The 228,530-nt window shown below is 38.6% G+C and overlaps 5 protein-coding genes and 1 non-coding gene across 12 annotated transcripts in view; 3 read left to right on the top strand and 3 right to left on the bottom strand.

The window, feature by feature from the left end:
* Positions 1-10,192, bottom strand: part of TRIM10 (tripartite motif containing 10) — a 14,582-nt gene extending 4,390 nt beyond the window's left edge. Inside the window, exons 1-6 of the mRNA XM_007483468.3 lie at positions 9,900-10,192; positions 9,143-9,638; positions 5,847-5,942; positions 5,084-5,314; positions 2,524-2,546; positions 526-641 (exon numbers count right to left, since the gene is read on the bottom strand). Of these exons, the coding sequence (XP_007483530.2) occupies positions 526-641; positions 2,524-2,546; positions 5,084-5,314; positions 5,847-5,942; positions 9,143-9,571 (895 nt within the window). The 5' untranslated portion in view covers positions 9,572-9,638; positions 9,900-10,192. The remainder of the gene's footprint in view (positions 1-525; positions 642-2,523; positions 2,547-5,083; positions 5,315-5,846; positions 5,943-9,142; positions 9,639-9,899) is intronic.
* A 6,298-nt stretch (positions 10,193-16,490) lies between these two features.
* On the top strand, positions 16,491-36,692 carry TRIM15 (tripartite motif containing 15). Its single transcript, XM_001375236.4, has 7 exons — positions 16,491-16,999; positions 17,821-17,916; positions 20,317-20,547; positions 21,915-21,937; positions 29,976-30,091; positions 30,539-30,571; positions 32,468-36,692. The coding sequence occupies exons 1-7, from the start codon at positions 16,607-16,609 to the stop codon at positions 32,983-32,985; spliced, it is 1,410 nt and encodes a 469-aa protein (XP_001375273.1). The 5' UTR covers positions 16,491-16,606; the 3' UTR covers positions 32,986-36,692.
* Positions 36,693-54,297: 17,605 nt separating this feature from the next.
* Positions 54,298-54,352, bottom strand: MIR12325 (microRNA mir-12325). Its single transcript, NR_162860.1, has one exon. It is a non-coding gene; the product is annotated as a microRNA mir-12325 (primary transcript).
* Positions 54,353-57,936: 3,584 nt separating this feature from the next.
* On the bottom strand, positions 57,937-158,959 carry TRIM26 (tripartite motif containing 26). Of its 5 annotated transcripts, none has more exons than XM_056817816.1 (9): positions 99,019-99,186; positions 98,376-98,577; positions 72,390-72,878; positions 72,079-72,174; positions 64,336-64,566; positions 62,152-62,174; positions 61,442-61,557; positions 61,152-61,184; positions 57,937-60,327 (listed from the first exon to the last, which is right to left on the bottom strand). In XM_056817816.1, the coding sequence occupies exons 3-9, from the start codon at positions 72,825-72,827 to the stop codon at positions 59,651-59,653; spliced, it is 1,614 nt and encodes a 537-aa protein (XP_056673794.1). In that variant the 5' UTR covers positions 72,828-72,878; positions 98,376-98,577; positions 99,019-99,186; the 3' UTR covers positions 57,937-59,650. The 5 variants fall into 5 exon arrangements, with proteins under 5 accessions (XP_056673794.1, XP_056673795.1, XP_007483536.1 ...); XM_056817817.1 differs by having other exon boundaries at positions 98,376-98,761; XM_007483474.3 differs by lacking the exons at positions 98,376-98,577; positions 99,019-99,186 and adding an exon at positions 158,856-158,959.
* Positions 152,081-153,455, top strand: LOC100023870 (rho GTPase-activating protein 8-like; the record flags this gene model as incomplete). The annotated part of the gene is made up of 1 exon (XM_056814700.1): positions 152,081-153,455. A coding segment is annotated over one exon (879 nt), but the record flags the coding sequence as incomplete, so codon positions are not given.
* An 81-nt stretch (positions 158,960-159,040) lies between the features above and the next one.
* On the top strand, positions 159,041-174,835 carry LOC103102863 (uncharacterized). Of its 3 annotated transcripts, none has more exons than XM_007483475.2 (8): positions 159,041-159,257; positions 161,335-161,817; positions 164,884-164,973; positions 165,565-165,795; positions 166,136-166,158; positions 170,394-170,509; positions 170,911-170,957; positions 172,184-174,835. In XM_007483475.2, the coding sequence occupies exons 2-8, from the start codon at positions 161,365-161,367 to the stop codon at positions 173,339-173,341; spliced, it is 2,118 nt and encodes a 705-aa protein (XP_007483537.1). In that variant the 5' UTR covers positions 159,041-159,257; positions 161,335-161,364; the 3' UTR covers positions 173,342-174,835. The 3 variants fall into 3 exon arrangements, with proteins under 3 accessions (XP_007483537.1, XP_056673792.1, XP_016286421.1); XM_056817814.1 differs by having other exon boundaries at positions 159,060-159,289; XM_016430935.2 differs by having other exon boundaries at positions 159,060-159,257; positions 161,305-161,817.
* Positions 174,836-228,530: the final 53,695 nt, after the last annotated feature.

Here is a 228,530-nt window from a genome sequence, read left to right on the forward strand (position 1 = left end):
AAAACCATTTCCCTTCTCTGGCCTTGAATTACCCCATCTGTAAAATGAGGCAGTTGGGCTAGATGGTGTTTAAATTCTCTTCCAAATCTAGTATTCTTGATTCTCAATTATGAATTATCGTATTTATTATAAATGCTATTGATTTTTCCTATTGTTGATTATTTTATTAATAATTTGCTTTATTTTTTGCTATTGATAATCACATGGATCCATTTTTATATCATTTTAAATATCTTTTTTCAAAAATATTCATTATTATTTATATTATTAAAATTATTATAATTTTATTTACCATAATGTGACTATTTAATAGTGTTTTTGTTATTATTGACACACCATCCCTGTAAAAGGGATCTTGACAAATCTGTAGATATGGAAACTCAGAAGTCACACAGCAAATCAGCAGTGGAGCTAGGAAGTGAATACAGGGGTTGTCCATGAACTTTATGCCACTTAGGACTTCAATGTCTGGCGTTTCTATGCTTCTTTGTGCCTTGGGACCTGGAGATATGTGGTTCCTCTTACCCAGAAACGTCTTCATTTCCCTCTGCAGCTGAAGAGCCTGTTGAGGGAAGTCCCGGATCCTCTCACCCAGGTCAGGAGAGACAGCCTCTGGTTTCCGACACCTTCTGCCTTCACACCTAGAAATGCACAGACAAAAATTAAAAAACGATGGGATCCTTGACCTCATCCTGCTTGGGGGATCTTTGAGCACTTTAAGCTGGTCACTAGTCCCTTTTAGCGCTGGAGTCCCAGCTCCCTCAGCCCAGGGACACTTTTTCCAAATGATGGAGGCCAACCTGATTTTTCCTGTGAGGCTTTTTTAAAATTGAGGATACATCTACATATCTATGGACAATAAGTATATGGATTGCACTTGTGATTTCACTGGTAGGGGATTTCCCTCCCAAGTGAATGAAATCCTTCCACCAAAGCAGATCAACTCAATCTTTGCAATTTTATAGTCATTGAAAGTTGCATAGAGGGGCAAGCTAAATGGCTCCATGGATAGGGAGCCAGGAGGTCCTGGGTTCAAATTTGACCTCAGACACTTCCTACCTGTACGATCCTGGGCAAGTCACTTAACCCCCATTGCCTAGCCCTTACTGCTCTTCTGCCTTGGAATCAGTATTGATTTCAAGAGAGAAGGTAAGGGTCTGTTTGATTTTTTTTTTAAGTTACAAAAAGAGGTTAAGTGAGTTACCTAGGGAGATACAGCCAGTATATGTCAAGGCAGCCAGCACTCTATCTACTATATGCTGATTCTCTTATTATATGAATATATAATACTAATAGTTCACATTTAAATAGCACTTTAAGGATTAGAGTATACTTTTCTCAGGACCATTTGCAAATATTATTATTTCAATTTTCCAGATGAGGTAACTGAGCCTCAGAGAGGGGCAGTGAATTACCCATGGTTACTTAGGGAATGAGGATCTGGGCTAGAACCCAAACCTCCAGGTTTTTCTTTCCACTACACTCAGCTCTCTCTTTCTATGTGGGTGGGTGTATCTGTTTAGATGTGTATAGGTGTGAGCTTACATGTCCAGTGCATGTATATCAACTCTTGGACATCATGTAGCCCTTTCCTTGTATTGCTCTCATTGATACTGTTGTTCTTCAGTCATTTACAGTCATGTCTGGCTCTCTGTGGCTCCATTTAATTAGATATTAGAGTGGTTTGCCATTTCCTTCTCCAGCTTATTTTACAGATGAGGAAATTGAGGCAAACAGGGTTAGGTGACTTGCCCAAGGTCACACAACTAGGAAGTGACTGAGGCTGGATTTGAACTCAGGAAAAAGAATCTTCCTGACTCTGAGGTTTGGCATTCTTTCTACCGTGCCACTTAGCTACCCACCCCTCTCATGCTTTTTTTTCATATTTTATTTCATACATCAGTTATTGTGTTAGAACTTTCTTAATACTATTAGATTGTAAACAGCCAGGTACCTCCTGAGGTAGCTTTCCAAAGCTCAGCATGTAGCAGGCATTTACTCCATGGTGTTTTTTTTTTAAACCCTTGCCTTCTGTCTTAGTATCAATACTGTGTATTGATTCCAAGGCAGAAGAGACATAAGGGCAAGGCAATGGGGGTTAAATGACTTGCCCAGGGTCACACAGTTAGGATGTGTCTGAGGTCACGTTTGAACCCAGGACCTCCTGTCTCTAGGCTTGGCTCTCAGTTGACTGAGCCGCCCAGCTACTCCAGTGCATATTTTTTGGTTAGAGGTACTGACTGTTGGGCAAGCCCAGTTCACTGCCCAGTGACTCCATGAAACTCTCAAAGCTCTAAGTTAAAGAATAGTTGCATTGATAGATAGTTTCCTAACTGGGAATTCCCTGTGCCAATGTAACCACAAGTTTGAATCAGATGATGGTGATAGAGTATTAAATTAAAAGTGTGTGTTTGTATACCTTTGTAAGATACATCAATGTTCATAATGAGTAAGTATGTGTAGGATACATATGTATATGCATTTGTGAGAAAGAGAAAGGAAGAGCAAGAAACAATCACTTGCCTGATCAGGGTGCTCCTGATGTCCTAAAAGAAAGAGAAATAAATATCAAGCATTCAGTTCTCATGATTCCCATCTTTCCTGCAGGTCACTAGAAACTTGAGCACCACAGCCACAGGCATCTGCCCTGGCATGCAGTATCCTAGAATCCCATCCTTGGCTGGGACTTCAGAAGTCATAGCTAATACAGGGCTTACCCAACGCATGAATCTCACCTACAACGTTTCTGGCTAATGCTTAGCAGTTATTCAACCTCCACCTGGCCAATTCCAAGAGGCAGGGAATTCACTACAAGATGTTGAGATAATTGATTACTAGGAAGATTTTTTCCTTACGTTGACTAGAAATCTGTCTTCCTCTAATGACTTTTCTCCCTATTTTATTTTCTTTTTATGTTGAACTTAACAAATAAAATTAATATTTCTATATGTAATTTGGGACATAAGGAAAGTATTACATGTATATATATATATATATATATATATATATATATCTCAAATTGTGAATCTCCATTTTGTTAAGCTTGCTTTTCTTCTTAATATAAAAAATTAATTTGTAACTTTCAAAGCTTGTGATTATTTCTGGTCTTCCTTTGGTTCACTTCTCAGGATAGGGTTGGGGAGAAGGGTATTGTAGGGTATGGGTGGGGGGGGTCCTATCCCTGACTTCTCTCCAGGCGTCTGCTAGTAAATGTTTAACAACCAGTTCTCTGGAAGGGGGAAAAATGTATACATAGCATGCTTTCAAATTTACTATGCATTATAAACATTTTCTCTGTCACTTTTTAAAGTCTACACAGTGAACTAAATAATAAATTAAGTCCTTCTGTTTGTCATTGCTGCTGTTGTTTTGCCAGTTATTTGAATCTGACTCCTTATAACTCCATCTGGGGTTCTCTTGGCAAAGATACTGGATGGTTTGCCATTTCCTTCTCCAGCTTATTTTACAGAGGAGGAAACTGAGGCAAACAGGATGAAGTAACAATCGGGATCACACAGCTAGTAAGTGTCTGAGGCTGACTTTGGACTCAGGTCCTCCTGACTCTAGACCTGGCACTCTATCTACTGTGCCACCTAGCTCCTCAAAAATTAAGCTCTGATTTGTAGCATTTTCTAATTTTTGAGGTGTCAGATGCTCATGCTGAAAATTTAACAGTTGATTCCTGCACATAACTAACTCTCATCCACTCATTTCCTTCCCCCATAACTTCCATCTATTATATTTGCCAGGTCTTCCTAGCCCTTGGGGAGGCATGAACTGATGTCTTCACGGTAATGCCCATATTCCAGAAGCCAAACTACAAGTCCAAAACATCTTCACTGCTGAAGGAGGTCACTTAGGTCCTTTTGAGCTCTGAAATCCTGAATATCTGTAAAGTGACTACTTCACAAGGTAGTCCATTTTGTTGTTGTTCTCCTCTAATTGTTCCCAGGGAAGAAGGTGAGGTGACTCAGTGGATAGAGCACTGGCCCTGAAGTCAGGAAAAACTACCAGAGTTCAAATCTAGCCTCAGATACTCAATAGCTATGTGACCCTGGACAAGTCACTTAACCCTGTTTGCCTCCATTTTCTCATCTGTAAAATGAGTTAGAGAAGGAAATGGCAAACCAGTCCAGTATCTTTTGCCAAGAAAACTCCAAATGGGGGCACAAAGAGTCAGACACAATTTAACTAAATGACAAATTGTTACCCAGTTCCTCCTGATACAGAATTGAAATCTGGCTTCTTAAACTTCTATTCATTGGTCCTAGCTCTGCCTTAAAAGAAAGAGAGAAGTGATAAAGGAAGCAGAGGAGGGACAGGGAAGAAGAGGTAATCAAAAACTCACATTTTTATAGTGACTTACATAGAATTTCTTCATGATAAACCATGGTTGTTGCATTTAGTACAGTGCCTGGTACACCATAGGCATTTAATAAACAGTTATTAGTTGATTAGTGTGTCAAGGAAGTTCATCCCCTCCTTCACCTGTCCATCAAACATTCCTGAGATAACACAGTACACCAGGTTTGCATCTCTCTATGTGCAGTACGTCAATAAAAGTCAAGGCTTTGGGGCTTGAGAGAAGGGAGAACGAAGAAGGAAGAAATAGGGAACAGGGTAGGCAGGTGAAGGGAATGAGGAAGAGGCATGCAGGCTAGAGACCATGTGGTCAGGTTACTTATAGGAATAATTGTCTACACTTCCTAATAAACTTTATAAAATATATATCTGGGTAAAAATATTATTACATTAGTTCACTGTGAGGTAGGTATTTATAAATTGGTTTATATGTTTATGCATTATATATTTATAAATTTTTATAGGTTCATTGATTATTTAAAGATTCCCAGGAAAGGGGATTCCATAGAGTCCCTCAGTCATCCGTTCCCATCTACCTCAACAAATATTATTGTACCCATCTTACAGCTGAAGAAACTGAAGCCCAAGATTAAATGACTTGCCCTTGGTCCTATAGTAAGTGTTGTAGCTCAAAATGCCAAACAGTGTCCTTTTGCAGTATGCCACAATGCCTATCCAAATGGCTTAGATGGCAAAAAGTGGATCTCTCCACATTGCTTACCTTCAGCAGCTCTCTTGCTGGGCGCTCCAGTTTTTCTTCCAATTCTGAAATCAAGGCATCAAAACGGCAGATCTCACCCTGGACAAGGGACTCAAACTCATCCTTCTGTTTCAAAATATCTCCATCCAACTCCTCCAGCTGGGTCAAAAGCAAGTACTGCTGCCTCTCCAGGAACTGGCACATGTGCTCAAATTCCAAGATGACCTTCTCTCTCTTGGTGGCCACCTGAGTCTAGAGGAGCAGGAAAAAGGGACAGAGAGATACCCGAGAAATGGCTGCCACCATCTCTTCCTCCTCTTCTTCCCTATTCCCCTTCTTTACTCCCATTTTATCCATCTCTATCATCCCATCTCCCTCAGTTTAGTGATACTGATATTTTCCAGCAGCCAACACATCAAAAGTTCTGAAGGGGGCAGCTAGGTTCCTCAGTGGATAGAGAGCCAGTTCTGGTGGCCTGGGTTCAAATCTGACCTCAGACACTTCCTAGCTGGGTGACCCTGAGAAAGTCACTTAACCTCAATTATCTAGTCCTTACAGCTATTCTGCCTTGGAACCCATACTCAAAATTGATTCTAAGACAGAAAGTAAGGGTTTGAAAATTATAAAAGGCACAGAGAACCCATCTGCTTTCTCCCTCACCAACTGCAGTATGGTCTGGAAGGCTAGAGAAGGCATAAAATGACCTCCTAGACCCTGCCCAGATAGAGGACTCTGCAAAAGGAGATCACCTAAGGAAGCAGAGGATGGCAAAGGAATGCCTTACCAATAAGACCTGGATCCTCTGATCTTCCCTGGACTGGATTCCTTGAATATCTTCTCTCTCATTCTTCAGAGACTCCAGACACCTATGGATTTGTTCCTGAGAAGAAGAGAGAAGTCATAGTTAGGATGAAAAATCAGAGGAATCCTCTGAGGGTTAGAGAAGTTTATTATTTTCAACCACTTGCTTCAAGGCAGGCCCTACCAATGAGTCTCTGCTCTTTCTTGATTCTCTTCCTAGGGGCAGCAAGTGGAGTTCAATGACTCTGGTATAGTTCTTGGAGTCAAAAGAAGCTGAGTTTAAATCCTATCTCTGATACTGGCTATGTGACCCTGGGCACAAATCACTTCATCTTTTTGTGCCTCAATTTCCTTATCTGTAAAATGGAGATAATAATAGCATCTACCTCCCAAAGTGATTGGGAGGCTCAAATGAGACAATATATATACAAAATGCCTTGTAAACCTTCAAGTGCTATGCAAATTCTAAGCTAGCTCTATGTCCTATCTGATAATTTTTTCTCAGGCTTAGAATCAGGAAGACTCATATTCCTGCATTCAAATCTGGCCTCAGACATTTACTAGCTGTGTGACCCTGAGCAAGTCACTTACCCATATTTGCCTCAGTTTTCTCATCTGTAAAATAAACTGGAAAAGGAATTACATACTACTCTAATGTCTTTGCAAAAAAAAAAAAAAACCCAAATTGGGTCATGAAGAGTCGAGCATGACTGAAATAACTCAACAACAACAAATATATACATAGACACACATACATATCATCTTTACTAGACTGTAAGTTCCTTGAGGACAGGGACTTTTTAAATTTTTGTCTTTGTATTCTCAGGGCCTTGTACATGCTTAATAAATGCTGATCGATCATTTATTTATTCCCACACAAGGAGATTCCATAGATATTCTCATTTCTATTCACCTCAACAAACATTAAGAATCTCTGTAAACAAAAACCAAAAAAACCCTAAACTAAACAGTTCCTGGCCTTAAAGGTCAAGATTTACTTTCTTCTGGATTCAAAATGTGAAATTTCCAAAAGTTTTACAGAGGACATTCAGACCCTTGGCTCCCTTTCTCATATTTTATTCCCTCAGACCTCAACTCTCTTCCTTCAGAGTCTCTTGTCATGATCTTCCCTATCAGATAACCCTCTCCTCCATTTTGGACCCCATACTTGAGCCTCTATCTGTTCCTTGCACTCTACCCTACTGGAAAGCCTGTCCTAAAGGCCAGCCTCAATCCATCATATGTAAGATGCCCCCCTGGGGGGCATAACCAGGACCAGGAGTTCCTCAGATAAGGGCGAAGGAAAATGGAGACCAGAGAAAAAGATTGGGGTTGGAAGGACCTCATCTACTGATGGTAGAATGAGTGTGTTTTAATTCAAGCTGGTAACATCTTTTAAAGGCAAGAACCACAGACAGTAAAATAATCATTGGAGAAACATCAATGAGAAGGTACAGCAGATAAGGTTCTAAGGTCACCCAGGTTCATCAAACAGTCTAATCATTAATAACATGTTATTGCCTGCAATAACATGTTTTATTATGCTAAGAATAAAGAAGGTGAAGGAGAGGGCACTTGAACCTTATCTATACAGACTCTGAGTAATCTACCTCTGAGAGGGCACTCAAATCTTAATCCTAGACAGGCTCTGACTGAGATCTCTACCTCTGACAATCTTACTGAAGCTTAGCCCTATCTACTATGGCTTTGTCCTCTGTAGAGTATGGTCAACACATTTCCCATTTCTCTTCTTCCTTTAAAAGTAGTGTTTCTGGTGGGAGTAGAAACCCAGAATAAAAACGACTGTTTGAATACAGGGATGGAAGGGATATGGTTGGGGATGTAGACTCTGAATGAACATCCTGGTGCAAACATCAACAACATGGAAATAGGTTCTGATCAAGGACACAAGAAATACCCAATGAAATTGCGTGTTGGTTGTGGGAAGGGTGGGTGGAGGGGAGGGAGAGAAATAACATGATTATTGTAACCAAGGAATAATGTTCTAAATTGACTAAATAAACTAATTCAAAAGGAAAAAAAAATAAAAGTAGTGTTTCTGGTTCAATCCAATGCAACGTAACAAGGATTTGCTGAATTCCTACCGGGTACAAGGCACTGCAGGATATACTGGGGATACAAAAACAAAGACAAAAGGAAAAACAGTCCCTTCCTTAAAAGAGCACACGAAAAGAATACATAAATAATTTGAGGAGTAAGAGCCCACTAACAGCTATGGTGACCAGGAATAGTTTCCCTTAGAAGGCAGCACATGAAGTGAATCTTTAATAAAACTAAAGATTCTAAGAGGTAGAAATGAGGAAAGAGGGAATTTCAGGCATGTGGTACAGTCTATATGAAGGCACAGAGATGAAAGATGAAACAAGTACATTGGTCTGGCTAGAACTGAGGGTCCAAAATGGAGATAATGTAAAGTAAACTTGGAGAGTTGACTAGGGCCAGAATGTGAATGACTTGGAATACCAGACTAAATCATTTCTATTTTATCCTAAAGCAATAGGGAGGTACTAAAGATTCTTGAGCAGGGAAATCCATGGTCAGATAAGCATGATATGGTATTTGTATTAGATATTATAGTGTAGAGAAATAGTGTGGGATTATAGTGTAGAGAAATAGTGTGGGGTAGTAGATAGAGTCAATTCTACTCAGAGTCAAGAAGACCTGGGTTCAAGCCCTGCCTCAGATACATTTTAAATATCTGATTCTGATCAAGTGAATTTACCTCTCAAGTGACCCTGAAGATTCTCTAGGAATACTGCAGAACAAATTGCAATAGTACTGAGGATCCCTTCCATCAATGTACCCCTCTCCAAAATAATAATTATGATGTTTAGGATTTTAACTTTAAAGGATCTTCTCTCTCTCTCTCTCTCTCTCTCTCTCTCTCTCTCTCTCTCTCTCTCTCTCTCTCTCTCTCTCTCTCTCTCTCTCTCTCTCTCTCTCCCTGCCTTTTTTGTCTTAAAATCAATACTAAATATCAGTTCCAAGGCAGAAGAGAGGTAAGGATTGGGGTTAAGTGACTTGCCAGGGTCCCACAGATACTAAGTATCTGAGGCAAAATTTGAACCCAGGACCTCCATCTCCAGGCTTGGCTCTCTATACACTGAGCCACCTAACCATCCCTAAAGGCCATTTCTTGCCAATATCCACAACTAAATATTAATAGGTATGTACCAGAGTTATTAGTTCACAGAGATCTGGCCCTGGGGAGTTCCAAGCTTGGGGATACCCCTCCCCTACTTTGTCCCCCTTTCTTACCCTGTAAGGATCTGCTGCATCCTCCAGAAAGCGAACAGTGTGAGTCCTGTGCTCCAGGGCTTCCCGGCACTTCACACACAACTGCGTTTCATCATCCTCGCAGAAAAAGTAAATTTTTTCCTCATGTACTTCACAGAGGTCCTCTCCCAGGCCTGAAGGGGGTGCTGACTTTAGCTTCTCTATGTTTTCCACAACACTAGCCAGCTGCCAATTAGGCCGGAGTCCCCCAGGATGGAAGGGATCCTTGCAGAGTGGACATATGGGTTGCTCACCAGGATCAGGACCAGGGATTTCACAGTAGTGAGTAAGGCATCCTCGACAGAAGTTGTGGCCACAGTCAATGGTAACGGGCTCTCTCAGGATGGCTTGGCAGATGGGGCAACTGACCTCATCTTCCAGGGTGGTCAGAGAAGTAGCTGAGGACGCCATTGTAGCCCCCCAGACCCTCGGTGTCCTTGGGGCTTATCCTTCTTCTCACCTTCTTCTGTTTGTCTGGCTGGGATAGGACCAAGGGGAAGGAAGGAGGGGACAAACACACATAGACTCAGATATGCACACAGTCAAAAACACATTCGGATAAACACATACTCAAGCACTGCACCATCACATTTATACCCAGCCACATACAATGTCAGCTCAGTCACACATAGCCTTATTTGCCCCACTGGCAGTCAGACACAAATGTGGCTGACCATGTGGCGCTTCAGGACTCCAGGTTTCTCTGTCACTTTCTCCAACCAGAGCCAACGCACCATACCAGTCAACTGAGAAGAGGCCGTGGTAGAGGAAAGGCTTGCAGAGACTCCAGAGATGACCTTAACAACTCTCAGCTTTGGCTCCCCATCACCTCTGTCAGTCTGGACAACCATGACCAGAGAGACTAAGTCCAAGCTCAACTCAGCAATGGTAGCAAGGTTATCTACTGCAAAAATAGCGTCTCCTCTTCAGTACACTGGAAGATAGGAAAGAAGAGAGCTCTGGGTCATATAGGGGTAGTGACAAACCTGACCTCTCCCAAACCCAGTTCCCATCCAGAAGGCCAGATGTCTCAAGGAAGATTGCTCATATCAGCTGTCTCAGGCTACTGGCAGCTGTTCTGCAGGGGTATGTAGGAGTTCTGATAAGGGACCTGGTCCCTGGTGTTTTCAAGGAATTCTACTCATTCTGGCTCCCCTATACTCTCTGAGACCAAGCAAATTAGGATAGGAAACGAGGTAGGCAATAGGGCCAAGTAGCACAAACGGTGCTTGGAAAAAAGGAAAGAAAAATGATCTGATTTGAGGACTTGTACTTGAGGAGAGGAGAGACAGGGAGATGGTGACAAGAATCTTGGTCTTGGAGTTGGGAGACTTAGCTCAGTGAGCATGGACAGTTTGTTTAACCTTGATGAGCCTCAATTTCCTCATACGTAAAATCACTGTAATTACCTGTGTTACAACATGACGGTGAGGATCGAATGAGAGAGTGGATTTGTACCTATAAATCAGGTGCTCAACCTTTTTTTTTTCTGCATCATGGACCTCTTTGGCAGTCTGTTGATAAAAATTCAGAATAATGTTCTTAAGGGGATAAAATAAAATATGTAGATTACAAAAGAAACCAATAATATTGGACTATAGGTATCAAATTTGAAAAAAAATTCATGATCCCTAGGCTAAAACCTCTGCTCTAAAGTTCTATATAAATGTAAATAATTATTGTTATTATTAGGGTTCTTATATTAATATTTATCATACCCAAATATATAGGCTATGACCTTAAAATGAGATTTCTTTGGGGGGAAAAAGAGAAAGAGAGAGGTATTTTCTGGGGGAAAAATACAATTTTTGGATGAATTTAGATCTTTTTCCTGCCAGATTTGAGAGAAAGTACAACCTATATTCAGACCAATATGGCATTATCATCATTTCTTCAGACACAGTCTTACTAGTTGTTGACGTTTATATAGTACCTTAAGGTCTTTTTCTCACAACAAACTCCTTGAAGGTAAGTAAATATAAGGGTAAGGACAAAGTATGGTACAGTGGCAAGAACTTGAGTCCAAATGCTGATTCTACCATTTACTACCTTTAATAAGAATGAGCCCCACATAGAAAAGGGCCTCTTTTCAGCAAGGTCCATCATCATGTGGCTTAATGGCAAGCAGAATAGGCAGGTGCGTTCTCCTTCATCTTTCTCCAGGGGAGACTTTCATTACCACCACATGAGAAAAGGGGGCCTTAGGCCACCATTCTGCTCTCCTCAGAGTAAGAGGTACTGGGCTAGAAGTTCCCTTACTGTTTCCTAAAATATTGTTCCTCTAGGGGATATAATTGGTTTTCACCTAACTTTTGATCATTTTGTCCTTTTGAGGGGAAGTGAGACCCCAAGCTCTATACTTCAGGGAGTTTCTCCTCGGGTGAGATCAAGGACTCTCTTGGTCATTACCTCTCTTTTATAGAATTCATAACTGATATACCAACTTTCTTGCCTATATAGAATTTATTTATTTCTTTAATTTAGTCAATTTCGAACATTATTCCCTGGTTACAAAAATCATTTTCTATTCCTCCCTCCCCTCCCCTCCCCTCCTGTAGCCAACGCACAATTCCACCGGGTATTACATGTGTCCTTAACCAGAATCAATGTCCATATTGTTGGTATTTGCACTAGGATGTTCATTCAGAGTCTACATCCCCAATTGTATTCCCCTCAACCCATGTAGTCAAGCAGTTGGTTTTTTCTTCAGTGTTTTTACTCTCACAGTTTTTCCTCTGGATGTGGATAGTGTTCTTTCTCATACATCCCTCCGGGTTGTTCAGGATCAATGCATTGCCACTAATGGAGAAGTCCATTACATTCGATTGTACCACAGTGTATCAGTCTCTGTGTACAACGTTCTCCTGGTTCTGCTCCTCTCACTCTGCATCACTTCCTGGAAGTTGTTCCAGTCCCCATGGAATTCCTCCACTTTATTGTTCCTTTGAGCACACCTATATATAATTTATATAAGAATAACTTATATAAACTTTGAGGTTATCTTTGATGAGGAAATTAAAAGGAAACAGGCAAGTTTCACATGCATTATTCCATATTAGACTACCTTTCCCATTATATATGTAATGAGGTTTTGGCATATGCCCAGATCCCCTAAATTGGAGACGCCAGGAACCTTCTTCTGAAAGAAGACACCTGCATGCGTCTATCACTTGGAGTAGGAGGCTCCTTCTGCTGTCTACAGAACTAGTCTATGAGACTCTCATTTTCTTTCTCTCTCTCTTGCCCCATGTGGTAAGCTAAATAGAGGGAAGAGCCATCTTTCCTTTCCTTTTAGGCCCCATGACCTCAAGAAATGGGCTTTGCATTTTGGTCTTGCTGCATTTGCCCTTTAACAGGGAATGGACTCACAGACCCAGGAGTTTGAGACTTGGGGACTTTAGCATGCAGGATTTTAGGAAAGATATTGCAACCAAACTAGCAGGGAAGTAAGCAAGGCAGAATTTTTAATACTTGGAACTTGGTGGGACAAATGCTATATGGAAATAAAGATAACCTGTGAATCTAACCCCTCTTCCCTTTCCCAAAGACTCAATCTCAGAGATGTAAAGGGAATTGTGCCCCTTGAGTCAATGAGTCAGTGAATAAATATTAATTAAGCACCTACTATGTGCCAGGCACTGTTCTAAATACTGAGGATACAAAGAAAGACAGTCCCAATACCCTGAGGTGTTGTCAAGAGAGTGTGTTTGTATGTTTTTGATTTACTTTAAAGTAAGTATTCCTTTGAAAAGGCTAATTGACTATTGAGTGTTTAAGTAGAACTGGGCAATAAATATAGATATAAAATAGAACTCAAAACGGGAAAACTACAACTGGTGTGGGCTTGAGCCAAAAGGCAAAGATAAAATCCTTCAGCCCCCTAAGGGTACAGAAAAACCCTGGAGAAGGGGGAGGGGAATGTAATGTGGCGACATTCAGGCAGTGGGGGCCAGAGTAGTCAATGTTACATATAAAACCAGCAGTCCTCAGTGAGGGTCACATCCATTTCTGAGTTCTATTTCTCTGATAAACAAACTGCCATGGTGACAATTCAGTCCAAAACTAACATACATTATGTATAATACCATTTCATAATTTCATTTTAGCAATAAGCAGCCAAATTTTGAAGACTGACATACACAGCAGTGTAACAGTAACTTATCTGGCCTTTTAGGATTGTGCTGAAAATTTTGTTCTCAAATTATAGCCTAGAGGGAAAAAAAAACAAGAAAAAACATTTTAATAAATCTCTACAATGGTCAATGGGATAAGCAGCCTTAGCTTGAGTGAAAACAGCCTTACTCATTTTTATCTGTGTTTTCTTTCACAACATGACTAATATGGAAATGTGTTTTGCATGACTGCACATGTATAACCTTTATCAAACTGCTTGCTTTCTCAACGAGGAGGGAGGGGAGCAGAAATGTGGAACTCATAATTGTAAAAAAAGAAAGTTAAAAATTGTTTTTACATGTAATTGAAAAAAATAAAATATTAAAATTTAAAACCAAAAAAAATCAGTCTTGAACACTTGAATAGTGTTCAAAATTAGATCCCCAAGAAGCCCCTAAATGAAGTCCCTAATAAAAGCCAGCCTCCTTCATTTCCCCACATAACTCTGAGATTCCCAAAGTTTCTATGTTTGATATGCTATTGAAATCCATAAGCTCAAGCTCCAAGCGGTAACTCTGCCAAAATATGTCAAACATTCTGAATCAGAGCAAGAGATAATGAATTAAAATAGAATGTAAGGGAAATAATACGGAATCAAATTAGGTCAGAAACACTCCCCAATTCATCCCCCCAAGATCCCCAAGGCAGCATCTGAGTAGCTTAGTGGTACAGTGGATAGAGAGCACTGGGCCTGAAGTCAGGAAGATATGAGTTCAGTTCAGATCTATCCCCACACACTTACTGGCCATTGACCCTGGGCAAGTCACAACTTTGGTTAGTCTCAATTTCCTCATCTGTAAATGGGATGAATCGTAGCACCTACTTTCCATGGTTGTTGTGAGGATCAAAAAAGATTAAAAATCATAAATTACTTAGCACAGTGCCTAGTACTACTAAGAGTTGTTTAAATGGAAACTGCTAAAATTATAGTGTCAGGGCTGAAAGGAAAAAGGTATCTAATTAGTGCCTACTGTGTGCCAGGCACTGTGATACCTCATTTAATCCTCATAAATGCCCTGTGAGGTAGGTGCTATTATTATCTTCATTTTTTGGTTGAAGTAAATGCCTGAGATAAGATTTGAACTTGGGTCTTCCTGGTGCTCTATCTACTACACTATCCACCTGGATGCAACCACAAAAGCCATCTAGATAGTCTCTAGTCTAACCCCTTGTTTTTCACAGGTAAGGAAACCAAGGTCAAGAGAGCTTAAGTGATTCACTCAAGATAACTCAATGAATAAAAGTCAGAGATAGGATTTGAACTTGGGCAATCCTAAATCCAAGTCTTGCACTCTCTCCATTCTTTCCAGTGATTCTCAAAGTGGTCGCCAACATTCAGTGGTTCTCCAAACCAGGGGATCCTCAAGGTCAAAATTATTTTCATAATAACATTAAGCTATTATTTGGCTTTTAAAATACTGTTCACTTTCCCAAATATATATCTGTATGAGACTGGACCTTCCATACTCCAACCAAAACAATGTATCACAACAGACTGAATGCAGAAGCAAATATGAGAATCTAGCTATCCTCACTTAGGCCGGACATTAAAGAGATTTGCAAAAATACATAAAACAATGCCATTCTAGTTGATAATTTTTTGTTTTAGAAAGTGTAGTTGTTGTTTTTTTAAACCCTTACCTTCCTTCTTGGAGTCAATACTGTGTATTGGCTCCAAGGCAGAAGAGTGGTAAGAGCTAGGCAATGGGGGTCAAGTGACTTGCCCAGGGTCACACAGCTGGGAAGTGTCTGAGGTCAGATTTGAACCTAGGACCTCCTGTCTCTAGGCCTGGCTCTCAATCCACTGAGCTACCCAGCTGCCCCCCGAAAATGTAGGTTTTTTAACTTAAAATGTTATTTGTTTTGACATATGATGGATTTATTATTTTTAATTAATAAATATATTTTAATTTTATCAACTTGAATTTTTAATACAATAAATATAGTCAATATAATCAAAAGCTCTTTGGAGTCCTTGACAATTTTTACAAGTATCAAGGGGTCCTGAGACCAAAACTTTTGAGAACTGCTGATCTAGACCCTGGTGCTTCTCAGCCACTTCCTTTTCAGGCTTAGTGAAATGATGTTCAACTATTTCTCAGGTTTTCGAGCTTCAGGATGTCAGGGCCAGGTCCTTGTCAACAGTGTACCTCTTCCTCCATTTTCTGCCATCTCTATCCTTTGGGAAAATTTAATAATAATTCATGCTTATATGAACTTTCTGGTTTCTATGGTCATTTGATTTCATTTGAGTTTCACATTAACCATGGGAGGGAGAGAGTTACTAAAAGAATTATTGTCTTCATTTCAAAGATAAAGAAACTAGGAATCAGACAGGTAATGGAGAAGAACAAGGACTGAACTCAAAGATTTGGGTTCCACCCTGCCTTGTGATTTTGTCATTTAAAGCACCACATGGAAGCTATGACCATTACTACTCTTTCCACCAAACCTTTTTTGCAAAAACTGTAGAGGTGGAGGAAGAGGCATGGATTTGGGGTATGGGGAAGAGAGAAATGGAAAATAAAGGAAGGGAGTTTGAGGCAGGAGTTGGAAGGAATCCATTGGAAGGGGTTAATCTGTCCTTATACATTTCTAATTTGTAATGAGCTACAGTGGAGTCCTCCCCCAATACCGGAAGCAAATCATCACCTCTTGGACTTTGCAGTCCGGGGCACTCCCTGCTACCTTAGGTTTATGGCCTCTCATCAGTTTATTTAACAAAGAAGTCTCTCCTCCCCCTTCCTAAACTCCCTTAGATCTCCTCTCTCTCCCTCCCTACACCCCCCTCCAATTGCTCACACTAACCAGGGTGAGGCATTACAGAAAACTATGCTTCACTAGCATCTCTCATCACCTTCCCCTCCCCTTCCCACAGGAAGACCTTACAATAAAACCTTAATAAGAGCTTGACTCACTTGGCAAAGGCTTTCAGTTCTGGGACCTGGGGAATGCTGGGTAGAGAAAAACTGATTCCCTGGAGTTTGAACTTTCTCAGCTGACTATTGGAAGCTGGGGGTGTAGGGAGGGGTAGGACAGGGTAAGACAATTTTCCTTCCAGACTTCCGTAGGATCATAGGGCTTAGAGCTGAAGGTACCTTAAATATCTCTAGACCAACCCTCCCCTCATTTTACAGATAAGGAAACAGAGGCTCGGTCTCTTCCTATTGTTTTCCTTCACTGACTTATTTGAAGGTAATTCAATTGAGGAGGAAGGAATTTTATGGAAAAAGTGGCGGAGTCCCAGAGGAGCTCAAACTGGGATAAACCGTGATGCCGTCCACTCCCTCCCTGCAGATAATCCATGAGGAGGTAGACTGTCCCATTTGTATTGGTATCCCCAAGGACCCAGTGAGTGCCCCCTGTGGACATATCTTCTGCAGATCCTGCCTCACCTCACCCTCAACGATGGGAGCCCATCCCTCCAGGTTGTGTCCAATCTGCAAGGAGAAGAGGCAGCCAGAGGTCCATCAGCCCTGGGGCTGGGCCACTGAGAACCTTAAGATCCTGGGCCCCATAGGAGAGACTCACTGTGATGAGCATGGTGAGAAAATTTACTTCTTCTGTGAGAAAGACGGGGAGTTCCTTTGCGTGCTCTGTCGGGAGGGTTCCAATCACCAAGCTCATGCTGTGGTACTACTGGATGAAGCCACTCGACCCTACAGGGTAGGAAGCTCTCAATTATCCCTGATTGGGTAGGGGTGGTTTGATGGTCCTACTTCTACCCTGGAAGCCCCTATTTTCACAGTTAGTGAAGCAGAGCAGTCTTGTTCTGATATAGGTAATGGGAGGAATCCAGAGGAAAGGGACACTTTCCCTAGCCTGAAAGAGCTCCCAGTCAGATGAGAAAGACAAGATATGGAAGACAAAATAGAGAGAAATACTTCTTTCTCATAGGAAACTCCCAATGAAATTGGAGAACCACAATTACTGCACCTCGGAGGAATAATTTAGAGATTGTTCTTCAGAACAGAAATTTCCCAGAAGAAAAAGAAGTGAGGTAGGAATGGGGGCTGGAAAGAAGAAAGGAAAGGGACCAAATAATTTTTTAAAGCCTATTATATATATATATATGTATATATATATATATATATATATATGAACAAATCTTCCATTTCAATTGAGATGGCACAGTCAAAGTCCCAGCTCTTTGACTGATAATTCTATAATGCCCCTTGCTGGTTCTGAGGATAGCAGAAGTGGTTGCACTTATCTGGGGAGGGGGATTCATAGATCCATAAAAGATAAAGTTGAAAGGAATCTCAGAGAATAGTCTAGACCCCTCATTTTTCAGATGGGAAAACTGAGGTACAAAAGAAGTGTCTTACCCAAGGTCACACAGGTAATAGGGAACAGAAGCAATATTTGACCTAAATTTCTAGGACTGTTCAGTTTCTTTAGAGAAATCAGCCTATCACACCTATCTCTCAAATATACAAGAGTGTTCATCCAGTGTAAGGATTCTTCTACTTACTTTCTTCTACCAGGAACGACTCCGGAGTAGGTTAGAAGACCTATGTTTAGAGAAAAAAGAAATGGAAGATATGAAAAGTGGAGAAGACCAGAAGCTCCAGGTGCTCTTGGTAAGGAGGCATTGCCGGCCAGCTATCCCTCTTGGAGGTTACTCTCATAAACTGTAGGGAAGCCTGGGGGTAAATTAAGTACTGGTCCTTAAGTCAGAAAGACCTTGAAATCCCACCTCTTAATAGCTGTATGATTATAGGCAAATCATTTACTTCATTTTCCTCATCTGTAAAATGGAAAATTTTTAGAAGCCGTAGGGTCAAATATTGCTTCTGCTACCTAACACCTGCATTACCTTGGGTAAGACACTTTCTCTGTATTTCATTCTTCCCATCCGTCAAATGGGAATAATATTTACTGCAAGGGGGATGTTGTGAAGCTCAAATGACATGATACATATTACATGTTTTGCAATTTTTAAAGTGTTATGTAAATGTAAGATATTGTTATTTTAATGACTTACAAGACTGGGGCAAGGAAGGGGTACCTGAAATTTTATTATTTTCATTCTTCCAGCCTTAGTGCTCAAAAACATCCATTACCTTTCCCATAAATTCTCTTTCCCCTAAAATTGAGAATTTGAGTTAGAAGGGGTATTTATGACCATCCCATCCAACCCTCATTTTACAGAGAAGAGAAATGATATCCTAAAAAAGAAGGTATCAGGATGATAGTGATTTAGACATGGGAGGAATTCAGAAACCATCCTGTCCAAACTTCTCATTTTTTACATGAGGAAATTGAGGACTACAGAGTGACTTATCTAAGGTCACAAATATAGTAAGTAGCAGACCTGAGATTCAAACCCAGATGTCCTGACTCTCAGTTCAATAATCTAATGAAACCAATTGATATAGATGAAAAGTGAGGTCAGGGAAATGTCATCCTAGAAAAGATAGTCTGGTGGAAAGGCCTCTGGAATGACGCTCAGGAAATCTATTTTAAGTCCCATTGATTTGGAATGAAGGCACCTAAATTCAAATTCTAAGTTTGATACCTATTACTTGTTGATCCTGGGTAGGTAACTCAATTTCTCTGAGCTTCATTTTTCTCATCAGTAAAATGAGAATAAATCTACCCTTCCAAACATTTGGGCCTCTCCTCTCCATTAGCATATATATTAGGATAATAGTAATCTAATAAGGGACTTTTAATAGTTTGTGTGGTATAATGGATAACCTTACACTCGGCAAGTTCTGGATTCAAGTCCTGCTTTTGAAACATGCTAGCTGTTTAATTATGGACAAATAACTTCTTTGTACTCCAGGCATTTCTGTACTTTTCTATACTCCATTATAGCTGGGTGGCACAGTGGATAAAGTACTGGGCCTGGAGTCAAGAAGACCTGAGTTCAAATCCAGATTCAGGTACTTAATAGCTGTGTGACTCTAGTCAAGTCACTGAACCTGTTTGCCTTAGTTTCCTCAACTGTAAAATGGGGATGATAACACCTACCTCCAAAGGTTGCAAAGATTGAATGAGATAATAATTAAATACTTAGCACAGTATCTGGCATACAGTAGGCACCAGATAAATGTTAACTATAACCAATAAAATCACATATAAGTTGAAAATGACTTGCTGATCTCAATTGCCAGAGTTTATAACCTAGAATCTGTTAGGTCATGTAGTGGATAGAATGCTGAGCCTGGAGTCAAGAAGATCTGAGCCAAATTTGGTCTCAGACATTTACTAGCTATGTGGCCTGGACAAGTTATTTAAACATTGTCTGCCTCCATTTCCTTGTCTATAAAATGGGTAATAATAGCACCTAACTCACAGAGTGAGGGTCAAAGGAGATAATGCCTGTAAAGCACTGAGTACAGAGCCTAGTCTATAGTAAGCACTTAACAAATGTTTGTTCCCTTCTTATAGCCATCTCTCTGCAATAGATTGTGATTGGGAAAATCACTTGACTTCAATTTCTTCAAATGTGAAAGGGAGAAAATCATCCTCATTTATAAGGACATTTAGAGATTATACACATACCATGAAAAATATAACACCACAAATTCAAAAGGACCATTAAAATTACAAAGGGAGGCTATTAAAAAACAACAACAATAACAACCTTTAAATGGGAAGTTAATCACTTAACCTCTATTGTCTAGCCCTTACAGCTCTTCTACCTTGGAACTAATATTTAGAGTTGATTCCAAGTCAGAAAGTAAGGGTTTAAAAAATAAAACCTTTAACAATTTCTAGCGTAGAAGAGCAGATGATGTTCAGTTATCATCTTCATCATTTAGTAAGTCCTTCCTGGGATCTACCCTAAATATCCCTTGCTGTTATCATATTGGTGCTTTGGGGAATCCGTTTTGGGATGGTTACTTTATGTCATTTTTATCCATTCATAAAGATTACCTTTCTAGGACATGGGATGTGAGGATAGATGACTCCCCTCAATTCCTTTCCTGACTACAAGCTTCCCTCTCCTATTCTTTGCCTTTCCACTGCAGACCCAGATTGAATCCAAGAAGCAGCATGTGGAAGAAGTATTTAAACAGTTACAGAAAGTGCTTCAGGTTCAGCAGCACCTTCTCCTGGATCAGCTGGGGGAGCTAGAAAAGGAGATCAGGAAGGAGAGAACTCATTATATTGCCATGATCTCTGAAAAGATTGCCCAGCTAGGGGCTCACATCAAGGAATTAGAAGGGAAGTGCCAACAACCAGCAAATGAGCTCCTAAAGGTAAGAGAGACTTCCTCCCTTATCCATGACCAGCTGTGAGTAAGAATGTGAATCAGTCTGTCAGCACTTTGGACAGAGCCCTCTCTAGTTATATAGAATTTTCTTCATCTAAGTGGAAAAGGAAGGAAATAGTCATAGAATATCTGAGCTGGAAGAGACCTCCTAAACCATTTAGTCTAAATCCCTTGTTTTACAGAGGAGAAAATCAAGACCTCTATTAAGAAGGTCACACAATGAGTGTTTGGTAGTGGCAGGACTCAGATGTGGATAGAGCATTGGACTTTCAGACAGGAAAATCTGAATTTGAATTGTGCTTCAGACACTTATTAGCTATGTGATTGTGGGGAAGTCATTTAGCCTCTCTGTACCTCAGTTTCTTCATCTATAAAAAGCAATTAGATTCAATGGTCTTTTGCATCTCTAAATATACAACTTGGCATCCTACTAGTTTGTTCCTGACTTCAGAGAGTTGCCAGACTGGTGGAAATAAGACTCCCAAGGAACATGTATAAGGCACAGAAAACATGAAACAAGTACAAAAGGATAAGTGGACATAAATTAAAATAAGGTGGTATTAAATTAGGCAGAAGTGATATGGTATAATAGAAAGGAACTATTCTCAGGGGGGAAATGTTTGCATGGCACACTTTAAAGTTTAATCTGTATTATCAACATTTCTGCAACACTTTTTTAAATCAACAAAACAATAAATCAAGTTCTAATTTATAATGTTTGCCAATTTCTGATGCATAAATGCTCACAGGGAACATTTAAGAATTGACTCCCAAGAGCCAGTACAAGCTGATTCCAACATAGCCATGACTGTACTGAGTGCCAGCTTTAGTCCTAGCTCTGCCATTCACTTCCTTCCTTCTTCCTTCTTTTCTTTCCTTTTCTTCTTTCTTTTTCTTCTTTGTTTCTTTTTTTCCTTACTTCCTTTCTTTTTTAAAAACCTTACCTTCTGTCTCAGACAATTCTTAGACAAAAAGAAGGTAAGGGCCATATAATTGGGATTAAATGACTTGCTCAGGGTCACACAGCTAGGAAATATCTGAGGCTAGATGTAAACCCAGGACATCCTATGTCCAAGCTTTACTCTCTTTTCACTGAGCCACCTTGTTGTCCCCATCATCAATTTTCAGTGTGACCTTGGGCAAGTAATTTGCCCCAATCTAGGCTTCAGTATCCTCTTTTACAAAATGAGATGGTTAAATTACATGGAATCTAAGGCCCCTTTCAGTTCCCACATTCTCTGATTCCACATTTCCCTCAAGAAGTGGCTTTGCAAGTAGATGTAGAAGGAGAGAAAAGAGTTTAAAGCGTAGTTGGGACACTAAGTGCATGTTCTTATTTTATTTTTTTTCTAGGACGTCAGAATGACTCTAAACAGGTAGGTCCTTCTTTTTCAGTCCTACTTCCCTTATGCCTACCACTAAGCCATGAATGAATACATACCTAAAATTAGTATCCACATAGAAATACTGACAGACATTCAAATAGCCATTGCACATATTTGTATAGCATTTTTAAACCCTTACCTTCCATCTGAGAATCAATACAATGTATTGGTTCTAAGGCAGAAGAACAGTAAGGACTAGGCAATGGGAGTTAAAGTGACTTGCTCAGGGTCACACAGCTAGGAACATTTGAATCCAGGACCTCCCATCTCTAGGCCTGACTCTCAATTCACTGAGCCATCCAGCTGCCCCTTGTATAGCATTTTAAAGTTTAGAAGAGGGTTACATCACAACAACCATATGAGGTAGGGAACACAAGTATTGTTATCCCCATTTTATGAGAAAAACATTTATACTGAAATTTAAAAACATTTATTGTATAATGAAGCCCTATAATTGTAGGGGATTCTGTCAAAGGCATTCTTCATATTTATAGTGTGTAGTGTTCAAGGTAATACTAGGATGCAGGTGTTCTGAATTCAGATCTAGCAGAATCTCAAATATGTCTTCCACATATACACTCCTGCCCTGACACAATCCCATAAAGTCTCAAGCCCACTGACATGCATATGCTGTCTCACACTTTCTTTTATCCACCACCATCCCCAGTAACAAAGCTATAATGCCATATTACCCTGATACACACACAGAGAGATTCTTCCTAATTGGCCAACTAGTATTCTAAAGTCTACTGTTTGTCATTTAAACACATTTTCCCACAGAAATGTTATCCGTGGAGATTAGGTTTCTAGGATGACACAAAGAAGTCATGTAGTCATGGATTAAAAGTTGGAAGGGATCTTAGAGAACACTGAGTCATCCTAACTCCCTCATTTTAAAGATGAGGAAACTGAGACATGGAAGGGCAAAGTGACTTACTCAAAGTCCCCTAGTAAATATCTGAAGGAAGATTTGGACCCACATCTTCCTAACTTCAAGACCAGTACCCATCCATTATTCCAATGGGATCAAGCTCAAATAAAAATAGATCCCTGCAGACCGTATATTGATTTAGAAAACCCTAAAATAACATTACAGTGTATTGTATTTTATTTGTTTTGTTAAACATTAGTCATTTTATTCTGGTTGGCCAGGTATGTGGGCTGAGTTTGGCATCTCTGCATTATACCACATTATTGCTAGGACTATCGTTAAGCCACAAGAAAGAGGGGCATCAAGGATGGAGAACCAGCCATAAGTCAGAAAGACCTCAATTTAAGCAAGGATTGTTTCTAGAACTTACTCTTCAGTACACCAGATTACTGACACTCATCATTTGCAGAGCAGATGCAGATCTATACTGGTAGAAAGTATTCCTCACCATGAGTTCCCTATATCATGGAAAACATGTCCGCTGGAAAAAAAACAACTTTTTTTTTAGTTTTTTAAAACATTATTTTATTTGGTCATTTTCATACATTGTTCATTGGAAACAGATCATTTTCTTTTCCTCCCCACCCTCCACCCCTTCCCTAGCTGACTGGCGATTCGTCTGGGTATCACATGTGTCCTTGCTCTGAACCCATTTCCTTGTTGGTGGTATTTGCATTAGGGCGTTCATTTAGAGTCTCTCCTCGATCATGTTGCCTCAACCTCTGTAGTCAAGCAGTTGCTTTTCCTGGGTGTTTTCACTCCCACAGTTTGTCCTCTGCTTGAGGATAGTTTGTTTTGTTTTTTTTTTTCTCGTAGATCGATGCAGGTTGTTCAGGGACATTGTAAAGCCATTACTGGAGAAGTCCATTACATTCTCTTGTACCACAATGTGTCAGTCTCTGTGTACCATGTTCTCCTGGTTCTGCTCCTGTCACTCTGCATCAATTCCTGGAGGTTGTTCCAGTCTCCATGGAATTCCTCCACTTAATTATTCCTTTGAGCACAGTAGTATTCCATCACCAACATATACCACAAAATTTGTTCAGCCATTCCCCAATTGAAGGGCTTCCCCTCATTTTCCAATTTTTGGCCACCACAAAGAGCGCAGCTATGAATATTTTTGTACAAGTCTTTTTCCTTATTATCTCTTTGGGGTACAAACCCAGCAGTGCTATGGCTGGATCAAAGGGCAGACAGCCTTTTGTCGCCCTTTGGGCATTGGAAAAAAACAACAACTTTTTTAAAGCTATAATCAGATTTTTGTGGACTTCCCTTGGGATCTCACCTCCATGCATATAGTTGTTTCTTTGGGGAAAATCTTTCTGTGGTAGACAGAGAAAAAGAAATGCTGGACCACCAGAACTCATCTCCCTGCCCCTTTTCCTTCATAGGTAAGAAAAGACATATTTACTTTCAATATATATTTAATATTATTTTATTATATTATATTAATTTAATATAATATGTTGAAAGTGAATATGTTTTTCCCTTGGCATCAGGAACCATTCATAACACAGAACATAGCATATATTATTTAATTAAAGCCCCACAACAACACATGAAATGAGGAGACAGAATCACATTAAGTGTATGTGATAGGTAGTGAGACCAATTAACTGCCAGACAATAATGCTACAAATTTATTTCTCTTCCTGGTACAACACAACTTCTTTCAATCAATAAACAGCTATTAAAGCACCTACAAAGTGTTAGGCACTATGCTAAGCGCAGGGGATACCAAAAGAGGTAAAAGAAAATCCCTGTTTTCAAAAAGCTTACAATCTAATGGAGAAAGAAGCAAATAACTATGGATGAATGAACTATATACAGGATAACCTAGAAATGGCTTCAGATATTATTTATGAGGGACATGATGACTCTAAGTATTTGAAGGACTTTCATGGAAGAAAAATTAGATTCATTTTGCTAGGTTCCTGATGACAGAAGTTAGGGGGAAGCTTCAAAAAACCCAGCATAGATCCCAAAGTGGATAGGAGCTAGGGAATATGTGGGAACTTTGGATCTGTGGGAACCCCACCGTGGTTTTCCAAGGTGTCCTTTAAGAAGCTTTCCCTGACTCACTCTACCTCACTGGGATCCTACCAGTTACTCCCGAGCTCTCCAAAGGGTAAGACTAAACCTCACCCTCTTCAGCAACAGAGTTAGAACTCCAGTTTTGCCTCCCTTTAGATCTCTCTGCCATGCCTAGAAAGACCTGTGCCCATATAGTGCCCTCACTAAAATGAGGTGACTAGCAGGACAATAAGCCAGCCTCTCACACATTCAGGAGTCTCCTAAAGTCTGTAACTTGGGGTGTTTATCTTTCTCTTATATTCTCATCCATACACATGCTAACTCTCTCCCTCTCCCTCCCTTCCCACATCTCTCTTACCTCCATCCACCTGCTTTCTTACCCAAAGGATAGAATAAGATGCCTTTTCAATGGTGGTAGTTAAGCTATCTTCTCTCAGTCAATAGAAGGTGATGCCAACAGAGATGAGAGAGATCTAACCACCATCACTTAGATAGAGCATGTCATCACCCTTGATCTTGGGGAATAACACTAGTCTTAGAATCACAAGTCCTTGAGGGCTTACGTAGATAGAGAGCCAGGCCTGGAGAGGGGAGGTCCTGGGTTCAAATATGACCTCAGACACTTCCTAGCTGTGTGACCCTGGGCAAGTCACTTAACCTCCATTGCCTACCTCTTACTCCTCTTCTGCCTTGGAACCAATACACAAGACTGATTCTAAAACAGAAAGTAAGGGTTAAAAAAAAACACAAGTCCTAAATTCAAGTGCCTATCCCATCATTTAGTAGCCTAGTGTGACCACAAGTAAATCACTTTCCTGCTCCAACTTTCAGTTTCCTCAGTTGTAAAAGGGAGAAGATCATACAGTCACAAGACTGCTGTGAAGAAAATGCATTGCAAACCTAAATATGCTGTCATCATGAGTAGTTACTACTACTCATGAGTCACAGTAGGAAGTTATTCCTTATATCTATTTTGAACCACTCCTGCTTTAATGCCTATCATTTTCAAAGAATCAATGAATTTTAAAATTGGAAGGAATCTCAATGACCAATCAGACCAATTTATACATGAAAAAGAATCCCCACTATAATACTCAACAAGTAGTTGAGGGGCTTCAAGGCCCCAGTGGAGAGGAACTGATTCCCCCCAAAGCATCATATTCCATTTTTTGATAATTCTAATTGTTAGGAACTTTTTCCTTAAATTGAATCTAAATCAGGGCAACAAGACAGCAAGCCCGAAGACAGGAGGACCTGGCTTCAAATGTGACCTCAGATACATCCTATCTGTATGACCCTGGGCAAGTCACTTACCTCCATTTACCTAGTCTTTGCCCTTCTATCTTAGATTTGCTACTAAGATCAAAAGTAAGGATTTTTTTAACCTAAATCTGGGAGGGTTTTTTGTAGCTTCCCCACCCCCAGCTTCTGTCATCAGGGACTTAGCAAAAGGAATCTAATTTTTCTTCCATGAAAGTGCTTCAAATATTTAAAGAGTCATCATGTCCCTCATAAATCCTTTATCTTTTAGCCTGAGCATCCCCAATTCCTTCAAACAGTACTCATCTGACATGACCTTGAAGTTCTTTACTATCCTAATTATTCTCCTTTAAATGCTCTCCAGATTGTTAATGTCTGTCCCAAAATGTGGCATCTGGAACTAAACACAGAACTGCCAGTGTGTTCTGAACAAAACAGAAAACAAATGGACTATTATTTCCTTATTCCTAGATATTGTGCATCTCTTAATTCAGCCCAAGACTGAATTACTACTTAATACTATTAACTTATTGAACTTGAAATTCACTAAATAAAACACATTTTTCAAATGAATTGCTGGTTAGCCATGCCTCCCCTATCTTTTACCAAAAAAATCAAAGTTGATTTTTTTGAGCCCTAGTGTAGCTTTTCCATTTATCTATTAGATATCATTTTATCAATTCAGACATCATTTTTATCATATCATATTGATTCTATCATCAAAACATGTTAACAATCCCTTCTAGCTTTGTGTCATCTGCAAATTTGTAATATACAATCTGTGCCCTTATCCAAGTACTTATAAAAAATGTTAAATAGCATCAGGCCAAGCACAGATCCTGGGGGCACTCCACTGAAGACTTTCTAGGATGCTGATTTACTGATATTGTGATGGGTATGTGATCTCATCAATTATATCATAAAGTCTCACGGATAGTATAGACATAACCCTCTAATCCTATGGGATTCTTGGAAATGACATAATTTCTTTGCCATGTGGCTCCACACTCATAATCCCTGTGACTACCTAAACCAAAGCTCCTTTCCTTGGCCTCCACTAGTTGATAACTGTTGTATCTTCCTAATAGAATATATTGCCCCTGAGGGCCCTCTATTTGTTTTGGGATTTGTATTCGCAGTTCTTATAACAGTGCCAGGAATAGAATAGTTTAGTGATGAAAAGTTTGACTGCTTCTGCTATAAAACTTGGTCACGGGATCCATCTAATGGTTTTCCTGTAGTCCTTCTGACATCATGTGGATACTAATGGAGCACAAGTGGTGTGTGATTAATACTTGCTTTTACCATTTAACTGACCCACCTCCTTTTTTCAGTCATATATCTCTGCCTTTAAGCACACTTTCCTCATATAATTCTGAACTGCTCAGTAAGTTGCAGCCCACTCACACCCATCAAATGTTTCCAATGAGATGACTCAACTTTAATTCTTCAAAGACTGTACTGTTCCATGACTCACAGCAGTGCTGGGATAATAATGTTAGCTTTCAAAAGGCATGTCTTTATGATAGAGAGAAGCCTAAGATCATTAAAATCATTGCACAATTTCCCATAGATAATTCCTGTGCTTCTCCTCCTCCTCTTCCTCCTCCTCCTCCTGTTTAACTCTGGGTCCAGGCTCATTGTTCATGTGCAGTAGCTTTCTAAAACTGACATACTAAATGGATGGGTTGATCATTCAATTTTATATCATGCAGTCTGTATAACAGGCATCATTCATCCATTTGGTTTTTTTAGTGTAGATAGTTATAATGGACTCTTTTGAGCATTTATGTAGCCCTACCTAGAAGATATAGCCAACATATAGAAACTCACTATCTATTTGGAAGCCCTTTCTGATTTAGAGTGAGCATACATCACGATGGGGACAAAACCTTTGGCAAACATTTCATGCCCCCCTTGACATTAATTCAAAGGAACTCTGAACAAAGTTATCTCTGTTGATGCATCTTTCAAGGAATCTCATATGAGTCTGACAAGATGCATCAAAAATGCTTATTGGAGGGAAAAGACCTTAATGTGGCAATAAAGCAAAAAAAGTTTAATAGAAAACAACCAATAAGCAAAGTGGGATCTCATGTTCACTATACCTTTCAATTATGTGACTGCAGAGTGACAGTAGACTATGCTACTAGATAGACACTCTGGAAAGGGTGATGGATTTGAAGTCAAAGGATTTGGATTTAAATCCCAGGTCTACCACTTACCTGTGCCACCTTTGGCAGGTTACTTTTTTGGGGGATGTAATTTCCTCATCTGTAAATTAAAGGATTAGGGTCAATGAGATTTCTAGGGCCCCTTGTAGTTCTAAATACTTGATCCTATAAATCTCACTTGCAAAAACCTGCTTACTCATTTCTCATACTTTCCTCAAGGATGCCCTCAATGCCTGTGTATGACATTCTCATAGAAATTTTGTAGAACTAAGAAAGTAGGTATATAGGTCAATAGTTATTAATATTATCTAGTTCATCTTTTTTGGCAATAATAAGGGCTGAGATTTTTGGAAATTTTCTGCAAGTCTCTTCTCTTTCAGATATATTAGGAACTGATTTTTTGGAGCAGCTAGGCGGCTCAGTGGATTGAGAGCCAGGTCTAGAGTTGGGAGGTCCTAGGTTCAAATCTGATCTCAGATACTTCCTAGCAATGTGACTCCGGGCAAGTCACTTAACCCTCATTGCCTATAGAACCAATACATAGTATTAATTCTAAAATGGAAAAGTAAGGGTTTAAAAAAAACTGACTTCCCAACATCCTCTAAACTGTGCCATCTCCAATGTCTGCCTCTTCCGTATATTCTTGGTTTAGTACAGTTCTCTTTGCATCTTTGTTTTCTTTATTGACATTTCTACTTCCTTTTGTAGTCTATGTGATTTCAAATCACTAATGACTATTCTTTGGGTCCAGCCATTCAACCAGTTCCAAAGTAATATAATGATCTAGTTCACATTTTCTCTATCTTTATCACAAAATTAGCATGAATGATTGTCAAATGCTTTGCTATAGTCTACATAAATTATATATACACCATTCTCTCTTGACTTAGTAGATTAATATTCCTGTCAAAAAAGGAAATAATGTTAGTTTAGCTTAATCTGTTTTTTGGCAAAGTCAAGCAGAATGCAAACTCTTAGTGATTAGCAATTCCTTTTCTTGACCTTCAACAACCATTTTGCCTGAAATAAAGCCTCAAGTTGAGCTTGTTTTAGGGCCTATTGTGTTATTTTTCAGTCATGTCTGACATTTTTTTACTCCATTTGGGATTTTCTTAGCAAAGATACTAGAGTGGTTTGGCATTTCCTTCTCCAGCTCATTTTACAGATGAGGAAACAAACAGAGTAAAGTGACTTTTCCAGGGTCACATGGCTAATAAGTGTCTGAGGTCAGATCTGAATTCAGGAGATGAGTCTTTCTAACTTCAGGCCCATCACACCCTCCACTGTGCCCACCTAACTGACCTTATAGCCTATACAGACTCTCTTTGCTCTTGAAAACGGATACATTTGCCCTTCTCCAGTTCTGTGAGACCTTTCCCATTTCCACTTTCTATTTTATTTTAAATAAGTTTTTATCAATGTCTTTTGTTTTTACATCATCATAGTTTTCTTCAGCATACTTCTTTTTCCATTCCATATAACAAATTCTCTTTTTAAACACCCACCAAAAAAGAAGAAGAAGAAGAAGAAGAAGAAGAAGAAGAGGAAAATAATCAGCATAATCAGGGGTTGTGTCACTCTGATCTTACAGTGGACTTTAAGACAATTTGTTTGTAAACTGTGTCTACAGGTATGAAAAGGGGACATTTATCAATCCAGAACCTATTTCTTCTGGCCTGGTAAGAAGAATCCGTGATCTCCACCAAAAAATATGTGTTCTCCCAGAGATGACAGGGAAGTTCTCAGGTAAAGAATAAGGGAACTGTGGCTTTCCCAGAGTCTACCTGGACAACTCTGAGGGAAGGAAGAATCCAAGTCCCTCTTTCCTCCACCAAGCTCTTTCCCTCTTTGCCTTTAGAACCTGGTTTAAAACTCTTTTCTTCCAGAAAGCCTTTTCTATTTGACCCCATTATATACCAATCATTCTATTTTTTCAATAATTTTTCCTAACCTCCTAATCCTAATCACTAAGAGCAAGTGTTAGATTTCTCCCTCTTCTAAGATGAGGAGTTTCCTAAGAGAAAGACCATTTCTCTCCCATTAAATCAAGAGCTTTTCATCCCTCTTGATTTTTCCACAGTGCCTTAGAACACAAAAAGCTCAGTCCTCAATAGGTCCTCAGGACAGAGGGGGTGCTTGACAGATGCACTAGACTGGATCCAATCTCATCTCTATATTTCTGCTCTCCCCCAGAAAACTTGCTGCTTCACCTGGAGACTAATACAGGTAGACACATGGAGGGGATAGGGTGGAAGGGAAGAGTTGGGTGCAGCTGGTTTCCTTAAACTTACTTTCAATTATTAATTCTATGAATCGCAACCAATCCTACCAAAATGTCATCTTTACCTTCTGATTGATAGTATCAGCATCAATAAGCAAAACACTTGGACTCAGAAGTCCTGGTTTTGTCTGAGTGTTGGTTCTGCTGGTATGTGACCCTGGGCAAGTCCCTTATCAGAGGATCATAGATCCAGGACGATCTCGATCCCATTTTGTCCAACTCTTCATTTTAGGAAACTCAGACCTTGGGCTATAAAGGGATTTGCCCAAGGTCATTGTTATAAGGTAATGTCAGAGGCAGGATTTAAACCCAAGTCCTCTGACTTCAGAGGAGCTTAATTTAATACATGATAAACAATAAATACATTTTGATTGATTAGTTGACTAAGTGATTTCCCCTGCAATTCTTGGCCTCGGCTTCCTTGAAAACTGTAAAAGAAGGGGAAAGGTAAGTTGAGTTAGATGATCTCAGTCATCTTTTCTGACTCAAATAAATCCTATAATTCTATGCTGCTATTGACTTGCTGTGGAACCATAAGCAAGTAACTTACTCTCTCAGGGCCTCTGGGAACTCATCTACAAGATAAGAAAGATAATAATAACTGACACTTAAAAGTGCTTGTCGCCCAGCAAACATGTGAACTGGGCACTTTAATGATTGTCCATCCACCTTACAGATGAAGACACTGAAATTCAGTAAGGTTAAATGATTTGGGCATGGTAGTGCAAAGAGTCACAGCCAAGATCTGAACCGGTCTCCTTACTCCTAACTTCGGGGCTCTTTTCTAAGGAGTGTTCAGGTCCAAAATTCTATGCTTATTAAATCCCCTTGCTGATAGCAACACCACCTCTGTTGTCAAGTCAAATTCAGTGAAGCAGCCTTTCTGAAGTGCCTTTTCTGGGCCAGGCACTGAACTAAGTATTGGGGATACAAGAAAAGCAGAAGACATACATCATGCAAGCAGCCACATACAAACAGACATAACTGAGATAACCTCAGAAGGAAGGCACTAAGATTCAGGAAGTTGAGGAAAATCTTCTTGCAGATGGTGGAACTTTAGCTGAAGCCAAAGGAATTCAAGGAAGCCAAGAGATGGAGATGAGAAGGGAGAGAGTGCCAGGCACCGAGGGAAAGCCAATGAAAATGGCTGGAGTCAGGAGATGTGAGGAACAAGCAAGCAGGCTAGGGTCACAAAGTACAGGGTTAAGTGAGGTGAAGGGGTATAAGAAGCCTGGAAAGATAGGAACAGAGCCAGTTAGGAAGGGTTTTACAAGCCCAACATGGGATTTTTGAGGACAACAGGGAGCCAGCTAATGAAGTCCATTGCGTAGGGAGGCAACATGATCAAACTTGCATTTTAGGAAGATGAACTTGGCGGTCAAGCAGTCGATAAACTAGAATGGGGAGAGACTTGGGGCTGAGTCCCACCAGAAGGTTATTTCAGCGGTCTAGCTGGAGGTGAGATGAGGTGGTAGCTGTGTAAGAGGAGAAAAGGGAGCATATCTGAGAAATGTGATGGTAGAAGGACCCTTTCATCAGGATTTGAAATTCATCAGGAATTGAAAGAAAATTGCTGGCCTTGATTAAGATCAGGATTTTTACTTTTTAAAAATCTTTACCTTCCATCTTAGAATCAATACTATGTATTGGTGCCAAAGCAGAGGAGTGGTAAGGGCTAGGCAAGGCGGGTTAAGTGACTTGTCCAGGGTCACACAGCTGGGAAGTATCTGGGTTCACAATTGAATCAAGGACTTTGAATCTCTAAGCCTTGTTCTCTTTCCATTGAGTCACCCAATTGCCTCCCAAGATCCTGCTTTAATATTCTACTGCCGTCTTTTTAGGAGGTATCACTCTGGATCCCCAGACTGCCAGCGGTAGCCTGATCATCTCCGAGGATAGAAAGTCAATGAGATACACCAGAAAGAAGCAAAACTTGCCTGAGAATCCCCAGCGTTTTGATGGGTTCCCTGCCGTACTGGGTTCTCAAGGGTTCTCTTCAGGAAACCATTCCTGGGAAATCGAGGTGGTTCTGGGCGACGGGGGTGGTTATACTGTGGGTGTGGCCCAAGAAGACATGGAGAGGAAAGGGGAAATGGGCCTGAGCACTGAGGAGGGTATCTGGGCTGTGATTTTCTCCTCTCAGCAGTGCTGGGCCAGCACTACTCCAGGCACTGATCTACCACTGTGTGAAATTCCCCAAAGGGTTCGGGTGACTCTAGACTATAACGGGGGGCACGTGACTCTTTCCGATGCTGAAACCCAGACCACAATCTTTACATTTCCTGCCTCCTTCTCCGGCAAAATCTTTCCTTTCTTTGCTGTTTGGAAAAAGGGCTCCCGACTCACTCTGAAACCCTGAAAGTGATGCTCCGACCAAATCTGGCTCCCTGGACCTCCTGCATTCGCCACGCTCTAGTATGGAGCAGACTTCAACATCTTCCCTTTTCAGCTCCATTTATAGAAATTGTTCCAAGAGTGCTGCCCTTGCAATGCGGAGGCCAAACTAACCCAATGTTTACGTAATGTCGGGGGTGGTAGAACTGAAAATTTGCTGAGTGTCTATGGAACTACATGGATATTCCTGGGGGTACTGGGGAGGGGAGATGCAGAGAAGGTGTTAGAGGGGGATCCATCCTGGGTGGCAGAATCAGGGGAAAGAAGATGGGTCAGTAGTTATCTCCCTGCTCAAGGCTTCAGTTTCATCAATTATAAAACAAGGGGGTTCAACTAGCTGGTTCTAACATTCTATTCTTAGTAGATGCCATCTTCTACCCTTTACCTTAGGTAAAACTTGGCCTGATCCCCCAAGGTTAGCCTCACATGGCCCCAGTACAATCTTATAGATAATAATACCTCCTAATTCATAACTCTTTGGCTCATGTTGCTCCCACCAGGATTCCTCTGCAAAAATCTCAACTATGTCTAGGTCTCCACCTATGGGCCAAAGAGTCCCACAGCTCTTTTAGAAGCCTTCAAATAATAATGCTTCTATCAGATTCAGAACAGCCTTTATTCCACCGTGTAGAAAGGGCAGAAAACACAGACTCCTCACAGTAGCCTGGAAACAATCAATACCATTCTCTTCCACATCTAGCCAGTCCCTCCTTTGACTCTAGAGCTCAGAGGCACCCATCTTTGTGATCATGTCCTGAAGAGGAGGGCTCCCTTAAACAGGAAATAAACCAGGGATTGATAAAGGGACAACACCCTTGACCTTGCTGATAAGCCCTGCATTACTGCAGATCCACGTAGGCATCCGGTTTATGGTACCATGGCGAGAGTTTGATCTCTCTTGGAAGCAAAGCAAACTTGTTATCGTTGGACAGGCAACCAGCTCTTTTCCCCATCAGACCTGCCATCTCCAAACAACTCAGAACAATAACAGAGAGCCAAGTCCTGGCCTTCTGCTGCCCTACAGCATGTATTTAGTGCCTTCTCTCTCTCCCCAGCTCTGCAAAGTTCTCTGGACAATCTTGTTCTCTCCCCAAGCATTTAGCAATGCTTCCCCCAGCATCCCCTTATTTGCACCTCCATGCTGTTCCAGATGCACTCAGCCTCTGCTCTCCAGTCTGTGTTCAGCTCTTGGGCTGATAGACAGAAAGAAAGAAAGAAAGAAAGAAAGAAAGAAAGAAAGAAAGAAAGAAAGAAAGAAAGAAAGAAAGAAAGAAAGAAAGAAAGAAAGAAAGAAAGAAAGAAAGAAAGAAAGAAAGAAAGAAAGAAAGAAAGAAAGAAAGAAAGAAAGAAAGAAAGAAAGAAAGAAAGAAAGAAAGAAAGAAAGAAAGAAAGAAAGAAAGAAAGAAAAGAAAGAAAGAAAGAAAGAAAGAGAGAGAGAAAGAGAGAGAGAAAGAGAGAGAGAAAGAGAGAGAGAAAGAGAGAAAGAGAGAAAGAGAAAGAGAGAAAGAGAGAAAGAGAGAAAGAGAGAGAGAGAGAGAGAGAAAGAGAGAGAGAGAAAGAAAAGGAAAAAGAAAGAAAGAAAAGGAAAAAGAAAGGAAAGAAGGAAAAATTAAAATAACAAAGATGAATCCAACTGCTACTTTTTAAAAAATAAATAGGCCCAGCACAAAGGGGGCTCACACCCTTCAAAGGTTCAAGCCAGTCAGTTCATCCTCACTCAAAGAAACTCAGCCTCCACGAAGTGCCAAGGAGCACGTCTTTGTGGGCCAGTACATAAATGGTTCCAAAGTCTCAAACAAACACTTGCCCTCCCTATAAGCTCATAGAGTTATTCTCCAATAGCTAATTAATTAGCCTTCCTACATTCCTATTACATGGGCAAATTTAATAGGATCATAAGGTTGAGCTAGAAACTTGATTATCTTATTTCAGATAAGGAAACTGAGGCCAAAGTTCACCCAGACACTGAAGGAATCATGATTTGATTCCAGGTCTTCTGATTCTCGGACCCCTTTCCATAATATAGTGGGAGTCAGAGAAATAGATTCTTGGACTTAGAAGGGTCTTTGTTGGACATTGAGTTCCTTTTCCCAAACAAGAGAATGCAAGGTCCTTAAAGGGAAGGCATATTTCATTTTTGTTTCTGTATTCTCAGAACCTAGAACAATATCTGGCATAAAGAAGGTACTTAATATTCCTAGTATGTATATTAAGTTGCATCAAACAGTAATTCCCTTTAGAATATTCCAACAACTGATAGATCATTCAGCCTCTACTTGAAACCTTCCAGTAATGGAAAACTCATAGTCATTCAAAGAAACATTTTATTTTCATTTTCACTATGAGCAGACGTCTAGCTGCCTGTAATTTCTACCCCATCATTCTTGGACTGGGGCTAACCATTCTAACAAATATAATGACAATAAGATTAATAATAACAACTAGCATTTGTATAGCATTTTAAGATTTGCAATGTGCTTTACAAATATTATATCATTTTATCTTTACAGCAACTGTGGGTAGTAGGTGCTATTATTATCTCCTTTACAGATGAGGAAACTAGGTAAGGTCAAGTGACTTGCTCAGGGCCATACAGCTAGTATCTGAGGTTGGATTTGGATTCCAGCTTGAGCCCTCTATCCACTGATCAACTTAGTTACATTGTTGGTAGATTGCTACTATAATTCAGATAACTATTTGAAAGATCACATATTTACAGAATCATAAATCTAAAGCTCGAAGAGATGTTAGAGGCTTTCTAGAGCAACCCCCTCATTTAATGAAGAAACTGAGGCTCAAAAACATTAAGAATTTTACTTGTTGACACTAGGGTAATAATTGGAGGTAGAATTTAAACCCAGGTCTTCTGATTCCAAAGCCAGTCTTCATTATATGGTACCATGCTCACTTCCTTATTCCTGCCTTATTATTTCCCAAAGTGACACTTTGTGCTTGAAAATTATTTCCTGAACACTAATGCATTATTGGTGGAATTGTGAACTGATCTATTCTGAGAGCAATTTGGAACTATACTTAAAGAGCTATAAAATAGTGCATACCCTTGGATCCAGTAATACCACTACTAGGTCTATATCCTAAAGAAAAATTTTTTAAAAGGGAAAGGACCTACTTTTACAAAAATATTTTAGCAGCCCTTTTTGTGTGGCAAAGAATTGGAAATTAAGGTGATGTCCATTCATTGGGGAATGGATGAACAAATTGTGGTATATAATGGTGATAGAATACTTATTGTGCTGTAAGGAATGATGAACAGGATGATTTCAGAAAGAACTAGAAAAGACCTATATGAAATGATGCAGAGTGAAATAAGAAGAACCAGGAAAACATTGTATGAAATAACAGCAATACTGTGGAATGATCTACCGTGATAGACTTTGCTACTCGAAGCTATACAACAATCCGGAACAATTCTGAAGGACTTATGACAAAGAAAACTATCCATATACAAAGAAAGAACTGTTGGAATTGGACCGCAAATCAAACATACTATTTTTCACTTTAGTTTATCTGGGCTTTTTATTTTGTGTTTTTGTTTTTAAATGATTATTCTCATACAAAAATAAACAATATGGAAATGTTTTGCCTGATAATATATGTATCACCCAGAGCAAATTGTTTACCAGCTCCTGAAAGGGGGAGGAAAAGGAGGGAGGGACACAATTTGGATCATATAAATTCAGAAAACTTACATAGAAAATTATAATTACATATAATTGGTAAAATAAAATATCTTTACAAAAAAAAAGAAAAGAATTTCCCAAGTCAGGATATCATTATATGTAAGACCAGCTCCCTCTACTCTCCCCCTTTAGCCCTGAAGCTAAAGCTTGATGCTAACTCCCTGCCCTGCCAATCTTGGAACAAAGAAAATAATTCTAGGTATAATTTAATGATAACCGGCATTATAGAGTATTTTATGGTTTATAAAGAGTTTTATAATCCATTATTCCATTTGAGTCATACAACATGACTTATATGTGGTCAGGCAACTAGCAAGTGCTACATATTTCTTTAAACTCTTGTCTTCTAACTTAGAATAAATACCAAGTATCCCATCCAAGAAATAGCAGAAGAGAGGTAAGGGCTAGGCTACTGGGGTTAAGTGACTTGCCCAGGGTCACAATGCTAGGAAGTGCCTAGGGCCATATTTGAACCCAACGTTGCCTGTCTCCAGTCTATCTATCTACTGAGCCACCTAGTTGCCCCTGTAAATGCTAGATTTGAATTTGGGTTGTCCTGATTCCAAGTTCAACATTTATCTACTATAGTATAATGACTACACCATGATACTTTGGGTAGTAGTGGTGGTAATAGTAGTAGTACTAGTACTAATACTAGCACTAGTTGTTGTAGTAGTAAGTGTAGTAGTAGTGGTACTTGTAGTAGTTGTAGTAGTAGTAGTTGCAATTGTAGTAATAGTAGGAGGAAGAGAGGCAATATCTATACCACATTTAAGTAAAAATGCTAATAGTTCAGTACCTTAATAGATTCATGATTTTACTATAGAGTCTGGGCACTTAAATGAGTTTTGCTTAATTAATGGTCTTATTTATGTATTTCCTTTAACACTGCACATCCCATCCAAATCTTCCTAGCTAGTGTGACTCTCATCCATATCCTCCACAGGGTGTGGTAAAGGTTTACTCTTTCTGAAGCTTCTCCCTCTGGTGCCTGATATCTATAGACACTTTAATATAGTCTGCTGCTTTGTTACCCGAACATTTTTGGTAAATTGAATCTTACCTCAAACAGAAAGAGGCCAAGGATTAATGGATGTAAATATAAATGTAAATTAAGGCAAAGAGCTAACTTCTGTCTAAATGTTAAGAATTTTCCTCATTGTGGGAGAGGTGGAGGGAGGGGGGGAGGGAAGAAAAGAAAATGATCTTTGTTTCCAATGAATAATGTTTGGAAATGACCAAATAAAAATTAAAAAAAAAAGACAGAAAGAGTTTAAAGAAAAAAAAAGAATTTTCCTCATTGGGTCTTATACTCATCACTTTCTGTCTAAAATAAACTCCCTAGGGGGACAGTGGGGTGGATTGGGATCCAGGACCAGAGACAGAAGGTCATGGGTTCAAATCTGACCTGACACTTCCTAGCTGTGTGATCCTGGACAACTCTGAACTTAACCCCCATTGCCTAGTCCTCACCACTCTTCTGCCTTGGAACCAATACATAGTATTGATTCTATGATGGAAGGTAAATGCTTAAAAATAAAACACAACAAACTCTCTAAAGCTGCAGAGGGAAGAATCACATGGACCTTAGGGACAATTATATTGCCCCTACGCTTAAAGGAAGATAAAATATAAACACCTTTGTATACTTTTTAAAGCCTTTCTCAAATTGGCTCCAACCCATCTTTCTAGCCTCGTTGTATATTACTCCCCTCCTCCTGCAAACTCCAATCCAGCCAAACTGACTTTCTTTTACTTAAGCCCAATGTTCCATCTGCTTTTTTCCAAATCTTGCCCTGACCACTCCCCATATCTAGATTGCACTCCCTCCTCACCTCTACCTCACAGAAAATCAATCCTTCTTTTATTTTTTATTCGTTATCTGTTATTTTATCTTTTATTCTTTAAAACCCTTGCCTTCCATTTTGGAATCAATACTGTATATCGGTTCCAAAGCAGAAAAGTGTTAAGAGCTAGGCAATGGGGGTTAAGTGACTTGCCCAGGGTCACACAGCTAGGAATCCCTCTTTTTTTCTTCAAGATGGGTTCAAATACCACCTTCTACATGGAGCCCTTCCTGACCTCTCCCACTGCCCCTACCTAATGACCTTATATTTTCCTTTTCGTTTCTTTATAATTATTCTCTTTATAGTTATCCCTTATATGCTCGTCTATGTACTTCTGGTCTACCCAGATAGTGAGCTCCTTGAGAATAGGGCATGTTCTATTTTTTTGTTTTTGTATCCCCAGAACCTAAGCTAGGGTCTGGCAAACAGACTTTATAGCTTAATTAGTGCTTTTTGGTTAATTGGTTGTGTGACCTTAGGATGATAATTCCTGCTCTACCCATGTGGGGAAACAGTTTTCTTGCAGCTGCTGGGCAGGTTAGTTTTGCGTAACTGCTTTTTTGAGTTTCAAGAGGGAATTCTCTGGAGGGAGTATAAAGGGAAGAGACTGTAGTATAGGGAAACGCCAATAAAATAAGCAAATAAAACAGCTTTGTAAACCATAAAGTACTACATAAACATTCATTGTTATCATTGCAGAAAAGCTGTGATCAGCCTTTGAGCAAGAAGCATTCACATGAATGAAGACACACACATTGTGTAAACAATTCAAGTTTTAGGGGCAATAACAGAACTTTATATTTCCTGTGCTTATTATTAATTTCATTTATGTACATATGCCTATGTATATGTGTGTATATTTACCAACTATATGTATTAGCAAATTTCCACATAAGTTTTCCTACGTTATCTGATTGAACTTAGCTCCCTCCCTCCCTTCCCTTCCCCTTCCCGGTGCTGGCAGGCCATTCCATCTGGGTTATACATATATTATCATGCAAACCTTTCCATATTGTTCATTTCTAAAAATAAATAATCTTATAAAACCAAAACCCCAAAGTATAGACCCAAATAAACAAGCGCTTTCATCTGCAATTGACTCCAAAAATTCTTTTTCTGGAGGACATCATTCTTTGTCCCAAGTCCCTCAGCATCATCTGGGATCATTTCATGGTGGATAATAAAGAAGTCTTTCACAGCTGATGTGACAGAACTTTAGAGGTCATCAAGTCCAAATTCTTCATTTTGCAGTTAAGGAAATGAAGTGTAATGAAAGTGAAAGGCCTTGCCTAAGGTCACGTGGTAGGAAAGCTCAGGGCATCCTACTTGGATCTCCTGGGCAGATAGGTGGACTTAGACAAGAGATAGAAGGCTGGGCCTGGAGTGGGGAAGACCCAAGCTCTAATGTAGCCTCAGACAACTTATTAGTGATATAATCCTGCTTAAGGCATTTAATTTGATTGCCTTAGGTGTAAAATGGGGATAATAAGGGTACCTCCCTCCCAGAGTTGTGACGATCAAATGAAATAATCATTACAAGGCATTTTTGTTACATTACAAGGCAAATTACACAGCGCCAGATGTATACTATTTTTGTTGTTCAATTGTTTCAGCTTGTCCAACACTTTGTGACCCATGTGGGGTTTTCTTGACAGATACTGAAGTGATTGGCCATTTTCCCTTCTCTAGCTCATTTTACAGGTGAAGAAACTGAGGGACGCAGGATTATTTTTGCTATATTTTTTCCAGATGACACATAGATATGATTTTTAATCATTGTTTTCTGACATGTTTCAAACCATGCTCTCTCCCTCCCTCTCTCTTCCCCTAAAAGATAGGCAATATGATATAGGTCAGTGATGGTGAACCTTTTAGAGTTGGAGTACCGGGTCTACCCCTACTGCACCCCCCCAGAGCCTGAGTGCCCCCTCATATCCCCTTCTTACCCCAACAGGGGAGGGAGGAAGCATTCCTATTGACTGCTGGGCAGAGGGGCATGTGTGGAGAGGGGAAGCTATGTGCCATATGTGAGCTATGCTCCTCTCAAACCTAGCTCCTCTTCAACACCACCACAGGAATCAGCTTCATCACAGAATCCACAGGCTGCCATCTGCACCTCACCCACACACAGCATGTAAGCATCGCTCCCAGCACCTTGGAGAGGGGAGGAAGCATTTCCATTGGCTGCTGGGTAGAGGGGCTGGGAGAGTGAGGAATGTCCTCAGGCAGAGGGGAACAGCTCCACCCACCCCACCCCACTCAGTCCTTCTGGCATTCTAGTAAGGAACTCTGGCAAGCCACTGCAGGTGTGTTCACAAAGAGGGCTCTGTGTGCCCTTTTTGGCATGGTTGTCATAGGTTTGCCATCCCAGATACAGGTCATATAAGAACTCTCATGCATATTTCCATGTTCATCATGTTGGGAAGGAAGACTCATATTGCTTATTCAAGGGAAAAAAATCATGAAGGAAATAAAGTAAAAATTGGTATGCTTCAATCTGCCCTCAGATTCTTATCAGTTCCCTCTCTGGTGGTAGCACACAGGGTTAAAGAACTTGCCCCAGGTCACACAGCTGGGAAGTGTCTGGGGCCAAATTTGAACCCAGGACCTCCTGTCTCTAAGCCCAGCCTACATTTATTGCACCTCCTACTGCTCCTGTTGTTCCCCTGGTTCTGCTTCCTTCACTGCACTAGAACACTTGGGCAGGGCAAGGAAAGAAAACAATTTGGAGTCTGAGCACTTGAGCTTGAACTCAGATTCTTCTCCATCTCTGGATGACCTGGGGAAATTGCTTACCTCTCTCTCTGAAACTCATCTTTCTTACCTGTAAAATGAAAGAACTGAACTAAAATGATTCCATCCAATGAAGATTTATCCTTCCAAATCCTGTCCTCTTTCTTTTTTCTCCTGAGTAAATGGAATCATAGGATGCTCTTAGTTCATAAAAATGCCTGATTTAGAGCTAGAAGGGGCTTTGAAGGCCATTGAGTCTAACCCACTCACTTTACAGGTGAGGAAACTGAGGCACAGAGCAGTTAAGAGGCTTGCCAAGGGTACCCACAGCTAGTAGGTATCTGAGATGGGAATTGTGAGCATCAAAATTGTGTGCCTAAACCCAGAGGTTCCTGTGCTAGAGACTGGAATGACAAGGGAAAGTATGGTAAGGGCTAGGCAATGGGGGTTAAGTGATTTGCCCAGGGTCACACAGCCAGGAAGTGTCTAGGGTCACATTTGAACCCAAGACCTCCTGTCTCTCAGCCTGGTAAATGTTTAACAGCCAGACTGGGAGTTGCAGGGAAAGGGGAGGAAAGGGAAAGGTAGGGAGAAGTGTGTATTCATATACACTTTATTTTTATTTATTTTTCTTTTAAACCCTTACCTTCCATCTTGGAATCAGCACTGTGCATTGGTTTCAAGGCATAAAGGTTAAGGACTAGGCAAGTGGAGGTTAAGTGACTTGCTCAGGGTCACACAGCTAGGCAGTGTCTGAGGTCATATTTGAACCTAGGACCTCCCCTGTCTCTAGGCCTGGCTCTCAATCCATTTGAGCCACCTAACTACCCCTCATACACACTTTAACAAAAAACTTTACCTTTTGTTTCAGAATCTATACAAGGTATAAATTCTAAGGCAGAAGAATAAGAGCTAGGCAACTAGGGTTAAGTGACCTGCCCAAGGTCACACAGCTAGAAAGTATCTGGGGTCAAATTTGAACCCAAGATCTACTATCTTCAGGCCTGGCTTTCCATCCACTAAGCCACCTTTCTGACCCCCAACCTCCCCACACATTTTCAATTTTAATTTGCATTATTAATATTTTAAGACTAGACTAGACAATTAATAAAACAACAAATCAAGCCCTAATTTGTAGTGATTTGCATTTCTAAGGTGTAAACAAGGCTTACACTGAAATTTTAACAATGGTTCTTGGTTACAGCAAGCTCCAGCACACTCCTGGCAAGGGGTCACACTTCCCTTTTGTTCCCAGGACAAAGAGTTTGGTAGAGAAAGCATAGGCCTACCCAGTGAAAGAATAGCCACAGTCACACTTTTCTCTCCAAGTGTGTGGGGAGCAGGGGAGGGAGGGAACCCACAAATTGAGAGGGCTGGCCTAGATAATCTCGATAATATTTTCTATTTGGATTCTTTGAATCCATAACACTAGACTGGGGGGTTGGAATAATTCTATTCTTATCTGCCAAAATAAGACCATGGAGGGCCTCTCCTGACTGAAATGCCTGTAAAAACCAAAAATCTTCACAAAAGTCTGTCCCACCAACCCCAACATGAACATTCAGTCACCTCTTCTAGGAAGCCTTCTCCCATTAATATTATCCTATTCTAAACACTGCGTTACCATAAATCCTTTTAGGATGTAGAATTCCATGTTCTGTCTATATTCTCTTTGCTGTTTTTGTATTATAAAAGCTATTAATTAGAGTCTGAAGATATAGTTATTCCATGAGTTCTTAACCTGACAGATTTCAGGCAGTCTACAAATTCCTTGAAAACTAATTCTCTTCTTTCCAAGCCAAAAGTCTGGATTAAATGTGGCAAACATTCCGATGACCCCCTTTTTATACAAGTTTGACATTGATCAAGATCATGTTAATCTTTACAATGTCACAAGTGTGCAGAAACTTATTTAACAGATATTGGACGCTCTCTAGTAAAATGACTGACTCTGGCAGATGAATTATCTTTCACCCATAACTTTTAAGGCCTCTAAAGGGAGATTCTTTATCAGAGTAGTCTGTGCACTGAACTGGGAATCCCAAGTTCCTATCCAGATTCTAGCACTATGTGATCTTGAGCAAGTCATTTGATCCCTAGGAATCCTAGTTTCCTCATTTATAAAATAAGGGGTTGAGTTACATTTATAGTTTCTTCGTCCTAATATAATTTGCTAAATGCTTCTACTGGGGGCAACTAGGAAGCTCAGGCCTAGAAACAAGAGGTCCTGGGTTTATATCTGGCCTCAGACACTTCTTTGCTGTGTGACCCTGGACAAGTCACTTAACCATGGGTGCCTAGTCCTTACTGCTCACACAGTGGGCAAACAAAGAGAATCATGGATCAGTCCATAAAGACTAAAGTGAACCATGGGTAAAGTGGCATCTAATCCTTTGTTACAGCAATGCAACTATGGCCCAAACAATTGGCCCCTTCCTTAATAATCAAAGGAGATAAATAGCATTGTTGAAAATCTCTCAGGCACTTCCTAACTATATTAAACTATCTAACTAATATTAACTACTGTCTATGGGCACTCTATAGCCCAGTGATGGTGAACCTTTTGGAGATGGAATGCCAGGGCCTACCCCCACCTCCCCTATACTCAGATTGAGTGCCTACCCCACCCTCCCACCAGCAGATCACCCCAGGCAGGAGAGGAAGCACTCCCATTGGCTGCTGAGCAGTGGGGCAAGGGAAGTGAGGAATGTCCTCAGGTAGAGAGAGAGGGAGAGAAGAGCTCTGCCCCAGTACCTCTGGTTTTCTAATTTAAAAAAAAAAAAGACTGCAGGTGTACCCACAGAAAGGGCTCTGAGTGCCACAGGTTTGCCATCATGGCTATAGCCACTCTCTCTAGGGCAACTATTGCCATACTCTCTTGTAATACATCTTGCACAACATGGAGATTGTCCAGATTAATTCCTTGGATCATACCTTGACTTTGATTTTGGCCCCCAACATGTCCAAGAATGTCTTTGTCCCCAGCCCTCTCCATCCTGAGAGAAATTTGCTCCACCCCTTCGCTTACTCCTTCCTTTGTTTGTTTTTTTTCCATTTATCTTTGAGTACTCCAGCTTCACTGGGTCATTGGGTTGGGCCCTCACAGATGGTGAGTTCCAGTTGGGGAGGGAGCTTAGCAGAGGCTCCCTCCACCACAAAACCTGGGCAAAACCCACTTTTCCCTCTTGCTTGGGCTTTTTTTTCTCCCCTTTCCCCATTTCCTGTTTTGAGAGCCTTGGCAAACTGCCACCACACTTACCACCCTGTCCTTTACTTCGTCAATCCCAGGGAGATCCCCACTGGTTTTCTCTCCTTTTCAATTGGAAAAAGTTGAATTTGTGGACCTAAAAAACAGCAGTTTGTATTTTACAACCACAATGAATGGCTGCAACATCCCCTAGAATTTGGAGTATGGACAGTATATGGGACTCTAAATTATAATACTGTCCTGTAGTTGGGTTTGTTTTACATGAGAGAGGGGAAATGGCCAGAAATCTCCTACATTCTGGCCTTCATGGCACCAGCACAAAGGGGCGAGGAGTATGGGCTTTTATTTGTCACTCATTGCCTCGGACCCAGAGCGCGTGGGCACAAGACGAGTGGGTTAAGTTGGAAGAAAGGGAGATTTTCCCAATGACACCTACGCAGCTGCTGTGCCTAGATGTGGTTAGGCTATAACTGTGGCTCAGACAGAAAGCTGACTTTGCAGAACAGAAGGAATAGGGGTAAGGGGTGTTAAGGAGACAAGCTCTATGACTATTATGGGGAAGGTTGGACAAATCTATCTTTGTGCTCTATAACTGATTGATGACATCCCACTTGCTGTGGACCAGGGACCCCTTGGGATAAAGCTATGGTCATCTATTGGGTCTGGTCCCTACTTCAGAAACCTTTGTTCCATTAAATCTCCCTAGAATATCCTTCCTACTTTCTGTTTTAAGGAACAACTCAAGCTCCCACCTCCTTCTATGGAACCCTGCCCGGCTGCTTCTGACCTCAGTAATCCCTCCTTCCTATGAACTCTTAATTGATTCATTCCATGATTGACCTTTCTTCTCTCTCATGTTTTATTAACTGCTCTCTTTTAGAAGCAACTGTGGTGGTTGTGGAAAGAATGCTAGTCTTGGAGTAAGCACACCTGTATTCAGAACTTTAGTTCTAATACTTATCCGTATTGGCTTTGCTAGGTCAGTCACTTGTCTCCTCTCTTGAGCCTCAACTTCTTCTAAAATGGGAATGGTGATAATATACCAGTATCATTTTCCCAATTGTGGGATTGTTTAGTATCAAGAGCTTTGTAAACTTAAGATCTTTTTTTTTAAGAGCTATTTCCTTGTGTGTGTTCTTTCTTCCCATTTAGACCATGAATTATCTAAGAGGATGTTATCTTGTACAAGACACTGTGTTCTGTAACACTGTGCTCAGAGCAATACCAAACACAATGCCCAGATGATGATGATGTATGCTCAACAGATGCTTGTTGATTATCTGATGTATGACGATAGTTCTTCAAGTTGTTTTCCTCTACAGAAATGAGTCCCCTAGAAAGAGATAATACTTTGAAAACAGTTCAACAGAAGAATAAAAACTGAATTCACTCACCTATAAAAATGCCTTTCCATACCTCACTCCTGTCAACTACTTAACATTTGAATTTATCTTGTTTCATCTTTAGAAACTCCAAATGGCTCAAAACCAGGCAAGGTTTCTATTTACCCTGTAGGCAGGGAGGTAGACAGTGTAGAGTTTTTTAATTGTTTATTTTAACAGCTTATCCACTGTAAATATGACATTAACTCTTCCTCAGCTTAAAGGTCAAGTTCTATGCCCCACACTGATACTTCCTAGATGGTTTGAAGATGGAATTAACTGCACCCTACTTATTCTTTAGATTTTAGCCACCAGGAATGTATACACCCTCACTTAAGGATTAAGGGGGTAGGGGGAAGGTCTATGACCCACATGTGCTAGTGAGTGACAAATCAGAAACAACTGACTGCTCCCTGGGCAGTCCAAAGCCAAGTTTAAGCTGCCATTGGTACACGTAAAAGTGGACCAAAGGCACAGGAAGTAACACAAAGAATGGTCTTTAAATTTGGTGGTAACTTCTTGTGTGGGGGTCTTCTTCACCTTTAAACTTGGCCTTGGAGGAGCTCTATCTTGAGACCCCAGACTGCTTCCCTTTGGACAGAAACATGGGTGAATGATAAAGACTGACTCCCTTTCCTTGGCTTTCTGGTGGCACTAACCACTGGAGAGGCCCCTTGTCTTGGAGGAGGTTTCGTGGCTGGAAGCCTTGTTTAAGTAATCCTCTGTGCCCCCCACCCCGCCCCCCACCTTTGCTCAGGCCTCTGAAGCCCTGCCTAGTTTGGACCAGGCTGGAGTAGTTATCTCTCTCTCTCATTTTTCTTAATTTCTTTCCCTCTCTTTGTAAATAAAACTACCATAAAAGTCATTCTGACTTGAGTAATTCATTGGAATTTAGTAATTAAATTCCTGGCGACCATACTCTTAAATATTCAGTCCAATCACAATTTTTACTTCACCAGTATAAGATTCATGTTCAATTTCTTCATCTGTAAAATGGGCATGACAATACTTGCGATTCTTACTTCTTAAAGCATTAGAAAGACGTGACTCATTAAAAATCACCTTATATCATGTACACTTAAATCTATCCATATAGAAGGCAAAATCCAAAATCTAAGGGAAATGCTATGTGTTCCTCCATTTGTCGCTATCTATGTGGCTCTACCCACCATACACATTCAATTCAAAAAGCATTTATTAAATGCCTACCTCATTCAGAACACTTTACTAGGCTAGGGACACAAAGGTAAGAACTCAAGTCCCTTCTCTCAAGGAGCTTATACTCTCCTGGGGAATAAGTCCTGCACCCAAGTAAGTAAATATAGATACAAAGCATTTTTAAAAGGGAAACATTACAGAATGAAGAAAATGTTTTATGGAGTCTAGAGGCACCTAAACTATGTTCTAAAAGAAGCTAGGATTTTGAGGCAGAGAGATAAGACAGATATGCATTTCCAACCTGGAGAACCATCTGTGGAAAAACATGAAGATAGGAAATGGAATGTTATATTAGTAGAATAGCCAACAGGCCAGTCTGACTAGAATGAAGAGCAAATGAAAGAAATGAAATGAAAGAAATGAAAGCAAATGAAAGAAAATAGTGTGAAATTTGATAGGAAAAGGGGCCATATCACCACAGGCTAAGAATGAGAGGCTGAAGAAAGAAGAGAAATGAAAAGCTGTTTCAAGTTTTTTCCTAAGAATTTATGACCAAACAAGACAGAGTGAACATTATAAGAAGTAAAATGGATAATTTTGATTACATCAGATTAAAAGGGTTTTGTACAAACAAAACCAATGCAACCAAAATTAGAAGGGAAACAAAAAATTAGGGAAATTTTTTTCTAGCAGGTTGGTCTGACAAAGGCCTCATTTCTCAAATATACAGAACTGACTCAAATCTATAAGAATGCAAGTCATTCCCCAGTGGGAAAATGGTCAAAGTATATGCACAGGCAGTTCTCAGACAAAGAACTCAAAACTATTTAGTCATCTGAGAAAAAGCTCCAAGTCACTATTGATTAGAGAAATACACATTAAAATAACTCTGAAATACCACCTCATATACTTTCAGATTGGCTAATAAGGCCAAAAAGTAAAATGATAAATGTTGGAGGGGTTGTGGAAAAATTGGGACACTAATACAATGTTGGTGGAGTTGTGAACTGGAGAGCAATCTGGAACTACTTCCAAAGGGCCATAAAACTATGCACATCCCTTAACCCAGCAATACCACGACCAGATCTGTATCCCAAAGAAATCAAAGAAAAAGGAAAAGGGCATATATGTACAAAAATATTTATAGTCGCTCTTTTTGGAGTGACAAAGAATTGGAAAGTGAGGCAATGTCAATCAATTGGGGAATGACTGAACAAGTTGTGGTGTATGGTTGTAATGGAATACTACTGTGCCAAAAGAAATGATGAGAAGGGTGTGTTCAGAAAAGCCTAGCTAAAGACTTATATGAACTGATGCAAAGTGAAGTGAACAGAAATAAGAAAACATCGTATATGGTAACAGAAATATTGTATGATGATCAACTGTGAAGAACTAACTTACTATCAGCAATGTAAGGATCCAAGACAACCCCAAGGATTCACAATGAAAAACACTATCCACAGCCATAGAAGAAATTGTTGGAGTCTGAATGCTGATTGAAACCTACCATTTTTCACTTTATGAGTTTTTTTTCTTCTGTGATGTGTGATAAGTATCTTTTTTTACAACATGAGGAATATAGAAATATGTATTGCATGCCAGCACTGGCATATCAGATTACTTACCATTTCAGGAAAAGGGGGAAAGGAGAGAGGGAATGTCAGAAAACAATTGTTAAAAATTGTTTCTATGTGTAATTGAAAAAAAATTAAAATTAAATTTAAAAAATTTTAAATAAATCTCTTCCTAGATTTTAGAGTTTGAAGAGACTTTAAGAGATTCTTTGATCCTTTGTTTCAGTTATATAACATATTCCTATTTTACTGACCAGCAGTATTATTAAATTATCAGGAAATAAGAACTTACAATGACAAATTTTTACAAGAAGCAGTGGAAAGTATATTGGATTTAGAATCCCAGAACTTGGGTTAAGTCTACATAGGAGTTTGGATAAATTACTTCCTCTTCTGGGTCTCATTCTCGTCATTTGTACAATGAGGGGGATGGACTAAACGATCTTTCAAGGCCGTAAACAGTATGAAATAGTATAAAGAGCACTTGGAAGACCTCAGTTCAGATCTTACTTCCCCGAGTACCATTAAGGGTGGAGACTAGTTTTTGCTCTTCTATCCCCCAGTACTCATGTAGTAGCTCAATAAATGCTTGTTGACTTAATCTCAACAGTAAAATGAAAAAGCTAAACTAGATGGCCTTAGAACTCCCTCTCAGCTAGACATCTATGACCCTTTCAGCTATAAACACCAAGTCTCTGTGATGCATATTAGTAGCCATACTGTGTGACTACAAATATGATGTTTTCAATATTGTATAATACACCAAAGTAGATGCAATTTGGGCAGCTAGTTAATGCAAGACTCATCTTCCTGACTTCAAATCTGGCCTGAGACCATTACTAGTTTTGTGGACCCAAGGCAAGTCAATGAAATTTATTTGCCTCGGCTTCCTCATATGTCAAATGAGCTGGAAAAGGAAATGGCAAACCATTCCAGTGTCTTTGCCAAGAAAACCCTGAATGGGGTCACAAAGAGTCAGGCATGTCTAAAATGAATGAATTACCACAAATGTAAATGTATCTCAAATGCCATATGCCAGTCCTATATTGTTGTTATTGTTTTCAGTTATTTAAACTTCATCACTTAATTCCTACTTCATGAGTTTACAATGTACATAATACATAAGTTCAAAATCATAAAATTTCTATGATTATATAGATACATACCAATCTCTGGAAAATGATAAATTATGGGGCAGCTAAATAGCAAAGTAGACAGAGCAACAGGCCTGGAATCAAGAGCACCTAGATTCAAATATGGCCCCAGAGACCTCCCAGCCATGTGAACCTGGGCAAACCAACCAGCCCTGATTGCTTAGCTCTCCTGTGTTGATTTTTTTTTTAAACCCTTACCTTCCATCTTTGAATCAATACAGTGTATTGGTTCTGAGGCAGAAGAGCAGTAAGAGCTAAGCAATGAGGGTCAAGTGACTTGCCCAGGGTCACACAGCTGAGACATGTCTGAAGCCAGATTTGAACCTAGGACCTCCCATCTTCTAGGCCTGGCTCTCAATCCACTGAGCCACCCAGCTGCCCCTCCTGTGTTGATTCTTAAAAGCTGATGGAGGGGGCAGTTGGGTGGCTCAGTGGATAGAGAGCCAGCCTCAGAGACAGGAAGTCCTGGGTTCAAATCTGGTCTCAGACACTTCCTAGCTGTGTGACCTTGGGCAAGTCACTTAACCCCCATTGCCTCGCCCTTACTACTCTTCTGCCTTAGAACCAATACACAGAATTGATTCTAAGATGGAAGGTAAGGGTTAAAAAAAAGGTGATGGATTGTGTGTGTGATAAGTCAGAGGAATCATGTCTATAATTATAGAAGGCCTCTTGAAAAGTATTGATTATAGAAATTATATTTTGGAGTCAATACAGCTACTCAAAATTGTATAGTTTACTTTAACATCGAATACTTGAAAAACTGTTGAGGTGAGGTGGCAAAAATATCTTTTGGAAATACAGCATAGCAGGGCTCATATTTTCAGGGATTATCCACCTCAATAATCCTAAGAAATGACATGGCAACTCTTGCTCTGCCTTCAGCTTACAGTATTTGCTGACTTTGAGAAACTTCATTAGATGGATAAAGGGGGAAATGCACAGAATTTGGGAAAATGGTTATCAGGACAACCAAAAAGATGGGGAAGAAAAGAGAGGAAGGCCAACGAAGACAAAAGGAGTCACACTCTCAAAATTATGCATTCTAGATTTGCTTTTAAAATCATTTGTCTGAATATGTAAATGCTACTTTATAGTCATTTGGAGGCAGAGGAATGTACACATGAAAGAAAGACAACACTTTTAAGTTTAATGTAATATTTTCTCTTTTACTTCCCTAAAACTAAACTGTCAACAAAACAATAAATCAAGTCCTGGTTTGTAGCATTTGCTGATTTCTGAGGTATAAATGCTCACATTGAAATTTTTGCATGCTACACGTTGAGGCAACAATTGAAACAAAAGATGATAAAAGATGATCCAATGGTGTACATGTTGGAGAATTTGAATTTAGAAAATCATCTTTGCAGAACTTACCAATCCTGAAACAAACTCACTCTGAACTTTGCATTGCTTACTAATGTTCCAAGAGAAGATGCCTGTTCAATGACCAAGAAGGAACAAATGAAAAGAGGAAGGGAAGGGAAGGGAAGGGAAGGGAGGGGAGGGGAGGAGAGGGGAGGGGAGGGGAGGGGAGGGGAGGGGAGGGGAGGGGAGGGGAGGGGAGGGGAGGGGAGGGGAGGGGAGGGGAGGGGAGGGGAGGGGAAGGGAGGGGAGGGAAGGGAAGGGAAGGGAAGGGAAGGGAAGGGAAGGGAAGGGAAGGGAAGGGAAGGGAAGGGAAGGGAAGGGAAGGGAAGGGAAGGGAAGGGAAGGGAAGGGAAGGGAAGGGAAGGGAAGGGAAGGGAAGGGAAGGGAAGGGTGGAAAGAGAAAGGGAAGTAGAGAGGGAGGGAGGGAGAAAAGAGGGAGGATGGGAAAAGAGAGGGAGAGAATGGGAATGGGAAGGAAAGGAAGGAAGGAAAGGAGAAAGGAAGGGGAGGAAGAAATGAAGGGAGGAAAGAAGGAATAGAGGGAGGGAGGGAGGATGAGAGGGAAAGAGGGAGGGAGGGAGGAAGGAAAGGAGGGAGAGTGGGAGGGAAGGAGGGAAAGTGGGAGGGAAGGAGGGAGGGAGGAAGAGATGAAGGGAGGAAAGAAGGAAGAGAGGGAGGGAGGGAGGGAGGATGAGGGGGAAAGAGGGAGGGAGGGAAGAAGAAAGGGACGGAGAGAGGAAGGAAGGACGGAAGGAAGGAAGGAAGGAAGGAAGGAAGGAAGGAAGGAAGGAAGGAAGGAAGGAAGGAAGGAAGGAAGGAAGGAAGGAAGGAAGGAAGGAAGGAAGGGAAAGAGGGAAGGAGGGAAAGAGAGGGAAAGTGGGAAGGAGGGAGAGAGAGGGAAACTGGGAAGGAAGGAGGGAGGGAGGGAAGGAAGGAAGGCTGGCAGTGCCATTATGGTCTAGTTCTTTGGTATTCTCCTTCCTTGGGGAATGTTTCTATCCTTATACCTTCAAGGAGAATCAGCATGGTAGTGCAAGAAATATTTGACATGAAGTTGGCCATACTCTATAGTCTCAGCTCTAGCACTTGCTGACTGTGCAATCCTTAGGTCATTTCAACTTTCTGGGCCTCACATTTTTCATCAGTAAGATGGGAATAATAATACTTGCCATCTGCTTCCAATATGATATATACAAAGAATTAAATAATGTAGGTTATTACAGTACCCCTTCAGCCTAACCCAAGTCTCTCTTACTATCATTTCCTTCTCCACTGATAGTGAACCAGAGGTCAAACTAGCTATTTTTACTACCACCACCTTCCCTACCCAAATCCTTAAGTTCAAATTTAGCTAAGCCATGTACTTCTTCACTCTCTGCTCCCTCAAGATTTACTCTTCATTAAACCCTTATTCACTGCCCATAGGATATCTTCCCATTACATCTCTCTCCCAATTCAATACACCATGTCTCTGTCTTTGGCATGACTCCTTCATTAGGGTAACTTTGGCTCCACTCCCACCATAACCTATCCTGGCTCTCCAGCTGCCTCCTTTGGGAATCTCCATTTATATCCCCTGTGTGTGCTCCGAGGAGCTGCTAACAAACTCCAAACCATTTCCATACAGACTCAATATCTTACCCTGTAGTGCTGATTGACACCTTCTATGAGATTTCTGCATGACTGTGCTCTGGGGATCCTCAGCCCACCATACAGAGCTCTTGAGGTTTCTTGCCATGTAGAATACCAAGGTGCTATTCTCCTAATCCATCCCCCTTTAGCCTCTTGAAGCCTTCCAGCCATTCACCCACCAAAGTTGTGGAAAGCTAAGCTTTAGAATCCATCTCTTAGAGAGGGAACAGGACAATGTTGCCATGGGAAACTGACACTGCAACTGATGGTGACGATGCAGTAAAAGCAAAATGTGTCTGTATTAGAGACTCATGAGTTTAACAGATAGTCCAGGCAGACAAGACAGGTCCTTCCCAGACACAGATATCATATTGGTTTAAGTTCCCTCTTATTCCACAGATGCTTCTCTCAAAAATCTCCTTCAATACATGTCAATGCAACAAACCATTAAGATCTTTGAGGACAGGGACTGCCCTTGGTCTCTTTTTCTAATTCTCTGCCCTTAGCACAGTGCCTGGCACACAATTGTTATAATAGACTCTTCATGACTTCCCCCTCATTGACCATAGCACACTAGGCCCTTCCATACTCCACTATATCCTAAAATCTGTCCAAGCTCTGATTTGTTACTTCCAAAGACACACACACTAGTCATCTCATCCTTTGCTATCCTCTTCCCTTTTACTTTCAATCTTTTCCATAATTAGTCTTTCCAAATAGCCTTCTCACTATATGCTCAAAGTATTTAAGCTTTGGCTTCAGTATTTGTTCTTCCAATGAAGTCGATTTTACAGCACTCAGCTTTCCTTATAATCCAACTCTCACTGCCACACATTACTACTGGAAAAACCAAATGACTATATGAACCTTTGTTGGCAAGGCTATGGCTCCATTTTTTATTATGATGTCCTGATTTGCCATAGGTGTCTTTTAATTTCATGGCTGCAGTCACTATCTGTAGTGATCTCTGAGCCCAAGAATATAAAGTCTAAAACTGCTTCCAATTCTTCTCCCTCAATTTGCCAGAAAGTTATATGACCAGATGCCATGATCTTATTTTAAATGTTAAGCATCAAATCATCTTTTACGTTCTCTTCTTTTGCCCTCATCAAGAGGTTTCTTAAATCTTCTTCACTTTTGCTCCCAATGGTATGTATCATCTAAATATTATTGACATTTCTCCTGATAACCTTAATTTTGGCTTTTGATTTGTCCAGCCTGGCATTCCCCATGACATATTCTGCAAATAAGTTAACTAAGATGACAACATACTACCTTCTCAAAATCCTTTCCCAATTTTTAATCCATCCAGTTGCTCCTTGTTTAGTTCTAACACATGCAGGTTCCTCAGGAGACAAGCAAGATGATCTGGTTCTACAATCTCTTCGAGAACGTGCCACAATTTCTTGTGATCCACAGTGAAAGGCTTTTAGGATAGTCAATGAAGAGGTAGATGTTTTCCTGGAACTCCTTTGCTTTCTTCATGATCCAATGAATGGTGGCAATTTGACCTGGCACACAGTAGATACTTAATAATGCTTATTGACTAACTAACAAACATTGAATAAGTACCCACTACGTACAAGGCAGTGTGTCAAAATAATGTGCCTGGGCTGGGTGGAGGGATCTCTTCTGGCTGCTTCTAAACTAATTGGAATGCTCCTTTTTCAGATAAAATGATCTCTTTCATAATCCCAATTCTCTCTGCTTAAGGGATTGTCCTCCTTACTCAGACTCTGAGTCAGCTATGAGTCCATTTTTCTTCAGTAATTTTTCTAGTGGTTTGGCAGTTTCACTTCCCCAGGCTCTAGTCTCTCCATCACTGGAAGGAAATAAATGCCTAGAAGAAAAAGATAAATGGCATAGGCAGAAGCAGAATTCTTTCTTCAAGCATTAACAAATACTGGGACCTATTAACAAAAGACATTGCCTAATTGTTAAGGGGAATACAAAAGTTGAAACAAGACAGTCTCTGATCTCTGCTTTACAATCCAAAAGGAAGGAAGGAAAGGTCATAGGATCATAGATTTACAGTGGAAGGGACCTCTTTTTAAAGGTGAGGAAACTGAGGCACAGAGAAGTTAAGAAGTGACTTACCCACAATGACCCAGCTGATGTTTTTGAATCAGAGTCTGAACCCAGGTCTTCTTGACCCCAAATCTGGTATACTATTCACTACAAGATATGTACATTTAAATAACAATGAGACAAGGCAGAGAGTGACAATGACAAAGGCAAGATCCAAACAGAGACCTAAGAAATCCAAGGAAAGGTAGACAATTTTCATTGCCCATATTTTCAGTGTGGGGGGAGGAAGGAATGCTGTAGGGGCAAGTCACTGTGAAAGGGTCAGGTAAGATTTCTTAAGGTGCCATCGCACCTGAGCTGAAGGAATGCATGGTGGTACTCCAGGCATGGGTGAGAGGATGCTAGGATGCATATGAATATGATGACAGTTAGAGATCAGGAAACCCAATAGCAAACTACTTTGTCTGGAATACAAAATGCATGAAATTAGTCTGGCAAAGTAGGTTGAAGGTTAAATAGTGCAGAATCTTAAATGCTAGGCTGGGGACTGTATTCTTTCAGTCTTCCAGGAAGGGAATATTATTTTGGTAATTATGTGAGATGGGTACCCTAGTCTAGCTTTGTGTACCATCCTAATCTTGTGTCTCAAGCAGAAATATGATTCAAGCTGCTCCTGCCACTTCCTCAAGGAAGTCCCTTTAGAAATCTCTTTCTCTCTCCTCTTTTTCCAACCCAGAGATTTAGGGCTGGACATCAGTTATTCAATTCCTCAGGCATGGAATATGACTATTTTTTTTTAAACATCCTGCTATGTTACTAAAGCAGTATATGATCTTTTATTCAGTTGTTTGAATTATTCTCATCTTTTTTTAAATCACCTCACCTCCTATTCATAGGAGTTCTTTATAGGTCTCTGAACCCAATGCAAACTCCTTAGCTCAACAAATTAAACAAGTATTTATCAAGCACTTCCCAGGTGATGAAAAGAACAGTCCTTACCCTCAAAGGGCTTATATTCAATTAGGTGAAATCACATGTATATAAATGACTAAATAGAAAGTAAATACATGGTTATGGGTGTGGGGGAGGCATTGAAGAAAGGATCCATGGAGAAAGTATCACCTGAGCAGAGTTTTGAAAGAAACAAGGGACCTATGCATCAGGGAAGTAGAAATGCCTTCTAGACACAGGAGACAGCCAGTACCATGGTAGTTTTAAAAAGGGCAATGAGTTTTGTGAGAGGAACAGCAAGAAGGCCAGTTTGTTTAGGCCAAAGAGTGAAGGAAGGGGCACAACATAAATAAACATTAGAATGAAAGATTGGAGCTAGGTTGTAAAGGTCTTTAAGAAATAAATAGGCATTTATATTTGATCATAAAAATGACAGGGAAAGCCTTTAGTTTACTTGGGGTGGAGTGAGGGCACTAGAAGCCCTTTCAAGGACCATTCCCTCACTCCCAAATTGTTAGCCTTGCTTTCTCATTATAGCCTTTTTGCCTCGGCTACTCTCCCATCCCTCCCATTGTTTATTCCATTCCCAAGATCCATACCTGGTGTCACCAAACCATATGAGACTAAGAGGCAGCCATGTTCTTTTTCAATACCCAGTCATAAACCCTTTCCAAAATCAAGATTTGTAGCAATGCATTCTCCTTCCCATCCTAGCCCACTCTCAGAACCTACAAATTCACCTTCTAATTCCCCACCTAAAGGGCAAGGATCACCCCTCCTCCTGGTACAGTGGCAAAACAGGAGTTGGCAGTCACTTTGAGAAAAATTGCTAATTCATATCCTGTATTCTTTCCCACATTTCCTTGCTCCTGCAATGCCCATCCTCCCCTTTTACTAAATCAATCATTTCTCCAGGTTTGCAGATTAAAATCCCTCCTCTGCCCCGCAGTGTTCCCCCTCCTCTTTTCTTCCCAGAAGAGGCTTAAGGCCCTAAATTACCTGATAAGGGATGTGGCCACTCGGTAATTAAGTCGTTTTAGCCGCCTCACGGATTTCAGTTTCTCCAAGTGTTGCCCCCCTTAGTTAACCGCAAACTCCTCCCAGCAGTAAGCTGCAGTGGTACTGAGCAGGGGAGACTGGGGAGCTGGTGTTTGGAAGGCTCCCATTCCAGGATTGGTTCTGCCTGAGTCGCCTCCTCCAATGAGAAACCTGGGTTGTTGCCAGGCAGAAATGCTGTATCAGATTGGGTAGAAAAGCTAAGGCCTGGGAAATTACTGGTAGGTATGAGCCAGAAAATTAAGAATAGACCTTTGCAGGGGAAAAAAAAAAATCTTCCCAGGGAGCAAACATCCTGACCATTCTGGCCCTCTTCCTCTTTGAATAAAAAAGCAATTCCTGTCTTTTCTCATTACTGAGAAACCAAAGGATTTATATAGTCTTCTGGAACTCCAGCTAAGAGATCATGTAGTCCAATCTCTACAAAATATATATAACACTATGACCTGGAAAGGGCGTGTTATTTGCCTCAGATCATGAGAAGGCAATTTAGGGATGAAACGAAATTTAGGGATGTAAATTACCAGTCAACATGAATAGAATCCCAGAAAGACTGCAGTTAGGAAAGACCTTGAGAATCTACTCTAACCCCTGCATTTTGCAGCTGAGGAATCCAGAAGGAAATCCCTTTTTCAGGGTTGCACCGGGTTAGCTCCAAATTTGGCACCCAGTCTAGATGGTGTGTTGGGAAGAGAGGGAAAATTGATCCCAGGATCAAAGCTGGAAGGGTACTTAGAAGTTCAACCCCTTTTTTCATAGAAAATGAAAGCCCAGTCACACAGCTAGGAAGTGTTAAGAAATGGAACTTGATCCCTGGTCTTTCTGACCCAGTGTTCTATCCACTATACCAGTGGATCTTAAGTTTTTTGGCCTCAGCACCCCCAATATAAACATTTTATTAAGCCCCAGCCCCACCCTGCCCTTTTTGTTTATATAAGTTATATCAACCAATATTTAATATTATGAAAATAATTTTGACCTCATAAATCCCATGAAAGGGTCTTGAATGTCCCTAGGGATCCTTGGATCACATTTTGAGAACCACTGAACTATATCTATTGTGCATGCTGCCAAATACAGAACATATTCCAAAGCCCAACCAAAATTACTTTTTCATTACCCAGTTTGTTTGACAAATATTTATTCAGCAGTAGTAATGTAGTGTATCTATCACTGTGAGATATGCAAAACATGGCCCTTGCCCTCCATAGCTTACAGTCCAGTTGTGGGATGGTGGGGATATGTACACAGGAAACAGCCAATTAGCAATACAAGGTACTATCTGAGAAGTGCCACCACATGGTACATACAAGAAATTACATCAGGACAAAGTCACTGTGGGCAGGAGCATTTGAAAAAGACCTCCTGGAAGAGGTAGGACTTGAGGTGGGCTCTTTGATGGGCAAAAGGGAAAGGGCATTCCACGCCTAGGGGACTACTAAATGTATGAATAAGCAATGATCCTGGTGTCAGGAAGGTGGAGAAACAATGCTTAATTTGGTAGGAGCACAGTTTGTTTTGGATTGTTGGGTCATGGTATTGGGTTGAATAAGCCAAGAATTGTGGAAGACCATGGATGCTAGGATAAGGAGCCAGGACTTTATCCCCTAGGAGGTAGGTTGCCATTTATTCCCTTCTCTAGCTTTAGAGAACTGGAAATCTGATTGTGGACCTCTGAGGCACCTTGGTATCTTTACCCTGAAGGGAAGGATCTGGACTGAAATTGCATGAGAGGGAACAAGCAACAACAACAAAAAAATTAAGGCCTTATTGAAGGAGCTCAGAGTCTGGGTTGGAAAAGCACCAGAGACCAGGGGGTTTTCTATATACAGACAAGAACAGAGCACCTACGAGACCGCTGGCCTTTGAGGTGAGGAGGGGTGCTAGACCCAGTCACAGGAATAAGACTCTGGGCTCAGTCACATATTCAAAAGAAGAGATTCACAAAGGTGATTTATTGATCTTGATAATTTCCCCAGAGTCAAATGGGTCTATGTACACATCAGGACATCAGGACTTGAGGTTAATACCTTGACAGCCATGGGGAAACTCATCTGCAAAGCCCTGGACAAGACAGAGTATGAACTTGGGACAGGACCTCACCTAAGGGCTTCATATAATCCATATGTATGAAGAGAAATGGATCCCAACTGGCACCTGGGATCAGTGGAGTCCCTTCCCTTCTTCAGTAATCCTAAAGCCCCTCAGTCTGAAAGAAATCCTATAGGAATTCCATTTTATTCCATATATCATATTTTAATTTATATTTTGAGGAAATTGTCTCTTTACTACACAGAGAAAGGCTGAGTGGGAGAGGTGGAGTTTGGGATAGAGGGTTGAAAAGCAGCTAACCGGATGAGGACAGGTATTATTATGGGGCAGGGAAGAAAGCATAGGACAGGAGACCAAAGAAATGAATTTTGCAAGACTCAAGGATTTTATCAACATGACCTAGAACTCCAATGGCATTGGAGTGACTTTGGGGGAAGAGAAATTGAGTAAGTGGAATTCATACCTAAAGCCTTGGGGAAATTTACCACCACACAGGGAAGGGAGACCATCAGAAATGTTATAAACAGGACAGTTCAAGTGACAGAACTAGTCTTGGTACAAGTCTATGTGGGGGCCATGGAAACTAAGGGCATAAGGACTGGCAGTAGGCACAAAGACCCTACTCTCTCCTGCTCCTGATTTCCTGGCCAGGAGGACACCCTCTCCCCCTCAATGAAGCATGTACCTTCCAGGACTATTTGCCCCCATGAAGGGGAATCAGAACCCTGAGGGAAGCAAGGGGCCAGAGAGAGGATCTGTGTGTGTACGTGTGTGTGTGTCTCTCTCTCAAGGTTTCAGAATGAGACTTGTTCCCAGCCAATTGAGCCAAAAGAAGGGAACTAAACGCCTCGTAAAGGATGCTGAGAATGTATAGATAAGTTCCTGTGATTCCGCATTGGTGAAGGTCACTGTACCCCCATCATAATCCAGAGCAATCCCTACTCTTCTGGGTCGCTGGGCGAGGAATAACTCTGCTTCAGGATTAGTGTTAACCCATACACCTGCTGAGGACAGACGCAGGGCCCATACTCCATCCTCGGGGCTCAGGCGGAGCTCCCCCTTCTTCCTCACAGTGTCTCTGGCAACACCCACCAGACAAGACTCCTGAATGACATCATCATCTTCCAGATCATCTTCATCATCGTCTCCGCCAGAATCATCATCCTCATCTGTCTCCCAGTCCTCCTCTGCTTCCCCATATCCATTCTCTTCTTCTTCTTCTTCCTCTTCTCCTTCTTCTTCTTCCTCTCCTTCCTCTTCCCCCCATCCTTCCCTCTCCACTACCACTTCCCAGTAAACTTTGCCCCAGGTGAAACCCTTACTACCCAGAACTGCAGGCTCAGGATCAAACTGCTGGGGGTGTTGGTATAGACTCCGATATATATTGGTAAAGGACACACTCTTCCAGTCCTCAGATAATATAAGGTATCCACTGGCTGTCTGGGGATCCAAGGTGACGTTCACTGTGGAGACAAGGGGGGAAAGCGGTAGTTGTGGGTATGGGGGGGCTAAGGAGAGGGGCCTGGGGGTATCAGTTCCACAGGACTTGAGGCCATTTTAATGAGAACCCAGGGACAGAGATGGCATTTGGCCTTAGGACAAACTTGTCTCTCTTTTCCAGACATAATGATGCCATGAGAATTATATGAAAGTCAGAAATGGGAAAAGGATTAGGAAGAGGGAGGGACAAGAAACAAAAATTTATGAGAAAAGAAGGTAACCTAAAAAATTAAACACGGAGAAAAGAAAGTGGGGGGACAATAAATTATGGTCTTTATATCTCTTAGGAGTCAGTATATAGAAGGTGGGATTCCTTGAACCCCATTGCAAATGTAAGGACTGGGGGGCAGCTAGGTGGCTTAGTGGATTGAGAGCCAGGCCTAGAGATGGGAGGTCCTGGGTTCAAATTTGGCCTTAGATACTTACTAGCTGTGTGACCCTGGGCAAGTCACTTAACCCCCATTGCCTAGCCCATACTGCTCCTCTGCCTTGGAACTAAAACAGTATTGATTCTAAGACAGAAGGTAAGGGCCCTAAAAAAACAAATAAATAAATAAACAAAGGCAGGGATTTAGGTTAAATGTAAATAATGGCTTATGTCTATGCAATACTTTACCATTCATAAAGTCTTTTACATATATAACATTTGATAATATATGTAAGGACATTCTAAGGGAAAAACTTCTGCCACAGAAAGGGATTACTGAGAGTAGTTGTGAGAACATTACATAAGAAGAGCTTTCCTTATTTGAGAAAATTGTTCTGCTTCTCATTCCTGGACACTCACCTGTCTTATATTCCAGGACTCTCAGCAGCTTCCCTGGTAAAAAGGAAAGAGGTGATGATGAGAATCTGACCCAGTAACATGAAAGCAAGGAGGAGTGAAGGTTGGAGGGGGGGGGTCCTGTAGCAGAGTAATCGAGCATTTAAAGGACATAGCTCAGGGATCCCCAAAGAAAGCAGAGAAGGACAAGACAACACCCTAAGCTTGACTATGAGGCCAGAGAATGATGAGAATCAGAAATCAGTTAAATATTTGGGGGAAAGGGTACTACTAAGTGCCACCCCAACTTTTACCTTGAAATTCCCTCAGGCCTTTCCGCAAAGAATGAAGTTTATCAGAGAATTCTCCAGTTCTTTTCCTAATAGCTGGAGCAATGGCTTTCCCACTCCAGAACTTCTTCCGTGGATATCTAAGAAGAAAATGGCATGAAGCAAGGTATCGCCCTTCCTGGTGGAAACTTTCCTAAAGGTTGGGACACATCTTTCACATCAGGAGCAGCTAGAAAAGGCTTCATGACAAAACTATTGCAGAAAGGGCAATACCAAACTTCTGTTTTGTATGGCTCAGGTAGATAGCTCTCGGGGGATTCTTAATGGCAGAAGACTTTTCTGTTTCCACTCTATCAGGAATAAGACCACAGAGGGCAGCTAGGTGGTTCGGCAGATAGAAACTCAGGCCTGGAGATGGGAGGTCCTAGGTTCAAATCTGGTTCCAGGCACTTCCTAGCTGTGTGACCCTAGTCAAGTCACTTAACCCCCACTGTCTAGCCCTACCATTCTTCTGCCTTAGAACCAGTACACAGTATTGATTCTAAGACAGAAGGTAAGGGTTTAAAAAACAAACAAACAAGACCACACAGACATGGGACACAAGAGCAATGGCCTCCCTTGCACCATCCTCACACCATTTTCAAAAGCTTGTGGTGAATAAAAATGGGTCAAAAAAGTAAAAAGGATAAAGGTACAAAGGAATAATGTATATTATGAAAAATAAGTTCTTTTACCTGATCAGGAAGTCTCTGGTGTCCTAGAAAGGAAGGAGACACACAATGAGTGCTAACTCACTGATAAAAGAGAAAGTTTACTCATGGTTAAAGGTAAGACCATTTAAACAGGCAATAGGGACAACTGATTGGGTGATTTCTTGAGTCAGTCAGCATTCGTTCCTGTCAGAGTAAGAGTTATGAAACAGTCACTGACAATAGAGTTGTATAGGAAGTCTTGGAATATTCTTAGCTAGAAACTGTCAACCTCAAATTTCATAAACAGATGGTCTTGGATATGATTGTGAGAGGTTGATCTTAGCCAGAAAGGGTTTTCTCATTCTAAGATACTTCCCTCCCTTGGAGTTTGCCAGCTATTTCATCCATTCAAGGACTTGTTTGTTTCATTCTCTCTTGGCCATGAGTAAACTTCAATTGTTCAATCATTTCAGTTGTGTCCAACTTTTTGTGACTGCATTTGGGATTTTCTTGGCAGAGAGAATGCAGTAAGTTTGCCATTTCCTCCTCTAGTTCATTTTATAAATGAGGAACTGAGGATTTAGTGACTTGCCCAGGATCACACAGCTAGTGTCTGAGGCCAGATTTGATGTTGAGTCATCCTGATTTCAGGATCCTTGCTAAAGGTATTGGCTCATAACAAGACAAGAGGTAATAAGATCCTTTCCAGGTTTAAGACACTCCATGAGTCCTTGAATTAAGTAAGGTACCTCTAAGTCAAGGGATCCATGAACACTGGTTTATTTTTTTTAATTTAACACTTATATTTCAGGATAATAGGTTTCCTTTGTAATACTATGTATTTGAGTTTATGCATTTAAAAATATTCTGAGTAAAAGTCCATAGACTTCCCTAAGGTACTAATGGGGAAGAACCCTTGCTTTTAAACTACCTATTGTAGAGTGTCAGTCTTCATCAGTAAAGTGAGTTTCATCATCCATCAAAAGTCTGTCTCTAGCTCTTTGCTACCATTTTTATTTCAGCCAGTGTCCTTCTAATGTACAATCTGAAGCCTGGCAACCACCTAGCCCCACCCTCTGTATTCTGACTGCTCAAGATGAATACTATGGTCAGGTTCTCCTTCAACCTTTCCTTCTCCTAACTAAATTATCCTTGTCTCTCTTCCCCTTTTCTCATATCCTTAGCCCTCTATTTCTCTGTTTCTCCTTTCTGTCCCTTCTCTGACATTCTTCTAACCCAATCTTTCAATTCTCTGAAGCCTGCCTTCCCCTAACAAGTAAAAACAATGGCCTAGAGCAGCAGGGGAGCCACCTGTTATGCAGTGTTGGGAAGAATAACTAACTGCCCCTTCATTTCTACAACAACGTTTGCTTCTTTTTTTAGACTAATTATTTATTATTTTCTAAAATATTATGCATTATGACTCTCAAACTGAGGTTTTGACAATTTTTTGGCAAACCTTTACCTTGTGAACAAATAGTTATGATGGTAAGTTTTCATAATAGACACATACACATATCTACTCCAAGCAAACTGTTTAAATTCATGGGAAATATTCCATGAATAATAGCCCATGAACTCCTAAAACAAAGAACATAGAAAAGAAATGTCTTCAATATTTTAGTTAATATTTTACTTCATATCTAATATTTATCTATTTAATATTTAGTATGATATTTTAGATAAAGAGCTGAAAACAGACTTGTTGGCTATGGGTAAGACCTAGTTTCCCACCGATCACAAATGGCAATTTTGGTATAATAATAAACACAAGTGTACTCTATTACTATTAATAAGAAGGAGCAAGTTTTGACAGTAGTGACTGACTACTACAGCCACTAATTTATAGTTGATATAATATCCCTTAGAGGCAAATAAAGCCCATCTTACAAATGAGGGAAACTAAGGTCCAAAAAAACTTTAAAAGTTTTTCCAAAGGTCATATCCAAAAGAAAAGCCCAGGCAGAATAAGTTATGACTCAGGCTTGTCAGTGATAATAATTATACTACCTTATACCTTATATTTGTATACAATAATGTGTATATGCCTTATCTAATTTGCTCCTATATATATACTATAACAACCCTATGATGGTCAGGGTGAGGAATTATTATCCTTATTTTATATATGAGGAAACAAAGGCCCAGAAAAATGTTTAAGTAAGGACTTGAATCTAGATCTCTTGACTCCCAGTCAAGCTTCCTTTTCTGTAAGGAGTCTCTCACCTGCATGAGTTCTGCGGCAGGCTGCTGGGCCTTCCCCTCCAGTTCTGAGATCACAGCCCCGAGCCTAGTGACCTCCCCAGAAGTCCTGAGGTTGTACTTCTCTCTCCCCTCGATGATCTCCCGTTCTATTCCCTCAAGTCGCTCCAGCAGGTGTTGTTCTCGGTCTCTCAGAAACTGATGGCCCTGAGCAAACTCAGAGACAATATTCTGCCTCTCCATCTGGAGTTTGGTCTACAATGGACAAAGTACAAACATAGACACAAGACTAATATAAATATGTCTTCCTAGAGATCACAGGAACATAGAAGTGATCTCTTATGGTCACCAAGTCCAACCATCTGATTTTACAGATGAGGAAACTGAAGTTTAGAGCTTGCCTGAAGGCAAGTAATACAGTTGATTAGTGGAAGAGTCAAGACTAGAACCAGTCAGTTACCTAACTCCTAAGCCCAATGCTCTTTCATTAAAATTGGGGGTTCACTACCCTCCCCAAACCACTCACAGCCACTACACACTGGCTGCCACTGAGGATGGTCTCAATGATGCCTCTTTTTAAATCAGTCCATGTCAACCACTTTTCTAAGCAGTTTGTCTTGATTCATCCCATTGAAGTTTGCTCACCTCTCTCCTTTGCATTCCTCCCTTCATCATTTATGGGCTATTTAACTGAATTCCTATGCTTAGAATTCTTTTCCCTCCTCTTTTTCTACCTCCTGGCTTCAGCATGTTCCTTCAGGTCTAAAATTGAGGGAACTGAAGGGATTAGGGCAGCAAGGGGTTAATTGTGGGAAGTGAGTAATCCACACTGACCCCATCTTGTGACTCAATTCTGGGGCTAGCTCAGTTCCCTTTCTAGTCAACTATGGGTCTAGTCCAATTTGTGACCTGTGAAAATCCTTTATTCAATTGTGAGAACTGGAAAAAAATCTTATTACATTATTACATTATTTGAACCTAACCCTGCATGCTTAGGAAGCTGGACTACCTCTACCTGCTGCTTAGAGACCCCTTAACCAAGGGACCAGAAATACAGTTAGATCCAAAAATGTATGCAAGTTTTTTTCATTTGATGCAGTTTTCTCACAATTTTACGTCTCAAACAATTCATGTGTCTTATCTGAAAACTGACCTCATTCAGATAAATCATTTTATTGTTTCCATGTTCCTTTGATTGTTTACAGATACTTGGGGGGAGAGGGACACCTCTTTTTATTAATTCAAGGAACTCTACTGTATAATTAGGATTTGCTCTCCAGAACTCTAAATCCCAGCTTCCTATGTTCCCTCTCACATTACATACTAACTTAGGGAGGATATAAGTTTTGTGTAGCTTTGCCGTCTGGCCCTCTTCTCCCCTGATCATGGGTTTGTAGAAGTGGGGTGAGTCCAAGGGAGGAGAATTTTTCTCACATGTCTTTTCTCATGTTCTTACTTTTGTTCTAATATTTTTCTTACTTCAAGTGAATATTAATAAATCTTATGAAATATAATACTTGGGAGTTATTGGATATTAATTTAAATCTTATATTGTGGCAACCAGAAGTCTGGAGTTTAGAACCCTTACTCCTCTCTAAGTTGGTAGAGCAATTTTTTTAATAGATGAAAAGACAGATTAGTTTTAAAAGCGTCTGCTGCCCTCACTGCTCCTCCTCTCCCACCCATCACTGCTGCTGCTGCTGCCGCCTCCCACACTTGACCAGACACTGGCTGGGGGTCCTTGCAAGCCACTTTCTGCATGGCTAGTAATGTATAAATCTCACACACACACACACACACACACACACACACACACACACACGTCTCAAATCGGCACTAGCCACTTTTCAGCAGGGGAACACAGTATGGAGCAGCCCCTTACACACTATCAATCCCAACTCTAGCTTGGCTATCCCAGGGGGAGCTTCCATGCTCCTGGTTGTAGGGGTGAGAACTGAGGTGAGAACATGGCCACTGGTTTTTACCCCTGGGGGGAGGGGGAAGGAAGAATACTCTTCCAAATCTCTTAACTTTACTCCTAGCCAGTACATACTAGGCTAGCACTACCTACAGACAGGAAGTAGAATTGCAAGCATGGCCCAGTTTCCTGTTTATCTCAAATAGCGTCCTTTTCCAGAGAGCCTTACCAAAGTTTTAGGATGTCCTTTCTTGCTACCTTTCCTCGGTGCACTTGTCCTTGCTGTTAGCTTTGAGTAATCTCAAGATTCAGAAGGGAGAGTCATTCCCCTTACTATCTAAGCATGCTTAGCCTCTGCAACACATCCAATATGGGGTTCGTCCATACTATGCTCAGTGCGGGTATGAGGAACCCCAGCAGTGTGACCAAAGGAAGCTAAATGGATGATGATACTCAGGAGGGGAAGGAACCTTAAAGAGTTTGGAGATGAATTTTTAGCCTTTTCAGACTCCACTGCCTTATGGATGTTACCTGTTTCAGTTTGTTACCCTCCAAATAGTGAAGAAGTCTCTGTAACGTATCTATTGGAATTGGAGAAAAGGACTCATGGACTGATTGCTCACATGTACAACCTTCTATTGACACTGGATGCCTATATCCTGTCACATATACTGTATTTGCTGATTGTTTGTTTTAAGATTTAATTCTGTTTTTTAAATTCACATATTAATCCAACCTATACTATTCGGATACACCATGTCATTTTCACCTACTGTGTTTTGGCCATTTAGCTATATATTCTGTTACATTGTCTTTATTTGTATACCCCCTATGACTGCACTGGAGAAAATACCATTATAAAAGTCCATAAACATTTTGGACAAACCCTTTTCCATGGCAAAACCATAGGTTCTTACGGATTCTGGGTTTGTCACCAGATCCATTGAGGTCATATGTTGCCTTAACAACCTTTTGTTCCTTTTTTGCCTTTGTTAATTGTCACATAGATGATGATGGATGGACTCCCTCAAACTGATTACAACCTGTATACAACCTTTGGAGAATTTAATGAGCTAAATCTCTCAATTGATTTTAAGGGGTCTTCAGAAGTGATTTTCAGATATCTAGTAGCACCACTACCTCTGACTGATCATTTGCCTACATTTGAGTTGTTTGTAACAATTAGTAGTTAAAGTAAAGTGCAAAAGCACAATTGTATTTCCCACCTCATCATTTATAAAAATGTAATGGATAAGACATCAAAAGTGATTTTCACTTTTGTATTCCTTGCCTCCACACTGCAATGGCAATGGATGGGACATAGAGACATGCCTTTTATGGCTGTTATAGTCTCATACCAGAGGAGGGAGGTTTCCCAAGAGGCTTGGTTACCCTGTGATTGATTACTATCTCATCTGGGAGGTGGGAAGGTTTTCCCAAGGGGCCTCTGAAACCCCTAGATGGGTTTTATAATTGTAACTCTTCAGCTTACTCTAATCTTCCACCAGAATGATCTAGATTCTTGTTGACATTTTAGACCCAAAAGATTTTCATCAGCAGTACAGGGGTTTTTCTGGGCTCTCCTGCCAATTTTTTGAATGATGGCAGTAATAGACTTTATTAAAAATATCTCAGCCAAAGTTGAAGGATTGACTAGATCTAGAGAACTTGTGACAAGTATACATGAGCTTCAGTGGCTATAGAGACTCATGTGAATCCTAATGATAGCAGGTTTGCTTGCTATTGTCATTAAATAGTGTTATAGGGAAATGAGCAGGAGCAGGAGATCCTGCAAAGGCAGAAGCAAGAAGGTTCCAGAACTCTAGAGAAGTGACAGGGCTGTTGGTTCTGCTAAGAGACAGTTGAGCAGGCAGGAGGTTGAGTTTCTGTCTAGTTTTCTAGTGTGGACCTAGTGAGCTAGATATTCTCTCTCCTATGGTTTTCCTTCTGATCCAACCTGTACCCCTGTATCCTGTGGACTGACTGAGATATTCCTACAGAGCTGCTTGAGACAACAAAAGCCATCTGTCAGTGAGACTATCCCTTTGAGCCCTGGTCCTGCTTACCTTCTAGCCCTACTACCTCCATCACCATCCAAGGGGGGAAATTTGGGTTAGAGATGTGTAGTTTATTGTAGGAAATGGGACTTTTAGGTAGTGAGCTAACTGGCAGTGCAGACACCATCTTTATGAAGTTATCAGCTTGTTTTGGAGGAGGCTTATTTAATGTTCTTTAGTTTAGATATCCCAAGCTCTTTTAACCTTTCCCTTAGTTATTAAACCAAACTGTCCTATTATTATACAGTGTCTGTGTTTATTAGCTCAGAGTCTGGCTCTGCCTGCCCTGGGCTGGTATACCCTTCCCAAACCAGATTACTAGCCCTATAATACCACCCTTGAACCTACAAGTGTCAAATTAGTTATTTCAATTAGGTATTTCAATAGGCTATTATGATCTGGGGGATTTTGGTAGTTCTTTGAATGTGCATTAGCTGCTGTACTACTGTTTTAAAAAGTTGTTACTTGATGAAAATTATGTGCACTCACACTGTGAATCATGGCCAAGAAAAGAGGAAATAGATCTCATTTTTTTGGATGAGAAACCTTTGTAGTCTGCCTCTACTTGGCTGACACTTTTTCACCGTGAACTATATATTTTTAATTTTTTTTCCCTCCTATGTGCAATACAGTATGAGTTTTCTTTTTCTCTCATTTTTTTGTACTTGAAGCATGTTACTAGTATTAATGGTTTTTTGATTTTACACTAAGGTAAGTTGCTGGGAGCCATCAAAGACCACACTGTTTGACGTGGTCACACATGAAAACCAAGGACTGCAAAGCAGCCCCAAGAAAGGATGGAAACACCTACTGAAACCCACCCCCAAGTGACTTTCCTTATTAACATCCCCTCATTATTGGAATTGCTATGATTATTATTCTTACTTAGCCCTGGGGAAAATAGATGAGAGCAACATGCTTGCAGAGTTAATATAGATGTCCCACTTTGTACCCTCAGAATATTACCAGGAGATCCCATTTACAAAATTAAACCTAAGGATTCTTATATACCCATTTAGAACTCTCTTTTCTAGGCATAAAAACTTCTGGCAAATCTGTGTCATATTGATTCTACCCTCTGACCCTGCACTTAGCAACAATGTTTTCTTGACTATCTCCTTGGGCTTCACTTCTGTTGTTAGGTTCTATGAAAACATTTATGCTAAGAATGAAATTGGGTACCAAGAAGATGTGTGATCATGAGGGTATAAAATAAAGCTAAGTCTTAGCCAAGGTGGAGCAGTTTCTCTGTGAAACCCTGTGCTGCAGGTTGAATATGAAAGCTGTCTCCCATTCATCATTATTTCACCTAAGTTGCCATACCCAGTCAGGAGGAACCCTCAGCTTTGCAGTCCGTAGGTCAGCTTGCGAAAGTAAGTTTAAAATGTTCATTAGCCCTAATGTCAATGCAAACCCAAAAGCTTTAGACTTTGGAAACCTGACATTGATTGTTAAATACTATGGGACTTTGATTAATGATTGTGTCTGACTCCAGGAGAAGGGATCACAAAACAGCCACTACACAGTGCCAAGGAAGCACAAAGTTAACTTGCCCAGTGCCTAGAAGCCCAAGGTCAAGGAGACCGACTGATTCCAGTGGGATTGATGAGATTCTGCACCGAGAGGGGACTTGAACTTATTTGGGGATTCAAGGAAGCAGCTATTTGCAAAGTCAGATGCAGGATTCCCTCATGCCAAATCCAGACTTCTACCAAGTACCTTAATTTGGCTGCCATTTTGGCTCCCCTATCCCTGAGAGCAAAGGTAAAATCAGACCACAGAATATTTCCCTTCTGATTCAAATTCAGTCTCCTTTCTGTTTTTCATAGTGCAGCAATTTCCTGTAGTCCTGGCTGCTGACTGGGTAAGTGCATAATTGCTACAGGCTTGTGGAACATAAATCATTTTAATAGGGCCCTGATTCAAGGACATGTTATAGGTTTATTTTTCCTTTCTTAGAATTTTTATACATGAGACTTTGATATTTTATGTTTCATCTAGAAGTTACTTTTTCTCTTTTATTTGAGTTTTTTTTTGACAATTGATTCATATACCTAATAACTCTGCCTTGTGTCCCAGAGTGATCTGTTTATTGGTCAACATCCTCCTCAGTGGAAATTGTATTATTGTCATGAAATTCTAGATTTAGAAAAATTGTTATTGTTTGAGAATAATTTTAAGATAAGAAACTTGCTACCCCCCTGAATCAAGATAGTGAACTGTTTGGAGAAGGTGCCATCAAGAAGCCTGCAGAAACCACACACTGAACCAAAACATCCAGAATAAACTTTAGAATGTAGTGAAATTGAACTGTGGGGGTTTCAATGCATTTATTTTAAATGTAAACTCTTATGCCAAAGGGGAATGCCCCCTAATTGGCTTTGGTTTTGTTCTCTTTCTCTCTTATTTACCTCTTATCCCCAAATTATTATAATTTCCCTTTAGAAACGGCAATATTGTATGTACCACTCCTTAGAGATCTTTAGAGATATAAGTTGGTAAAGTGTATTGATTCATTGGGGAAACTAGGCATGTAAATCTGAGAGATTTCTACATGCTCATTTTCCAATGGAATCACGGGGGGGGGGAGGGGATTGTGTAATTAGGATTTGCTCCACAGAACTCTAAATCTCAGTTTCCCATGTTCCCTCTCATATTATGTGCTAACTTAGGGAGGATATAAGTTTTGTGTAGCTCCATCTTCTGGCTCTCTTCTCCCCTGATCTCAGTTTGAGGAGGTGGGGTAAGTCCCAGGCAAGAGGATTTTTCTCACATGTCTTTATTCAGGCTTTTACTTTTGTTCTTGTATTTTTTCCTACTTCAAGATTTAATAAATCTTATAAAATATAATACTTGGAGTTATTGGATATTAATTAAATCTTACAGTACCTGTTAACTCTCCCTATTTCAACTTGGAAAGAACCCAATCTTGATTATGTAGTTGTATTGTCTGTACAATTACAGGTACCTAGTTGTAATAATATTGTTTCCTCTTAATTAATTGACTATATTTGATTGTTTTTAATGTGTAAAAGTCTGTCTCCCCTTGTATTTGAGTTCCAGCCCTAAGCTGAGGTTCTAGTTTATTCAGCAACTGCCACACATTGCTTAATAAATCAATAGGCTCAAAGATCAAACTTTTGTTTTCTCAGTCATTTCATCTTTCACCTATCACAAAGTCCCACTTTCTGCCAGAAACTATTCCCAAATCCCCTTCATGTTAGTACCTTCCCTCTGTTGATTATCTTCAATCTAGTCGTTCAATCTTATTTGTACATAGCTGTATTTACAATGTCTTCTCTGTTGGACTGACCATGAGCTCCCTGATAGCAGAAATTGTCTTTTCCCCTTCACTGTAGCCCCAGTCCTTAGCACTCTACTTGGCACATTGTAGGCACTTAATAAATGCAAGCTGACTGATTGAATTCACAAGCCAAATTCATCTTTCCCTTCCTTTTCTCCTGAAATATTTATTACCTATTTATTGTCATGTTTAATTATTTTTTTTAACCCTTACCTTCCACCTTAGAATAAATACTGTGTATTGGTTCCAAGGCAGAAGAATGATAAGGGTTAAGCAATGGGTGTTAAGGGACTCATCCAGGGTCACACAGCCAGGAAGTGTTTGAGTCCAGATTTGAACCTAAGACCTCCCACCTCTAGGTCTGGCTCTCAATCAGCTGCCCCCTGTAATGTTTATTCTTAAGTGTTTATGATTCTGAAATGTTTAGGAGTCTTTTAACAGAAACATTGTGAATGTGCCTAGATGTCTGGCTTGAAAGTTTCACTTACCAGCAGGTGCTGAATTTCAGTTTCCCCCTTCATCTGAAAGCTCTGAACCCTTTCTTTGTCTCTCCTTAGGGTGCCCAGGTGACTCAGGATTTTTTCCTGTGGAAAAAAATAAGCAAATAAAGGTCAATTGGAATCTAATTTGAGACCTAGAGCAGGGTTAGATTGGACTATAAAATCATTACCACTTTAGACTGTGTGAACGCTTGAATGCTTGATGGCAGGGGGCCCCAGGTCTGACTGGCACCAATTCTCATGGGGAAAGATAGAGAGGTTTGAGACCATCCTTCTGGCCCAGAAACCCAAAGTCTTACCCGGTGGGGCTGGGCAGCCTTCTCAATGAGGATGGCTGTGTGGTATTTGTGCTCCCTGGACTCACGGCACATCACACACAGAAAACGCCCATCATCCTCGCAGTAATAGTGCAGTTTCTCCTTGTGCCGTTCACACTGCATCATGGTTGTAGGTTCAGGCCGCTTCTCCTTTGCTTCTTTCCCCTTTTCCACGTTGAGTCTCTCAATATTTTGCACAAGGCTGGCCAGCTGCCAAACTGGCCGGATGTTATCCTTCTTAAAGGACTTCTTGCAGAGTGGGCATGATGGGCGGCCCCCAGGGGGGGCTCGGATGTCTATGACACAACCTCGGCAGAAGACATGACCACAGTCGATGGTCACTGGGTCCCTCAGGTAGTCGAGGCAGATGGAGCACGTCACCTCCTCTTCCAAGGTTCTCAAAGGGGCCGAGGCAGCCATGGTGCCTGTTCCACAGCACTGATCTCTACTCAGTGGATGGGCTCCTTTTTCCTGTAGACCAGAGGATGGAATCAAGAGTATGCATGGGAACTTATTAAAGTGGCAAAGATCTGGAGGAAGAAAAAGTGGATGCATAGTCAATAGGGAAAAGCTAAACAAATGGTCACACAGGGATGTAATGGAATATTATCAGGCATAAGAAATTACAAATGTGAAAAATACACTTAGACTTGCTGAAATAAATAGAGGCAAGAAAACAATGAGCAAGATGACAACAGTATAAATTAAAAGAAAGGGGGGTGGGGGTAGAGCAGCTGGGTGGCTCAGTGGATTGAGAGTCAGGCCTAGAGACAGGAGGGCCAATGTTCAAATCTGGTATAAGACACTTCCTAGTTGTGTGACCCTGAGTGAGTCACTTAACCCCCATTGCCTAGCCCTTTCTGTTCTTCCTTGGAATCACTACACAGTATTGATTCTAAGATGGAAGGTAAATGTTTAAAACAACAAAAAAGATTAGAATGACAAAACAATACCAAACACATTGTGTAATTATAATGACCAAACTTGGCCCTGAGAAGTGATGTACCTTCCTCACATCAGGGGAGAAGAGAGAGAATATGGGTGTGGAATGCTGCATAAACTGTCAAAAAGTTTTGTTCACCTGGTTTTTCCCAACCTTGTTACAAGGGAAGACTGAATGGGGCACGGAAGGGAGAGGTATAATCAGAAATGACTGTTGATGTAAAAATAAAAGCATTCCATTTGAAAATTAAACTGAGACAAAGCATAATCAATTTGTTCAACTAGCAATAACCAATAAACTGGGGCAACAGGTTCTCTCAATGACCAAAAACCACAAAGTAGGGCTTACTAACCTTTATATAGTTTTGAGAAGTAAAAGAGAACAAAGAACAGCAAACATCGCAGATGGAAAACAATATGATTTGTTACAAAATCTTAAGTATCAGAGGCAGTAAAAACACTATGATTGGCTAGATATTTGAGGATAGCAACAACCCCTCCTATCCTGTTGTCAAGGAATGGTTGATACTCCATCTGCTCATTAGTGAAACAGAAATAAGAGACTTCTTGGCATCCACCTGCATTTTGTTAAGACTTGTTAGTAGAATAACAAATCTCTTTTAATTATGCATTGGAATACAAGGTTTGTTAGTAAGATAACAGATGCCCCTTAAGTGGAGCAAGAGATAATGTCCTGAGATTCCAACAGGCCTGATTAAGGGTATAAAAGATAATAAATTTCTTCTAATCAAAGTGACTTATAGGCAAACTGAACTTTTAAACCTTAAATCGGTATCAGAATCAAAAATTGAACTTCAAATCCACGGATTTCTGAACTTAATTTAGACAAAGAAGCTTGTAATAGACAGTTATATAAAATATATAAAAGGACTAATTACAGGGGAAATTAGGTGACTTAGCAGACAGAGGTAGGCCTAGACAATTTCTAGCTGTGTAACACTAGAGAAGCCACTTAATCCCACAGTATTGATTCTAAAACAGAAGGAAGGTTTTGTTTGGTTTTTTTAAGGGATTAAATACAGAATAAAGACATTTTTATAAAAATCATCATGTTTTAAATTAATAAAACAATTTAAAAGACTGAACATAAGAGAGTAACAGGTGTCAATCACACTCAAAAGCACCTACTCCAAATAGTCAAAAAGCAAACAATCTGCATATACTGAGTGTCTAGAAGGTGCCTAGCATTGTATTCACTTAATGGTAAACTATAGGATAAGATGCAGCACAGTTCCTTACATAGTAGGTATTTAATAACTCCCCCTCCCCTATTAAGCCCCCTACCATTAGATAATGATAATTTGTATTAAAGGCCTACATAATATGCATGACCAAACAAAACAAACTCCCTCACTGGCTATGTCCAAAAGGATCTGTCTAATTCTTTAAGACCAATCCCTCTCTGGCAGGAAGGACAGCAAGTCGGCTTCAACTTCTGTTCTCTGAAATCCTGATTTGTCATTACCTTGATCAGACTTCTAAAGAATTTCAAAGTTGTCTTTGTATTGTGGTCATTGTATAAATTCTCCTCCTAGTTCTGCTCACTTCATTCTGAATCAATTCATAAGTCTTCCAAGTTTCTTCTAAAATTATTTATTTCATCATTTCACATGGCACAATACTGCATTACATTCAAATATTATAATTTGTTTAGTCATTGTTCATCGGGCAAGTACCTACCTACAATTCAATCTTTTGCTGCTATGAAAGGAGATGCTGTATCTTTTAATATAGAGGTCCTTTTCCTCTTCATGGTCTCTGGGTTATATGCCTAGTAGTGGGTCAAAGTTTAGAGACTTTGGGATATAATTCCAAATTGCTTTATAGAATGGATGTACTAATTAATAGTTTCACTAAAAGAACATTAGCACATCTGTTTTCCCAGGAGCCTAACATTGATCATTTTCCTCTTTTGCCATCTTTGCAAATCTTATTAGCATGACGTAAAACTTCACAGATTCATTAACTTGCATTTCACCAATTGTTATTGTAAGTTATTATTTATAATTATTATGTAAATTATAATTATCACAAATCATTATTAGTGACTTGGAACATATCTTCAGCTTGAGTTTCTACCTCTGAATACTGCTTGTTCTTATCCTTTGACTATTTATCTACTGTGGAATATTAAGTCTTATCAATTTGAATTAGTACTGTATATAGAAGGTATCCCCAAAGTCTTACATTAATAGCTTATAATAATTGATATGTTGGAAAACATATTTCATTGTTACTTCTCCTTTTCACCGCATTGGTTTTATTTGTTCAAAAACTGTTTAATTTTATTTATCAGAATTGTCTGCTTTATGTTGTTAGATAATGATCATTTTCCAATATATAGTGAAATGAATCCTTCCATATAACAACAAAAAATGAGCAAGCAAAACTACCTAACAATGCAACTGAGCCAAACAGCATAGGCAAAATTCTAAGGTGTAGGCCCCAAACTTTAGGGAGAGGAGAAAAAGTATACTTTATCCTCTCTTCTCTGGAACTATTTTCATTGCAATCAATTCAGAAGCTTTTTAATGTTTTTTTTTACATCACTTTTACCATAAAATATATAAAAAATTTTGATTTCTTTGCTGTGTCAATTCATACATATATTTCTGTGTTTCTCTGAATTCTTCATATCTGTCATTTTTTTCAATAACCTGCAGCATTACATTCCTCTCCACAAGTTGTTCAGTCACTTCTCAAATCAATGGGTACCTGCTTTGTTCCCTTTTTTGCTGCCACAAAAAGGGTTGGCTAGGAATATTTTTTAATATATAGCACTTTTTTTGCATTGACTTCTATGGAATATAAGTCCAGGAGTGGAATCATTAGGTCAAAGGACATGAGCAGTTTGGTGCCTTAATTCTAAAATGCTTTCAGGTGTTTGCATCAATTTATACCTCTACCAATAGAAATATTAATGTATCTGAGTTCCCACATTCCAATATTGAATATTCCACTCTGATGGCTAGGAGGTAAAATCTTAAATGTATTTTAGTGAGCCCTTCTGTTATTATTGGTGATTTGGAGGATTTTTTCATCTGGTTGACAACCATTTTTATTTCTTCTTCTGAAAACTATGTATATCCTTTTACAACTTATCTATTGGAGAATAGAACTTATTGTTCCAATTTTCTATACATCTTGGCTATCAGTATTTAATCATATGTATTTGATGCAAAGCATTTTTCTCCCAACTGACATTTCTCTTCTTACCCCAGCTACATTGATACTGTTTATGCAAAAGCTTTTTAATTTTATCTAGTCAAAATTCTTTACTTTCTGTTTTATGATATTCTTTGATAGTTTGGAAAACTTGAGAAATACATTTCTGAAATTATACTTAAATCAATGGCATCGGACTGATATTTTAACCCTTACTTTCTTTCTTAGTATTGATAACAACTATCAATTCCAAGGCAAAAAGTGGTAAGAGCTGGGTGTCTTGCCTAGGGTCACACAACTAGGAAGTATCTGAAGCTACATTTGAACCCAGAACCTCCCATCTCCAGGTCTGGCTCTATTCATTGAGCCACCTAGCTGTCCCAAGACTAATTTCTTAATAAGGCCTGCTATGATTGTATGTAATCCAACTAGATCATATTAGTAAATTGTTAGTTTAATTTCCCATCCTCCTAAGCCCACAATTTGGTAAGATTTCTTTCTATTGTGAGTTAAGTCCTGTTCCTCATTTTGATTCTCAGAAACTTACAAACTTCACATGATGTTAAACTAAGATATTGATGTGGTCAATGACCTATTAATCAATAAACTTATATAATGCCTAGCCAATTAGAGAAAAGGAATGTCTGGATTCTAGTTGCCCATTCCAGGAACCACAATTTCCCTATTCTTGTCTTTACTCAAGGCATCTAAAGTACGGTAAATTCACTTATGGAAAGCCGATATAATTTGCAGTTCGCATCCTCTGTGTCAACCAATAAGAAATCAATAAACACTCATGTTACTAAGATTTTGTAATTTACCTCAGTTTCTCTTTATTGTCCATAAAAGAGCTATGTGAACTCTCCAGTGTCCTTGGCTACTGAGGAGTCTCAGGACCCATTTACTAGCAATTAATAGCTTTGCTAATAAACTGACCCTGAAGATTTTTACTGTGATAAAACCTTGATTTATTCAAGTTTTGCTTCTAATACATACTAGTTATATAACCATATGCAACTTACTTAATCCTTTCACCAGCTCCTAGAAGTCCATGGATTTTTTGACTACTGTATTTGCTTCTGCTTCTCTAGTCTGCTCCATTGATTTACACCTTTCTAAATAGTACCACACGGTTTAATTTTGATGATTACCTCATGATAAAACAGTATTCCAAGTCTAGTAAAGCTTAAAACTGCCCTAAGGCTTTTGGGACACCCAAAATGAGATTTGGTGGGGCTAGGCCCAATGCATTCCCTTTTTAAATTATTATTTCTCTTGCATTCTAAGCTTTTTGTTCCTATGAATGATTTTGTTAGTTCGACTATTTTTCCAATGTTAATCCAATAGTATCATCCTTTTTTATTATATTAGCAGAGCACAACTATGACCAATTCCCATGTTTCTCCAATTGCTTATGTCTTCCACTATTTCTTTAAAGAGTGTTTTGCAGTTGCATTAAGAAAAGTTCTCTGGTTCTGGAAGTCAAACATTAGCACCTAAACATTTCATGCATTTTGTAGTAATTTTGAATAGACTTTAGCAACATGAACTTGAAGCCAGGAAGAATTCTGACATATACTAACTGTATGACCCTAGGCAAGTCACTTAACCTCTTACGGTTCTAGGCAACTACCCTAAGATTGCTGAGAAGAGGCCAAACTGTGCAATGAAGGAAGCTTCCTCCCACATGAAGTTCATCATACTCACAGAATCATAGGTCCAGTCCCTATCCCTATCCCTTTGAATAGATTTGTTTTTTCTGTCAAAACAAATACACTGAGAAAATTCATTCAAAATGACTACAAAACGCATCAAATATCTGGTTATTAAACTACCAAGTTACCTAATGATTAACCGACCATTATCAATGTGGAAGGTATCCTTAAACCAGCTGTTGGTAGAGAGTCAGAGTATTGGAGAAAAGAATGTAATTCATAAAAATCTAGAATCATAAGAAAAGTTATGGTTGTGAGAGCCATACTGACTCCACCTTGTGACTCAATTCTAGAACTAGCTTAATTCCCTTTCTATTTAATGATGAGTCTAGTCCAGCTTCTGTCTTGTAAGAAAGCTTTATTCAATTGCTGGAATTATGGGGGAAAGCTTGATTGCATTATTTGAGCCTAGCCCTGTGTGGCTGGGAAGCTAGAACACCTCTATCTGCTATTTAGAGACCCTTCACCAAGGTCCCAGGTTACCAGAAATCTAGATAGCTCCTAAGACTGATGCAAGAAGTTTTCTCACAACTGTACCTCATAAGCAACTTATCTGAAAGTTGTCCTTATATAGATCAGTTATTATTTCCATGTTTCTTTTATGATTTAATTGGCTAGAATTCCTTTAATTGTTACAGACACTTAGGGAGCATGGGAGACACTTTTCTTAAATTCAGGGAATTGTACCTGTTCAAGCTGTGTAATTGGAAATCTGTTACCCTAAAAACTGCATATTCCAAGAGCCCACTGACTTCCTGTTGTTTCATGGTGACATAGATAGAGAGATATATTGGATGGGGTTCCTGGTCTCGATCTCTTTCCTTGCTGGGTCAGGACACTGGTAGAGCCGAGCTGTTTGAACAGATAGATTAGCCATTGGTACATGTTTTTTTTTTATTTTGTTACCTTTTTATTTCATCACTTCTAATGATCATTAATAAATCTTTTTAAATATAATATTTTTATTATTTGAGATTAATTTTAATGTTTACAAAGCTCCCCCTCCCAACCTGGAATCTTTCATCTAATTAGAAAATGATTATCTAATGTTGCATTATTTCCTTTTGATTAATTGGTCTTATTTGATTGTTTTTAATGTATAAAAGTCTGTTTCCCTCTATATTCTGGGTCCAGACCAAAGCCTCAGAGGGGGCCTGGTCCCAATTTGTTAGGCAACTGGCATGCATTTCTTGATAAATCAATATGCTCAGAAGAGCAAACCTTTGTTTCCTCAGTCATTTCTCCTTTTGCCTCATCACATGGTGTACAACTGAAACAATCTTGAACTATTTAAACATGGCAGACGAATCAGGCTAGCTGAAGCAGTGAAGCACTCTGAGGGAGACACAGAAAGCTGCCAGTGATGGTAAAATCACCCTCTGCCACCACCTTGTTCATCATTTCCCCAGAGATCCTGAAGGGGAAAGCGTAGGCCCCTGAAACCAAAAGCCCTGGGAATAGTGGCAATAAAAGATGACATAAAGAGAAGGGATTAACATGTGCTTTGCTGCGACATCCTAAATTAGATCATGGGATTTTTCCATCTGACTATTGGCTGAAACATTCCATGTATTATTTCTCCCACTAGAATACAAACTCCTTGAGGGCAGGGATTGATTAATTTTCTCTGTGTATCACCAATGCTTCACAGATAGGAAGTGTTTAAACATTTTATTTCATTCATTCATTTCTTTTGGATTTTTTATATCATTTGGCATTAGTTATCTCTTTTTAAGTGTGTCTTTCATATTCGTCTCTTTATTAAAATATTTACAACTTCATGGCAACAAGGATTTTATTTAATATTCTTGCCATCTTGAATTTATTAATGATTTCCTTTTTATCCTAGCATGTGGTCAAATCTTGCAGAGGTGCAGAAAAATACCTTCCTTAAGATTCCCATAAGGTAATTATCATTATTACCTCTATTTTTCCTAATATTGTGCTCAGATCTTTAAATTCTTTCCTGTTTATCTTTGTTAGATTTTTACTACATTAGAAAGAGGAATAATGACACCTCCAACAATTATAAACTAACTCAGGTTTCCTTTTAGTTTCCAATTGATTTATCCTTGTAAATACTTGGATGCTGGGATGGCTAGGTGGCGCAGTGGGTAGAGTGTTAGGCCTAGAGTAGTCATGAAGACTCATCTTCCTGAGTTCAAATCTGGCCTCAGACACTTAATGTTCTCTCCTCTCTGAAGAGGGCCAATGACATCACGGGGTGATTTCTTGACCTGTGAGTGAATTGGAATTTCATAAGTCAGAATTACATCAAGTCGGGGGCAGCTGGGTAGCTCAGTGGATTGAGAGCCAGGTCTAGAGACGGGAGGTCCTAGGTTCAAATCTGGCCTCAGACACTTCCTAGCTGTGTGACCCTGAGCAAGTCACTTGACCCCCTTTGCCTAGCCTTTACCACTCTTCTGCCTTGGAGCCAATACACAGTATTGATTCTAAGACAAAAGGTGAAGATTAAAAAAAAAAAAGAACTATATCAAGTCATCAGCCTCACTCTCTCTTTGAGGCTCATCAAAGTCAGTGAGTGACAAGACAAAAGTCAGGAAAACTCGGATAGCCCAGATGCAGTGGATGACCTTGGCATCCTCCACCTTGGCATCCTCCGTGTCTGACTGAGCTCTAGGCATTCCACAGAGCCTGCTTCAGCCACCTTCACAGCCACTGGAACAAACTGCTCTCCTTGGCCCCTTCCATTGGGTGGGGGAAGGTACCTGTGCTTGGAATAGATACCCCCTGACTCACTATGGGTTTGAGGCCTGTCTAACCTGTTTCAGTCTGTTTGCCAGAATGTGGCCTCTTCAAATGTTACAGCTTCTTGGAGTCAAAGGTGAGACCTGGGTGAAAGTTGGACATCAAAGGTGAATTAACAGTCCCGAAAAAGGCTGGGCAAGGCCTCACACCATAGGTGCTAGTGCTCATACCCCTCACACCCCATACACTCCCTCCCAGAGGCTTACTAACTAGGTGATGTTTCCTCATCTGTAAAATGAACTGGAGAAGGAAAGGGTAAACCACTCCAGTATCCCTGCCAAAAAAAATCTAAATGGGGTCACAAAGAGTTGGAATGACTGAAAACAACTGAACAACAAAGAACTACGCCATCTAAGTACTTTGAGATTTAATACCGATAGTTTCATTTTATATGATGACTTTAAGGACATTTCTTTGCATGACTCACTTAACTCCATCTATTTTTACTTGCCTTGTCAGCAATTAACGTCATTCCTGTTTTTTAAGATCTTGCTACAGTGTAATATATTCTACTCCAACTCCTCATTTTAACCCTGCATGAATCTTGGTTTTAAGTGATTCTTATCAACAAATGATTGAATTTTGCTTTCTCATTTACATTCAAAATTATGATTATTGTTTATTTGTCCTTTTGCTAAATCCTATTAAAATATTTCTTATCTCTCTCTTATCTGAAATTATCCACACTCTATTTTACTCTTTCCTTCCATATATGCCTCTTCCCCCTTCCATGGTCAACTCATCACAGGAATAAGCAGTGAGGCATTCTGAGAGATTCCTAGAGGAACGATTGATTAGGTGGCTCAAATCACCACTATCACCTTCTTGATAACAACTTCCCATCAGAACCTGGTGTAAATAGTCTGGACCCAGAGCTCAAGAGCCTCAGGAATAGCAGTACTTCAGCAGTAAAGTGTCCTCCTATAGATGGCCTCTGAAATTATTATAGAAGAAAACAACTCTTGTATTGATGATGTTACTAATGGTAATGACGATAATGATGGCTAGAATTTATATAAATTTTAAGATCTGCAAAATACTTCACACAACAACCCTAGAAGGAAGCTCCCATTATCACCATTTTACAGATGAGGAAACTGAGCAAGACTTAGATTATCTTGCCCAGATTCATGGAGAGTAAGTGTTAAGAGGCCAGAACTAAACTCATCTTTTAACTATTTTAAGTCCAGAACATGGCTTTGCTTAGGAGCCACAGTTACCAAAGACCAGGACATAAAAGTTCTTGGTTTGAGTCACAAAAATGGCTGGCTGCCCAAAGGGCAGATCAGCTCCTCAATACTATAAATATGTTGGTTGGACTTAAAATTATATAAAATAATATGGACTCTGAAATGATTATATCTCAAGTCTGAAGTTTGCTTACCAAAATAGAGGGGAAACAAAGTAGAGAACTGTGAAATAAGTTAGAGAATATACATATACTAGTCCTCAGCCAGGAGGGCCGGTGGTGAGTAACTACCGTGGCCTCCTCCTCCAAGATGGAAACTAGTCCCTCCAGAAACTAAGAAAGGAGTCAGCCCTTTTCACTCATCCATGAAGCAGTCCAGAAGTCTTAATCAAGTTGAAGCTGAGATCCAAGCCAAAGTATCCAGCAAAGCTCCCTTAAAGACTATCTTCAGAAGACAATTCCCAGAAGACAATCTCCACAAGACTGTCTCCACCAGACTGCCTCCACAAAGCCAGCCTCAAGCCAAAGGATTCCATGGTTTTTATGGTGATCTCTTGCTCCATCCGCTCTTCACAGAAGCCAATCAGAGTTTCCAAACTGTCTTAGCACTGCCCACAGAACAGTGTCTATGTTCTCACCCTCTGGAGGTGTAAATTCTCATCAAAGGGATTCATGGATTCTTGGCTGATTGAGTTTCTGAGGGTGTGAATTCTCATTTCCTGGCTGACAGTTGAAAGGAAGGAGCATTCTAAGTGGTTTATGAGCTCCTCCACCTAGTGCTAAGTAGGGTGTTTAAGCTTTTGTTGATTCAATTCAAAAGTAGACAAAGGAGAGTTAATCCTAGGTACTTGAGTTATTGTTAACCAAGTATTAACTCAAAATAGACAAAGGGGAAAAAAGGATTCCCTTTCACAAATGTAAACTCAGAAGAGACAAAGAGAACAAAGAATTCCCTTTTCACAATATCTACTCTAGTAAAACTTCACTTTACCAGTGATCAGCCAGAGAAAGGTATAGCTTTCAAGAATGAATCCAAAAGCTACAAGAAGTGAGGGCTTGTAAGAGAGTGTCAGATGATATTGGAGAAACCACAGTGAGGAATTTGGGAGCCATCAGGAGGGGTAGCAGCACTCTGATCAGGACTCCTTCCCTTTCCTCCCCACCCCAGAACAGAAGGTCCCTATGCTGAGAATGCCATAGAGAGACCTGAAGACTCAGCATTCTCAAACTCAAGAAGTCAGTGGGATTAATCCTGGAAGATGAAACTCAGCATAAGAACCCAAGTGATATAGATAGAGATCAGAGGAAACCCCCACCCACCCACCCAAAAGATCTGCAGAGAGGGGAGCATGATCCTGAAATAAAGACTCAGTTCAGGAACTAAGAATGGAGAGAGAGGTAAACTAAAGAAAAGACTGACCACTATAAAGTATTGTATTATTCAAAAATGTCAAAAATTCAAGCTAGAAGAAAAATCACTATAAAGCTACAAGTAGACTCAAAAGGAAAATATGGATTTTTACGCAAGGATTACATGGAAATGAAGAGATAAATAATTAACTAAAAGGCCTTGATGAAAGAATTGAGAGGTAAATGAATAGCCTGGGAAAAGTGGTAAACCTTATTTAAAAAATGGAATCATTGAAAACTAGAAAGAACAGACTAAACAGAAATCAATGATTTCATGAGACAATGAAAAATATAAGAATAAGGGGGGGGGGGACCTGAAAACAAACAGAAGAAAATTTAAGGGATCTACTATCAAAAATTGAAATGAAAAATAATATGAGATAATTTAAGAATCACTGGACCTTCTGAAAACCATGATCAAAAAAGAAAGCCTGGTCACTCTATTTCAAAAATACATAAATGAAAACTATACAGATCCATTTGAACAAGAGGAAAAAATAAAAATCAAAAGAGCACTTATCACCTCCTAAAAGAAACTCCCAAATTCTCAGGAATATCATAGCCAAAATCCAGAACTTCAACCTCAGAGGGGGTTAAAAAAAAGGGGGGAGGGGTTAAGGGCAAAAGCTATACATACTTATAACTGTTATGATTAAAATTATTTTGAGAGACTGGTTTTAGAGTAAGAATATCATTTTATTAATTAAGCTAGCATAATAACCAATAAAGTGATAGGTCATTGGCCTTCTTTAACTCTGAAGGACCTCAAGGCAGACCTATAAAGCGTTTTAGGAGCTTGTTATTCAGCTCTTCCCTAGAACATCCCAAGACACTGTATAGTTAGAAATTCTTGAACCTTCAAACAAAACTGTTACCCAAAGTTCTTTTCTGTATAACCTAGAATCCTTTTCCCTTTTACTGCATCCTCATGTCTTTGCATGATTGTATTTAAGTGGTAGTAACTCTTCCTCCTTTTGCCTGCGACTGGGCTGAGTTCAGGCAGTTCTTTTGCTTTAGTTATTATTAATAAAACTTTACAAAATATAATATTTAGTTATTGAATATTAATTTTAAAACCCACATTTGGCTGACCACAAAGGAGATAGAATTCTCAAATATTTTTAAGATAGAATAGATATATTTTTTCAAGTCTGCACTCCTGCCCACCTGCTTTCATGCCATCTCAGCCACTGTGCTCCGCCACGACCAGACCCACCTGCTATTCCAAGCCACTGTTTTCCTGCTTCCTGCCTCTTAGCCCCAAAGAGGGTGAGATATCCCCAATCCTTTTTTGGTCACCAACCACCACCACCCCCACACACTCCCCGTGGGTTTTGACCCTGTGCAAGCTGTTTTTCCATTCAGTGTATCTCAGGAAAAATCCTATTGCAAAGCATGCTTGAAACTCTTAAACAACAGTTTGAATTGGTAGAGCTAAAAAGTGCAGTTTGGATGTGCTTAATTCTTTTCCTGGGAGTTTTTATTTTCATTGGCTACTTCCTACTTTATTTCCTTCTGCTTACACTACAAACCAACCTGAACTATTTTGACAACGTTCTAAAATTCTTAATTGCTCTCAAGATGCAAAGTGGAGATTCTGCCCTGTGCTTCTATGAGAAAATTCAGAGCTCTGGCAAAAGAAATGAGAATGGATGATAAATATAGGGAGAGGGGAAGGAAACTTTAAAAGAGATCTAGAAGTTTGTTGCTAACTATTTTGAGTTCATTCTCCTCCAATAATATAGAACAAGTCTACTGGATTGATAAAAAGGATTTTGACTGTAGTGCCTGCCTATACCTTCTCACTTGCTTATATTATTGTATTTACTGATTGCTTTAAGGTTTAAATTGTTTTAAGTTTATCGTATTAATCTAACCGATACCTTTCTGCAATACTGAATCATTATAAGCTACTATGTTTTGCCTATATTGATCTTTAATTTATACCTTTACCTTTGCTGAAGAATATATATAATGTTATATATAATATATATATATATTATATATATAATATAATGTATATAAGCTGATGAACATCTTGACCAAACCCTTGTCACATAGATGATGATGGATGGACTTCAACAACACTGGTTAAATTGTATGCAACCTTTGGAGAATTTAATGAACTAAGAATTTAAATGGTAATTCTAAGGGACCTTCAGAAATAATTTTAGCTAACTAGTGTTTTCTGAACAGATGATTTTTTAAAATATTTATATATATTATAAAGAATGTTGTATATAAATCAGGAAGTCAAAAAGAGCTTCTGTGCATGCATAATAATTTAACTATTCAGTTTAATTTACTTCCACCAGAACAATCTAGATTTATTGGTGATGTTCTGGACCTAAATTTTACTTTGTTTAAAAATATATTTGCCAAGGTTGAAAGATTTGCTACATCTGTAAAAATTGTGACAAATATCTATCAGTTCATAAATTTAAAAAAAAATTTTAATGTCATACAGTAAGTAAAAATTATCATATGAAATATGATAGTGGATTTGCTATTACCATTAACTGGGCTATTGTGAATTTGGGGGACTTTGGTACCTCTTTGAATGTGCATTATCTACTGTATTACTGTTTTATTCTGGAAATAATTTGCACTCACCCAGCGGCTCATGGTCAAGTTAAAAAGGAAATGAATCTCATTTTTTTGGTGAGAAACCTTTGTATTCTACTTCTCCTTGGCTAAAAGTGTGTCACTTATCGTAAGCTATATATTTTTTATTTTTAAAACCTTTTTTTATTATTGTTTTTCCTTGCATGTGCAATATAGTATTAAAGTTTTATTTTTTCTCTCCTTTTTGTATTTGAAGCACATGTCAACAGTATTGAGATTTTTCTTTAACTTTTTTGATTTTGCAGTAATATAAGTTTAAGATATATTTGTTCTAATATTAATGCATACCCAAAAAGCTTTAGACTATAAAAATGATGCCATTGATTTTTTTAAAATTATGGGACTTTGCTTAATGGTTCTGTCTGATCCCAGAAGAAGGGAATAACAAAAGAGCCACCATACAGTGCTAAAGAAGCACAGAGCACCTGCATAGTGCCAATGGAGCACAAGGTCAAAGAGACCAGATCCCAGTGGGACTGATGTAATTGTGAACCAAGACAAGAGGAGTTGAACTTGTTTGGGGTTCAAGGTTGAGGCTGTTTTGACATATGTCAGAGGTCAGACTTGCTCTGAGCCACATTCATTTTTGCTGCCATCCTGGTTCCCATTTGCTGCTGTAATCTAGTCCCTTTTCTGTCTTTCATAGTATGGCAAACTTTCTGTAGTCCTGGCTACTGATTGAGTAAATGCATAATTGCTTAAATAATTTTAATTGGGCTCTGATTCAAGGACCTGTTATAGATTTGTTTTTCCTTTACTTAGATTTTCTAGACATAAGACTTTGATATTTTATTTATCCACAAGTTTTTTTTTTGCTTGAATTTTTTTTGATGATTTTCTTTTGCAAATTGATTCATATACCTCCTAATTCAACCATGTATCCCTGTGTGATTCATATGTGTATCCTTGTATCCTCCTCAAGGGAGAATGTATTAATATTCACCTCAGGAGGGTCTATGTTATTGTTTGAACTTTTATTTAAATTTTAGCAATTTTAGCAATTTGCTACCTCTCCCAGAATCCAGGAGGCACCATGAAGATGCCTGCAGAGATCACATGCTTCACCAGAAGATCCAGAGTGAACTTTGGGATGTGAATTGAACGATGGGGAGGTTGAAATGCCTTTGTTTTGAATGTATACTCTTATGCCAAAGGAGACTGCCCCAAAATTGGCTTTTTGTCAACCCAATAATCATTGGTTTTGTTCTTTTTTTTCCCTTTTCTCCACAAATTATTGCAATTTATAAGTTAGTTATGTTTCCATGATCTTTTTGGGAGGACTGGTCTCCCTAGCAGGATCACAGGAGGGCATGTATAGTTAGAAACTCTTGAACCTTCAAATAAAGCTACATTATCCAAAGTACTTTTCTATATTACCTACTTTAGTTATTTTTTTTAAACCCTTACCTTCCGTCTTGGAGTCAATACTGTGTATTGGTTCCAAGGCCAAAGAGTGGTAAGGGCTAGTCAATGGGGGCTAAGTGACTTGCCCAGGGTCACACAGCTGGGAAGTGTCTGAGGCCAGATTTGAACCTAGGACCTCCTGTCTCTAGGCCTGGCTCTCAATCCACTGAGCTATCCAGCTGCCCCCTGCTTTAGTTATTATTAATAAAACTTTATAAAATATAATATTTAGTTACTGAATATTAATTTTAAAACCCACCACATCTCTAATTGGTAAATAGCTAATTAGGAAGTCAGTGGTCCAGCAAAACCTCAGCCCTTCCCCAAACAGATGGGAAATGTTTGTCACAGTTGTCACACCTAGGCAGGAAAAGAATTATTGTAAAATATTCCTATTAGCAAGACTGTGAAAGGAACACATTCCTAAGGACAAAGAAAATGCAAAAATAAGTACATTGGATGGTGGTAAGTAGGTCCAAGAATTTGATTCAGTAATTCTTTCTAATACATGGGGACTGGGTGCCTTTCTACTACAGGGCCCTGATATAAGAATTAATACAGTACATGGAAAATAAATTTTCACCCAACTAAGAGTAATTTACTCTAAAAAAAAGATGTAAAGACAAACAGATCTTTAATGGAATAAAAGACTTTCAAGCTTTCCCAATGAAAAGACCAGAGCTTAAAAAAAGTAAATTTGTTTGAGCAATTGAAAAGTTCTTCATATACAAACACATCAAACTCAACAGAAAAATAGGAAGGGATGAGGGCAAGGAAAGAAGAGGATAAAACCAAGGAGTTATTCATCACAAGTAAAACAAACTTCTTACGCCTGTTAACTTGGGAAAAACAGAACTACTAAAGTAGTCAGAAAAACCAAGTCTTTAATCAGGAAAGAGATAGTGTTCAATATTCTACTGCCACACAGTCAAGCTCTTAAAAACCACACAGAGCCAAAGACTTTGGGACCTCTGAGAACAGTATCTCTGAGAGGATCACCAAGAACAAAAGAACTTGGGGAACTAAGGGCAGGGAAGTAAGATTGATTGACATTACCATGGCTACAAGGAAAAGAGAAACTCAAGACAGGATTATCAGGGAGAGGTTGATGCTTTACAATGGATACAAAAGGGAAGGGTCCAAACTACAAGGACAGGATACAAAACAGATTGGGAAAGAAATCATAGCAGGAGGCTGGGGTATCAGAGAATGGCCAGCTTACAATAGACACTAAAAGGGAAAAATACAGCCAAGTGATGGGCTACCTGGGAAAGGATTTTGATACAATGGGAGGAACTACTAAGACAAAAGGGTACTTAACATTTAATTTAAGTCTTAGGGTCTATTGTTCAGTCTGAAACAGGTGAGTCTGAGACCTCCCTTGGGGTGAATTCGCAGGGGACAGAGGCAAACTTGAGGTCTCCAGATTTCAAGTTGACAAACCCAAAGAAAAGTCTAAAGAAGGAAAAAAAAACCCGGAAAACTAAGAGGGTGCCAGTGAATTAGGGAATGTCTGAACTTAATGGGATATTACCACGCCATGATATATTATGAAAGAGATTATTTCAGAGAATCTTCAGAAGTAGAAATTGATGCAGAGTGGAACAAGTAGGACCAGAACAATTTAGAAGCTTGGGAAAAAAAAACAAATTTGAAAGATTTAAGAACTCTGATTTAAGTATTGATTACCATAACTTCAGAACACCTGAGATGTGTCACCAACCTCCTGATGTAGAAGTACAGAATGAGATGTGTTATGTTTTGGTTTTACATGGCCACTGGATAGATTTTTTTTTTGGCCCACTTACTTATTATAAGGTTGTTTTGTTTTTAAAGGAGGGGTACCAAAAATGGAAACAATTGATCAATTAAAGCTATAAAGATGTCACCCTTTTCTTCAATGTCTGAGATAATTGTTCTTCTGCTGGCTATTAAAGCAGACTTTCTCTAGGATGCTTATTTGTGTCCTGCAACAGAAACCCAATTGATGGTACATGTTTCTACACTACAACCTGAAAACCTCATTCATTTCTTAGGGAAGACAGGTTAGGACGGAGAAGTGAAGTAACTGTGGTAAGGGAAATCTGGATACTATACATTTAGACCAACAAAACAATACTTGTTAGATATAAACAAATAAAATTACTTGTTTCCTATAGGAAGTCTCCCCTGTTAAGCCACATCCAAATTTGATAACCTAACAAAAAAAAAATCACATGATGAAGAAGCAGCACTGAATCTGGAGTCAAATGTCCTGGACTCAGATTAAAGTTCTGTTTCTTACAATCTGTCTGACTTTGGATAAGCCATTTTGCCTCCATGGATTTAGGACTCAGTTTCTTCATCTGTAAAATGAGGGGATTGGATTATGACAGCTATGGTCATTTCCAGCTCTATATTTTACAACTCTACATCTAGTCAGTCCTAATTGACTTAGTTTTGAGCAGATAGGTGGTACAGTGGATAGAGGGCCAATCCTGGCGTCAGGAAGACCTCAAACACTTAATTGTTGTGTGACCCTGAGTAAATCACTTAACTCTGTTGATCTGGGTTCCCTCATCTGTAAAATAATGGATGGAAAAGAAAACAGCAAATCACTCCAGTATTTTTGCCAAGAAAATCCCAAATGGAGGTCACAAAGTCAAATACAACTAATCAAAAAAAAATGAGTTTATAATCTGATCATTTATTTTTAACATGCTTTGGAAGTATTCTTAAATCCTTACATATATGATGGTCTTCTTGTACCTCACTAGGCTAATGGAAGCAGGTGGAACCATGGAAAGAATGCTTAGACCAGGGACTTGATTAAAAGAAATTTAATAAAATTGAAAGTTATCAAAAGCTTGAGCAAGTTCATGGATCCCCAGCAAAGTCAGGTATGCTATTGGTAGCACTAAAACTTTTTGAGTTGTATGAACTTGGGCAAATCAACACATATTAACATATGCAATATGGCATGTAAATATATCACTTGCAAAATCATATGGAAATATACCTCATGCAAAAATATCACATATAAAAAGTTAGGGTAATTACTCATGATCTCAAAAGTCCTTCACAACTCCAATATTCAAGCATATGCCAACCATCCTAGCTAGATCAGACTGCCATCACCTCTAGCCTAGACTATTGCAATAGGCTTTATTTGTTACTTTCTTTTAAAAATTTTTTCAATTATTATTTTTCTTCCCATCTCCCTACATCCATTGGTGTGAATTTCAAAACTACTCAACCCTATTCAGACCATTCTTTAGAAGATGGGATTTAGCTATTTCTTGATCAATAACAATAGAGATACTTGGAATAACAGAATCAGGTCTTGGAAACTACAATCTCCACCCTACTCAGGGTAACAAGATTAGGAAGGGCTGCAGCAAAATTCAAGATTTAATTATTTGAGAATATGGCCTTCAACAGACATGTACAAAAAGGACAGACCTCTGGGCGGTCCTAAGTCAAGCTAGAGCCACCACTGGCACATGTGAGAGACAGGAAGTGAGGTAGAGGACAGCTCAGGAGTTCTGGGGACTTCCTGCTGTGGAGGGAAAAAGGTTGTTAGAGCCTGGTGCTTGGAGTGGAGGAGCCTACAGACTGTTTCTCCATTTTGGTCACGTGAGTGATTGGGACTGATCTCTTTTCTTTGCCTCGGCTATCCAAGGCCTTGAGCCTTTGGCTCAGCCTAAGCAGAGTGGGTATTTAAGCCCTATTTCCTTCTCTCCCCTTTCCCTCTCTCTCTCTCTCCCTCTAATACTTTTCTTCCTCCTGTTTGTAATTAAAACACCATAAAAAGGTTGACTGCTGACTTGAGTTTTCATTTAGGAATTACATCGCTGAATTCCTTGGCGACCTTAAATTAATATATATCAGTCTTTTAAAGTGATTTCCATATCACACTGGGAAGAAAAAAGAAAAACAAAATCTTAATAAGAAATATGTATAGTAAAGCAAAACAAAGTTCAACACTTGAGTTCATTCCCTCTTTGTCAGGAAACAGGTAGCATCTTTCATCATTTTAGTTGTGGTTAGGCTCTTAAGTCTTTCAAAACTGTTTTTCTTTAAGATGATGTTGTATAAATTGTTGTCCTAGTCCTGCTCACTGTATTCACTACCCTATGTAACATTTGTTCATGAGACTTTTCAGGTTTCTCCAAAACTTTCTCTTTCATTATTCCCTATAGTGCAAGGAGATTCTATTGCATTCCTATAATTTAAATTTTTTCAGATATCCCACAACTGATGGATAACCTCACAGTTCCCACTTCTTTGCCAAAAATGTAAATATTTTTGCACATATGGGTCACAATAAATCAGTGGAATAAGGACTATGTGTAATATTATTTCCATTTTACAGATGAAGAAATAATCTCAGAAAAGTTGAGTGATTTGCCTGGGGTCATGTAAATATCAGAGGCAGGATTTGAATCTAGTTCTCTCCTAATTCCAAGTCTAGTGTTCTTTCCCCTATATCATGCTGGATCTAAAAGATTCTATTTCTTAAGAGGGAAGGGGAGGGGGAGACAATTCAGAGCACATAACTTCAGAAAACATATGGAAATATGCTATTACATGTAATTGGTAAAAAAAAATCTTTATAACAAATTTCTTCATCTGTAAAATGGGGATAATAATAGCACCTACCTCCCAGGGTTATTGTAAAGGCAATATCTGTAAAGCACTTTGCAAACCTTAAAACACTATAAAAATGGCAGCTACCTATTATCATTATTTAGGCAAAAATCCTTTCACTCCCCATGCTCTCATCTCTCCACCTTAGTCCTTCCCCTCCATTGTCCAGTCCTCCTCTGACCTCTTTATTTCACTGTAACCTGGAACCAAGATCTATTGTTAACAAATTCCCCTTCATAAAGAATCCTCTCACATCAACTTTTTTTTTCATTCTTGGGATGACTCTCTTTGGGAGTGGGTACTCCTTTCATATCCCCCCAACACTGAGAAAGCAGAGAGAGGGTAGCATACTCTTTGCACTTCATTCTCACTTTCACTCTGCCCTTTTGTCACCATCACTCAGCAGCTTCTCTTCCTCAGAGATTCATTCACAGCATCTTTCCATGTCCCAAATCCAAATCCTTGTCCTTCAGCTGCTAGCCTCCTAAACATGCTCCTTTTGTTCTCAGGGAATTCAGTAACTAGTTCACAATATCTCCATACCACCTTCCTCATATTTGAGGCACTCAGTATTTTTTTATGTCAAAGAATGTCCATTAACTTCCTCAGCTCACCATCACTCTACCTGAGCTACCTCTAAGAAAGGTCATCCCTTTGATTTTGACATCCCATATAATTGTGCTCACTATACAATCTGGAACCAAGGAGGAGGCAATATGGAATCCAAACAGAACATTGGACTTAGAACCAGGAAGACCCAGGTTCAAACCTAGCCTCAGCGGTTATATGATCTTAGGCAGGTCACATAACCTCTGATGGTCCTCGGTTTCCTCATCTGTAAAATGAATTCAATGGCTTCTGAAGTCTTTTCTAGTTTGAAATCTATGATGTTGCCAACTCTGAAATCCCTTTCTGATGATGACACTCTTTCCTCCTGGCCTCACCCTTCCTAAGCTTAGTCTGTCCTTTCGGTGATCTCCTCCCCCCTCACTGCCCACATCCTGTCAATTCTCTGCTTCAGAAATCTATCCACTTGGATCACCTTTACTCCACTGACCTGGTTCAGAACCTCATTATCTTTCACCTGAACTCCTCAACCTCCTGACTGTTCTCTTTTGTTTCCAGGGTTTCTCCTCTCCAATTCATACTTCAAGTAGTTGCCACATTAATGTTCCAAAACCACAGACAGATTTGATCCTGTCACTGCCCCCATTCAAAAATATCTCTGTTGCCTCAGTTAAAAAAACCAACTTCTCAGTCTGGCATTTAAAGCCCTGTACAACCTGGTTTCCAATCTCCCTTGACATTTATTTCATGTTATTTCCCTGTATATACACTATGTTCCAGCCAAATTGTCCTCCAACTTGTTCTCAAAACTCGACAAGGTTTCTTCTCTGTTTCTTTGCATGGGCTGTCCTCAGTGCCTGGAATGCACTCCTTTCCTTACCTCAACTTCTTAGAATCCCTCAGTTTCTTCCAAAAATCAACTTGGGCTCCATTCCTGGAGGAATCCTGTCCTGATCCCACCAGGAGTTCATGTTCTCTCCCTATCAAAATAGTTTTATATTTACTTCTCTCTGTACACATTATATCCCAGAGATAGAATGTAATCTACAGATAGGGGATTATTTCATATCAGTCTGAATCTTCAGGGGATACCTAGCACAACGTCTTGTATATAGTAGGCACTTAACAAATGTTCACTGAATCCATTTTCCTTCTTCCCCCACAAAAAGCAGAGACCTAGCCTAGTAATGGTGAACCTATGGCCTGGGTGCCAAAGATGGTATGCAAAGCCCTCTCTGTGAGCATGTACCACTCCCCCATACCCCTCAGAGTTCATTACTAGAAAGGCAGAGGGACTGGAGTGGGTAGCTGTTCCCTTACCCCTCTCTACTGGGTCTGATAACATTTTTTTCACATCCCCTGCCCCTCTGCCCCAATGGGGGCACACAGAGGGTAAGGTGGGTAGCTCACAGGAGGCAGAGCTGGAGGGGACAGGAGTGTTCTGGTCACTACCCTTCCCCCCTCCACACCTGCCTCTCAGCACCTGTCCCTCTGCTCAGGAGCCCAATGGGAGCCTTTCTTCCCTCCCCCGTCTGGGCTAAGGGATGAGTAGGGCACAGCGCAGCATTTGATCTAGGGGGTAAGGTGGAGGTGGGGCCCAGCATTCTGTCTCTAAAAGGCTGGCCATCACTGACCTAGACTCTTTAAGATCTGGCCGAATGAATTAAACTAGTGCTGGTCACTTCCCTCTTGGCTTAATTTTTCTCATCTATTAAATAAGGACCTATAAAATTAAGTCATATCATCTCTATAGGATCTCTATAGATCCTAACTCTGACAGCATCCATTCTGTGATTTTAACTCTCCCTGGACTTTCACTCATGGAAATTCCCAGCAGAGAGATGATTAGTGGCTGTGCCTCTTGCATCCTTCTCAACACCTCCACTCTAACCTATTTATGATTACAAGTCAGAGAAGGCAAAAAGGAGTTTTTCATCAGAAGTTATAGGCAAAGAATGCTATTATCCACCTCCAGAGAAAGAACTGTTGGAGTAGGAATGCAGAGAAAAGCATATAAATTGTCACTCTTTTATTTTGGTTTATGTTTTCCAGTTTTGGTTTTATAAAATTATTCACTTTCAAAAGTGACAATATGGAAATGTGTTTGGATGATGACGCATGTATAACCCAGACTGAATTGCTTGCCAGTTCCAGGAGGGGGGAGGGAAGGAGATGGACAATTTGGATCATATAACTTCAGAAAACATATTATTATATGTAATTTATAAAATAAATAAATAAAAGTTTTAAAAAAGCATAGACAGGGCACCTTGTACAAAGTACAAAGCACCTTGAATTTGGGAGTCAAGAGGTCTGATTTTGAAACCTGCCTGATACTTAGCTATGAAATAGTGAGCAAGTCATAATCTCTACAAAATTTATTTGCTTCACATATAATTTGAGGATAATATTTACACTATCTCCCCCATGGGCCAGCTTTAAGGAAAGTGGATCATGAAATAGTATAAAATATGAATTATTAATATTGGCTGTGAAAATTGGATTAACTCTCCCCTCCTTTAAAATTTAATTGCCAGAAGCGTATACACCATACTTAATGCCTAAGTGGGGGAGGTCAGCAACCCACATGCTAAAGTAGGTGACAAATTAGAAATGACTGACTGCCCCCTGGACACTTCTAAGCAAAGTTATAAACTGCAATAGATCCCTGTAAAGTAGAAGAAAGCACAGGAAGTGACGAAAAGAAGGGTCTTTAAAAGTGGCTGCAACTTCCAGTGAGTAAGTTTTTTTGAGTTCTTCCCAGGCTATGGAGGCTGATGGAGGATCATCTTCCTCAGCATGGACCTAGGACTCTAGCATTTGGTAAGACTGATCTGGGATCTTCTCCCCTTGGACTTTGGATTGGTAAGTAGAAAAAGCTGACCTTCCTTTCCTGACTTCTGGAGAGATTAACAACAGATAGGCCTCCCTCTTAGAGGAGGCCATGTAGGTGAAACTCTTGCTTAATTTACCTCTGGGTCCTCTTTCACATCTCTCTACCTTACTCTTTCCCTCCATTTTGTAAATAAAGCTGCTGAAAAGTCATTTTTGACATGAGTTCGACATGAGCCTAAAGTTTCTCATCTGTTAGAAATAAAAGAGGAAGCTAGGTGGCTCCCTGCATAGATAACCAGGCCTAGAGATGGAAGTCCTGGGTTCAAATGTGACCTCAGATAATTCTTAGCTGTGTGACCCTGAGTATGTCATTTAACCTCCATTGCCTAGCCCTTACCGTTCTGCTTTACTGATATACTGTATTGTTTCTAGGAAGGAAAGTAAAAGTTGTTTTATTTTGTTTTTAAGGAAGGGGTAGTTATAATACCATTCATCTCCCAGTATCTATATAAATGATGACTATTGCTATTATGATTATTAGTATCTTATGAAATTGGGAATTTATTATATATAAACAATCCTGAAGGACAGACTGTTGGACATCTATCACCTCACCAGATTTTTATAACAATAATAAATTATTGTAATACTTTTAGCTAAAACATTGCTTCATGGGGACCCAGAAATTTGTATTTTAGTCTGACCTCTATACTCACTGGACGGCACTGGGCATGATGTTAAAGCCCTCTGTGGCTTAGGTTTTCCATGTATAAAATGGAAAGAAAAAGATCCTATCCTATATATGTTGTAGACTATAGGGATAAAATCAGTTAATACATTGTGCAGCATTATGAAAAGAGAAAAGTGTCAATACAAATAATGGTAACAATTCCACTTCCATAGCACTTTGGACTTTCCTGTATAAGTATTAATTCCCCATTAGTGATGAGCAAATTGAAGCTCTGAAAAAGTTTGGTAATTTGCCCATTATCACAGCTAGAGTGACCAGTAAATAGAGTAAGAAGTCAAAATCCAGGTCTCTTACTACCAAGCCCAAGTCTCTTTACAGTAATACACTATATCTTCACTACTAGCAGAGGGGTACAGCTGAACCCCAAGCACAGAAATCAGTGAGTAGAAACAATTTTACTACTTTCAGTTGGTCGTATTAACATAAGAAATCAACACAAGAACAATTTAAGCCTCCTCTTCCTTCTAAAGAAAAAGTAAAAAAGGGTCTACTGAATCTAATTCAGATTGGTTACCCAATCAACTTTATTAAATTTCATTTGCTCAGACTCACAAATGAAATGGATAAACTAAAGATTAACTTTAATGATTAACTCAGAATCTGAGTTAGAGAGACAAAACACATTTCAACCACTTTCTCCCAAACCAAAAAGGAGCTAATCAGAACCACCATTTGTAGATTGCTCTCTAATGCCCTCCCATCCTTCCCCTTTCTCTCCTTTCCTCCCTTCTCCCCTCTCCTCCCCCACTGCTGAGCCCAACTACCTCCTACCTAATCACTTTTGTCTGCCTAATGCAGTGGAGAGAATGTTGGGATTTGGGAGCTAGCAGACCAGGTTCAAATGAGCCCTACCTTTTAATATTTTCTCCTGGACTATAATTACCTCATTTGCAAAATTGATCTGCAGGATCCCTTCCAGCTTTAAATTCTATGAATTTTTTCTTAGGTTCCTCCCTCAAATTTCATCCTTTATCTCTACTCCAACAGAAGGCATAAACGGTTCTCAGACTAGACGGCCTCAGCCCAACTTTCCATGGTCTCCAGAGTAGGATCTGGACACTCTGTTACATACAACCAGATCAGCAAGTCCTAGTTAACCTGGATCCCACCCAAGTTAATTTTCTGCTTTCCAAAATCAACTTCTCTATTCTTTCTTTTCCTTAAAGTGAGTTTAAGTCACACTCAAAATCAAGTTTAGACAATGTGTTTTCTGATGAAAGCCTTAAACTGGGCAATCAGAAAACCTAGAGGTAAATTTAGATTCTAAAACTAGTAGAGATCAATGAGGTCACACCCTCTCTGGGCCTCAATTTTCTTATCTATAAAATAAAAATGGAACCTAGAGTAATTTTTTTAAAGATATAAATGACAACACTAGTGGAAAAATGCTATGAAATCAAAAAGCACTTTACAAATTATTGATGAGAAGGAAGAAGAAAGAGAACGGACAAAGGCACAGAGGAAAAGAAGTATGACTCTTTTAAAAGCACACAAACTCAGGTCCAGGTCATTTCCTCAGTAGGGCATACAGTGTGGAACCCAAAGAACATTAGTCTCAGAGTGAGAAAACCTGAGCTTAAGGCCCAAATCAGGGACACCCTCAATGTGTGACTCTGGGCAAGCCACTTCAACCCTAGGTGCCTCAACTTCCTCCTCTTCAAGTCAGTAATATGCCTTAAAGTAGTGCTTTATAAACCTTAAACAATAAGTCTTATAAATTAGATGTAGTAGTACTGTGTCCCATAATCAGGACTGTAAAAACAATCATGTTTACCATCCCTTTGGTACCTTAAGTCCCAAAGAGAATAATTTATACATCCTCCAAGAGAGGGATGGGAAAGAAAGCATAGTGAATATTCATCGAATGATAATTAACATTAAGGAGGATGTCACAATTATTGATTATATAACAATATTTCATGTTTGAATAGCATTTTACCACTTACAAAGTCCTCCTTTTTTTGTTCCTCAGGATAATTCTGTGAGGGTAGGGGGTTGGGCAGATATTATCCCCATTTTACTTGAAGCACAATGGAGTAAAATAACTTGCTCAGGTTCATAAAACGAATACATGGGCACATCCCAGGTCTCCTGACTCTTTTCCATTACCATACAAAACAGCATCAAAGGTCAGCAGTCCAGTTGGTTCTTTATGGGCAGCCAAACCAGGTCATTTTGAGAAAGAAAAAAAAAATTAATGCACTTTAGGACCTGGATGATCCAAGCAATCAGACATTCACACAGTCTCTTTTTTAACTCCATGCTCTGATGCCACTAAAAAATGGACTGAAGAAGCAAGGAGCTGGGCAACAAGGGATAGACAGATGACCACCTGGAAAAGGAAAGGTTAAATGAACAGGGAGATTGCGCTGAAAGAAACCCTGATTGCTGCCAAAGCTTTAACCCCCCATCATGAGGAATCTAATACGTAATACAGGCTGCCCACCTCCTTACCTCCCTCCCCAACCCCCGCACTGATGCTTGCATCTGGCCCTTCCGGATTGGGGGGGTGGGGGGGTTGGGGCGGGAGAGGTAGGGGGAGCCGAGCAGAGAATTATTGAAGCTTTAACCTTAATGGCCTCTACTCACCAGCTCCGAGCTCTAGACCGCAACTAGGTGTGTAGAAGGGGAGGAGGGGAGGGAGGTCGGGCGATTATATGGCCCCCCCAAGCTCTCCTCAGCGGTAGCTCCGATCTTCCAGGGACAGACAGCTAAATAGAATCCCCACCCACAGGACACCGCACTCTAGCCAGCCCGGAGCGTAATTTTTTTTTTAACAAGACTGGTCCCAGGATTGGCTGTATCCAGGTAATATTATCCAATCATATTTTAGAGTTCTTTTAAGTCAGTGGTTACTGGGTAGGGAATCGAGGACGGCCTTGGCAAGAAAAAAAAAATGAAATTGGCTCCTCTGTGTGTTGAAGTGGGAGGAGGTTGCTGTGCGCCTAAGGCCAGTTTTTGGAGCTAAAAGGACCTCCTGCTTTTCAACTAGTCTCTGGAAGGACCAGACCTTCTGGACAATCCTTCGGAGCATGGAAAAGCTGTCCCCAGTAGGAGAAAAGGAACTTTTTTCTGACTCATGCTTCAGTACCCCAGGACTTGGCTTTGAGTTCCCCTCCTGCAAAAACAGAGGAGTGAACAGCCTCGGCACCCTACTGGGCGGACAACTGAACCCAGATGGACAAGAAAAGGGCCACAGGTTCATAATATCGTATTGCTGATAATTTGCCTCAATATAACTCATGTAAAATATTTTCCTCACAATTGATAATAGCTAAAATTTATAGTGTCTACTTTGTGCCAGGCACTGAGTAGAACATTTTACAACTATTGTGCCTACTATATGCCACAGGCTTTACAAATTATCTCATTTGCACCTCACAACCCTTGGAGGTAGGTGCTATTATCTCCATTTTTCAGATGAGGAAACTGAGGCAGACAGGCCAAGTGAATTGCCTAGATTCACACAAGCAAGAAAATGTCTAAAGCTGGTCTTCCTGACTCCAGCACTCTATCCATTGCTTCACTTTCTCTTCAAGGTCTTTTCCAGCTCTGAAAGCCTATGTTACTAAACTTTATTACCTTAATTTTAACAAGGAAAAAAACTGAGGCCTAGAGATAACAAGTGATTTACTCAAGATCACACACCCAGTTTGAATCAAAATGGAAATTCTATGCCTGGGCTGGAGGAGAAAGGACCTCAAAAGGGTTTTGCTGGTTACAAAGGCAGGAATAAGTTTTGCAAATGAGAAACTGAAAGAACTCCAGAGCCCCAGCATTTTGGTGGGAGGGCAGCTACTAGAATATAGGCTGATTTGATATAGTCCAGTGATGGCGAACCTATGGCATGGGTGGCTCTCTCTGGACATGTACCGACACCCTCTTCCCTAGAGTTTGTTACTAGAAAGGCAGAGACCTGGGGCAGAGCTGTTCCCCCCCCCCTCCACCTCATCATGATGACATTTTTTCACATCCCCCATCCCTCTGCTCAGTAGCACAATGGGAGTACATAAGCAGGCCCAGCACTTCATCTCTAAAAGGTTCGCCATCACTGGTATAGTCTACCTGAATGCTCACCTTAACCTAGAGCAAGGTCTATAATAGAGATACTCTAACCCTGATCCGCAGGAAACAGAGTTCAAGAATTGGAACAAACCCTGGAGGCATTATTTAGTTGGGTATGACCCTGCACTGCTAAGCAGAAGAGCTGGGTACTTAGAACAAAAAATCTGCAGATGAAAGCCTGTTCTAACCAATGCCTGGAAAAGAACTTGTTCTCTAAGCTTAGAATAAACAAAAGTGGGGAAAGGTTTGGAGTTTTTTGTTGTCTCCTCCAGCTTTTAAAAAAAAAAGAAAAAAAGAAAGACTTTCAAGGAAAAGAATGAGCCCTTTCTTCTCATTAGCCCTCCAATTAAGGAGAGGAGCTGAATCCAAAAGCTGGAAGCAGAAAGAAGCTTTACAACCACAGTAGCCATAGATCAGTAACTGCCAGTAGCCATCCATAACCCTAAGTCTAATGGAGAAATATTCAGCAAAGACATAGCATCTGGGCAGAAAATATACTTTCAGGAGAGACTGTATGCTCAGAGGAGAGCTGACCTAGCAAGAGTGGAACAATGCCATCACCACAAGACACTGACAAGCACTACAGTGATGGAGATGTGAATTGCTCCTCCCCACATTTGTCCTAGCTTTGCCTTCTATAGGGAGTATGTATCCTTTCATCTGTGATAAACCATTCATTCTCTAATGTGAACCTTTTTCACATGTGCCCAGTCTAAATCGATTTGATATAGGGGTACAGGTTTCCCTCTGGACACCCCAAATTCCAGAAATGTTTTAGGTCAAAGGAGACATAAGAAATTCCTTTCTGTTTCCTGAAAGGCGCATCCACCCTCACTTCGGACTTTCTGCTAGATCTTCAACTATTATAGATATGCACTTCTCCTTCCACTCTGACAAGCATCAGATGGTATCTAATATAATCATCATTTGAATTCTACAGATCATCCCTTATACCCCCAACCTCAATGAATTACCTCATTGCTGATTCACTCCATCACCCTTTTCTTATCCTGTAACCCTTGCTGTGAAAGGGGCATGGAATCCCCAGATCCCATCTCCTTGAGGCTGCAGTGTTCCACCTGCACACTGTCTCCCAGTCTTCCAACATGATTTCCAAATTAGTAACTTTCTCTTTTTTTTTTTTACTTAAGTTTTGGAGTCTGTGAATTTTAAAACTACTCCACTCTACTCAGACCACACTCTAGAAGATTTGACTTAGCTATTTCCTGATTTGTAACAATGGAGATACTTGGTCTAACAAAATCAGGTCCTGGGAACTCTACATTGCTCCACCCTACTTAGTTTAACAAGGTCAGGAATGTCTGCACCCATACTCAGGGATTAAGTATCTAAGAAGATGGCCTTCAACAGACATTTGTTGAAACAGCTGATGGACCCCTGGGCTGTCCTAAGTCAAGATAAGCTATCATTGGTGCAGATGAGACACAGGAAAGTGACGTAAAACCATCTATATAGGGCACGTCGCTTCCTCTCTTTGCCCTCTTTCCCCAGAGAAGTGGCTCTGGCTGGCAGTGTGCTAAGCGTTCCGACATCTTGGTGTGGTGGCAGCTATTTGTCTGAGTTTTGGTAGTGAGTTTGCCCTTTAGCTGATTCAGGCTCAGGCATCTTGGCTGAGACCTCTTGGAGTTCAAGCTGATTCCTTCCTCCTTTACTCTCCAAAACCTTACCTTCCTAGAGCCTCTGTTCTTCCTCCTGGCACAAGCCAGGCAGGAGAAATCCAACACCCTTTCCTCCTTCCTTCTTCTTAATTTCTTTCCATTATATTAATTAAATCACCATAAATTTCCAGCTGACTTGAGTATATTTTTTTATATTTGGTATATCCATGGTGACCAAATAATTAATATATTTAGGTCACAATGCTAAAATTATCCTTTACAGTTTTGGCTGACCACATTGGTTGTGATGGAATACCCTCAATCTCCTTAACTTCCTAAATCTTTTCTCTACTGTGACTATCCCTAAGTTCAGCTTTTAATAGCTTATTTTGATCAGCTGTAGAGGTAAGTAAATTTGGATTTTTCCCCCCTCTCCTTAAATTAGATAGAATACAGCTGTTTTTCTTTCTTTTTTTTTTTTAAATCCAAAGGGGCAGGACTAGGAAAGCTGTTTAGCTACAAATCCCCTTTCCCTCAGGGAACAACTGCCTAGATTACTCTTAATTAGGAGTGAAGGGAACCTAAAGAGAGTTTTGGCCTAGCCCTGCTCCCCACATGTTTTGTGAAACCCGCTAGGAAAATAATTATAAAACATATAATGATAATGGAAACCACAACTTTAGGAATAACTATAGGAACAGATATTAGGAAAATGATAACTCAAACCAAATGACTCCACAACAAAATAACTTAAGTGGTGCTTGTCCAAAAAATACTCGGGGTGCTAATGCCCCTCAGGGGGGTGCTCTTCAGGGGGGTGCCCAAGGAACTTTCCAAATACTATGAAGGTGTCAGGGGAGGGGCTGGGGCACAGGAATCAGAGGATACAACCTTTGATTTTCCAGACCCTGATGTCCTACTATCCATTGTCCCTATCCACTGCCCCCCTATACTAATGAACCCCATGTTACCTTAAAGGTGGGTAACACCTATTATGATTGTCTTTTAGACACTTGAGCTTCCAGGTACTCCAAGAGTACACCTGATTTACATTGTTATTCTATTGGCTCAGAGAATGTAATGGGAGTGTCAGGAATACCCCAAAGGGTTAAAAAACTTTCCCCTAGAATGGTGTCTATAGGACCCCTAGAGGTACAACACACCTTCCTTTTGATGATCCTTTTGATACCTGACTCCCCTTTAAATTTGCTGGGGAGGGACCTTCTATGCAAACTCAGAGCCACAATAACTTGCTCCCCAGATGGTTCCTTATCATTGGAAATACCTGAAGATTCTTAAATTTACTCACTGTAATTCTCTCAGAGAGTCAGGAGGGGAAAGAGCATCCCACCTTTGTAATACCTGAAGATATACCGGAGTCTCTTTGGGCCACATCTTCTTCCAATGTAGGCTTACTGTTCAACTGTTCCTGTGCAGATAAAAACTAAATTCCTCAGTATCCCCTCTCAAAAGAGGCAATTGAGGATATTATCCCAGTAATAAACTCATTAATTGATCAGGGAATAATAATCCCTTGTAAATCTGAATACAACATGCTCATCCTGCCCGTTAAAAAACCAAAATGGGGCCTGATGGTAAGCACCTCTATAGATTCGTACAGGATGTGAGGGCTGTGAACAAGCACATTATAAAGAGACACTCCATAGTTTCCAACATATATACGATTATTTCTTCTATTCCTTGCACAGCTACATACTTTACAGTGATAGACTTGTGCTCAGCCTTCTTTTCCATACCCATACATGAGAACTCCAGGCATATTTTTGCTTTCATCTGAGGGATCACATGGAATCTGCCACAGGGTTACATGGAAAGCCCGAGGCACAAATTTTGAGCCAAGACACAGATAATATAACATTTAAAAATAACAAATTAATCAAATACATAGATGATCTACTCTTGGCTTCAACAGATGCAGAAGCATGTCAGGAAGATAGTGAACACCTTCTTTTGGAACTACACAAAAGAGGACATAAGATCTCGAAGGGTAAAGTTCAGTGGTATCTCCCTAAAGTAGAATATTTGGGGTTCATCCTGACTGCGGGTGTCCACTCTATTTCTCCCAAACGAATTGAGAATATTCAAAATTTAAGAGCTCCTACTACTAAGAAACAGTTGAGAGCAATTTTAGGAGCAACAGGGTTTTTTAGACAATGGATTCCTTGCTATGGGGAAATTACTAAACCCCTTATGGCACTAACAAGGGATTCGGTCCCTGAACCCCTCAAATTAGAGCCAGAACACTTGTCAGCTCTATCAGATCTAAAACAGGCTATCCTGGTCTGCCCCTGCTCTAAGCATCCTAGATTACAACAAGCCATTTACTTTGTATGTACATGAGCGAAGAGGGGTATCTTCAGGTGTTTTAACTCAGACTTTGGGGCCTTCTCAGCTCCCAATTGCTTATTATTCTGCCCAACTGGACCCAGTAGCATCAGGAACACCACCATTTTTAGAGGAGTAGCTGCTACAGCCTTACTAGTGACAAAACCTGTTGATCTAGTATTGGGGTGCCCATTAACAATTATGTTCCCACATGAGGTAGAAGCATTGTTGCTAAGGCATAGAACACAGGCATTCTCGGATCAGCGAATTACAAAGTGTGAAATAATCTTGTTAAATAGTGAAAACATTACCTTGAAATGCTGAACAACTCTTAACCCTGCCACTTTGCTTCCAGATTGACCAACTTCAGGAGAATCATTACACAGTTGTGAAACACTAGTGTCCATGGCAGAAAAGCCCTTGAGATAATCTCTTGGACACTCCCTTAGACAATCCAGATCTGGCAGCTCTTATAGTTTACACTTATGGTCACAATGCTAAAAGTATCCTTTACAAGTCTTGAATTCTTGCGATGGGTAACCTGTCCCAAGATTGGGATTTCACCTCAAAACTTTCTACAACAGACTCCCTATATTTGTGTTCTTTCTTATAATGTCTCTCATCACACCTAGAGGACTTTCAGTTCAAAAAAGCACCCTATGATTTAAGGAATAACAAAAATGAGAGTGCTCTGTGATGGTAGATATTTGGGGCATATTGGTGTATTTCATCTACTAAACAATATGAAAGCAGAAAGCTCTATTCTTATTTAGTTACTATTCAAAAAGCTCTAAGAAATCTTCAAAGAGTATTTGAGAATTGATTTCTAGGCTTCTCACTGAGTATAAAGAGATAATACTTTGAGTCAAAACCTCTTTAATCAAAAAACTAATATCTAAAGATAGATTATCTTTAGTAATTCTAAAGAAAAAATTCCATGGCCTATCAGTTGTGGTACTAAATGGTAGTACAAATAGTATAAAAGATTCACTGAAGCAATGGAAAATATACAGAAGCAGAACAAAGTAAGCAAACTAGGCAAACAATATGACCATACTAATGTAAATAAAAAGAAAAACAACAAAAATCTGAACACTGGTTAATTATAATGACCAAACTTGGCCCTGGTGAAAAGATGAAAAAATATAAACTCCTCCCTTTCTCAAAGAAGTAAGAGATGATGGTTGTAAAATATTGCCTATACTGTAAAACTTGATCAAAGACCTAGAACTCTGAAAAAATAAAAATTAATATTACCCCTAATTTCTACTTTGTAGAGTTCTAATGTATTGGTTCTACTCTGTGTCTACCTAAAATCACCTTTCTGTGTCCTTGAGTTGAACTCAGGAATTTAGCTTTCCCTCTGAGTTAGCTTAAAGTTATTTTTTTTAATTTAAATTTTATTTTGTCAATTTAGAACATTATTCTTTGGTTACAAGAATCATATTCTTTCCCTCCTTCCCCTCCACCCATCCTTCCCATAGCCGATGCACAATTCCACTGGGTATTACATGTGTCCGTGATCAGAACCCATTTCCATGTTGTTGGTGTTTGTACTGGGATGATCATTTAGAATCTATATCCCCAATCATATCCTCTCGACCCATGTAATCAAGCAGTTGTTTTTCTTTGGTGTTTCTACTCCCACAGTTTTTCCTCTGAATGTAAATAGTATTCTTTCTTGTAAATCCCTCTGAATTGTTCAAGATCATTGCATTACCACTAATGGAGAAGTCAATTTCATTCTATTTTTCCACAGTGTATCAGTCTCTTACAATGTTCTCCTGATTCTGCTCCTTTCACTCTGCATCAATTCCTGGAGGTTGTTCCAGTTCACATGGAATTCCTCCACTTTATTATTCCTTTGAGCACAATAGTATTCCATCACAACATATACCACACTTTGTTCAGCCATTCCCCAGTCGAAGGGCATCCCCTCATTTTCCAATTTTTTGCCACCACAAAGAGCGCGGCTATGAATATTCTTGTACATGTCTTTATCCTTATGATCTCTTTGGGGTACAAACCCAGCAGTGCAATAGCTGGATCAAAGGGCAGACAGTCTTTTAGCACCTTAGCTTAAAGTTATTTTAAAATAAAAGTTGTTATCTCTCTGCTAGTATTCCCAGGGATATTTCCTGGATATCTCTTCCTTAAGCCCTACAAGTTAAACACCTGTTACTGTGTCTTCTATCCTTACTTGTCTTTGTGTAATTAGGCAAGGTTTTAATCTCTCCCAAAAAGCCAGCAAATCTAATAGTTGTGTTCCTCTATCAAGGACTATAAGATATAGATGGGTCCTGTAAAACAATTAACATTCCTTAATTATTAAAGAGGGCATGATTAGCCTCGCAGCAGTGCCAGCCCCTTTTTCTTTGTATAGTCAATAATAATATCCTTCTTGTACAACTTATCACCTTTTCTCCATGACTACCAAGATCCCTTGTTGGTTGTATGCTTTGTTTATTAACATAAAAAAGGGTCCTCTTCTTTTCTTGCTAGTGTGGGATTTCAATGGAGCATGGCATTGCCTTGCTTCTTGACCTCTTTGGCCACCACATGAGTACAGGGACACATTGAAAACTCTAGCAGGGTTGGAGCTGCTTTTAGCCCAGATGGGGAATCCCAAATTGAGCAAGGAGGGGGAAAGAGCAGCTGCATAGTGGGGTGGCCTCTTCTAACTTCCTTGAGGGATATCCAATAGCCTTATTGGAGAGTGAAAGCAAAATAAGGCATATATAGCCATTCTCAAAAGATTGTCATTTAGAAGGTAACAGTAGATAAGAAAACTTTTTGTTATTTCTATAAGGATCCTTTTTAGTTTTAATAATGGATAACAGAATAACTCCCTTATTGGGAGTTATGGTCATGAAAAGAGAGAATTTTTTATCAAGATGTAATTGTTTAAACATAGCTGGCTCTTAATGTAAATTAAGTTCCTGAATGGAATTTTTTTTTTATTAGCTCTGAAAAAAAAATCAGAAAAACTGCAGTTCTATGTTTAAGTTTATTTTAGCCTGAGGAAAAAGCCAGTGAAACTTTTTCTAAAAGATCAGGCAAGTAGGACTTTCTAGTTTTAAAACAGACCTGTTTAAATCTGTGGTTTGGTCTGTCTATGTGCACAAGTGATCTGTTCTTAGAACTTTTTTCTCTCTCCCTCAAATTTTTGAATGCTGATATTTGGAAAACAAGAGAGTGAGGGCAAAATAAAGAATTAAAAAGAACTTATATGTGAAATTGTAAATCTCTAAACTGTCTTTTAAATTATTTTCATAAAATTGGAGGTTTGATATAGTGAGTTTTGAGTTGATATTCCTTTAACTCTAAGTAAAGTAGAAATTTCTCTGGTATTTTTTCAGAAAGTTTACTATAAACTTCATGGCCGTTATGTATTTAAACTCTTAAGAAGTGTTTTTGTCTCCTCACCTAGGAGAGAAGTTTGTTCAATTAAGCAATTGGAACTACATATGATGTTCACTTGGGGAAATTTTGGATACCCAGCAGGAGTGTTTTAGAAATAGATTTAAAAATATAGAATGTCTGCTTAAACCAAGGTAAAGTTAATGGCCCTGAGGACTCATTGCCCACTAAAAATAGGGCAATAGAAACCCAGGGGCTTACATTTTCCCCCTTTTAGAAAATAAGAGGGATACTCTAATCTAGTGTTTTTGTTACCAGTCTGTTTTTGTACTATCTGTATCAATTCATAGTAACAGATGCCTTCAAGCTTTACCTTACCTTGTGCCTCTACCCTCAGTCTGAAGAGGAAATTGTGAATAATAAAACTTTTTTAAAATTTATATTTATATGTAAATTTGTATTTTCTCTCTCTCCTGTTATCAGTGCTAGCCACATTGACTGAAACCAAAGACAAATATTAAAATAATTGGAAACTAAATACATGGCAAAGGGACAAATTTTAATTTCTCCACCAGACATTTCTAAATTGTGCTTGTTTTAAAATAATAAGGTTATATGTTAAAGGTTAGTAATTTTGAGTTGATAGATTCAAATTGTTTTAAAGATGACAAATCTTAATTCTGAATTGTGACCATCTTTTTAGAAAGTTAAAGAAAGCTATAATTTATTTGCATTAACAACTGTAAACAGAAGGTTTGAATGTTTAATGCTAATAAATTTGAACTATTATTAATCTGTTTTAAAGCAGCTAAGAGCATTTTTCTGCCTCTTGGTTTCATGGTTAAATAACTACACAGTGAAGCCATCATTAATTAGAGACAGGTTTGGGATAGTGCTACTGAAAGTTAAAAAAAAAGGGGGGGGGGTAACTTCAAACTGCCTTGAAGTAGTTATCAACTTTTTCCTGGCTTGCAGAAAGGGAAAAGGTGTATGAATTGGATAACAACCAAAAAGGTACTAGAGTTTTGAATGGAACTTAGACATTGAGTCTAACTTGTTGTAAAGAGTATTAGTCTCCTACCCGTTTTTTTTATTAGTTTAATTGGAATTTAAGAACTGTCTCATTTCCCCATAACAAAAAGAGAAACTTTTAAATTAAAGTACAATGAAAGGCAAGTCCAAACCCTCCTAAGAATTCCCAGATAGATGAATTATAATAGTATGGGGAAAATCCTATCAGTTGGGTCTATTATCAAGGGATGAGATTCAGAAAGAAATGTAAAAATATTAGAAAAAGAGAAAAGAAAGAAAAAATTGGTAATTACTGTGTAGAAGAGTTAAAAGGAAAAAACCCTACAGATTCTTCATTATCTGTAAATTTTCAATCTGTGTAATAAGCAAGGTCACTTGCTTGTGAAAAAAGCTTATTTGGTTTATGGGATTTCTAAACAATGAGACTGGATTATGGAGAATGTAGTCAGTCTTCTTATTAATACAGGAATGATTTTTAATCATTGATTTTTATGCCAAGATGAGTTTATGATTAAGAAGGGAAGAGAACTAAGTGATGAGTTTAACTATATTCAGCCCTAAACTGTGGTTGGTGAGACTTGCCAGTGGAGGTTGTTAAAGGGATTTTCTTAGTCTCTCCCTCTTTCTAGCTTATGAGGAGAGAGAGCAGGGTTTCTCAGTGGATCAGAGAACTGAGAACTGGTTCGGTGAGCAGTGGCCCAGAGCTGAAGATTCTGCTACCAAAGAGAGCAGGACACCAAAAAGAGCTGAGAAGAGAAAGTAGGAGCTGCTTTCTGGCAGGAAGATTGGTCAGTGAGGAGATAAAGGAAGTAGCTGCTGAAGGAAGGGGGACTTTTGTCTCTAGGATCTCTAGAGGAGGAGGTCTGGCTCTCAGGCAAGGGGTTACTGACGGTTGTTGACAGCTGGCTGTCCATTGTTTTAGGGAGTTAATTAATAGTTTACAGATAGAGTTAGTGAATATTTTATGGATATAGTAGAGTAGATTAGGCCTGGTATACCAGGCAGAAGAACCTGTCCTGAGAAAACAGAGATAGTATTAAGAAATTTTAGGTAGTTATTAGGAATTATTTATTAGTGAGACAGTATAGGTAGATTTATAGGGTATAAGATTAATAATTTTTTTTTCTTTTCTATCCATCTGAACTTCTTTCTAAATTAAACAAAGTTGTTTTTGTTTTTTTAATTAAAACTGCTCTCCTCACTTTGTCAAACTCCTTAATTTAACTCTTAAACAAGGTGAAAGCTCTTGGGACTGTAACTGATATTGTTTCTAATTATGAATTCAGATATAGCAGTCTGATAGATCATCGATCATGAAGTCAGTAAGGAAGCCACAAGGTACTCAGAAGGAATGTGATCTGGAACTGTCATAGGTAGAAGTCTTTATCTGAAAAGGTTAAAACACATCTGAGGGTAGGATCTCTGTAACTCAGTATCCCCATTTTGTTATTTCCTCTTAGAATAGGAATGTTACCAGCTGATTATTCCTGAGTCTGGCTATGAGATGGTTACTCCATGATTGATTGTCAACTGTGACTCTCACCTAAACTTAAACAGAGTTAAGGATGCTGATATATGAATCAATGCCTTTAAAGACTTATACATGAAGGGACCAGTTTTGATAATGTTATAAACCTGTCCCTGCTTTTTCTTTTTATGGCAAATTTCTATAAGAGCAAGTAGTTAATAGAAGATATGAACCAATGCAAATATTTAAGCTACCTTCAATCTGAATGTGTAGTCATTCCATGTCCTAAACAACTAAAGTAAATTAGTATTTGGACTTGCCAACTGCCTATTAGTTCGTGGTTATATATGAGATTAAGTCCATTTGAATGTGACTAACTGAACAAATTTTACTATAGGCAACCCATTTGGTATATACTGTTCTCTGTATAATTGGAAATTACTTAAGTGTATCTGCACCCCACCCCAAGTTTTTGTTTTAAATGGAGACAATTAGTCTCTTTAAGTGTAATCACTGAACCTGGGGATGGAGAAATTTGCCAAAAAGTGCCATTGCTCCTTCTTATTTGTAGGATTAGACCCCTAATAACACTTGATCTTCCTAAAGGAATTTGAAATGAAAACTTTTGAAAAAAGCTTAGATAATAAGTAATTATCTAATAATAAAAGGTTAGATAATCATTGTGTGAATTTAATAAAAATTTGAATCCTTTTCCTTTTACAAAGGAAAGTTTCAAAAATCCATTTCTGCCTCAGTCTCGGCCTCCTGACTCCCTGGCTTCCTGGAAGAACCTTGTAGCAGACCAGCCCATAGGTATTATGGAGAGACAAGGATTGTGAGTGAGCACATGGCTATCCTGCGCATGGCAATGGGCTCTATTCCCAGCTTGGCTGAAGTTAGGGAAAGAAACCTTGCTTCCTCCTGTCTCACTCACCTGAGGATAATAACCCCACCTTCACCTTGTCATAATTTGCAATTATCCAATGGCAATACACTAGGTAACTCATCCATATGTATTGAGGCATCATGTAACTTATCAATATGTATTGAGCTCATTTGTATATCAAAAGAGAATAAAAGGAACGGGACACAGCCAGCTCAGCCACTTGGAGGATGTCGACAGGTTTGCAAAGGAGCAACTTCTCCCCTTTCTCTCTCCTCTCTATCTTTTTCCCTGAGGCCTGGCCCTTCAGTCAGGCCTTCCTGTCTCTCTCTCTTTTCCAATGCTAATACCTAGTGTTATCTAACTCCTTTAGTTTCTAATCTCCTTTCCTACTGAGCTAGCATTATCCTCTGACCAGTGCAGTGTTAAATTGGGATCATTGGATGGGAATAGCCTGGATAGTAACGTCCAGTGGTCGGAGCAGGTTGTGGCTCCCGAATATTAATAATTGATTACTGACTCGTTTATTTACATCTCTAAGGCCGGCTCTTTCACACCCTTCTCGGGATTCAAAACTTCTATCCTGTTTCTATTTTCCTTCCTTAAAACTTCTCCCAGGCCGGGAGGTTTTAAACCTTGTCTCTTGTCCCCCGTGACTCCTGGCATTAGGAAGATTGGCTTCTGACGCAATCTGAGGTTAAGTCTGTCCAAGCAGGGAGCCCCAGAAAAGGTGACATCACCAGGGTTATAAGTGATGGATGAAGGAAGTTTGCAGTCTCTTGACTTAGAAGCAGCAGGAGTTAAGGAAGGCACTGGGGGAACTCAGATTAGCTAGGTGACCAGCCACATGGATTTGTAACTATACTCTATCCAACCTGCTTTCACTTTCTAATAAATAATTATAAATTAATATGCAGTCTCCAGAGATTTTTAACCCTAACATCCCTGTATATTAAATGTAAATTATTCTAATGGACATATAAAAACCTAAAATTCTGAATTTTAGCTGATCTATTATTAATAAGATCAGAACCACAAGCTTTTAGATTTTTCTACCACCTCGACTAATTATTGAAAAAAGTAAAATTTTTAAAAAACTGTTCTATTGAATAGTATTGAGATCTGTTCTAGAAAATATTTTAGCAGGAATATTTGAGAAATAAATACAAGTAACTTGGAAACAAAGAAACAAATTTACTAGAGAGGAGACTTATCCTAGGATGTCCAAAAGAACATGTTTTGAAGATCAAACAACCATACAGATATCTGAGATCTGAAATGGAATTTGTGGACATGGGGGATAGGCTATACAAATGTAAAAAAAAGACTTGTTATGGTTGATATTCATTATTGTATTGTTTTGACCTTCTGTTTCACTGTATTTGTAGACTGTACAGAGTTCTGTTTCTTAATGTTTCATGGCTATTGTATACCCACAAAGGATTGCAACTAAGAATTATGTCCCACTAAATTTTCTTTTATTCCTAATGGCCCCAAGCAGATATCCTTGCTGAAAAGGGGGTCATCCAGTGACCCATAACCTGGACAATCCCTCCTGGATAGACAGGATTTCTATGCCCTTACCAACAAGGTAGGCTAGGATCCAATAATACTGTAGAATAAGGGACCAAGTCAGGCACATGATGTCTAAGAGACCTGACATCATTACCTCAGGATATCCTTTGGGTCTCTGATCCAGTGTTGGCAGGGGAGGAGAGATATTGAACACTCCTCTAGGATACATGTTATTAGCATTTATCATTGTTATTATAATTTGCCCCCACCCCCATCCCCTTGTGGCAAAGGGCACCTACGGAAACTTACAGAAAGCAAATCAGAGAGCATGTGAAGGGGATCCAGCCAGGAGTGGATTGTGAGATACCAGGTCTTAGTTGCAGGGATGGGTCATGCAAGGAGAATCTGACTGCACATTCATCCAATTATATAGGAGGAGGATCTATGCATATGTGCCTCCTCCAGTCAGTCATACTGCCATAATCTGTTGGCCCTGAGAATATATTCCCATTAGGCCTGGGAACACCCTTATTAGTATACTTCCAAAAAAAAGACATATTGTGAACACCTGATTTCTGTTACATGCTTTGTTTGCCCATCTCTATAAAAGAGGGTCTCTCAGATGGCACAAGCATCTTGGCCCACCAGTTGTCATAGACTACCCATGTGTAAACTATCTTTAATAAAATATTAATAAAATTCTTTTGGGGGCAGCAGGGTGGCTCATTGGATTGAGAGCCAGGTCTACAGATGGGAAGTTCTAGATTCGAATCTGGATTCAGACATACCCTGGGCAAATCTTTTAACCCTCATTGCCTGGCCCTTACTGCTCTTCCACCTTGGAACCAATACACTAAGATGGAAGGTAAGAATTAAAAAAATTTTTAAAATAAAATAAACCTCTTTCTATTATTTGCCATACTAGCTGGTCTCATTTTTTTGGTATGGGAGGTGGAGGGCAATTTATTCTCCTGAGTTCTTTCTGTCATCACCCAATACCACTTGTCATTTCTTATAGTATAATAATATTCTATCACTATCATACACCACAATTTGTTGAGCCATTCCCCAATTAATGGACACTTCAATTTCCAAGTGTTTGTTTTGCTATCATAAAAAGAGAAGCAACGAGTCATTCCCCTCACCCTTTTTTTTTCTTTTAAATCTCTTTGGGATATAGACCTAGTAATGCTATTGATGTATCAAAGTTTTAAGAGTCCTTTGAGCATAGTTTCAAATTGCTCTCCAGAGGACAATTTGGAATTATGCCCCAAAGCCTATAAAACAATGGGAATGTACATTTTGATCTAGTAATACTACTACTAGGTCTGTATCCAAAAGAAATTTTAAAAATGGGAAAGGACCTGTTTGTACAAAAATATTTATAGCAGCTCTTTTTGTAGTGGCAAAGAATTGAAAATTAAGGGGACATCCCTCAATTGGGGAATGGCTGAACAGCTGTGGTATATGTTGGTGATGGAATACTATTGTGCTATAAGAAATGATGGGCAAGATGATTTCAGAAAGAGCTGAAAGACCTACATGAACTGATGAAGAATGAAATAAGCAGAACCAGGAGAACACTGTATACAATAACTGAAATATTATGGAATGAGCAATAAGCAACTGTGATAGACTTAGCTATTCTCAGCTATCCAATGATCTAGGATGATTTTGAGGGACTTATGACAAAGAATGCTACCTACCCTCCAGAAAAAGAACTATTAGAGTCAAAATGTAGATAAATGTATATTATTACCACTTGTTTATTTGGGTAAATGTTTTGAGTTTTTTTAGTTTTATTATTCACTTACAAAAATGAATAATATGGAAATGTATTTTACATGATAATACACGTATAACCCAGATTGAATTGCTTATCAGCTCCAGAAGCAGGGAGTAAAGAAAAAGGAGGAGACAATTTGGATCACATAACTTCAGAAAACATGTAGAAATTTGTTATTACATGTAAATTATAATTAATAAAAAAAAATAATTTTTAAAAATTACTCTCCACAATAGTTGGATCAAATCACAATTCCACCGTGTAGAAGTGACCCAATTTTCCCACATCCCCACCAACATTTATAATTTTCCTTTCCTGTCATATTAGACATTCTGAGAGATATGAGTTGGTGCCTCAGAGTTAGTTTAATTTGCATTTCTCTAATCAAAAGTGATTTAGAACATTTTTTATATGACTATAGATGGCTTTGATTTCTTCATCTGAAAACTGCCTGTTCATATACTTTGACCATTAATCATTTGGAAAACAATTTTTATTGCTATACATTTTATTTAGTTCTCAATAGATTTGAGGATTTAGTCATTTATCAGAGATACTTGCTGAAAAAAAATTTTCCCCAGATTTCTGCTTTCCTTCTTCTAATCTTGGTTACTTTATTTGCTTCAGACAAAACCTTTTAAATACATGTATAACCCAGTGGAATTGCTTGTCAACTCTGGGAAGAGGAAGGGAAGAAGGGAGGGAGACAACATGAATCATGTAACTTTGGAAAACTTATGTGTAAATTTGTTATTGGAATAGGCAAAACTTTTTAAATTTAATATGATCAGTTACCCATTTTATATTTTATATTGGTCTCCATCTCTTGTTTGGTCCCAAGTTCCTCCCTTAACCACAGATTAACAGATAGATTCTTCTATGCTCCTCTAAATTGTTTACAGTATCATCCTTTATGTTTAAATCGTGTACCCATCTTGATCTTATCTTGGTATTCACTATGAAATGTTGGTTTATTCCCAGAATCAGCTATACCATTTTCCAATTTGGCCAATGGTTTTTGTCAAATGGGATGATTTCAGAAAGAACTACATGAACTAATACAGAGTGAAATAAACAGAACCAAGAGAACATTGTACACAGCAACGGCAGCATTCTTGTCCCAAAAGGTTGGATCTTTTGATTAATCAAATACTAACTTACTACCGTCGTTTATCACTAGATTTTGTGTACCTATTCTATTATACTGATCTACCAATCTATTTCTTAGCCAGTACCAGATTGTTTTGATGATTACTTATCTGTCATACAATTTGAAATCTAATATTCCTAGGTCACCTTCGATTCCTTCACCTTTTTTCTTTTTTTAAACCCTTACCTTCCATCTTGGAGTCAATACTGTGTATTGGTTCCAAGGCAGAAGAGTGGTAAGGGCTAGGCAATGGGGGTCAAGTGACTTGCCCAGACACAGCTAGGAAATGTCTGAGGCCAGATTTGAACCTAGGACCTCCCATCTCTAGGCCTGGCTGTCAAACCACTGAGCCACCCAGCTGCTCCCTCCTTCACCTCTTTAAAAACTTGACCTTTTATTCTTTATAGATAAATTTTATTATTTTTTCCAGCTCTATAAAATAATTTTGGGGCAGTTTGACTGGTATTAAACTGAATAGGTAGATTAGATAAAATTATATTTTCTCAATCTACAGCAATTAATATTTTTCCAATTGTTTAAATCTCACTTTGTGTGAAAAGTGTTTGGTAATCAAGTTGTTTCTCAGTTTGTTTTGTCAAGTAGACTCCCAAATATTTTATATTATCTACTATAAATTTAAATGGAATTTTTTTCAGTCTCTTGCTGCTGAGATTTATTGGTAATATATAGAAACAGTGATAACTTATGTAGGTTTATTTTATATTCTACAGTTTTGCTGAAATTACTTATTATTTCAACTAATTTTTTAGGTGATTATCTAGAATTCTCTAAGCATACCACCATACCATCTGCAAAGAGTGATAACTTTGTTTCTTTATTGCCTGTTCCAATTCCTTCAATTTCATTTTTTCCCTTTTATTGCTATAGCTAGCATTTATAGTACAATACTGAAAAATAGTGGTGATAATGGGCATCTTTGCTTTACTTCTGATCTTACTGTGAAATCTTCTAACTTCTCTCCTTTACAGATGAGGCTTGCTGGCAGTTTTAGATAGAACTACTTATTATTTTAAGGAAAACTCCATTTATTCCTAGGTTCTCTAGTGTTTTTTGTTTGTTTGTTTTTTAAAACCCTTACCTTCTGTCTTGAAGTCAATACTATGTATTGGCTCCAAGGCAGAAGAGTGGTAAGGGCTAGGCAATGGGGGTCAAGTGACTTGCCCAGGGTCACACAGCTGGGAAGTGTCTGAGGCCAGATTTGAACCTAGAACCTCCCGTCTCTAGGCCTGTCTCTCAATCCACTGAGCTACCCAGCTGCCCCCATTCTCTAGTGTTTTTAATAGGAGTGGGTGCTGTTGTTTGTCAAAAGCTTTTTCTGCATCTATCGAGAAAATCATGTGATTTTTGTTTTTTTCAATTGATATGGTCAATTATACTGATAATTTTCTTAATATTAAATCATCCCTATATTCCTGGTATAAAACCCATCTGGTCATAGTGAATGATCCTTGTGATATATTTCTGTAATCTTGCTAGTATTTTATTTAAAATTTTTGCATCAGTATTCATTAGGGAGATTGGTCTATAATTTTCTTTGTTTTTGTTCTTTCTGGCTTAGGTTATCAACACCATATTTGGTCATAAAAGGAATTTGGTATAATCCATCTATCCATCCATCCATCTATCCATCCATCCTTCCTTCCTTCCTTCCTTCCTTCCTTCCTTCCTTCCTTCCTTCCTTCCTTCCTTCCTTCCTTCCTTCCTTCCTTTATCTTACCTTCCATTTTAGAATCAATACTATGTATTGGTTCTAGAGCAGATGTGGTAAGGGCTAGAATGGGAGTTAATTGACTTGCCCAGGGTCACACATGATATGATTCTTTCTTTGCCTATTTTTTCAGATAATTTAAATAGTATTGGGATTAATTACTTTTTAAATGTTTGGTATAATTCACTTATGAATCAATCTGGTCCTGGGGATTTTTTCTTGGGGAGTTCATTGATAATTTGTTCAATTTCTTTTTCTAAGATGGGATTGTTTAGGTATTCTATTTCTTCTTCTATTATTCTGGGAAGTTTATAGTTTAGTAAATATTCATCCACTTCACTTGTATTATCAATTTTTTTAAACCTTTACCTTCCCACCTTAGAATCAATGTTATATATTGGGAGGCAGAGTCAAGATGGCAGCCTAGAAGGATCAGAAGTTCAGAACTCTGAATACCCTTCCTTACCGATCACAAACCGAATGCTCCAAGGGTATGAAAATCAAACCCAACAACGAGACAGAGCCAAGGAATCCTCCTGCTGGACTCAATTCAAAAGGTACTTCCTCCCAAAAGCCAGAATCCGAGAACATTCAGGTTTAAGGGGAAGGCAGAAGGAAGGTCCCAGGACCCCTCCCCCTACTGAGATCACTGAGCCCCCAGCAGCAGCAGGAACCTCTGGGCAGGCAAAGGTGCTGGCATGGAGGGTGTACCTTGCAGGCAGGGCTGTGCCAAGCTCAGAGCATCGAACACAGACAGTGAAAAAGGAGATGGAGAGAGAGCATAGAGCTAGCAGCCTGGCCAGAGCTGTGGAGAACCTCCATATTTGCTGCAGCCTTCCAGGAGGTTTTGGTCTCAGAGCACACCCAGCCCAACCCAGCTGAACTTAATCCCATCAAAAGTCTTCAGAACTCAAGGAAGTCCAGGCTCCACACCCCTCCCTCATTGACTGCTGGACTTTAATCCAATCAAAAACCTCCAGAGGACAGGGAAGCTCAAACCCCAACATACCTCCCCCAGAGACTGCATCAAGAGATCTTCTGTCAAAGCTCCAAGAGGGGAGACTGACAGAAGCCCCCAAAACCAAAAAAAATGAGAGGAGCAAGAGCACAGACAAATACAGGGAGCAAAAAAAGGGGTGAATATGAACAAACAAAAGAAAAAGAAGAAAGAAATTACAATAGACAGCTTCTATACAGCAAATGGAACAGAAGGGGAGGAATCAGCAAATGATAAATCAGAAATCCCAGTGAATTGGATACAGGCATTAGAAGAACTCAAAATGCAATTCAAAACACAATTAAGAGAGGCTGAAGACAATTGGGAAAAGAACTTAAAAACTAAAATAAGTCATCTGGAAACAGAGGCACTTGAATTAAAATGAGAAAATAGTGTCTTGAAAGCCAAAATCAACCAGCTAGAAAATAAGGCAAAGGAGATGAAAGATGAGGTAGAGGATGAAAGATGACCTCCATAGAAAATCAGACCAGAAGGAAAAGGATGACCAAAAAGCCAGGGATGAAATCTAGTCTTTAAGAACCAGAGTACAACAATTAGAATTAAGTGACCTCACAAGGCAGCAGGACACTATAAAACAAAACCAACAGAATGAAAAAATTGAGGAAAATATGAAGCATCTCATTCACAAAACAGAGGATTTAGAAAATCGTTCGAGGAGAGACAATTTAAGAATAATTGGTCTACCAGAAGACCATGACAAAAGAAAAAGCCTGGACACAATACTACAGGAAATTATTCAAGGCAACTGTCCCGATATTCTAGAACAAGAAGGAAAAGTGAAGACTGAAAGAATCCAAAGATCACCTCCTGTACTTAAACCCCAACTGACAACACCCAGGAATATTATAGCCAAATTCAAGAACTATCAGACCAAAGAAAAAAATATTACAAGCTGCCAAGAAGAAATCATTCAGATACCATGGAACCACAGTGAGGATAACACAAGATCTGGTTGCATCTATACTGAAGGACCAAAAGGCATGGAATATGATATTCCAGAAAGCAAGGGAACTAGGTCTACAACCAAGAATCAACTATCCAGCAAAACTGACTATATTCTTACAGGGGAAAGTATGGTCATTCAACAAAATAGAAGAATTCCAAGAATTTGTAAAGAAAAGGCCAGACCTGAACAGAAAATTCAATTCCCAAGCACAGAACTCAAGAGAATCATCAAAAGATATTTTTTTTTAAAAAGGGAAAAAAGAAAAACAAAACAAAACAAAAAAGGCCCCTCTTTTTTTAAGAGACTCAATAAGTTAAAATGTTATGTATCCCAATAAGAAAAGAGGTCATTGGTAACTCTTAAAAACTGTAGTTATCACCTGGGCAGCTAGAAGAATTATACTTAGAGGGAACAGTGACAAACTGTATAGGATGAAAGGACAAGACATAAATAGGTATATAGATATATGCATGCATAAATACATATACATGTGTGTATATATGTATATATACATATATATACAACTAGAGGTGAAAAAAGAGATTAATACTAAAAAAAACAAAAGGGGGTAAATTTATATGTCACAAAGAAGCTCATGGCAGGAGCGGGGAGAACATCAATACATTGGAAGGGTAAAGAGGTTGGAGATAGGAAATACTCAACTCTTACATGCTTTGAAATTGACCCAAAGAGGGAAGAACAATCCAATCCATTGGGGGCAGAGAATAGATTTGCGCCCTATAGGGGAGTAGAAGGGTAACAAACGGACTGGTGGGGAGGGAAGCAGTACAAGGGAGGGAGAGGGTGTGTGTGTGGGGGGGATAATTTTAGAAAGACTACAGAGAAAATAAGAGGGGAATAAGTGAGGGAGGTAGAAAGGGAAGTAAAATAAGGGTGGGAACTAGGGGGACTAATTAAAAACAAACATTGGTGTAGAAGGAAATAGTGAAAGAAGAAAAAGCAGGACCAGGAGTAGAAATCAAAATGCTGGGAAATACACAGCTAGTAATCATAACTCTGAATGTGAATGGAATAAACTCACCCATAAAACGCAAGCAAATAGCAGAGTGTATTGGAATCCAAAACCCTACCATATGTTGCTACAAGAAACACACATGAGGAAGGTAGATACGCATAGGGTGAAAGTAAGAGGATGGAGCCAAAGCCAAATCTATTGGGCATCAACTGATAAAAAGAAGGCAGGAGTCGCAATCATGATATCTGACAAAGCCATAGTAAAAATAAATCTAGTTAAAAGAGATAGGGAAGGTAATTACATCCTGATAAAAGGCAGTATAGACAATGAGGAAATATGTGTACTCAACATGTATGCACCAAATGGCATAGCGTCCAAATTTCTAAAGGAGAAACTAGTGGAGCTCAAGGATGAAATAGATAGAAAAAAACTATACTAGTAGAAGACCTGATCCTTCCCTCTATCCGAACTAGATAAATCAAACCAAAAAATAAAGAAGAAAAAGGTAAGAGAAGTGAATGAAATCTTAGAAAAATTAGAGTTAGTAGACATGTGGAGAAAAATAAATAGGGACAAAAAGGAATATACCTTCTTTTCAGCAGCATGTGGTACATTCACAAAAATTGACCATGTATTACGGCATAAAAACATTGCAAACAAGTGCAAAAGAGCAGAAATAATAAATGCAACCTTCTCAGATCACAATACAAGGAAAATAATAATTAATAAGGGTACATGGAGAGGGAAATCAAAAATTAATTGGAAATTAAACAATATGATTCTCCAAAACTGGTTAGTTAAAGAACAAATCATAGAAACAATTAATAACTTCATTGAAGAAAATGACAAAGATGAGACATCCTTTCAAAACCTATGGGATGCAGCCAAAGCAGTACTCAGGGGGAAATTTATATCCTTGAGTTCATATATAAACAAATTAAGAAGGGCAGAGGTCAATGAATTGGGCATGCAAATTAAAAACTAGAAAGCAAACAAATTAAAAATCATCAGATGAAGACTAAATTAGAGATCCTAAAAATCAAAGGAGAAATTAATAAAATTGAAAGTCAAAGAACTGTTGATTTAACAAATAAGACTAGAAGCTGGTACTTTGAAAAAAATAAATAAAATAGACAAAGTATTAGTCAGCCTAATTTTAAAAAGGAAAGAAAAAAACCAAATTGACAGTATCCAAGATGAAAAGGGAAACCTCACCTCTAAGGAAGAGGAAATTAAGGCAATCATTAAAAACTAGCATGCCCAATTATATGGCAACAAATATGGCAATCTAGGAGATATGGATGAATACTTACAAAAATATATATTGCCTAGACTGTCAGAGGAAGAAATAAATTACCTAAACAACCGCATATCAGAAAAAGAAATTGAACAAGCCATCAAAGAACTCCCTAAGAAAAAATCCCCAGGTCCAGATGGATTCACAAATGAATTCTATCAAACATTCAAAGAACAACTAATCCCAATATTATACAAACTATTTGACAGAATAAGCAAAGGAGTTCTACCAAATTCCTTTTATGATACAAACATGGTACTGATCCCAAAGCTAGGCACATCAAAAACAGAGAAAGAAAACTATAGACCAATCTCCTTAATGAATATGATGCAAAAATCTTAAACAGGATACTAGCAAAAAGACTCCAGCAAGTCATCACAAGGGTTATTCACTATGACCAGGTAGGATTCATACCAGGAATGCAAGGATGGTTCAATATTAGGAAATCCATCCACATAACTGACCATATTAACAAGCAAACCAACAAAAATCACATGATTATCTCACTAGATGCAGAAAAAGCCTTTGATAAAATACAACCATTCCTATTAAAAACACTAGAAAGTATAGGAATAGAAGGGCCTTTCCTAAAAATAATGAACAGCATATATCTAAAACCATCATCAAACATCATCAGCAATGGGGAAAAACTAGAAGCCTTCCCAATAAGATCAGGAGTGAAACAAGGATGTCCATTACCACCTCTATTATTTAACATTGTACTAGAAACACTAGCAGTAGCAATTATAGAAGAAAAAGAAATTGAAGGTATTAAAATTGGCAATGAGGAGACCAAGCTATCACTCTTTGCAAATGATATGATGGTTTACTTAAAGAATCCTAGAGAATCAACCAAAAAGCTAGTCGAAACAATCAACAATTTTAGCAAAGTTGCAGGATACAAAATAACCCCGCATAAAGTCATCAGCATTTCTATATATCTCCAACCCATTTCAGCAGCAAGAATTAGAAAGAGAAATTCCATTTAAAATCACCCTAGACAATATAAAATACTTAGGAATCTATCTGCTGAGACACACACAGGAACTATATGAACACAACTACAAAACACTTTCCACACAATTAAAACTAGATCTAAACAATTGGAAAAAGATTGATTGCTCATGGGTGGGACAAGGTAACATAATAAAAATGACAATCCTACCCAAATTAATTTACTTATTTAGTGCCATACCCATTGAACTACCAAACAACTTTTTTACTGAATTAGAAAAAACCATAACAAAGTTCATTTGGAAGAACAAAAGATCAAGGATACCCAGGGAAATCATGAAAAAAATGCAAAGGAAGGAGGACTTGCAGTCTCAGATCTCAAACTATACTATAAAGCAGCAGTCATAAAAACAATTTGGTACTGGCTAAGAGACAGAAAGGAGGATCAGTGGAATAGACTTGGGGTAAATGACCTCAGCAAGATAGTCTATGATAAACCCAAAGATCCCAGTTTTTGGCTGGGAAAATTGGAAGACAGTATGGGAGATATTAGGTTTGGATCAACATCTCACACCCTACACCAAGATAAACTCAGAATGGATGAATGACCAGAATATAAAGAAGGAAACTATAAGCAAATTAGGTGAACACAGAATAGTATACATGTCAGATCTTTGGGAAAGGAAAGACTTTAAAACTAAGCAAGAGCTAGGAAAAAAATCACAAAATGTAAAATCAATAATTTTGATTACATCAAATTAAAAAGGTTTTGTACAAAAAAAAACTAATGCATCCAAAATTAGAAGGGAAGCAACAAATTGGGAAACAATCTTCATTACAAAAACTGACAAAGGTCTAATTACTCAAATTTATAAAGAGCTAAACCAGTTGTACAAATAATCAAGCCATTCTCCAATTGATAAATGGGCAAGGGACACGAATAGGCAATTTTCAGTTAAAGAAATCAAAACTATTAATAAGCACATGAAAAAGTGTTCTAAATCTTGTATAATCAGAGAAATGCAAATCAAAACAACTCTGAGGTATCCCTCACACCTAGCAGATTGGCTAACATGACAGCAAAGGAAAGTAATGAATGCTGGGGGGGATGTGGCAAAGTTGGGACATTAATTCATTGTTGGTGGAGTTGTGAATTGATCCAGCCATTCTGGAGGACAATTTGGAAGTATGCCCAAAGGGCAATAAAAGACTTAGTGCCCTTTGATCCAGCCATAGCACTGCTGGGTTTGTACCCCAAAGAGATAATAAGGGAAAAGACAGGTACAAAAATATTCATAGCTTCACTTTTTGTGGTGGCAAAAAAATTGGAAAGTGAAGGGATGCCTTTCAATTGGGGAATGGCTGAACAAATTGTGGTATATGTTGGTGGAATACTATTGTACTCAAAAGAATAATAAAGTGGAGGAATTCCATGGGGACTGGAACAACCTCCAGGAGCAGAACCAGCAGAACATTATACACAGAGACTGATACACTGTGGTACAATAGAATGTAATGGACTTCTCCATTAGTGGCAATGCAGTGATCCTGAACATCTCGGAAGGATCTATGAGAAAGAACACTATCCACATCTAGAGGAAAAACTGTGGGAGCAGAAACACCAAAGAAAAACAACTGCTTGAATACATGGGTTGAAGGGGACATGATTGGGGATATAAACTCTAAATGAACATCCTAGTGTAAACAACAACATGGAAGTAGGTTCTGATCAAAGACACAAGTAATACCTAATGAAATTGTGCTGTGGGAAGAGTGGGTGGAGGGGAGGGAGGGAAATAGTGTGATTATTGTAACCACTAAATTGACTAAATAAATTAATTCAAATGGGAAAAAAAAATACTATGTATTGGTTCCAAGGCAGAAGAGTGGTAAAGGCTAGGCAATGGGGGTTAAGTGACGAGCAGGGTCATGCAGTCAGGAAGTATCTGAGGTCAAATTTGAACCCAGGACTTCCCATCTCTAGGCCTGCCTCTCAATCCACTGTGCTGACCAGCTGCCCCCTTATACTATCAAATTTATTGGCACATAATTGGGTAAAATAACTCCTAATAATTGCTTTAATTTCTTCTTCACTGGTGGCAAATTTATTGTTTTCATTTTTGATACTGCTAATTTGATTTTCTTCTTTCCTTTTTATAATCAAATTAACCAATGATGTCAAAAAGTTTTTGAAAGATATTTGATAAAGTAAAATACCAGAAAAGAAAGATGTTCCAGTTGGCTGTGGGATTTTTTTCCTAATCAATTAATAAATAAACATTTAAGTGCCTGCTGTGTGACATATACTATGCTAAGTGCTGGGATTCAAAAACAAGAAAAAGGCAATATTTGCCCCCCAAGAAATTTACACTCTAATGGGAATGATAGCATGCTATGCAAAGTCAGGCCACTGGACAAAATATAGTGTGAGTGATCCCCATATTTTTGCCTTGCTCAACCTTTGGGTGATATGCTCAGCCAGATTGCAGGAAAAGAAAATGCTCCCTTTAGACTGCTCCCATCACCTGTACATTATCACCTGAGAACTAATCACATCTCCCAGTGATGCTGTGCTGGGGAGGAGCTGAAATGATACTCATCCCCACCTCCTGTTTTAAATATCTACCAATTGGATTATCTGATCTTTTATTGAACACAAATTCAATATTCATTAATATTGATTATATAATTTATATCAAAATAGTAACATAAATATCTTATGAAATATAGAAATATAAATGAATACAAATTGTTCTACTACTGTCTATAAAAATAAACTGGAGCTTGGCTTTGGCAATCAGCCTCCAATTGCTTGATACCTTGGAATACCAGTAAACTCCCTTTTTATCTTATTTCCTAGTTTGCCTTTAATTGATCAAAGTGAAGCCCAAACCAGATTTTTCCTTTAATAGTGCAAACAAATATATACAAAACAAGTAAAATACAGAATAAATAGGAAATAATTGAAAGAGGGAACATACTTGTATAAAGAGGGGTTAGGAAACACTTTTTTTAGAAAGTAGAATTTTAGCTGGAATTTAAACAAAGCCAAATAGGGGAGAAGGGCCAGTTTTCCGGGGATGGGGAACATCCAGAGAAAATTCCTGTAGCAGAGAGATGGAGTGTCTTTTTCATGGAACAGTCAGGAGGTCAGTGTCACTAGAATGAAAAGTACTTGTTGGGGAATAAGTTATAATAAGTCTGGAAAAGAAAGAGAACAGAGTATGTAGGGCTCTGAATGCTGAACAGCATTATGTATTTTCCCCTGGAGAAAAAAGGTAACCCACTGGAGTTTATTGACTTGGGGAGAGGTGACATGTCAGACCAGCATTTTAGGAAAATCACTTTAATGGCAGAATGGAGAATGAATTGGACTGGAGAGAGATTCCAGACAGGCAGACCATTAGACTAGTGCAATAATCAAGGCTTGAGATGATGAGAGCCTGTGTTAGAGGGATAATAGTGTCAGAGAAAAGACAGGGGCATGTTTGAGAGATCCTGCGAGGGTAAAATTGGCAGGCCTCGGCAACATTTTGGATATATGGGGAGTGAGAGATAGTGAAAAATCTAGAATGATCCTAGATAGTGGGACTGGGAGGACAATGCTACCCTCTACAGTAACCGAAAAGGTAGGAGCTTAGGAAAAAGATAATGAATTCTGTTTGGGACAGAATGAACTTAAGATATCTACTAGATATCCAGTTCAAGATGTCTGAAAGGCATAGAGATATGAGACTGGGAATTATCAAAGAGTAAGAACAGAGTTAAGAATCATCAGCATAAAAATGGTAACCAGGGAACTGGGTGTCCCAAAACCCCAGAGAAGGGAGTATTAAGGAAAAGAAACTGATCAACAGTGTCAAAGGCTGCAGAGAGGTCAAGGAGAATGAGAACTGACAAAAGGCCACTGGATTTGGCAACTAAGAGATCACTCATAATTTTGGAGAGAGTGATTTCAGTAGAATGATAAGGTTGGAAGCCAGATTCTAAGGATTGAAGGAGAGAGTAAGAGGAAAGTGGGGAGGTCCCCATCATATAGGCCTCTTCAAGGAGTTTAGCTATAGAGGGCAAAAGAGATATAGGATATTAGAGATAGAAGGATCAAGTGGGGAGGGCAGTTTCCAGCTGGGGGGACATGGAATGTCTGTAGGGAATAGGAGATGAGAGAAAGTTTGAAAATAAGTGAAAGAGTTGGGGTGACAGAGAGGACCATCAGTTGGAGGAGTTGGGATAGGATGGCATCACTTGAGCAAATACATTGGTAAGGAGTAAGATCACTTCATTATGTAAGATGTGGAAAGGAAGAAAGTGAAAGAATTTGTATGAATGATGGAAGATGAGGAAGAGGGGAGAAAGGGGAATTTATGGTAAATGGCCTCAATTTTTCCTGTCTAATATGAAATAAGATTTTTAGCTGAGAGAGTGCAGAGAAGGGAGGCCTTGGGAGGCTTGAGGATGGATGAAAAGGTTTGGAAGAGCCACTGTGAAGAGAGGGATAGCCAGTTGCTAAGGGAGGTACAGTAGGATTGCCCAGCAGCAGTGAAGGCTCAGTGGAAGTTGTATAACAAATTTGTAGTGGGCCCAGTAAGAACAGTTGCATGATTTTCCCCACTTTCATTCAGCAGAAATGTGTAGGAGTGAAGGCAATGAATGGAAGAAGCAATCTAAGCCTGAGTCTTGATTGGACATTGAGGTAAATGAAATGCCAGGAGCCTGAGTTCAAACCCAACCCCTGATCCCTGAAATATCTGGTTCAAGTAAGTTTACAGAAATAGTGGAATTCACCTATTCAATCCCAATTATTCAAATCTTAGAAGACACACTGGGGCAAGGAATGCAAGGAAATTTCTGGACTGCCAAGAAATTTATTTCTGCATTTGTTGAAGGACTGTTGGGGTGAAGGAATATAGACACAAAAAAGGAACATCACAGATTAATATTTGTTATCAAATGATACAGTAAAAATAATTTTCCTCAGCATAACCAGCAATGTGATAAAAGGGCTAAGGATTCAAAAGAGGACAATGGAGAGTTTGAACTGGTTCACCAAGGAGTCAAGATGGGGAGAAGAGAAGAGAGTGGTCAGTGCAGGGGAGATGGACTTGGAGAAAATTGAGGGGTCAAGGGAGCAGAGGTCCCAGTGAAGATGAAGAACAGGGTTATGTAAGGGAAGAGAGGGAGAGTAAAAAATCCTAATAGAATTCTTGAACAGAGAGCAATGGAAAAATCAAGAGTATAACCAGTTTTATGTGAATCTAAGGCAGGGAGGAGGAAGAGCTCATGGAAGGCAAATAGGTCAAGGAACTAAGTGGTTACAATATTTGAGGGAGAGAATATATATGTTGAAGTACCCTAGTATGAGGGCAGGGGTTGGGGAAGAGAGAAAAATTATAAATCAATTATTGAAGTAACTGAGTAAGGAACTGGGTCTTGTTTATAAAAGTACTAAGTTAGTACCCCTTCTAGAAATCAGCAGTTCTGCTATATCTGAATTCCATGCAATATGATGACCTTCCCAGGGTAACTCAATCACCTAAAATCTCACCATCACACTGGGTTAGGTCCCCTGTTTGGTACTCTTTGGTGTCCATCCCCTCCCCACCTGCTTTCCAGCTTTCTCCTAGTTGTTGTCTTCCCCCATTAAATTGTAAGCTCCTTGAGGCCAGAGACTGTCTTTCTCTTTCATATTTGTATCTTCAGTGCTTAGCACAGTCTCTGTTACATAGTCAGTACTTAATAAATGTCTTTTTAATTTAATTCAATTGAACTGTGGCTTTCTAGCACATCTCTGAAAAGAAACCATCTAAGGAGAGGAAGAAAAGGTCCTGGCCCTTTTATCTCCCTGTCCTTTTACTAGGGAAGGACCTTGCCAAATTCAAAGTGTCTGGAGGATGTTATACCTTCCCATCTTCTCCTTAGTGCCCTGACCTTACACTTATAAATAGCAGCAGCTCCTGTCTTCCCAATAGTGTCCTAAAAGGCATCCTTGAATTAGCTGGCAGCAGTCCCTCCATCCCTGGAAATCTAAAATATCCTGGATCTATGATACTACAAGAAGCCCAGCAAAGAGATTCTGTGCCTGAGGAGAACTTCTTGAGTACCCCATGATTGGAAGAAAAAAACTTTGAGCAACCAGCATGTGTGCGTTACCTCTTGGCCTAAGTCTACTTCCTCTTAAATCTTTGTCTGTGCTAGGGGTTGACTCCACAGACTTGGAGGGCCAGGGGAATATTTTTTACCAACTGTTTTTATTGTACGACCTATACCTCTTTCTAAATGCTGTATAAGACTGTCCTTCCAAATGATTCTCAGTTGATAATCTCAGGGGGAAAATCATCATTGGAAATTCAAGTCTAATGAATTAGAGAATCACCCCCGATCCCTCAGAGGCACCCTTAGAACCCTGTTCCAGGAGAGGAGATAGAGCCAAATCTGGCTCTGGGTCTGATCAATGGGAGTTGAGGCACCTAGGTGGCTCAATGGATAGAGAGCAAGGCCTAGAAATGGGAGGACCTGGGTTTTAATATGATTTCTGGCTCTTGTGTGACCCTGGGAAAGTCACTTAACCCCCATTGCCTAGCCCTTACCACTCTTCTGCCATAGAACCAATGCACAGTGTTGATTTTAAGACAGAAGGTATTGGTTTAAAAAAAAAAAAGATTCTCAGAGCTTAAATGGGCTATATAGAAAATGTATTGGAATACTAGCCATGCATACAGAACCGAAAAGCTGAAAAGCTTAAAATCATATGGCAGGAAAGCTTGTAAATTCAAGGGAGACAATCTCTGGCAACAGAGTTGTGCACCAAATGTATGCCAAGTCGTTTTTTTTTTAATTTAAATACTACTCAATGCAACAGCCTTCTATCTTTGTATATCTCATAAATACTTGCAGTTGCATCTATTTGGTCTTGCAGGAGAGGAATGGATGACTTATGGAAGTTGTTAAACAAAAGCAAAAATGTCAAATCCTTTGGCAGAAGTATGTGGGGCTATAGCCTTGAGCATCTTTTTCCATGGGTTGGAGTCAAAGGTAACTGATTCAGATCTAGGATGGGAACGTGCCATCTTTTGTAATAGCTCATATTTCTATGGAACTTTATGGTTTGCAAAAATCCTTTTCTTATAAAAAAAAATAAAAAGGTCTAAAAGGTAGACAATACAAGAATCTCTCCTCTGTTTTATTGATGAGGAAACTGAGGCTCAGGGAAGGAATGCATTTTGTCCTAGGTCACATAGCTATAAAAAGAAAAGCTAAATTTGATCTCTAAGGTCTTTTCCAGTTCTAAAATTATGCTATTTTCATTTCACTGCTGCTTGCTTCCTCCTTCCAATCTCTCTGCAATTATTTTATATCAGTCAAGGATCTTTATCCCTTTTACCTTCTGGTTGGTTCCAGGGACAACCTGGACCACAGCAATCCAGTTCCTCTGGTTATCCTCTCCACTTGCTATGGAGCTATCAATAATGAACTGCATTCTTCAGAAGGGGAGAGAGTGGGACTTGGATTCCCAGAGTTCTTTGTGGGGTTTTCCCCTAAAGACTGCTCTCCATGCACAAACTCAGCCAGTCACAGCCCTGGAAACTGAGCATCTGCAAACATTCCCAGGGATGCTCTGCTGCCTGCTTGCTTCAGTGGCCATTCATATACAATAGAGCTTGAGACTGGCAGGATAAGATCTTGTTGTTTGCCACCACTTGAACAGGTTTTCTCTAGGTTCTTTCCTCTTCCTGAGTCCTGTACTCTCTGGGTCTCCAGCTGTCTCTCCCTGGGGTTGTACCTCTCCTTCTCTTCCTAAATTTGAATAGTGAATTGGCCTCAGACTCAGAAAGCATTCAAACCCCTATTCTGGCATAACCCTAGCCCAAAGTACTCTGTATTGATAGAAAAGAAAATTCCTTACCTCAGAATTCCCTTTATCATTGAAATTAATGGTCTAGTTTGTTTGGTTTTTTCTCTCCCTTATGGATGATAGCATCCCTTTTCACCATGAAGTTTGTCTTTCAGTTTGGATCTGGGTCTTCCTGGAATATGATCTCTCCTCTTACTGACTCTGGATTCACAGTATCTAGGTTCAAATCTTGCCTCTGGCACTGCCTTGGTGACCTTGTCAAGTCACTTAAGTCTTCCCTAGACCTGTTTCCTCATCTGTTTTTCTTTCTTTCTTTTTTTAATCTTTTATTTTAATAACAATTTCCAGATAAGTTTTCCATAGTTATATGATTCACATTCTCCCCCCTCCCTTCTTCCCTCCCTACTCCCAGAGTTGACAAGCCATTCAATCTAGGTTACATATGTATTATCAAGTCACTTATTATGTGCCAGGCACTGTGCTAAGGACTTTATAATGATTACTTCATTTGAGCCTCATAATAATTCTAGGAGGTGGATACTATTATTATTCCCATTTAACAGATGAGAAAACTGAGGCCAACCAAAGTTAAGTGACTTGTCCAGGAGCACACAGCTAGTGAATGTCTCTGGCTGCATTTGAATTCACGTCTTCTTAACTCCAGGCCCAGCTCTCTACAGAGCCACCTCACTACCCCCTACAAAGCCAACACTTAATAAATCCTTGACTGATTTAAATGGATTTTGAGATTTTTTTCCAGCTCTAAATCTATGACCCTATGTCTAAAAACTTGAAGTCTCTGAATACCAATGTCATACAAGCAAAAAAAAAAATAGTCCCTGCCCTCACAGGGTCTTTATTCTAATAGAGGTAAACAACTCCCAAAAAACCTGAGTGGGGAGGGAATGAGAATACCCGGCACACAGACGACGTTCTGAAGTCAGGAGTAGATTCAGGAGGGGACCAAGGGCTGACAATAAAAATGGGGGCCCAAGAGGAAAGCAGGCCAAGGGGGTCTTCCTAGCAGAGATTTTCCAAGCTGAGAAGGTGGCAGATACGGGGGAGAATCCAGGGCAAGAAGATTCCAGGTGCTAAGAGAGATTTCAGGGTGAGACTTACACAGAAGTGTGTTTTTAAAGTCTGAAACAGTCAAAAGCACAACTGGGAATGAAGGCTGGCCAGCCAGACCTCCTCCCCAGCAGATGCCCCAGGGGGAATTCAGTAATGGGAAAAGGAGGCAAGCCTGGCAAAAAGATATTCTGGGGTTAGAGATGGGGCACCCTGAGTTCAAGTCTGGCCTCGCATACTTCCTAGTTGGGTGACCCTGGGCAAGGCCTTCACACACATGCCAACACCTCCCACCTCCATCCCCGTTGCCTAGCCCTTACCGCTCTTCTGCCTTGGAACCCCTACATAATGTTGATTCTAAGACAGAAGGTACAGGTTTAACAAAGAAGATATTCCAGAGTCAGAACATCTGTTGGATGTTCAAGGACAAATAAGCCCCAAGCACTAAGAGAAGTTCCAGGGTGAGACAATAACGTAAAAAAGTAGGTGGGAGTCATGTTATTCTTTGTAAAAGTGTTTGAGGAGGTAGTGGGGCCCCAGAGCTCAGCTTTCATTTCTCTCTCCCCAAAGAGTGAAAATGGCTAGGGAGAAAGGAAAGAAAATATCTCTTTGGTTCTGGGGTGGAAGCGGAGAGTGTTCAGACACCGCAGAGTTTAATAAAGCCTGTGGAGAAGTCCTGGCTTCCCGCTGCTCCCTCCCCAGCCCCATCCCAGGCCCCCAAGTGGGAATGTGTTTGCACTGGACACTACTTGGCTAATTTGGAATTCTTTTAGGGGCTCTTTGGCCCTGAAAAAGGACCAGATGCTGGAACTCACTTTTTAAAGCTGCATTAATGTGTTTTGTTTTTACATTATAAATGTTTACAGACTATCTCCCATGCTATTGAGAGGTCTCATGTAACAAAGTAAAACTAACAATATAGTGACATTTGAAAATGTATGCAACATTCCACATCTATAGCACCGTTCCTCCATCTTGCTATTTTTAAAAAGAGATGAACAGAAATCTATATTCTGGCAAGTTATCTCAATGGATGGAGAGCCAGGCCTTGAAATGGGAGGTCTTGGGTTCAAATATGACCTCTAACACTTACTAGCTGTGGGACCCTGGGCAAATTTACACTGAAGCCCCATTGCCTAGCTTTTATTGCTTTTCTGCTTTGGAACAGTATTGATTTGAAGCAGATGATAAAGGTTTAAAAAAAGAAATCTATTTTCTTTCCCTCCCATCCCATTGTAAAAAAGAAAATTCCTTGTAATAAATACGCATGGTCAAGAAAAACAAATTCCTATATTGTTGCATACAAAAATATGTATCCCATTTTCACCCTAAATTTATCACCTGTCTTTCAGGAGGTGGAGAGTCCATTTCCTCATTAATCCTCTGAATTCATGGAAGGTCATTGCACTGATCACAGCTAGAATTACTTTCAAAGTTGTCTTTACAGTTTTGTCAAAGAAGTTGTTCAGCTGGTTCTTCTTTAATTCATCAGTTTATTAAAGTCTTCATCATTATTATAATATTGCTGCTAAAGCATGAATTATTCTTCAGGTCTGTTTCCTTCACAATGCACAATTCCATGTCTCTTTGGGAGCATCTATTTCCTCATTTCTTACTACCCAATAATATTCCATCACATTCATATACCTCAGCTTGGTGTGTACTGAGTGTTCAAGAAAGACTAGAACCTCTGGTATGAAGACATCCTTGTTTTGTGTGTGTTTATGTGTGTGTGTTTGTGTTTCTTTTTCTTAAGGTCATTTTGTACTTGGATGTTTTTTGTTTTTGGTTTTTTCCCAGAAAGGAGATTGTGAATTATGTCCTGTTTGTCAGGATGTCTAAATTAAAAGTAACTTTCTAAACCTCAAAAAAAAAAAAAACACCTCTAGCTCTTGAGGGTAAATGGCGGGCCTCAAATCCTTCAGAGTTAGGGGGATGAGAAGGCATGCGAAGACTTCCCCTTGTAGAAGGAGAACAGAATAGAACAATTTGTTCTAATGTCCAAGAAAGCCGCTGGAGCAGGTGCTCTGGAGTACTTAAGGTTGGTTAGACATTGAAGAAGCTAAGATAAATAAATGTATTTGCCCACCAAACTTTTTGTATGTTCTGCCTTTTTTGACCAATTTGAAATTGAAGTTCTAGTGATGCCCACTCCCTCCATTCCTTCTATGTGTATGTATAGCAGTATTTGTAAACTGATATGTGTGTTAACAAGTACTTCCATCTTTCCTACACTTTTCTCCTAATCTGTCTTCTTCCCCTTCCCCCTTTCCTTATTTCTTATATTATATTCAAAACATAATAAAATTATTTGTATTTCTCCTGCCTCAGTGACTATTACTCTGACCTTTTGTGACATTAGGATTTTAAAAGAACTCTTAATAGTATATCTCCAAACATTAAAATGTGAACAGTTCATCCTTTTAAAATATTTTGACTGTTCACTTGAAATTTCCCTTTCATTTTTCTCTTGACTCCCAAATTTTTTATAAGAATCATAACTATTTTAAAGTTCCTGATTTCATTAAAAGCCTCTTTTTTTTCCCCTTGAAGAAAAATAATCAGTTCTCTTTCAACACCTAACTTTCTAATCCTTACTACCACTACTGTCTCTGGTACAGAGCCCAAGAAGCTACAGAAGGTTGTTTTTTTTCTCTTTTTAAAAATTGTTATTACATAGCATGTATGTTTGCCTATCTTTTTTTATTTAAACATTATTTTATTTGGTCATTTTCAAACATTATTCATTGGAAACAAAGATCATTTTCTTTTCCTCCCCCCTACCCCTCCCATATCTGATGCGCAATTCCACTGGGAAGTTCAATGGGTATGGCACTAAATAGATAGTTAAGTTTGTGTAGGATGGTCATTTTTATTATATTGGCTCATCCTACCCATGAGCAGTTAATGTTTTTCCAATTATTCAAATCTAGTTTTAGTTGTGTGTATGTTTGCCTATCTGATAAGTATGAAATAGAACCTCAAAGTTACTTTAATTTGCATTTCACTAACAAAGATTTAGAATACTTTTAGAATTGTTGATATTTTGAATTTCATTCTTTGAAAACTGCCTTTCAAAGTTATGGTGTATAAGTGTAATGAAATATTCTTGTGTGATAAAAAAATATTATGAGGGTAGTTTCAGAGAAATCTGGGAATGTTTATATGATCTGATGCCAAGTGAAGTGAACAGAACCAGGAAAACAATTTATATGCCAGCAATATGGTAAAGGCAAACTACCTTGAAAGAATTAGGAACTGAAAGAATGTAATGACTAAGCAGGATTCCAGAGGACTAAAAACTACCCACCATATAATAAAAAGGTGAAGGACTTGGGGTGCAGAATGAGACAAAATTTTTTTGGATATGGCCAAAATTTGTTTTGTGAATTTGGATATGTGAAAATTTGTTTTAATTGATGTTGTAATGGGGTTTGTTTCTCTTTTGATCTTAAGTGGGAAGGGCAAGAAAGCAGTTTTACTGTAGATTTCTTTATATAATATATATAATATACCCACATGTGTATGTATGTATACATGTATTTTTTTAAAAAGAAAATGGCCAGATCATATATTTTGATTATCTATTAGAAAAGAATTCTTAGTCTTTTATATTTGGTTCATTTCCTGATATATCTTGGGTATGAAACTTTGCTTCTAGTTACTATTTCCCTTTTAATCATTGCGGTATTAGATTTGTTTCTTGAAAAACTTTTTAAAATTTATATAATCAAAATTGTCCTTTTTTTCTTATGTATGCCTCTAAATTCCTTGTTTACTCAGTTTTACTCTTCTTCTAGCCATAGATCTGGAAGGTAATTTCTTCCTTGCTCCCTAAATTTGTTTATGATGTGACTTTTTATATCTAGGTTATGTGTCTCTTCAGAGAATTTTATATTCCTGGAAATAATAATGAGGAAAGACAGGGAAGAAGGTGACAAGGTAAAATTTTAGGAAAATTATATTGAATAGAGAGTCAATTGCAGTAGGGAAACACAAGGCAGGGAGACCAATGAGAAGGCTCTCATATATTTAAAGAAACAAACAAGTAATTGAGAAGCAGGTTTGAGGAGTACTCCATTTCTTCTGTTAAAGTTTCAGGGAGTGCCCAAGGAGCTAATTCTCTCCTAATGAATCTATGCTCCATTACAGGCCTTGGTGACTTTGGATATGGGACCAGCAGAGTGGTCGGTGGCCCCAGTAAAGCTGACTCAGTTCTTGTCAACTCTTGGAAATTTCTGGTCCCCTACCTTGTTCGGACTAGCAGTCTCTAACTGTTCCCCATTCCAAGGTCAATCCCTGGAAACCTCTACTCTGACCAGCAGTTTCTCACTGCCCCTAAGAAGACTCCCACATACCTCAGCAGTTTCTAACTACCCCTGTTGTTGGACAAAAACAGCAATTTGACTATAATGTGCATCCCAGCTATATTCCCTCCTTCTGTTTCCCCGCAACTACACCCTATAAGAATCCCCTCTTCCCCCTCTCTCCTGGACCGTTCTCATTTGAGTAATATAAAGCATTGTTCTGAACTGCAGTTCCTCAACCTTGAGCAAATGCCTCCCTACATTTACTGATCACCTCAGAAGACAGGATTTTTAAATAAGTTTAACACTCTCTACTAATTCTTTGTTCTGTCTTGTGGTGTTTCCCCATCTTTATTCTGTATCAAAGGATCCCAAACATCAATCAAACTTCACTAAAATAAATGGCAAAAGAAGTTCCTTACCAAATGCTCCTATACCAATGTTGTCAAAGGACTTATTACAGAAAAAGAAATTCAAACCAAGTGTTAATATATATTAATATATATTATCATATAATTAATATATAAATCTTGAAAATTAGAGAAATGGAGAAATTTGAAAATAAAAATTTTAAAGCACCTTGCCATACTCTGAATTTTTGACCCAGGTAAAAGAAAACTTTTGGAAATTCCTGTATGTAGTTAGTAAGGCCTGAAGACAAAAGTTTTTATTTATTGTCATTTATCATTATGACAAAATTAAAAACAACTATATCATACTCCAAACTGTTGTGTGAAATTAAATATGGTGAGATTGTAATTTGATTTGCTCTGAGTTTTTAATTGAAGCATAATTGTTTGTTAAGCCAATATCCCATAATTTAAGAGAAATGCCAAGAGCTGCTTAGAAAGTATCTTTTGGAAAACACTAGATGTAAATGACTGGGAAAGTTGAAAGGACAGTCATATGAAAGTAATAGCAGGATCATCTTAACTTAGTTTTCCCTACTGTGCTATTTCCTTTATGAAGAAGAAAGTTTCCTATTGGTTGCTTCTAAGCTTGGCTATAATTCTAAACCTGTGAATAATGTGGAACTCTTTTGAGTGATTGGTTACCACTTCTAAAGGTATTGTTTGTGGTCAATGTTAATTGGAGTCTCATCCAAAAAACTAACTGATGTCTCAAATTGACTCCATTTTGAGGAAACATGTTTAATTATAAAAGAATATAGTAACAGAGTAGCTAATATAATAATTAAAGTAAGGTAAGGAGAGAAGATGTGGAAGTGAAAATAGAGAGTGAGAGAATAAAAGGTGGGTAGAGGTTCTCAGGAATGCTTTTTGTCTAGATTAGTTACTAAGGAAGGGGTCATTTGGGCAGTTGTTGCCCTGTGTCTCTTGAGAACTAATGACACTTTACCCATGGTCCTCTTTGGTCGGCCTGGCTTTACTATAGTTCATTCTGTTTGCCTCCTACTGGGTGCAATGTAAATTAAAAAAGCGACAATGTAAATAGGATGCTAATGAAAAATTAAATAAATATTAAATATATTAAATAAATTAAATAGACTTCCGGTCAAGATGGCGGCTTAGAGAAAGCTAAAGTTCAGATCTCCAGAAAACCCTTCCCGACCGATCTCAAACTATAAGCTCCTAAGGCGCCGAAATTCAAAACGATCAACAGCATAGACCCTGGGAATCCTCCTCCTGGACCTGGACCTGGATCAAAAGGTACGGCCCCCCTCAAAAGCCAGAACCCAAGATCACTCAGACCTAAGGGGTAGGAGCGCAGAGTCCAAGGCTCTGGGAAGCCGCAGCCCCGCCCCCCTCAGAGAGCAGGGTCTTCTGAAACAACAGCAACCCTCAGGGCGGGCAAGACAGCCTCACCAGCTGGATCCTGCTATCCAAGTCTTAGTGAAAGTCACTGCCCTCGGAGCTCCGGGAAGCAGCCCCTTCCCCGTCAGAGAGCAGGGTCGTCTGAAACAACAGTAACCATCAGGGCCGACAAGACAGCCTCACGGCCAGCTATTCTGAAGGCAACTTCCGGAAAGCAACCTGACCCAGTCCAGTCGAGGGGACACCTTAGCAGCAGGGAAACAGAGAGAACCTGGGGAGAGTGTGGCCCCCTGGTCCGACCCTTCCATTCCAGTTCCAGTGAAAGTCATTGCCTTAAGGCATACTCAGTTTAACCCAGGGAAAGCTCATAGAATTGACAATCTGCCCAGGACTAAAGCCTCTGAACACCAGACAGAGATAAGAAAAGCTAATCCTCCCCATTCAGAGATGGCAAACTCCACAGAAGCACAGAAGCCCCAAAATCCCAAGAAAAATAAGAAGAAAGGGGCGACTTTGGACACATTCTACAGAGCCAAAATACAAAATACAGAGGAGATAGAATACGATACACAAGAAAATACTCCAAAACCTTCCAAAGGAAATGGAAACTCTCCACAAACCCATGAAGAATTTGAATCAGAAATGACCAAAAAGATGGAAGCCTTCTGGGAGGAAAAGTGGGAAATAATGCAAAAGAAATTCACGCATCTACAAAACTGGTGTGACCAAACTGAAAAGGAAAACCAGGCTTTAAAGGCCAGAATCAGGCAACTGGAAGACAACGATCGTGTAAAAGAGCAAGAATTAATAAAGCAAAGCCAAAATACCAAGAAATTAGAAGAGAACATAAAATATCTCACCAACAAGGTGACAGATCTGGAAAATAGAGGGAGAAGAGATAATTTAAGAATAACTGGACTTCCAGAAAAGCCAGAAATAAACACCAAACTCGACATCGTGATACAAGATATAATCAAAGAAAATTGCCCAGAGATTCTAGAACAAGGGGGTAATATAGCCACTGACAGAGCTCACAGAACACCTTCTACACTAAACCCCCAAAAGACAACTCCCAGGAATGTAATTGCCAAATTCCAAAGCTCTCAAACAAAAGAAAAAATCCTACAGGAAGCCAGAAAAAGACAATTTAGATATAAAGGAATGCCAATCAGGGTCACACAAGACCTTGCAAGTTCTACTCTGAATGATCGTAAAGCATGGAACATGATCTTCAGAAAGGCAAGAGAGCTGGGTCTTCAACCAAGAATCAGCTACCCAGCAAAACTGACTATATACTTCCAAGGGAAAGTATGGGCATTCAACAAAATAGAAGATTTCCAACTTTTTGCAAAGAAAAGACCAGAGTTCTGTGGAAAAGTTTGATAATGAAAAACAAAGAGCAAGGAATACCTGAAAAGGTAAATATTAAGGAAAGGGGAAAGGAGAAAAATGTTATCTTCTTCTTTTATTCAACCTCTCTTCTATAAGGACTACATTTCTATCAATCTATGTATACTAACATGTGGGGAAAAAGTAATGTATAAATAGGGGGTAAAGAAAGACCAAATAGAATAATCTTTCTCACACAAAGATTCACATGGGAAGGGGAGGGGAAGAAAACTCCTATAAGAAGGAGAGGAAGAGAGGGGTTTTTTACTTAAACCTTAATCTCAGGGAAATCAACTCTGAGAGGGGAAAACATCCAGATCCATTGGGATCTTGAATTCTATCTTACCCAACAAGGGTAGGGAGAAGGGAAAACCAAGGGAGGGAGGGGGAGAGGGAAAACAAAAAGGGAGGGAAAGAGAGGGGGGAGGGGGAGGGAACAAAAAGGGAGGGACTAAAAAGGGAAACATCAAGGGAGGGGACAAGGGGGACTGATTCAAAGTAAATCACTGGACTAAAAGGTAGAGCCGAAGAAGAAAAGGTTAGAGTTAGGGAAGGATATCAAAATGCCAGGGAGTCCACAAATGACAATCATAACTTTGAATGTGAATGGGATGAACTCACCCATAAAACGTAGATGAATAGCAGAATGGATTAGAATCCAAAACCCTACCATATATTGTCTTCAAGAAACACACATGAGGCGGGTTGACACCCACAAGGTCAGAATTAAAGAATGGAGTAAGACCTTCTGGGCCTCAACTGACAGAAAGAAAGCAGGAGTGGTAATCATGATATCTGATAAAGCCAAAGCAAAAATAGACCTGATCAAAAGGGATAGGGAAGGCAATTATATTTTGTTAAAAGGGACTTTAGACAATGAGGAAATATCATTAATCAACATGTATGCACCAAATAATATAGCACCCAAATTTCTAATGGAGAAACTAGGAGAATTGAAGGAAGAAATAGACAGTAAAACCATATTAGTGGGAGACTTAAACCAACCATTATCAAATTTAGATAAATCAAATCAAAAAATAAATAAGAAAGAGGTAAAAGAAGTGAATGAAATCTTAGAAAAATTAGAATTAATAGACATATGGAGAAAAATAAATAGGGATAAAAAGGAATACACCTTCTTCTCAGCACCACATGGCACATTCACAAAAATTGACCATACATTAGGTCACAGAAACATAGCACACAAATGCAGAAAAGCAGAAATAATGAATGCAGCCTTCTCAGATCACAAGGCAATAAAAATAATGATTAGTAATGGTACATGGAAAACCAACTCTAAAACCAATTGGAAATTAAACAATATGATACTCCAAAATCATTTAGTTAAAGAAGAAATCATAGAAACAATTAATAATTTCATCGAGGAAAATGACAATGGCGAGACATCCTTTCAAACCTTTTGGGATGCAGCCAAAGCAGTAATCAGAGGTAAATTCATATCCCTGAATGCTTATATTAACAAACTAGGGAGAGCAGAGATCAATCAATTGGAAATGCAAATGAAAAAACTCAAAAGCGATCAAATTAATACCCCCCAGCAGAAAACCAAACTAGAAATCCTAAAAATTAAGGGAGAAATTAATAAAATCGAAAGTGATAGAACTATTGATTTAATAAATAAGACAAGAAGCTGGTACTTTGAAAAAAAAACAAAATAGACAAAGTACTGGTCAATCTAATTTAAAAAAGGAAGGAAGAAAAGCAAATTAACAGCATTAAAGATGAAAAGGGGGACAGCACCTCCGATGAAGAGGAAATTAAGGCAATCATTAGAAATTACTTTGCCCAATTCTATGGCAATAAATACACCAATTTAGGGGATATGGATGAATATATACAAAAATACAAACTGCCCAGACTAACAGAAGAGGAAATAGAATTCTTAAATAATCCCATATCAGAAAATGAAATACAACAAGCCATCAAAGAACTTCCTAAGAAAAAATCCCCAGGGCCTGATGGATTCACCAGTGAATTCTATCAAACATTCAGAGAACAGTTAACCCCAATACTATACAAACTATTTGACATAATAAGCAAAGAGGGAGTTCTAACAAACTCCTTTTACGACACAAACGTGGTACTGATTCCAAAACCAGGCAGGCCAAAAACAGAGAAAGAAAACTATAGACCAATCTCCCTAATGAATATAGATGCAAAAATCTTAAATAGGATACTAGCAAAAAGACTCCAGCAAGTGATCAGAAGGATCATACACCATGATCAAGTAGGATTTATACCAGGGATGCAGGGCTGGTTCAACATTAGGAAAACCATCCACATAATTGACCACATCAACAAGCAAACCAGCAAGAACCACATGATTATCTCAATAGATGCAGAAAAAGCATTTGATAAAATACAACACCCATTCCTATTAAAAACACTAGAAAGCATAGGAATAGAAGGGTCATTCCTAAAAATAATAAACAGTATATATCTAAAACCATCAACTAATATCATTTGCAATGGGGATAAACTAGACGCATTCCCAATAAGATCAGGAGTGAAACAAGGATGTCCATTACCACCTCTATTATTTAACATTGTACTAGAAACACTAGCAGTAGCAATTAGAGAAGAAAAAGAAATTGAAGGCATCAAAATAGGCAAGGAGGAGACCAAGTTATCACTCTTTGCAGATGACATGATGGTCTATTTAAAGAATCCTAGAGATTCAACCAAAAAGCTAATTGAAATAATCAACAACTTTAGCAAAGTTGCAGGATACAAAATAAACCCACATAAATCATCAGCATTTCTATATATCTCCAACACAGCTCAGCAGCAAGAACTAGAAAGAGAAATCCTATTCAAAATTACCGTAGACAAAATAAAATACCTAGGAATCTACCTCCCGAGACAAACACAGGAACTATATGAACACAACTACAAAACACTCTCCACACAACTAAAACTAGACTTGAGCAAGTGGAAAAACATTAACTGCTCATGGATAGGACAAGCCAATATAAGAAAAATGACCATCCTACCCAAACTTATTTATCTATTTAGTGCAATACCCATTGAACTACCAAAATACTTCTTCACTGATTTAGAAAAAACCATAACAAAGTTCATTTGGAAGAACAAAAGATCAAGGATATCCAGGGAAATAATGAAAAAAAACACATATGATGGGGGCCTTGCAGTCCCTGACCTTAAACTATATTACAAAGCAGCAGTCATTAAAACAATTTGGTACTGGCTAAGAAACAGAAAGGAAGATCAGTGGAATAGACTGGGGGAAAGCGACCTCAGCAAGACAGTATACGATAAACCCAAAGACCCCAGCTTTGGGGACAGAAACCCACTATTTGATAAAAACTGTTGGGAAAATTGAAAGACAGTGTGGGAGAGATTAGGAATAGATCAACACCTCACACCCTACACCAAGATAAATTCAAAATGGGTGAGTGACTTAAACATAAAGAAGGAAACCATAAGTAAACTGGGTAAACACAGAATAGTATACATGTCAGACCTTTGGGAGGGGAAAGACTTTAAAACCAAGCAAGACATAGAAAGAATCACAAAATGCAAAATAAATAATTTTGACTACATCAAATTAAAAAGCTTTTGCACAAACAAAACCAATGTAACTAAAATCAGAAGGGAAACAACAAACTGGGGAAAAAATCTTCATAGAAACCTCTGACAAAGGTTTAATTACTCAAATTTGTAAAGAGCTAAATCAACTGTACAAAAAATCAAGCCATTCTCCAATTGATAAATGGGCAAGGGACATGGATAGGCAGTTCTCAGATAAAGAAATCAAAACTATTAATAAGCACATGAAAAAAGTGTTCTAAATCTCTTATAATCAGAGAGATGCAAATCAAAACAACTCTGAGGTATCACCTCACACCTAGCAGATTGGCTAACATAACAGCAAAGGAAAGTAATGAATGCTGGAGGGGATGTGGCAAAGTAGGGACATTAATTCATTGCTGGTGGAGTTGTGAACTGATCCAACCATTCTGGAGGGCAATTTGGAACTATGCCCAAAGGGCGACAAAAGAATGTCTACCCTTTGATCCAGCCATAGCACTGCTGGGTCTGTACCCCAAAGAGATAATGGACAAAAAGACTTGTACAAAAATATTCATAGCTGCGCTCTTTGTGGTGGCCAAAAACTGGAAAACGAGGGGATGCCCATCAATTGGGGAATGGCTGAGCAAATTGTGGTATATGTTGGTGATGGATTACTATTGTGCTAAAAGGAATAATAAAGTAGAGGAATTCCATGGAGACTGGAACAACCTCTAGGAAGTGATGCAGAGTGAGAGGAGCAGAACAAGGAGAACATTGTACACAGAGATAAACACACTGTGGTATAATCGAACGTAATGGACTTCTCCATTAGTGGCGGTGTAATGTCCCTGAACAATTTGCAGGGATCTAGGAGAAAAAAACATTATTCATAAGCAAAGGATAAACTATGGGAGTAAAAACACCGAGGAAAAGCAACTGCCTGAATACAGCAGTTGAGGGGACATGACAGAGGAGAGACTCTAAACAAACACTCTAATGCAAATATTGTCAACATAGCAATGGATTCAAATCAAGAAAACATGTAATGCCCAGTGGATTTACGCATCAGCTATGGGGGGTGGGGGGGAGGAAAAGAAAAAGATCTATGTCTTTAATGAATAATGCTTGGAAAGGATCAAATAAAATAAAATAAAAAATAAATAAACTAAATAATTCGATGATAAATAAATTGGGACAACTTTGGGTCTTTTTGCTCCTTTCTGTGCAGACTCTAAGGAAGGCAGTGAGTGTGGAAATTGAGCATTGTTTGAACCTTGTCCTGTGTGACTGAGAAGCTGAACCACCTGTGTTTGCTGTTCAGAGACCCCCACCCAAGGACCTAGTTTATGGCTAAAGATTGATGTGAGGAGTTTTCTCATAATTGTGAATCTAAGCAACTCATATTGTTTCTATGTTCCTTTGATTATGTACAGCTACTTGGCAGGTTTGGGGGACATTTCAACCTATGTCCGTATCGGTGTCTTTTGCCTGAAATCAAAGAGAGCTAGAGGAGTTTTCCCCAGCTATAGCTATGATAGATCATACATAGGTCAGTCTAACACTTTAGGCATAGGCTTAGGGGAACAATAATGTCTTGATATTTTTATATCCATGTCCTTTCGCCTCTTTTTATAGCATATTTCACTGAGCACAGCAGAAGAATTTCAAAGATTTTATAAATGAGTCTTATTGCTACAAATCAGTAAGCAATGGTGAGATAGTATATAGGTCTCTATTACTTTGATTTTTGTTGCTCTGAATTTCTGACTATTACTTGTTTCAACTTCCTAATCTAGGTAACTAGAGAAAATTAATTCTTGGGCTTGTCATCTCTGTGCTTATTGATTTAATTAGTTGCATATTCATGTATGAAATTATGTCCATATAGTATTACTTTCTTAAAGATTCTTCCTTTAGCTTTTACTTCTGGCTAACTGCCTATGCAAATTAAAGAGCTCAAACAAAGATAGAAAGAATAGATGGCATATGAAAATGAAAACTTCAAATTTCTAGATGTGTTATAAGTAGCTTAATTTGATATGTACACAAGATGTCCAATGCCTTTCATCACATGAACCATTTACTGGAGAGCCAATATGACTAGAATTTGTAAGGCCCTATTAAATTCTACTGAATCTTATTACCAGTAATTTTAAACATTATCTAGGAAATCTCCACAAGTGACTTGAGACCTGGAAAGCTGGCTTGCTGGAAAAAATACTGTACTTCTGCAAAAATTTTAAATAAAATCTGTCCACAGAGAGTACAGCAATAATCATATGTGGGATTCAAGAATGTTTCAACTTTTAGAAGATAGCATAATTAATCATATAAGCAATAAAAGACAACAAAAACTATATGGTTACATCAACAGCTATAGAAAAAAGCTTTGACAAACTACAACATTCATTTGTGTTAGAAATCCTAAAAAGCTTCATCATGGAAAGGTGCCTCTTTAATAAAATCATAAGTATAAATTTAAAATCAATGCTAGTATTATTTTCAGTGAAGAAATACTAGAAGCTTTCCCAGGATGGATGACTAAGTCAAGGGCAACTCTTCTCCCTACTATTATTTGACAGAGTTCTATAAAATTAACTATAATAAAATGGAAAGAAAATGAAAGATACAAATATTGTCAACAAGTAGAAAAATTATTATTTGCAAATGTATAACAATACTTGAAAATTTTTTTAGAATATTTTTCCATGGTTATGTGATTCATGTTCTCTCCCTCCCCTCTTCCCTCCCCTCTTCTGGAGCTGACAAGCAATTCCACTGGTTTATACATGTCTTATTACTCAAGCCCTATTTCCATAACATTTGTATTTGTAATAGAGTAATCTTTCAAAAACTAAAATCCCAAATCATATACCCATATATATAACCAAGTAATGAATCATATGTTTTTCTTCTGCATTTCTACTCCCATAGTTCTTTCTCTAGATGTAACACAATACTTTAAAAGGTCCAGAGAATCAATAAAGAGATCATTGAAGCAAATAGCTTTAATAAAGTAGTAAAATATAAATCAAATCCATGAAATCCAAATTTATGTACATTAACAAAAACTAGTAATAAACAATAATAAGAAACATTATATTCAAAACAACTATAAAATTCATAAAATACCCTAGAGTTAACCTAACAAGACACTTGCAAGATTTCTATACATTATAATACTACAAAATACTCTATAGAAATAAATGAAGACCTCAGAATTACAGAACTATAGAACCAAAAAGGCACTAAGGTCAGAAGAAACTCTGTAGCTAACTAGTCCAATTCCTACCCTGCCCCAAAACTCCAGGATTACATACCTGACAATTGGTCTTCTAGGCTCTACTTAGAGATCTCCAGGCAAACACTACTTCCTGAGGAAGGCTGTTCCCCTTTTAGATTGCTGTTAATTGTTAGGAAGTTTTTACAGATTTGAAATTTAAATGTGCTTCTTTGCAGCATCTACTCACTGTTCCTAGTTCTGCTCTTAAGGAAAAAACAGAACAAATTTATTAAAAAAAAAAAAAGGAGCAGTTAGGTAGGACAGTGGTTAGACCGTCACGCCTGGGGTCATGAAGATCTGGGTTCAAATATGACCTCAGACACTTCCTGGCTGTGTGACCCAAGGCAACAAAAATCCCTCAACCCCAATTGCTTAGCCCTAACCACTCTTCTGCCTTTAAACTTATAGTACTGATTCTAAGAAGGAAGGATTTAAAACATAAATGACCACAGAAACTCCACTACCTGCAGGACCAAAGCATAATTCTTAGCACATCTGTTTGTTACATAGGTTTTAAGAGGATCTGGAGAGCAAGAATCTTTCAAAATTGTTGCACAAGTCCAAACTTTCTCTAATTTTATACCATAATAAAATATATTCCATATATTATACTATATGCAATTAATCTGTTACATAAAATAATATTCCATAATAGAACCAAAGGTCAGAATGAGCAGAATTGAAAAATTAGTACAAAAGTGACAAATCATAGATGAACAGATATATAGAATTATTCACAAGTTTAATGGATATATTCAAAGGAGAACTGAGGCCTAGAAGGCTTGTAGGTACCTCCAAAGAAAGTATATGTTACTGAATAATGGATTATCATCAAAATTAATATCAAAATTAAATAAGCAAGTAGCAGAAACCTTTTATTGTTCTGTAAAGGCAACAACTTTTCCAGAGTCCTTCAAGGCTTCATGAGCTACCAAAAGTTTTTTGCATTGGTATTAAACTTTATGAGCACAACAACAAAATAGCAGGCCTCAAATCTAGTGGACTTAAATACCTTTTCCACAAATCCAATCTGTCTTCCATACATATGGCAACTTTTCAAATACTTATTTTTGATGTCCCTACCTAGACCGAAACACAATAGTACAGTTGTGGTCTGACCAACTTTTTTCTGGAAATGACTTTTTGGGTATGAATTGAACTAGTTAGCCTCTTAGGTTTCTTTCAAGTTTATACTTTGTTGGTTCTATAGTTCTGTCATTTTAAAATCTTCATTTATTTCTGTATTTTGTGATTGTATTACATAAATCTTACAAGTGTCTTAGTAGTTTAACTCTCAAGTATTTTATGTATTTTGTAGTTGCTTTGCTTCCCTTGATGCATCCCAAATTCACATTACTTTTTTTTTTGCTACAGTACATTTGCTCATATTGATAATGCATCCATTAAAACCTCCAGATCTTTTTCTATCATATTGTTTTTAAAACATCTATACTATGAATTTTTCCCAAGTATGAGTCTTTTCCATTTACCTCAATGAAACTTCATCTAATCAGAGTAATCTACTAGCTATGTAACTATGGGCAAAGGACTTAGTTTCCTCATCTGTAAAACGAGAATAATAAAAGTGCCCATCTTCCAGGGTTATTGTGAAGATCAAATGATATAACAATTATAAAGTGCTTAAAGCACTATATAAGATGTTAGCTACTATTATTATTATTAAATGTTCTAGGCTCCAAAGATTTTTTAGAATCCTCAGTCTATAATCTAGACTATTGGCAATCCTTCTTAGCTTTGTGTCACATACAAATTTGATGAGCTTGCCAACTTTTTGACCAATGATTTTATCAATATCACTGATGAAAATGTGCCCAAGGGGCAGCTGGGTGGCTCAATAGATAAGAGTGCCAGACCCAGAGACAGGATGACCTGGGTTCAAATCAGGCCTCAAATACTTCCTAGCTTTGTGACTCTGAACAAGTTACTTACCTCCCCCACCTCCACTATCTAGCCCTTATTGCTCTTCTGCCTTGGAACCAATAGTTTCTGAGAGTTAATGTATTAATTGGCTGGTCAAAACAAATTAATCTACTCAAATGATTCTCTTGACATTCAAAGACTCCAACTCTACTGGAATAAGTCCATAAATACAATTTTGGAAGCTCATTATTCAGCTCCTCCCTTGAACATCTCAAGACATTATCTCTAATTGATAAATAGAGGTGGTCCATCAAAATTCTCAACCCCCATTCCACCCCCATGTGATGGTGAGTTATCAGATATTTGACCAGAAGAATATTTCCTCCCTTATTCATCAATCTGATTTCATTGGGAAGTGGGGAAACATTCCTTTGAGGTCCTAAGAACAAAGAAATGGTGTAAAGATAATTTTAGGGTTGCCCAATGGTAAAAGTCAACAGACTTATGTGAGACTCTAATCCAGGACCCAGATACAGTAATAATACAGTATATAAAAAATAAATTCTTACAGAATCAATACTTGGTATCAATTTCTAAAACAGAAAGTAAAGATTGGGGGGGGGGGGGAGAAGAAAAGAAAAGAAAATGAACCTAAGCATTGCTGTCCTAGGCAACCTGTTAAGTGGACACTGAATATACCTTTTAGAGTGGCCATTAAATCAGCTCTCAATTCATCTAACCATATTATCATCTATCCCCCATCTCTCCATCTTTTCCATAAGAATTTAACAATATTCTGTCCAGAGAGCTGTAGGCAACAATTCTATCTAGGATAAAGTTTTAGTTCCAGTATAGTTTATTTGTGAATTATCCAAGATATTTTGAAATTTATATTTGTAATTATGGAGACTGCTGTCTGTAAGACTATGAAAAATGAGCTTCTGATGTTTCTCAATCTACTCAATTCCCTTGTCCTCCTCAGTTACACAGAGACACAGTCAGACCACTGATGCTGCTGTCACCTATGTGTTCCATTGCCATATCTGTGAGGTCCAAAGTTCCTTTATCTGATCAGTCTTTTATAATTTCATCTTTCTCTGTGCCTTATGACCCAAAATCCTGTTCTTTATCCTTATCATGATCTCATACCTCTCCAATCCCACTGGGAAAAGAAACCTTTCCTAATATCCTCTGGCACTAAGTTCCTTTACTCTGATATATCTTCCATTTATATTATTTCTATCTTGTATGTAGAGAGTAATTTACACATCTCTTCATTAGAATATGAGCTTCTTGCGGGCAGCAACTGTTTTTGCCTGCCTTTTTATCAATAGCATTTAGCACAATATCTAGCCCATAATAAGTAATTAATGAATGCTTGGGGATTTTTTTAAAATTTTGCCAAAATGTAGGTTAATTATAGTTATAGCATTTCCTGATCTACCAATTTCATAGCCCTCTCATCAAGTAAATAAGGTTAATGTACCACAGCTATAATCAATAGTGATGTTAGCACTTTCTAATTACTATTTCTTGTCTGTATGTTCATTTACCATCTCTTCTAATGATTCCTTCTAGAATTTTTAGAAGCCTGAAAACCAAGCTCACCAACTTATAATTTGTAGATTTACTTTCCTCCTATTTCTGAAAATCGGGACAATGTGTGCTCTTCTCTAGTCTTGCAGTACTTTCCTCTTCTCAATTATCACTAATGGGAAAATGTGAACTTTTGGCCAAGGCAGCTGCCTGAACAGAGAAAGGCAGATCTGTTCCCTAAATCTACTGTAGGAAAAATCTAAACATCATACCAGACTAAATAATGATTAAGAAATAAAAATTAGAAACTATAATAAATGACTTCTACCCTAGAACCAAACAAAAAGAAGGTCAGAAAGTCATTGGAAAGAGAAAAACATAAGCAAATAAGTCATTAACCTTTTTGTGTGACCAGATAAGCCAAATTTCTCTGTAGTGTGTGTCCAGGGACAGAAAGCACAAAGAAAGTCAGAGGGCCCCAAGGTGAAAAATTCACACTGGGAACCTTGGAAGCCATAAGGAGAGGCGGTGACCTATGCAAACTTATGGAAGTCCTCAGAACAGTATATCCCAAATCTCTGACTTCCTCACACTCTATCATGAGATGTCCTCATGGCCCTGAAGATGAATCCTCTGAGCCTTAAGGATCTGAACCCTGAGAAAGTAGTCAGCAAAGGAAGCCAGGTAGAGACTAGGCAAGGTTAATGAACCCACTCAAATGTGGAGCAAAGAGTGAAGTCTTGCCCTAGAACAAGTCCCAGTTTAAAACTAAGGCTGAAAAGATGAGTAAATGAAAGGAAATGATGACCACTATAAGGAATTTTTGTAGATTAAGAGTTGCCCAAAAATCCAACCTAGGAGAAAATATCACCATAACAACTATAAACAGAAACCCAAAGGAAAAAAATGCACTTTCTTATGGACTACATAAATACCTAGAAGAAATGAAGCAAAAGATAAAAAATAAAACAAAAGCTCTGAAGAAAAAAATTAGAAGAAGAATAAACAGTTTGAGGCAGAAAGTGATGAGTCTTACTTCAGTAATGGAAACTTTGAAAATTAGAATAAACCAATAAGAAATTAGTTACTCCATAAAGTTGCAAGAAATATTATAAGTAATTCAAAAGATAAAGGAAATCTATTTAATATAATCTATTTAAAAATATCTATTTTAATAATTTTAAATGAACTATTTAAATAAATTAATGAATATTTTATGGGAAAATGTTTTACAGGATTAAATATTAAAAATCTATATTAGACTGCTTACCATCTCAGGGAGGGAGGCGCAGAGGGAGAAAGAGAGAGAAAGAGAGAGAAGAAAGGAGACAATTTGGACCTCCAAATTTTTTTTAAATGAATGATAGAAAATCGTTTTGCCTATAATTGGGGGGAAAATAAAATATCATTAAAAATTAATTAATATTTTAAACAATTTTAATTTCTAAGAATGTAAAGGGGTCCTAGGACCAAAAAGTTTAAGAGCTACTGTTTAAAAAAACAAACAAACAGAAAAAGGGGATTGAATATGAAAGACTATTTCTTATCAAAAGCTTGCCTTTGGGACAGTGGAGGGGGCAGGGAGGCAAGGTAGCCAAGAAGGGACAGGGCCCTGCCAGATCTCTTCCAAACTACTCAAATTTGATATTTGATATAATGTCTCAAAACAAATTCTGAATTGTCAAAACCAACATTTTTAAGCCCAATACAACTCAGAAGATTTGCTTAAAAGGCCTGTCACGCAGGGATAGGAGTGGAATACAGACCAGCACACCAAGACAGGCCCCTCCTGGGCAAGCCAGCATAGTCCTTGGGAGCAGTGAACCCAGTAGCTTCTGCAGCTCTCAAGCTCATGGACAGTAAAAGGGTAGGGACAACTGTTTAGAAAGAGATTATAGGGATCCTTTTGCTTGCTCTGGGTTCAGGCCTCTGATGCATTTCCTATATGTAAATGCAGGTCTCAGGCCTGGGTTGAAATCCCAGGTCTCCATCCCAGGGTGAAGAGAAATACTAGTATATCAGCACTTATGGCCACAGGAGAGCAGTTGCCCTGGTCACTGTTCCAGGGCAGAAAAGAATGCTTGTGGTCACTTATAAATCAGAGGACAGGTCAGATGAATGGGAAACACGCCTCCCCTTCTATACTTATATATCTTATATACTTATTCCTCAAGATAGCTCTGAAAGCAACTGCACAAAGAACCTTAAGCTTGGAACGGCATTCCCTTCACCATAGCTATAGAGCCCAACTTTAAGAGTTTTTAAGTTAAAGGTCTAGAAAAAGTGGAGGGAAATGAGCAAACAGCAACAACAACAAAAAGAAACTCATATAGAAAGTTACTTCAGTGACAGAGAAGACTAAAATATAAACTCAGAAGAAGACAACCAAGGCAACACTGCTGCATCCAGAGCCTCAAAGAAAAATACAAGTTGGTCTCAAACCCAAGAGGAATTCATAAAGGATTGTAAAAATCAAAATAAGAGAAGTAGAATAAAAATTGTGAAAAGAAATGGGAGTGAGGCCAGAAAGTTGTGAAAAAAGAGTCAACAGTTTGGAAAAGAAGGAACAAAAAATATTTAAGAAAATGGTATCTTAAAAAAAATACACCAATAAGTAAAAGGCACACAAATTCACTGAAAAAAAAAAAGAACTTCTTAAAAGGCAGAATTGGCCAAATGGAAAAAAAAATACATAAAAATTCACTGAAGAAAAGAACTTCTTAGAAAGTAGAATTAGGGGTCTTCTGGGAGTTGTTGGTGGTTGGTTCCTCTGGGAGTTTGAAAGAGACACACTTGGAGTGGAACCTCCTGTAAGAAGCAGTTCTTCTGGAGTTGAGGCTGATACAGAATCTGCTGATTGAAATGACACGTGGTACAAGAAAAACCTGAAGGCACTCTATGTAGTACATCCCACCAACTTCATTAAAATTCTGTGGACCATTTTCAAGCCCCTCATCAGCCATAAGTTTGGGAAAAAGGTGACCTATTTCAACTACCTAAGTGAGTTAAGAGAGCATCTCAAGTATGACCAACTGATGATTCCTCCTGAGGTTATTCGACATGATGAGAAGTTGAAGAACATGAGACTGGGCCGCCCGACACCCTTGGTGAAGATGCCGCCACCCCGCCCTCCACTGCCCACCCAACAATTTGGTGTCAGCCTAAAATACATCAGAGACAAAAATAAAGGTGAGCTCATCCCGCCAGTCATGAAGGAGACTATGACCTACCTGAAAGCCAAAGGCCTCCACTCTGAGGGCCTCTTCCGAAGGTCAGCCAGTGTCCAGACCATTAAGGAGATCCAGAGACTGTATAACCAAGGAAAGCCTGTGAATTTTGATGACTACAATGATATCCACATCCCAGCGGTTATCCTGAAGACATTCCTTCGAGAGCTTCCTCAGCCACTGCTGACCTTTGAAGCCTATGAACAGATCCTGGCAATCACCAGTGTAGAGAGCAGCCTGCGGGTGACTCGCTGCAAGGAGATTATTGGGAGCCTTCCGGAACACAATTATGCCATTCTTAAGTACCTCATGGACTTTCTACACATGGTTTCCCAAGAGTGCATCTTTAACAAAATGACAAGCTCCAACCTGGCCTGTGTCTTTGGGCTGAACTTAATCTGGCCATCCAGCGGAGCCTCTTCCCTCAACGCCCTGGTGCCTCTTAACCTGTTCACAGAACTGATGATTGATTTCTATGACAACATCTTCAGCTCTCGGGAGGTCTCACCCTAGACTGACGACGCCAGGAAATGCTTGGACTCCGTGATCTCTAAGCTCCCTTCTGACTCCGTTATTCTGTGGTCTGAACTTGGAAGTTCCTCTTATCTGTGACATTTCTTCGTTCTAGGTCCTGTGTTCTCTCTTCTAAAGACCCTGCAAGCTTTGACATTCTGTGCTGAAGGACCTCACTCAGTTTTAATGTTCTGTGTTCTTACATTCCTCCAATGTTCTTCTTGACATAGGTGGATTATCCCATGCAAAGCTATGGTATGGCCCCCTATTCACAGCCCACTTAACACTACAATATCAGCCATGTTGGAAACGCCTATCTAAAAGTTGGGACATATTTCCAATCTTGAAATGTCTTACTGTGCTCATTTCCCCCTGGAAATGATTGGTGAACTGTTTGAATGGGTGAACTGTATGAATCATGTTGGCTTTCTGAAGCCTCTTAGAAAAAAACAAAACAACCACCAAAGAGATTAAATGTTTTCAGGACTAAAAAAAAAAAAAAAGTAGAATTAGGTGGGGCACCTGGGTGGCATAGTGGATTGAGAGCCAGGCCCAGAGACAGGAGATCCTAGGTTCAAATTTGGCCTCAGATACTTCCTAGCTGTGTGATCCTGGACAAGTCACAGCCCTCTTTGCCTAGCACTTACTGCTCTTTTGCCTTAGAACCAATATACCGTATTGATTCTAAGACTGAAGGTAAGGGTTAACAAAACAAAATCAAAAGAATGAACAAAATATTGAAGAAAAGCTAAAATATCTCATTGGAAAAAAAATTGACTTTGAAAATAGATCCAGGAAAGATCATTTAAGAATTATTGAACTACCTGAAACTCATGATTAAAAAAATAGCCTTCATATTATCTTTCAAGAAATTATCAAGGAAAACTGCCCTGATATTCTAGAACCAGACAGTAAAATAGGAAATGGAAAGAATCCACTGATTATCTCCTGAAAGAGATCACAAAATGAAAACTCCCAGGAATATTATAGCCAAATTCCAGAACTCCTTGGCCAAAGAAAAAATACTGCAAGCAGCCAAAAAGAGAATACAAATTGTCAGGATAACACACAATTTAGCAGCTTCTATGTTAAAGGATCAAAGGGCCTGGAATATGATATTCCAGAGGGCAAAGGAGCTAGGATTACAAGCAAGTATTATTTACCCAGCAAAACTGAATAGAATCTTTTAGGGGGGGGGGGAATGGGTATTCAATGAAATAGAGGACTTTCAAACATTTCTGATGAAAAAAACCAGAGCTGAATAAAAAATTTGACTCTCAAATACAAGACTCAAGAGAAGCACAAAAAGGTAAACAGGAAAGAGAAATCATAAGGGATTCAATAAGATTAAACTGTTTATAGCCCTACATGAGAAGATACTTATAACTCCTAAGAACTTTATCATTATTAGGGCAATTAGAAGTAGTATACTTGACAAAAGTCAAAGATGTGAGTTGAATATGATGGGATAATATCCTTTAAGAAAAAAAAGTAGGAGGGGAGAAAGAGAAATATACCGGTAGACGGAAGAATTTGGTCCTCACAATAACCCTAGGTGGTAGGTACTATTATTATCCCCATCAGATAAGGAGATTCAGACTGAGAGAAGTTAAGTCCTTTGTTCAAACTCACACAGCTAGTAAATATCTAGGGTAGGATTCAAACTCAGGTCTCCCTGATTTCAGGTTCAGCATTCTATCAACTGCACCACTTAGCTGCCCCTCTGAGAGCAGAGATGGTAGGTTCTATAAAGGGTTTGTTTGGTGGTTGTTTTTTAACAAGGGAGACACATAGGCATGTTCGAAGGCAGCAAGGAAGCAGACAAAACATACAAAAAAAGATCAATATTTATAGAGAATGAGGATGCTAGAGGAGACAATGTTGGAGATGATTCATGTAGAGGGTTTTGTCTAGGCAAAAGGGGCTCCTTCACATGACACAAAAGCAAAGAAGTGGAGGAAGACATAAGAGTGATGTGAGAAGAGATGGGGAAAAGAGGGAAATTTGTGAAATGGCCTCAGTTTTTCAGTGAAGTGTGAGACAAGTTCTCCAACTCAGAGGATGAGGTGAGGGGTGCTATGTGAAGCTTGACAAGGGACGAAAAGGTTTAGAATTGTCTATAGGGTGAGCAGAAGAGTGAAATTGGTTAGGGAGATGTAGGTTGATGGCCTTACTGTGGCAAAGGCAAAATTTAGATTATGTAGAATGTATAGTGGACTATCAGCACAACTTCATGGTTTTCTCTACTTTTGTTCAGCAACAAGTGAACAAGAGAGAAGGTGGTAGGAATAATCAAAGATTAAAGATTGGCAAAGCATGGTCCTGACAGGGAGAGAGAAAAGGATTTGGACAGAAGCCAAGAGCTGGTCATTCAGAGTAAGATCCTGGAGAAGGCATTGGGATAAAAACAGGGGTCCCTGGGAAATCCCAAAAGAAAAGGGGTGGTGGGCTAGGCTTTCCTGGATCACTGAGCCCTGGGGAAAGTCTGAAAATCTTTGTTTAAATTCTCTTTCTTCAAGGCCAGATTCAAGGAGTGCCTCCTCCATGAAACCTCCCCATCTTGGCTGAAATTTCTTATGAATATGTAGACACTTTTATTTTGCCTTTATTTTTTTGCTTCCATAATAGCTATTCATGCATGTGACATGCCAAATTTTAGATTTCAAATTTTATCACACTCCCTGTATAACATCTGTTCCAAATCTTCTCCACTCTGAGGCCCCCTAAAGCATCTCTCCTCCTCCCCACCACCCTCCATCCAGCAGAGTAATTTATTTCCTTCTTTCCTAAGAAAATTTGGGTCATCACTGTGAAGTCCCTTGTGAGCCCACTTCTGACCCCACCCCAACAGTTTCAACTTAAACTGTTCTCTTCAACACGGTGGATAGAGTATTGGATTTGAAGTCAAGCAGACCTAAGTTCAAATCCTGCCTCAGAAGCTAACTAGTTGTATGGCCCTGGGCAAGGCTTCCATCCTTTCCCAGGCTCAGCTTTCTCATTTGGAAAATGGACATAATTATAGCACCTACCTCACAAGACTATGAGAATTAAATGAAAAAAGTATAAAGTGAAATAAGGGCAAACCTTAAAGTGCTATATAAATATTAGATATTATTATTAATGTTAAATCTGAAAGACTTTCCTTTGCCTCATTCTTCTTGACCACTCCTCAGCTTTTCGTATTGCATTATTTATTTATTTATTTATTTATTTATTTATTTATTTATTTATTTTAAACCCTTACCTTCTGTCTTGGAGTCAATACTGTGTATTGGCTCCAAAGCAGAAGAATAGTAAGGGCTAGGCAATGGGAGTTAAGTGACTTGCCTAGGGTCACACAGCTGGGAAGTGTCTGAGGCCAGATTTGAACCTAGGACCTCCTGTCTCTAGGCCTGGCTCTCAATCCACTGAGCCACCCAGATGCCCCCAGCTTTTGGTATTGTAAAAAACAAAAACAACCAACCAAACTTCTTCATAAATATTTTCTCTTCTCCTCTCCTCTCTCACAATACAGTTCCCTCATGGATCATCTTCCATATCCCACCCCCTAATTCTAGGTATCTCCCCTAAGTTCTATCCTGGGCACTCTTCTCTCTGCATGCTATGTAGATCTAGGATTTGTCTGCAAGTGGTGATAGTTAAATCCATAGTAGCAAATGAGGTCATTAAAAAAGAGAATATATAAAGAGAAGGTTTAGGACAGAGGCCTTGTGGTACGGCCACGAATGAAAAGATGATAGAAAAGAAAAAAAGACTGAGAACCTGGAACTAAGCAATAATAGCATCATAAAAATACAGGGAAGAGGTAGTGTCTTGGAAGAAAAGGTGGTAGCATGTTTTCAGAAAGGTCAAAAAGAACAAGGACTAAGAAAAACCGAAAAGATGTAAATATAGAGAGTACTGAATGATGAAGTTGGAAGTCAACTTGCAAGGGGTTGAGAAGTGAACATGGAAAAAGAAAATGGAGACAAGGAGAGTAAATAGCTTTTTCTAGAAGTTTGGCTGTAAAATGAAAGAGAGATATGGGCAACAGCTTGAGAGAAAGGTAGGATCAAATGAAAGTTTTTCCAAAGGATTAGAAGATCTAGGGATACTTGCAAACAAGAGCTAGGGAAGGAAGTGGTGAGTAAAGAGAGACTGAAAATTAGGGAGACAGAGATAATAGAGGGGACAATCCAAGGACACAAGTAGAGGGGTTGGAGAAAGTGTGGGACGATGTTGAGGTGATCTGGACTCATAGGACGTGGGCTCAAATTTTTTATTCTGGGATTTTTAATCTGGGGTTTATGAACTAGCTTTTTTTTTTAACCATTACATTCCATATTAGAATCAATACTAAGTATTGGTTCCAAGGCAACAGAACTATAAGGACTAGGCAATGGGGGTGGAGGATAAGTGACTTGCCCAGGGTCACATAGCTAGGAAGTTTGAAAGTCCATATTTGAATCCAGGACCTCATGTCTCTAGGCCTGGTTCTCAATCCACTGAGCTGCCCAGCTGCCCCACAAACTAGCTTTAAAAGATATTTTTATAACAATTCAATATAATTGGTTTTCTTTGTAATCCAAATATTTTATTTCATGAATTTAAAAATATTTTTCTCTGAGAAGGGATCCATAGGCTATACCCATATCACAAAAAAGGTTAAAAATCTATTTTAGGTCCTCTGCTGAGAAAGGGCCAAGCAATAGTGCAGGTGGCTTTCAGGGAAAAGTAAAGTTTTCCAACAGATATTTGAGGGCAGTTAGTCAGTTAGGGGAGAACCAAAGGATTGGCATGCAGTAAAAAGGTAGGAAACTCAGGCAATAAAGTTGTGTGAACTCCTCTTTCTGCATTCAAAAGCCTCTCAAATTCAACATATCCAAAAGAGAACTCATCATGTCCCCCAACAACAAAACTAGCCCTTCTTCCAAACTTCCTTATTTCTGTTAAGAGCACCAGCATTCTTCTAGTCATTCAAGTGACATTTAGAATCATCCCTGATTCTTCCCATTAGTCCCCAGAAGGAACCCTAAACTTCTCCCTCATATCTAATTAGTTGCCAAATCTTGTCAATTTTACTTCTTTAAAAAAAAAAAAAACACCTTACCTTACACCTTGGAATCAATACTCTGTATTGGCTCCAAGGCAAAGGAGTGGTAAGGGCTAGGCAATGGGGGTTAAATGACTTGCCCAGGGTCACACAGCTAGTAAGTGTCTGAGGCCATATTTGAACCCAGGACCTCTCTAGGCCTGGTTCTCAATCCACTGAGCCACCCAGCTGCCCCCTCAATTCTACTTCTAATTACAATTCTGGTACCCATCCCTTTCTCTCTACTCCCAAAGTCAATAAACACACTGCTACTTCAGGTCCTTGTCACCTCTTGCCTGGACTATTGCAACAGTTTCCTACCTGGTCTCACTGCTTCCAGTCTTCCCTTCCAATTCATTCTCCACACTATAGCAAAATCATATTTCTCCCTACAATGGATATTTTCACTGACTTCCTCCCATACCTGGAATGTTCTCCCTCCTCCTCTCTGGCTTCCTTCTAGTTCCAAATAAAATCCTACCTTCTGGAAGACCGCTTTCCTGATATTCCTCAGTACTGGTGTCTTTCTCCATCTGATTATTTACAATTTATCCAGATTATAACTTGTTTGGACAGTTTTTTGCACATTGTCCCCATTAGACCTAAGCTCCTTGAGAGAAGGAACTTTTCGTTTTCCTTGTATCCCCGGCGCTTAACACAGTGCCTGGCACATAAAAGGCACCTAATAACCGTTTGACTGACACATAGGACACTGAACGTACCGCTCGTCTTTTCAAAGCCCTACACTGGCTCCCTATTACGTCTAGGAGAAAATACAAACTCATCCTGGTGTTTCAAGTTCTCCATAATACAACTCCAACCTACCTTTTCAAATTCTTTCTAGATATATTCATTTACTCTCATTCCGACGGACGCCCCCAATATCTAACTAATAGTCTTGGAAGCGTAAAAGAACTGGCCACTGGTTAAAAAAAAAAAAAAGCGAACATTTGGTTGAATTGATTGGAAGGGACGCAATAGGCTCTTCGGATTGGCCAATTATGAAGAGGCGTCATCAATCACTAGCTAGACTAGCAGCTTGAGACCACAGCGGAAAAGGAAAAGTGAAAGGCGTAGAGAAGTTTGTTCAAAGTTCCTCTAGGGCTGGGCAGTTCTTCCTTCCCGAGTCCAGCAGCCTCCGGCCTCTTCTCCAGCCGCCAGCGGACTCCGTGGGGTCGCATCTCCTTCCGCCCGGCCCTGCCCTCTCCATATCCTGGGTCCGACAAGGTGAGATGTTTCTCAAGCTGGGCCCAGAGAAGGTTGGTATTGACGGGGTGGGGGCCCTACGGAAAGAACCCCGGTTTTGGAATCAGGGAACCTAGGTTTGGATTTTTAGCCGCGCTCATTAAATACCTGCAAAAAAACAGTTTGCTTCTCTGGGACTCCTCAGACCAAAAACTCCCTTCCCCAGCCACTGCTCCGCTACATGAATGTTTTCTTCTCCATTAGGATGTAAGCTCACCGAGAGCAGGAATTGTCACTTTCTCTATTTGTACTAAGCCAGTGTTTAATAAATGCTGTTTCATTCGCCCTCCATACACTCAGTTTCCCCATTTGTAAATTGGCTTGAACTTGCAGCCCCTAGAAACTAATCCTAAAGCTCGCGAACGTAATCGAGAGCCTGGGCAGGGCTGCCTAGTGTCAGTCAGTTAACATTTCTTAAGTACAGGCTCTGTGCTAAGCGCTGGAGACACAAAGGCAAAAAACAGTCCTCACACTCAAGGAGCCCACGATCTGACGGGGGAGACAGCCCGCGAACAACAATGTACAAACAAGACAGAGGCAGGATAAACTGGAGATGGGTTCGGTGGAAAGGCGCTTAGATTGAAAAAAGACTGAGAAAGGGCTCTGGCCGAAGGTGAAAGCCAGGAAAGCCAGGAAGCTGAGAGGGGAGGAGGGAGAAGAGTTCCAAGCAAGGGGGGACAGCCAATGAAAACGCTGTTACTTTGAGGGTAAAAAAATGGTTTCCAGACTTATGTAATAGAAGTCACGTGGGCTTGTTTGGCCTTAGGAAAGGACATAAGGAAACGCCTGCTCCGAGGCCTTACATCAGCCTTATTTGTTCTTTTTGTTTGTTTTTTTGGTCAGCTTCTCACATAGGGTTGGGGTATCCTGGAACGTACTGCACTGGAGCTTACTGCCTCTGTGTCCCAGAACAGAGGTCTGGAACTTGAGACCCATTTACAAAGGCCTAAACTTTGCCAACATGCAACACACTGTAAATTACCTCTACTACTGATTTTTTAAATTGTATATAACAAGTAATCCCTAAAGTGATTGAATGCATTGCCAGCATTCTCCTAACCGGGGGTCCATAGACTGCATCCCCCTTCCCCAGGGTTCTGTCAATACATTTCAAGGAATCCATGAATTTTGGTAAGAGGAAAAATATATATTTTTTTTCAATTTTCATTCATCTATAACTGAAATTTGGCATTTCACTGCCTTCAATCTTGAACTTAAAAAAATTTTTTGCTAAGTCAGTGTGGGCTTCACTGGATTCCAGAAGGGTCCATGACCTGCACAAAAAGTTAAGAATTCCTACTCTGGTGGGAGCCTGAAAATCTCCTCAGCTTTGTGTGGTCTGCTGCCCTTCTTAGGAATCAGGAACATCTAACAAGATTTTGGAAAATTTTAAGACAAGCCAAAAGAGTTGGCAAGTCTAAGGTGAGAACCTGGATTGACCTCATTCCAGAATTCAAAATATAGTTAGATTTTTCCCTGTAAGACCCAAAAGAGGATGTTTCAATATCAATCCTTTAACTTATCAACCTCCCCAATTTCTTTTCCACACACAATATATATTCTACCTATATTAATGTTTTCTCTCTTTCTCCCATCCAGGATATCTGATCTAGGACTTAATTGTGAATGTGGTGTTTCACCCATCTCTATCTCTTCTACTTCTTGTCTTCAACCCTTTTTAGATCTGTCCATCATTCTAAGCCCTTTTCAAATGACTTTTCAAAACTCACTTTCCTAAACCCCTTTTGAGAAGGAGAGAGACTAGAGGTTTGGTACAATAGGGTCAGAAAACCTGAGTTCAAATCCAATCTCTGCCTCTTCCTATTATCTATGTAAGCCTAGACAAGTTGGAATAGATTGCATGTAAAATCCTTTCAAGCTCTAAATCTAAATGATGATCCTAATTATGAATACCTAGAAATTTGACTCCATGCTTAGCCTTATTCAGAGGAAGAGGCAAAATGCCCCTGTTAGCTAATCTTCACCCAAACTTTCCCCAATTGTTATTTCAATCCCTATTCATTTTCAGAATTTCTCTCTTGTTCATTATCCTAACTAGGAAGCAGAATCCAGGTGAGGTAGAGTGGTCATGGCTGCCAAACCCCTAGTACCTCTACCGGACACCCTCCTGGAAGAACTGATCTGCAGTATTTGTGTGGAACACTTGAAGGACCCAGTCAGCATCCCCTGTGGCCACAGCTTCTGCAAAACCTGTATCACAGAGCTATGTGACTATCATACAACCCACTGCCAGGGCTCTGTGCCATGTCCAATTTGCAAGAAGTCTTTTCAGAAGAAAAACATCAGTCCCAATTGGGTGCTGGCACAATTAGTTCCCAACCTCCTAAGCTTAGAACTCTCTGATAAGCAACCAGAAGATTCTAAACAACCAGCAGATTACCAGCTTTGCAAGAAGCATGGGGAAAAGACCTTCTTCTACTGTGAAGCAGACGAGCAGTTCTTGTGCTTTGTGTGCAGGGAGCTCCGGGAGCACAGCACTCATATTGTCTTGCCAGTAGAGGATGCTGCCCAGCCCTACAAAGTAAGAAATCAGCTTTGGTCTTTTCTCCCTCTCGACAGATCTAGAGTGAAAGTGATGAATGTAACACTGGCAGTACCAGCAATCAGCAGGTATTTGTTTAAGCATGTTCTGTGTGCCAGGTATTGTGCTAACCTGTAAGAATTGTGGTTCCTGGGCTCACTAAGATTGTCACTGTCAAAACTCCCTGTTACTCCAAAATACTATTGCCCAGCCCACCCAATGATATATCCGAGGCAGTGTGGGGCTATGGGAAGAACTCTGGATTTGAAGTGGGAGTATCTGGGGTAATATCCTGGCTCTTCCACTGACCTTGCATAAGTTATTTAACCTAGATGGTCCTTGGATCCTGTTATAAGGAAAAGTTAAGTTAAGTAGGAAACTTACACACTTTCCTACTTAACTTTTCCTCATAACAGTTCCTCTAAAATGGGGGCTTTGCACCCTGTAGAGTTCCTTCTAGCTGTATATCTATAATCTTCTTATTACTAGTACTTTTGAGTTGGTCACCAGTAAAGACAGAAGTGTGTAACAGTGATAGAAAGAAGAGTGTTTGGGGGGTTTGTTGTCAAGAGGAGTTGGGGTATAATTTGCTTAAGACTTATAGAGAAAAAATTTTAAAAGCTTATTGAGAATAAGAGCAACTAGGTAGCACAGTAGATAGAGCACCAGGCCTGGAGTCCAGAAATCCTGGGTGGAATCTGGCCTCAGACACTGGGTAAGTCAACTAACCCAATTTGCTTAGCCCTTGCCACTCTTCAGTCTTAGAACTGATACTAAGACAGAAGGTAAGGATATTGGTGGGGAGGAAAAAGAGAGAGGGAGGACAGAGGGAAAGAGAGAAAATGAAGGAAAGAAAAAGCTTATAGAGAACAAATCCCTGGAGAACTCAGTTTTGAAGATTTATGTGTCAAGAAAAAGTAGGAATAAACTAAATTAAAGCTGAAATGATTTGATTTTAAATTTTTTTTAATTTAACTTAAATTTTCTTTTAATTTAAAAACCCTTACCTTAGGATCTTAGGATTCTTAGGTCTTAGGATCAATACTGCATATTGGTTCCAAGGCAGAAGAATGGTAAGGGCTAGGCAATGGGGCTAAGTGACTTGCCAGGGTCACACAGCTAGGAAGTATCTGAGATCAGATTTGAACCCAGGACCTCCCATCTCTAGGCCTGGCTCTCACTCCACTGAGTTACCCAGCTGCCTGCCTGAAATTATTTTAAAGTAGAAAATTTCCTAGCATTCACAATAATTAAACCCTAGGTTATATATAGGTTTTCTTCATCCCTAGACAGTTTTTAGGAAAAATCTCCAATATTTTACCTTTTTTCCAAAAAAAAGTTACTGTACTTGAGCTTACTATCTCTTTGCCCTAGGACAGGGGTCTGAATCTTCAGACCCATTTATAAACTAAACTTTGCTGACACACAATATACTGTAAATTACCTCTATTACTGGTTTTAAAAATTGTATAACTGCATAAAGTGATTAAATGCATTTCCTGGATTCTCTTGTTCTTAACCTGGGGTCCACAGACAATCCCCACTCCAACCCCCAACCCCACCCCCAAGGGTCTGTCAATAGATTTCAGGAAATTTTGGTAAGAGGAAAAATAAGGGTGGTCACTTTGAGGGATTTTATAGCTCAGTAAGAATGATGGGAGCCCTGTGGTATTTTGAAGGGAAAGCACTCTTTTGGTGATGATCCATTAATTGCCCTCAGAAAGGGTAGCCAAAGTAAAAAGGTTAAGTTAGGGAGAACCTTGTCAGGAAAGACTTTTTGGAGTAAGTGAATTGAGCACAGCCCTAAAGGAGATGGAGGATTTGTGATGAGAGGGAGGAAAGATAAGAAACTTTCCAGGGGAGGAAGAGAACATAAGTAAGAGCACACTGTAATCTGAATTGTAGCTGTGATCTGGTCTCTTTATATTACTAATTATTAATTGAATCTTTATCTCAACCTCTACTGTTCTTGGTCAGTCATTTTCAGTCATGTCTGACCCTTTGTGACCCCATTTGGGGTCCTCCTGGCAAAGATACTGGAGTGGTTGGCCATTTCCTTCTCCAGCTCATTTTACAGATGAGAAAACTGAGGCCAATGAGGTAAGTGACTTGCCAGGGTCACATAGTTAGAAAGTGTGGTTCACCTGACTTCAGGCCCAACATTTTGTCCCCTGCACCACCTACTTGCCCAAGCTTGAACCATATAAAGTTTTAGATTGCCCTTTTCACCTATTCTTTCCCTAGATTTAACCACAGTGATGGATGCTTTTAAACCTTTTTCTCAACCTATTGTTCCTATTCATCTTCTCCTGGATCTTATTGATTTTCAGGGCCTTTCTGCAGGGAGAGTGCTAAAAACATACAGATCAGTTTTTTTCTCAGACTCAAAATGTCATTTTTTTTATTATTTATAAAAGTTCATTATGTTAAAGTTCCTCATCAGTCATCTAGCCCTGCCCCTGCAATTTATTTTTAAAATTACTACAAATTTTTATTCTGTTATTCCCAACTTGACTGACATATACCAGAACACAAAAAAATTACATGTTAAATGATGTCTCTCTGTTTTATTAAGCTTTTTTTTTTAAGTTGTATATAATAGGGGCAACTAGGTTGCACAATGGGTAGAGCACCAGACCTGGAGTTAGGAGGACCTAGATTCAAATATGATTTCAGACACTTCCTAGCTGTGTGACCTTGGGCAAGTCACTTAACCCCAGTTGCCTAACCCTTATTGCTCTTCTGCCTTAGAATCAATATTTAGTAATGATTCTAAGAAAGAAGATGAGGGTTAAAAAGAATGTCATATATAATAAATTCAGTAGGTTAATTCCTAAGCCATCTTGCTTGCCTGTGTCTCCCTCTGAACTTCCTTCAGTTCTTATCTGTGCATTTCTTTAAATACTTTCTGGATATTATTTTCCTTATTTTTTTCTTTTTGGGGGGCATCACTATCATTAGTTACCTATATATGATTTATCTATCAAAAGTCCTTTCTAGCCTATTTACTATGAAGAGGTGTTGAAATTATATATGTTAATAGGAAAGTGACTCTTCTTTCTACAGGATCAAATTCAGAGACAGCTGGAAAGTCTGAAGGAATCCAAAGAAAAGATCATGCATTTGAAGGGAAAAGATACATTCCAAGAACTGCTGGTAGGAGATCATTCCTTCCCCCCCCCCCCAAAAAAAAAAGTAATGCTCTATTTCAGGAGCCCAGTGTCTCTGGATTATTTACTTAAAGGTCTGGAAAGAAAAATCTCACTCTCCAGAGTATGGAACATGTGTTCCTTCCCATGCTCCCAGGAAAAATGAAATCAAAAGAAAAGTCTATTTCTATTTATGTGACTTTATGCAAATTAATCTTTCTTCTCCTTAATTTTCATCCTCATTAAATAGTGAAGAGAACCCATTTAAGAATCCTAACTGTCTTATAGGGTTGTTGTAACTTTTAATATGGTAATAGATGTAAAAATTCTTTGGAAAATGCTATACTTTCCCTTTGGCTCAATAGTAGTGAGACTCTAGAGCAGGAGTTTTTAACATTCTTTTGTGCCAGGTTGTCCTTTGGCAGTCTGGTGAAGTGAAATACTGTTTTGCTTCATAATTAAGAAAAATTTAATTAGAGATTAATCAAAATAAAGGTACAAATTTTTATATCTATCCATTGATCTTTTGGGTGTCCATGAATTCTAGATTAGAACTCCTGCTCTAGAATCAAGAACATTTTCCACTTCATTTCTACAGAACCAGATTCAAGACAAAAAACTGGGAATTTTGTCTGAGTATCAGCAGTTCCGGGAGTTTCTTGATGTGCAGGAACAGCTCCTCCTGGCTCAGATGGAGGAGTTGGAGAAGAACATCAGCTATAAGAAAGAGCAATATGTCACACAGGTCTCTCAAAAAATATCCCATCTTGAAGAATTAATAAGTAAAATGGAGGAGAGAGTTTCTCAGACCCCAAGTGAAATCCTTAAGGTGAGAAAGAAGGGAACAACATTCTGTTTATGCCCCAGATAATGAGTGTAAGAGATGCAATACAAAATAGAATCTGACATGAAGGAAGAAAAGAATTGAAATTAAACCATTAATGTTATACCACAGGCTGAATTTCTAAACTATCAGAAGCATGAGGTATTGGAACATTAAAGAAATTAGCGATAGTGATAACAGCTGAGATTTGTGGGTATGGAGTGAGTATCTGGAATAGTTGAGAGGGAAATGCAAAAATTAGTTTTGGTATTCTCTAGAGATTTGTTCCATAATCAGTGGAGAATGCTATAGAAAAACTGACTTTATTTTCCCCTCTCTTCCATAGATCAGAAAACAACTGGAAGAAAGGTAAGTGCACTTACCTGGCTTTTTTCTTCTGTATGTGTCCTCTATCTCTCATTCATTTGTGGATATCCTATGAGTAGGGCAGATTTTTCTCTCCTGTTAGTTAGCCTGGTGGAATACCTTCAGTACAAGATTGTATATTTCTCTTTTAAAAATAATTTCCCATTCATTCATTTAAAAAAAACATTTATTCAGTGGCAAGTAGGTGAATTGATAGTCAGACCCAGAGACAGACGATCCCAGGTTCAAATGTGACCACAGATACTTCCTCACTCTGTAACCCTGGTCAAGTCACTTAACCCCCATTGCCTAGCCTTTACCACTCTTCTACCTTGGAACCAGTACACAGTATTTATTCTAAGACATAAGGTAAGGGTTTAAAAAGCAAACATTTATTCACTGTCTAATGGTTATAGAACACTGGAACAGTTGTTACGGAAAATAGAAATTACAGTCCTAATAGGTTTTACAATTTAATAAGGGGATAAGATGTAAAAATAATTTTAATATACATTTTCCTGCATAAGTAATAACTTTATTGTAACTTGATTTGCTGAAATGCAAAACTATTTTCAGCATCAAGATACAAAAATTAATGTAAATTCAATAAAGATGTCAGGAACTTGTGCAAGGTGTTATGTAATTATCAACCTTTGCTGACAGTCAACATAAGGAGGCCCATTAAGTGCCAAAGGGTCCCATTCCACTTCGCATTGGCTCTAATTGTTAGGAAGTTTTTCCTATCAAGCTTAAATTCTCTTCTTTGCAACTTCCACCAGTTGCTCCCACTTTTGCTTTCTGGAGCCAGGTAGAACCAATCTAATCCCTATTCTACATGGGGGTCCTTCATATGCACTTATCATGCTCCCCCTGAGCCTTCTCTTCTCCACAAGTTTTTCAGCAGATCTGCATACCAGCAAGAACTTGAGGCTTTTCCCCATACTGGTTGCCCTCATCTAGACTCTCTGCAGTTTATCCATGTTCTTTGTAAAATGTGGTGTCCAGAACCAAATATGGATACTGAAGACACCTAAACTGATCAGGGCAGAATACGATGGGACTAATACCCCCTTATTCCTGAAAGTTCATGAAAGCCCAAGATTGCACTAACATTGTGGAACTCTCATTTTTTGCCCCAGATCCATCTAATTCCTCTGTCATCTAGCCCACTTCTTTTCCATCTTCCTCAAATAACGCATAAACTACTTTATCAAATACTTTGTTAAAGTATCTTTAATAAAAAATAAAAACAAAATCAAATCAGTGGGGACAGCTGGGTGTCTCAGTGGATTGAGAGCCAGGCCCAGAGACGGGAGATCCTGGGTTCAAATTTGGCCTCAGATACCTGGGCAAGTCATTTAACCCCCATTACCTAGTCCTTACCACTCTTCTGCCTTAGAGCCAATACACAGGCTTGATTCTAAGATGAAAGGTAAGGGTTAAAAAAAAAAAGTATAATCTGCACCATAAGTCTTTTATCTCATTGACAAGGGACAATTAGCATGCATCATCATTGGTACTCTGACATTTTTTGTTGATCGTTCTGTTTATTAGAGTTCTCAAGTGTTTCAAAGTTGTTTTTCTTTATATTGTTGTTATTGTTATATAAATTGTCTTCCTGGCACTACTTAAACTTTACTCTGCATCAGTTCAAACGAATCTTCCTAGGTTTCTCTTTCACCATTTCTTATAGCATAATAGTAATTTTCCATAATAATCATATTCCAGGATTCATTGACATACCCTTAATTTCAAGTTCTTTTCCATGATAAAAAGAATTGCTCTAATATATGTAAATATTAAATTTTCAAATTTTTTATGGTCATTGATAGCTTAGATTTCTTCCTTTGAGAATTATCTGGTTCATATCCACTGGCCATTTACTTAATGAAGAATTTTCTTCTTCCTGTGTACTTAAATAATCTCCTTATATTTGTTGTTGTTTAATCATGTCTGACTCTTCATGACCCCATTTGGGATTTTCTTAGCAAAGATACTGGAGTGGTTGACCATTTTCCTTTTCTAGCTCATTTTACAGGTGAGGAAACTGAGGCAAACAGGGTTAAGAGACTTGCCCAGAGTCACACAGCTAGTAAGTGTTCAAGACCAGAATTGAATTCTGGTATTACTGACCCCAGGCCTTGGCACTCTATCCAGTGTACCACCTAGCTAGCTGTGTGTGTGTGTGTGTGTGTGTGTGTGTGTGTGTGGCCTAAGAGACCATTCTCAAAAAAACTTTCTGCTCAAGTTTTTTCCCCCCTCAGTTAACCTGTTTCTTTTCCAATTTTAACTACATTTTCTTTATTTAAAAACTTTTCAATGCCATTAAAATCATCCATTTTATTTATTTGACTCTTATTTAGGCAACAACTCTTCCTCTATCTGTAGGTGCAAAAGGTATTTCATTTCTTGCTCCTCTAATTTTTTTTATGATATGACCTTTTACTATCTAAGTCATAGATCTCTTTAGAATTTATATTAGTATATGTTGTGAGAAATTGCTCAAAACATAACTTCTATCAGACTGCTTTCCAACTCTTTCGACTATTTTTGTCATCTTATGACTCCTTATCCCAGTAGCTGGGGTCTTTTGAGTTTGTCAAACACTATGCTATGTGCTTCTGTATGTTTACATCTAGGCTTTCACTGATTGACATTTCTATTTTTCTAACCAATGCTAAATAGCTTTGCAGGATTACTGCTCTGTAGTATGACTTGAGATCAGGTGCCATTAAGCCCCATTCCTTTCCACTTTTTTTTCATTATTTCCCTTTAGAGTCCCAGCCTTTTTTTCTGCTGGATACATTTTGATCTTTTTTCCTATTTCTGTAAAGTAATCCTTTGGTGGTTTGGTTAGTATGTCATTGAACAATTAAATAAACAGATAATATTGTAATTTTTATTATAATGATCTGATAAATCATGAACAGTTAATATCTCCAATTATCCAGCTCTCTTTCTTTTTTTTTCCTTTCTCTCTGTCTCTGTCTCTTTCTCCCTCTGTCTCTGTCTCTCCTTGTCTCTCTCTCTCTCTCTCTCTCTGTGTCTTTCTCTCTCTCTTTTAAACTTTACCCTCTGTCTTATAATCAATTCTAATTATTGTTTTCAAAGCAGAAGAGTGGTAAGGGCTAGGCAATGGGGGTTAAGTGACTTGCCCAGAGTCACACAGCTAGGAAGTATCTGAGGTCAGGTTTGAACCCAGGACCTCCTGTCTCTAGACCTGGCTCTCTATCTACTGAGAAACCTACCTACCCTTGTGTTTATTTTCATAAAGAGTATTTTGTAGTTATATTAATATTATATATTACTATATTATCAATGATTAATTTATTTTGAAATAATGTTATTTTAATATTAACAAATATTAAATAATATTAAAGTTTTATAATAATAAAATATCAATTATAATGTTAATTATACTCATATAATTAATAATTCATATAAGTTGATTACCAAATATCTTCTACATTCTATAGCTGTTTTAAATAGAATTCCTCTTTCATCTTTTCAATGGGTTTATTTTCTATCCTGCCATTTTGTTGTTTTTTTGTTTAAATTTCTTTTTAATTGACTCCTAAGGTTTTGTAAATATATCATCCACAAAAAGCAATGATTTGGTGTTTTTTAGGTTTGCATATTTCCTTATTTAACTTCTATAATATTTTTATTCCCATTTTGAGTTTTTTTTCTAAATAGCCATGACTGTTATACTTTGCCAGATATATTTCTCATATATTTATATAATTCTTATAGATTTGCTGTTAATATGATCTATTTGCTTACATTTTTTCTAATATTACCCAATCCTCCATTCCTGGTAGAAGTTAAATAGACATAGTATTTAATCTTTTTGATATGTTGCTGTAGCCTCTTTCCTAATATTTTATTCTAATTTTTTTGTGTTGGTATGAATAAAAAATATTAATTTAGTTTTCTTCCTACATTTTTTCCTGAGTTCGTTATCGAGACAATATCAAGACAAATATCACATTTGATAGGATCCCATAATTCCATAATTTCATTTTATACAAAAGTCTACATTAAAAAATTATGTGATTATAATCCTATAGGAATTTATTTTCCTTTGCATCTTTTGATTATTGTTGTTTTATCGTGTTTTCTGTATTTCTTATCATTTTTGATTTGGAAATGAAGAGAACTGAATTTGGCTAGAACTTTTCACTCCTATTTTTCTTAAAGCACCTTCTGATGTTCTCTACTGACCTGTTTCTTCCCAGGTGGGAGAAAGAACAGATCTTGATTCCTATTACCACATCCCAAGACCTAGAGGAGAGAGTCTGTGCTTTCAATGAAAAGATAGATGACTTGGAGGAATCCATGAGAAATTTCAAGGGTAAGGGTAAGAACCCATAGCATCATAGGATCTAGTCCAATATCTACATTTTATAGATGAGGAAGGCATATGGCAGAAGCCTGAAATATTTCTTGTTTCCCAAGTTCAATAGGGTGGATTGCAAGTGAGCTTGAGTTCATCAGCTGTTTTCTCTATCCCCTGAAAGCCCAAAGAGGAAAATGACCTGCAACACATTAGACTGCCCCCTTTTTTCTCAGAAAACCCTCCTGTTCCCAGAAAAAATCCCTTCCCTTCTATCCAAATATTGACATTTTAACTCCCAAAATTTGACTCACAGGTTTTGATATTTTATCTTCCAAATTTTGTCATTTTACTCCCAATTTTTTTCTTTCAAACAATAGAAATCTACCAACTCAGTTTCTTTTTTCTCTCTGTCCTAGCTCCATGGTTGCAACTTCACCTTCAGAACAAGACAACTAAGAAAGAGGTTTGACATACATTTTTGCATTTTTGTTGTTTTTATCAGTGTTCTGAGTCAATATACCCATCTTTGCAAAGGGAAAATCATTAAGAACTTAGCCCTCAAGTGCAAATGATTATGAAGATTCCACCAGTTCCTATCTCCCCATTCTCTTACACTTACTTCTTGTTTCTCTCCTTCATCTGAATGGTAATGTGACATTAGGAAGAAACTATTTTGGACTCCCCTTGCCCACTCCCAAAACAAAAACAAAAAGTATGGCCAACTTTTAGTTATTCATTCCCCCAAGATAGATTCTTATTCTGCTCTACCTAAAATGGGACTAACCCTAGAAATATTAAAAAGCCCTGATCTAAAGGAAGGCAGCATTTTCTTCCAACATAAAATTGAAGGGTAAGTGTAAATATAAGAGTGATGAGTTTCTTAGAAATTGAAGAAGTGATTTTCCATTCTCAATAAATCCACATCTCCTATCCCTCTTCTTTCCTTGATGTGCCTCCCTAACTCAGTCTCCATCTTGTAAGGGATAGAAATGTGAGGGGTTATTATAAAAGGTTGGACTGGATTATTTAGGAGTAGGGTAGCCAGGAATTTAGTCAAATTCCAAAGAGATTTATTTTAACAATTTATTTATAAAATATGGAAAGAGCGAAAGTAAGAAAATCAGAGAGAGAATAGGGTATGGTATCTAGCCTAGGCACTAAGTATATTTAGCTTTGGCCCCTGGCTCAACCCAAGCAGGGCTAATTAGCCCTTAGCCAGAGGGGTCTCAGCCTTGAGCTGAGGACCTGGGGATGCAGCCAACCTCTCTTAATAGGGTAGGCCTCTCCTGAGGTTAGTCCCTTCAGAAAATCCAGGAAAGGAGTCAGCCTTTTTCACTCACCCGACATGGTAGTTTTAAGGAAAGTAGAAGCAGTCCGAGATCCTCAGTCAGAGCTCCTCCAAAGTCAAGTTGAAGACGAAAGACCAAAAAGCCCCTTCACCGGAAATTCTTGGCATTTTTAAAGATCATTTCTTTTCATCACTTCCTGTGACTTTCTTCCATTTTGCATGTACCAATTACAGCTAAAGCTTTGTGATTCTGATTTGTCACCCACTATTGCACATGTGGGTCATAGACCTCCCCCACTCAAGTGTAAGTGAGGTGTATACGCTTCTAGTGATTAAATCTAAAAATGGGCAGGGGAGAGTTAATTTTATCTTCACAATCTATTATGTCTCCTTTCTCTTAGATATGCCACACAATGGAGCAGATGTTAAATCAACTTGTCACTGAAATAACCCAATCTACACTAAAAAATGGTCAAGGAGTCATTTCTGAAGCAGACATGTCAGAGATACTAGAGATGGTAGTCCTGGGAAAATTAAAGGAAGTATCTTCCAAAATGAGAATGAAAATGAAGAAAACCCCCTTGAGAGTGGCTGTGATTGGAAATGCTTCACTGAGCAATTCACTGATAAATACCCTGTTTATGTTTACTGTTAGGGGAAAAATGGGCGGTTTTCCTTTATTCCACATTCCCCTCATGATCCCCTTTGTAGCAGAGTGGCAAGAACTACCAGATATTGAGACATATAGGGAACCTGTAACGACTTACCTGAAGGAGATAGATTGTGATCGTTTTGATGTTGTCATCATTATTCCTTCTGTCTACATTGAATCCATTCATACCAACCTAGCAATAGAACTCCACAATAAGGGGAAGAAGATCTACTTCATTTCGATGAATATTCCGTCTGTCTCAGCATCTCCAGGCATATTGTTTAATTTGGACAATACAAAACTATTTGTATGGAACCTAGAAAGGATAGGTTCGAGTCATCCTCAAGTATTCCTGATCTCTGTCATGAATGATGTATCTAACTGTACAACTTTCTGTAGTGCCCTAAAAGCATTTCAAGATCAGAGGAGCGTTGAAGCTCAGACTTTGATGGAGTACCTTTCTCATATCTGTGTAGATGCCATTGAGAGGAAGAAGACTGCCTTGCAGGGGATGATTGGAGTCGAATCTTTAATGGTGGCTCTACAAGTCACTGCCAGTTCTGGAGGTCTAGCCCAGATCAGAACCTGTTTGAGTCATTATCGAAGGTTCTTTGGGGTGGATGATCTTTCCCTCACCAATCTAGCTCAGATGTTTAGTTGGAACATAAAGGAATTACAGAGCATCACCAAGTCCTGGAATTTTCAGGCACTCATAAAAGACAATCAAAAATTAGCAGCTATCACAAGCACGAAGTTCAACCAAGCAAAACCTCTTCACCAAAAGAATTTTCAAAAATTGTATAATCAAGCTCATGACATACATAACTATTTTCTTGAAATAGTAACCAATGACACAATGACAATCCTTCAGAAAATATGGCTGGATCTGTCCAAAGAAACCAGTTGATCCTTTGGTCTCTGAAACTATGACCATTCTCCTGCAACTTTAAAATCCTTCCTCCATCGATCTTCCAACTACTATAACCAAAAACCTTCTTGGAACTCCATATCATTGTCATAGAAGACTGAAATAATTTGTGGTTTTTGTACCCCAGGCAAACTAGTTTCAAAGGCTGCTAAAATTTTCTTCTGTTCCAAAGTTAGTCTTCTAACCCCACAACAAAGTTTCATGGAGGTCCGGGGCCTTTATCTCATACCATTATCACCTATATCTCTTGGAACAAGTTACCAATGACTTGTGACCAGTGTCAGAGATAAGACTGAACCAGTTCATCTGTCTCCTAAACCAGGACTTTTCTCTCTTACCCATAAGGTTAGCCTCAATCCCCATGTATTTATTAAGTGAACCATTATACTAGGTGATGTGGGAGATACAGAGAAACACAGGAAGTTTCTGCTTTCTAGGATGTTGTAATCTAATTGGAGAAACCGTAGAACTTTAGAGGTTTTTTATCCTAACTCCCATTTTAAAATCTCCATTGTCATATCTCTAATAAAGGCATCAAGTCCAGTGAAAGGAACTCAATACTGTACAAGACAGCTTCTTCCACTTTTGACTAGCTTTGATGGTTGATTATGAAAAAGCATTTGTTCAAGGAGAAAAATATTACCTTAAAGGTTCTCTCCCAAAACATCTCTCTCATCCCCACATCAAAATCATTCAAAATACCTTGAAAGGTATAACAGCACAAAAACACATAGCAAAACTTTTTTTGTTGCAACAACTAGAAAACAAAAAGAATGTCCATATTTGGTGATGGAACAAATTGTGACAAATGAATATAATAGAATATTGTACTGTAAGAAATAATAAATATGGTAGATTCAGAAAAACCTAGAAAGATTTTTCTGTACAAATGTAGAGTGAAATGAGTGTAACAGGACAGTTTACACAATGGTAACAGTAGCATAAAAGAAAATTTTTTTAAAGTACCTTTGATGAGTGTAATTACTAATTATGATACCATAAGTTGATGATGAAGCATGGCTTCCACTTCTTGGCAGAGTGGTAATGTAGAGAAATACAGAATGGGGCATCAATTTTCAGCTCTAGTCAATGAGTTGATTTGTTTTGCTTAACTACACTAATTTGTTCAAATGGAATACTCCTAGAGAGAGAGAGAGGATTGGAGCTAGAAAACATAAATGATAGTAATAATGATTCAATAAAAGAAAAAAGCATCAATGACAAAATATAATGAAAGCATAAAGAGGTTTGGAAGAAGACAAGAAGTTGAAAAGTTTGGTTCTTATGTTGAATTTAATATATTATAAAACATTTTAGAGTTGCATACACAATTGTCTTTTATGTTCTTTGTACATTGAAATGTCTGTTTATTAAAATTTGTTAAGTTTATAATAAAAAATTTTAAAGATATGACAACAGAGAGAAATTCATTATATAGGATCCTCAGGCAATAAATATCCTGAAAGCCATAAACCTGGGACTTATGTGTCATCAAAGGTATTCATTCCTGTCATGGAGTAGATCTGGGAGCCATCAGGTCACGATGTCTTGACAGAGTCACAAGTGGTAGCTAAGGAGGCCACAGAGTGGCCCTTGTCAAGATATGATTGCCCACTCAATCCCTCTTGCATGACTTCTCTCATCAATACCCCTTAACTAGGAAATTGACATGATTACTATTCCCCCTAGACTCAGAAGGAATAATGCAAGAGCAAAATACCTGTACCCTAATTCTCCAAAACATTACCAAAAGATCAGACCCTCAAACCCAATCCCAAAAGACTATCATGGGTTAACTTTTACTTAGGTACATAATCCCCAGTGAAGCCACAGCTACAGGCCAAGCCCAAAACTTTCCTACTCACAGAAACCTATTTTCATGGAGCCAACACACAAAACAATCATAAAGGCCCAAACAAAATCTACAGGTACATCAAGCTTCACTATGCCTCAGTGACTCGACTTCACAAACCAGTAACTGGCCAGTGGGAAACTCCCTAGTAAACCCTGAAAAATGATCAGTCCAATATCTGTTCCCAGTACCCCTCAACCTCAATGGAATGATTGTTGAATTGTCTTTTAAGAACTGTTGATTAATTATTCCATTTTATTAAAAGCAATAAGTAATCTTCCTTGGTTGTTTATAAGCTCAAAACTCCTCACAGGGTAATGAAAAAATTAAGCTACCTGTGACAAAATCATTTATCTTGTGTGGAACCTTTATGCTGTCTGTAATCACAATACGGGAATATAGAATGTTAATCAAGTGATTTATTAAAAGTTAATGTATCACTTTCCAATTATCTTTCTTTGGACGTGTGTGTTAGGTAATGTATCTGTGTGCCAAGAAAATGGGTATAAAAATAAACACCAGGCCTGGGGATGGTGGAGCAGCTATCAGATGCAAAGCATTCCCATGGCCGTAATGATTAAGCTGTCTTCCATTTATTTTTTTGACTGATCATTCGCCACCTGTCGGGAACCCCTGGAGCACATGTGAGGCTGGACCTTGCCCATGGCAGAGATCCAGTATAACATCCAAGTTGAAAAGGGTTTCCCTGTGAATGGTAAAGTCCTGTAGATTTTGTAGACTATATTGTGCTGTTTGTGTGAAGTTCCATAATGTCACAGAGTATCCTAGAAGAAAGTTGCAACCACTCAAAAATTTTAGCCTGACAAACCAACCCAGAAAGACCAAGTAGATGAAAAATGTTTATTGCCAAAGAAATTGAGGGAATAAGCATAGCTAAACAAGAAATAAAATCATTGTTATTTGCAGAGACTTAGAGAATCCTTGAGAGTCTAAAAGTAATTGAAACAATAACTTCAATAAAAATAAATATAAAATAAACCCATAAATACCATCAAACTTTCAATATATTACTAGCAAGCCTCTTCAAGAAAAGGAAAAAAAATTCCTCTAAAAATAACTACACAATGTATAAAATACCTAGGAGTCCACCCACCAAAATACATTCAGGATGGGGCAGCTGGATGGACTCAGTGAATTGAGAGCCAGGCCTAGAGACAGGAGGTCCTAAGTTCAAATCTGATCTCAGATACTTCCTAGCTGTGTGACCCTGGGCAAGTCACTTAACCCCCATTGCCTAGCCTTTACCATTCTTCTCCCTTGGAACCAATATGCAATATTGATTCTAAGAGAGAAGGTAAGGGTTTTAAAAATATGTATATATATATATATATATATATGTACATATATATGCTCAGGATACATATGAATATATATCACTAGAAATAAAGGATTTTATTAAATGAAGAATGATTAATTGTTCATGTTTGGGCTGTATTAACATAATAAAAATGATGACAGTATCTAAATTAATTTACAAATTAAGTTCTTGGCCATTCAAATTAGCAAGGGATTACTTTATAAGACTAGAAAAAAATTCATCTGGAATTTCTAAAGGAAAATAATTTCAAAAAAAAAAGTAAAAATGAAAGGTTGCATAGTATTAGCTCTCAAGCTAAAAACCAAAAAATAGACTATATTACAAAAGAATAATAAAAACATTTTGATATTGGCTTAAAAAAATTTTTTTTAGAAAAGTTAACCACTATGGGACAGCTAGATGGTTCAATGGATAAAGAGCCAGATCTGGAGATGTGAGATGCTATACTCAAAATCTGATCTCAGACACTTCCTAACTGTATGACTCTTGACAAATCACTTAACCCCCATTGCCCAGCCCTTACAGCTCTTCTTCCTTGGAACCAATAATCATTACTTGATTCTAAGACAGATAGTAAGGGTTTAAAGAAGAAAAAAATTGGCCAGTGAGTAGTCTTGTTAAACAAGAAATTAGCAAGTATAGTATTGTACTAAAAAACCCAAGGATACCAATTATTGGTATAAGGGCTCCTTTATTTGACAAAAACTACTTGGAAAACTGGAAAGCAGGCTGGCAGGAACTGAATTTAGACAAGCAACTTAGACTATACACAGCAACAAGTTCAAATTAGATATAATTTAAATACAAGCAATCAAATTAGAAGGGAAAGAGATACCTTTTATATCTGTTGGTAAGGGGAGAGTTAACTAAACAAGGGTTAGAAATGATTGAAGAAAGTGGGGAAGCTTGATTAAACAAAATTGAAATGCCTTTGCAGAAACAAATTTGATGTTATAATTTTAAAAGGGTTAATTGGGATAGAGCCTTTCTCTCTCATGTACAGTTAAAATGAGAAGGGAAACATAACCAAAAGAAAATCCAATAAATTTTTATGGAAAAAAAAGTAGAATCTCATATCCAAGATACATAAGGAACTGATTCAAATTTATAAAAAGCCATTCCTCTATAGCTAGTCAAATAATATGAATAGGTAGTTTTCAAAATAAGAAATCTAATCAGGACCACATTAAAAAATGCTATAAATCACCAATAATTAGAAAAATGCAAACTAAAGTAATTCTGCATGGTTAAAAAAAAAGAAAACAGAAAGCAGAAATTCAAATGAACAAACATCAAATAAAGTAAAATCACAATAAAACCAGAAGAAATAAAAAAGAATTATCAGAATCTACTGTGTCATTATATGCTGAGAAAATTAAGAACAGAAAAAGTAGATTGCCTTCAAAACTACTCAAACCAAAAGAAGACAAAATGAGATTTTCAGTAATTCAATCTCAGAAAAGAACTAGTGGTAGTCTCTCAGTGACCGAGAATGACTATTGTCTTTGTGCATTATCATCTACTGATGTACCCTCATGTGGCTTTGAGTCCAAAGGCTGAGGCGCAAAGTTTGTGGCACATGGGGCCATGTGGCAAAGTTTGTGGCACATGGGGTGTTGGCGTTCATGCGCAGCGGCAAGATGTCGACATTGTTCATCTTCAAAGGTGGAGGCGGCATGGTTAATGTGGGTTCGCCAGCTGCTTCTGACAGAGGCAGCGAGTTCTAGTTGCTTTGGTGTCATGCCAGCCCACTTCAAGTTGGACTTTAGCTGATCCTTGAATCTTTTCTTTGGTCGGCCTTGTTTCCTGAGTCCAGCTGACAGTTCACCATGGAATACCTGTCTTGGTATTCGCTGTGGGTCCATGCGGATGACGTGTCCAGACCATCGTAGCTGGGTTTTGAGGACCATGACTTCGATGCTGGTGGAGTTGGCTCTGTCGAGGACTTCCTGGTTGGTGATTTGGTCCTGCCATCGGATCCTTATGATTGACCGGAGAGAGCATTGGTGGAATTGCTCCAGCTGTTTCATGTGCTTCCGGTACAGTGTCCATGTCTCGCAACCGTACAGGAGCGAGCTGAGGACCACTGAGTTGTACACTTTGAGCTTCGTCACAGTGCTTACACCGCTGTGTTGGAGGACTTTGCAGCGCAGCCGCCCGAGTGCCTGGCTGGCCTTTTGGATCCTGGCATTAATCTCGTGGTCTAGGGACCCGTCGTTGGCGATGGTGCTGCCCAGGTACTTGAAAGTGTTGATGTTAGAAAGCTGCGTGCCATGGATTGTAATGCACGGCTGGTTAGTTGGCCTCCCTGGTGCAGGTTGGAACAGCACCTCTGTTTTGCTGAGGCTGATAGTCAGGCCAAACAGTTTTGTTGCAGTGGAGAATCTGTTCACAATGGTTTGAAGATGATTTTCTTGGTGGGCCATGAGAGCACAGTCATCTGCGAAGAGAGCTTCCAGGATGAGTCTCTCTGTTGTCTATGTTTTTGCAGTCAGGCGGCGAAGGTCAAATAGTGAGCCATCCAGCCGGTATTTGATATAGAATTGGGTGAAGTATAGGTTGAATAGCACCGGAGCAAGGACGCAGCCTTGTTTCACGCCATTGGAGATGTTAAAGCGATTGGAAGTCTCTCCACCAGATAGGACTTCCCCTGTCATGTCGACATGAAAGAGCTGGATCAGTTTGACGAATTTTGCTGGGCAACCGAGCTTGCTGAGGATCACCCACAATGTGTCCCTGTTCACTGTGTCAAATGCCTTTGTCAGGTCTATGAAGACAATGTAGAGACTCAGGTTCTGTTCAAGGCATTTTTCCTGCATTTGCCTCACCGTGAAGACCATGTCGATGGTGCTGCCATCTGGTAGGAAGCCACATTGTGATTCAGGCAGGTTCTGTTCTGAAACAACACAGACCAAAAACATAAAAGAACTACCAAAGGGGAAAAACTAGTTCTGATAAATTTGTAGGAAAATTCAGTCAAAATTTTTAAAGAATTCATATCAATAAAGTACAAATTATTCTCAAAAATTGAAGAATATAACACTCGAATAAAATATAAGACAAATATAATCCTAACACCTAAATTAGGGAAAGATGAAGCAAAGAAGAGCTATAGATATCATTAATAGTATTGTTTCAAAAATGTTTAATAAAATTCTATCAAGTAGACTACAGCACTTCATCCAAGAAATTACCCATTATGACCAAATTGCTTTCATACCAAGAATGCTAGGATGGTTCAAAATTAGGCAAACATAATTGATCATATTAAAACAAAAATATTCTGAACCACCACATATTTATCTTACTAAATGCAGAAAAAGCCTTTGCCACAAACAACCCTCATTTATGCTAATAATCCTAAAAAGTATAGATTTAGAGACAAGAGGTCCTAGATTAACATCTGAATTCAGACGCTTCCTGGCTATGTGACCTCAGGCAAAAAACTGAACCCCTATTGCCTAGCCCTTATCACTCTTCTGCCTTGGAACCAATACACAATCTGTATACTAGTATGGAAGGTAAAGGTTTAAAAGAAAAGAAAAGAATTCCAAGTAACTGGAGAAGATTGTATGAATTGATGCAGAGTAGAATAAGCCAAATCATCTACCACCTATCTTCCTCTGTCCTATTCAGATCCTTGGTGTTGCCACAATGGACCATTTGGTTCATTCTCCTTAATCCCCAACAAATTTAGTACCTGGCTCACTATCTTCACTTCAACATTAACTCCCTCCTCCGTTTGAGCATTCTATCCTTACAATTCATCAATCTCCTCAACTTTTGTGATTATCTGTTCTTCCAATCCATGTACAGGAGTTAGACCTCATGGTATAATTGAATTTGCCCCAGGTGCCAAAACTCCTACGTAGAGTTTAGTCTTTAGAACTCCACATGAGCTATGATTGAAATAGCTTTCCTTTTTTTTTTTATCTTTTCCTATAAATTTTGATGGCCTAGTTTCTGCCTCAGATCTCAGATACAAATTATGTTCAAACTTCTATGAAATGATTTCTATACTTAGAAATCAAAGATGTTTTAGTCTGTAATGGCCCATGACCTAAATTTATAATTTTGTCAAAAGATCTGATTTCAAGTTCCAGCTTTCATACTTCTTCAATCTTTGACTATGGTCACGGACTCTTTCAGTTTCAAATTCCTCACCTGCAAAGCCAGGAAAAGCATAGTTGTACAATCTCAATGGTCATTGTGAGAAAAACAAAAGCACAAAAGAAATGTAAGCGATCACTATTAATATTAAAAATGTTGACTTAGAAATAACATAGAACTACCAAAGTAGTCAGAAAAACCACTCTTTAATCAGAAATAGGGATAGGTTCATACTTTGGCCACCACACAGGGCCTGCACCCTGGGGACTCTGGGAACCATATCCTTGGGAGAAGGCACCACACTAAATGCCAGCTCCGATGCCAACTCCAGTCTAGGAGAAAATACCATGCTAATTGCCAACTCCAAAGAGAAACGGGACTTGGGGGAGTCTCTTATTCCCTCTGGAGAATTTGCAATGGCAAGCCTGCAGAGACAAACCACAAATGAGTTGGAAACCTCTGCAGCCAGCCTCAGGGGTATCACTTAGGGGTCAGCCATAACACATACAAGGCAAGGGTCAAACTCGGGAACTGGGCTGCTGAGAGGAGACTTAACACAATAAGGGAAGCCTTCAAAACAAATAAAAGGCACTTGACATTAGCTATGTCCACAAATCCCACCCATGCTAAGGGTTCCCAAACAGCTCTAAAGTCCATAGTTCAACCCCAAAACGGGGGTGCTTGGCACTGAGGTTTCTCAAAGGGCAGAGGTAAACTGAGCCATCCAAATTTCTCATTGACACAATCATCACCACTACTCATATTCTGTAAATCAAATGGCTATAATTCACTTTTTTATTATATAAAACTTTATAACTAGTAGAAATTAAATAGCAAATTCATTCCTTAAAGGTGATCATCATTCTTTATTTGAGGTGTTAACATTTGCTGTGGTAGCTCCATGTGCACAAGTATCTCTCCTCTCTAAGGAATTATTGATTCAATGGATAGAACACTGGGTCTGTAAAATGGAGATAATAATAGCACCTATTCTCACAGGATTGTTGTGAAAATCAAATAAGATAAAATTTACAAGAGCACTAAGCATTATACCTGGCACAAATAATTGCTTTTTCTCTTCCTTTACCCCCTGCAATTTCCATATCTTAAGACATGCTGTCAGAGGTCATCCTATTATAATAGATGAGACTTTTTTGTAACCCGTGTCCCCAAATCATTGGTATGGACTCTCTCTTAATTGGTGGAGAGGAAGGGCTGATGGAGTTGGTGAGACGGAAGGAACCTTCAGTTCTTGGCCAGTCTGCTTCAGAACTCTGAAGCAAGTCCCTTTGGAACTCATCAAGTTTCCAGCTGAGTCACTTTGGGCATTTCTTGGCTTCTAGTTCCAGGAGAAAAGATACAACCCTACTTCAGGTTGCAGAAGTAAAAGACTCTGAGAAGACATCTCCTTTAGGTCCCTATTTCCAGATTGCTACACTGGAGACTGCAGGGAGTTTCCTTTTAGGAGAGATCCAGTATTCTCTCTCCTTCACTCTGTTTATTGTCTGATATATATTCTCCTATGCATATCTTCTCTGATGTCTATTTTGCTGCCATCTGGATAAATAGATTTCTTTGCTATTCACTTATGTGTGTTCATTTTGGAACTGGCCTTTGGTAGGAAAGGAGTCAAGTCTTGGATATAGAGTTTGGGGTTCCCTTCCCCCCACCAGAATTGACAGTGACCAGAAGTTAGTTCAAACTTGATCATTTCCCCAGATGAACAATATTTAAGGGAACAGATAGATATATGTTTGTCAACATGAAATCTGGATGCCTCAATTTTACCCCTGCCCTTTGAGAAACCCCAGTACCAGGCACACCCTTTTTAGGTTTTAGATTGAACTATAGACCTTAAACTGTTTGGGGACTCCTAGTGTGGGTGGCATCTGTGGCTTTTATTTATTTTAGAAGCTTCTCCCTTTGTATTAAAGTCCTCTCAGGAAGCCCAGCTCTTAGTTTGACCCTTTCCTTTGTAATTGTTTTAGTTGATATGCTCCCTGATACCCCTGAGACTGGCTGCAGGCCTTGTTTGTCTATGCAGGCTTGCCATTCTCCAAAGGGTATAAAAGACCCCCAAGGTCTGTTCTTTTTCAGAGCTGGCATCTAGTGCAGTGTTTTCTCCCAGGGATGAGTCCCCAGAGTCCCCAGGGTATAGGCCCTGTATAGATCTTGGCACTGGGCTCTGTGTGGTGACCGAATATTGGACCTATCCCTATCCTGATTAAAGATTTGGGTTTTTCTGACTCTCTAAAAGTTCTGTGTTTTTTCCAAGTTAACTCATCTAACCCAGTACTCTTTGAGGTGACCAAAGTGGTAGCTTCTAGCCCCAACCTCTTGCTTCCCCTCTTGGCAGGAATTAAAGTCTCCTTTGGAGAAGGGGCTAGAGATCAGAGATGTCTATTCTGCCTCCATTCAAGCCATGCAAGGACAGTTCTGAACACCTGTGGGGCTCACTCTCATTACATGTCTTCTCTCCTACATCATTGTCACAAGGGGGGCATTATACATGAAAAAGCAGCCATAAAAGACATATATTCAGTCAAAAAATATTTATTACGGGGCAGCTGGGTGGCTCAGTGGATAGAGAATCAGGTCTAGAGATGGGAGGTTCTAGGTTTAAATCTGGCCTCAGACACTTACCAGCTGTGTGACCCTGGGCAAGTCACTTAACCCCCATTGCCTAGTCCTTACCACTTTAATGCCTTGAAACCAATACATAGTATTGATTCTAAGATGGAAGAAAAGGGTTTGTTTTTTTTTTAATATATATTTATTAAGCATTTACAATGTGTCAAGCACTGGGCTAAGCACTAAGGATAATAAAGAAAGGGAAAAGAGTTCCTGCCTTGAGGTCACTAATTAATGATGATTTGAAGGCTGTCTACATAGGCACAAAGTGAGTGAATGGGTAGATTAAAAGCTTGGTATACAGAGTTTGCAGCTTGGCTTTAGACTGCCACCTGTTGGCCTGCCCAGATATAACAATACCAGCACACTCCAGCCACATAAATTATTGCTCCTCCCAATAGTGTAATCATGAACGTAAAATATTAACTGTAATATTAATTTAAAAAAAGATTGTGGTCACTGTCTATAAAATTAACTCTCAAGTCAGGAGTCTGTTAGTAGCTCTTAACAATTAAGTTTTAGTCAAAATGGAGATAAAATAAAAAGAGGGAAATGTAGGAAGGAGACAGAAAATATCACCTAACTAACTAAAATACACAAAGTCGAATCAGGAAGCCCGCCAAGCCACTTAAGTCTGCAAAAGCCCCCCCCCCCACCTCCCCACCCCACCCCAGCACACAACAAAGAGCTCCCGCTCAAGCCTCTCTTCCACCAAAGTGCCAACCCAGAGAACTCTCTGCCTCCTGCAAAATGCAAAGCAGGGTAGGAGGAGCTTGTGGAAGTGGATTCTATCTACACAATAGGAACACTGTTCAAGTATTCAGGGCAAGCGTTGGCATATTTGAACTGAGTCTCATCAAACAGGGAGGTTTGAAAAAAACATAAGACAACGATAAAAGAAATCAATAAAATATATTTGTTTAAATATAGGCATCAGCAAAATATTTTTTAAAAGAAAAAGTATCACATGTAAACCATTGAGGCTAATATTATGGTTTCTGGACTTTTTAGATGAACCAATTAATATCAGGTAACACATCCACTTCATTGCTTCAGGGGTGGACATAACACATGAAAAGATTCTGCCTCTCTGGAGGTAGAAAGAATGACAAAGTATAGCCCTTACGCTCAAGTAGCTAATGGTGAAAAGGACAAAAATTTAATAGATAATAATGATAAAAGATGTCATGATAAAAATAGAGAGCAGCAGTTTTTGTAATAATAAAGAACAAGAAATTGAGATGGCCATCATTCGAGGAATGACTCAAGTTGTGGTTCATTATTGCAATGGAGTATTATTGCTTTGTAAGAAATGATGAATCCAGAGAAGCTGGGGAACACTGATTTAGAAAAAATCAGAAGTAGGAAATTGGTAACAGTGACCACAGTAATGGAAGTAGAATAGCAGCAACAAAACCATGGAATCTGAATGCACTTCCAAAATGATGATAGATGGCCACGCTTGACTTACAAAAGATAAAAGAAGTTATCTTCTCCCACCCTTCTTTGAAGAGATGTGGAATGCTATCTATAATGCCAGACTAATTTGATTTTTGTTGTCTTCCCCCCTTTTTCATTTTGTTATAAGGAATATACCTGTACACATTGAGAAATGGAAGTAATATAAAAACAAAATAAAAATATATTTTAAAAAAAGATTCTGTCTTCACTGTTCAATAAACAACACGTTGAAAAAAGTAGTCCCATACTATAAAGCAGGGGTCCCCAAACTACAGCCCATGGGTCACATGCAACCCCCTGAGGCCATGTATTCAGCCCCTACCACACTTCCAGAAGAGACACCTCTTTCATTGGTGGTCAGAGAGAGGAGCACTGTATGTGGCAGCACCTCAAATCACAGCATCACTCACATACAGTACTACTTCCAGCAACATAATACTTTGCTTAGCGACTTAGAACGAAGCACTGCACAAAGGATTATGTGGCTGTACTATGGAAATAGTGAGTGGCGATCTGGGAGAGGGGATTCCGCACTGCATATACTGCTGTCCGGTTAGGGTTAGGTTTTTATAGTCAGGCCTTCCAACAGTCTGAGGGACAGTGAATTGGCCCCCTGTGTAAAAGGTTTGGACCCCTGCAATGGTAAAGAGACAGAAAAAAGTAGTCCCCCTTTCCCCTTCTCCCTCATATTCTGCCTCCCCTTATGCCATCTGCTGATTTGGAGGAGTTTATCTAGGGGTTTCTATAATCCTGAGTAGAGAATATAAAGTCACTTTCAAATATCAATATCAAAAGATATTGATCCAGTGGATTAAATATGAGATCAAGTCTTTTCCTTTAGTTTTCCTTGGACCAACATTTGTCCCATTTTGCAATATACATATATGGGCCTTCATATGTTAATAAAAGATGACAGAACCTTTTTAACAGAAGAAACTTGGTTTTCCCATCCCTTTAATTTCCTAATTTTTTTGCATTCCAAAAAGAAGGGAAAATCAGGTCTTGGACAAGTCTTAGGTCTTTAACATGAATTAAATTTATTACTCACTGTGAGATCTTTTTTTTAAAATTTGGTCCTACAAATATTGTCATCTTTATTTGATAGAAGGGAAATTGAGGTTCAAAGAGTATAAAGGATTTATATACAGTGAGCAATAAGGCATAAAAAAAAGATTTGAGCAGATTTCTGAGGTCATATACAGTGCTTTTCCCATTATTGTTGTTGTTTTGTTGTTTATTTTTATTTAATTAATTAATTTAGAATATTTTTCGATGGTTACATGATTCATGTTCTTTCCCTCCCCTCCTCCTTCCCCCCACCCGGAACTGATGAGCAATTATAAGTGGGATCTTTTAAAAAGAGAGTTGCTATGCTTTTGAGAGATGGCCCAAATACAAAAATCCAACAGAAAAGACAGAAATAGCACCCTCCAGTGACCATCAAGAGAAGGTAGCAAAAAACAGATTACCTTGGGTAAGATGGCAACCTAGAAAGAGGGAGCTAATAGTGATTGATGAGCCAAAAGATTTTGCCCTTTAATTCTCTAGTTTAGAGAGTGTAGGGGGTGACTTCATACTAAGAATGCAGATGGACTCAGGAGGACTGATGGCAAACAAGTTGCCAATGGCTCATTTATTGAAGAGGGCAATAATACTTATAAGAGACTGATTATAAATAATCCTCCCTCTGTCCTTGTCTGTGTAAAGTATCTTATCTTGTTCTCATCTAAATTTTTTATAGCATGACCTTTTATATTCAGGTAGAATATTCATTTTGAGATTATTATTGTATATGGTGTAAGATATCAATCCAAGCCTAACTTCTCCATTTTTTTCCAGTAGTTCTTTGAAAATATGACAAAGTTGAGTCTTCTGGCTTCATGGAGTTCAAACATTTATAGGTTATGGTAAGATAATGGGCAAAACCATCCTGTGTTTGCCTGGGGTTCAGTGAAGATACAAAACATAAGAATTGAGACAATTAAGGAGTCAGGAGACCAGAGTATTTGAGGGGACATCATGTATAAGGAATTCCTCAAATGTAAAGGCTGGGGTTGTGATAAAGAGGAAGACTCTAAGCCTGATACTTAGAGAAAGAAAGGAATATTATCTGGTGCCAAGTAGCTAGTAAATGACAAAAACTAGGATCTGTATAAGCTGATATATATATAGATATAGATATAGATATACATATGTATTCAAAGAAGGAGAGGCTGCTGAGTAATGGTGATGGTTGGAAAGGTGGTAGGAAGTGAAATGTGAAAGTGGTAGGAAGAAAAAGGAGGGTGCCAACTTCTCCCTTTGGTCTATGTGCACTTAAAAAGATTCATCTAATCCTAGAGGCAGTGGCCAACAATGGAGTGGGAAAATGTGGAAAGAGGAAGCATAATAAAAAAGTTTTTTTAAAAATTTTAATAATAGAAGAGGTTCTAGAGCAATAGGGCAGAAGTAGGTATAAAGGAGTGTATGGAGTGGAATTCTGGGGAGGTTCATACCCCCCAAAATCACTCTAATCAGCAGACAGGACACTTGATATGATTCTGGCAGAGAAAAGCTTCTTTATTTGGAGAAAAGAACGGACAGCAGGAATGGGGAGGGGAGGGGGAAGGGAAGAGAAGAGAAAGGGATTCTGCCCACACAAGTGGCTTGCTTGGGGCAAAAATGTCTTCTCTCTTTCTAGGTACAATCACAGTTTTATAATAATCCCAAAGCAAGATTCTCCTCCTCCCCTCTCACTAATCCCACAGATATGTGTGTGTTAGGGATGGGGTGGGTGTGCCTGTGATGTTTCAATTCTAAAGCATGTGATTTTCAACATTAAGTACCCCTAAAGACCCCCATGATACAGAAAACACGTAACTATCATGGGATTCCCAGGCTCGGACCATAATGGTACTTTTAAAACTCCCTGTACTTTTCCTCATTCAGCTTATCTTATAGTTGGCTTTCCTCTCAGGGTACAGATAAACTCTTCTCAAGGTTTTTGAAAATAGGTCGGGAAAACTATAAGTTTTATTGGAGGGGCAGGCAGTTTTGGTCTAAGGAATAGTAACGGGTCTTGAGGATTGGGATTACAAATCAAATATTACTCTGAGAATTACACACCGAATCTCATCCCACACAATGAGCATTATGCATAGAAAGTTTTTGCCTCAGAAGCAGCCTCCAACTTTGGATCTCAGGGACTCTGAGAAGAATTTGCAAGTTTGTAGTCCACACCCTACTCAACAAGCAGAAATAGGGCAACCCAGCCCCTGCTAGTTTGTTTAAACAGTCTCTTGGGTGGGATCCCAATAGCCTCAGTACAGAGAGAACCTGGGCCTGGGCCTCAGGTGGCTATAATGGGCTGAAGCCTAATTCTAATGATTTATCTCACTCTTTTTCTCTCTGGGGGAGAAGCATCAAATTACAAACACACAGTCACATGGAAAGTAAGCAGAGAAATAAGAGACTCACAGAAGTAAGTCAAATGGAATCAAGGGTAATGATGAATATTACTGTGGGGGATACAGAAGGTTTAATGACCAGGCAACTGGGGAGAGACAGAGCCCAGGAGGCAGAATAGTAAGGAGGAGTACAGCAAGCTCCACTCCCACTCCCCCCACCTCCCCCCACCACCCGGCCAAACCACAACCCTCCTCCTAAAATATCTAGAAAATATACTAAGCAGGGGGCAGCTGGGTGACTCAGTGGATTGAAAGCTAGGTCTAGAGACAGGAGGTCTTAGGTTCAAATCTGACCTCAGACACTTCCCAGCAGTGTGACCCTGGGCAAGTCACTTATCCCCGTTGCCTAACCCTTACTACTCTTCTGCCTTGGAGCCAATACACAGTATTGACTCCAAGATGGAAGGTAAGGGTTTTTTTTTTTTTAAAAAGAAGAAAATGCACCAGGCAGAATCATGGTGGTGAAAGAACACTGACACTTCTAAGTTTTCTTTTTCTTTTTTTTTTATAATTTTTTAAAATAAATTTTACCTTCCACCTTAGGATCATATTATGTATTGGTTCCAAGGCAGATGAATGGTAAGAGCTAGGCAATGAGAGTTAAGTAACTTGCCTAGAGTCACACAGCTAAGAAATGTTTAAGGCCAAATTTGAACCCAGGACCTCCTGTCTCTAGGCCTGGCTCTCAATCCACTGAGTCACACAGCTGCTCCCCACCCTTCTGATCATTCCCAAATTACCCTCCAAACAACTTTGATATAATGCCTAAAAACAAATTCTGCAGCAGCAGGACCCACAAAAAGATGGGGTAAAACTATTTTTGAGCCCAAGACAACTTAGAAGGTTGGCACAGAATGTCTGTTGTATCTGAGTGGGAATGGAGCACAGACACTCTGCCTCAGCAAACCAACACAGGCCTTGGGGGTGGCTGAATCAGCAGTAATGGTTTCAGAAGCTCTTAGCCCATAGATGGTAAAAGGGTCATACAACTGTTCAGAAAGAGATTATAGAGGTCCCTTTACTGCCTCAGGAAGCAAGATTCTGTTGCATTGCCCATATGCAGATCAAGTTGTAGTACCAGTGCAGAAAAGAGTGACCTAGCAGCAAACATGCTAAGAGACCGCAAAGCCTGGAACACGCCATTCAGAAAGGCAAGAGAACTGGGTCTTCAACCAAGAATCAGCTACCCATCAAAACTGACTATATACTTCCAGAGGAAAGTATGGGCATTCAACAAAATAGAAGATTTCCAAGTATTTGCAAAAAAAAGACCAGAACTCAGTGGAAAGTTTGACATCCAAACACAAAGAGCAAGAGAAACATGAAAAGGTAAATATGAAAGAAAGGGAAAAGGAGAAAAGTGTTTTTTTCTTATAAGGAGAGGGAAAGAGTGCTAAATGTTATTACTTAAACCTTACTCTCAGTGAAATCAACTCTGAGAGGGAAGAACATCTAGATCCATTGGGATCGTGCGTTCTATCTTATCCAACAGGGTAAGGGAGAAAGGGAAAACTAAGGGGGGCTGGGGGAAGGGAGTAAAAAGGGGGAGGGAAGGAGAGGGGGGAGGGTAAGGGAACTAAAAGGGAGGGGCCAGAAAGGGAAGCATAACAAGGGAGGGGATTAGAGGGACTGATTTAAAGTAAACCACTGGTTTAAAAGATTATAGCAAAAGAAGAAAGGTCAGAATTAGGGGAAGATATCAAAATGCTGGGGAATTCACAAATGACAATCATAATACTGAACGTGAATGGGATGAACTCACCCATAAAATGTAGATGAATAGCAGAGTGGATTAGAAGCCAAAACCCTACCATATGTCATCTTCAAGAAACCGACATGAAGCGAGTAGATACTCACAAGGTCAGAATCAAAGGTTGGCGTAAGACCTATTGGGCCTCAACTGACAGAAAGAAGACGGGAGTAGCAATCATAATATCTGACAAAGCCAAAGCAAAAATAGACCGAATTAAAAGGGATAGGGAAGGTAAATACATCCTGATAAAAGGGAGTATAGACAACGAGGAAATATCACTAATCAACATGTATGCACCAAATGGTATAGCACCCAAATTTCTAATGGAGAAACTAGGAGAATTGAAGGAGGAAATAGATAATAAAACTATACTAGTGGGAGATCTGAATAAACCACTATCAAATTTAGACAAATCAAATTAAAAAAGTTAAAAAGAGGTAAAAGAGGTGAATGAAATTCTAGAAAAATTAGTTAATAGATATATGGAGAAAAATAAATAGGGACAAAAAGGAATACACCTTCTTTTCGGCAGCACATGGCATATTCACAAAGATTGACCATACACTAGGTCATAAAAACATGGCATACAAATGCAGAAAAGCAGAAATAATTAATATAACTTTTTCAGATCATAAGGCAATAAAAATAATGATCAGTATGGGTAGATAGATCAAAATAAAAAATCAATTGGAAATTAAATAATATAATGCTCCAAAATTTGTTAGAGAACAAATCATAGAAACAATTAATAATTTCATTGAAGAAAATGACAATGGCGAGACATCATTTCCAACCTTATGGGATGCAGCCAAAGCAGTACTCAGAGGAAAATTCACATCCTTGAGTGCATATATTAACAAATTAGGGAGGGCAGAGATCAATGAATTGGACATGCAAATCAAAAAACTTGAGAATGAACAAATTTAAAACCCCCAGAAGAAAACCAAATTATAAATCCTAAAAATTAAGGGAGAAATTAATAAAATTGAAAGTGATAGAACTATTGAACTAATAAATTAGACAAGAAGCTGGTACTTTGAAAAAAACAAACAAAATAGACAAAGTACTAGTCAATCTAATTTAAAAAAAGAGAGAAGAAAAGCAAATTAATAGTATCATAGATGAAAAGGGAGATCTGTAAGAGTTAAAATTTGAGGGGAAACTGAGGCAGGTAGAAATTAGTTTCTCTCTACAAGGAGTATTATATTTTATAAGGTTTATTAAAGGTGAAATACAGAATAAGAAGGCAAGTGTCTAGGCCCAGAGAGGCCTAGACAACCTCACCTACATCACAAAAGAGACGCATCTGCTCCGAAGCAGAAGTAGGAAAGAGGCCTCAGTAGGTGGAGAACTCCTTTAAATAATAATTTGTGATCTCGCCCAGGTGAGAATTCAGTGCAATTACAAAGCATTCTGGGAAGTGAGCAAGGACTTCTGGGGTTTTGAGTCCAGGGTTCAAGTCTCCATTTTTCCAATCCCTCATTTGATACTCTGGAGAAAAGGGTTTTTCCCAAAGGAGCATGAAAGCATAATCAACCTAAAGATTACAATAATTTGAGGACAAGCGAAAAAAAAAAAAACTAATAATTGCTGGATGCATTGACAAAAAGCCAGTCAGGGAGCAGTCCCCTTTGGCATGAAAGTATACATACAAATAAATGTTCAATCAACCACACCCAAAGTTCAATCTTGATCTTCTTGTGCAGCTTATGGTCTGGAGGCTTCTTCATGGTGTCTTCTCCAACAGTTCAGTTTCTGGATTCAGAGAGGTCTCATCTTTCTTAAATCTGTAAACCTGGTCAGATATGGACCTTGAAGAATTGCGAAAAACCGCTATATATGTTTTAAAGGGAAACAAGGAAAAGGAGGAAGAAAATAATGATGACATGGAGGAAATGAAGAAAAAAATGAGATATTTAATAGATAGGATGACTAAATTAGAAAGTGGGCATGATAATGAACCAACGACAATTGCCCCTCTCCAGAAATCCAATTATCAATCCATTACTTGCCACTTCTGTGAGAAGAAGGGCCACAAAATGATGGAATGTAGAACCTTTCTTAAGATGATTGGAAGGAATACACAGTTTAATAATAGCTTTAGAAATAATAACTATAGAAATGATGATAATGGTTATAGAAACCAGAATTCTAGAAATTATAATAATGACTATGGAAATAACTATAATGAATATAGAAATAAGAACTTTAGAAACCAGAATTATAGAAATAGGAATTGGGAAAATAATGACAATTCTCCAAATGAAGAAAATGATAATACTCAACAATAATATATGAGAAATGGCGCTCGTCCAAAAATTACTCGAGGTGCTAATGATCCTCAGAGAGGTGCCCTTCAGGAGGGTGCCCAGGGAACTTCCCAGTATAATAAAGATGATTCTTCTTAGATTGTATTGATTTTGTTGATGTTAATTAACCTTTTTCAGTTTTTTTCTCCTCTCCAAATAGAAGGAAAGAATGAATAAAGAACTTAAGACTATGATTGGCAAATTATGCACTGAGACCCATTTAAAATGGCCTGAAATTCTCCCTCTGGCCCTATTTTATCTTAGAAGCAGGCCTAGAGGAGACTTACATATTTCACCATTTGAGATGCTTTTTGGACATCCGCCTATACAGGCTAAGCCTTTCTCCCCGGCTTATACATCGCTATTAGGGGGAGATATTACTATTGCTTCCAATATACAGGAGTTACAGCACAAACTACGTGAACTTCATGAATCCGGAGCTGCAGTACAAGCCGGACCATTAGACTTTTCTCTGCATGACCTGAACCCAGGAGATAAAGTTTATATCAAGAATTTCAAGCGAACTGGAGCAACTCAACCTTCATGGGAAGGACCATTCCAAATATTATTAACTACTCCAACATCTATAAAGATTGGAGAAAGAGACTCTTGGATTCACTGCTCACATGTGAAGAAAGCATCTTCTGCTGAGACTGATTGACTCTATCCTATCATATGAATTGTGACTCTATCTTATCATATGAATTGGAGATAATAATCCATAGATAAATGGATGCTGTTTTTTTTTCAAGAATATATTGAATTACTGATTTTTTTCTTATTTTTCCTTATTTCTTTTCTTTTATTTTTTATCAGAATATTTGATTTTTTTTCTCATTTTTTGTACTCAAGTTACACATAATTAATATTAATATTATTTTTTCCTGCAGTAATACAAGTTAATATATATACTCTTGCTATAATATCAAATATGCCTAAAAGCTTTAAACTATGGGAACCTGCCATTTATTGATAAAATATTATAGGACTGTGATTAATGTTTGTGTCTGGTTCCAGGAAAAGGGATAAAAACAAGGAGCACAGACTAAACCTGAATAGTGCCAATAGAGCACACAAGAAATATTAAAGTGAGACTCAAGGTTGCGATGCTTAACTTATGTTTAAGTCGTAGGACTTCCTTGTATCTACACTCTTTACGAAGTACTCAAACAAGTACAAAGCTTGACTATCATGCTGGCTCCCTATATCCCTGAATGAAAAAAAAAATCAGACGAGGGAATGATATTTCCCCATCAAAATAGAATTCTAATTCTTTTCTTCTTATATTATGGCAACTTCCTGTAGTCTTGGCTACAAATGGCTAAGTGAAATATTACTGCATCCTGTCCTACATACTTGTGGGATAGAAATTACTTTAAACTGGACCTATACAAGGCCTATTTTGAATTTTTCTTATGTTTTTGATTATTTTTCTATTCTTTTGATAATTGACACATACACCCCCATAACTGAACATTGCATTCTGAGCTAAACTTGATATTTTTTTTAAATACTTACTTCAGGGGGGATTGTTTTTTAATTTAAAATCTAAGAATTTTTGAATTTTTTTTTGTTTGAGATTGTATTTTTATAAAAATCCAAGAATTTTGTTTAAGATTTTACTTTTATAAAAAAATTCAAAGATTTTGATTCTGTTTGAGAAAAGATCTTCAAGAAAGAAGCTTGAAACTTTTATATCCAGAGAATGAACTGTTGCAGAAAGATGCCGAAAACCTACACTTCATCAAGAAGATCAAGAATGAACTTTGGATGTGATTGATTGGACTTTTGATTGAACATTTATTGTAATTGTACACATTTATGCCAAAAGGAACTGCCCCTAATTTGGCTTTCTGTCAATGCGCCTAGCAAAACATTGGTTTTGCTTTCTTTTCTTTTCTATTCCTCTCTCACTATTCTAATTTCTCTTAGAAAATTGAATATTGTGTATATCTTTAGTTAGAAGTGAATTTAGAACTCCAAAATGATTATGTTAAATGATCAATGGGGAGACTAGTCTCCCAATGATCATCAGGGGGGATTGTAAACCTTAAAATTTCTTAGACTTATAAATGTTGGAAATTTCACCATTGGGAAATTTCATACTTGGAAAATCTCTTACTGATAGTCTATTGGAATGTGAACCCAATTGACAAGGGAGGTTCCTCCTCCTCCCTTCTTAAGATTACTTTAGGACAGAAACCTTTTGCTGAACAATGGAAAGGGCTTTGACCTATGCTTTAGCATAGAACAGGAAGTTCTTTGAGTCATGATTGATTTTAGAATTGATACAATGGAGATACTTGGAATGACAGAACCAGGTCTTGGAAATTGCAATCTCCACCCTACTCAGTCCTAACAGGATTTAGGAAGGGCTGCAGCATAGATCAAAATTTAATTATTCCAATCTCTACCCTACTCAGGGTAACAGGATTTAGGAAGGGCTGTAGCAAAAGATCAAGATTTAATTATTTGAGAATATGACCTTCAACAGACATGTGCAAAGCCACAGACCTCTGGGCGGTCCTGGATTAAGCTAGAGCCACCATTGGCACAGGGAAAATGATGGACAGTGATTGGTAGATGTGAGAACTGAGGGGAGGGAACTTGGATGGTTTCCTTAAAGATAGAGGGGTCTGAGGACTGAGGGGGGTGGTTGGAGAGTTTTGGCTCTGAGTGGTTGGAGAGGTGCTCTGAGAAGCTTGCTCTGAAGGAAGCTGGAGGTGGAGGCCCATGAGACTGTTTCTCCATTTTGGTCACGTGAGTAATAGGGACTGATCTCCTTTCTTTGCCCCAGCTATCTAAGGGCTTGGGCCTTTTGGCCCAGCCTAAACAGAAGGGGTATTTAAGCCCTATTCCCTTCTCTCCCCTTTCTCTCTCCCTCTCTCTCTCTATCTCTAATTCCTTTCTTCCTCCTGTTTGTAATTAAACTCTATAAAAGGTTGACGGCTGACTTGAGTTTTCATTTAGGAATTACATAGCTGAATTCCTTAGCGACCTTACATTAATATATATCAGTCTTTTAAAGTGATTTCCTTGTCACAAATCCTAAAATCCTTCTCAAAAGGAATTTAAACTTTGCAAATTAAATAATGATGTTTTTTACATTCCCCTGTTAAGAGGGTGATTGAAAAATCACTTAGGGATGCATGGCTGAGTTATGAGGTATATGAATCAAGTGGCAAAAGATATTAAAAAGACATCATGAAAAATCCAAATAAAAAAGAAAAATTTCTGGATGAAAATATAGACTATCAAAGTTTTATGTGTAAAAATTCCATGTAAAGGAAAAATAAATCTGTAACAGGTCCTTGAATCAGGGCCCAATTAAAATGATCTAAGCAATGATGCATTTACCTAGTCAATAGCCAGGACTACAGAAAGGTACCACACTATGAAAGACAGAAAAGGGGACCAGATTATAGGAGCCAAGGTTTGGGGATACTCGTCTGTGAGTATTTTCAGAGTGAGTGTGGACACAAGGAAAGCCTATGTCTAACAATGCTAAACACAGAAATCTCGAATCGTCACACTAGGTTCAAAGCCTTTGCATTGGCCTAGAAGTGCATCAATCTATCCTGGATTGGGTTTTCTTTGACCCTGTGCAATGGTTCTTTTGTGTATATCTTGTCCTGGAATCAGACAGAATTATTAAGCAAAGTCCCATAATTTATTTTAAATAATTAGTGGCATCATTTTTATAGTCTCAAGCTTTTGGGGCATGCATTGACAAATGTATTTTAAACTTATATTACTGCAAAATCAAAAAGTTGAAGAAAATCTTAATGCTGGTGACATGTGCTTCAAATATAAAAAGGAGAGAAAAAATAAAAAAACTGAAATAGCATATTGTACATGCAAGAAAAATATAATAAAAGAGTTTTAAAAATTCAAAAATATAGCTTATAATCATTGGCACACTGTGTCAGCTAAGAAAATATAGAATGCAAGGCTTTCTCACCAAAAATGAGATCCATTTCCTCTTCATATCTGTCCATGATACACTGAGAGTGAAAGCAAATGAATTGAGCAAGGTAACATTTTTCATTGTTAAAGAACAGTAGTACAAATATGTGGTATCAATATCCCCAAAATTCTCAATAGCCCAATTAAGCACAATAGCAAACAAACACACTATATATTTCACATAATTTATTGTATGGCATTTTTTAAAAGCCTATGAATTGATGGATATTTGTCACAATTTTTACAGACATAGCAAATCTTTCAACCTTGGTAATAAACATATTTTTAAACAAAGTAAAACTCATTTTGGGTTTGGAACATCATCAAGAAATTCTATATATCATTCTGGTGGAAGTAAAGGAGTGAGCTGAAGAGTATAAATGAGGGGTGCTCCTTTTTGGAGGCTTTTTAGGGATACAAATGCCCTGAGATTAACTGCCCAACTTCCATTCACATATTTAGAAATGCGGGAAGTTTGGGGGTTATAATTGTATTTCACTTCAGCTACTAGAATGGGCCTTACACCTCATGTTAGGAGCAAGCAAAATAACCAGAGATTGTTAAAAAAAATTCCAAAAATCATGTTTAAAAAACCCTTAAAATCAATTGAGATATTAGCACATTAAATTTTCCAAAGGTTGTTATAGCAATTGTAACCAGTTCTGATGAAGTCCATCTATCCTCTATGTGACAATTTACAAAGTCAAAATAGAAAATCTGTGTTTTCATATATTGGCTTAATTACAATGATATTTGTTCAATATGGTTATAGGGGAAAAGCAACAGAATATAACAGTAGTTAAAACTCAGTACATTAAAATGATTCAGTGTAACAGAATAATATTGAATGCAGTAATATAAGAATTTAACATCACAAAGTTAAACCTTAAACAAAGCAAACAGTAAAATACAATAGAAATACAGAGATTTTTATAAACCATTGGAGTCTGAAATGCCTTAAAATATAACCTCCAGTTTCTTTAAAGTTCCTTGGGTTTTTATCCATTTAGGTGCCTATTGTTGGAAGGCAGAGTGGTAAGGGCTAGGCAATGGGGGTTAAGCAATCTGTCCAAGGCCACACCGCCATGAAGTGTCTCAGGCCAGATTCCAACCAAAGACCTCCCGTCTCTAGGCCTGGCTCTCAGTCCACTGAGACACCCAGCTGCCTCCCCAAAGTTAGCTAAAAGTTTGTACAGAGCTGAATTTTTTCCCTGACACGCAGGTAAAGTCAATAAAAGGATCAATGCAATTAAAAGATATCCTTGTAAAATAGCCATGCTTTTAAGTTTCTTTTTTGGAAAAACCTTTCTTCTTTCCCTCTACTTTCTCTCCTCCTATAATCCTCTGCCAATACCCCCGTTTTTTACCAGCTAGCTGAGTCCAGAGTGATGAGTGATCTGCTCCAAGGTTAGAGTTTGTTGGGCAGGCAGGTCACCAGGTGATCGCAATCTGGGTTAAACAGGGACCAGGTGATCGAGAAAGAGCACCGGGGTGGGCAGGGCCAGGACAGGAACACAGGCAAGCAGGGCCGGGAGCCGGAGCAGGCAGCCGGGGTGGGCAGGGCCAGGAGAGCAGGCACCAGGTGAGAATGGAGCACAGCCGGGCCAGCGGGAAAGGCTCAAGAAAGTCCAAATTGGATGGTGGCAGGCAGGCAGGGAAGGGCCGGGCCGGGAGCTGGTGAGCTATCTAATGGCTGGAATGAGCAGCAGCTTTGTGAGGGTAAAAAACCTTGGCCAGAGAAACGTGGCTTAAAAAGGCACATAGCTTACTAGGCAGTAGCTATGAAAAGCTGAACTTAATAGAGAAAAGAATCAGAAAAGAATCAGAAGATTGAGATATTTCATTTTCCCGAAGTGGTTACGCCAAACTGTAAGAGTTAAAAATTGGAGGGGAACTGAGGCAGGTAGAAATTAGTTTCTCTATGCAAGGAGTATTATATTTTTATGAGGTTTGTTAAAGGTGAAAATACAGAATAAGAAGGCACATATCTAGGCCCAGAGAGGCCTAGACAACCTCACCTACATCACAAAAGAGACGCATCTGCTCCGAAGCAGAAGTAGGAAAGAGGCCTCAGTAGGCAGGGAACTGCTATAAATAATAATTTGTGATCTTGCCCAGGTGAGAATTCAGTGTGATTACAAAGCATTCTGGGAAGTGAGCAAGGACTTCTGGGGTTTTGAGTCCAGGGTTCAAGTCTCCATTTTTACAGATCTTACCTCCAATGAAAAGGAAATTAAGACAATCATTAAAAACTTCTTTGCCCAATTATATGGCAATAAATATGCCAGTCTAGGTGATATGGATGAATACTTACAAAAATACAAATTACTTAGACTAACAGAAGAAGAAATAGAATTGTTAAATAATCCCATATCAGAAAAAGAAATCCAAAAGGCCATCAAAGAACTTCCTAAGAAAAAATTCCCAGAACCTGATGGATTCACCAGTGAATTCCATCAAACATTCAAAGAACAGCTAATCCCAATACTATACAAACTATTTGACATAATAAGCAAAGAGGGAGTTCTACCAAATTCCTTTTATGACACAAATATGGTACTGATTCCAAAGCCAGGCAGGTCAAAAACAGAGAAAGAAAACTATAGACCAATTTCCCTAATGAACATAGATGCAAAAATCTTAAACAGGATACTAGCAAAAAAGACTTCAGCAAGTGATCAGGAGGGTCATTCATTATGATCAAGTAGGATTTATACCACGAATGCAGGGCTGGTTCAATATTAGGAAAACCATCCACATAATTGACCATATCAACAAGCAAACCAACAAAAATCACATGATTATCTCAATAGATGCAGAAAAGCCTTTGATAAAATACAACCATTCCTATTAAAAACACTAGAAAGCATAGGAATAAAAAGGTCTTTCCTAAAAATAATAAACAGTATATATCTAAAACCATCAGCTAACATCATCTGCAATGGGGATAAACTAGATGCATTCCCAATAAGATCAGGAGTGAAACAAGGATGCCCATTATCAACTCTATTATTTGACATTGTACTAGAAACACTAGCAGTAGCAATTATAGAAGAAAAAGAAATTGAAGGCATTAAAATAGGCAAGGAGGAGACCAAGCTATCACTCTTTGCGGATGATATGATGGTCTACTTAAAGAATCCTAGAGAATCAACCAAAAAGCTAGTCAAAATAATCAACAACTTTAGCAAAGTTGCAGGATACAAAATAAACCCACATAAGTCATCAGCATTTCTATATATTTCCAACACAGCTCAGCAGCAAGAATTAGAAAGAGAAATCCCATTCAAAATCACCTTAGGCAAAATAAAATACTTAGGAACCTATCCCCGAAGACAAACACAGGAACTATATGAGCACAACTACAAAACACTCTCCACACAACTAAAACTAGACTTGAGCAATTGGAAAAACATTAACTGCTCATGGGTAGGACAAGCCAATATAATAAAAATGACCATCCTACTGAAACCTATCTATCTATTTAGTGCTATACCCATTGAACTTCCAAAAAAATTTTTTTACTGAATTAGAAAAAACCATAAAAAAGTTAATTTGGAAGAACAAAGGATCAAGGATATCCAGGGAAATCATGAAAAAAAAATACAAAGGAAGGTGGCCTTGCAGTCCCAGATCTCAAACTATTTTATAAAGCAGTGGTCATCAAAACAATTTGGTACTGGCTAAGACACAGAAAGAAGGATCAGTGGAATAGACTTGGGGTAAGAGACCTCAGCAAACAGTCTATGACAAACCCAAAGATCCCAGCATTTGGGACAAAAATCCACTATTTGACAAAAACTGCTGGGAAAACTGGAAGACAGTATGGGAGAGATTAGGTTTGGATCAACCCCTCACAACCTACACCAAGATAAACTCAGAATGGGTGAACAACTTGAACATAAAAAAGGAAACCATAAGTAAACTAGGTGAACACAGAATAGTATACATGTCAGACCTGTGGGAAGGGAAAGACTTTATAACCAAGCAAGACATAGAGTCACAAAATGTAAAATAAACAATTTTGATTGCATCAAATTAAAAAGGTTTTTGTACAAACAAAACCAACGTAACCAAAATTAGAAGGGAAGCAACAAATTGGGAAACAATCATCATAACAAAAACCTCTGACAAAGGTCTAATTACTCAAATTTATAAAGAGCTAAGTCAATTGTACAAAAAATCAAGCCATCCTCCAATTGATAAATGGGCAAGGGACATGAACAGGCAGTTCTCAGCCAAAGAAATAAAAACTATTAATAAGCACATGAAAAAGTGTTCTACATATTTTATAATCAGAGAGATGCAAATCAAAACAACCCTGAAGTATCACCTCACACCTAGCAGATTGGCTAACATGACAGCAAAGGAAAGTAATGAATGTTGGAGGGGATGTGGCAAAATTGGGACATTAATTCATTGCTGGTGGAGTTGTGAATTGATCCAACCATTCTGGAGGGCAATTTGGAACTATGCCCAAAGGGTGCTAAAAGCCTGCCTGCCCTTTGATCCAGCCATAGCACTGCTGGGTTTGTACTCCAAAGAGATAATAAGGAAAAAGACATGAACAAGAATATTCATAGCTGTGCTCTTTGTGGTGGCAAAAAAATTGGAAAATGAGGGGATGCCCTTTGATTGGGGAATGGCTGAATAAATTGTGGTACATGTTGGTGATGGAATACTACTGTGCTCAAAGGAATAATAAAGTGGAGGAATTCCATGGAGACTGGAACAACCTCCAGGAAGTGATACAGAGTGAAAGGAGCAGAGCCAGGAGAACATTGTACACAGAGACTGATACACTGTGGTACAATCGAACATAATGGACTTCTCCATTAGTGGCAATGCAATGTCCCTTAACAATCCACTGGGATCAAGGAGAAAATAAAAACACTACCCTCAAGCAGAGGACAAATGGGGGGAGTAAAAACACCGAGGAAAGGCAACAGCTTGACTACAGGGGTGGAGGGGATATGATTGAGGACTCTAAATGAACACCTTAATGAAAATACCAACAACATGAAAAAGAGTTTGGACTGAGGACACATGTGATACCCAGAGGAATAATGCATCGCCATTGGGGGGGAGGGGAAGAAAATGATCTTTGTTTCTAATGAATAATGTTTGAAAATGACCAAATAAAATAATGTTTAAAAAAATAAAATAAAATAAAATTACTCCACCCTACAGTGCCTTAGGAGAAGATAAAGTTTCAAATTCCTGATTGAACAATGAAAAGTCCCTAATTCATATCTTATAGTAAAGCTAAAACCTTAAGCTAGGTCTGTTTTTAGATCTAATCCAATCTAATTAGATCTAATTTTTAGATCTAATAGGTGCTAAGTACCTATAAAGGTTAAATTAATCACTAAAAGGTCAAGCAACTTATAAAAGGCAAGCTCAACAAAAGAGGTGTGAAGTACTCAGAGGATTTAATCTAACCAGAGAAGGTGAGAACCAAAGAAGATGAGAACTAAGAATGGGCAGTCCTGGGGAAAAAGTGTCTACTGTGATTGGTAGATGTGAAAATTTAGGGGAGATGACATAAGAGAAAATTTCTTTAAAAGGAAGGGGTAAAAGGTAATTTAGGAGTTGGAGTTCAGAGTTGAAGTTCGAAGTTGAAGTGAGGAACATTTTGAATTGAGTTCACAATGAGTTCTACTGCTTGGCTGTTCTCTCTCTCTCTCTCTCTCTCTCTCTCTCTCTCTCTCTCTCTCTCTCTCTCTCTCTCTCTCTCTCTCTCTTTTCTCTCTCTCTCCTTCCCTTAATTCCTTCATTTATATTAATTAAAATCTCCATAAATCCCCAGCTGACTTGGGTATTTTTCATATTTGGGAATTTACCATGGCAACCACTTATTTTAGATTTTAAGTCAAAACACTAAAAACTATCTTTACAGTTTGGCCAAAACCTTTACATTTTGGGGCATTTACAGTTTTTAACATTCACACATAAGAGACTAAATGCAAGCCTTTGCAAAGGACAGTTGCAAAGAAGGGCTTTGCAAAGAAGTGCTACATGCACTGAACAGGAAAGGGTTGTTCTAGAGCCTGGGGAAGAGTTAAAACAAGACACACTGAGACATTTGAGAGCAGTTGTTCCTATCCTTCAAGGAGATCAGAGAGGTTACTTCCTGTGACTTGGTTTTTGTCTGAGCCTAGGGAGAGTTGGCCTCCCTCTTCTTCCCTGAAAGCTGAAGGTTCCTGCTTTCCTGTTTATCCATTTATCCTCAGATCCTGATATCCTAGTGGGATATCCTATCAATCCCTGTCTCCATTTTCCATCTACCTAAGTTCCTGTGAGATCCTGTGTCCTGAGTGTTTCCTGATTACTGAGAGAAAACTGCCAGTACCTAGTAAAGTCTGTCTGTGGGAAAAGCCCAGAGCCATCTTGGCCTCTGGCCTATGAGAGTGAACTCACCAACAGTTCAAGCTATCATATATTTGATGAACTTTAAACTTGTATACCATTAATTTGGAGGACCAGTTAGGTCAGATAAGTTAGATAATGTGGGTTTATAGATAAAGAGAATAGTGAAAGTCACCCAGAAGATCTCTGAAGATGGTATCTTGTGAAACCCATAGAACTGGGAGGGTGGAATAGCCAGAGTTTAGAGCTAAGGACTCCTTGGTTCCTGGTCCTCCTTTTCTCTTCTATGTGAATATTAGTAAACCTTCATTTAATGTTTTTACCAAGTTGTCAACTAGTCAGATAGTATTAGTGAAAGGCAGCCAGAAAATTTTTGAAGATGGTTTCTTGTGAAACCCATAGAATGAGGAGGGTGGAGTATCCAGAGTATAGAGCTAGGAACTTCTTGGTTCCTAGTCCTCCTTTCCTCTTCTATGTGACTATTAATAAACCTTCATTTAATGTTTTTACCAAGTTGTTAACTAGTCAGATAGTGTTTTGGCCTACCCTCTGAGTGGTATATCCAAACTTGATACATCACTTCTATAAATCTTACCATCTATATTACCCACCTATTTCAAAATGAAAAATTCCAAGAAAAGTATAGGCAAAGTCATGAACTTCTAGATCAAAGAAGAAAAAAATACTGCATACTACCAGAAAGAAATTATTCAAATACCAAGGAGCTACAAGCAGACACAACTTAGCAGCTACCACCATAAAGGAGCAAAGAGCTTGGAATAAAATATTCCAGATGGCAAAGGATATAGGCTAAGAATAACTCTCTAAGCAAAACTGAGTATAATCCTATGGGGGAGGAGGGGGGAGGGGGGGAGAATAGATTTTTGATGAAATAGAAGATTTCCAAGCATTCCTGATAAATTTTTTTAAAAATTAACAATGGTCAAGGACAAAAGCACATGGCTCACAATCTAATATGGGGAAATGATAGATCTGTCCCCATGAACCTATCATAGTCAGAAAGTCTGAGTGGCTCTTTTATGTCTTAGTCTTAAGAGAATAATGGAAAAAGAGGAAAGGAAAACACTATAAGATACAAAGAGAAAAATGGAAAGGAAGGTTAAGAGAAATTATCACACGTAATCAGGGTACATAAACATCTATAAGAAAAAGGAGGAAGGGGTGAATGGTGAGTAGTTGACCCTTTAACTTTATTCTCTGGTTAAAAGAGGAAAGAACAGACACATATACACATAGTTGGGTACAACAATATCTCAGTCAATAGGGAAAGTGGAGAAGGAAAAGAGGGAATTAGTGGTAAGACAGATTAAGGAGGTATCAGTTCTACCCAGGCAAAAATATTGCTAAGGATATACAGAAATATTTATAGTTCTTTTTGAAGTAGCAAAGAATGGGAATCTAAAGGGAGAGCTTATAAATTGGGAAATGGCAGAACAAGTTATAGTGTAAGGGTGTGATGGAATACTGTTATGACATAAAAAATAATGGAAATATTTCCCAGAGAAGGCTAAAAGACTTTTATGAACTGATACAGAGTAAAGTGAGCAAAACCAGGAGAATAATTTATATAAACACAATAACATGGTAAAGACAAATAATTTTGAAAGAATGAGGAATTCTGATCAGTATAAGCACCAAGCATGTTTCCAGAAGAACTAATGATAAAACATGATACTGTAAAAAATAATTTTGTGAGTTACAAAATAAAATATTTTAAAAACACTGTTCAATATAGGTTCAAAATTATTTGGATACTTTTGATAGATGTAATCAAAAGTATCCTTAGTGATGAAGGTGAACTTCCCTTCAGGGCCAGGCACAAGGATGCTAAAGAGACTCTTATTATAAAAATAAAATATTTATTGAAATACATAAGGATAAAGAAGGGTTTCTAATTCTAAGGGATTCTAAATCCACCCAAATAAACTCCCTGGTTCCACAAGGAACTGCATCTCCTATGTTTCACAGGTTACACTAATCCTCCCTGATCTGACGAACCCAAATTTATACTATCTAAATAAAACTACCACTATTATCCTTATAAATCTTAACTTCACCTTCAAATTATAAAATAGCAAAGGCTATCGCTAAAAGGTTATTGCTAAAGGCTATTGGTTGAGTCTCAACAAGAATCAGGTTAAGACTCTGAGTCTTAAAAACCAAAGGCCAGGTTTTTCTTTGGTCTTCTCAGAGTTAAACAATCTATAAAAACCACAATGGATATTCAATAGTGTTTCCCAAGTTGGGAAAGGAAAACACTGAGCTCCTTCAGGTCTTTCCCTCAGATGGAGAGAGAGAAAGAGGCAAAGATGTAATCTCCTCCAGCCCTGAGAGAGAGTCCCTGAGAATGTGTCTCTGCCAACTGCCAGAGACCAACTCCCAACTGCCAGAGAGAGTAACTGGCACAGAAAAACAGTTATAACTGTCAACATCTGAAATCAACATGCTCTCTCAGCTCTGCTTCAAACTCCAATTCTTTATCAAGCCAGAACTCTACTTTTTATCCCTAAACTAATAAAACAATACTTATTTTCTAATATAATACTTACAAGTTCTCCTCTTCGAGCATATGGAGAGATAAAAAAATCTCTCCTGTATGCTCGCTATTCTATGTAATTCTAAAGCTAAACCTAATCTTATTATTATTATATTTCCTAAAAATAGTCTTAATTTTATGCTTATCTTATCCTATTCTTATTGCTACACTTTATCTATGCTAACCCTTACTAGGGATATAAATGAAAGAAAAGAAAATTTCAATGAAAACAATCAATGAAAACATATTTGCATAAATTCAAGTGCAAAACATACAATTACAGAAATTCAAAATGCAAAATACAAAATGCAAACTTTTGAAACAATAAAATACAGTTACAAACTAACTTGTTTTATAAAAAACTAAAGTCTATCTAAAATAATAACTATGCAAAATTCAAGCAAACTTCATTTTACAAATCCTATTTGAACAATTCAAACAAAACTCTTCACTATGCTAAGACCTTATCCTATCATTAATACAGAAAACCAAAACTAACGACATTAAAATTCAAAATCAACTTACTATACTAATAAAATAAAAATTTTATAATAATTTAATTATATACACATCTATATAAATATACAGATCTATACAATTTCTACACCTATGTATATATTACATGCAAACTATTTACATGTTGCAGTAGGAAAATAAACTTTCCCCCTTAAGATAGTCTAAGAAAACCTTGAAGATTTTCTTTAGAAAAATATGTATGTTTTCTTGGGTTTATCTCTTAGAACACCTAAAGTCTTCCTGTGGGCTAAGATCCTATTATTTTAATGTATACAATTATTATTTTCCCATGGTAATTTATCTGTATTTATTTATTTCTATGGATACTCATCACTTGGTTATGATGTTGAAGAGTTTGTCAGCAATGTGTCCTATATGTGTATGTTATTTTGTAGTGAATACTTATCAAATCTTTAAAGTCTCTTCCTCTGCTACCTTCTGTCTTCGTGTTGTTACTTTGTAGTGTTTGTTTGCAACTATAGTGAATGTGTAATGTTAAAATGGCACAAAAAAAAAATCTTACCATTCATGTCCATCATCCATCTGTTTTCCTCTTCTCTGTGTTGATATTTTCTGCAATGTCTTTGTCACAGTTCAACTGTCCTTTCTGCTGTCATCTTCTATGTTGTCTTCTCCTTTGTCTTGAACTTGGTCTTTGTCTTCAATTCATTCTTCTTCATCTTGAATAATTTCTTCTTCCAATATCTTTTTGACTGCAGCCATGTTGTCTGATATAACCTCTTTGTTGGAACTGCCTTCAGTTCCTACACAATTTACTTGTGGGTGGAGACCTGAGAAGGAGAATGGAGACTAAAGGAAAATGGATGAATAGATAATAGTGATAGAGGGAGAAATGCAGGAATAAAGATTCAGAGACAATAAGTTAAAACACCTGGGGTGCAGCAAGTTCTGTTACTACTTCTCATGGGCCAGAGAGCCAAAGGATTAATGAGAAGTATGAGGGACAACAGTGTTGCGAGAAACAAGCAGACATGAGGAGCAATAGAAGCTAGAGAGACAAGAGGATCCAGAGCAGTTAGAAGATCAAGAGAGGCAAGAGGGAGGCTTGCACATGTTCCCCAACTTTTATTGGAGATTTTAGGAATGTGAAGTGGGAGGTGATTAATGCATAGTGACATGACATAGGTTTTAACATTGGTTGAATTGACAATCACGAAATCAAAGAGGAGGAGATTAAACCAACATGTGCCTTGGAAAGGAATGTGGTCTGACAAGGCATGAGCTAGGACACTGTGGCCGGTAATGCCCTACTCAGGAATTCTCTTGTCCTTTGGGTTGCAGATACATCCATACCATGATCAATAAGTAGCATGGCCATGAGTCTGGTAAATGAATACATAAGATACAATATCAATACATCAATTACATTTCCAAGATGCTAATATACCTGGTATGCTACATATCCCCCTTTTGGCTTAAAAATTAAAACAAGAGTGTATGATGTTAAAAAAGAACTTATAAACTAAATCAAAAACAACAATAAAATTAGTAATGAGTGTAGCAAAAATAACAAATCAAAAATGAATTCTAAATCAAATAGCAAAATTAAATTTAAAAATTATGAAAGACCAATAATAAAAATAAAAATTATCTTAACTTAGTAATCATCCTGCAAAAATGAGAAGAATGACTTTCATATCAACTAGCAAAATCAAAGGTAAAAAAGTTTATGAAATATCAATAATAATAAAAAATAATAATAAAATGATCTTAACTCCCTAGCGATCCTGATTAAATGTGATATCAGTCCCACAGTACTTAGGATAGGTGCATTAATATATCATTTTACCCATGTACAGCCAGGACTATAAGAAGTTGCCAGACCTGTAAAATTAAAGAAAAGGTCTATATCTTGAGATGAGAGGGAATTCTTTCCTTTCCCTTGTCCTGATCATACATAGTCTTAGGGATATAGAAGCTAAGATGCCTTCCACATAGATATTTGGTTGGAACTTTGGTACCAGGTCAACCTATGTTTGAGGGTATCAAAATACCACGTCCTTTTACCTCCAACCTTAGCAACCAATACATATCCATCTCAAATGGAATATACATCTGTCTATGGCTTAGGTTTTCTGGCAAAGTATAAGGTATCCATTGCCATCCCTTCTTATGCAATCAGACACGATAATTCAGAATAGTCCCAGGGAGTTTAACAAATGCTGGCACATTCCTACAGTCTCAAGCTTTTGGTGTATGTACAAAAATAAAGGTTCAGATTTATCGTTAATTCATAGTTCAGGATCAGAGTATTAATATTATTTTGAATATACTTCAAATAGCCAAAAAATAATATATAGCAAAATGAACAATAAAAAGTATTCAGAAAAAGGAAAGTAAAAGAAAAATATAGCAAAAAAATGTCTAATTGAAAACAAGAATAGAATAATAATATTCTTGAGCAAAAAAAAATAATATTTGTATGCCATGTGGCAATGTGGCAATTAATCCATATTGTAATAGGAAGAATACATCTTCAAAAATGATTCCTATATTCCTAATATAAGATGTTCAATATTCATAGCAAAAGCGTACCAAGTATATTAGCATGTAACAAACTCTTCAAAACATTAATACAATAATTAATGTAATTCTTAAAAGGTACCAACAGTCTCTTAAACATTACATTCTGTGTGATTGTTGTTCAATATCATCATGTAATAAATGACGAGAATGATGAGACATAGACTTCTGGCTGTATATTTCTGATATAAGCCTTATTTAAACCTCTACTTCTGTGTAAATAAACCAATCAATATAACAACCAAGAATATGACATTGCCAATGTTTGAAAAATTAATTCTGCCAAACCAATTTTTGGGTTAATAGAAGCTCAAGTTTCTTTTCATTTAGAAGCAATTTCTATAGTTTCTTGCTCATATAGAATTTAGTCTAAAATTTTAATTTCTTGTTATAAATGTGTAATATCCAATGTGCTTTTTCTTCAAGCTTATTAGTGCCAAATTTTTCCAATTCTTAAGTAGACACCCCAAAGAGGAATCTCGGGGTACACTTTGTCTCTGCCTCATGCAGATGTGGAATGGCCAATTCTACATTAAAGGGTCAACAACTGTGTGTCCACAGAGGTTGCCCAACCAAGAGCACTCAGTTTAACACTGAGGTGAGACTTCCCCCACACCAGAATGTCTTCCAGTATCAGAAGGGGAAGCCAATAGACCCCAAATCCAGCGGCCTGTCTGATCTCTGGGGCCAGTGGGAGAGAACACGGAAGAGTTCCCATAAAGATATCACCCAAAAGATGGGGGTTTCAGGAGAAATGATCATAAATGGTTTGTGAATAAAAATGGAAAGTTGGAGTAGATGCCCATGTCTCTGTAAGATTTACATGTAACCACACCAATAGTGGTTGGAACATAATAGCTATATAGGTATTGTCATGAATAGAATCTAGACATAGATGTAGATGACAGTTTAAGTAATTTAGGTTCCCAATTAAAAATCTCAAAGTGTATTCTACCTGACATCTCATCCTTTCTAGGAGTTAAACCAGGGAAAACTGTCCATTATAAATCCCTGTGCAGTGTCTCTACCTGATTTAAACACATTTTTTTGTTGTCAGGGCTACTAGGTCTATGTTGTGGTTGATAAATTCTATCCCCATATCCTATGAGAACCATACCAATGCCTATATAATTGTTATCAGTAGCCTTTCTTACAATACAAGTTTGAAACTTACAATGCATACAAAATAAATTCCTTTTATCAGTACATAGTGTGAATCTTAAAAACTGCTCAGACTCTACCTTACAAGATTTGGTTAAACTATTCCCTTATTGTAATAAATGGAGGTATTTGATTAGTAATGTATTGGGAATTTTAACATTACACCACCCATACTTAAGCATACTTTAGGGGAAGATAAAGTTGTAAACTCCTTACTGAACAATGAAAAGTCCCCAACTCATACTTATAGTGAAACAAAAACCCTAAGCTAGGTCTATTTTTAGATCTAATACAAAAGGGTACTAAGTACCTATAAAGTTTAAATTAATCAATAAAAGGTCAAGCAACTTACAAAGGGCAAGCTTAGCAAAGAGATGTGAAATACTCAGAAGATATAATTGTAAAGATTAAAATTTAGGGGAGACTGAGGCAGGTAGAAATTAGTTTCTCTCTGCAAGGAGTATTATATTTTTTAGAGGTTTATTGAAGATTAAGGATTAAAGAAAATACAGGATAAGAAACACGTGCCTAGGCCAGAGAGGCCTAGACAAGATAATCTCACATCATGGAAGAGATGCCTCTGCTCCAAAACGGAAGTCCAAAAGAGAGACAAAAGCCTTTGCGATCAGCTTAAATCCTTTCTCGAACTCGGCCCACGAGAGAATTCAAAGCATTCTGGGGAAGTGGAGCAAGGGCTTCTGGGGATTGAAGTCCAGAGTTCTAGTCTATTTTTACATGATCTAATCAGAGAAGGTGATAACAAAAGAAGATGTGAACTAAGAAATGGTCAGTCCTGGGGAAAGCGTCTACTGTGATTGGTAGATGTAAAAATTTAGGGGAGGTGACATAAGAGAAATTTCTCTTTAAAAGGAGCTGGCTCTCTGAACTTAGTTGGGGAGTTTGGAGTTAGTTTGGAGGAGCTGGCTCTCTGAACCTAGGCTGGAGTTTAGAGTTAGTTGGAGGAGCTGGGTCTCTGAACTCAGTTCAGGAGTTGAGGATTTCAGTGAAGGACTGGAGTTTTGCTTGGGACAAATCCTGTGGTGAGTGATTAAAGACTGACTAGTTTCTCTTAAGGCTCAGGCCTAGGCCATTTGGCCTAGGCCCTTCATATTATTTTCTCTTATTCTCTCTCTCTCCCTTTCCTTAATTCCTTCATTTGTATTAATTAAAATCTCCATAAAACCCAGCTGACTTGGGTATTTTCATATTTGGGAATTTTTCCCATGGCAACAACTTAGTTTTTATTTAAATCAAGATACTAAAATTTATCTTTACAATTTGGCTGAAACCTTTACAGTTTTGGCAATTCACAGTCTTAAAACCCACATTTTCATAGTTACAATAGAGTAGACAAACAAAATGAAGAATATACAGTAGAGTCTGAATAATTGTAGCTAGTCCCTTCTGATTCCATGGAAATGTCTTTGGCTTAAATTGAGTATGATATACATCTCTGGTGTCATTAACATACATAAGTGGGGGCTTGTCCATAGAAGTTAACATTCTTAATATTGGGGTTTAGGTATAATAGACCAATAGATTTCAGTATGACAAGTGTCCATTAGGGTATTAATAGTGAACATAATTAAGAGAAGTGTAATGTCAGTCTTTGACATGTGTGTAGTCACCAGTGAGCATCTCATCAGGTGTGTCCTGAGTGCATCTGGTCTGCTGGTGATCGACGTAATCTGTGTTGTTCATCTTCTTCTCTTCCTGGTCCTGTGTCACATGGCATGATGTGCTTTGTGGGTGTCTAGTTGTTTCCATTATCTGTAGAAATACAAGCAAACCCTCAACCCAATGTTATCATCCTGTTGGGTCCCCTATAGTCTTTATCTCATGGTTATATTCAACAAAATCTAGGGTTACTATACAGTGTAATCTTTATCATTACATTCAAAATATTATTGCCTAGGAGTAGCCTATAGCCCTTCTGGGATGGAGAAATTATTGATGGTTAGGAGTACCATTACATCCCCTTTACATTTAAAAACTTAAATGCAATTTCCAGCTAAATTGGTTTTTAAATAAGTCTCATTCTAATAAAGACATCCAATTTTTTTAAATATAAAATGAACTGTTTTAAGATTGTAGCAGTCCACCCCTAGCTATGGGCAAGGGGAACAGTTGGTATGTACAGATTGCCTTAGAAGAGAGCATGCTCAGTCTTGATCATGCTCAGTATTGCGCATGGCTGGGAAAGCCTCTGACCCTTGACCCCAGCTTCTCCCAGGTTAGGCGGGAACACAGGTTTCTTTGTGCTCACCTGGTTAAGAGAAACCACACCTATACCTTGTCATTAACCAATGAGAATCATCCCTATGTACTGTGTATATTTGCATATAAAAGATTATATATAGCCCAGCAAGCTCCGCCTCTCTCTCTCTCTCTCTTTCAGGCTAGCTCATGGCTGTCCTGGCAGGAGCTTGGCCTCTGGCCAAGCTCCATCTTTAAACCTTCTCTATCTCTCTTTCATCTCTCCGACCTGTGTGGTATTAAATGTGGATCTCTGGACTGGTAAAAGCCTTCGGAAGGGTCCTTTGAGCAAAGCTTGGCTGTGGCTCATGGAAAATTAATAAAGACTCATTCCTGCCACCTCATATCTCTAATTTGACTCCGTCACCCCCCTCGTGGTATCTAAAACTTCTATCCTGTCTCTATCTTTCCACCTTAAAGCTTCTCTCCCCTCTGAGGAAGCTTTAAAGATAATTATCATACATACATTTTAGAAAATATAAAAAATTTCTGTTTCTGTTATAATTGAACAGTATCCAATGTACTGTTATAACATGTCCAATTGAACAATTTGTTATTTGATCAAATTTGGTTAACATGGAACAATTCCAATAAAATAATTGCAAGTTACATATTGTACAAATACCATTTGAAATATTCAGGTACGTGATAAGCATTGATCTTACAACAAATACCCATATACTTTTAGAATAGAATATAATATCTGTAAGCAAATTATTATATTCTTCTGTAGATAAACTGCCTCTCAGTAAAAGTTCATTTGTGTGGATAGTGCATTAGACATGTCCCTAAGTCAGTGGTTTTGCCTTGTTTGTTCATCTGTTGTTTTTTTTTTCTGGTGTCTGGCCTCTGTGTAGTGCTTTGTTTGGTGCTGTACAGGCATCTGCTTACTCCTCTCTCTGGGCTGACTTTCTTTGGAAATGCTGGATGACTTTAGTTTTCTTCCATGGATTTCTGATATCTTTAAAAATAGAAGCAAAATCTTGACCCCAAATGAAAGACTTATTGGGTCTTATTCAGTTAGAAATATGCTTTGTTTAAATTGTGCACACACAGAGCAAACTGAGCAGATCTTATTTGCCATAGTGCTAATTCCCAGAGCTAACCAAGTTCTTTTAAGAGTATCAATTAATTCTTGTGTCCCAAAATGACCCTTTTTGTGTATTGCTTGGCAGATGTACAAGTAAAATGCTTTTGGAAGAATTGGTTTTTCCACTGATGCTATACAAATCCCATTTTCTTTTCTAGCTCCAAAATTTTTCTCCCTCATCTGAACCTCTTTGTAATTATATACTTTTTCTAAATCTGTGGTATCTATAACAGAGAGATTCATAATGCAAGCTGGCGCATTTTGCACAGCATATCATGCAGCCATATCCATCCTATGATTTCCTCTGGCAACTAAGTCTTGTCCTAAAGAATGCCCTTTGCAGTGAATCACTGCCAACTCTTTTGGTAGTTGGAGAGATGACAGTAATTCTCGAATTATTTCTGCATGAGTGATTCTTTTTCCACTAAATGTTAAAAATCCTCTCTGAAGCCAGAAAGAACCAATGGCATGGCAAATTCCAAATGCATATTTGGAATCAGTGTAAATATTTGCATGTTTGTCTCTTGCAAGCTCACATGCATGTTTTAAAGCGATTAATTCTGCTCCCTGAGCACTTAGGTTCCTAGATAGTGAAGCAAATGATAGGGTCTCAAATTCACTTACTACTGTAGAATCTGTAAATCTTATTCCATTCTGTATATATGATGATTCATCTGTGAATAAGATCAGGTCAGAGTTGTCAAGAGCTGTGTTTGACAGATTTTTTTCCAAGGCCTTTCTATTAATTGCACTACAGTTTCACAATTGTGCAATAGTTCCCCCTGTGTTGGAAATCATGTAATAATGTAGCTGGTTGTAAGGTGTTTCATCTCTTTAATGTTATATGTTCATTCCCCAAAAGCACTATGTCGTATTTAGCCAGACATTGATCTAAAAATGTCTGTGTTCCAAACTTTTGGAGAAGTGCCTCAACTTCATGTGAACAATAAACTGTCAGTGGGCAGCCTAACACTAAATCTGTAGATTTGGTAACAAGTAATGCAGTAGCTGCCACCCCTCTTAAGCATGGAACTATTCTTGCAGCTATAGGATCTAGTTAACCAGAATAATATGCCATAGGACATTGGTTTGGTCCTAAACTGAATCAAAACTCCTGAAGCTATTCCCTTTTGCTTGTGGACATAGAGCAAGAATGGTTTCGAATAATTAGGGATACCAAGGGCAGGAGCTGATAATATTGCCTCTTTTAATTTTGCAATTACTTACAAATATGCTGGTTTTAGCTTCAGTGGATCTTTCTCAGTGTATTTTGTTAAAGCAGTCAGTGGTTTTGTAAGTTCATCATAATTAGGTGTCTATTGTCTGCAAAAACCTGTGGTTCCTACGATAGCTCTGAGTTGCCTTTTGGTCTTAGGGGCACTCAACTTTTGTATGTCTGCTACTTTCTTTTGGGAAATGCTTCTGGACCCCTCAGACAGCACAAACCCTAAATATTCTATACAAGGAAGACACCATTGAAGTTTAGTTTTTGTATTTTGTGTCCCCTCTTCTAGATCTCATACAGAAGATGTTTACTATCATATCATATCACAATAGGCACACTTTTGCAGCTGGTGATCCCAGAAGTAAATAATCTATGAAGTGAATTAGTTGCTGTCCTTAAACTGAATATTTTTCAAATCTTTAAGATTTGAGAAAACAATGAAGGACTTTCACAGAATCCCTGTGGCAAATGGTGCCATGTATATTTATTTCCCTGCCACGGGAATTCAAATATATTTTGTAAGTCTTCATATATAGGTATTGAGAAAAAAAGCAGAACATAAATCAATTATAGTAAAATGTTTTGCATGACTTGGGATAGATGAAATAATGGTAGTAGGATTTGGTACAACTAGGTAAGATTTTACTACATGATCATTAACAGCTCTTAAATCTTGAATGAATCTATAGACTATTCCTTCAGCATCTAGCTTGTGTTTTTTAACTGGTAAAATTGGGGTGTTATATTCAGAGATGCATGGTATTATCATGCCTTGCTGCAATAACAAATTTATGACCAGGGTAATCCCATCAACGGCCCCTTTGCTAAGTGGGTATTATGGAATGCATGGTGGTGGACCTCCTTTAGTCAGCACTTTAACAGAGATTGCTGATTTTAATAAACCTACATCTGTAGAATCTGTAGCCCATATGCCTTTTGGAATATCATCTGGTATCTGATAGATGTTGTTCCCTTCCATCTCTGATACTACTGTATCTAGTAATAATCTGGGAGTTTTAAAGAAATATCTCCAGGTGGTGTACATACTATTGTTGCTCTCAATTTACAAAGAAGATCCCTATCCACTAGATTCATTGGGGAATTTGGCATTAAAAGTAAAGATGTTCTACACTTAGAGATTCAAGGGAAATCATTCTTGGTTTGAACTTCTTGACTTTTTGAGGTCTTTCTGTCACACCCACAACTTCTATTGAATACACTGCTTTGCACTTCTCAGGGGATTTCTGCAACACCTGTGTCTAAGAGACAATCATAAACTTGTGTTCCTATTATTAGGGTTACATGGGGTTTGGTGCTATTTTCTGGAGAATGGACAGGTATCACAGGAGCTAACACACTAGGATCAGGAAAACTTGACACTTGTTCCTGAACCTCATTCTCTAATTCTTTGTTGATTTCTCCTATATTAATTTCCCATGTTTTTAAAATCTCTTTGTCATTTTCATTAATTTTTATTCCATTGCCCATACTTCCTAGTACATTTACTCCATATATTATATTTTTAACTGCACAGACCTTCGCACACCTTCATCATGAAGTTGCACCTTTTTGAATATCCAGTTTTTGGGGATTGCCACCAGCTACTTGGGAATATTTTGGACAAACGCCTGTTTTGATATATTCTTACATGGTATTCAGGTCTACAGTTTGTTGTGAATTATGGTAGCATCCAGTATCAAAATAATATGGGTGTTTGGTCTCCCATACTGGAATGCATTATTAAATCCATTACTAAACCCAGAATTTCTATATCTTTTATGCCTGAATCCATTAAAGCAATTAAATCTATTGCCTCAGCTTCCCCTGAAGCTTTGTCCAAAGAATTGTCCCCTAAATCTGCACTCTCTCATGAGATGATCAGGTCTATTACAAAAAAAACATCTTGGGTTTGCCTGTATTGTCTAAGGTTGTAATTATTTTTCAGTTTTCTATAAGTTCTTAGTGCAGCTACTTTTTTCCCCTACATTACATTGGATTTCAATTTTTGTTTAAGCTCTAACTACTTTGGCTAATTTATCAATTATGTCATTTTTCTCTTCTTTTTTCCTATTTGAATTAGTTTATTTAGTCAATTTAGAACATTATTCCTTGGTTACAATAATCATGTTATTTTTCCCTCCCTCCCCTCTACCTACCCTTCCCACAGCCGATGCGCAATTTCATTGGGTATTACTTGTGTCCTTGATCAGAACCTATTTCCATGTTATTGATGTTTGCACTAGGATGTTCATTTAGTCTACATCCCCAACTATATCCCTTCGATCCATGTAGAGAAGCAGCTGTTTTCCTTTGGTGAATGTAATGGAGAAGTCCATTACATTTGATTATACCACAGTGTATCAGTCTCTGTGTATAAAGTTTTCCTGGTCCTGGTCCTCTCACTCTGCATCAATTCCTAGAGGTTGTTCAAGTCCCCATGGATTTCCTCCACTTTATTATTCCTTTGAGCATAATAGTATTCCATCACCAACATATACCACAATTTATTCAGCCATTCCCCAATTGAAAGGCATCTCCCCATTTTCCAATTTTTTGCCATGTAAAGAGCACAACTATGAAGATTCTTGTACAGGCCTTTTTCCTTATTATCTTTTTGGGGTATAAACACAGCAGTGCTATGGCTGGATCAAAGGGCAGACAGACTTTTAGTGACCTTTGGGCATAGTTCCAAATTGCCCTCCAGAATGGTTGGATCAATTCACAACTCCACCAGCAATGCATTAATGTCCCAACTTTGCCACATCCCCTCCAGCATTCATTACTTTCCTTTGCTGTCATGTTAGCCAATCTGCCAGGTGTGAGGTGATACCTCAGAGTTGTTTTGATTTGCATTTCTCTGATTGTAAGGGATTTAAAACACTTTTTCATGTGCTTTTTAATAGTTTTGATTTCTTTAACTGAAAATTGGCTATTTGTGTCCCTTGCCCATTTATCAATTGGAGTATGGCTTGATTATTTGTACAATTGGTTTAGTTCTTTATAACTTTGAGTAATTAGACCTTTGTCAGAGGCTTTTGTTATGATGATTGTTTCCCGATTTGTTGCTTCCCTTCTAATTTTGGATGCATTAGTTTTGTTTGTACAAAAACGTTTTAATTTGATGTAATCAAAATTAGTGATTTTACATTTTGTGATTTTTTTTCTAGCTCTTGCTTGGTTTTAAAGTCTTTCATTTCCCATAGATCTGACAAGAACACTTCTGTTTCTCCTAATTTGCTTATAGTTTCCTTCTTTATATTCAGGTCATTCACCCATTCTGAGTTTATCTTGGTGTAGGGTGTGAGATGTCGATCCAAACCTAATCTCTCCCATATTGTCTTCCAATTTTCCCAGCAGTTTTTATCAAGTAGTGGGTTTTGGTCCCAAAAACTGGGATCTTTGGGTTTATCATACACTGTCTTGTTGAGGTCATTTATCCCAAGTCTATTCCACTGATCCTCCTTTCTGTCTCTTAGCCAGTACCAAATTATTTTGAAGACCATTGCTTTATAGTATAGTTTGAGATCTGAGACTGCAAGTCCTCCTTCCTTTGCATTTTTTTCATGATTTCCCTGGATATCCTTGATCTTTTGTTTTTCCAAATGAACTTTGTTATGGTTTTTTCTAATTCAAGGGAAAAAAAATTGGTAGTTGGCACTTAAAAAGGGTATGACACTAAATAAGTAAATTAATTTGGGTAGGATTGTCATTTTTGTTATGTTAACTCGTCATATTCATGAGCAATCAATGTTTTTCCAATTGTTTAGCTATAGTTTTAATTGTGTAGAGTGTTTTGTAGTTGTGTTCGTATAGTTCCTGTGTTTGTCTCGGTTGTTAAATTCCTAAGTATTTTATATTGTCTAGGGTGGTTTTAAATGGAATTTCTCTTTCTAATTCTTGCTGCTGAAATGGATTGGAGATATATAGAAATGCTAATGACTTTATGTGGTGTTATTTTGTATCCTGCAACTTTGCTAAAGTTGTTGATTATTTCAACTAGCTTTTTGGTTGATTCTCTAGGATTCTTTAAGTAGACCATCATATCATCTGCAAAGAGGCATAGCTTGGTCTCATCATTGCCAATTTTAATACCTTCAATTTCTTTTTCTTCTATAATTGCTACTGCTAGTGTTTCTAGTACAATGTTAAATAATAGAGTTGATAATGGGCATCCTTGTTTCACTCCTGATCTTATTGGGAAGGCTTCTAGTTTATCCCCATTGCTGATGATGTTTGATGATGGTTTTAGATATATGCTGTTCATTATTTTTAGGAAAGGCCCTTCTATTCCTATACTTTCTAGTGTTTTCAATAGGAATGGAGGTTGTATTTTATCAAAGGCTTTTTCTGCATCTATTGAGATAATCATGTGATTTTTGTCGGTTTGCTTGTTAATATGACCAATTATGTGGATGGTTTTCCTAATATTGAACCATCCTTGCATTCCTGGTATGAATCCTACCTGGTCATAGTGAATAACCCTTGTGATGACTTCCTGGAGTCTTTTTGCTAGTATCCTATTTAAGACTTTTGCATCTATATTCATTAAGGAGATTGGTATATAGTTTTCTTTCTCTGTTTTTGACCTGCCTGGCTTTGGAATCAGTACCATATTTGTGTCATAAAAGGAATTTGGTAGAACTCCTTTGCTTATTCTGTCAAATAGTTTGTATAATATTGGGATTAGTTGTTCTTTGAATGTTTGATAGAATTCATTTGTGAATCCATCTGGACCTGGGGATTTTTTCTTAGGGAGTTCTTTGATGGCTTGTTCAATATCTTTTTCTGATATGTGGTTGTTTAGGTAATTTATTTCTTCCTCTGACAGTCTAGGCAATATATATTTTTGTAAGTATTCATCCATATCACCTAGATTGCCAAATTTGTTGCCATATAATTGGGCATAATAGTTTTTAATGATTGCCTTAATTTCCTCTTCATTAGAGGTGAGGTCTCCTTTTTCATCTTGGATACTGTCAATTTGGTTTATTACTTTCCTTTTTTTAATTAGACTGACTAGTACTTTGTCTATTTTATTTGTTTTTTCAAAGTACCAGCTTCTTGTCTTATTTGTTAAATCAACAGTTCTTTGACTTTCAATTTTATTAATTTCTCCTTTGATTTTTAGGATCTCTAATTTAGTCTTCATCTGAGGATTTGTAATTTGTTCACATTCTAGCTTTTTAATTTGCATGACCAATTCATTGACCTCTGTCCTCTCTAGTTTGTTAATATATGAACTCAAGGATATAAATTTCCCCCTGAGTACTGCTTTGGCTGCATCCCATAGGTTTTGAAAGGATGTCTCATCATTGTCATTTTTTTCAATGAAGTTATTAATTGTGTCTATGATTTGTTCTTTAACCAATTTTGAAGAATCATATTGTTTAATTTCCAATTAATTTTTGATTTCCCTCTCCATGTACCCTTACTAATTATTATTTTCATTACATTGTGATCAAAGAAGATCACATTTATTATTTCTGCTGTTCTGCACATGTTTGCAATGTTTTTATGCCCTAATACATGGTCAATTTTTGTGAATTTACCATGTGCTGCTGAAAAGAAGGTATATTCCTTTTTTGTCCCTATTTATTTTTTTCCACATATCTACTAACTCTAATTTTTCTAGAATTTCATTCACTTCTCTTACCTCTGTATTATTTATTTTTTGGTTTGATTTATCTAGTTAGGATAGATGAAGGTTCAGGTCTCCCACTTGTATAGTTTTTCTGTCTATTTCATCCTTGAGCTCCACTAGTTTCTCCATTAGAAATGTGGATGCTATGCCATTTGGTGTATACATGTTGAGTATGGATATTTCCTCATTGTCCATACTGCCTTTTATCAGGATATAATTACCTTCCCTATCTCTTTTAACTAGATTTATTTTTACTTTGGCTTTGTCAGAAATCATGATAGCAACTCCTGCCTTCTTTTTATCAGTTCATGTCCAATAGATTTGGCTCCATCCTCTTACTTTCACCCTATGTATATCTACCTTCCTCATATGTGTTTCTTATAGACAGCATTTGGTAGGGTTTTGGATTCTAATCTTCTCTGCTATTCACTTGCGTTTTATGGGTGAGTTCATTCCATTCACATTCAGAGTTACGATTACTAGCTGTGTATTTCCCAGCATTTTTATTTCTACTCCTGATCCTGCCTTTTCTTCTTTCACTATTTCCTTCTACACCAATGTTTGTTTTTAATCAGTCCCCCTAGTTCCCACCCTTATTTTACTTCCCTTTCTACCCCCTAGCTTCTTATTCTCCCCCCTTATTTTCCTTTCAGTCTTTCTAAAACTACCCCCCACCCTCTCCCTCCTTTGTACTATTTCCCTCCCCACCAGTCCATTTGTTGCCCTTCTACTCCCCTATAGGGCGCAAATCTATTCTCTGTCCCAATGGATTGGATTGTTCTTCCCTCTTTGGGTCAATTTCAATGCACTTAAGAGTTGACTATTTTCTATCTCCATCCTCTTTACCCTTCCAATGTATTGATGTTCTCCCCGCTCCTGCCATGAGCTTCTTTGTGACATATAAATTTACCCCCTTTTGTTTCTTTTCCCATTTCTTTTAGTATTAACCTCTTTTTTCACCTCTAGTTGTATATACATATATATATACACACGTATATGCATTTATGCATACATATATCTATATACCTATTTATGTCTTGTCATTTCATCCTATACAGTTTGTCACTGTTCCCTCTAAGTGTAATTCTTCTAGCTGCCTAGTTGATAATAACAATTTTAAAATTTTTAAGAGTTACCAATGACCTCTTTTCTTATAGGGATACATATCATTTTAACTTATTGAGTTTCTTTTTTTAAAAAGGGGGGGTTGTTTTGTTTTGTTTTGTTTTGCTTTTTTCCCCTCTTTTTAAATTACCTTTTGATGATTCTCTTGAGTTCTGTGCTTAGGCATCAAATTTTCTGTTCAGGTCTGGTTTTTTCTTTACAAATTCTTGGAATTCTTCTATTTTGTTGAATGACCATACTTTCCCCTGTAAGAATATAGTCAGTTTTGCTGGGTAGTTGATTCTTGGTTGTAGACCTAGTTCCCTTGCTTTCTGGAATATCATATTCCATGCCTTTCGGTCCTTCAGTATAGATGCAGCCAGATCTTGTGTTATCCTCACTGTGGTTCCATGGTATCTGAATGATTTCTTCTTGGCAGCTTGTAATATTTTTTTCTTTGGTCTGATAGTTCTTGAATTTGGCTATAACATTCCTGGGTATTGTCAGTTGGGGATTAAGTACAGGAGGTGATCTGTGGATTCTTTCAATCTCTACTTTTCCCTCTGGTTCTAGAATATCGGGGCAGTTGCCTTGAATAATTTCCTGTAGTATTGTGTCCAGGCTTTTTCTTTAGTCATGGTCTTCTGGTAGACCAATGATTCTTAAATTGTCTCTCCTCGAACAATTTTCTAAATCCTCTGTTTTGTTAATGAGATGCTTCATATTTTCCTCAATTTTTTTCATTCTTTTGGTTTTGTTTTATAGTGTCCTGCTGCCTTGTGAGGTCACTTAATTCTAGTTGTTGTACTCTGGTTCTTAAAGACTGGATTTCATCCCTGGTTTTTTGGTCATCCTTCTCCTTCTGGTCTGATTTTCTTTGGAGGTCATCTTTCATTCTCTTTACCTCACCTTTCATCTCCTTTGCCTCATCTGTCATCTTCTTTGCCTCATCTTTCGTCTTCTTTGCCTCATCTTTCATCTCCTTTGCCTCATTTTCAAGCTGGTTGATTTTGGCTTTCAAGACACTATTTTCTGTTTCCAGATGACTTATCTTAGTTTTTAAATTCTTTTCCCAATTGTCTTCAGCCTCTCTTAATTGTGTTTTGAATTGCATTTTGAGTTCTTCCAAAGCCTGTATCCAATTCGCTGGGGTTTCTGTTTTATTGCTTGCCTCCTCCTCTGCTCTTGGCTCGTTGCCTGTACAGAAGCTGTCAATTGTAATTTCTTTCTTCTTTTTCTGTTGTTTGCTCATATTTACTCCTTCTTTTCTCCCCATATTTGTCTGTGCTCTTGCTCCTATAATTTTTTTGGTTTGGGGATTTTCTGTCAGTCTCTCTTCTTGGAGCTTTGACAGAGGATCTCTCAGTGCATTCTGTGGGGGAGGAGTGTTGGAGTTTGAGCTTCCCTGCCCTGTGGAGGATTTTGATTGGATTAAAGTCCAGCAATCTGTGAGAGAGGGGTGTTGGAGTTTGGGCTTCCCTGAGCTCTGAAGACTTTTGATGGGATTAAGTTCAGCTGGGTTGGGCTGGATATACCCTGAGGCCAAAACCTCCTGGAAGGCTGGGGCAATATGGAGGGTCTCCACTGCTCTGACCAGGCTGCCAGCTCTGTGCTCTCTCTCCAGTTTTGTCCCCACTGCCTGTGTTCGACACTCTGAGGCTGGCCTAACCCAGCCTGCAAGGTACACCCTCCAGACCAGTGCCTTTGCCCACCCAGAGTTTCCCGCAGCTACTGGAGGTTTAGTGCTCTAGGTGGGGGGAGGGGTCCTTGGACCTTCCTTCTGCCTTCCCCTTAAACATCTTCTCGGTTTTTCCCTGTGCCTGGCAGGTAACGTCATGAATTCCTATGAACCTGCCCAATTATTGGTTCCTGCTGTTGCTGGGCGGTAACATTATATCTTCCTGTGTGTTAACCTATATATTGCTTTGTTTGAACTCAATAAAGGGTCGTTATACATTTTCCGTTAGCGTCCATTCGTCACTTTGTATGTTCGTTACCCCACGCAAGGTCGCAAGAAGGTTGGCCTTTCAGATGAGCCTTGCATTTTGGCGCCCGAACAGGGACATAAATGCCGTTGGTAACCCTGATTCTTTTGCTGGTCAAAGGATGACACAAAGTGGCGGGCTTTGGGACAAAATCTTGGATTGGGTAAGCAAAGCAAATTTGGGACAGAGCCAAGAGAGATCCATCTTTATGGGTTTCCTCTGTTCTATAATCTTTTATATCTCCTTTCTTTGTTTTGTGGGTTATTTCTCAGGAGGTATGGGAAACTCAGTTCCTGTCCTTTTACAGGATGGGGGATGGCAAGCTGAGCACCTTATTCAAGCTGCCTTAACGGCACATGGAGTTAAAGTGAAGAAAAAGATGTTAAAGAAATTCGTGGGCTATGTAAGACAATTAGCACCATGGTTCTCTGAAGGAGAGATTATATCTAGTTTGGAATGGGAACGTGTAGGATCAAGGTTTGGTTCTGAGGGGGAAACTCCACCCCCGGATTATGCAGTTATTTTCAATGTCATAAAGTCATGTATTGAGGATCCAGAAGCTAATAAGAAAATGCAAGCTGTTTTACAAATGGAGGTTGAAGAAGAAGATGAGGAAGGAGAAGTTTGTGGGGAGGTCGGTAATCAGAGAAAAAATATTTCTTGTCAGCCGTTTGCTTCCGGGACAAGGCTGTACCCCTCCCTAATTCAAGAAAAGTTTCCTGAAACTGGAACAGTGTTTAAAAATAAGCCAACAGTGACATCTAGTGGCGAAATAGGCAAGGACAGGTGGGAAAGTTTCTGAGAGTAGCTGAGCTGGAAAAAGCATTAGGAGACTTAGACACCTGACCGGCACAATTATTCCCGGTATTGGAAGATGTTAACACTCAGACTAGGAGATTTACTACCATGCCATTGAAAGTCTTGAAAGAATTAAAAGAGGCATGTACTAAATACGGTCCTCAAGCAGCCTATACACTTTCTTTATTGGAGCTTATAGCTGCTGAGAATCTTACTCCTCATGATTGGAAACAGGTAGCAAGTGTTTCACTCTCCCAGGGACAGGCAATACAATGGAGAGCCATTTGGAAAGCGATATTAGAACAGGAGAGGTTTAGGATGGAACAAACTATGATGCCTGGAGGAGCCCCTACATTAGACCAACTCATAGGAGAAGGGCCAAACCAGTTCCCTCAACATCAGATAGGGTATATTCCTCAATTATATGCGGTGATTGCTTCTGCAGCTATAAAGGCATGGAAAGGAATGGAAGGGATCCCAAAGTTGGATTTTAATAAACTGAGGCAGAATTCTGATCAAGCTTTTGAGGATTATGTGGCAGAAGTACAGAAAGCAGTGGAACGGACTTTGGGAACAGTGCAAGGATTAGAGGATCTGATAAAAAACATAGTCAAGCAGAATGCTACTCCTGATTATAGACAAGTGTTAATTAATTTGCCAGCTTCTGCAACTCTAGAAGATATGATTATTAAGGCTCTGGAGGTAAAACCTCAGAGTCATCAGGCTCGCACTCAGGCTGCCATGGTGGGAGAGGCAATAAAACAAGCTATGAAAAGTCAGGGAAAAGGTCAGATAAGATGCTATGGATGTGGAAAATTAGGCCACATGAAGAAAAATTGCTGGTCTAATTTGTCAGGGACTAAATCTAAGCCTTCTCAGAAATGTCAGAAATGTTATAAGGGATATCACTGGAACCGAGATTGTAGGTTGGGAAACAGGCAGGGGGGCCGTCGGGAGGCCCCTACAAACAATCCCCAAGCCTTCCCTGCCATGTACCAGACCTCTCTCGATTGGGAAAAACATCAAGCTCCTTTTCGGTCCACCAATCAGCCTTTTCAGGGATAGAAGGGCAAGAGCAGGATTTCCCTATAAGACCTGAAAAACCTGTACTCTTGTTGCCTTTTGAAAACCTTAAGGTTTGGGGCATTGGAATACCTATGGCTGGGGAAATCTGTTCTGCTGTTAGTAATGTTGATGTCATGCCAGAAAAGATAACTAAGGAAATGTGGCAAGACTCCAAAATACAGTTCACTCTTACAAATCTTATTGGAACTTTAATAGTGATTCAAGATGTCTTAGCCTTTGTGAAATCAGATACCACTGTGTGCTGGACTGAAAGAGTTAGTCAGCACAGACCTATGCTTATTGTGGAAATAGAGGGTATTTCTATTGATGGATTAGTTGATTCTGGGGCAGACACTACAGTCCTCAGTATGTCCGACGTCAAGTTTATTCCGTGGTCAAGGAGTATTGTAGAAGTTCCCGTGACAGGCGTGGGGGGAGTCACCACTATGGGAAAGACTTCCAGCCCTCTCTCCTGGTGCTGTGGGAATTTTCAAGGGCTAATTTCACCTTTAGTCAATGCTAAACTTGATACCACGCTTTGGGGGAGAGAGATATTGCAAGGCATGAAGTGCATTATTAGCACAGATTTTTCATAGGGGTCGTTGAAGAGCTGAGAGCCGTCCCATTAACTTGGAAAAATGATAAGCCTATATGGGTAGATCAATGGCCCCTTAGAGCTTCTAAGCTCTCAGCATTGAAAGAAATAGTTCAAGAGCAATTAACAAAGGGACATATTAGACCAAGTACTAGTCCCTGGAATTCTCCTGTGTTTGTAATACAGAAAAAATCTGGCAAGTGGCGTATGCTTACTGATTTACGCCGAGTTAATGAGTCCATGGAGGAGATGGGGGCCCTATAGCCAGGGCTGCCGGTGCTTTCTTGGATACCTATTAATTGGAAAATATGGGCTATAGATTTGAAAGACTGTTTTTACACTATTCCGCTGCAGGAAAAGGACTGCAAGCGTTTTGCCTTCTCGGTCCCTAGCATTAATCTCCAAGAGCCCATGGCTCGTTATGAATGGTTGACCCTGCCTCAAGGAATGGAAAAATAGCCCTACTATGTGTCAACAATATGTAGACCGAGCCCTCGGATCTATTAGAAGTAAATATCCAAAAGTCATGATGATTCATTATATGGATGATATTCTTTTGGCAGCAACTACTGTAGAACAACTTGAAGCACTATTTCCCGTGCTTCGGCAACATTGGTCTGAATTTAACCTTGTAATAGCCGAAGAAAAAATTCAGAAAGGAGAAGAGATTAGTTATTTAGGGAGTCTAATTGGACCTCGTGAAATAAAGCCTCAGAAAATACAGATTCAGATGAATAAATTACAAACTTTGAATGATTTTCAAAAAATGTTAGGGGATATTAATTGGATACGTCCTTTTCTTAAATTTACTACAGAACAATTATGTCCTCTTTTTCAATTATTAGAGGGAGATGCTAATCTAAAATCTCCCAGAACATTAACCCCTGAGGCCATCTCTGCTTTAAAAAATGTTGAAGAAGCTCTTAATACAGCTCTTCTGACACGCTTTGACCCTCAGAAGCCTGTGGAGGTCAAAATTTTACGAACACCACATGTTCCTACAGCAGCTGTAGTTCAGAGTGACAAAGTGATATTATGGATACATTCCAATCTCAGTCAGGCAAGGCAATTCCTCTTTATCCCTTAATGATGGGACAAATTATTAAAAGGGCTATAAAAGTAGTTCTTCAAGGAATAGGACAATATCCTGAAATTATTCATATTCTTGTTACAAAAGCACAATTACAGGATTGGATAGAATCTTATACAGAGTGGGCTAGTCTGTTGCAATTTCCATGTTTCTTTCACCCACAAACTAACTTGTCTCCCTTTTGGAAAATTTTTAATCAATACCGCATAGTTCCAAATCCTATTTCTAATCATCCAGTTGATGGTCCTAATATTTTTGTGGATGCCAACCCGCAAGCAGCTGCTATATTTTTTCCTCCTAATCAGCCTATGATTTTTCGTACCCCTTTTTCCAGCACTCAACAGAATGAACTTGCAGCAGCTCTATTGGCTTTGTGGAAAAATCCGGAGTCCTTTAATCTTATTGTTGATTCCCAGTATGTTGCACAAGCCTTACTTAAATTGACAAATGCAGTAATCCAATCTAAACGGGGTACAGTCAATCTTATTTTTTCAAAATTGCAGCATGTTTTACGTGATCGCTTGCGCTCAGTGTATGTTCTTCATGTCCATAGTCATACTTCTTTGCCCGGTCCAATTATTTTGGGCAATCATATTGTGGATCAGGCTCTTGAAGCTCTGTTACTGTCTTTTTCATCTCCAGCAGCCGAAGCTCGGAAAGCTCATGATAAATTCCATCAATCTGCTCGAGCCTTACAAAAACAATTTCAAATAACTAAGGCACAAGCCAGACTAATTGTCAAGGCTTGCCCTAAGTGTGTTCCATTTCAACCTGCAAGCAACAAGGAGGGTGCTCAGAACCCTCGAGGAGTGCATCCATTGCACATCTGGCAGATGGACGTGACTCATGTCAATTCTTTTGGTCTTGCTAAGTATGTTCATGTTACTATAGATACATATTCCGGATTCTTGTGGGCCTCGGCTCTACAATCTGAATCCGCTAGGGCAATGAAAACCCACTGCCTCTTGACTTTTCAAACACAAGGTCCCCCTGAAATTCTAAAAACTGATAATGGCCCAGCTTACACTTCTGAAGCCTTTGCCATATTTTGCCGTGATTGGCATATTACACATATAACAGGCATCCCATACAATCCTACTGGTCAAGCAATGATTGAACGTGCCAACCATACCTTGAAAATGGTGCTTGTTAAACAAAAAGAGGGAGCTTGGCGGTCCCCCTCAGGATTGTTTGGCTACGGCAATTTTTACTATTAATAATCTTATTTGGACACAACAAATTACTAAAGCTGAACAATTTTTTGAACATTGGCACTGCATGGTACCGGCTCAGTGGGAAGATACTCTTGTCCCAGCTGATGATTCGGACTATGTTATGTGGAAGGATGAAATAACACCTGGTATGGTCCTGATAGAGTTTTAATCAGGGGAAAAGGGTTTCTTTGTGTCTCCACAGGTCAAGGACAACGATGGATCCCCCGTAGATGGACCAGACCTATCCTGCAGTCTGAAGAAAATGAAACCTCGACATCGACCAAGGGGCAGGAAAAGGCCCCGGGTGCAAAGAAAAGAGAGACAATTGATCCTGTTCCTGGCGACTCTGATGAACACTCTCAATATGGCTAATACAGAGACACAGACTCATTGGGTTTTGTGGGGAAAAAACCCCATGGATTAATTTTGTAGAATTTGAGGACTTTCCTGAGGTATCTCTTCATGTACAACAATTTGGTCCAGGATGGAAATGGATTGCTAAGAATGGAGAGACTGGGGACAAATCTACTCCCGGATCCCCCTCTAGCTTTTGTCTCATAGTTACAATTATTGCCTCCCTGGCTGTAGTTAAGTCTCTGTACCCTGAAAAAAAGTTGTTTTTCCAATAAGGATTCCAAACTGGCCAATTGGCAATTTGGGGGGTTATTTTTAGTGTCCTGTAGAATCTTCTATTTCTCCCTTTTTGTTAATAATTCATTCATAAGGGTGTCAAAGTCCAAATAAGAAGGATTGTACAGCTTAACTAAGCACTTGAACTGCTTTACAACTGCCATGGGTTCTTCTTCATATGATGGAGTATTTTCCTTAAAGCTGTCTATATCAGCTTGTGGCACCTGAAATTCACTATACCACGCTCTAGGGACACTATGGGTACCACCCTTAGAGGGAATATATGAGCTGGTTTGCTTTCTAATGCTCCAGTTTCCATTTCTAATTTAGTTGGATTATCTGATTTAGTTGTACCCTCTAATTTAGTTGCAGCATGTTCTTTAGTTTCTACCATTGTCCCTTTTGCCTTAAGTAATTCCTCATATTAGTTTGCATTCTACCTAGTTTAGTCTCTAGATAGT

Source organism: Monodelphis domestica, chromosome 2 (assembly GCF_027887165.1).
Source record: "Monodelphis domestica isolate mMonDom1 chromosome 2, mMonDom1.pri, whole genome shotgun sequence".
NCBI classification, from domain to species: Eukaryota; Metazoa; Chordata; class Mammalia; order Didelphimorphia; family Didelphidae; genus Monodelphis; species Monodelphis domestica.

What these genes read in the sequence shown, in the direction of transcription:
- TRIM15 (XM_001375236.4), top strand. Translation starts at nt 16,607, where the DNA reads ATGCCGTCCACTCCCTCCCTGCAGATAATCCATGAGGAGGTAGACTGT. An exon ending in GATGACAGGGAAGTTCTCAG is followed by an intron (nt 30,092 to 30,538) that starts GTAAAGAATAAG and finishes GCTCTCCCCCAG; the next exon opens with AAAACTTGCTGCTTCACCTG. An exon ending in TCACCTGGAGACTAATACAG is followed by an intron (nt 30,572 to 32,467) that starts GTAGACACATGG and finishes CCGTCTTTTTAG; the next exon opens with GAGGTATCACTCTGGATCCC.
- TRIM26 (XM_007483474.3), bottom strand. Translation starts at nt 72,827, where the DNA reads ATGGCTGCCTCGGCCCCTTTGAGAACCTTGGAAGAGGAGGTGACGTGC. An exon ending in ACCAGAGACTTCCTGATCAG is followed by an intron (nt 61,558 to 62,151) that starts GTAAAAGAACTT and finishes TTTTCTTCTTAG; the next exon opens with ATATCCACGGAAGAAGTTCT. An exon ending in AGGCCTGAGGGAATTTCAAG is followed by an intron (nt 61,185 to 61,441) that starts GTAAAAGTTGGG and finishes CCTTTTTACCAG; the next exon opens with GGAAGCTGCTGAGAGTCCTG.
- LOC103102863 (XM_007483475.2), top strand. Translation starts at nt 161,365, where the DNA reads ATGGCTGCCAAACCCCTAGTACCTCTACCGGACACCCTCCTGGAAGAA. An exon ending in ATACATTCCAAGAACTGCTG is followed by an intron (nt 164,974 to 165,564) that starts GTAGGAGATCAT and finishes TCATTTCTACAG; the next exon opens with AACCAGATTCAAGACAAAAA. An exon ending in AGAAAACAACTGGAAGAAAG is followed by an intron (nt 166,159 to 170,393) that starts GTAAGTGCACTT and finishes GTTTCTTCCCAG; the next exon opens with GTGGGAGAAAGAACAGATCT.